Below are 286,230 nucleotides of genomic sequence, written 5' to 3' on the forward strand. Positions count from 1 at the left end.
CCATTGGGGGATGCAGGAAGCACTACCCCCATCCAACCTGGGGGATCTCCACTGGTGGGTGGGTGGACAACTGTGGGACAATTCCTCAGCTGGTGTTAATCAATCCAGCTCCATTGCAGCCATTGGCTCTTTGATTTACACCAGTTAAGGATCTGGCCTTACAGCTGTCCCAAGGGCCTTGAAGAGGGTTGGTTGCAGCCTCTTTCTGATGCAGAAATCTCTTTGCTGACTTTCCAGCATGCGGAATCTGTGCCTGGTTTCTCACTGGCTCACATGAGCCTGAGCTGGATCTGCTCTGTTGGCTAAATACAAAAGAAAGGGAAAGTGAGAGTTTAAAGGAAAGTCTCACACTCTCCATAGCAGCAAGGGCTTGGTGGGAAGTTTGCCCCTGTCTGGCGATATCAGGACAAGACTTGTTAATGATTTCTCCTCCTCTTGTGATCCACCAAGGTGTCTCCAGAGTGTGGCCAGCACACGGGCAGCTTAGGTGATGGTAAGGGCCCCTCTGTAACAGTTTTTGTTTGCATGTGTGGGTATATCTTGTAAGCAGGAGCTGTGCACCTAAGAGAGTTCTTCTGGTGATACACCCAGCTGATGAAAAGAAGTACCCCAAACAATAAGTATTTCTCTAAGATCTAACTGCCTACATAGTCAGTTAAACAGATCTTGTAAGACTAGCTGTTATAGGGCCACCTGGTGTTGCCCAATAATGTTACAACTATTACGTGATACACACCGTCTCACAACATGACAAGTCCCCCTCCCCAGCTCTAGCTCATCCAACTTGGCCTGAGTGAATCTCTCCGGCCACCTGCCAGATATAACAGAGCGTACTGTGATGCCTGGCCTGGCCTGACTGTGGCACCTTCCACAATCAGCTGCAGTAGAAAAAACTTCACACATATCCACCACGATGCTTTATCCCTTTATTGAGCATCCGGGAACCAGTGCCTGTAAAGCTGCTGAGATGGTCCCCATAGCCCCTTGCTGGCTGGTATTCCTGATGAAGGAGAACTCTTCATAGCAGTGTCTCCTGACATAGCCCTAGACCTGGGCACGAGGGAGCAGGAGTATGTGAGTGCAATGCAGCGCTATCCCTGGAGCACTCAGATGACAAGAGTAAATGCTCTCTGTTGCTTGGTGACATGCTGGGGGAGAAATCTGGCCAATTGGCCAGTTCTGTGGTTGCCATTCAGCATTCTCCCTGGTGTGTGTGAAGCATTCACTCAATGCTGCCTTCAGATCTGAAGGTCCTGGGGGAACCTTCTACAAGGATCTTATGTCAAGGGCATCTGAAAAGTGGTCTGAAAGAAGGAGACAGGGTCATTGCCTCCAGGGACCCTTGAAAACCTGAACTTAGATTTTCTAGATCTCTTGAGTTTGGAGAGTTCTCTTACTGGTGATACATTATAATCTAAATAGACATGACAGACAAAGGATGGGATGAGAAACAGAGGTAAAGTGGGTTGTTCAAGGTCATGCAGCCGGTCAGTGGTGGAGCTGGGAATAGAATGCAGGTTTCCCAACACCCAGTCCCGGGCTCTGTCCACTAGGCCATGCTTCAAAAAAATCTCAGTCCAAAGATGATCTTGAATATTACACTGATGATATGTATCTTGCTTTGTGAACTCTGCCTTCCCTGCTGGCAAAGTTTTTCAGCTCCCTCCTTCAGAGATTGTTTATTGCTGTCAGTGAACTTGACAAATTCTTGGCAGGTGTCCCATCCCCAGCAAATTGCAGTATCTCCTGCCCTCTCGCTCATCCCCTTTGCTCTGTGACAGAGATTTCAGGGACCTGTTGGTTTCATGCAATTGCAGTTCTTCAAGTCAGAGACTTCTGAGCCAGACAAGACCTGGCACTGTAATGAGAACAACAGCGAGAGGTGTAAATGCACCCCCCAAAGGACAATATGTCCTAGAGCTATGGTATTACCCAGCCGCTCTGAATTCCAGTCATCATATCACAGTCTTACTGTACAGTCTTACTGTATCCCGAAGCCATGATATTACCCAGCTGCTCTGAATTCCAGAGCTATGACATTACTCAGCTGCTCCATGTCCCAGAGCCGTGATATTACACAGCTCAAATGTGACTCGCATACTTGATGGAGTGCAATGGAAAATGCTGCACGGCAGCTCAAGAGGGGGCTCTGGCGGTCGTATCTGCCATGGTGTCTTTGGGAAACAGGAGAGAAAATGGTGAAGAGAGTGTTGGTGAAAGAGTAAAAGAAGAGGAGTGGGAGGAATAGGGAGAGAGGGAAGGAGGGAGAGAAGATGATGGACAGAGAGACAACTATAGGTGTGCTGGAGTATTAAGTCCAACTGTCTCTCCACTTGTTGCTTTTTGTCCTTTCGTGCTAGGAAATGATCTGTCATGACATTTGGAGAGCGAAACAAGTGTTAAGGATTTTTGCTTTGCTGCCTGTTTTTTCCTCACAGAATCTGGAGAGTTTTAAGTCCCCAAGAGTCAGCAAGTTGTTTGTTCCAACCATCTGTCCCATTTCCCTTATCAACCATTTGTCCCTTTCTTCTCCTTGGTTAGGCGTCTAAAGCAGAGTCTGCCTGTCAAACCCTCTGTCACTTTTCTCTCTCCTCCTCCTCCTGCGTTTGGCTGTCTCAGGACCCCTCTCATTTGTCACTGTCGTACGGATTCTTTACATAGAAACATGACGTTCCCTCTTTCTATCGGTTGGATGTGCTGCATATATGTTAACATTCTGGGGGCGGGGTTTTGATGGGCTGCCTATATGCTAACATTCTGGGGAAACTGATTAATGGCCCTGCTGGAACTATTAGTGGCCGAGGGAAAGGTGCCTATTACTACAGTTAGGATCTAGTAATTTTTTATTTGAGAGTATTTTTGTTTATAGAGACTATTTCACTTTTAGCACTATAAACAAATCTCCAGAAATTAATGCAGCCCCCTCACAGCTTCCAAGGAAGACTGGGTGGCAATGCGTTTAGCTGTAAGTAATCTCCCAATGGCACTGGCTCTTGTTGATGCTCTCAGTCACTCTCAGCTGATGGCAAGAGGCCGATAAAGCAAGCTCAACAAGCCAGCTTTTGTGGGGTGTATGTAGCTTGTGACGTTGTTTGTGCATTGCCCCTTTAAAGTTCTGGGAAATGTGCTTGGCACAGCTGATGCTGCATGGTACAGAGAAATCACACACACTGTGGTCTCCCCAAGGAGACTTTATTTCTTATCACTCTTATTTTGTTGTTTCCCTTCATCTAAGACAACAATAATTCAGACTGAAAGTGTCTGTATATGGAAAAATGGAACACCTAGCTCTATGAACCATCTTAGATACCATCTAAATTTCCCAAAGCGAGAACCGAGACAAGCAAAACATGGGTGACCTGTAAACTTTTCCTGTGTCTGTGACACCTGTGAAAAAGCGTTAAGGAGCAATCTGAAACTGGCAGGTGACAGAGCCCTGCCCTCAGGATCCCTGATCAGCCAGTGACTCTTCTGATTATGTCAATTCTTTTGACTTAATATCTTTTCTAGAGTTTGCCTGGGTGATTTGCTGCTGAATAAGCCTGAAAGGGTTTTCTGGAGCTTTGAGGCTAGGGCAGTTCTCCTGTTCATTGAGTTGAATTCATCCCACTTTCACAAAGCTGTTGTTATATTTCCTGCTTCATCTCTGGCTATAACTGTTATTCCTAACAACACTTTAGTGTTGAAGATGGAACCGAGGGTATAAAGGGGACGTGTGGGTGGGGAGCCGGGGGCAGGAGGGGGACGGACAAGAAGAAATAGTAAATAGTTGACAGGAATAAAACAGAGGAAGAAAACTGGGTGTTTCAATAGTAAGTTTGGCAGGTGCTTCAATGAAGCCCCAGGGTTACCGTAGTGCCAACACTAAGCTTTAAGAAAACGATGAGTCGGGTCTCCAAGACCATGACCTTTTAAAAAACGATAAATTGTGGGTGCTTATTGGCTTCAGGGTTCACATTTTGAAGCTTTCCTCTGCAAACCTGAGGGCTAGAAATGTACTCTCTTAAAACTGAAGCTGAAAGTCTCATGTAATCACATGACTTTGGGGGCTGGGGCTTTAAGGGTACGTCTACACAGCAATTAAACACTTATGGCTGGCCAGGGGCAGCTGCTTCACGTTCACGGGGCTCAGGCTGCGGGGCTGTAAAATTGCTATTAAAGGGTTAAAATCCATATGCTGTTTGTGTTACAACCTGATATATAGACTGTCAGCTCTTTTTACAGGCCCCAAAATCCAGAGTTTGGTTAAATCAGACAACAGTGCCTGTTTTTCCTGGGGGGTGAAGGGACGGTAGATTTTAGTGGTTTCTGTCCTGAGTCCCCTTCCTGGTTCACCCTCTGCATTAACATTTCTGAACCTTCTTAGCTGCGTTTTGATTGGAGCCATACGCTGTACTTGCTCCCCTGGGGCAATTAATCCTTGTGGTGTCCCTTCATTATCTCTGTGGGGGCTTAAATTTGGCCTTTTGCACAAAATAATGTATGAAGGGGGTTCTGATTCCTCCCATTTGTCTTGTGCTGCTGAGTTTTCCCACAGATAGTTAATCAGTGGTGCTATTGGCTGACAAATGCAGGGAGTGGGCTCTCCCCCTCCTGCTCTGGGCGTGTGTCCCAGGCATGGTGAATGTAGTTCTTTTGTTTTGAGATCTTTTCCAATTTCCTGACAATTACATGGTTTAAAGCACAAGCTCTTATCCTTCAGAGCCTGATTCTCAGATTTTAAAGTTGCAATTTCTCTTTCTTTTAGGTTGAGTATAACCAATAACACTATTACTGCCTTGTCTGTTTTGTCACTTTTCTGATTATTCCACCAAGTTACCAGATCTGCCTCTGGTTCAGCAGCAGAATAGTTTGTTTTTTTTAGTTGCTGTTTGTCGGGGTTTGACATGTTTATACTCCAAATATTCTCGAGAGCTGATTATTGCCTCTCCTTTTGATGCCATGGTCTTTTTCTCACCCTGGCTGCTGACCTTGTTGGGAATGTACGTCTTCCCCCTTATTTCTGTGGTTTCAATCTCCACAAATGTCAGCCTTAATGGGGATTTATGTTTCCCCCCTTTTGAATACTGTGGTCTAAATCTCCACACTGACAGCTTTGATGGGGATGCATGTCTCCCCCCTCTTTGAATACCACGATCTTAGGTTACACACAATTGCCAGCTTTATTGGAGACTTGCACTACTCGAAGGCATGTATGTTACATGCCTGGGGGGTGCTCCCCTAAGGCTTGCAATGTTACGTGCAATGAGGAAATGGGACCATCAGTTTGCACTGCCTACCACTAGCGTACCCAGCCAGTCCTGGGCTTAACTCATGGCCAATCGCTTGCTGGTGGTTTATCCAAGTCCTCCGTAACAGTACATAACCCTCTTGCACATGTCTCCCCTCCCAACTGGTACCTTTATTAACTCCTCTGCTTATACTACATGTGTTTAGGTTCCTTTGCACTTAAATTTAAAAAGTGGGAACAAGATGTGTCTGAAAGGGGATGAGAAACTTCTATCCCTGCCCTAATGAGGTGGTAAATTAAACATACTCACCTCCTTTTGGATTTCAGCCTCAGTTCCTCAATCAGTTCACAAGCTTGCATCCCGGACGAGCCCCCACCTGAAGGAACAAAATATGGACACCGTGTAAAATTAAGCACGTGGGTTTATTACACACAGCGCTGGCGGAGTGTCACCTTGCTTATTAGGCTCAAAGACACTGCCAAACAATTGATTACAATGGATTATATGGATTTTCCATGGGCGGAGGGAAATGATGGGGTAGGCAGTCCCAAACCCTTGGATAGATCTAGCAGCAAGACAAGATAAGCACAGTAGCCAATGGTTAAAAAGTTACGTAATGTCTCCACCCATGGTTTCAAGTTTACATATGACACTTAATTAGTACACAGGTGTTTTTCATTAAACAAGATATAGAGTGTGTTAGTATAAAATACATATGTTGAATTCTGATTTGGAATTCATAGGAATGAAGTAGCTCCCCTGACTGTCCAACAGGTACACGTGTAGGAGTTAAAGCAAAAGGACAAATGAAAAGTATATAGCAATAAAGATTGTCTTTTAGTTGTTCATTTGTGTTTCTAAGGCAGGCACTGGCAATGGCTTGGAGGAGAGGTGCACATCTGTGAGAGGGAGGATATTATATCTTATACTGACATGTTTGAACCTCTTCCATAAACTCAAGGCCAGAAGTGTAGAAGGGCACCTTTTCTACGGAAGAAACAGAGCCCCTTTCATTTCTTTGGTCTGTTTGCAACTTTGAGATAAAGCCCCCAATTATAATTTCCACCTAGCTTCTTGCTGACCAAGCTTATTTTAGCAAAAAGCAAAGTTGTTCTTTGTTTGTTCTGCTTCTTAGCTAATATTGTTCACTATTTGCTAGGCCTCTGTTTTCTTGACCAAACTCTGGATTTTGGGGCCTGTAAAAAGAGCTGACACAGTCTATGTATCAGATTGTAACAAAAACAGCATATAGATTTTAGCCCTTCAATGAAAGGGGCCCTGTTTCTTCTTTATTACACTCCGCCAGCGCTGTGTGTAATAAACCAATGTGCTTAATTCTACACAGTGTCCATATTTTGTTCCTTCAGCTATGTAGAGGTTCAAGACTTGGGATGGAGCCTGAGCTCTGGGACCCTGCGAGGAGCCCAAATGTCTACACAGCAAATTTTACCCCAGCAGCCTGAGCCCCGTGAACCCAGGCCAGCCATGGCCACGCCGCGGGTCTTTTATTCCAGTGTAGATGTGCACCAAGAAATATACCAAATAGGGCAAGAGTTGGCAACAGTTCTGCTTTCACAAGAAACAATTACATGAGATTTTAGAAGCAGATAACATACTACTTATACTATCTGGGTCCTTGTAGGGCCCCGATCACCACAGTATCCGAGCAAGAGTAGAGAAAAAGAGCAGCGTTCCTGTCAATTATAATTAATTACTTGTATCAATTAGCATTTAAGGGTTTGAAATGAGATTGCGGGCTCACAGTGCTGGGTGCTGTACATACACATTGTAACACCCAGTCCCTATCCTGGAGCACTTACACTCTGAATAGACCAGACAGAAAGAAGGCAGCAGTATCTCCATTTTTCAGAGGGGGAAGTGAGGCACAGTGAGGTTAAGGGATTTACCCAAGGTCACAGAAGAAGTCTTTTGCAGAACCAGGGCTTGAATGCAGATCATCTGAAGCCCAATCCAGTCACTTAGCCACAAGATCAAACTTCCTCTAAGCAAGAAAGATCACCTTTCACTGAGGGTTAGACAAAATATGCTTTGCTCTGCTAAAGGACTTAGTGGGACTGAGAGAACTCAGCAAAACTGTGTTCAACATTCTCATTAAAGTGAGACTGTTATTCCCCTGCAAGAAATAGCTGAGAAGTTACAGTGTCTATGACGCTGGCTAGCACTTGGGGGAAAACGCTGCCTGAATTTATAGTAAGTCTGCAAAGGCTTGGCTTCTGCATTTGTTTGGCACAAAGTTAGAAAAGCAGCTGAGAGATCCATTTGTGTGTACAGAATTCTTAGTAGCAAGCATTGCCCTGAATTACCATGTGCAGCCTATGGGGAAAATTGGTCTTCAGCAAAAAAGTCTGGAAATCATGAAGAACTTTGAAAACGGAGGACACGGCATGCAAAGATCGGATGGGTGTGTACCACTGTACACTTCCCAGGCTGGGAGCTTTAAAGATTTCTTTCATACAGTTTAGGGTACTTCACGCAAAGCAGCACAAATAGTCGCTGGGGAAACAATTTCGTGCCTGGAACCAGGTATTCACTGTAAAGCTACCGCTATGAAATTACAAGGAGTCCGGTGGCACCTTAAAGACTTTAACAGATTTATTTGGACTCCTCGTTGTTTTTGTGGATACAGACTAACACGGCTACCCCTCTGATACTTGACGCTATGAAATTGCAGCACTGGGCATGTTTACAGTGTGGACATATATAATTGCATGCAAATATGATCCTCAAGAAGGGGGAAGCGTCCAGAGCCATCACCCAGACTTTGTTCCCAAACAATGTGCCCTAGAGACGTTAACAAGATAAATGTATCTAGCAGCAGGGTGCTGCATTGCTTTCTACTTGTCATGTGCAAAAGGACCTGTAGAGACAACAATCTGCAGCTATGGGACTTTTATGTAATGAACATGCCTTCTGAGTGTGTAGAGCTTCACTCTGATCAGATGTTCAGAGCAGAAAACCTGGGGTAACAATGTCTGCTTCTGAATATTTGTGTTCAAGAGTAAAATTATTTAAAAAAAATTAAATTGCAACCCAGCTGTATAGCTCTGAAAACACAACCCACAGCATAGCAGTTAGAAATCCCAGGGAAATGCCACTGAATGGTGTCAGCCACAGGTGGCAAATATAATACTAGTGAGTTGTAGCTCACGAAAGCTTATGCTCAAATAAATTTGTTAGCCTCTAAGGTGCCACAAGTACTCCCTTTCTTTTTGCGGCTACAGACTAACATGGCTGCTACTCTGAAATATAATCTGGTTTGCATCCAAGGATAAAGGTAAAAACGGTGTGAGACTCTGGAATAGACTCTTTTCCCCACCCTAGTCCTTGTGCACAGAAGCCTGAGGAAAATTCTGGTGGTGCAGACCCAGGGTAGAGCTGATGTAAGCAGCTCTACACTGCCCCCTTGGCAAATCTCTGTGCAGGAGGCATGTCTGTTTAGTGCATGCCATGACAGAGATTCTGGGCTGCCTGGCACTACAGATCAGCCTACAGGCCGCTCCCCTGTGTCTGTTCTAATTTATGTTGGGGGAGTTAAGGCCTCTGGAGCAGTTTAGAATCCTGAGGGCATGAAGCCCCGTGGGCTGCACCTTCCAGATGGCACAGTACAGAATCTCAACCGCTAAATTTAGACTGATCAAGATTTAATCAGAGGGCTGACTCAGGAGAACTGTGCTCAAATGTGACTCTGTTTTATATCAGGGATAGGTTTGTTTGAAGGAACAGAAGCACAAGCATTGAAAGGACCAGGGACAGAACCAGCCAATCAAAAATTCCATAAAGTTACACTAGTGTCTTTATGCATTGAGAAGGAGCTCTTCAAAGGCACAGATGGGGAATGAGACACCCAACTTCTGTTGATTTTCAATAGGTGCTGAGTGCCTCTCTCCCTAAAAACTATAGTGCATCAGCAACTCAGGGCTCTGAAAAAATGCAGGGACAATCTCCTCTGTTGTTCACAGTGATGGGCCACCATGACCGTGTGTCTGGACCTGACACAAACGGTATGTGTGTGGAGATTGCACTCCTTGGTTTAGAAGTAAGTCAATAACCCAGTTCTAATTGTTTTTCAACATTCATAGAAGAAAATAAAATTCTCCAAATCAGATTTGATACTGGCTTACCAGCAGGTGGTGCTGGATAGTAAATCTGAACATTACCTTGGCATTAATGCATTAAAAGGATTATTCCATTTAGCCAATGAGCGACTTGTAACACATGAGAAACAAAGACAAGCACTCTAGTTAAAAGAGCCCTGTTCTATAGCTAGGAAATTGTCAATCATTTTCATGTGCTGAATGAGGAACACCTGCATCCCACCTCGGCCTAACAATGCTGCACTAAATAACTATATACCTCCCTGCATAAAAAAATCCAACTGCTTGTGAAACTACCTGTGTCTCACAATCCCACTCCCAATATCACACAGCATGTGTCACAATGCTGCACCAAATAACTGTGTTGCTTTTCACAGAAAACAATACTGCACTAAAGTACCTGTGTGTATTCTTGCAAACAATAACACTTTTCTGAATCCTTTTATTCTTATCTATGTAGTATAATGCCACATCTAAAACTTGTATCACCATCTGTGTGTACTACATGCATATTTTACCTGTTACCTATAAAATACAAGCTTTTTATAAAATAAGAGGATTATTCTGGCACAGCACCCTAATGTGTATCAACATTCAGCACCTTAAGGAGCAGGCATAGGAGGCAAATGGGGGTGGGGTTGGGTGGTTATATGATTGGTAATAGCATAATAATGTTATTTAGCTATCCTAGTACCAGGAGGAATTGCAGATATGCACACATATGCACTAGCATAACGTGAAAGAACCATTTAACAGCCTAAAAGAATGTGTTGAGCAATGACACCTTGTTTTCTCATGGTAGCATAATTTGCTTTAGACGCAAGGGCTGCTAAAGGGATTCCTCCAGCTAAAGAGAAACTGAAGCCACAGACTTAGCACTGGTATCTTCCGGCACTTCAGAGATTCTGATTTTGTCTGACATTTCTACCTTTTGAGGAAAAGTCTATGAAGCATTTCTCTACCTTGGTAAAACCTCCAAATTGAATAGTCTGAGACCAATCAAACACAATTACATAGAGGTAGAGAAGATGGGCTTGAAATATTTAGGGCTTTTTTCCTCATAGAAGAAAATTGGTTAAAAGGTGAATATATGATATCCCTATCCCTTAGTGACTTAGAATAGGAAGAATTATTAGGAACTAGTATGGCTTTCCCCCCCCCCCCAGTATGCCTTTCTGCTACTGGCCCTTTAAAATTGGGAAAGCCAAACAGTGGCAGCTTTAAGAGGGGTATTTTGTGGCTAATAGATGCAACTCCTTCTCTTCCAGCTGATAGGTACCTGTTTTGCTCTCCTGATCTCTTATTACTCAGAAGCTAGTATATTTTCACAGGGAGCAAAAAAGATCCTCTATCTAGTGCCAACTTAGTGGAAGTAAATGGGGAAGTACGTAAAGGCTCATAAATTGGTTAGTCTCTAAGGTGCCACAAGTCCTCCTTTTCTTTTTGCGAATAAAGACTAACACGGCTAACATGTGAAAACATGTAAAGACTAACACGACTAACATGTGAATTAGATGGCTAGTCAGGTGGTGGTGACTTATAGACGCTTTTCACCACCTGTGCCGGCAGAAAGAGATCTCAAAGCAGCCATAAGGCCCATGTGGGGGAGTTACCATGGCCTAGAGGACTTCTGTGGTAGGTACAGAGCTGGTTTTCAGTTTTCCCAAAGAACCTATATTATTAAGGGTATTCCAGGGTGGGAGAAGCTGTTTAGCTGTCCTTGTGGTTCAGGGCTGCAAGATCTCTAGGAGCTCTGGCACCCCCTTGACATTAGTACTAGTGCAGTGCGAGGGTGAATCTGGCTGCGAGAGTTTGGAGAGTGATGACATGTGGCTGCAAAGCTCTAAGCTTTATGATGAGGCATACACCATAACACAAGAGCTGCTACAGAGCAAAATCATGAGACTGTACCAGGCCCAGATATTGTGAGCATTAGAGCTTGTGTGACAAGCAGCCCTCTTTGCTCTAGGAAAACTCCTGATAGGGTTTTCTCAATGGACTTTCTCTGATTTTTATTTTATTGTTCATTGTGATGTTCAGCGATACCTGCAGTTTGAGTGCTAGGATAAAAGGGGTATTGCTAGGTGGGAATGTTCTCCCCTCACTGATCAACCAATAATAGCAGTTAGTCATAACAGGGTGTAGATTGGGCAGTGCCGGCTAAGAAATACACCAAAACCTTACGAATGCACAGTCTGTTATGAATCATGAGTTTTTAAAATGTTTCAGTTCCTTTTTGCCACCCTTTCAAACTTATCATTGATAGATTTTCTTTTCTTTAAGATTTCCTGGATGATGTGGATCCTTGTTCCTAGCCCCAGAATACCATTGACTTCAATTAGCATGCTTCTGTGAGTAAGGCCAGCAGGATTTGGCCCAAGAAATATATGAACTTGTTTTGTTTCTTCACTGATTAACTCCAGCTGTGTGCTGCTGGGACACCTTGAAGACCCCAGTGGCCTATCTGAACCTGGTTTTGGACAAGTGGGACCATATTCAGAAATTGCTAAAATGGTGGTGTAAATTACATATCAGCAATTGGTGTCATTTACCTGATGAGGGGGCAAGAGAATGGAGTAGCAGGAAAAACTAATAGGAGGATGTTCGATAATTTTTGGGTGTATTGGAAGGTGCTTTAACTTGCAACTCCTAGTTATTTTCCTTCCTTGTTACATGCCATGATGGGGATGGAGTTGTAACTTGCACCACTTACTGATGGGTATGCACCACCATTCCATTGCCCTGATAACTGTCCAGACTCGAACTCTTATCCACTTGTTCTAAGGTGGTGAAGCTTGTAAATCAATATTCTTACTGCAGATGATGGGGGTGGGATTCAGTTAAACTGGTCTGAAGTGGTTCTCTGGGACTCAGAAAACGTTTCCTCTCTCCTGCTCATGCAGTTGAATTAATCTCCTTTATTAAAGCAGTTCACTTTTTTTGCTTTGCCTCTGGCCTATAATTATTACCCCAACCACACCACCAGCTGCTCTCACGTGAATTAACCAAAAGAATGGAGGCTGATGACCTGTATGTAAAAGAAAAGATTAAGGGTGGTTCAAAGGTGTCAGGGAAAGAGGAGTGCACAAAGAGAGCCACAAAAGAGCTAAATTCACTTTTCATCATCTATCAGCTGTGTCGGTTTCTTAAGTGTTCTGAAATAAAGCTTAGTTTGTTACACTACATGTAACATTCAATGCCTTTTGCTGTACTTTGTGTGGCCCAGACCCTACAAACACATCTATGCAGTAGTTCCAGTGAGTTCAATTATAGTTTTGGACAATCAGGGACAAAGGAGACTACTTCTGTGCGTAAAGCTTGTGACTTCAATGGGGCTATTCACATGTGATGGTGGCTCACGTGTAAAGTTACATCTACAGATTTGTAAGAGCTGTCCCCCTTAAGCATTTTGTGGGCCAGTGTTGAAATGAGAGTGGTTGACTTTAAAAATTCTAAATAGAACAGCTACTTGTAGACTTTATTAATAAAAATGATTTTTTAAAAAAAACTTATCACAAGTTTGCCTCCATTTGTTCCTACATTCTTGAGCTTCTGGGGGTTTATGCCTGCCAAATCTTTGTCACCCTGCTTATAACAGGGTTAGCACTGCTGGAAGACCTTGTAAGGCTGCACACTGGGTAAAATGATTATATATCAACGGGTAGTGATCAATGGCTCCATGTCTAGTTGGCAGCCGGTATCAAGTGGAGTGCCCCAAGGGTCGGTCCTGGGGCCGGTTTTGTTCAATATTTTCATAAATGATCTGGAGGATGGTGTGGATTGCACTCTCAGCAAATTTGCGGATGATACTAAACTGGGAGGAGTGGTAGATACGCTGGAGGGGAGGGATAGGATACAGAAGGACCTAGACAAATTGGAGGATTGAGCCAAAAGAAACCTGATGAGGTTCAATAAGGATAAGTGCAGGGTCCTGCACTTAGGACGGAAGAATCCAATGCACCGCTACAGACTAGGGACCGAATGGCTAGGCAGCAGTTCTGCGGAAAAGGACCTAGAGGTGACAGTGGACGAGAAGCTGGATATGAGTCAGCAGTGTGCCCTTGTTGCCAAGAAGGCCAATGGCATTTTGGGGTGTATAAGTAGGGGCATAGCGAGCAGATCGAGGGACGTGATCGTTCCCCTCTATTCGACATTGGTGAGGCCTCATCTGGAGTACTGTGTCCAGTTTTGGGCCCCAAACTACAAGAAGGATGTGGATAAATTGGAGAGAGTCCAGCGGAAGGCAACAAAAATGATTAGGGGACTGGAACACATGAGTTATGAGGAGAGGCTGAGGGAGCTGGGATTGTTTAGCCTGCAGAAGAGAAGAATGAGGGGGGATTTGATAGCTGCTTTCAACTACCTGAAAGGGGGTTCCAAAGAGGATGGCTCTAGACTGTTCTCAATGGTAGCAGATGACAGAACGAGGAGTAATGGTCTCAAGTTGCAGTGGGGGAGGTTTAGATTGGATATTAGGAAAAACTTTTTCACTAAGAGGGTGGTGAAACACTGGAATGCGTTACCTAGGGAGGTGGTAGAATCTCCTTCCTTAGAGGTTTTTAAGGTCAGGCTTGACAAAGCCCTGGCTGGGATGATTTAACTGGGAATTGGTCCTGCTTCAAGCAGGGGGTTGGACTAGATGGCCTTCTGGGGTCCCTTCCAACCCTGATATTCTATGATTCTATTCAGGGCCTGATTTTTATTTGTACCAAAGCCACTTTATATTCCTTCAGCAGAGTAAAGAGGCCTTAAAATGAGTGTAGATGTAATTTATGCCCTCTGAAAGTCACCTGTGCACTACCAGAGCAATCTAAAGTAGTTTTAGCATAAACACGAACAGGACCTCAATTAATAATGTAGAATTGATGGACTATATTACTCCACTAACTATAGAGCTGGTAAAAATGCAAACCAATATTCAATAAATATGTTATTTAATTTATCATATCCTACCAGCTCAAGTAGAAGAATGGAATTATCGGTGTTTCATGGGCCCCTGTGCTGTTAATTGAAAGGAGATTCTTTAGGTCAAGTATGTAGTTTTGGAGCAAGAGCATCACACCCGGATTTGGTGTGGATGTTTATCTGAATCTGTTCAGCCTGGAGAGCTGGTGCAAACAGGCTTTTGCTGGAGATATCTAGAACTTCTGCTTCTGCCTGGAAAGTGGAAGCTGGAGGGAAAATGTGTCCGAACATTTCAGGAACTAAAATGAGATTGACCTTAGAGCACTGGCTAAATGCATGGCCTTAGCTAAGTAAATTCACTTTGCTGTCTTCCCAGTCCCCCTAAATAGGGAATAATATGTACCCAATTATCACCGTGGGAGGATTATTTAATTAATTTTATGCAGTACTCTGAGAACATAAAGCATTATAGAAATCCTATTATTGTTACAGAATGATTATTCTTGAATAAAGAAATTCCCGAAGATGCAAGGGGACCCGTTGGTAGGGAATGTGCACTCCTTGATGGGGGTTCACCCACCAGTGGCTGCCCCTCATCTGTTATTCATGGGGAAACCCTGATGGTGATGTGGTCTTAGGCCAGGTCTATGCGATAAACTTACAATGGTGTAACTATGTCACACAAGGGTGTGAAAAATCAACCCCTCTGAGGGATGCACTTACACCAACTTCACCTGCAGGGGGGACAGTGCTGTGTCCATGGGAGGGCTTCTCCCATCAATGTAGCGATGTCCTCTCGCGGAGGTGGCTTAACTGCGCCGACGGAAGACGCTCTCCTGTCTTCACCGAAGTGCTACAGCGGCGCAGAGCCACAGCCCCTGCAGCGATTTAAGTGTAGACCTGCGCATCGTGCGGGGGGGGGGGGGGAGGAAGCAAGGTCAGGGCTGAGCTGTCACACCCCACTTCCTACACCTCCAGCAGACCCCTGGCCTAGGGCACAGGGCCCCTCTCTGAACACCCGCTAAGAGAGGAATCTGGGCACCCAAACCCCAACCATCACCCCCCACCCCGCTGCCCCCGGAGCGCCCGCTCCCCACCGCTGCTTTCAGAACCAGGCCGCGCTGCCTGGCGCCAGGGGGCGCTGCAGGCGCCCGCCGTCGCCATGGTTACCGCTGGGTGCGTACTCGGGGCTTACGGGGCTGACGCAGTGGGCGGCCCGGCGGGCAGAGGCGCCGGGGGCAGAATCGGGGGGCCGGGGAGACCCGGCATGGAGGCGGCGGCCGCGGCCCTGGCCCTGGCCCGCTGGCGGCGGCGGCGGAGGCGGCGGCAGAGAGGTGCGGGGCGGGAAGCAGCGGGAGGTGCCCGGCTCGGCCCTCGCCGCGGGCGGGGTGTCTCCCGACGGGGGAGGGGAGGTTAGGGGGCGCCCCCCTCCCGGGAGGAGGAACCGCCCCCCCCGGCCTGGGAGCGAGGGGCGGGAGGTGCCCCCTGCCCCCTCCCGTCGCGGGGGATGGATGAGGCGGTGGCCCCCGGGCGTGGAGCGGAGGAAGGGGTGGGCCAGGAAGTGGGGCTGGGAGGGAGCTAAGTCTTTGTCGCCTCGTGGGTGTGTTTTCCATGTGGCTTCATGTCAGGAGAGGTCCCCGTTGCGGGACTTGACAGAGGGGCATTGGGCTTAGTCGCCGCCTGTGGTTGGGGCTTTTGAGGGTGAGGTCTCTCTCTGAAGATACTCATTTTCCCAGTTTATAGTGGAGTTCGCCGGATCCCTAGAGTTGATGTGTGGAATCTGCTTTGGGGTACCTCTTGGTGCTGCTTTGTGGGAGCGAGGGTTGTGTATCCCCTCTTTGGTTCCTGTTGCTTTGTGTAGTCTGGTTTGTTTGTTTCTTACTGTTTTCTGTCTTGAGTTCAGGGGCTGCAGTTTGTATGTGTGTGAATTTTGAGTCCACGCTTAGGGAGAGAATTCTCCTCTTATTTGATGAGTGGAAATCCCTTGGTTTCAGGAGATTCGGGGGTCTTTCAGCGTTGTAATTCCGCCTCTAATTTACCGGAAATATTTTTTTTTATGTAAGGCAACGTCCAAACTCAATGTGCCCCTGTAGTATTGTTATGATTGTTACAGGTTCCATTGTGATTGGCCTTGTACAGATTTATAGTACAAGACATCCCCTATCCCAAAGAGCATACAGTGTAAATAGACAAAAGACACAAAGAGTCAGAGGCCAAGAGAGGTTAAATTATTTGGGCAAGGTGTCGCAGCAGATCAGTGGCAGAGTAAGGATTATAACCCAAGTCACTGGTGTCCCAGTTCAGGGCTCTAACCACTGGTCCTTTGTGTGGTGTGGAATATTGTATATGAGGAAGAAGGGTTACAGTCAGAGTCGGAGCGTATGTCTGCACTGCAATAAAAGACCTACAGCATGACCTTAGCTGGACTGAATCAGCTGACTTGGGCTCCCCGGTCTCAGGCTGCGGAGCTATAAAATTGCAGTGTAGATGTTTGGGCTTGGTCTGGTGGAGCCTGCACCCTGCGAGGAGGAAGGGTCTCAGAGGCCACAGAGGCCAGGCTGCAGCTGGGGCACAAACATCTACACTGCTATTCTTAGCCCCACAGCCTGAGCCCCAGGAGCCCAAGTCAGCTGACCTATTCATAGAGAGTGTAAGGTCAGAAAGGACCACCAGATCATCTAATCTGAACTCCTGTTTATCACCAGTCAGTAAACATCTGTGACAGTTTGTACCCTTACGTTCATCCTTTGTACAAGACCTTGATATATTTTGTACAAAGTATGCTTTGTGAGGTATCATTTGAAAACTCATAATCTGCTGATCATGGTAAATTCTGGTAAATTCTGCTGTATAAGACATGTTCCAAGTCTGAGAAACAACTTCTAGCCAGTTCCCTAGAGACATAAGACTAGCTAGTATTTCAACCAGGTGTCAGCATAATCAAATGGACTATCACCTGATTAAGTATCCATTGTTTGGCAGGAAGAAGGGTGTAAATGAGAAGTTTACATCTTGGCAATGGAACAGCTGGGGTCCCATGTAAATAGACTGGCTGTTGCCTGAACCTCAGCTGGAGATGATTTTCAAAGAAAAAGGGAGCTATAAGAAAGGAGGACAGAGGCCCCAAAACATTCCTCCTTTCTCTACATCAACCACGACACCCGAGGCACAAAGAAACAGCTTTGAACTGAGGTGGGGAGGGAATCCTGTCTGTAAGGACTTCAGCCAGTAAGACTGCTAAAGCAAGTGCTGAGAGAAATCTTTGCCTTGAATTCACTTAGCTTGATAAGTTAAGTATTAGTTTGTGTTCTACCTTTTATTTCTTTGTAACCAATTCTGACTTTTATGCCTCATTGTTTGTAATCGCTGAAAATCTATCTTTCTGTAGTTAATAAACTTGTTTGATTTAAACCAGTGTCTTTGGATCGAAGTGTTTGGGAAACTTCATTTGAGATAACAGGATTTGTGCATATCATTTTCTATTAATAAAATGATGGACTTACTATGAGCTTGTATTGTCCAGAAGGAAAGAGCTGGGCAGTACAAGACACACATTTTGGGACATGTCTGGGATTGGGATTTGCTGGTGTCATTCTGCAACGTAATTCATGGGTGGCTGGCTCAGCACTCATACAGTATGGCTGGGAGTAATTTACATGCTAGAAGCTGTGTGTGAGTAGGCCAGGAGTGGTTACTCTCACTCCTGTGTGTAAAAGGCTCCCCAGGTTAGAGAATTGAGGGAACACAACTGCTGAGCAGTCCAGATTGTACCTGGAGAATGTCACAACATCACCAAGCCCAATAACCAGAATTAGACCAAAGTATTACAGCCCTTGAGACTAAACTATTATATGCCACAGGCAGAGAACAGCAGGAACTGAGGTGCATCATTATCGAAGACCCTTGCAATGGTAGGAAATTGAGTTAGTGAGCTATACCCAGACGATCCTAGCAAGTAACCCCTGCCCATGCTGTGGTGGAAGGATGTGTTTGACTATCAGTGCAAGTAGCATCAACTCTACTCCTTAGAAGCATTAGATAACAGTGCCACTTTCTAGGGCTGGAATAGGAGACTTTGAGGCTATATTTAGGATGATTTGATGCAGGGATAATTTTTCTCCCCTCTCTTCACTGGTCCAGGATCAGTATTTGGAAACATTTATTCATCCCAAAAGTATTTGTATGAATTCTGCCAAAGTTTTTCTAGTCTGGGCAGGTCATGAGATCTGTCCTTAAAATCCACAACAGTGAAAATCAAGAGTGCTGTCTGCATGTAAAAGCACAGGCTGAACCACACTGGTAGGACCCATACATCCTATAGTTTAGGGATGCCCAAACTTTGCCCAACCAAGAGCCATTCTGGGCCCTTCCAAGGATTCTGGGGACCATACTTAGGTGTCTTATTAGAGCGGTTTGCAGTTGCCACCTCTATACGTGGCTATGGTGCCTGTAGAGACTATAGCTCCCAATGTGCAGCCCTGTATCTAGAGTCAGATCAAGGTGGAGCACTGTACAGTGATTCCAATAGGCACCATAGGTCTCTCCTCCATGCTGAAGGTGAAGTTAGATTGGGGAAGGTGGAGGCTCTGGGGAGGACCAATGAAAAGGATTAAGAATCCTTACTTTAGAGAGCTATAAGCCATTGTATTAAATAGAAATACTTAAAATGAAAATATAAGCATCCTTCCAGGTAGGAAGGAGGTTAAATGCTTGTTAGGACAAAGCCACATATAGCCAGCTAAAGGTGTGAGGCTTTAATAGGAAGGCCACTGGTGGTTGTTTTCTGGTATGTCAGGGAGGGTGTTACAGCTCATGCTTGGTGATAGAGGAAAACGTCACTGTTTGTGTGGTCAGGATAAGTGAAATAGTAGTGGCTGGGAGATAACGAAATTGCAGGATGTGGTTACCAACTCCTGCATGTGGTTTCTGTAAAAACAAATATTTCATCTCTTTGTTTCTGATACTGGTTTCTGTTGGGCTGTGTGTGTGGTGAAGAGGTGTCTACATTTATATGGAGGTTTGTTTGTGTGTGTGTGTGTTAGGTGGGGTCATTTTTTGGGGATTGGTGTCATCTTCCTGACCTAGGTTGTCAATGGGGCTGGGTATCAGTCTTCTATGCCATAAAAATTGCGTTGGACAACTACAGCCCCCTGGTTAGACTACTCCTAAAACTGTTAAGTGCTCTTCAACACATCTTATCATAAAGGAGCAAAGTCTGGAACCCAACTATGACTGAAAACTACACAAAATGGGCTGAAACTCCAACAAACCCATCCTACATCTGCTGTTCTGTGAGCAAATACTTCATGTGCCCCAAACTAGGACTCTGCAGAACAGAACCGGGACATGTGCCCTCTTCTGATCTGCATGCAGAAAAACCCAACAACCCATCTTCTGATGCCATCACAACCGATGTACTGTATACGCTCACCACAATCAAGTGTGAAGGAACCATAAACTTGACAAAACATGCCCCACTTCTAGATGGCATCACTAACAGGACTCACCAGTGCTGACCTCTAAAAGCAAAAGGATAAAACAACTTCACCAAAAATGGAATTACATTCAAGATCCTGGACCTATCACTGAGAAGACTGTCTGCTATCTACTGGGAAAGAATAGATCAAAAGTCACAAAAACTAGGCTGCTGTATGTCTCTACAAAGAAGTTTCACCCTAGCACCAGATCGTACCATACTGAAATGCACAAAACTCAGAGTGACTCTTACCAAATATAGACTCTCTGCTCTAAGCTAGAAGGAGGAACTGGGAGACACAAAGCACAGTGGAATTACGGAAAGGAACAATTGTGCAACCAGTAAGGCAGAGGAGAGATTGAAACAGATATTTTCCACTCCAGCGTCTAAGATATGAAGGACTGTGAAGAGATATTTCCTGAAATGATCAGAAATAAGACTCCTTTAAAAAGTGTGAAAGAAATGTGCATAACTAGGAGAAAAGAGAAGCATGGCAGAGCAAGATATATAACAATCTGTAACTGCATCAAAAATGGATGAAAGTGGACATGGGTAAGAACCCCCCCCCCAGAACAAAACCCACCCCTACTTCGGAAGGCTTGTCCTAAGCAGATATTCAATGCATTGTACTGCATCTAGAAGATGTTACTACCTCTCAAACTTTGTCAATACTTGTATAAATTCTCTTGCCAATAAAGATTTTTGGATTTCATTTGTTTGTGTGTCTGCTTGTGGGGTTCGATGGGAGAACTAATATTTCATTCATTGTTGTGCCAGGTACCACAGGGAGTGTTCTGCTGCAGTAGTCTCCATATTACCCACTGACGTCATATGCATCCCTTACTGAATGCTAAAGATATAAACTTGGAACCTCCAGCTGCCCTTTCTGATGAGTCAAATTTACTTGCACATTTCTTGGTCCATAGCTTTCTGCTGTATGTGCTCCTGTCTCTACAGCTGCCTGGGATTCCCCTGGGGACCTGAATGAGACAGCCACAGATTTTCATATTATCCCTGTGAGATTTAGATTGAGTGTTTTTATTTTTGATGATAGAGTTAATCTTGAGAGGGCTTGAATGCCAGTACAGTAGAACCTCAGAGTTACGAACACCCCGGGAACTGATGGAGCTTGTTTGTAACTCTGAACAAAACCTTATGGTGGTTCTTTAAAAAGTTTACAACTGAACACTGACTTAATATAGCTTTGAAACTCTACTATGTAGAAGAAAAACGCTGCTTTCCATTTGTTTTGTTTTTCAGTAGTTTACCTTTAACAAAATACTGTACTGTATTTGCCTTTCTTTCTTTCTTCTTTTTTTTTTATGGTCTCTGCTGTGGCCTGATTGTGTACTTCGGTTCCAAATGAGGTGTGTGGTTGACTGGTCAGTTTGTAACTCTAGTGTTCGTAACTCTGAGGTTCTGTTGTATTCAGTGGCTTCTTGCATTTAGTTTAAAACAATCATTTGAGCTGAAATTTTTCATGCTTAGTCTCAGTCCAGAAGTGAATTTTTCTGGGAAGGGACTCAAAAAAAGTTCTGCCATTTTAGATTTGGAGGGTGGGAAATGTGTGGGTTTTTTGTATGTTTTATTTTTAAGCTGTAAAGAAAGTTTTCAGATGCTGTTTTTTGTAAATTATTGAGTCCAATAAAAACAAACAAACAAAAAATGTTTTGCTTTAAAACGTCAATCTTGGTATGTGCTTGTGCCTTCTGAGCAAGAACTATTAAGTGGGATACCTGAAGAAAAACAAAAGTGATAACTTTGAAATGATTATTATATAATATACCTGGTTCTTATATAGTGCTTTTCATAAGTAGATCTCAGTGCACTTCACAGTCTTTTAAAATGTGTTTTGTCCTCACAACACCCCTTTGAGGTAGCAAAGCATTATCTTCATTTTTAAAGATGGGAACTGAGGCATAAAGATGCTCTAAGTGACTTTCCCAAGGTTAAACAGGAAGTCTGTTGGACAGCAGGGAATTGAATCCAGGTCTCCCAAATCCTAGGTTAGTACCCTGGCCCACCTTCCCTCCTTGAAAGTGTTGACTTCAACATGCACAGTACATTAGTTGCTTTAACTGCAGAGAGAGATGATAGACTGTGAAGCTCCAAACATTTACAGGTCCAGATATGATTTGTCAATCTGTCTTGCAGTATAACAGCAGGTGATTCTCTTCTGCTTTCCCATTGGGGTAAGGGTTTCTAGAGCTATTTCTTCTTCTTGTATAGCAAAATTTTATATCCACTCTAGAGTGAGAACCTTTGCCTTTGGTGAGTCTGACTTCACCTTGTTTTTTTCTCTAATAAATCACCCTATGTAACTTTTCAACTTGCCACCTGAGCAGCAGTTTATAAATTGTTAAAGCTAATGGCCTCACTGAATCAGATAATGTTCTAGCAGATGAATAAGTGCATCCTGAGTTGGATAAAGTATGGGAGCTGTGGGAAGTTGTGTTTAAAGAGACAGCAGCTGGGATCCTTGAAAAAGTGGAAATTGTTCTCATCAGCTTTTGAAAGCTACGGGGCTTGTCAGTACTTGGATGGAGACCTCAGAGAGGGCAAAAGAGTCTGTGAAAGTGCATTTTGTGCCCCAGATTCTGAGCTAACGGGACTATCAGAAACAGAAGAAGTAGATTACCTTTTAATTCTGTGTATGGATAGCTTTGGATACAGATTCCCGCTGGAATGGATTCCTCACCAGCAACTTCTTTTACTTGAAGTTGACATACTTAGGTTCTTTTCTCCTTTCTGTACCATTATCCACATAAGGCTTTGTCATTTTTATTTATTCCCGCCAGAATGCAGGTATATGGCATCTGGCTTTATTATAGTGGGAACGGTCACAGCTACTGTAGTTAAGTCTGCCTTTGGTTTCAAATGTAAGCTTTGCAGTTGTTCTTATCTTTCTGAAACTAGTTTTTGGGGCTAAAATGTAGCAAGTTTGATCTTTGTCCAAAGGTGATTTTTCTTTTTTGTGTTCTGTTTAGGAAAGTTTGAGCAAAAATCGTTCTTGTGTTTTTGAGTAAGTGGAAAGTGAAAAATCATCATCATCAACATCATCATCTCCTGTTTCCAACACTAATGTTGGATAGGGCTGACTTCTGTTAGTTTCATGTCTTTGGTACCTAGACTGCCAGCCACCATAAGTCTAGGCCCATTTTACAGATCGGGGACTGAGGCACAGACGTCCCTCCCCCCGCCAAGATTTTAAGAGCAGAAGGGACCATTGTGATCTTCTAGTCTAACCTCCTATATAACACAGGCAAGAGAATGTCCCCAAAATAATTCCTAGAGCATATCTGTTAGAAAAACAGATTTAAAAACCGTCAGTGATGGAGAATCCACCATGACCCTTGGTAAACTGTTCCAGTGATTAATTACTCTCACTGTTAAAAGTTTATGCCTTATTTCCAGAGTGAATTTGTCTAGTGTCAACTTCCAGCCATTTGATTGTGTTATACCTTTGTCTGCTAACTTGAAATGCCCGTTGTCACATATTTGTTCCCTGTGTGAATACTTACAGACTGTAATCAGGTTACCCCTTAACCTTCTCTTTGTTAAATGAAATAGATTGAGCTCTTTGAGTCTATCACTAAAAGGTGTGTTTTCTAATGCTTCAGTCATTCTCTTGGCTCTTCGCTGAACCCTCTCCATCTTAGTCAGCATCCTTCTTGAATTGTGAGCACCAGCACTGGAGAAATTATTCCAGCAGTGGTCGCACCAGTGCCAAATATAGAGGTACAATAACCTTTCTACTCCTACTCGAGAGTCCCCTGTTTATACACTCCCAGATTGCATTAGCTCTTTTGGCTATAGGATTACACTGGAAGCTCATGTTCAGCTGATTATCCACCCTCATCCCCAGATCTTTTTCAGAGTAACTGCTTCCCAGGATAAGAGTCCTCCATTGTGCAAGTATAGCCTATGTTCTTTGTTCCTAGATGGGCTAAATGAAAATGTTTACATATTAAAAGTGAACATTGTTTCTTGCTTCCAGTTAACCAAAGAATCCAGATTTCAGAGTAGCAGCCGTGTTAGTCTGTATCCACAAAAAGAAAGGATGACTTGTGGCACCTCAGAGACTAACACATTTATCACTCTGAATCAGTGACCTGCTCTCATCATTGTTTACCACTTCCCAATTTTTATATTATCTGCAGACTTCATCAGTGATTTTATGTTTTCTTCCAGGACCTTGATCAAAATGTTTCATAGCATAGGGCCAAAAAATTAATCCTTGTGGGATCCCTTTGGGCATGCACCCACTCAGTGACCATTCCCCATTTTCAGTTACAATTGGAGATCTTTCAGTTAATCAGTTTTTAATGTATTTAATGTGTACCATGTTAATTTTATATTTTAGTGTTTTAATCAAAATGTTGTGTGGTACCAAGTCAAATGCCTTACAGAAGTCTAAGTATATTATGTCAAAACTATTATCTTTATCAACCAAACTCATAATATCGTCAGTAAAAAATATCAAGTTAGTTTGACTGGATCTATTTCCCATAAACCCATGTTGATTTGCATTAATTATATTACCCTCCTTTAATTCTTTATTAATTGAATCCTGTATCAGCCACTCTATTATCTTGCCTGGGATCAATACCAGGCTGACAGGCCTATAATTTCACAGGTTTTATCTTTTATTTTTTTAAAAAATTGGCACAACACATTAGCTTTCTTCCATTCTTCTGGAACTTCCCCAGTGTTCCAAGACTTATTTAAAACCAACATTAGTGATCCAACAAGCTCTTCAGTCGGCTCTTTTAAAACCGTTGATTTAAAAATGTCAGACTTTAGTAGTTTCTGTTTAATATCCTCCAGAAATACAAGTGGAATGGAAGAAGTTTTATCATCACCATATGATGAGATTATATCAGCTGTTTTCCCCAAGATACAGACCAGAAATGTTTATTGAACACTTCTGCCTTTTCTGCATTATTATTGGTAATTCTGCCATTTACGTCTAGCAATGGACCAGTACCAGTGTCAAGATTCATTTAGTTCCTAATATACCTTAAAAACTCCTTCTTACTGTCTTTAACTGTGCTGGCCATAGACTTCTCCTTGTGTCCCTTATCAATTTTCTACAGTTCCTAACTTCTGATTTATATATATTAATTAGTATCAACTTCCCGTTTCTTCTATTTGTTTTATATTATATAAAATTTGTTTTATTGTTGCCTTCGCTTTCCCACTAAATCAGGTTGATTTTATAACTGGTATGATCTTCTTCCTCAATTGCGGGATTGTGACTTTTGGAGTGTTCTTAAGTGATTCCCACTTATCATTCACATTTTTCTGACTAAATTTGTCCTCCTAGCTGATTTGGCTCAGGCTCTGAAGCCCATCCCCTATCCCAAGGCTTCAGTGCCTGAGCCTGAAAGTCACATAGCTATTTTTAGTGCCATAGCATAAGCCCCATGAGCCCAGGCTCCGAGATTCACTGCTGTGGGCTTCTGTTTGCTATGTAGACGTGCTTAGAGAGGATAAGTGGCTTGCCCAAGGTCATACAAGAAGTCCATGACAGAGTAGGGACTTGGACCCAGGTCTCCCATTTCCTAGTTAGTGCCCTAACCTTCCTTCCATAAAGTGAAAAATTACTTTGTTTATTACCAAGAAAAAGAAAAAAAAAAAAGCTTGCCATCTTTATATGAAGAGCCTCAAATGGCTGGATGCTGAAAGTGAGGAGGAGGGCATTTTAGCGTTGTGGTGAAGACTGAACTCTACATCAGCTTTGTGCACCTGTGTCATTACTGTACAATCTGTAATTTCGGGAGCTCACGCTGTTTCTCCATTACAATATATCATAACTTTTTATACAACCTTAGATCTGTGTAGAAGGCTCTTTTGATAATCAGACTGAGCACATTTAAGAGTATATCTTTAGGTATTCTTTAAAAAAAACAAAACAATCCTTCCCCTAAACAACCCCCCAAAACTCTAAGTCAATAAAATATGCCATTTGCACTGTCACTGCATTGCAGGCTGTATAGCCTTCTGTCTTGGATTGTTTAGATACAACAAATCCTGCATTTTGGCAGGGGGTTAGACTAGATCAGGGGTTCCCAAACTTGGTTCGCGGCTTGTTCAGGATAAACCCCTGGCAGGCAGCGAGGCTCTTTGTTTACCTGAGTGTCCGCAGGTATGGCCACTTGCAGCTCCCAATGGCCGTGGTTTGCTGTTCCCAGCCAATGGGAGCTGCAGGAAGTGGTGTGGGCTGGGCCACCACTTTCTGCAGCTCTCATTGGCTGGGAACAGCGAACCTCGACCACTGGGAGCTGGGAGCGGCTGTACCTGTGGACGCTCAGGTAGACAAAGTGTCTCGCGGCCTGCCACGGGCTTACCCTTAACAAGCCGCGAACCAAATTTGGGAACCCCTGGACTAGATGATCCTTGCAGTCCCTTATAGCCCTATGATTACAATCAAGTCTCAGTACAAAAGACTTTAAAAATGTCAAGATGATGTATGTGTAACTAATACTCTTGGGGGGGAAATGGTATAGTATTGTATTTTGAGAAACAATATATGATCATGTAGACTTATAATGCAAAAGCACACAGGGGTAGAGTTAAGGTTGTGAGCATAACCCTTAATATTCTCATTTCCTGAACAGGCGTAGTTGTATGGAGGTAGAGTTCTGGTTGAGTTGGCTTTCTTTTCTTTTTCATTCCCTTTTCCCTTTCCTTTCTGTTTTTCAGTGGCTTAGATCTCCATCCCCGCAAAAAGGGGTTTTGGCTGTTCTCCCTTCCTTCCTCCCGTGGCGAATTTCTTTGTAAAAGTTGTCAAGATTCAGAGAAGGTTAGCAAGCTTCAACCTTGTTTCCCTTCTCCCTCTGCAGCAAAAAGTCAGCAGGGAGAGCAGAGAGCCTCACCAGCAGATCTGCAGCAGGGGATTGGAAACTGAGAGACAGTGATTAGGAGTTCCCGGTTTATTGTTTTATAGACAATGCTTTTCGTCCTGCACCCTCATCTCTGCAGCTACCTCTGTGGGTCTCTTGGAGAGGTCTGATGGGAATACTTCTCCCCAGCCTCTCCATCAGAATTCCTGCGAGTCTCTGATCGGGAGGCCTGGTCTTGGCTTCCTCACATTGGCTACGGATGTCTGTGGAACTGCAGGTGCTGGCTCCCATATCTAGAAGGCTTAGTGCTGCTGGAGATCTTCATTCAGCAGTCAGCCTGCTTTTTGTTGTTTCCTTAAGGCTTCTGGCAAGTGGATTCACTGAAAATTGCAGACTTCCAGAAGCAGGAAGAGAGCAGTGTTTATTGGAGCCAAATATGATCTAGAATTTAAAATGTCAGTATTGTTATAATCTTCACTCAAATCCCTTGCTTATTCCATTTCACTATTACATAATACTAGCCAAGTGTACTATTCAGCAAACAATAATAATAGAAGGGCCTGTGTTTCTCTGCTGCTCCAGTACTGCACTGTTAAGATGAATTCTCTACAGTTCATTTATTTAAACTGCTCCTGTTTCTACAGTCTTATGTACAAATCTGTGTTACTGCATGTGTGGTATGTTTTGTAATTGGGTAATGAAAGACATTTTTGGAGCACGTACAGGCAGAATGCTGTTGTTAAAGTTACTGTGGGAACCTGAACTGAGCATTTCCTGATGTGTTTATGCAGTTCAGAGTGCACTATTTCACTAGTGTGGATTTTTTATATTAATTCTCCAAAACCTTTTTGTCTGTGTCGCATAGGTGCTTCAGTCAGCTCTTTCCTTTAGATGTGGGATCCCAGTGTTGCATGTAATTCCATTTCCTTGGTGGCTCTGCAACATTAAGAGTTTACTGTGCCTTTGTGTGTGTACAAGTTGAGAATGCTTTCAGAAACAGGAGAGTCAGTCCTTCTAATATGCATCTGTGTCAGACATCCTCCCCTCAACACACACTAGGTCAGTGCATCAGCATCTTTAGGGAAGAGTGAGACCTGATGATTATTTTCATGAGTGTTCACTCTCCCACCCTGGCTTGGAGGGTGGCTTATTTGATGTAATTCAATGCCCTGTGACATGTAAGACAAGGAGAACTGCTTGGAAGATCCAAACAATGATTCTTTACTATGGTTGAATAGCTTGTTACTGCATCTCATGCTGCATGAGTGTGTCCTGGTATGAGGGACGCACTTACTGAAATAGAAATTCACTGAATGAGCGCATACCTTCCTCTTGTGAAGTCATGGTGAGGTATGAGGAGACTTCTAACCAGTCTGACTGGTTATTTTGAGCTTTTAGGTAACATGTGAATATGTGACACCACTGTACATAAAGAGGTTCACTACTCAGTTCATATGACTGACACCCTCTCTCTTCAGCTCCTCCACACTGTGTCGCTGGTCTAGGGATATGATTCTCGGCTTGAATCCAAGAGGTACCAGCTTCAAATCCTGGACGAGCTCCCTGAGTCAACTTTTATTTTCTGCTACGGATGGCAGAAATACAAGTGAAACTCTGAATCAAATAGTTGGGGCAACTACAGTGCTTACAGTTGAACCAGGAAGTGGGGAGGAGAGAACCAAAGAGGTGCAATACCATATGAGTAATAGTCTAGACATAAAAAGGATAATGAAAATGGCCACATAACTGTGGATGAAACTAGGAATGCTGATCCATAGTGAGAATCTTAGAAGCCAGTATGGCTGGTCTGGACTGTTTCACGCCTGCCAGAGGATGGGGAGGGTACACTTTTCTCTATCTGGTGGAATGAAGAGTTGAGTTGAAGTGATGCTGCAGCTTCTTGTGTCAACACAGCTGTGTACAGGTGTATTTGCTGTTGCGGTTTACGCCACAGAGATTGTTGTTAGTCATAGTCAACACAAAGCGGTATTGTTTAAGCATTTTAACTTCATCAGGTTTGAAAAGGCTTCATGATTTTTCCACTAGGTCCTCTGAAGATCTGGCAGAACTGAGTGCTGGGTCTTCCAGTCTGCAGATGAGCTGTGCAAACTCCGATCATATGGACGGTGAAGCCAGGTGGCTTACTGGAGTGCAAAACACACAATACTAGCCATGGCTAACTTTAAGAAAAGCTCTTCTAACCTTGCCCTTTTTTGTCTTTCAGTCTACATCAGCTTGTGAGCCTTGTCAACGCCCATCAGAAGGGACCCTCTGGAGCGTTCTTATCAAAATCCAACCTAGCTCTGTTACTTAACTTCCCTTTATGGATGGCTTCAAGTTCAGCATTCATTTGTGGAGTCACTCATTTTTAAAGCCTTGTCTGCGGTTTGAAAAGTCCGGAGAGTAGAGTCCTGCTTTGTCAAGCTAGGCCATTTCCTTGCTTAGTTCTTTAGCCAGTGATCAGTTGGAGCTCTGCTTGAGGGGCTGACTCTGCTCTTTCTCCTTTCCTTTCCCAACTCAATAGCGGAGATGGGTCACATAGAGGAAGACTAAGGAAGGTGCTAAGTCAAGGAACTTTAGCCTCACTTGCCTGTTCTTCAGGGGAGGCTGCTTGTTTCATCTCCTCTGCATGCGCTGAATGTTCGAGATTACTGGAGAGTGACTGTGTGAGTCTTTTGGGAGGGAGATCTCCAAAGTAAAAGAGCCTCTCCACCAGAGAGAGCTCTTAAGGGTGGAAACTGAAAGGAGGAGAAAAAAGGTGACTGAAATCCACGCCCATTCCTCTTCAGAATATGAAATTTAAATATCTGCTGTGGAACAAACCACACTTGAAGAATAGAAATTTTCAGCCCTAACCTCTAGGATCCACACAAGGGGATAAAGTATATGAACACACTATTACGTGATTCCCATCTCACAGGCCTCTAGCCTCACCCTTTTCTTCGATACTGAATCCTCCATTGAACCATAACTCAGGTGTCCTTCTTCATTCATCACCTCCCAGCTGGCGGGATTTGTCTTTTTAAACTAGAACTTGCTAGCATGTCATTGGTCTTTTCACTGTATAAACGCTGTTACATCTCCCCGCCAGCTCTAAAATCTAGCACTTAGATGATATAGTAATGGGCATTATGGAAAACCCCAAGATAAACAGAACCAAATGGAATGATGAGTCCTGCCATGAATGCAGGGGACCGGACTAGGTGACCTCTCGAGCTCCCTTCCAGTCCTGTGATTCTATGAACTAAATGTAGTGATGGAAAACTAAGCAGCTTTGGAAGAATGGACCATTCTATCACCTATCCTTGCCTAACCCAAAACAAAATCTGTAAACAAAGGACAACAGCTAGACTCCAGTCATCCCAGCCTCCTAGACCTACCGGAGATGTACCCACTCGCCTAGCTCACTATCACATTGCCTCTTATCACGCCCCAAAATATCTTCATTAGGATGACCTGTTCCCATATCTTGTAGGTCTTGAGGGACTCCATCATCCTTCAGTCAAACTTGGCCTTTTAAATGCTGGTAACCTCACACGTTCTGTTTTGTTATACCACTGTCACCATGGACATCTGTTACTGACAGCTGTTGTACTAGATGGAAGCATCCTGTTGATACAGGGAAGATCTGTAAAGTTTGAATGGTCTCCACCTCAGTGGAAGCAGGACAGGCTGGCTGGAGTAGTCGGGAGAGTGCTAAACTAATAACAAAAGGGGAGGATAAAAAAAGGGAAGATATGAGCACTCAGCACAAAATCGGGATGTTAAGAACAAAATTAATCCAGAAACCAAAGGACATGAAGAAAATGGAATTATTGAATTGTCTATACACCAACTCCAGAAACCTGGGAAACAAACAAGAGGAACTGGAATTGTTCATTTATGACCATAAATTTGATCTAGTTGGTATGACTGAAACAGGTGGGATGGTTCCCATGACTGGAATGTTAAAATCAGTGGTTATAACCAGGGATCCTAGAAGTCCATTTGCTGTGGGAAAAAGTAGAAAAACACAGAATTTGCATTTTTACAGAGAATCTTTAGTTTTTTACATTTTGTGAAAAAATAAAAACATACACAACAGAACCCCATTTATGCAAGTCTCTATTATCCAGCTCTCTGTATTAATTGAAACAGGGCTGACAGCCCAAGCCCCGCCACCTGGATCTGAAGTGCTCCAGATTGTCAGAATTGTTGGTTATCCGATCTGGCCCCAGTCCCAATTAGATCAGATAAACGGATTGCACTGTATCAGTAAAACATTGTGTTGTACAGATACCTGTATATATTGTGGCTAGGGAAAATAAGTTCAGCGTTTCATTTTAATTGCGGAAAACCACAGATTTTTATGTTGGTTTTTTTGAGAATTTAGGGTTTTTTTAATCACAGAAAATTAGGGTCCCTGGTTATAAGCTATGTAGGAAGGATTGAGTGGGCAAAGGAGAAAGGGGCGTGGTACTCAATGTCAAAAGTGGCATTACCTGTTTCCGAGTCACTGATAACGGAGAAGAAAATTATCTGGAATGCAATGTCCTCTAACAGGTAAAGCACAGGCCTGCTACAGACCTCCAAATCACATTAGGGAACTAGATGACCAGCTCCTTATGCATCTATCTATAGGAAAAAAAGCTGTGTGATCTTAGGGGACTTCAGTCTGAGTGACATATGCTGGAGGTCTCATGTTGCCAGTGCTAAAACATCCTTGGAATTTCTAAATACTATAGATGACAATTTCCTAATTCAAAAAATGTTGCACCCAGCACAGGGGAATTCTTTATTAGACCTTGTCTTGACAGATAAAGAGGAACTGATAACAGAACTAAAAATTAATGGTAATTTAGGTACAGGTGTTCATTACTTGATCACATTTATAATATCAAATAGAATAAAGTCCAGACCAGAGAAATATATACTTGGGGCTTCAAGAGATCCAGTTTCACAAAGCTGAAAATAAATATGAGCTAGATCAGCTGGGAGGAAGAATTGAATCAGAAAAATGTGAATGATAGTTTGGAATTGTTTTAGAGCACTTTACTAGCTGCCCAAAAATGACAATCAAGGAAGAAAGTCAAATTAGTTTAAAAATCTGACCTGGTTTAGAGAGGAAGTGAAGGCAGCTATAAAGTAAATGGAAGAAAGAAGAAGTTGACAGTAATTAATATAAATTAGAAGCTAGGAATTGTAGAAAATTGATAAAGGAAGCCACTTCGGGTACAAGGAGAGATCTAGGGCCAGCAAAGTTAAGGACAATAAAAAAGAGTTTTTAAAGTATGTTAGGAGCAAAAAAATAAATCCTAATATTTGGATCGGTATGTTATTAGATGATGGAAATGGTAGAATTATCAATAATAATGCAGTAGTGTTCAATAAATATTTCTGTTCTGTATCTTGGGAAAAAAACCTGATGCTATAGTCATATTATAACGCTTTTTCCATTCCACTGGTACCTCAGGACGTTGTTAAAGACCAGCTACTAAAGTTGGATATTTTTAAATCAGCAGGTTCAGATAACTTGCATCCAAAAGTTAAGAAGAGTTGGCTAAGGAGCTTGCTGGACCATTAATGTTGATTTTCATTAAGTCTTAGAACACTGGGGGGAGTTCTAGAAGATTGGAAGAAAGCTGATGTTGAGCCAATATTTTAAAAGGGTAAATGGGATGATTTGGGTAATTATAGGTCTACCAGTCTGACATCAATCCTGGGCAAGATAACAGAACAGCTGATACACGACTTGAGTAATAAAGAATTAAAGGAGGACAATATAATTAATGCCAATTAACTGGGTTTATGGAAAATAGAGTCAAACTAATTTGATACTTTTTTTGGTGAGATTACAAGTTTGATTGATAAGGATACTAGTGTTGATGTACTAGACTTCTGTAAGGCATTTGATTTTGTACCACATGACATTTTCATTAAAAAACTAGAAAGATATAAAATTAACATGGCGTACATTAAATGCATTAAAAACTGGCTAACTGATAGGTCTCAAAGTGTAATTGTATACAGCTAATCATCATTGAGTAGGTGTGTTTCTAGTGGGGTTTTATGATATTTAGCATTTTAATTATCTGAAAGAAAACATATAATCATCACTGAAGTTTGCAGATGACACAAAAATTGGGGGAGTGGTAGATAATGAAGAGGATAGGTCACTTGTATAGTGTGATCTGGAGCGCTTGGTAAGCTGTGCTCAAGAAAACAATACATGTTTTTAATATAGCTAAATAAAATGTATACATCTAGGAACAAAGAATATAGGCCGTACTTGCATAATGGTGGACTCTGTCCTGGGAAGCAATGACTGTGAAAATGATGTGAAGGTGGATAATCAGCTGAGCATGAGCTCCCAGTGTGGTGATGTGGCCAAAAGGCCTAATGTAGTCCTTCGATGTATAAGTAGGGGAATATCAAATAGGAGTAGAGAGGTTGTTTTACCTCTATATTTAACACTGGTGTGACTGTTGCTGGAATTCTGTGTCTAGTTCTGGTGTCCATGATTCAAGAAGAAAGTTGATAAATTGGAGAGAATTCAGAGAAAAGCCACAAGAATGAGTAAAGGATTAAAAAGCATGACTTATAATGATTGACTGAAAGAGCTCGATATACTTTTTTTATCAAAGAGAAGATTAAGGGGTGATTTGGCCTGTAAGTACCTACAAGAGGAACAAGTCTGTAAGGACCTACAAGGGGAACAAGTATTTGATAATGGGCCCTTCAGTCTAGCAGTGAAAAGTATAACAAGATCCAATCACTGGAAGTTGAAGTTAAACAAATTGAGACTAAATAAAACAAATTGTTAACAAACTACTGAAACAACTTATCACAGGTTGTGGTGGATTCTCTAATCAGTGACAATTTTTAAAACAAGATTGGATGTTTTTCTTACAGATCTGCTCTAGGAATTATTTTGGGGAAGTTCTCTGGCCTGTGTTATTCAGGATGTCAGGTTAGATTATCACAATGGTCACTTCTGGCCTTGGACTCTATTAATCTAAACCACCATCTTTTTTGCTGAATGGGGGAAAACCCCATAATATGTAATATCCATTGTCAAAGGGCCTGATCCAGTGCTCACTGAAGTCAGTGAAAATATTCTCAGTGACTCCCAGTGGACACTGGTTAAGGCTCTTTCAAGAAGAGGCAACGTGGACCTTCTCTCCAAGTCTTGGGAATTCTTGCAAGATATAATTTCACTATAGATGTTCCTCTGGTTCCCACCAACTCAAAGATTACACTGATAATAATTATAGCTCCTCAAATCAATTGGTTTTCCTTGGCACACCCTGTGACTGCCATCTCCTCTATTGTCCTCACCTTTGGTACATCTTCTTACTCTCTTCTTTGCTGTCTTAGAATCATAGAAGATTAGGGTTGGAAGAGACCTTAGGAGGTCATCTAGTCCAACCCCCTGCTCAAAGCAGGACTAACACCAACTAAATCATCCCATCCAGAGCTTTGTCAAGCTAGCCCTTAAAAACCTCGAAGGATGGAGATTCCACCACCTCCCTAGGTAACCCATTCCAGTGCTTCACCACCCTCCTCGTGAAATAGTGTTTCCTAATATCCAGCCTAGACCTCCCCTACTGCAACTTGAGACCACTGTCATCTGCCAGCACTGAGAATAGCCTACTTCCATCCCTTTTGGAACCCCCCTTCAGGTAGTTGAAGGCTGCTATCAAATCCCCCCTCACTCTTCTCTTCTGCAGATTAAACAAGCCAAGTTCCCTCATCCTGTCCTTGTAAGTCATGTGCCCCAGGCCCTCTGATAATTTTCGCTGCCCTCCGCTGGACTTTCTCCAATTTGTCCACATCCTTTCTGCAGTGGGGGGCCCAAAACTGGATGCAGTACTCCAGATGTGGCCTCACCAGTGCTGAATAGAGGGGAATAATTACTTCCCTCGATCTGCTGGCAGTGCTCCTACCAATGCAGCCCAATATGCCTTTAGCCTTCTTGGCAACAAGGGCATACTGCTGACTCATATCCAGCTTCTCATCCATTGTAAACCCCAGGTCCTTCTCTGCAGAACTGCTGCTTAGCCAGGCGGTCCCCAGCCTGTAGCGGTGCATGGGATTCTTCCGTCCTAAGTGCAGGACTCTGCACTTGTCCTTGTTGAACCTCATCAGATTTCTTTTGGCCCAATCCTCCAAATTGTCTAGGTCACTCTGGATCCTATCCCTACCCTCTAGCATATCTACCTCTCCCCACAGCTTAGTGTCATCTTGCTGATGGTGCAATCTATCCCGTCGTCCAGATCATTAATAAGATGTTGAACAAAACCAGCCCGAGGACCGACCCCTGGGGCACTCCACTTGATACCGGCTGCGAACTAGATATCAAGCCGTTGATCACTACCCGTTGAGCCCAACAATCTAGCCAGCTTTCTATCCACCTTATAGTCCATTCATCCAGCCCATACTTCTTTAACTTGCAGGCAAGAATACTGTGGGAGACTGTATCAAAAGCTTTGCTAAAGTCAAGATATATCGCATCCACTGCTTTCCCCATATCCATAGAGCCAGTTATCTCATTATAGAAGGCAATCTGGTTGGTGAGGCATGACTTGCCCTTGGTGAATCCATGTTAACTGTTCCTGATCACCTTCTTCTCCTCCAAGTGCTTCAAAATGGTTTCCTTGAGAACCTGCTCCATGATTTTTCCAGGGACTGGGGTGAGGCTGTAGTTCCCTGGGTTCTCCTTCTTCCCTTTTTAAAAGATGGGCACTATATTTGACTTTTTCTAATTGTCCGGGACCTCCTCCGATTGCCACAAGTTTTCAAAAATAATGGCCAATGGCTCTGCAATCACATCAGCCAATTCCCTCAGCACTCTCGGATGCATTAGATCTGGACATATGGACTTGTGCATGTCCAGCTTTTCTAAATAGTCCTTAACCTGTTCTTTCACCATTGAGGGCTGCTCACCTCCTCCTCATACTGTGTTGCCCAGGACAGCTGTCTGGGAGCTGCCCTTGTCTGTGAAGACCAAGGTAAAGAGAGCATTGAATACTTCAGCTTTTTCTACATCATCTGTCACTAGGTTGCCTCCCCCATTCATTAAGGGTCCCACACTTTCCCTGACCTTTTTTTTGTTGCTCACATATCTGTAGAAACCCTTCTTGTTACCCTTTACATCCCTTGCTAGCTGCAACTCCAATTGTGTCTTGACCTTCCTGATTACACCCCTGCATGCTCGAGCAATATTTTTATACTCCTCCCTAATCATCTGACCAAGTTTCCACTTCTTGTAAGCTTCCTTTTTGTGTTTAAACTCACCGAAGATTTCAGTCTTGCTACTGTCTCTTCCAAATCTCCAATACATAGGCGCTGACTCCAGGGGTGCTCCAAAAAATTAGCGGGTGCTTAGCACCCACTTACAGCCAAGCTCACCTCCCTCTCCCCCACTCCCACCCACCTGCAGCCCCGGCTGATCAACTCCTCCCCCTCCCTCCCAGCGCATCCTGCACGTCTTGGAACAGCTGTTCAGCAGCGTGCAGGAGGTGTTAGGAGGGAGGTGGAGGAGCGGGGACAAGGTGTGCTTGGGGGAGGGGGCAGAAAGAGGTGGGGTGGTGGTGAGGCCTTGGGGGAAGAGATGGAATATGGGCAGGGCTGGGGGTGGAGCGGGGACAGGAAGAGTTGGGGTGGGAGTGGGGGCTTAGGGGAAGGGGGTGGGGCTTGGGCGGAGCAGGGGTTGAGCACCCCCGGGGAATATTAGAAGCTGGTGTCTGTGCTCCAATATGATTGGTGAGCACATTAAGAAAATGGTGATTATGTACTCTGTACCTGTCAGATACTTAGCAGTTATATAGTGCTTTTAATTTTCAAAACTTTTTAGAAACAACTAAAACACCTGCTTTACTGTGGTTTAAAAAGTCTTATTGTTTGCACATAGTTAGCAGATTCTCTTTACAGAATGGCTTTATTAATCAATAAAGTAGAATTTCACCAGAACTTCAGCAGCACCAAATGGGAGCAGGGGAAGGTCCATACTAAGCAGAGTTTATTATTGAGCGCATCACATAGTAATGAAAGCCCTTCTTTCCACCAGGCAACTCTCTCCCTGTATTTCATGCCTTTGTAATATTCCTGGATCAGTATAACTTTCTGTATTCCATTCCCATGCTCTGTGCTTCTTGAGAGACATGAAGAAAAAGGGAGGCATGATTTTCCTGGCCTTTATAGAACCGAACCCTTGTGAAGACCTCTGGGTCCTAAGCCTGATTTAACTGAACTGGAAAAACAGGGCCATTAAACAAGCGCAGCATCATCCCAGATGCCTCCAAAGGTTCTAGGCCTGGAAGAGCAAGCACTGGGTTTTACAGAAAGGTGCTCCTGCCTGTACAGCTAGTTAATCATTCCTCCTCATTTTGTTGGGCTCCAACCTGCTGCTGTTGGGAAGGGCATTTACATTGATCTGTCTGAGGCCCCCTCACGTCTTTTCTTTCTTTCTTTTGTTCTTTCTTTCTTTCTTGGATTGTAGAGCATGAGGCAGGCATTTACCAGGGTGAGAGGAGACATCATGTGGGCTGCTGCAGAAATAAGTGTGGTGTGTGTGTGTGCCTGTGAAGTGTTTCCTTATCAGAGCGTGTATTAGTATATCTGCAGAGTCTACATGTTTCCTGGGGAGATGTGCCCATGGGCTAGCATATAGGCGTTCGTGTATATGTCAGTAGGTGTGTGCCTTTGGAGATGTGCATGTGTATGGGTGGGTGCATGTGAATGGTAGCTTGCATGGAGGTAGGTGAGCTAGCTCTGTGCTTATGTACTTGGCATGCTAGTGTGAAGGTGCATTAGCAGGTGTGTGAAAAGTAGGGTGACCAGATAGCAAATGTGAAAAAATGGGACCGCGGGTAGGGGATAATAGGAGTCTTTATAAGAAAAAGTCCCCAAAAACGGGACATCTGGTCACCCTAGTGAAAAGGGGATTTGTGCTTGCATGTTAGTAGAAGTGGTATGTTCGTATTCTTGCCTGGAAGTTGCCAATTAAGTCTCCAGTGTATGTCTGCATGTACGTATGCCCATATACTTTTGTCAAGTGAAGGTGTGCATGGGCACTGTATCTGTATATCCATCTGAGACGAGTTGTCTTACTAAAGAGGTTGTTTCGTCTGTTACACCAAGGAAGCAGGGGAAGCTAATGCTGTCTCTCTTCTCAGCTGTTTATATGGGTGTGTTTGTATCTGTATGTGCTGGCAGAAGTTGTTATGGATTCCTTGGGCACTGAACTCTTGGGCTAGCTAGAAGCAGTCTAGCTTTTGTGTTGGTTTGGAGCTCTAAGGCATGTCATATATCTGATCATTATCCTTTGAGACATGCTGCACTCACTTTGTGATGTATTGACACAATAGTATAATTGCCTTTGGGCAGGGAGTGGTAAGCAGCAGAAGGAATGCAGCCTATCATGCTGTGGTGAGCTTTGTTCCCATGCCAGGGCTTTCCCATCACCTGTTGCCACTTTGTTCACCTGCAGCTATATTCTTCCTGGACTGATGAATTGAGGAGGAGTTACTGCAAGTGCAGGGTAGGGTTAACAGATGTCTCAGCATACCGTAGGGTAGTGAAGCACTACAGCAGGCTGAGTACAGCGAGACGCTTGTTAGAAGTAGGTTGGCAGAGGAGGCTGCCAGCAACAAAAACACAAAGAGGAAATTACTCGTTGCGGGGCTTGAATTCTTGATGCAGCAGAGCCAGGCCTTCTTCATGCAATGGGCAGAATGAGATGCTGGTGAGGACTAAGCATTATTTTGTACTGCAAGACTATTGCATAACTGTAAGGAGACTATAGGTAAGGCTGAGATGGCACTTCCATTTTAAACCTTTGATTTTAGTGTCTTATAACTTTCAAAAAATAACTTCTGAGCTGAATATCTGTGTGCTTGGCCTTAGTCTAGAGCAGGTGGACTTGTTTGGGGAGAGTTGAATTAAATTCTGTTAGACCATTTTTATTATTTATATCAAATTAGATGTCAAAATAATTAGCTAGACTCTTCTACCATAGACGGTGATGATTTGATTAGCTCCTCGAGCTAAGCAAGATTGGGCCTAGTAAATGGATGGGAGAACTCAAAGAGAAAGGAGGAATCCATGTAACAGTCAGTATCCATCATGTTCTGTCTTCGAAGCACTGTGCAGAAAGGAACAAATCACTCTGTTAATCCTCACAACATCCCTGTGCAGTAGGCAAGATGGTATCTTCTGTGCAGGAAACTGCAGCTCCTACTTTGCCCCTCTCAGAATCTCCAGTTGCTGTTTCAGTTGCTTCTCTCCCCTTCCCACACCTTTTTTCCTTATACAGTAGAACCTCAGAGTTACAAACACCAGAGTTACGAACTAACCGGTCAACCACACACCGCATTTGGAACTGGAAGTATGCAGCCAGGCAGCAGCAGAGACACACCAAAAAAAAGAAAAAAAAGAAAAGCAAATACAGCACAGTAATGTGTTAAATGTAAATTACTAAAAAAGGGAAAGTTTAAAAAAAGATTTGACAAGGTAAGGAAACTGCTTGTTTCATTTAAATTAAGATGGTCAAAAGCAGCATTTTTCTTCTGCATAGTAAAGTTTCAAAGTTGTATTAAGTCAGTGTTCACTTGTAAACTTTTGAAAGAACCACCATAACATTTTGTTCAGGGTTTCAAACTTTTCAGAGTTACGAACAACCTCCATGTCCGAAGTGTTTGTAACTCTGAATTTCTACTGTAATTTAAATTATAAGCATAAAGACGACTTAAACACAATGTAATTGCTGAGCTTTTAGTTGGACAAAAGACAAGAAGCAGTAACCCTATTGCCCTCTTGTATGGGTGCATGAGAAACAGGGGCTTTAGTGAGGGATCATAGTACTGTGCAACATAGTGTATGGTTTGGAAAATGATTCAGCCTAGTAGAATAGGAAGAAATGGCACTTGTTTCAATAGTTGTAAATGCAAATATTGAGCACTTTGTATTATTGGCCATGTATCATGTGGGCATGAAGAGACACCCTCTTGAACACAAACGCAGAAGATGGCAGATCTAAGGCAAATGGAGGAGTTTCACTCTGAATTACCTAACTTAGGCAGCTAAAACTGTCTTAGTGTTAGTGTTGACTTAAGATAGGCTTGCTTTGCATATTGTTGGACTGTAAGTTAGCTGGTGCAGTGCCAAAGCTCTCCTTTTGCTGACTAGCCTGGGAAATCACAGTTTTTCAGGCTTTGGTGTAAACCATAAGGACTGAACACTCCTTAAGAATGACTCTGTACCAAGTGTTTAATTTGAACTCTCAGTCCTTTCAACTGGCATAGTTTCACTAATGTGTTTCACTTAGCACTGACATTTGAGGAAGTAAATCTGCTGGTGGATAGAGTGAGTAAACACTGTGTTCCCCTCACCCTCCCTCCTCTAATCCCATTCTGGATCACCTCCAGTTAGCCAAGATTTCTGGGCTGAAGCTTCCATGTTGGCAGTAGGGGTACCAAACTGATCCTCCTCTGTATCTGAAAACATAAGTCTTCAGGACAGAGCCAGAGGATATGATGCTGAAGTCCCTTATGTGTTAAGCCTAAAGAAGCACAAGATCCTGCTACCATGTCTGTTTGTTTTTTCCTGTGTTTGTTTTAGGATGAACTTGGCAGTGTTTGCTCAGCTGCCTTTCACCTGACTGCTGACTATTTGCAGAAGGTTTTTCGTGGAGTTTGTATTTCACAGTGGAGGCTTTTTTAAACTCTCCCAATTTTTGGAAATGTAAAGTGGCAGAGGAAAGATTGGGGATGCTGTGCGGGGCAAGGCAAGGACAAGAAGGCAGATTTGATGATATCCGAGACTCAGTCACCCTTCCCGGACTATGTAACTGCTGCTTCCAGAGTTCTGGAAGTTCCCTCCAAAGCTTGTTTGTGATATTCCATGCATGACCTGAAATCACAGGTTCGTGGCTGTTGTGGTTTCCTTAGCTCCACCTGCACCTGCTGTTGGGAAGGGGTTCAGAGGCTGGAAACAGTTCTTTCTTCATTGGCCATTTCCAAGGAATTGATGAGAAGTGCAGGGGCTTGAATTTTCATCCAGATGGGACTTTGTCAGGAATGCTGGGAGAACGGGTTAATTTTTGGTCTGGATAGAAATCTGATGAAGAGCTGGATTTTTCTTCCAACCAGGAATGGATCAGGGAGGGAATGAAGGGGCTGCATTTTCCTGTGACTGGGATGGGGGAGGAAACGGAAGAGACTTTATTCCTGATGCATTCTCCTCAAGGTTGTGCAGCACTCTGTGCTATTCTTGAGTGCTACAGAGAGTTAAGCTCACAGTGGACAGTGAAGTTTAGGAATCCAGCCTGTTGCTGTTTTATGGACTTGATAGTTCAATTGCTCCTTTTGTGTGGAGGGAGCGGCGGAAGACAGCGCATGTCCTCAGGACTAGAACACACACAACACTCTTTATTCCAGGGAGCAGCTGAGCTTCTGGCAGAGCTCGTATCATATCTTCTGCACCAAGGATAGGCCTAGTGTCGTTTCCCCCGTTTGATTCTGTCTGCTGACCTTCATTTCACCTTTCCAGAATGATTTGCTCAGAGTGATTCCAAAGGGCTTTCTTGAATCCATTTCCTCCACCCCCACTGGAGCAGGGAACACATGCAGTCAAGAGCTTCCATTTGCTGGTCCCATTGCACTGTTTTACAGTACACTGTTCAGAAAGATGCCCAGTAAATGCTGCTCTCCCCTGGAAGGGCCCCAGCATTCTGGACTTTGCACACTGGAAGTCTTAGTGTGCCTGACCTCTTATGGAGGCGATCAGGTGACTTGTTATAAGCAAAAGTTTTCCTTATTCATAAGGAGTTCGGTGATATGAGGTTTGTTTGTATCCCCTGGCAAAGGGATTGAATTATGTGATTGAGCTCGGATTGGAATCCCAGGACTGGATTGAACTCTTTCTTGGAATTGTAAAGGAAATGGCAAGGGAGACTAGGGGGAGTACTTTTAATAGATTTTTAAACCTCTTCAGATGGGGAGGTACTGCTGGCCTGGACAGAGTTTCACAGCTGCATTTACAAAGGGATCAAGGAAAAATCCCGGAGTTGCCTTATACAGGGCCTTGACCTGAGACTGAAGTAACCTTGTGATCTTGATTCCTTTTCGATATAGGTGTAATTAATCTCTCTTGAGATTAATCTCTCTTGCACCCATTGCAGAAAGAATGCTACAGTGCCCCATGAAGTTTTACCTTGTATATCACAAGCATATGTACAAGCCACATGTTCTGGCTTCAAGTGTGTATCTTTGCTCTACACTCTGAGGAATAATTAGGACCTGTAACTCGCCACTGGTGGTGGTAGAACAAGTGGAAGCTGTAGCATAGACAGGGAAATAATGCTTTGTTGTCTAACCCTGTCTTAAGTAAGTTTAGATGATACAGTGGTGAAAATGTCTGAGCCCTTTCTGAATTTATAGCTACAATCAGTGCAGCTTTGTCCATTGGGAATTACAGGTCCCATTTCTGCCAGTGTAGATGCAACCTGAATGTGGTACACTTAGTACTTTTAAATATGCTCAGCTGTGAGGTCCTGTTTCTCATTTTGTTGTAAGGGGGATTGTTGCCACATCAAGGTCTGTCGGTCTAGCTCATTGTCCCCAGAAAATATGCTCAAGAAACTCCCTGAAAAAGCACAAGAACAAATCCGCACAGACACACCCCTGGAACCCCGACTTGGGATATTCTATCTGTTACCCAAGATCCATAAACCTGGAAATCCTGGATGCCCCATCATCTCAGGCATTGGCACCCTGACAGCAGGATTGTCTGGCTATGTAGACTCCCTCCTCAGGCCCTACACTCCCAGCTATCTTCGAGACACCACTGACTTCCTAAGGAAACTACAATCCATCGGTGATCTTCCTGAAAACACCATCCTGGCCACTATGGATGCAGAAGCCCTCTACACCGACATTACACACAAAGATGGACTACAAGCCGTCAGGAACAGTATCCCCGATAATGTCACGGCAAACCTGGTGGCTGAACTTTGTGACTTTGTCCTCGCCCATAACTATTTCACATTTGAGGACAATGTATACCTTCAAATCAGCGGCACTGCTATGGGTACCCGCATGGCTCCACAGTATGCCAACATTTTTATGGCTGACTTAGAACAACGCTTCCTCAGCTCTCGTCCCCTAATGCCCCTACTCTACTTGCGCTACATTGATGACATCTTCATAATCTGGATCAATGGAAAAGAAGCCCTTGAGGAATTCCACCATGATTTCAACAATTTCCATCCCACCATCAACCTCAGCCTGGACCAGTCCACACAAGAGATCCACTTCCTGGACACTATGATGCTAATAAGCGATGGTCACATAAACACCACCCTATACCGGAAACCTACTGACTGTTATTCCTACCTACATGCCTCCAGCTTTCACCCAGACCACACCACACGATCCATTGTCTACAGCCAAGCTCTACGATACAACCATATTTGCTCCAACCCCTCAGACAGAGACAAACACCTACAAGCATCCTTACAACTACAATACCCAGCTGCTGAAGTGAAGAAACAGATTGACAGAGCCAGAAGAGTACCCAGAAGTCACCTACTACAGGACAAGTCCAACAAAGAAAATAACAGAACACCACTAGCCATCACATTCAGCCCCCAACTAAAACCTCTCCAACGCATCATCAAGGATCTACAATCTATCCTGAAGGAGGACCCATCACTCTCACAGATCTTGGGAGACAGGCCAGTCCTTGCTTACAGACAGCCCCCCAACCTGAAGCAAATACTCCCCAGCAACCACACACGACAGAACAGAACCACTAACCCAGGAACCTATCCTTGCAACAAAGCCCATTGCCAACTGTGTCCACATATCTATTCAGGGGACACCATCATAGGGCCTAATCACATCAGCCACAGTATCAGAGGCTCGTTCACCTTCACATCTACCAATGTGATATATGCCATCATGTGCCAGCAATGCCCCTCTGCCATGTACATTGGTCAAACTGGACAGTCTCTATGTAAAAGAATAAATGGACACAAATCAGATGTCAAGAATTATAACATTCAAAAACCAGTCGGAGAAGACTTCAATCTCTCTGGTCACTCGATTACAGACTTAAAAGTGGCAATTCTTCGACAAAAAAACTTCAAAACCAGACTCCAACGAGAGACTGCTGAATTGGAATTAATTTGCAAACTGGATACAATTAATTTAGGCTTGAATAGAGACTGGGAGTGGATGGGTCATTACACAAAATAAAACTATTTCCCCTTGTTTATTCCCCTCCCACCCCCCACTGTTCTTCAGACGTTCTTGTCAACTGCTGGAAATGACCCACGTTGATTATCACTACAAAAGGTTCCCCCTCCTGCCCTCCACCCCGCTCTCTTGCTGGTAACAGCTCACCTTACCTGATCACTCTTGTTACAGTGTGTATGGTAAAACCCATTGTTTCATGTTCTCTGTGTATATAAAATCTCCCCACTTTATTTTCCACTGCATGCATCCAATGAAGTGAGCTGTAGCTCACGAAAGCTTATGCTCAAATAAATTTGTTAGTCTCTAAGGTGCCACAAGTACTCCTTTTCTTTTTGCGAATACAGACTAACACGGCTGCTACTCTGTAAGCTAATTTGAGTTGTTAGTAGGGGGTATATGTAATGGTTAGCTCAGGACTGAAAAAGTTCACTCATTGATAGTCAGTAGGAATGTTTTCCTGTTTCCTAAACTTTCACATTTTCTGTAGAATTTCACTTTTCATTTAAATAACTACAGTCCTACACTACATGGTTGTGAAGAAAACCTGCCCAAAGTGGCCCAATTCAGGGGTTTCTTAGTCTGCAGGCAGGCACTGTACTCACCTTCTTTGCAGCCTCTGTGAACTGATGAGGGCAGTTACCTAGGCAATGTAAAATCTTTGCGAGAGAGAGAGAGATATTTCAGCCTACTTTTTCAAAGATGTTCACTTATTTTATGCGCCTCAGTTTTTGTTGAGACTCATGAGACCTGGTTTTTAAGGTGTCTGAGATTGCGCACCCAATAACTGAGGCAACCTAATTTAGTGGACATTTTTAAAAAGTGGGCCTTGATTCATTATAATCTCAATACATCAGAGTCTCTTTGCTTTCTTTACAGGTGGCTATTGCAGTGTTCATTCCACTTTGCCGCCTGCTCTTGACTGGGTAATGGAATGCCAAGTGTTATTCCTGTGACTTAAAGGAACTTGCTTGCAGCAGGCAGGGGAGTTAAGATGGCTGTTCTAGCTCTGTATCTCTTTACTCTCTAGCTTCTTTCCATATGGTCTTTTATGTGATATTTTGCTTTTGAGTTGCTTGACTCAAGAAAGCCTGGCTATCCCAATTCCTTTTCCTCTGTCTGGGTCTGAAGGTAAGTATTTGTGGAGTGTTTCAGAGGCTTGAATTACCCCCACTAGCACCACTGCCAGCACATGTGTTCACCCTCGGAAGTGGCTTTCCATTTCTCGCATCTTGCTTAGTCCCTCTTACTTGTCTCCTCACTGTCCTGCTGGGGTGGGGTGGAGTGCAGTGGAGTGGCTGCTGGAATTGCAGCTCAAGCACAGGTGCCGCCAAAAAAAATTAGTGGGTGTTTAGCATGCGCCCAGCAGCCAGCTCCCCTCCCTCCCCCGCAGCACCTCCTGCCTGCCGGTGTTCCCGCAGATCAACTCCTCCCCGTCCCTCCCAGCGCTCCTGCCTGCTATGGGTCAGCTGTTCCGCGGTGTGCAGGAGGCGCCGAGAGGGAGGGAGGGAGAGGAGCATGCGCAGGAAGAGGCAGGGAAGATGTGGGGTGGGGACGGAGTGGGGGCAGAAAGAGGCAGGGCGCGATGGGGGTTTGGAGGAAGGGGTGGAATGGGGGCAGGGCCTGGCGCTGTGCGGGTTTAAGCACCCCTGGGGAAAATTGGAAGCTGGTGCCTGTGAGCTCAAGATCTACCCAATGAAAGGAAGTGAGGATGTTCTTATTGTATCCTCTGTGGGCATTTCTCCCAGGTGTACTCCTGCCTGACAGCTGGAACATCTTTCAAGTTTCAGTGATGCCAGGAGAGATCAGTGGACTGTTGATGAATTATTGATAACTTCATTGTGCTAGCATTTTTGTTTCCTCTCTCTTTCTGATGATCTTTCTGGACTGTTGACAAGACTATCTTCTCAAGCGAAGCAGGATCCTACGTGCTAATGCCTGCTCTTCCGTTGCACACTATGAGCCGAACTGTGATTGAGAGAAGGATGCAATAGAGAAAGGGAGGAATATGTGGGCACTCGTTTTATCCTCCTTTAAGGAAGCTCAGACTCACAAAGTGTTGGACAAGATACTTTGCTCAAAAAGCTGAATACTGTAGCAGACTTCACTATGTTCTGGGCTTGTTTACTATTGTTCTTTGCTACCAAGGAATAGAAAGAAAGAGAGTGAATTGGCACCAGGTAAAAATAAAGTTTTTTTCAAAAGCAATGTATAATTGGAACTTGCTGTCACATGATATTATGGAGGCAAAAAAAGTCCAAAGAGATTGTGTACATGGCTGGCAATGTGCACTAAACAGGAAGTGATTTCTAAAGCACGTCAACAAGTTGTGCACTAACTAGCCCATGTAGATCCAGCTAGTGTGAAGTAAAAGTTCCCGAGAGCGCATTAACATAGTGCTGTTTCAGTATTATTGCAATAGTCCACCCTTTGGTGAGAAAAGCATAGATAACTGCACAGTTAGGTTCATTTTAGAGATTTTATGCCTTTTATCTGAAACATCTAGAACAGGATACCAGATGAGCTGTGCCATTGACCTGTTATTGTCTGGCAATTCTTTTCATCTCACTCTATTTGCTCCTGGGTAAGGCAGCAGATCTTGCTTCCTCTTCACTTGCTGTGCGCTGGCCCAAAACAGACATGTCTTTTGGATGGAGTTCCTAACTAAACAATCTAAAGGCCTGGTAGGCAGGAGTTGTGGCTGGAGGAGATACCAAGTTCCCATTTCCTGCACACCACTTCTCTTTGGTGAGCTCAGCTCCTTTTGTTGAGAGTAATGGTTTTGTCTCATTCACATGCTCTTCTTTGTATTAGTAACCTTGGTTCTGATTTTTGTTCTGAATGGTTTCATGCTGCTTTTTCAGACTTCCTACGATAGACTCATTGCAGCCTGTAACATTGGGCGTAGTGGAATCCTGCTATGTGTGGCTAGCCCATGTTTCCTATGTACCATTAGTTTATGGAGCAGAAATTCTTAATCTGCTTTTCCTCACCTGGAAGTTGGTCTCTTGTTGTTGGTCATAGATACTTTATAATTTGTACTCTCAGTCTAGAAATGTTAATGACCATTGAGAATTGGTGCAATCTAAGGAAATAAGCTCAGGATTGCAAGTCAGAATGTGACTGTGTTTTCTGATCCCGGTTCTCCCACTAAGATTTTGGGCAAGTATTTTATCCTCTCTGTCTTTGTTCCCTCCCATAGTTAAAGTCTGCACAGCTGTTTGAAACTAGAGAGCTGTATTGCTAAGTTTTCTTATTTCCATAATTGGGGCTACAGCTCCCCTCTCCCTCTCCTTGAGTTATGCAAGAGGTTCTCTTCTGCCTCCCATCCCCTCACTCTTGCCTCTCTTTACTGACTGGCTTCTGACACTGCGCTGAAGCAATGCCACTCCTGCAGTGACATGCCATCCTGACACTACACTTGAGTGCTCAGTGATTCCTTGTTTTCTCATGTCCGCAGCTGCTGGAGAAAAGTCTGTAAATGAGGGGGAGAGATGGCAGCAAGGAGGAAAATAGTTTTGGCTTAATAAACCATCAAGGCAATCAGCTGGGACATTCCATCAATACTTTGATTATATACCGGACTGTACAATTCATTGAGAAACATACACACCCCGGAACTGTGTAAAGGAGTCCACCATGGTCCACACAGGCCCCTTTGTGTAAGTCTCTCTTCTGGAGCCTGATTAGTTAAATCAGCAGAAAATAACTTTTAATATAATGCTCCTTTTAGAGGATTATAGCATGTTAGACCTGGGAGGTTCCATGGCAGCTGAGGATTGCAGAAGAAAAGAAGTAATGTGCCCCAACCCCATGGCCCAACCCTGATCCCCTCTCCTGCCCTCCAAACCCCTCAGTCCCAGCCAGGAGCATCCTCCTGCACACCAAACCCCTTATCCCCAGCCCTACCCCAGAGCCTGCACCACCAGGTGGAGCCCTCATCCCCCTTCAAGCCCCTGCCCCAGCCCTGATCCCCCTCCTGCCCCAGCTTGGTGGAAATGAGGGAGTGAGTGAGAGTGGGGAGAGCGAGTGACGGAAGGGGGTGGAGTGAGCGGGGGTCAGGGCCTCTGAAAAAGGGAGGGTGGGGGCAGGGCAAGAGTATTCAGTTTTGTGCCAACCCTCGTTCATTATAAAGACTCCAGAGACCTCCAGGGAAAAGGAAAGTTACTGAGGAAGCAAAGGGATTGGCAGTGGGGGTGGGGGTAGGGGAGGGTGTGGCTGTGACAGAAGAGACAAAGAGGTTTGGGAGAATATCCCATCAGGCACAGCAGAGATGATCACAGGGCTCATAACTAGAAAATTAGAGGATCAGAGAGTTTAAATAGATCTTTTAAAATTGGGTTATCTGATTAAATCAGAAATGGTCTAGAAACTGCTTCCCATTGTCTGCCATCATCTCCTCTCGGGGATCAGGGAGAGGGGTTGTTGGAGGTGGTGAGAAGCACTTTCTGTGTAATCAGAGGACCAGGCAGAGGTCAGAGGCCTGTTACATGGGTTTGTGCAGAAGATATATGTATGCAGATGATGTGCTGTGTGTGTGTGTGTGTGTGTTCAGAATGCACTGTGTGAGTTGTGTGGGCGTTGTGGAGGAGGGGTGTGTGCTGGGTATTCAGAAGTGTAGTGATTGGAGGGTCTGTTTGTGAAGAGAAGGGTTCTTAGCTCTGGGTTGCCAGAGGCTGTAGATGTGGTTTAAATATGACAGAAGTTCACAGAAATCCTGGGCTTGAAGTAGGTGAGAATCTGTTTCCTGCCTTATCTTCCCTACCCCAGACATCTTCAAATCTCACATGCAAGAAGAGTCCTGTCTTTGTTGCCCCCATCCATAGCAGGTGGTTCTCCAGCTACGTACCGGGAGCAGAGTGAGACTGATGAGAATGATAGCCTCTTACCCTGCTGCAGCTGCTGCCATTAGAGAAGGGCTACCAATAGGAACTCCTGGGAGAAAAGGAGGCATTTAGTCTCTGCGCCCCCATCAGCATCAGCGTAGGGTGATGCTGGTACCCGTGCTTCTCCTTTTCATCTGTGGCCTCTGTGGCGCAGAGTTCAACTGGGAGGATTTGACTGCTTCTGTGAAGATGCAGTGTGCAGGAGTAGCGTCAGCCTCAGTAGCACAGGCACAATCCACTGAGGGGTGGGGTAGGAAAGGGAGACTGACAGAGCAAGGGGGAACTGCACCTGTTGTGTTGTCAGCATTAGCAGTAGTTTGGGTGTCAATTTGGTCTTTTGTTTCCTTGGCCATCAGGGAGTGGGGTGTGCTGTGGAGACAGTGGGCTCAGTGCCAGCAGGGAGGGAGCATCCAGCACTTTTCGGCAATGCATGTGTGTATACTATGTGTAGCGGAGATGTGTGTTTACAGTGGAGTGGAATGCAATTTTTAGTGCTTGGGTGTGTGTATGAGAGGTGCCCTATGCATAGGGGAGTGCAGGTTTTAGAGGGTCTGTGTGAGGTGACTGGGATTCTGGGTTGTCGTACTGCAGTGCTGAGCCCTGGAGAGTGTTATTTATAGCAGCAGCCGCTGAGGCAGGAAAAGTTTGCTCAAGCTGTCATTTGTGTGAGCTGGAGAGCGAGTCTCCTTCCCTCCCTCTCTTTCTTCCTTCTGATTTTCACTGTAATTAGTGAGCTTTCCATGAGTGGAGTCAGGAGCTGGCATCTTCCTTTGGAAAGACAGCATTCTTCATACAGGAATGAGAAGAGTTGACCCTCCGGGACTCTTTAACTGTGTCCCCTGCTGTGTCTTGAGCAACTTTCTGCACCCAGATTCCGAGGTAGAATTCATAGGGAACAGGTATTGCTGCAGACCCCTTCTTAAGTTTCAGCTAGAAAACCCTGTTTTCCAGGGGCCACAATCAGAACCTAAATGTTCCCTTTGGGCTTACATGTGACAGCAACATTTGTTTGTCGAACGAGAAGCTAAAATAATTCTGTCTGTTTTAGCTTTCAGGCGTGGGAACAACCTGTTTGCTGATAGGAGGCATTCTGTGCTCATTTTCTTCTAGAATCTGCTTCCTCTTTAAAACAGAAAAGGTTCCTGTTGAATGCAGCAAATAAAAAGGACAGAGCAATAGCGGAAAAGGGTCACTGCACAGGTCCAAAATACACACACTGCACATGTGTATTTCTACAGTAGACACTAGCAGCTTCTTCTTTGGCAGGTGATATAGCATCTCCCCTTCTGAATATAATACTATTGAGTAAGGAAAAAAAATATCAGGTTGGGGCTGCAACTGTGTTGTGCTTCAGGCCTTTTGCAAAAATTGGGCAGTTCTTGTGCTTTCAGATCCATTTTTGCATATCTTGGAAAGTACAAGAGCACATGCATAAATTGATAGGGTCAGAGAGTTTAAAGCCAGAAGGGGCCACCAGATCATCTAGTCTGACCTCCTGTGTACCACAGGTCGCCAATACCAACCAACACTCGCACATTAAACCCAACAACCAAAATTAGACCAAAATATTACAGCCCACAGAAGAGTAAACTGTTATGTGCCACAGGTGGAGACTAGGAGGGAGCGAGGTGCACCAAGGCCCCTGCAATGCTAGTGAATTGATTAAGTGAGATCTATATACTCAGATAATCCCAGCAAGTGGCCCTCATTTCATGCTGCAGAGGAAGGTGAGAAAACCCCAAGGTCACACTGCCAATCTGAGCTGAAGGGAAATTCCTTCCCAGCCCCCATATATGGTTGGCAGTTAGATCCTGAGCATATGAGCAACAACTAGCTAAGCTTGTGACAGAGAGACTACTCAGTGCCACCTCAGAGCACTGGCCCACCCTGTCCAGTGTGCCATCACCAGCCATGTCTATCCCTGATGCTTCTGAGGAAGGAGACCAAAAAACAAACAAACCCCAGAATACATTGGGAGGAAAATCCCTTCTTGACTCCTTCAGGTGACCAGCTGAAACCCTGAAGCATGCGCTTTAGGAACATAAGACTCAAACTAGAAGGGTTCCCCTAAGGCTGCTGAGCCCTGCCCCACCATCACAAGCAATCCTGTCATGCAGTCCTGCTCATAAATTTGTCCATCTCTCTCTTAAAACTAATTAAATTGTTCATAACTATGGGGAGGCTGTTCCAGAACCTCACTCTGATGGTTAGAAACCTTCCTCCAATTCCTGACCTGAATTTGTTCATGGACAGTTTATATCCATTGTTCTTGTGCCAATACTGTCCTTATGGCACTTCATGGAAACATAGGTACAGGTCCAAACATCCACCCCAGCCTGTACATGCAAACACTCATGCTTATTCATTGTCATGCACGTCTTTCACTAGACAGAGCTCTTGTTACTTTGGCATTTGATCACTGCTTCTTTAATGCAGTAGGGAAAATGTTAAAAGTGAAACTGTACACCTTGTGATGTTGTTATGTGGCCTAGATTAGTCCTGAGCTGAAAGAAGCCCTATTTTGAAAAGCAGTGTTCCTCTGGATTTAAGAAGATCATTCGGTGTGGTGTCTCACAGAATCTTACTGGAAAATTGAATTCCAGCTAGTTTAGATAAGGGACCAGTTACATGGAGTGAAAAGTAGCTGGAAAGTTGTATCCAGGTGGGAAATGATGCAATATATAGAGTTAGGGAGAAGCTTCAAAGGGGGGGAGTGCTGTAAATATTGATGCTGTATTACATTTTATTAATGATGAAGAAGACAAGAATAAATGAAATCTATGTATGGTCCTAAATTGGAATGCATTGCAAACAGCAGGGAGGCACAGAAATAATAAAGAGGCATCTAAAAAGTCCAGAAATATGGGCAGGAAATAAAATGAGATTCCATCTAGAAAAATGCAGGCTAATACTTCTAAGAATAATCTAGTGCAGGGGAGAAAACTGGAGAGCAGGAATGCGGAGGGAGACTTAGGGGTGACAGTGAACCGCTAATGTAGATATGTGTTTGCAATGCAGTATGGCAGCAAAAAACACTGGGATTTTGCAGAGGAATTATGCCACAGAGAAGCCAGCTGGTAGCCCCTCTTTCAGAGACTGATAATAATAAGATGGCACCTGGGGTCAATGGAAGTTATTCCTATCCTGAAGGATGTCTCTATAATAATATGTAATTGTCCTAGGTTTCTCCTTAGTAGATAATTCGAGAGAATTTCAAGAGCACTTTCAAACAGAAAAAGATTAAGGGAGCTGGAGGGATTGATTTATGAGGAAAGGTTTTAAAACCTAAGTATGTATTAGCTTGACTAAAAGACAGTGGTAAGGGAAGGGTATGTAACTGTCTTCAAGTATCTTACATAAAAATTAGGAGGGAGAGGAAGTGTTTAGGGTTGTCCGTGGGAAAATAATGGGCTAAAATTGAGCAAAGGACAATTTATATTGAGTGTTAGGAAACATTTCTTAATGATGAGAGTGGACTGGAAGAGCATCCCAAGGAAGTAGTTCAAGCTTGATTGTTTGTCATTTAAAACAAACGTAGAAAGAGAGATCCCAAACTCAGATCCCAGGTAATCTAGGTGCTTTCAGGAAGTAATAAATAGAATAGGTAGGTTTGTCAGAATTAGATGTGTATTTTTTTTTATAATTTTGACAGATAATATTGATGTTTATTTTAAGCATTTTTTATTTATCAACTTAAATTTTCACAGTTGTGCAAAATTATGGGTTTTAATCATTTTTATTTTTTAATCAATCTAAATGTTCACAGTTGGGGGGATATTATGGGGGAATGTCAGACAATAATTATTTAAAGACAGTAGATGTTGAGATTCAAAAAGTTAAAGCTTTATAATCATTAAAACACAGATTGTTAACATCACATGTCAAATATACAAAGTAAATATCCTTAAATCAAACTCTAAGTTCTCATACAGCATTTTTCATACATTGCCTTTCTGTAGATTTTGATTATTATAGATGCAAATAATTTTGGTTTGTGTGTGTACAGTGAAATGGGTGTTTACTGACATTTACCAGTAAAAATAAAATCCTTCCAAGCCTAACTAGAGGAGATAGTCTTGCATTGGTTCTGGGGTATATGGACTAGAGACTAGATGACCTTAATAGGTCTTTTCTGTGTCTAATTTCTAGGAGTCTAAGATGCATGTTCCTCCTCTCCAAAGCAGAGAATGTGAAACAAAGCAACCAGTCTCCATAAGATTCAGCTGGTTTGAGAGATCAGCAGATGACACATTCAGTGCAAATGTAAAATAACTTTGAGACCAATGAACCAATGTAAGGCCCAGGCATTAAATTATAAATGGAACTATTAGGCCAACATATACTGATCAGAAATAGGATTATGGGGAAATCTTTGAACCTCTGAGTCCAGTGCTCAGCTGAAGTAAATGAGCATAAAAGCATATCCACCATAAGTGTTATAAGAGTATCTGAAGCCACTTTCCAACATAGTTACAGCCTAAAAGGGTTGCAATAGAGTTTGAATCTGTCTTTGATACAAAAAAATCACGTTATGGTCCCCAAACTGTGGGGTGTGTGTCCCTAGGGGGGGCGTGGAGGAATGTTCTGGGGGGTATTGTGGGCCTGGGCCAACAGCCAAGGAAGGGAGGGAGGGAGCCACACCCCGCCTCCAGCTCTGCTCCAGCCCCGGTCCCAGCTCTGCACCTGTACCCATTCCCAGCCTCAGTGCGGCTCTGCACTCGGCCAGAGGCCTAGCTGCTGGCCCCCACCACAGCCCGACGGCGGCTCCGTTCCCGGCGAAGGGTGATGCTGGAGTGGGGCCAGGAGTGGAGCTGCACCCAGCTGGGGGCCTGGCTGCTGACCCCCACCACAGCCCAGCTTCAGCTCTGCTTCTATCCTGGCCTTGGCCCCGTGCCCAGCTCCAGCCCCACCCCCAGCCCCTTACCCCTGCCTGCGTCTTCCCCCTCCCTTCCTGAGCCGCATCCCTGCTCCTGGCCCTGGCTCTGGCAGGGCATGGACAGGGTAAGGCTGGGGGGCACAACAAAAGTTTGAGGACCACTCTGCTATAGATTATGTCACGCTGTCTGGAACGGTTCACGACCGTTAGTGCCAATCTCAGGGCAGACACCCCAAATGGGTAGTGTGTTCTGTAATTAGATTTCCCCAACCCAGTAACAAATGTGAACTCCCAGATCACTGTAACACTACAACCTTGGAGTCACAGACTCTCCCTTAGGCTCTCCAGTCTATCTTGCCACCCAAGCAAGCTGGACTTAGTGATAAATGGTCATGTACACCAAAAATCACAAAATATTCAGGTTGCTCCCAGTCCCGAGAGACCTGTCACTTACCCCAGATCAATCTGTACTTTAGATCTCACACCAAAGACAACCACTCTAACTAATCCTGTAATAATCTAACTAAAGGTTTACTATCTAGGAAAAAGAAATTAGAGTTATTTACAGGTTAAAGCAAGCAGGCATATGCACATTAGTTATCATATATGGTTCCTAAAGATGACAACGATGCAGTAATCTATCAGTTCAAAATGTTTTCATGGTAAACTCAGGGGTAACCCTTACAGATCTTTGCCTTACTTTAGAGTCTCTGATCCTGTGAGAGTTCAAACAGCAAGGAGGTGCAAAATTGTCTTGTAACTCTGTTTTATCTTTTACATTTAGTCTTCCAGTCCATGAGACCAGCTTCCTTGCACATAGGATTTCCAAAGCATAATAGGGCCATTCACCAATCCTTTGTATCATGATGTTCCTTAATGGCCTATTGAATCTTGAAAGGTATTCGTAATGGATGGGGGAGGGGAGAATGATTCCCATGCCTGGGTTCACAAGTTCAGTGCAAACCTTTTCAAACTTATTAAGCAAAACTTACATATTTCTTTATAGCATGGAATAGAGACATTAAAAGTGAGATTAATGCATGCAGCAATTTACAGGCATTTCATAGAGTCTAGAAACATTCTTCTAAGACTAATACCTATTTTAAGCAAAACTAACATACAGGTGAGCTGGTTTGGTTTCCAGCTATGACTTTGTCGGTTCTTCACTCATGCCTACGGCCTTGGCCAGAGCCAGCACTTGGTTTACCAGCGTCAGAGACTACTTAAGGGATTAGCCGGTAGAAGTTCTCAATGTTTTTGGCCTGTGACCAACCGAATGACTGAAAAATCTTCTAGTGACACATCCTATCCCACAGTCCATTGGGAGTGCAAAGGATTTAGGTCACAGGATGAGTTTTCAACCATTTTGTGGGTTGTGGATCAAAAAAGTGGAGGTACTGGTGCTGCAGGGTGGGGGGGCTTTTTTGGGAGAGGCAAGGCTGAGGCTACTGGGTTAAGAGTTGCATAAGAAACTGGTGGAGTGAGAAGGACTGTTCTGTGACAGCCAATTGATACTTTGCTGTCCTCCCAGGATTCTCTCTGTCTTCCCACATGTCCCCTCTGAGTCATCCTACCTCAGATCCCCTCTCTCAGTGGTGATGTTGTGGAGGGCTTTCTCTCTCACAACACTATCTTTACAAACACAACCACCAGCCACTTCTCAACCCAGAGATGCTTTCTCTTTCTCCAACACTTGGCCAAGCACGTGGGGGGAACCAGCAGTTCCTCCTTTTTTGGCATGCAGCTGTAAGGAGGGAAGCTGTTCTCATTGCTGGCTGAGTCTGGGGCTCCCTCTCTGTGCTGTTGAATGGCTCTTTCCATAGCTGACCAGCAACCTCAGTGTTGGGAGTTTGGTGAGGGAGGAGCCCTTCTGAGCTTGGCACTGGTCTACTGTTTCCTCATTTGCTTTTCCTGCATCCCTACTATAAGAGGGGTCTGCACACCTGTGGACCCTCCTCTCTGGGACCCCTGGTGACACCTGTCAGGTGATCTATGTTTACTTGGTCTGCCTCAGCAAAGGAGGCTGCACTTGATGACTTCCTGAGGTCCCTTCTAGCCCTACATTTCTATGATTCCATAATGACGCACAGGATGGAAATCCCACTGGCGTGGTTATTTAAGCAGGGAAACAAGGCCACAACTATGTGGAGAACAAGTTGTCATGCTCTGTTTTTGAAAACTGTTTTTGAGCATGGCTATAGTAGCATGGTTCCATACCTACTGGTGGCAAAGCCTTCTCTAGAGGGAGAATTAGTCATAGCTGGGGTATACCAATTATGTGTTCTGATATTTAATTTTTTGCCTTAAAGTGTGCTCTTCTTTCGTTTTGTTTTTCTAAGAGATGATTGATCTGATGACTTTCAGATTTGCCAGTATTGTAGTAAGAAAATAGCCTGTTTAAAGTAAATAAGGCAGTCTAATTGGCACTCAAATATTCTCTTTCATAAGTATCATTTCCTAGTGTAGCCAGCCCTGGCAGACATCACCAAGCCCTTTGTTTTTCTTACTGTAGACAAGTTGAGAGTTGTATAGTTTACAAGCACAAATTAGTATATTTTGAATACACTCTTAGGATAGGTTTCAGAGTAGCAGCTGTGTTAGTCTGTATTCGCAAAAAGAAAAGGAGTACTTGTGGTACCTTAGAGACTCACAAATTTATTTGAGCATAAGCTTTCGTGAGCTACAGCTCACTTCATCAGATGCATTCAGTGGATATTACAACAAAACCACAAACTACCATCTCCAGTGCATGTGTCATGATAAAATTAACAACCTTTGGGCTGATGCCTTTGTAGCATACACACACGGGCTGATTTTCGGACGTAGTGAACACTTGTAGCTCCCATTAACTTCATTTGGGTTTGTGTGCGGTCGGTATATCTGAAAATCTGGTCCATGCTGCATCTGCAAACTCTTACAAGTGTCACACCCTCAATCTTATTTCTTCTCTCAACACTCTCTCCCTATCCTACTCACAGTGATGGAATCATCAGGCACTACTATCCCTAAAAGCTGCCTGTTGGCTCATGGCAGGTTGTAGAACTCTGTGGAGAAGTTTTAGGCCATGTCTACATTACCGAACTTTCAGCGGCACTGCTGTAAGATTACTTGTGTAGCTGCTCTATGCCGATGGGGAGAGTTCTCCCGTCAATATAATAAAACCGCCTAAATGGTTTGCGGTAGCTATGTCGGTGGGAGAAGGTCTTCCACCAAGATAGCTCTGTGCACACGAGCGCTTATGCCAGAAAAAATTATGTCGCTCTGGGGTGTGTTTTTTTCACACCCCCGAGTGACATAAATTTTGTCAGCATAAGTGGTCGTGTAGACATGGCCTGAGCGAAACCCTGTAATGTCTGGTTTCAGAGTAGCAGCCGTGTTAGTCTGTATTCTCAAAAAGAAAAGGAGTACTTGTGGCACCTTAGAGACTAACAAATTTATTTGAGCATAAGATTTCGTGAGCTACAGCTCACTTCATTGGATGCATCTGATGAAGTGAGCTGTAGCTCACGAAAGCTTATGCTCAAATAAATTTGTTAGTCTCTAAGGTGCCACAAGTACTCCTTTTCTTCCTGTAATGTCTGTCATTTTAAACACAGATTTCTGCAATTACTAGGATGGTCTTTTAGCTCAAGCTTGGAATAATCTGCTCAGATTCTGGTCTTGTAAGCACCAAATGTGGGTGGTTGCAGACGTATTGGCATTGACACAACACCTGTGTGTTGTTTTTAACCAAATTAGTGTCACTAGACTTTGATCATCTTCCAAATGCAATGGTTAGTCTTAACCATATCCAAGGCAGCAGCATTTGTTGGGTTTGTCAAAGTCATTCCTTGGTGAGTAATACATGGAGATGTTTTGTGTTCAGTTATTCTAGTAAATATGAAACTCTGAGATCAATCCGATCCATTCAAATTAAAGGCAAAAGTCCCAATATTTAAGTGGAAGCAGGACTGGGCCACTGCCAGCAGTTTCCATATTTCACAAAATTTCCTCTTTCCTGGACCTGGGAAACCAGTCTAGGACTTAGAAACCTGATTAGTTTCTTCACTCCTGGTGATCACTAGCAGGCATATTCTGACTAGTTTGTCACAAACTGCCAGTGATGTGCTGCCAATATTTTAATATGTTGTGTGTGTGCCCCCCTTCCTTGAAAAATGTCCTCCTGGTTCTTTGATAAATCCTTGCACTAGGTGTGTCGACTCATAGAAGGGAGAGTATGGGACTGAGAAATCAACTCATTTGTTTTCCCATTTAGACAAAAATGCTTTCTCATAGCCACAACTGAAAAAATGTTCTTTTGCATGGAGTCATGTGGTGCATTCTGCTAAGGATAGGAGTCCTGGGGACAAATCCTGTTGCTCAGGGGTAGTTTGGCAGTATCCAGAGAGAGGGTGCCTTCAGAGACAGAGAAATCATTCCAACTTCTCTTTAATTTGGTTGATCTTCCATCACTGCTGATTGTAAAGGTCTGGGAGGGAAGAACAATATTGCAATTAGCAAAAGTGTAGTTAGCTAGGAAATTGATTGTCTCCATTTAGAACTCCCTCCGATCCCTGGACCAAAACCACCATAAGTTGTAACATAGTCTCCAACAGTGTCATGTGAATGCCTGTTCTCACTTTCAGGTGACATTGTAAATAAGAAACGGGCAGCATTACCTCCTGTAAATGTAAACAAACTTGTTTGTCTTAGCGATTGGCTGAACAAGAAGTAGGACTGAGTGGACTTGTAGACTCTAAAGTTTTACATTGTTTTGTTTTTGAGTGCAGCTATGTAACAAAAAAAATCTACATTTGTAAGTTGCACTTTCATGATAAAGAGATTGCAGGACAGTACTTGTATGAAGTGAATTGAAAAATACAATTTATTTTGTTTATCATTTTTACAGTGCAAATATTTGTAATAAAAATAATATAAAGTGAGCACTATACACTTTGTATTCTGTGTTGTAACTGAAATCTAGATATTTGAAAATGTAGAAAAACATCCCAAAATATTTAATACATTTCAATTGGTATCCTATTGTTTAACAGTGCAATTAATCACGATTAATTTTTTGAGTTAATTGCGCAAGTTAACTGCGATTAATTGACTGCCCTAGTTTATTCTCATGAGGGAAAGGGGGCCTTCTAGGGGAGACTGATGGAGACTTTTGAAATTCCAAAAGGGGTCAATAAAGTCAGTAAAGCTGCTGGAGCATTCAGCTATGTAGAAAACATTACCTCGACTTGAGGAAATAGGGAACTTGGGAGAGCTACTTTGCACTAAGGGACCAAGGGGATGATTTAAGTGTGGACAATGGAAGTGCCCAGAAGACACCTTGATTTGTGTCTGCAGCACAATGAGGCCTGGGAAAAGGACTTTGTGAGAAAGCAGAAGGCAGGAATAAGATAAACTGGAGATGGGGCAATACGTTGGGCCAGCTAGTTGGTCTTTTCTAGCTCCTAACCATATCTTTTGTTTTTGTGGCCTACGTCATTCCACTTCCAGGAGTGAAATCTTGCCAGATCTCATAAGTTAAGCAGTATTTGATCTGGAGATAAACGCTTGTTCCTTGGGGCTTGCAGGTCAATTTGATTTCCAGAATTTACTTTGGGTATCTGTGTCATTAGTTAGTGATGCTGCACTAGACATAAGCACATTATTATAGTGTTATTAATAAACTAGGTTGGGTTGTGGTGTAATGGCTTTGTCTTGGGCCACATACGTCTGAAATCCGCCAACTCTAGGAGTCTTGACCTAAAGAGGCTTCTTGAGCCTTTCCCTTCTCAACTGGGGAACAGAGGCCTGGTCTACAACCAGAACTTAGATTGACCTAGCTCCATCGCTCAGGGCTGTGAAAAATGTCATGCCCTGAGGAGTATAGTTAGGTTGACCTAACCTCTGGTGTAGATGCAGCAAGGTCAACAGAAGAATTCTTCAGTCCACCTAGCTACTGCCTCTTGGAGAGGATTACCTCAGGAGGTCATCTAGTCCAATCCCCTGCTCAAAGCAGGACCAACACCAACTAAATCATCCCCGACAAAGCCCTGGCTGAGGTGCTTTGAGCAGGGGGTTGGACTAGATGACCTCCTGAGGTCCCTTCCAACGCTGATATTCTATGATTCTACGATTACCTACATCAACAGAAAAACCCTTTCCATTGGTGTAGGAAGTGTCTGCACTACTACACGACAGCAGCACAGCTGCAGTGCCATAGCTGTGCTGCTGTAGCAGCTGTAGTGTAGACACACCCTTAGTCTTGTCTCTCTTCTGTTTGCTTCATTTCATTTTCCCTCTCGTGTCTCCCAGCATAAAGGAACTGGAGAAGTATAAGGGAGAACCTTTAAAATCAGGTGTGAAGTTGGAACTTGTGATAAATTCCAATATTAAAGTCCCCATCAATTTACCCATTACTCCCTACCCCATATTCAGGAACCCATGTCTTTGGGAGCTTTAGATCTAAATAAAATGAGGTGGATTTTTTTTTATTCCTAATAACTGTTTACATCAGTAACGGGCTCATTCTCCAAACGCTCCACCAACACGCACACCAGCTCCTCTTATGGGAAGCAGAGAGGTTCTTCCGGCGGTTGCTGTGGGCTTCCATCAAGAGATATATAGTCTTCTACCAGTAAAACACAGCCCTGCCCTCCAAGAGTATCAAGGAAATTCAGTCTCCCTGTTTATTCAGCCTTTAGCTTCTCTCCCATGCTGCTTCCAGGTTGGGACCCAGCCCTGTCTTGGAGACACATTCTACTTCTGGGATGAGAGGGGAATTTACTTTCTCATTATTCTGGGGTTCGTCCCTTGCTGTTTTACCAATGCTGCTTGGAGGTACTACTAATGCTTACATTTGTCATGGGCAAATTGTGCAGGGGAGTGATCTGGGAATGCAGCCGTTCTGTTCAATGGACACTAGCATGCCTTCAGAGTGCCCACTGTGAACCTCACACGAGATTCAGCAGGAAGAGATGTTTCTTTGTAAGTGTGCAGCCATAGGCAAGAAAGCACCTCCCCACCAACCTTAAGACATTTCCTAAAGATGAAATCACATCCCCCCCAGTGGAAGAACAGTTCCCAGATTGTGAGGATCCAGACTCTGAAGCAGAAAGAGCTCCATTTAGGGGCTTTAAAAATAACCGATTGAAGACTGATCATGTTTTGTACAAGTTCTAATTGCCGATTTCCGCTGGAGTCGAGTACAAGTACGTGCGTGTAGTCTGGTGTATTCGCAGGAACAGGGAGGGGCTCTGTGTGCGGCATTTGTGGTCACACAGCCCATGAGTTACGGGGCATGTACCATATCTGGCACACTTGCATGGTCGGGGGAGTGCAAGTCCCAGGAGAACACTCTGGTGGAGCTGGAAACCTGTCCAGTGGTGATGTGGCTTGTTGGGATGTGTGGTAGTGGGTTTTAATCCTGTGAACGCTCAGGGTATAGCGAGAGTGGTGGAACCCCTCATTGGCTTGTGGGCACCAGAGATAGACTTGTTTGGCTGCTTTCAACTGCTGGTACACTTTTAATTATTTTCTTCAGTACAATACAACTTTTGTGGCATCTGTATAAAATACACAAACAACCTTAACCGATTTAACAGAGTTAAATAATTTCAAAAGGGGAGAGAAATAAAAGTGTACAGGCAAGGGACAATAGGATTCCATCTGAGAGGCGAAGAGATATAAGATGCCACAGAGAAGGTTCTTACAGCTACAGTGGTCAGACTGCATGGCAGGATAGAGAAGAGGTCAAGGCTAGATGAAAAGTGGAGGCAGAGAGAAGGTTTTGAAGTCACCTAAAGCATGTCCTGGGATGGTTTTAAGAACACTGAGGACAGTTTTGAACCTAACCTTGAAATGAGTGGGGAGATGATGGAGTATTTTGGGGTGAATGTGCTCATTCATCTGTGAGTGTGTGAGAGAAGATGGCAGCAGCATTTTACACATGCCAGAGTCTCTGGAGCCAGGATCACAAGGAAAGGAGTTTCTGTAGTCACAGGCAGAGGAATGAAGGCCTAGCTGAGGATTTCAGAACGCAATTGTTTTCTCTCTTTTGGGTTTTCCGTTAAACGCTGCGAGCCCCTCCTGGAGCTGGGGTTGGGGAGATGGGTTGACGGCGGGGGTGGGGGTGCGGTTACAAGTGTGTCACATGGATGAGGTTGGTAAGGGATGGTTTTCAGTGCCTGTGTTATGCCACACTCAGCCTGCTATCTCATGCACGGATGGAGATGGCGAATGCCTCGGGACTGCAGATTCACTAAATCTCAGGGCCTCTCTACGGACGTTCCCTAGCAAGACTCTCTCTTTCCAGCACGCCTGTTTGAGCCTTAAGAAACTGTTGGTGCCACAGGGAACCCAGAGTTTGGTCACTTGAGGGCTTCCTGCTTCTGTTTCCCAGGAGAGGGCAGATTAGTTGGGGATTGGTCCTGCTTTGAGCAGGGGGTTGGACTAGATGACCTCCTGAGGTCCCTTCCAACCCTGATATTCTATGATTCTGTGACACGGGGTTGAGTGGAGAGCTGATAGCAGGTCGGCAGTTTCAGGATTATACAGGTGGTATACGTGAGAGTAAGCCCATTGCCTGTGTGGATTGGTGGTGGGGGGCGGGGGGGAGTTTCAGATGGGGGATTACTATAGGCTGCTGTGTCAGAGACTGTGTGGGTATAGGTGTTGTGCCTTGGGTGTCTGCATGTGAGGGTGTGAGCATGACAGCTCATTCCTCTGTGGATTTGGCTAGTGGGGAGTGGGTGATCTCTTGGGTTGGTTTGTCAGGGGCTGTGTGTATGCAGGTGGTGTCTAATGTCTAATGGGATATGTGTGAACCTATTTCCTTAGATTGCAGCTGTGTTCAGCTCATGTATTTACTTGTATACCTTCTTCTGTGGTTAATGTCAGACACATGAGGATGTTGGATTAAACTAAATCTAGGTTTAGCTGGAATCTTGTCTCGCTGTAGCATGTCTCTCTCTCTTGCTCTTTTCTCTAAGCCTTCACCCAACAGCTTTCTCTACCCCTCCCCCATGTCCTGCCATACCTAGAGAGCATGTCACAGGGAATTAAGGGCTAACAAGGCCTGGGAGAGGCTGTTCCTTTTGAACAGTCCCTCCTTTCTCTGACCAGGAGGGTGGCCCCTCCTGGCTGCCCCTTTCATGTCCTGTCCCCGCCTCCCCTCTGCATTCAGCGAATGCCAGGGGATAGAGTAGTGTCCCACAGCCTTTCTGAGCTTTCCTCCAGCAGCACCGTCTCTGATGCCATCCACTGCAGGGGAAGGGGGGTTCCTGCAGGCAGCCAAGCTCCAGGTCATTCCCAAAGGATCTCTGCAGCAAGCTGAATCTTTTCTGTTTCCCTGTGGCAGAGGGGAGGCGGTTTCCGTGCTGCTGCACTTGCTGGCTGAGAGCTCCCTCCTCTCTCCATCTCTCTGTGTGTTTCTCTCCCCATGACTCTGACAGCATCTCATGCTCTCGCTTTCAATCCTTCTTCCCACAATTCACACACAATCTCCTCAGAACAGGGATGATGTCACTTCCTTCTAGAGTGTGTGGAGGGGTGTGTGCGAAGGGGGGGAAGTCACGACCCTGGCTCATTCGCTCCAAGCAGCCCCAGTTGAATAAATGAGGTTTCCGTCTTGGAGGGAGGGAAGTGCTCTGAAGATGATGCCTGGCTTCCTTGGCAGACAGTCATCAAGCTGTCCTTTCCTCTTCTGACTGGGATTTTCAATGGCTGCATGAAGAGTTCGTGGTTTCCTCCTTCAGTCGTGATGTCTGTCTCCGTGGACGTGAACTTTCCCTGAAACACCCCCTCGGGAGAGAAGAATGTGCTTCTGCTGGACCACTTACCATGTAAGCGTTTCTGATTCCCATAGATCTAACTCTGGCCTGAAGGGTCAGGGTCCTGGGGCTCCTCGCACTGAGCACTTGTGCATGCATGTGCTTTCCCCCTAGGCGGGGCTCAGGGTCCCAGGGCTTCTCACACTCAGTGCTCTCTCAATCTCTGACCCTGGTTTTAGGCTGCTGGGCTTCCTTGTATCGTAAGTGCTTTTGCGTGCTGTAACCTGGGGAGCAAAGTCTGGGGCTCCTTGCACTCGGAGCAGTCTCTAACCCACTGTTTTAAGGTTCCAAGGCTCTTTTGCAATCAGTCCTCCGACTCTTCTCCTTCTTCCCCAGTCCCCTGCTAGGTTCATGTCTTCAGGCCTCCTCAAATATAACTCTTTGGCTGCATCCCAGGGTTCCAGATTCCAGGACTCCTCCCCCTGAGAGCACTATTTCTATCTTGCTGTAAGTCAGGTATGATAGTAACAGGCCTTCTCTCACTCTCTCTTTTGCTGTTTGTAACACAAGGGGTAGGACCCCTGGCTTCCTGGTTTAGATTTCACACAGACAATCATTAGAAATTAATTGCACTCTGTCTACCTCTGGTTTCCATGTTATGTGTAGGGTCTTCGTAAAAGAGAGGACTAGCAGCATCAGTCCCACAGTATTTATCATGTTCAATAATGAAAGGTTGGATACCCCATTTCAAGCCTACCTGTTGCTTTTCATCAGGAATCTACCCTAGGGCTCATTTTTTTCTGTAAGATATCACTGCTTAAACTGGTAGTAGGCAGGAAAGTCTGCAAAGTACAACTGCATGTACGGCTAGGTGCAGAAAAATGGTGGAATATACATTGATGGGGTACACTAGTAAACCAGGGAATGCTGGGATTGTCTGCATGGATAAAGAGCAGTTACAGGGAGGGAAAGGCTGGGAGGTACCACTGTGTTCATGGGCAAGGAGCAACAATGTGTAAGAGCAAGGTAAAAAGTATCTCTGTGTGCACTGATTTAGGGTAGCAGTATTCATGGTAAAGCTGGAAAGTACCACCATGTACCAGTGGTAGATGGTGGGGTTATTCATGATAAGGCTAGAAAGTATTGCCATATGGCCAGTGGAGTGAGCAGTTTGAAATGTACGAAGTGCGCTAACAAGTGTGTGCTAGGGGAGTGTGAATCCAAATGGTGTGTAGTTTTTTCATGTTGTTTTTTGTTCTGCTGAGCATGGAATACAGTGTTGCCTTTACTGAAGTGAGTAACAGGCTGGAAGTGTGTCAGCATGTTAATTGTGGCATTTCCTGAAAAGTGTTAGAGGTGTGTGTGTAGTCACTTCTGCTGCGTGACAGCATGTGTAGGAGAGCAAATCCAACTGGACCAGGGTGACAGCAATTGGCAGTGGACATGGGACAAGAAATGCTGCCCAGTTCTGGGATGAGCTGCAGTTCTTGTGTGCAGATTAGAGAGCAGAAACATAATTGACAGGTACAAGATGCCAGATCATGTGACCTGCTGTAACATCAGGCGTTCTAATAATATAGCTGTGTGGTGCTGCTAGGGCAGCTCGTGGGGCCTGTCATAAGCTGCAAATGTTTTTGTGGTTTGAAGATTCTAGTTAATTTAAATGTGATAACTCATCAAGTCATTTTATCCAGAGTATTTGAACTGGATTTTGAGATTTAATGTGAAAGAGTTACGATCAGTTTTGAGTTAGGAATGGGACCTGGCAGATTAGTATAGTAGTTTGTGCCCTCTGAAATCCTGATGCAAATCCTGATTATATCACAAGTAATAGAAATTAGATGTTTTTATTTTTGCCTTTGGGACGCTTGACTGGGTTATCCTGCTTGGCAGTACTTCACAGAGACAGCACTGGACTCGCACAGTTGCTGTAATTTGGGATTGAGGTGCACTGTCTCCAGTGTCTGGGTGTGAAGGAGTAGGATTAGAATAGCAGGCGGTACTGCAGATTAAGGTTGAGGTGCATGGGCAGAGCTGGATGGTGGCCCAGACTCTGTAATAGCATAGGAAGCTGCAGGTCAGCCTTGAAGTGCTTTGACAAAGCTGAGGGTGAAGGCAAGACTGGAATTGCCAAGGATTCTGTAACATCACCATGGATGTACACTGGCAGAGCACAGGGGGTTGCTGGTGGAAGCCAGAAGTGGAATAGCCTGAGATGCTGCAGGTCCGGATAGAAATACATTAACAAAGCCAAGCAGAGGTCTTACAACTGGTGTTGCAGGTCGCTATTGAGGTGCATCTTCAGACTGAAATAGCAGGGGGTGCTGCAGGGCAGGATTGAGGGTCTTTGGCAGAGCTGTGTAAGGGGTAACCTTGGACTAGAATAGCGGGGCAATTGTTGCAGGGCAGGATTGAGGTGCAGAGCTGCATATGCAGGGGAGCTTTGTATAACCCCTGACTGCTGTTGCCAATGCTAATTAAGGATTATCAGGTTGAAAAACTAATAAATAAAAGAGAGAGAAAGGGAGAGAAGCAATTGTCCCTTAGGTCTCCAATGATTTAATGCATACAGGAGGCAACGTGAGGAAACGGGGCTTCTAAACAGTCTGCAGTTAAGATTGAGATCTCCTTGGACGCTGCTTCCTTAGCTCTGGCACACCATGGAGGCTGTAGGGTGCACACCCCCAAGAGATGGGAAGGAAATGTACAGCTCTCCAGGTGGTGTGTGAGGGCCAAGTGTTAATGGATGCTTTGGAGCACCTGGCCAGCTGAGAGGAAGGTATTCTGAGGAAGCTTTTGAGAGAAGCACCTGGTGGCAGATGTGTGGGAGAACACGGTAATAGCGAGCTGTACAGAGGTTAGGCTGGCACAACCTGTCGTAGGTGCCCAGCAGGGATCACTTACAAACACAGAGCTCTGTAACAGGATTCCAACTCATCGTGTTCGAGTGAGGGTTAATTACATTCAGCGTGAGCTACACACCTGTTTAAGCTAATGCTTCCCACAATCTTTGACTGCCTTTCTCTCTCCCCGCCTCCCCACCTTGAGTTTGGTATGCCTACCCCTCTTCGTCTGCTGGTGATAGCTAGAGGAAATATGAAGCTGTCATGGGAGTGGGATGGAAAGGACTCTCAAACAGGACCCTCTCCTTGGTGTGTGGCGGATGGAGGGGATTTTAAGACAGCACGGGGTGCACTGAGGAACTGGAGGGGACCTGCATCCTTCATTCCTGCTTTCCTGTTTCAGGAGATGAGCATCGTGCCTGCTGAGCCTCCTCAGACCCGCTAGCCATGCCAGGGATTGTGGTGTTCCGCCGTCGCTGGTCTGTGGGCAGCGATGACCTCGTTTTGCCAGCCATCTTCCTCTTCCTCCTTCACACCACCTGGTAAGTGAAGAGCACAGATGCTCAGGAGAAGGCTGCTCTGCAGCAACTCATGACTTCCTTTTGCTACTCCCATCTCCAGTGGCTGGAGTTCTCTTCAGTTCCCCTGTATAGCGCAGGAAGATTGTATTGGACACTTATGACTGGTACCAAATTGTTCTGAACTTCTGGTCCCTCTTGCTTTCCCCTTTCCTTGGATCAGTGCTATTCAAAGCCTTTGTCCCACTTTCACAGGGGAAGCCTCTGTTAGAAGCCTGGTGCCTGTAACTCCAGATACATCCCCACCCTTTATCCTGAGTGGTCTATTGAAATTTGGGGTTGTGCTTCTTTAGGGGGGCCCACAAGACAGAGATTTGAGTGTGGTGCCTCTGGTGTGTCCCAGGGGATATCTCAGAACTGCCAAAGGTGAGATCTGGGCAGCATGTCTCCCAGCAGCTGGGAAAGAGAATTCAGGACCAAATTAATATATAGATGATCTATAGGTGAGTGGGAGAACTAGCAGGAAATGTACAGGCCATCTAGGGTTCCTTCTTTTAGTCCTAAGGATAAAAAACCTGGCTGTGAGGAGACTCTAGCTGAGGGAATATTACCAGATGCTGGGCTGCTTTGCTTGGTGTTGCCACTGGTAAATAGTTGGCTTGTGCATGGCAGGTTTGTGATCCTTTCCGTGGTGCTCTTCGGGCTGGCGTACAATCCCAACGAGACCTGTTCCCTTAACCTGGTGGACCATGGCAGAGGCTACCTGGGCATCCTGCTCAGCTGCATGATCGCAGAGGTGGCAATCATCTGGCTCAGCATGCGTGGCAGCATCCTGTACACAGAGCCCCGGGACTCGATGCAGTATGTGCTCTATGTCAGACTGGGTAAGAGGCAGCAGCATAGGGCCTTCTAACCATTTACCCTCCACTCTGCCATCTGTCACTCTCAGAAGACTTTTCCTCCCTACACCCTGACAAATACACAGCCCCTAAGAGACACCTAGATAGCCACTCTTCTGTGACATGTACATGAATAGCTATGGAGCTCTTCTGGAATGGGTACACAACCCCCTGTCCTCCCATACATACCTTCACCCGCCACCCAAAACACCCTCCCAGCAAACCTTTCATTCATCCTCCCCTCACTGTGACACCGTGTACACCCCATCCCTACAACAAATACATTCATCCTTCTTCCTGCAGTACAATTGTACACTCACTCTGTGACGCATTTACACCTTTGCCCCCTCTTTCGCAACAAGGTTTCCAATAACACAAGTATATGCCTCAGTACAACACATGCCTGTCACCCAGCCTTCACCCACCGACTTAAAGGCCACCTCTCAATACGCATACCCATCTAGCAGTGTGCACGTACATAACCCACCTCCATATAGATAACTATATTTACTGGATGCCTCCCCTCCTCCTGAGATGTGCATACAGACCTCTTTTCCTCCTAAGACCTTTCCCCCTGTCACCCATCCTGAGCTCCTCAGAGTCATACCAGAAAGGGTAACAGACACTGGTCTCTTGTGCAGGTGTTGGGATATCCCAACACAAGGTTTCTCACTCTATCCTTCCCTTCATCCCACAAGGTATGGAAATGTATTTAGGCCACCACATCTTTTCCCTGGGGGAAGTATTTTTATAAGGAGTCTGGTGGAGAAATCTTTTGGGTAGACAAGGAGTTGTGCCCATTTTAAACATGAGGGCAGGGCAGCCTGTTGCCTGTCCTTGTTTTGCTGGCTTCTTTCCACTTAGGACTTATCAAAAGCCCAGCATCCTCTCTTGAAAGCTCTCTCCATATGGGAGGCAGTTCCATCTTTGCTGAGTGCTAAGTGCAAACCATTAACGAGCAAAGCAAACAAATCTTCCTCCCTCCATTTCTCCCAGACACTGTGGAGTCTCCCAAGGGAAAGGAGTGGAGCCTGGCAGTTTGAGACTGACTGTATTAAATCAAGGTTGAGTGGAAGGGGCAGAAAAAGGGAAAAACCAAGTGAGAGATCTCTTTCCCCCACACCAGCTCCCTGCAAAGTCACCAAGCCCTTTAATACCATATATGCACTGGACTTATTCCGTATTAGGGAGCTATACTGAAACTGAGTCTTGGGCTTGTCTGTGTTTAATTTCCAAAATTTCTCACTGTTGCTACCACAGTTTCATCAGTTCCTCTGGTATTAGCTGTGTGGGTGTTACCACTAGTGTAGTCAAGGCCCCTGTGTCTCTGCCCCCAGAAGTCTTGTCTATGCTAATGCTCCCATGGATGGAGCTGATGTGATGGTAGCAATGGTAGGAATTTGTGGGGGAAAGAGCCAGTGAACACAAGGCCTAGTGCACAGTTTTTAAACATGCTACTGGCTGGCCAAACAGCATGAGAAAGTGTTTGCTGGAAGTGTATTTAAACCAGGCTCAGTAGGATGGTGCAAGCCCATGGCCCTAGAGATGACAGGAGTGTGAGTGCCTGACAGGTCTGCAATTAATCGAAGAAACAGCGGATCAATGTCTTGGGCAGGTGCCTGTGTCTCAGTTGAGGGAAACAACTCCAGTGGCTGAGATGTACCAACTGGTGAGGGAAGTAGTACCCAAAGTGCTCAAGGAAGACAGAGGGTTCTGGCCTTAAAGAAGTGGCAGCATGTGACTAGAACAGACCTTGAGTCTGCCAGAGCATCCCCTGCTCCTGGAGCTGGCAGAGTTGAGGGGGTATAATCCCTACCCCAAATCTGGTAGAGCCCAAGGGAGGTGAGCACGCCACATTCTCTCTCAAGTCTGCCGAAGCTAGTTGGGAACAGACCCCGCGTTACACATACATCCTCCTAGGTTTGCTAGAGCCCATGGAAAATTAACCCCGCCCTGTATGCCCCTTTCTGAACCTGCCAGATGCAGGAGGGATTATCTGTGTCCCGAGGCTGCCAGGCTTGGGGGCTTAACTTCCTCTGCCCTTCTCGCACGCTGTGAGTCTGCTAGATGGTCCAGTGGCTAGGATGCAAACTTGGAACTTGGAAGACCTGGCTTCAGTTCTCTGATGTACCACAGACTTCCTGTGTGAGCTTGGGCATGTCAGTTAGCTTCTGTGCCTCAGTTCCCCACCTGTAAAATGGGGATAATAGCATTTCCCTATGCCACAGTGGTGTAGTGAGGATAAATACACTGAAGATTGTGCGGTGCTCAGATACTGTGATAACGGGGGCTATATAAGTACCTAAAATAGATAAATTCCCTTCCACACACACCAGATTTGCCAGAATGTACAAGGTGGGATTAATCACATATACAAACCCTCCTAAATTTGCCTAAGGGAATTAACCTCTCCCTTCCAAATCAGGCAGGCCGTGTATCATGGGGAGGCAGATGCATGGTTACACAGTGGTACATTATGTAGGAGAGTCTCTGTGCATTGGAGTGGGGGTGTGGGAAAAGACAAGGTGGGGTATGACTGTGTGTCTGAATCAAGCCGGGTGTTGCAGCTGTGTGTATGTACAGTCAGGGTGTAACATAGGGGTAGGGGCCGTTGAAGAGCTAGTGGATCTCTGTACTTATTCCTTGAGGATGAACTCGGAAAGCACCGTGGCCAAAATCTGTTTTGTGCTGCTCTCCTGCTGGAGAGCAGTGCCTATTCTAGTGGGGCATGAACCAGCCACTGGTTAGAGTTCATTTAGCATTAGGAACTGGGATTTCTCTCTTGGCATGAGGCTGCTGATATGAGATACAGGTGGGATTGACAGAGCTGGGGCTAGGAGGATGCCCACCTTTCTGGGGAGAAGCAGTGCTTAACTGTTAGAAATTTGCTGCTATTGCGCTCTGTGTTCCTATTGTTTCAGCCATCCTGGTGATCGAGTTTGTGTACGCTATTGTGGGCATCGTTTGGTTAACACAGTACTACTCCTCCTGCAATGACCTCACTGCCAAGAGTGTCACCTTGGGTATGTATTCGGGTGTCCTGAATGTAGTGCTCAGTTAGTGCATTCATGTGCTCTTGTGCACGTAGGGGGTGCTCCTTATTGGGGAGTTACTCCATACATGGGGAGGTACCCCTGGGAATGGATTGAAATACAGTCACTGTGAATATAGTGCTTGCTGTCTGGCTATGTTACTGCACAGAGCAGGCATTGTATTCATATGTTTGAGCTGTCTCCAGAGGGACAGGAATCCAAGTTCCCAGCATTGGGTCTGGTGGGTGAATCTGAAGGACACTGTTCTTTACAATTTGTTCTGCAGAGACTTAACTAGTTACCCAGATTTCTTTTCAGGATCTCAGCTAGTCTTAATGGGGTCCTGACATATGTCCTAGAATCCTTCTAGGTATTGAACAGATATTTAGGTGTCTCCCTCTGTGTGGGTAACCTCCAAGCAAGAATCCTGAGGCTGGAGAACCCAGCTGTGATCAGAGACCCTCCCAAAGGAGTTCTCTGCAAGAGTGAGATGGTTAATGCCATCTCTTTGCTCGCTTTGCAGAAATGGAAAGATGAACTGGTATGCACACAAGAGATTAGGGTGGATGAACCATTGCTGTGGCTCCAGGACAGACCCCCCGACTTTCCCCTTCTTCTCTCTCTACAGGAATGGTCGTCTGCAACTGGGTCGTCATTCTGAGTGTCTGCATCACTGTTCTGTGTGTCTTTGACCCGACGGGACGGACCTTTGTCAAACTGCGAGCCACAAAGAGGAGACAGCGCAACCTGAGGACGTACAACCTGCGGTAAGGAAGCAGGGCACAGTTCTCCAGAAAGAGGAGGTCCGGAAGCCCATATTGATCTGTCCAACTCTTGGCTCTTTCCCATCCTACCTCAGGGTGCTCTCCACTACAAGCATCAGTGCATTTCTCTGTTGAGCATCATTTCAAAAGAACACAGGCCAGATGCTCCGGTATATGTATGCTGCACAGCACATGTACATCAGTGTATGTGTCTGCAGTGAGCGGTCTGATTGGATCCCAATGTAAGCCCAGGGTCTTGCTGTCCCCAGTGAGCCCTGGTGCGGCAGTGCATAATATCCTATACCAGTCATCCTTTTGCCTGGCTGTTTGCCCTTCTACACTGCTGCAACACTGATGCTCTAGTTAAGGTTGAGACAGCATCTTCATTCCAAGCTCCTTTCTTTGCTCATTGTTTGTCTTTTTTTTAATTATTCCCCTCTGGTATGCTTTGTCTCAGCCCAGAAGCAATTACTTTTGTGTTGATAGTTAGACATTATAATTAAGAACCCATTGTGCCATTTGTGAGTAACCCAAAATAGAGGAGAGGTTTTTTTTTCACCCAGTAAGATTTTTTTTTTTGGATTTTTTTTAAAATGCTGGACAGCACAAACTGGCTTTGTTTTCACCTGCAGTGTGGACATGTATATAGCCCTTGGTGAGGAATGTGGCTTTGCCAGTTGAGGACATTTCCTTTTGCATGTGCAAAGGTATGACCATTTGAAAATAGCCTGCAAGTCATGTGTTTCAGATCAAGAATATACAGTGAGGGGTGGTGCTCCAAACATTTGCTCCAACTTTGACTTGAAAAGGGATCGTTCAAATGCTGTTCATGTTTTGGGAAAGACCCTTGAACCATCAAAGAGCCATACAGCAAACTCATGTACCCTTTAAGGAGTTTGGATTTTTTTCAATGGAGAGATCCCTCCTTACCATTCAACATGTAACTTGCATCAGTTCTGGAAATCCAGGGCTCTTCAGTACCCTGTTAGTCTATCTTGCATGCTTCAAACTTGCTCTGTTGAAATCAAGACGGTCCCGGGTAGGTCAGGATCCAGCTCTAAGACCACATGCCAAATCCCAGCAGGTTTGATTCAGGTCTTCCTCCTCCTGAAAGAGAGAGAAACTGAGCACTCTGCAGTCTGAGAGGTTTCTTTTGCCTGAGATCTCAAAAGTCACTGTTCTGTGGATATTAAAGGCCCCAGGGCACCGTCAGTCAGGGTATGGCTTTGTCCCAGTGTCCTTGACCAAATTTCTCCTCCCCATATTGTTATGCAGTGTGCTATTGTCATGGAGTGTGGGGGAGTCCGGGCCCTGCACCCCTCTTCCTGGGATTCACTGAGACTCTCAGCCAGCCAGTAAAACAGAAGGTTTATTGAACAACAGGAACACAGTCTCAAGCAGAGCTTGTGGGTACAACCAGGACCCTTCAGTCAAGTCCTTCTGACCCAGCCCTGGGGTTCCCTGCGTTCCACCACCCAGCACCAAACTGAAACTAACCCCCCCCAGCAGGCTCCCTTCTGCAGCCTCTGTTCACATTCCCTGGCAGAGGTGTTACCTCCCCCTCCCCCTCCTGGCTCAGGTTACAGGCTCTCAGGTCTCCCAGTGAAACTCCCCTGCCACATTCCCAGGTCAACACTCTCCCCTCCCTGCTGCGTCACATCTCTTCCCCCTTCGAGACTGAACTGAGCGGGGTCACTCTGACCATTGACCTGGGGAAGTTCAGTGCCCCCTCTCCAGGACAGCGCATCCGCTATCATGTTGGCACTTCCCTTCACGTGGACCATGTCCATGTCGTAATCCTGCAGGAGCAGGCTCCACCTCAGGAGTTCGGCGTTGGCTTCTTTCATCTGGTGCAGCCAGGTCAGGGGAGAGTGGTCGGTGAACACAGTGAAGTGTCGCCCGAAGAGATATGGCTCTAGTTTCTTGAGGGCCCACACCATGGCCAGGCACTCCTTCTCAATGGCCGTGTAGTGTTGCTCCCGGGGTAGCAACTTCTTGCTCAAGTACACGATGGGGTGTCTCTCCCCCTTTTCATCCTCCTGCATTAACACCGCCCCCAGTCCCGTGTCTGAGACGTCGGTGAACACCATAAAGGGCTTGTCAAAGTCTGGGTTTGCTAGAACTGGGCCACTGACCAGAGCCTCCTTCAGCGCCCGGAAAGCCTCCTGGCACTGCTCGGTCCAGACCACCTTGTCTGGCTTCCCCTTCTTTCATAGCTTGGTGATGGGGGTGGCTATGGCGCTAAAGCGGGGCACAAACCTTCGATAGTATCCTGCCAACCCAATAAAGGCTTGGACCTGCTTTTTGGTGTGGAGAGCAGGCCAGTCTCTGATCACCTCCACCTTAGCTGGTTCCGGCTTTAGGCGGCCGCTCCCCACCCAATGGCCCAGGTAAGATACTTCAGCCATCCCCACCTTGCACTTCTCTGCTTTTACAATCGGTCCAGCACTTGTCTAACCTGGGACACATGGTCCTCCCAGGTCTGGCTAAAGACACAGATGTCATCAATGTACGCTACGGCAAAACTCTCCATCCCCCTCAGTAGCTGATCCACCAGGCACTGGAAGGTGGCTGGCATTCCCTTGAGGCCGAAAGGCAGGGTCAGGAACTCATAGAGCCCCAGAGGGGTAATAAAGTCTGATTTCAGCCGGGCATCTGCATCCAGCGGCACTTGCCAGTAGCCCTTTGTAAGGTCCATAGTGGTAAGGTATCGAGCTCCTCCCAGCTTATCTAGGAGCTCATCAGGCCTGGGCATGGGGTAGGCATCCGGTACAGTGATGGCATTGAGCTTCCGATAGTCCACACAGAACCGGACTGACCCGTCCTTTTTGGGGACTAGCACCACCGGCGAGGCCCAAGGGCTGGCAGATAGCTGGATCACCCCCAAAGCCAGCATGTCCCGGACCTCTCTTTCCAGGTCCTGAGCAGTTTTCCCTGTGACTCGGAAGGGGGAGCATCTTATCGGCAGGTGCAACCTTGTCTGCACCCAGTGGACAGTCAGATTAGTGTGTCCAGGCTGGTTGAAAAATAGCTGTCGGTATGGATGCAGCAGCCCCCTGATCTCAGCTTGCTGGGCAGGGGTTAGCTGATCCGAGAGGGTAATTGTTTCCAGGGGGGAACCAGCTCTGGTCCCAGGGAATAGATCTACTAAAGGGTCATCTCCCTGCTGCTCCCAATGTCCACACACGGCCAACACCACATTCCCCCTGGCATAATATGGCTTCATCATATTCACATGGTACACCCGGTGGTGGTGCGCCCGGTTCGACAGCTCCACCACATAGTTTACCTCATTTCACTGCTTGACAACCTTGAAAGGGCCTTCCCAGGCGCCCTGTAGTTTGTTCTTTCTCACGGAGATGAGAACCATCACCTGATCCCCGGTGGCGTAGGTGCGGGTTCGCGCCGTGCGGTCATACCAGATCTTCTGCTTCTTTTGGGTTCTGGCCAGATTCTCCCTGGCCAGGCCCATGAGTTCAGCAAGTCTCTCTCGGAAGATCAGGACATACTCCACCACTGACTCTCCATTGGGAGTGGCCTTCCCCTCCCATTTGTCTCTCATCAGGTCCAGGGGGCCCCTCACCCTCCTTCCATATAACAGTTCGAAAGGCGAAAATCCGGTAGACTCCTGGGGTGCCTCCCTGTACACGAACAACAGGTGAGGTAAGTACTTATCCCAGTCCTGCGGGTGCTGGTTCATAAAGGTTTTCAGCATCATTTTTAGCGTCCCATTGAACCTCTCCACCAGCCCATTGGACTGGGGGTGATAAGCTGAGGCCCAGTTGTGCCGGACCTCACATTTCTCCCATAAGCACCAGAGCAGGGCAGACATGAAGTTGGATCCTTGGTCTGTCAAGACTTCCTTGGGGAACCCCACTCGGCTGAAAATGGTCAGGAGCGCATCCTCCACGATGTCTGCTTCAATGGAAGCTAAGGGCACTGCCTCGGGGTAGCGGGTGGCAAAATCTACCACCACCAGAATGTATTTCTTCTCCGACCGGGTCGTCTTGCTCAGAGGTCCCACTATGTCCATGGCCACCTTCTGGAAAGATTCCTCTATGATGGGCAAAAGTTTCAAAGGCGCTTTCCCCTTGTCCCGGGCCTTCCCCACCCTCTGACAGGGGTCACAGGATCGGCAATGCATCCTCCCTGCTACCCCCTGACCGACTGTTCACAAACTCGTCGGCCAGCTGCCCTGCGTGCTGTGGGTTCTCTAGCTTTTTGTCCTCCAACCATAGCCTCAGGTCGGAAGGGCACTGTTCATAGAGTTGCTCCAGTACGATTAGGTCAAGCAGGTCCTCTTTAGCTTGGGCCCCAGCTGTCCACTTGCGGGCATATCCCTGCATTCGGTTGACCAGTTGTAGGTAGGTGACCTCAGGCGTTTTACGCTGACTCCGGAACCTTTTCCAGTACATCTCGGGGGTCAGCCCAAACTCACAGAGCAGGGCCTGTTTGAACAGTTCATAGTCCCCTGCCTCCGGCCCTTTCATTCAGCTGTACACCTCCACGGCTTTGGGGTCCAGTAAGGGGGTGAGAAACTGGAGCCTGTTGGCAGGGTCAACCCTGTGCATCTCGCAGGCATTCTCAAAGGCCGTCAGGAAGCTATCTGTGTCCTCCCCCTCCTTACGCTGGGCCAGGAAGCACTTATCAAAGCTCCTTGCAGTCTTGGGTCCCCCCTCACACACCATAGCGGGGCCCCACTGCTCCTCAGCCTGGCCAGCTCCAGTTCATGCTGTCTTTGTTTCTCCTTCTCCTGACATTCCCTCTCATTCTCCTCCTGCTCATGCTGATGTTGTTTTTCATGACCCTCCAGCTGCCTCATTTTCATCTCCCTCTCCCATTCCAGGCGCATCCGTTCCAGGGATGGGGAGCTCCGTTGGGAGGATCCCCTGCTGGCTGCCAGGGTCAGGGTGCCCTCGGTATTCGATGGGCTTCTCCCAACCCCTTACCCAGGCATAGGTAGGAAGGGTCTCGGGATGTCCTCGGTAGCAGTCTGACCCCTCCCAGCCTGGTCAGGCCCCAGGGCCCACGCTGCATCCACCGGGTGGCTTCCCTCAGGGACAGGGATCGGGTCATCCAAGCGATCCCTCTCCTCCAACTGGGCAATCAGCTGTTCCTTGGTGGACCTCCCAATGCGCAGCCCCCTCTGCCTGCACAGCTCCACCAGGTCGCTCTTACGGCATTTAGCGTACATCTCCCTGCTGGCCACTCGCAGGCCTGAGCAGCTTTCCAAGGTTTCCAGGAAAAACCTCTAGTGTGCCAGTCCTTCTTGAGGTCACCACCTCTTTGCCAGGGTTGAGCTGCAGACTCCTCCGCCCCTGGGACCACTCGCTGCAATCCCCCGGGGGACCCTGTTACTGCAAAAGTCCTTCTCTCTGGTCACACACCCCCAGGGGTTAACCGCCCCCTGAAACCGTCTCTCTCTGAATCTTCAGCACGCCTGGTCCCCGTCAATCCCCCTTCGTTTTACTGCTCCCCAGTCACTTACTGCAGGAAGCGCCGTCCACGGGGTGCAGTAGATCCCACCGCTACCACCAGTTGTCACGGAGTGTGGGGGAGTCCGGGCCCTGCACCCCTCTTTCTGGGATTCACTGAGACTCTCAGCCAGCCAGTAAAACAGAAGGTTTATTGAACAATAGGAACACGGTCTCAAGCAGAGCTTGTGGGTACAACCAGGACCCCTCAGTCAAGTCCTTCTGGGGGAGCAGGGAGCTTAGACCCCAGCCCTGGGGTTCCCTGCATTCCACCACCCAGCACCAAACTGAAACTAAACCCCCGCTAGCAGGCTCTCTCCTGCAGCCTGTGTTCACGTTCCGGGGACAGAGGTGTTACCTCCCCCTCCCCCTCCTGGCTCAGGTTACAGGCTCTCAGGTCTCCTAGTGAAACTCCCCTGCCACATTCCCAGGTCAACACTCCCCCCTCCCTGCTGCGTCTCAGCTATGTACCTGATGTTTACAGCCTTCCACCCCAGAGATGGCTGAATTTCAGTGGTGATTGGTGTATGTAACCAGAGATCTGCTGCGATATAATGTTATATGGAAAAAATGCTATGATGTATTTTTTATTATTATTATTATTTATCTATTTATTAAAACAATAGCCCCCAAAAGGTTTATTTTTAAATCATCTTCTGGTCTTGGCCCTAATCCTGCAAGGTGCCAGGCATTGTCAGTTCCCATTGGGATTAAAGGGAGTTAAGGACACTCTCCGCCTTGCAGGATCAAGCCTTTAGTCCTCAGTGGCAAGTGCCTATAACATGTAAGAGTCAATGTGACCTTTGTAAATGCATTTAAAACTTGAGCTGTGTTTTCGCTGTCTTAACCCTTAACAGAGCCTGTCAAGATGACAGATTTCCTTTGGATTTATTTGTCACATTTAGGACAGTTCATTTTTGGTGGCTTCCTTTTTGTGCTACTCAGCTGTTGTTATTAGACTCTCTGTTGTGTTATATGGCTATTTTCATGCTCACAGAAGTCAAAGATAGTTCAACTAATTATGTTCAGACTTACCTGACAAATTCACCTTTGGGCTAAGACTAAACACATGAAATTCCAGCCCAGAAAGGCTGGTTTGTGCCCCCCTGCTCCCCCCGTTAGAGCAGTTGTGAAGTCCTTGAAACTGACAGAGGAAGTAAAAATTCTGCCACCCGGGTTCCTTAGCATTTCAGAAAGCTTATGATTTTCTCTAGCTCAGTTACAGTACAGTGCTAACTCCATTTTAAAACTATATTCTTGTTCATCTTTTGGAATCTTAGTTGCAAGTTATGGGCTACTTTTTAAACCTTTACATATCCCCTTTCTGGCACTATATGTTGAATTGCTTGACTGGGTCCCATGCTTTTATAGGAGTCATCCTGCTTACCAAAATCTTTTTCCAAAAGCAACCCACTGTACTCATGAGCTTTTCCAATCAGGATCCTGTGCCTGGAGAACAGGGTTGAGGTGACTTGTTTTTAATCACACTGAAGCACATTAAACCTTAATTCATCTGTGCTGGCACCAACAGAGCAAGTATCCGATTGGGATACCAAGGGATGATCCCTATAGTAAAAGACTTTCAGCAGAGAATCAAAGGCACTACCATCCCCAGCCTTAAAGTGAGATGAATTTCAGTTTGCTTGATCTAATCCTCTTTGCTTTGCATGTGCCTCAGTCAAAAACAGGAAAGGAACTGGTCACAAAATGTAGTTCCCCAAGGCCAGTGGCACCTGGGCTTGACTTGAGCTTCACTATGGTGTATTGTAAAATCCAGTTTGAAAGGAGTCAGTTTGTCCCATAGAGGTAAAAGTTCTCTCCTTGTGAATAGCAGTAAATCCTAGGGAAGGCACCTCACCTGCAAACAATTACCTTTAGGTACCCCTCCAAGCTCCAAAGAATGAGACATCCTTGGACATTCTGCTTCTAGCAGACCATGGAACATTGATGTCCTCGTTACAACCATCCAAATCAGAAAAGGACATCATGTATGTGAGCACTGAGGCTCAGCACTGGCCAGACAAGTCAGAACTTTCACAAATGTCTCCCCCTCCCTCCCAACACACTCTACTAGCTGTCAATCAGTCATACGTGGAGTGCTGTCTCATAAACAATCTCCCCTGCCCTGTGTATGTTTGTCTATATACAGCATGGGCCAGACTCTCAAATCCACTAAGTCCCCTTTGTACTGCTGCCAGAGCAGTGTATAGGGGCCTTAGTGGAAATGAGAATTAGGCTCTCTATGTATATTATCCTTGACATCACATAGTCTGCATGGTTTGTACACCAGGTCCTAGTGCTTGTCTCTCTGTGTTCTTGTTGCTGTTGTCTTTACTCCTGCACCTCTGCTATGCAACTGCTTTTCCTTTGTCCATATGCATTCTTTGTTTCCCTGATGCAGGCATCGCCTTGAGGAGGGACAGGCCAGCAGCTGGACTCGCCGGCTCAAAGTTTTCCTTTGCTGCACACGGACAAAGGACTCCCAGTCAGTAAGTAACAAACAGCTCTGCATCAGAGGGCAAATTCCAGGCCCAGCCAGCTTTGTCCTGGGCTTTTCTGAATATAGCACTGTGAGAATCCCCAGGACTGACAAAGGAAGTGTCTCACTGGTTTCAGCAGAGGGCACTCTCACCTGGTTGGGATTTAGGGGCACTAAGTGCAGTGGGAGAGGAGAACAGTGGAAATTTTCCTCTAGGAGCAATAAACTGAACAGCTCTCAGAATAGGTGGGTGCAAAGTCTTGCAGTATGGTGGTCCCCTCATCCTCCTTTGAGTTACAGGTTTTCTAGAGTAGACTGGCTGATTGTCAGGAATACGAATGATAAGAGAAGCTAGAGGATCGGTTTGGAAGGTGATCACCTGGATCACTGAGCCCAATCCCTGTACGGCACAGGAAGGACTATATATAACTGCTATAACCAGGTCCAGAGAGGCAGGTCCCCAGACAGGGTGATGGTCTCTTAAAGGTGGATAGCGTTTTACCCATCTGATCCTGGAAATTATGGAGTCGTGGGACCAGGATTAATAAAAGGGGGCATCCTCTTACAGTATTATTTAATACAGCTGTGTCCCATCTGAATGTCACTATGGTGATGTCCAGTTGTTGCTCAGAGTCTCTTACCCTGGGTGTGGGTGAACCATCCCTTAGTTCCATGATATAACGTAGCACCTAGATGAGTACAATATGAGAGGGAGAACCCAACACAGCTTGAGTAGGGGAAAATCATGTCTGAGCGCTGGGATTCTTTGCAAGGGTTAACTGAGTAGTAGTTAAGGTGGAAACACTTGATATATTGTTCATTTAGACTTTGAAAAAGCCTTCGAAGAAATTCCCTCACAAAAGGTTATGTATGTGGAAATTTAGTAGTTCCTAGGGACGCTGTCAGCTTTAAGATCACACTTCTGCCTGAAGCTTTTTTACCTGCTGTTGTTAAATGTAGCACCTAAGATTCCTGTAAATGAAGATTAGAGCAGAAAAAAGTTTTTTATTGTGTTTACTTTCTGCATTTCATGAACTTTGATGCTTCCCTGTTTCTTCATCATTAATACTTACTTCAGTTTTCCCTGTTGTTTGTGAGATCCTTTCAAAGAGCAGCAAGGGAGAGAAAGAGAGACATCTTAAAAATAGGAAAGTGCAAAGCCACCAGAATTGGCAGGAGGTCTCTTACGGGCAGATGGAGTGCCTAAAACTACTGCTAAGTACAGTGACTCAGTGTCAAATTAAGTGTTCCTGTGAAGTCTTGTCGTGGCTTACAAACTGAGGTAGGAGACAGTGACCAATTCTCAGTGTGGAAAGTTTTATAATGTAGATCAGTGGTTTTCAATCTTTTTTCATTTGTGGACCCCTAAAAAATGTTGATTGGAGGTGTGGACACCTTTGGAAAGCTTAGACATAGTCTGCAGAGCCCCAGGAGTCCGTGGACCACAGGTTGAAAACCACTGCTGTAGATAGTTCCCCCACAGATCTGGCCTAATGGCTTAATCCTGGCTCCCAGTGAAGTCAGCAGAAGCTTTCGTATTGACTTCAGCGGGAGCAGATTCATGCACTAGATCTGGTGTTCACTGTATTTATTAATGGCCTTCTGGAGAGGTAAATAGTAAGGTGGCAAATTTTGCAGAGGACACAGTAATAATTAGGTTAGTCAAAACTATGGAGCATTTGTGAGGAACTTGTGAAGGATCAGGCAGAATGAAGGAATTGTTACCGATGGCAGATGAAAGTCATCAAAGATAAGGGCAAGCTAATACACATTGCAATGAACAATTTAAATTACTTGTACACGCTGATGGGCTCTAAATTAGCTATAACCTCTCAGGAAAAGATCTAGGAGTTATTGAGGACAGTTCAGCAAAGACATCAATGTACAGCGGTGGCCAAAAATCAGAAAAGATTCTTGGCTGCATTAGAAGGGAATAGAGAACGATATGGAAAAACTCTGAGGGCATTCAAAATCAATAGTACATCTGCACTAATTACAGCTTGCAATTTTGGTATCCTAATCTCAGAAAAAAAGACACAGGACAGGTGCAGAGAATGGTACTGAAAGAAATGTGGGGCTGTTTATGTTCTTTACCCTGGAGAGGAGATGGGTTGAGAAGATTCAGAGCACTGTAAAATAGTGGATGGTCTGGAGAAGGCCACCGGAATGCTCTTATTTGTCCTATTTGTAAATCAGAGATTAAAGTGAAGGCTTTGTTAGATAGTGTGTAACTAACCTGGGGATGTTGTTACCGAGCCGCACGGGGCTTAATGAGAATCACCAAAGTATCAGGCACTTGTCACTTTTGAAATCCCCCAATAGACTGGCACAATTGGCCACCCTGATTACATGCCCCTGCAGTACTGGGTATAATGCCTTGCAAATGCCATAGCATTTCCTGGGAACTTCCAAGCCCTAAATTGGTGCCCAACTGACAGTAACTATCCAACATAACCAGTTTCCACAGGTCAATTGCTGGATGGAAGATCCAGCTGGGAAAAACAAATATTTTGTTTCAGGTCAGATTGCTCTGAATCTAAGCATTTTCATTTGAGTCATTCTTCCGTTGTGTCCACCTGAGCTGCTGCGACGTCTCCCTGGAGTTGTAGTTTTGGTGCCTGCCCATCCCAGATACATCACAGGGGCTAGCCAGAGAGGAAACTGTGGCGCATCATTGGAGATGTACGGCAGTCGGGGAGCCCAGCCCATAGGGTAGGAGGCACCCAAACTACAGCACCCATGCGGCACTGTAGTGGCTCAAGTAGACATAGTTTAATATCTAAATAACCCAAAATGAAACATTCTGATTGAGGAAAGTGAACATTTTTTGTTTTGACATTTCTGAATCAGGTTTTTTTTTTTGTACTTTTCTTTATGTGACAAGTTTCAGTGGCCTGATTCAGGGTAAGAACAAATGTAAAAATATCAAAATTTTCTATGAGATGGAAGTTCTGTTCTTCTGTCAGCTCTAGCAAAAACTAGTCTCGTCTGTATGGGGATAGGAGCTCCCATCTTTGTGATCCAGTGTTGCAAGATTGGGGACAGCTCCCCACAGAGAGGGAAGAAAAGTCTGTCCTCATTCTGAAGTTTTGTAGTCATGGCTGCCTGGCCCAGGCCTCAAGGAAAACTTGTCCCCATCAGTCTGTGGAAACCTGTGGTTGTTGTCTAGACACACAAGTGGAGTGTCACCAAGTGGATATCACCCTGAACTACTTGGACAGAGATGGTTATTGTGGGATTGGGGAGTGACCTGTGCAACTATGAGTCTATTAGTGCTGGTCTGGAGCACTGCAGGTCCTGCCCAAACAATGTACACTGTCTCTCTAGTCATCTCAGAGGTCTTGTACCTACTTTTGAAAAGCTCCAGCACAAAACTTTCTTGCTGAGCAAGGAATAAGAACTCAACTTTTACGCTGGCCTCTCCATCTTGACAAAAGGTCTGGGAAATCTCACCAGTTCCCTCGGATTTATGGGAATTTCCCCTCTTCTCCTTAAGGCCTTTTGCATTTCCCGCATGCCACTGGTTCAGGGCCCTGTGGGATAGGTTTCCAGAAGGCAGTGCGATTATAATGCTGCAGTGCAATGCAAGGATTCGTACAGGTTAAAACTGCATTTAAATCAATATAGCTAGTGTAGAGATTGTGCATCATTAGTATTTGAAATCCCATTGGTTCAGTCACTGATGATAGAGATCTCTAGCGCAGACTGTGCCAGAGATGGAGGGAAATAATCTCACACCCCAGAAGCCTGCCCTTCGTAGTTTGCCAGAGGTGGAGGCATTTACCTCTGGAAAAGAAGAGCTTCCAAGCAGTGGGTAGGACAGGAGAAGGGAGACCATGTTCTCCAAACCAGACTCTGGTTTCAAGCACATTCTCCAGTCAGGGAGTTACATGTCTAATGACCACATTCACACATGCAGATCAATTGCACACAAAATCACAGTTGTAAATTTAGATGCTGGGTGAAGGTCCCTTTGAAAGTTGTGGGCCGACAGTTCAGGGTAAAGACTGTGACAAACCTCCAGGAAAGATGAAGTGATGGGGAAGAGCCAAAGTAATGGCTAGGTATGTGCTGCAGCGCTAGCTGGGCTCCCCTTTGTGGTTAGATACCAGGTTGCTATATTGGACCAAACCTCTGGATCCCATTGCTTTTAAGCCTGCTGGATCTGAGCAGCATCCAGATACTCTCTCTTAATCTGGCCTCTCCTGTTTAGACTCCTCCTTGGGATATGGGGCCCTGCGGCCCAACTGGCCTTGGCCAGTGCTGGCCCCCCATGTCTCCCCAAGAGCATAGGCATGCTCTCCCCAGAGCTCCACCCTCCTAGGTACCTGAGTTAACAGTTTAACTCTTTGGGGACTATGTGACCACTAAAGCATAGAACGCACAGACTTTGCAAAGGAACTTCTAAACCATACCCCCTTTTCTCATACAGTTACACGGGAGTTACCAATCTAAGCAAAAATAGCACCTGTTTGCAAGATCCTCAGTCCTGCACAGAGTCACTTGAGTCTTGAGCAGTGTCCTTCAGCGACTCGAGGATCCTCCTGCATGTTGCTCCTCCTGCTTAGTCTTCTCTTTCTTTCAGTGCTCTTCCCCCTCTGTCTGTCAGGGGCTCAGCTTTTAACAGTTTCAGAATCCTTTGTTCCGTTTTTCCCCTGTGTCACTGCAGGTGGTGAGCCTCAACAGTCTGAGCTAGACTTAAAGGGTTTGTCATCTGTATTGTCCCCTAAGTCGGGGTGACTGGGGTTATCCATAGCCATTGTTTATCTTCCTGCAGATGTACAAAACCACCCATGATTGACTTAACTCATTGAAACCATGTAACAAACATGATGGCAATCAGATAATTGTTATAAAAATAATACGCTATCTCCCCCCATTCTTCACAGTATGGCTGGGACAGCAGGGTTTGGGAGACTGTCTGGCTTCAGTTTACTAGAGGTGATCAACCTATGACTCTGAGCTAGAGAATGATGGGGTCAACAAGTAGAGGAAATATGGGGGATTTTCTTACTAACATGAATTGTTCAAATTAAATCAGCATTAAAAAGGAAGGCTGACCTTGAGGTTAAGGCACTGGACTGGGACCAAAGTTCAGTTCCCAGCATACTCTCTTTGTGCCGCAGTTCCTCATCTGTAAAATGGGGCTAAGAATACTTCCTTTCTTTCCCCTTTTGTCTGTCTTGTCTATTTTGATTTAATGTTAAGAGACAGTCCCTACATACAACCAGCACAGTGTAGCTCTAATCTCAACTGAGGCCTTTAGATGGTACCGTAATATAAATAATATATATTAATAATTATTAGACCAGAGACTTTTCCCCATGAGGTCCTTTTGGGAATGTTTTCAAAGGGCACTCTGGGAATGAGGCCATTGCTGCCATACTGATTCCCACTCACTCTTTCCCTCTTGCTCCTTCCCCCAAACTCCTCTTCCTTAACCCTCCCCTCTCCCTGGATTCCACAGGATGCATACTCTGAAATTGCCTACCTTTTTGCTGAGTTTTTCCGAGATCTTGACATAGTCCCATCTGACATCATCGCGGGCCTGGTCCTCCTGCGTCAGAGGCAGAGGGCAAAGCGCAATGCAGTGCTAGATGAGGTGAGTGCATGGAGTGCGTCTGGATTGCACGGTCCCAATGCGGGTTCTGTGACTGCGTGTATCTCACTCATTTCCACTTGGCCCCTGTTTTACCTTTGCTTTTACCTGCCTCAGGCTCTGCCCACTTCATTTCGGTTGTATGATGGGCTGTTACCAGTCATTGGGTTGTGAATTAAATATAAAATACTTACTTCTTCTGCAACACCTTGATCTGAGACTCCCAAAGTGCTTTCCATACAGCGATCCGTCCTGATTCTGGTTCTATTCAATATCTTCATAAATTGTTTGGATAATTGCATAGCAAGTAAACCTGGGGCAAATCTACACTACAGCACTACATCAGCGCAGCTCTGCTGATGCAGCTGCACCGCTGTAGCACATCTGGTGAAGATGCACTACTATGTCGACGGGAGAGGTGCTTTCCTGTCAGCATAATTCCTCCACCTCGGTGAGAAGCGGAAGCTATGTCTGTGGGAAACTTGCGTTGCTTGTAGGGGGATTTTTCACACCCCTGAGCGATGTAAGTTATATTGACTTTGGCTGTAGTGTAGACATGCCCTAATAAAATTTGTGGACAATACCAAGCTGGGAGGGGTTGCAAGCACTTTGGAGGATAGGATTAGAATTCAAAATGATCTTGACGAACTGGAGAAGTGATCTGAAATAAATAGGATGAAATTCAATAAGGACAAATGCAAAGTACTGCACTTCAGAAGGAATAATCAATTGCACAAATACAAAATGGAAAATGGCTGCCTAAGAAGAAGTACTGCAGAAAAGGATCTGGGGTTTATAGTGGATCACAAATTAAATGTGAGCCAACAATGTAATACTGTTGCAAAAAAAAGTGAACATTGTTCTGGGACGTATTAGCAGGAGTGTTGTAAGCAAGACACAAGAAGTAATTTTTCCACTCTACTCAGCACTGATAAGGCTCGACTGGAGTACTGGGCTACACAGTTCTGGGTTATACACTTTGAGAAAGTTGTGGACAAATTGAAGAAAGTCCAGAGGAGAGCAACAAAAATGATTTAAGGTCTAGAAAACATGGCCTACAAGGAAAGATTGAAAACGTTGGATTTGTTTCGTATGGAGATGAGAAGACTGAGGGGGAGATAATAACAATCTTCAAGTATGTAAAAGGTTGTTACAAAAAGGAGGGTGATAAAATTGTTCTCCTTAACCACTGAGGATAGGACAAGACGTAATGGACGGGCTTAAATTGCATCAAGGAAGATTTAGGTTAGACATTAGGAAACACTTCCTAACTGTCAGGATAGTTAAGCCCTGGAACTAATTACCTAGGGATCTTGTGGAATCTCCATCGTTTTAAAGAACAGGTTAGACAAACACCTGTCAGGGATGGTCTACTCTAGATAATACTTAGTCCTGCCTCAGTGCAAGGGGCTGGATTAGATGACCTGTTGAGGTCTCTTCCAGTCCTACATTTCTATGATTCCATTAAAGAATTAAACCTCATAACCCCTTTCTTTTTCTAGGTGGGTGATATATGCAGATTTAGTTTCCCACCCCCGGGTAGTACATTATAATTATTTAACCATGTACATCAAGATTATGCCCCCTTCTATACTTTTGTGTAAAGAAGATTCCTGTATCCAGCCAAAATGGCAGGAGGAATATTAGGGATAGTTACTGTACTCAGGGAGTTAATGAAAGTGAACTTGGCTAATTGATACCCCTGCAGAAAAATGCCATGGGAGCAAAGTGGTCCAGGACCCCAATTTTCCAAGGCTGTCATGCTAGTGATAAGAGAGATTCAAAATCAGGGGACTAGAGATCAGACTGGGTGGGAATTGGAACAAAAATAAGCTCAGAAAACTGACCAGATGGTAGGGAAAAAAGATCTCATCATCTGCGAGTTGTGTTGGCACAGAACAATGGGACCTTGCCTTCCCTTGTGCACAGCCATTGTTTCTTTGTGGATGGAGGGAACTCACCCATATGTGTGTGTGATTTACAGGCAAACAATGACATCTTGGCCTTTCTGTCTGGGATGCCAGTGACCAGGAACACCAAGTACCTGGATCTGAAAAACTCGGTAAGTCACCGGCCCATGAGCTCACCTGCTCTGTGCAGAGCCATAAAACAAACAGCAAACTGACTGTCTTCTCATAGCTCGTTTCCCTTTGTCTCTTAGATGGTGTTTGCTCTTTCATTTATTTCTGTCTGTCTCACGTAATCAAGGAAATTAAAGATGAAAAAGACCTATTAGATGATGATAACAATAAAGCTTAGCTCTTGCTTGGGTCTTTCAAAGCTTTCTAAAGCATTATCCTCACCATGTCCCTATGAAGTAGGTGGTATTATCCCACACGGAGGAGAAAGAGCAATTAATTGACTTGTCCAAGGCCACAAATGAGGAGTCCGTGACACAGGCAGGGTGTTAATAGACGACTTTCATACAGAAGTGCTGTCAGCAAAGATCAGGGTTCTATCTCGATCAGAGCAGAAGGCCACCTACACCAAGATGGAACATTGCATGCTGGAACCAATAGTGTCTGAAGGTTGTATTTCTTTAATGAAGGTGAAGACAGCTGAAATCTGTCCCATTTTGTGCAAATTCTGTTTAGCTTTTGGTTTCCTGGCATGTTGCCATTGCAGCCCTTGAGAGGGCACACTTTGACCATCTTCCTGGATTGTTGCAAAAGAGTTGAGGTGGATGACCCAATCCGCTTCTTTTCTGATCAAGTGATTCTGTGATTAATCTACCTGTGGTTCCATTCTGCTCCACTGTGTTCCACTTTGTCTTCAGACTGCCTCTCATTATAGACAGGTGGATAATTGCCTATGTGTCTCCTTTCATAGACAAGGTCAGCACTGTTCCACATGTGCTTTGAGGCACATGGCCCTAGACTTGAAAAATGGCTTTACAATTCCATCTCTGTGCATCTCCATGACCATCTGTGGCTATATGGGAACAATATGTTGGAGCAGCAGTACTCAAACTGTGGGTTGGGACCCCAAAATGGGTTGGGACCCTGTTTTAATGGGGTCAACAGGGCTGGTTTAGACTTGCTGGGGCCTGGTGCTGAAGTCAAAGCCCAAACCCCACCTCCCGTGGCTGAAGCCAAAACCTGAGGGCTTCGGTCATGGATAGTGGGGCTCAGGTTACAGGCCCCTCCACCCAGGTGGCGAGGCTGTGGTTTTGGCCCCCTACCCGGGGCAGTAGGGCTTGGGCAGGCTCAGGCTTCGGTTCCGCTCCTGGGGTCATGTAATAATTTTTATTGTCAGAAGGGGGTTGCGGTGCAATAAAGTTTGAGAACCCCTGTGTTAGAGAGATCCTGTTACTGACAAGTAGTAACCTAGTATCTCCTCTCCTCAATTAGGGCAGTGCAGGGCACTCTGGGTTTTGTGCGGATTGGGACTGGCACTGGGACCTCCTCAGTGTAATTGAGCTAAGACCACTGTGGGATGGCTTCCCTTGCAAAAGTCTGATAGTTTGCTGATGTACTGCAGGAATATCTTTAGATCTAATTCTTAATGTTATTAAACATTTATGGGTGAGAGCCTCAGCTGGTGTTAATTGCTGTAGCTTGGTTGATTTACTCCAGTGGAGGATCTGGCCAAGGATAACCAATGTGCCCTCCACAAGGTAACTGATGATGTACTCCAAGGTCTGTAGCTGCTCTGGTGGTGGGGATAGGGAGGCCTGATGTAATGTGCAGACACCAAGAGGAAACAATGATGCACTTCTCTAACACGTGTTAGGGAGTTCTTGGTGGGGAAAGCTCTGGATAAGGGAGGCTAGGTGAGGCAAGCGCCACCAAAGAGAATATGAAGGGCACTTAATCTCTCATCTCTTTCAGCAAGAGATGCTGCGGTACAAAGAGGTCTGTTATTATATGCTGTTTGCCCTGGCAGCCTATGGCTGGCCCATGTACCTGATGAGGAAGCCCACCTGTGGACTCTGTCGCCTGGCTAGATCCTGCTCGTGAGTGGCCTTCCCTGCCTCTCCATCTGCCTTCACTTTCTCTCTCTCTCTCTCCCCATTTTGCCTCCTCTCTCCCTTTTCTCATTTTTCCCTTCTTTCTCCTTTTCTTTATCTATCTCCCCTTTCCATCCATTTCTCTTCTCCTCACCTCTCCTTCTTTCCTTTCTTTCTTCTCTCAGGCTCCATTCCCTCTCGTCTGCTCAGTTACTTTCCCTATCCCTTCCCGTCCTTTCTTTTCAGTCCCTTACTCCCAACTGCTCATCTGTCCTCCCTATTAAATAATCCAGGCTGTGTCTCAGTATGCCCTCTCTGACATGCTAAAGACCTTGCCAGACCTGTGTGCTTCATACAGCCAGAATGGGGAATTGATTAAGACTATATTCACTGAATCAGAATTGCCATCTCACAGCTCTGGGAAGCACAGAAATGCAAGGAGCTGACATTTGGCGTGAATGAGATTTGGCTAGGATCTGTGCTCCTTGCTGTCTGGCATTTATTTCTGACTCCAGGAGTAGCATGGTCACCTCCAGGTAGCAGCACTGCAGTTAAAGTGAGGTAGCACTTTCATTTTAAACATTCTATATTTTCAGTTGCTTGGAACTTTCTCATTATTTTCTTTTTTTGTGGGGGAGAGGGGAGCTACGCTTTTCAGGCACGGTCTCAATCCAGAAGTTGTTTTGATTTTTAGGAACGTTTTTAATAAGAGTCTGTCCACTTTTCAGTCATTTGTGCATGAGGTGTAGGGAAACACATTTTTCAAGTCCTTTTGGTGATTAGGTTTGGTGGTTAGCCTCCAGAACTGCTTTGTTTTTTACCGACATAGACCTGAATGAGGGATGGCCTCTTTTTCTGTTACAAGACATTTGGGATTGCAGTAACAAACGTATAGCATCCCTCCAGGCATGCAAAGTTGTGCAGGGTTCAAAGATCCCACAGTCACATTGATTCTTCAAAAAGAAAAGGAGTACTTGTGGCACCTTAGAGACTAACCAATTTATTAGAGCATAAGCTTTCGTGAGCTACAGCCCACTTCATTGGATGCACGAAAGCCCACGAAAGCTTATGCTCTAATAAATTGGTTGGTCTCTAAAGTACCACAAGTCCTCCTGTTCTTTTTGCGGATACAGACTAACAGGGCTGTTACTCTGAAACCATTGATTCTTCGGTCATTAGTTGCACTGTTGCTCCTCCTGGTGTCCACAAGCAACATTGCACCCCCTCATGAAGATTTTACATGGTGACACTGAAAAAGAGGGTGTGTCTACTCTGGGAAAAACTGAGCATTTTTTGGCATGGGTGCAGCTCCACCTGTAGCATAGGGGAGCACGGGCATTTTTACCGCCATGGCATCTAAACCTACTCAGGTCACAGTTAGGTGGTAAAAATGTCTGTTCCTTCTTGGCTGTGATACAGCTTCATGGCACCAGTGCATAAAAAACAATGGCCAGAGACTCGCATGCAGAGTCTCTCAAGCCCACATAGTATCTCCCTCTGTTTTCCCTTCTCGGCTCAGTGCCTCTCCTGCTTGCCCGCCCCTCTTCCCAAAGCCCCACTTCTCCCCACCTTTCCTTTTTCCTCAGAGTAGTTCTTTTTCTCTGCAGATGTTGCTGTCTCTGCCCCTCGCGGCCCCGCTATGCCCCTAGTGTCACCATTGAGGAGGATAACTGCTGTGGCTGCAACGCCATTGCTATCCGTCGCCACTTCCTAGATGAGAATATGACTTCCGTGGACATTGTCTACACCTCCTGTCATGATGCGGTAAGGAGACTCTATGTCACCTGCTGTGCTCCGGACATGTTCCCCAGCCACTTCCCCATGAGAGCTATGTGCTCTCTAGCATGGCTGGAAGGCTCTTAAGCCATTCCCCCGACACTGGAGATCCCCCTCCGGACTGACCGCACCATGTGTATACAAGTCTTTACGTTCCTGCTGACCTTGAACAGTCCAGAGGGGAGATCTGTCATGCAGATGGTCTGCTTCCCTCTAGCTGGGAGGGAAAGTGTGTGTGTGTGTGTGTGGCGGGGGTGGGGGTGGGGGGGGGGAAATCACAGCTAGGTGGGGCTGAAGGTTTTAACAGGGTAATGTATTTTACCCAGGTCTATGAAACTCCTTTCTATGTGGCTGTGGACCATGAGAAGAAGAAGGTGGTCATCAGCATCCGAGGAACTCTGTCTCCAAAGGTATGGATGCTCTGTGATGGAAGTCTCCTGGCGTTCACCCTCACCAGCATGCACCAGCTTATGCTTGGTCCTTGGGAATCTCCTTCGGTACAAGCAGAGAGTTCATTTCACCCTCTTGCTGTCTTTCTTTCTCTCAGTCTCTGAACTGTATTGGTTTCTCTCCCTCCAGGATGCCCTGACTGACCTGACAGGGGATGCAGAGCGCCTCCCAGTTGAAGGTCACCATGGAACCTGGCTGGGACACAAGGTACTCAGAAAATGCTGCTTATTTTGGCCTTCTAATTTTACAGTGTAATCCCAACCCCTGTCCCCCAAAATGTTGTAAGATTTATTAATTATTTGAGAGCCTTGGATTAAAAAACTGGCTGTATCATGGCCAAGTGGCATTATTAAAACCCCCAAAATCTTCTAAGGTCACTGTGCCATTAATCAAAGAAAAGAAAGATACACAATTAATAAAAATATGACTTTAATAAAAGGAATCTGTTAAGGTGGAAAACAAAATCACTGACAGCAAATTCTGATAAGCTCAGTCGGAAGAAAAATAAATTTAGCCCTGACAGAGTGTAACAGTCTCAGTGTTGCAAGGCAGATGGTCACTGACCCACACCAGAGCCTCATCTCTATTGAGAAAACTTACACTGGTGTAACAAAATTGATGTAGCATGTCTATATTAGAGATCTGGCCTGGTGTAACTAAATCGATTTAGTTAGTATAGACAACACCTTTGACCCCAGGACAGCAAAGTGCTAAATTTAAAGCATGTGCTTAATTTTAAATACATGAGTATCTTAGTCAAAGGGACTAATTCCATGCTTAATGTTAAGCACATGCTCAAGTCCTTGGCTGGACAGTGGTCTAATATCCTGATCCGGAACGGGGGGTGGGTTAGCTCAGTGGTTTGAGCATTGGCCTGCTAAACCCAGAGTTGTGAGTTCAATCCTTGAGGGGGCCATTTGGGATCTGGGGCAAAAATTGGGGATTGGTCCTGCTTTGAGCTGGGGGTTGGACTAGATGACCTCCTGAGGTCCCTTCTAACCCTGATATTCTGTGATAATGTGAAGACTTGCTCATGCAGGTAGTTCTTATTCACATGCATACTGTCACTGGGACTCTTGTGTTTGGTTAAGGATTATATCTATGGATAGGCTTTCAGAATGGGGCCATATTGTTGAAACCAAGGTTGCATTCTTGCTCTTGTAAATGTGAATGCTGTGTTTTAAGCTTCCGAAGTAACAAAAATTAATCAGCATAACAAAATAATATTCAGAAATAAATGAAGTAATGTTTTTATCATATAATTGGCATTCAGAAATTTAAAGTCTGTGCTGCTCGTTTCATTTACTAAATATTATGCTTATCAAAAGGAGCTAGCGCTAACATCTCCTGCTGTTCAACTAATGCATTTTGTTCAAAATTACGTAGTATAATAATAATTGTAAACAATTTTTATGAAATAAAAAAGATAAAATGTAAATCCAAATGAAAATGACATTAATAAAATGAAAATCTAAGTTACAAGTATCTTATTATCTATTGTGCAAATCTAAAATCCATGTTAGAGATAAAGATTTTCTCTTGACTGATCTTTTTCGAATATTTGCATAAATATGTCTGATTTTATTACATATTTTATCAGAGCATTTGCTTTTTTCTTTTTGTATTTTTGTTTGGCCTTTTTATTAAAATTTTCTTTGCTATTCTTTGATTAATGGCTTCGCAACTTCAGATATAACTAAAAGAAGTTTAGTTTGTTTTTTATTTTATAAAAACAAATTATAATTATAAAATATATTTGACTATATTTTTCAGATCTTAGATAACCCCCAATAATAAATAGCAAAGACATATATAACTGTATTTTAAAATACTGTTATCAGGCCTGCTGACGGGGGGTGGAGGGGGCGATTTAAAAGGGCCCAGGGGCTCCCAGCTCGTGCCACAGTAGCAGTGGTGACATCTGGGAACGGGCCGCAGGGCTCCTAGGCACACGAGACCGCTCCGAGTCCTGCAGGCCAGTGTGATTGGCCAGCATGGGCAGTCCTGGAAGTGACGGATTTGTCACTTCCGCCCTGGGCCCCACCCCCTCAGGGAAGGCCCTGGGCCTGGGGCCCAGAATTTCTGTTGGCGGTCCTGACTGTTATTAATATGAATTACTAGATAATTAAAAGCTATTGGCTCCCAAGAAAGACTAAATAAGATAATATTTTGTATGTCTCTTGATACATTTTTAATATATTGTATAAAAATCAAAAGTTAATGTGAAAATAAATGAAGTGCTTCACTCATACTCACATGTATCTTTGACAAAAGTATATGGCAGTATTGGGACTTACCATAAGTTGTTTTGTTTTCTTGTGTTGATTACTTTTTCACACATACACAAGTAACAGGAATAACCCACCTCCGTTTGCTGAGCCAGTTCACTGTTCTGTTTCATGTACAGTTTATCATGTGATCTACAATTGGAAACTCTTGACAGGTTTGTACTGACCTCACCACCGATTCATTACAACTACAATAGGAAGGGAGTGGTTGAGTCACATCTGTTGTCATAGTTTCATTAGTTAAGAATGACCTGTGCTATTGCTGGGGCTTGACTATATCTATATTCAAGGTTGGCCGGTTATCATTGCAAAAGTAGTGTAAAATCACAAGTCTATGGGAAAAATAATTTTAAAAAAAGTCATAGGGTTACATTATATTGAGCAAAATGCCCTTAAAACTCAATCTAGTTGTAGTCATATTGATCCCAGGATATTAGACAAGATGGTGAGGTATACCTTTTATTGGACCAACTTCTGCTGGTGATGGAGACAAGCTTTCGAACCATAGAAGAGCTCTGTGTGGCTCGAAAGCTTGTCTCTCTCACCGACAGAAGTTGGTCAAATAAAAGATATTATGTCACCCATCTTGTCTTCTTAAAACTTAGGTTATTCTTTCATGGTCCAGTGCAATGAACATATCTAGAGCCAAATAGCTAAAGAAGAAATAAAATAATAAGGTAACAGAGGAATCTTTCCTGGTAGCAAGCTAGCCAGGGTGACAGACAGGGACCATGTCTTGTAACAAAAAGCCTTAAAAGTTATGGCTATGACAAATAGCATGCTCTTTTAACTATAACAGCTAGATACAACAGTTCCTAATAACAATTAATAACAACTTCTCTTCTTCCAGTAGAGCCTATGTATGGATTTTCAGAAAGATTTATCTCTGGGGAAAATGTGAAGGGGTTTTGAGCTAGAGGGATCCAAAGTAATATTAGACTCCCCAGATTTCAAAAAGGAGTCATTTTTAACTCCTTAGAACTACAGAACAGTACAAAGTATTTTCTTGTAACTCCCCAAATTCTCCTTTCTGCCCCCTACCAGTGATGTGCCAGTTTTTAAATTAGGCCCCGTTTTTTATTCCTTCATAATTTACAGAATGATATCCCAGTTTAACAGGAAAACTAAATGCAGCTCTAACGATAATGATGAAGCTATGACTATGGTTCCATAATAGTAAAATGACTGTGTGTATTAGACTATCAGTATCAAGAATATATCTATAAGGCTGACTAATTCAACCCAGTAGTAACATATCATCATGGATTCAGGTCAGGATTTTCAAAGATAGGAGCCTAAAATCCATGTTAGTTATCTAAATAAGTGACCTGATTTTCAGACGTTCCCATTGAAGTTAAAGATGAACAGGGACTGTTCTTGAATGAGGTTGAAGTTGAAGAACTGTCAGAAGGCCTGGAGCAGAGACTTAAATGATCCTGATAGCAACTTTTTGATGATATTAGCATCACAGATGTCTCATTTGTAGGTTTACAAACTCATAAGTGTTCTCCTCTTCCCTTTCATTACCAATTTCATTCAGTTCAGTGGTACATTTGATCTTGAAGAATTTGAAGAAACCCAAGTTGCTGCACATTTTTGCAATGTGCATGGATCCCTTATATCTTAATGGACAACACTTGACAATGTTCACTTTTTACTTTAGAGCTGTTTTAGTTATTTCAGGCCATCCAAGCCCTTGTTTCCTATCATATTGTTCACCTTTAGGCAGATTGAGTCAGGTGATTCATTGTAATAGGGTCCTCTGGGGGCAGAGGGGCCTAGCGGTAAGTATCGGCTCGTTGCGGGGGCAGTGGTAGGGGAGTCTGGGCCTGCCCAATCCACTGGGCTCCCAGGGTCCTAGGAAGGTTAGCAGTGTTTGGCATCCAGCAGGGGGCCCTCTGAGCTACCTTCCCTGGGTCACTTCCTACCACTGCTTCTGGTCTCAGATAAGAAAAAAGAAGGAAACCAAAACCTGCTGGCCCTGGCTGGGCTCTGCATATGGTCTTGTCTCCTCTAGGAGGCTTCTCCAGCTCCTTTTGGCTTTCTGGGTAGGTCTGCACTCCTTCCCAGCCTCTCCCTTCTGAGCTGGGTTGCTCCCTTTTTAACCTGTGTCTCCATACTCTTGGGTTGGAGTGGCAGGGTTAGCTGGGCCCAGGAACTCCTTTAACCCCTTCCGTCCCAGTGTGGGGTTTGTATACCCCATCACATTCATACGTTGGTGTTAGCTGATCACTAAACACTAATCATCTCTTGCAGTGTGGATCAGCAGCCTCCATATTTACTATGGATAGAATGAGAAACAGCCATGTGCTGAATTCAACACTGTGTAGACTGAAGGCAGACAAATAAGATGAGCTGGCCAGCTTTCTATAGAACTGTGTTATCAGTTCCCCAGCCACCTTCCAGAAGTTTCTAGATTCTACCTAACTAAAGTCCCCCAAATAGTTTACAACTACAAACCCACTCTGATGTGTTCAGTATCCGTTCACCAGTGGACCCATTCCTCTACCCATCTGGGCTTCTAGACAGTTTTCTCACTCTCTGTTGCTAGTAAGCATAACAAGAACCTTGATGTTCTCATTATTTTCCCGTTAACTTGTTAGAATAGTTAACATTTTTTATTTACAGATTGAAATTAAGAGGAACATGGTTAAGGTGCTAGCACTCCGGAGATCTGGGTTCAATTCGCTGTTCTGCCAGAGACTTCCTGTGTGACTGTAAATACCAAAGATAGATGGCCTAATGTTCCAAGTGTCAGAAAGCTTTCAAAGACATGTTGGTTTCATACTTTGGAATGACAGTGGGCCCTAGTCCTGACTGGAGCCTCTGGGTGCTACCATAATATAAATATTTATTACTTCTGCTACTGTATAGCAGTTCACAACCATGCTAACTAGACACATACTTGCTGATACCCCAATTAATTCCTCTCCAAATGAAGTGAAAGGCTGAGGCAGTACTTTCCCCCATCACGCCTTGGGTGCAGTCCAGAGCCTTAGCTGGAAAGCTCACTAGGTCCTTGCAGTAATTTGCTAGCCTCTGTGTGTTGAGACTGTGCTGATATGCTAATGATCACATTTTGGTCTATGCTCTTTGGTGTCTGCCCTCAGGGAATGGTGTTGTCTGCTGAGTACATCAAGAAGAAATTGGAGCAGGAGATGGTGCTTTCTCAAGCCTTTGGACGTGACTTGGTGAGTCCTTGCTCTCTTGTGCCCCATGCAGAGTGTTTAAGAGATAGGATTCTCCTGTGCCACTGATATTGTCCCTCCATCCACACTTCCCTGAACTATCTGTAGTAGAATTGGTCCCAGGCACTCAAAGCTTTCTTCTGATTCCTGCTGATCCTAGCCATCAGAGCACCAACTTGTTACCCGTTACTCCAATGTCCTTGTTCCTCCATGCTCCCTGTTTTGAAGGGTTCTCCACACCAGTACAGCATAGCTCCAGAGCTAGTTTTCAAGGCAAGGAAGTCATCCCATAGTGACACAGAGCAGAGAAACATATGAATAAGACTAAAATCTCATGCCCATGGAATCCATTAGTTTAGAGAAAGACGACTGGGGAGCAGTGCCCACTAGCATTCATCTGGACAGCTCAGATATATTTTTTTGCATGAGCTGATCTTCCTGTACCATGAAGAAGACCATACCACAACTCCAGAATGCTGCCCTCCAAAGTGAATGTAAATTATACCACACTGACAGACTGATTAACTCTTAGCTAAGGGAGGGCTTCTCTGGACTGTCAGGTTCCTTGCCATGAGAAGATTTCCCTGTTCTCGTGCCCAAAGAAGGCCTTGGTCTGAAGACGGACTATTGGGATGTAGCAAGGAATCTAGAAACGAAAAAGGAGAGGAAGAAGGAAAAGAGGTTATCAAGGAAGGATGGCAGACTGCAGGACTCGATAGCCAAATACCCCAATGAGATTTCCACCTTGTAATGTGTGATAAACGTATGGAGGGATGCATGGGTCACTACTCTGATGATTTCTTAATATGATGCTCTATTCCTTTCGCCGTAGAAAGTGGAAATTGGCCTTATTAAGTGAGTTCTTACTCATGAGAGGGAAATTTTCCTGCTGTCCCATAGATCTCAATAATTGCTGCCCAGACTTGCAAGAATATAGTGGTGTTAGAAGCTCTGATACCTTAATTCTCTCCTGCACATTGTACACACAAATCTTGTTTTTGTTCCTGTCTAAATAATACTTGCTCATCCATCACACATCAAGACAATTTAATTTGATTTCCTTTTGGTAAGATTGTTTTAAATATGATGGGTCCAATCTTCAGCAGGTGTAATTTGGTGTCGCTCGGTAGGATCTGGCCCAGGAAAAGTTAAGGAGATGTCTCCATTAACGTGCTACAGGGAAGCAACTTTGTGAAATAGTCAAGTGCTGTCTGAAGGACAACTTTACCAGAAAGAAGCTGAAGAAATGGTTCCTTGATGGACAAAGCATTTGTTTCACTTATTCTCCTAATAGACGCGCTGGCCATTTAAGAATGCTACTTTAAACTGATAAGAAAAACAAAAACAGTATTGTAGAGATTGTTTCTAATGGTTCCATTTTGTGTCCTAGTACCAGATTTGATTTCCCATCTTAACTGGAGGGAAAGGTTTGATCCCTGACTTGGTAAACTTGGAGTACTGAGGATGTGATGGTAGACCTTCCTTTCCTCTAGAAAGCCTAGGGGCCCCTAGTGCTGCTGTTGGTCATGCAGAGAACTGAGACTCAGAGTTTTAATAAAGCCAACATAGCTTTTTATTGGTAAGCTTTATGATTCAGGCCAAGCCTAGAGCTTCAACTTCTGAATATACACCCAATGCAATAGTAAAGGTCAGAAGTGGATTTTTTTTTATTACAAGAGTAAGTCTGCCAGGTATTGAGAATATCTGAACTCCAGAAGATGCAGCCATCCAAGTTCCAAGCACTAGTTTGAATTTCTCAGTTTTTGGCATCTGATTGGACCTTTAGTGGGAGATAAAATTCAAGGGAACAAACTGACATTTCTAGGAGCTAGGAAAATTAAGGACTGTGGGGCCAGATCTTGGTGTTTTCAGGAGTACTCTGGCTACATGAGCAAGGAGTGGGAAAGGAAAAAATGCCCACATTAGGGGATCAGACTGCTGAACTGAGAATGCATCAATTTTTCCATGCCTTCCTCTACCAGTGACTGCAACAAGAAAAGTCCAACAAGGCAAACAAATTGATCTGTGGAGTTCTCCATTCTGAAGATGAACTGATGGAGGTTGTCTATTCATTTTCCATTCTCCATGGGCACAGAGTCTGTTGGCCTGAATGTTGTGTTTGCTTTGTACTTAGGTGGCCAAAACCAGCAGCTTCCACTTTTTCACCAGTATAAAATGCGTAGTGTCTCTCTTCTTGGAGGAGAGATTGAAATTCCTCCTGGCCATTTATGTAAGCTACTATTACATAATTGTCACTCTGAACCTAGACAAGGTCAAGAGGGGAACTAGACATTTCATGGCCTTCCTGATCACCCTCAATTCCAGCAAATTTATATTCATCCTCCTTTCCAGAGTAGACCATTTTCCCTGACAAGTGTGCCACCCATTGGGAGCAGCCCAGTCTGTTAGATATGCATCTGTGGTTATTCTTGCCACACATATCTCTAAGGTTTCCCTCTGAAAAGGTTTCTGGCACTTGTCCCCCTTGTCTTGAAAATTATTCAAGTTGCCTCTGTGAATGGTAGTGGATGTGGTTACCCACATTCTATCTCCAGGCTGATGGATTCCCTGCTATGAGGAGACAAATTCACAGGTAGTAACAAAACTGTCCTACTCCCATCCATCAGATGGGGCATAGTTGGTGCCCTGCAAAGTTATGGATGTGACTCCTAGGATTGAGGGAATTCCACTTTCACTTCAGAAGAAGGGTCCTTCTGGGGCAGGGATGGGATTTGCTTGCTAGAACTGTCCATTGTGTAGCCTAGACTAAGGCAGCATGGAATCTGAATTCCACTACCACTCCAGAAGGTGTCATCCTACCAGGCCATAATTAATTTCTATTGGTGGAAGGAGAGAAGGTCTAGAGCACTAGTGCATGGGAGAGTCAGCTTTTGCTAAGCCATGGGAGCATTGTAGGAAGGTGCCCAAATTCTTCCAGTATCTCAGCTGGTCTTTGTTTTGCAGGGCAGAGGAACAAAACACTATGGGCTGATTGTGGTGGGCCATTCCCTAGGGGCAGGAACAGCTGCCATTCTGTCCTTCCTGCTGCGTCCGCAGTACCCATCGCTGAAGTGCTATGCCTATTCTCCCCCAGGAGGGCTGCTGAGGTATGTGTTGGAAGATGAGACCTGACTGGGGGGTTGCAGCTGATCATTATTGTGTATTATTTGTACTATGATAGCACACCAAGGCCCCATTATGCTTGGTGCTGTACTGAAAAATAGCAAGAGACAGTCCCTGCCCTAAAGAACTTACAGCCATGGGGGGCGATCTACTATAGAAGCTGATGTTGCTGTTGGTTGTGTCCAACAGGCCTGGTTCTATCTGTCTTGGTTTTGGATCTTGATTATGATGCCAGGTGGACAGCTGCCCCAGACACTCACTAAATCTTTGAAGTCACATGGCACAGGAGTCCCCTGGATAATACTGTAGCTTCACCCTATTTACAGTAGCAAGCACAAGTCACAGTCAAGAGGCTGGCAGCCCAGACAATGTTTCCCTTCCCACATCCTTCACTGTATATTATGTGATTCAGGGCGCTGTGCTCCTCTGTCCATTGCAGATAGATTTACAGCAGGTGACTCATATAGTAGTTTAAAAAAAAATCACCCATCTTGACCAACATAGAAAGGGGTGTGGTCCCTTGAGTAGTCACGACTGTCACTGCAGGGGGTATTTACGGCAGCTGCAGAGACTCGTCCATCACGTTAGTCCTGGGTCTCTGTAGCACCCAGGGGGGGTTTCCATTAGGGTAATCACTCTGGGCATTATCCTTCAGGTCCGTTACCATGATAGGAGTTGCCACAGTATCTGTTGGACAGAGAGTCCTCTGCAGTGACTGTCAAAGGAATTATTCCCCAGGACGGTCACTGAGGGAACTCTGTAGCTTATCTATTTGGATTTCCCCTGGCAGAAATCCATTAGGCTGTGGTGGACACAACCATGGCTAGAGTGTGCTGTTAAACCTCAGACTATCCAATAGCTCTAGGGGGTGCCCTCACTTATCATATTTCTGATCTTCATTGCACTCTAACACAGTTTGCAGTGTTGTCTGTAGACTCTGTCATTTTACTTCTGTCAGTAGTGTTGGCCTCTAGCTATTGTGAATCTATCCACGATTCAGAGAGAGGCCAACGAAGATGTAAATCTCAATAATGAACAGCGATCTGGGAGCCTTGGCTCACTTACCTTGGGCCAGCGGGAGTGGTGTGGTGCAGAAAGTGATGTTCCTAATCCCACGGGCACCATGTAATGTCAGTCTCAGAAGGGCATGGGATGTTCTGTCCTTCCTACCTCTCTCAAGTGTCCTGGCCATCTGAAGACTTTGGGACATTCAGTTTGAGGCACAATATTTGAGTACTTCCTTTCCCAAATGTATGCTAGGGCTATTAGTACCTGGGGCATAAGGAATGGATTTCAAGCCTTGCATCTGTGGAGCAAGGTGGAAACCCCAGATGCCGTGAGGAACAGAAATTGTGGCCTGCACAACACCACAATTCCCCAAATCCAGCCTCTTGGAAATCAGACCCTTCAGAGGCCAAGAGCAATTTGGCCATGGAGTCCTGGTCTTTGCTAGTGAAATCCTACTTGTTCTTCTTGGATCCTATTTCTCTTCCAGTGAGGATGCCATGGAGTACTCAAAAGAGTTTGTGACTGCTGTCGTGCTTGGCAAAGATCTAGTTCCCAGGCAAGTTGAAAAATCTCTGAATTCCTCACTTTAGTATCCACTTGTTCTATACCAAAGGCACCCGTTTCCTGTCTGAACCCCCCCACATCATATCTATCTCCAGTTTCCTCATTTACCTGTCCTCATGTGCTTCTTACTTGTCCCTCTTTTCCTAGTTACCTGTATTGCTGTATCTTTTACCTGGATACTTTTATTGGTGTATCACACACCTGTGTATTGGCATATCCCTCCCCTCTCTCTGTTGCCTGTATGAGTAAAAAGGTGAATATCCTGACTTCACAATTATGTTCATTGTTACATCTGATATATCTGTGCCATCTTGATGGTATCTGTATTGTCATCCCACACCTGTGTACTGTCTCCCTGGGTCCATGTTCTCTGTCATCTCACACCTGTGTACCCTCTCCCTGGTTACCTAGAGTTGGACATCTCACACCTTTTTATCATCACCTTGGAGACGTGTGGCCTAATGGCTGGGGCTTTGGACCAGGAGACCCAGGTTCTATCCCTAGCTCCACCATCAATTCATGGTGTGACATTGGACAAGTCATGTCATTTCACTCTGTGTCTCCCCATCTTTGAAATGGGGATTATGATACTGACCCACTTCTGTAAAGTGCTTTAAGATCTCTGGAGGAGAAGCACCCTGAAGTACTGAGTATTATTATTGGTAATCTGTATGATGACATCTCTCATCTGTCCATTGTCTCCCTGATGATCTGTATAGTGGTGTCTTACACTGCTGTACCATCTCCTTGGCTTACCTGTTTTGCAGTCTCTTATATCTCTAAACCATTTTCCTGGTTCCTCATATTGTGATGTCACACCAGGTACTATCTACCTGTCTCATGCCATCTCACTTCTCAGTATCCATCTCCTTGGTTATCTGTATTGTCACGTCTCATACCTATACACTATCTTATCAATTTATCTGTGGCTTCTTACACCTCATTATCTATATTGTGTAATCTCACACCTCTGTGATGTTTCTTGGGTCATCTGTATCGTGGCATCTCCCAAATCTTTGTAGCATCTCTTGTATTGTGGTATCTCACTTTTCTGTTCTGTCATTCCCACCTCTCCTTGGTACCTGTGTTGTGATACTTACTTCTCAGTAGTCACCTGTGCAGTTGTGGCTAACACCCTTTCTCTCTCTCTCTCTTCCAGGATTGGTCTCTCACAGCTAGAGGGATTTCGCCGGCAGCTTCTTGATGTTCTCCAGAGAAGTAACAAACCAAAGGTAAGAAGATTCAAATCCCCCTGGAATGAAAAGCCGTGACAATTATTCTCATGGAAACACCAGACCGAACAAATAGGTGGTGTCCTGAGCTGAGCCTGTTTAAGATCTCACACTCCAATTCTAGCTCTTCCTGGCCTTTAGTGAGCAATAGCCAGTAATGGACTAAGTAATGGAGCAGGTGTGGAGTTTTCTACCCATGACTCCATGGTCTCTGTCTGGTTGTGCAGTTTTGGGTTAAGTGGATTTGTTAACACTTTGGAGATGAAGGATTTATATGTATATTATGTCGTAAAGATTCATTTCCAGCAGACTGAGAAATGCCAGCATTCTAAAGCAGTGGTGTCCAACCTTATTATCACATAAACCTAAGCACAACCTTATGTGGGCCAAACAGATTCAACCTGTTTTAATAAGATTTAAAGTCACCCGTATTGAGTTATATTTTAAGTTCAGCTTGTTTCATATGTATTTAGATAGGTTGTTTCTATGTACAGTATTGTCTATTTACACACTTGTGTGAACTAAAATGAGGTAAACAAACAATAATGAATTGGCTGTTAATATATATTATGTTGAAGCAGGCTGTGGGCCATCGGAAATGCTCTGGTGGGCTGTAGGTTGGGCACCCCTGATCTAAGGGATAACAGAAGCCTTATTAACACTAGTAGCAGTTTTAATATCAAGGATTTTAAAGGTGACCTGCAAATGGGGGAAAAGGACTCTGTGTCTTTTTGTGTGGTTGTGTAGCGTGACATGCTTGAAAAGGGTTTTTTTTGTTGGTTTGTGGTGTTTGTTCTCTGCTTGTTTTTCACATTGAAAATTCAGCTCTTGTCTATGCTGCTTGTCTTGCAGTATTCTGTGGGTATGTGAAACTGTTGGGATTATGATCTCACAAGGACCAGGAAACTGAAACCTAGTTAACTGAGAGGGGAAGTGGTTTTCATGCAGATTCTTTAGAACTTTGTTTTCTTTCTTTTGTTGCTAATATCTACTTAACTCAAATGCCTAATAAATAGGTATGAGAAAATATCTCTTTGTAAAAGATTCACCATACCTGGCCCTCCAATGCAGGGCTGATAACACTTCCACGCATGTCTCTGGCTCCTCTAAGGAAACCTTCAGCAAAAACAGGGAAGACAAGACTTTGCTATTTCTAAGGTAAAAACAAGCAGGAAAAAAAACTTGGGGAGTGGGGAGACCTTTTAACTTTCCTTTGTTTTCTGATTAAGCAAATAAGGGCACAAGCCAGAGTTTGTTGTTTTGGGACACTTTTAAAGTGTTATGTTTCAGAGTAGCAGCCGTGTTAATCTGTATCCGGAAAAAGAAAAGGAGGACTTGTGGCACCTTAGAGACTAACAAATTTATTTGAGCATAAGCTTTCGTGAGCTACAGCTCACTTCATCGGATGCATGCAGTGGAAAATAAAGTGGGGAGATTTAATAAAATAAAGGGGACATCATCAGAGGGCCTAATCACGTCGGCCACACTATCAGAGGCTCATTCACCTGTGCATCTACTGATGTGATATATGCCATCATGTGCCAGCAATGCCCCTCTGCCATGTACATTGGCCAAACTGGACAGTCTCTACATAAAAGAATAAATGGACACAAATCAGACGTCAAGAATTATAACATTCAAAAACCAGTCGGAGAACACTTCAATCTCTTTGATCACTAGATTACAGACCTAAAAGTGGCAATTCTTCAACAAAAAAACTTCAAAACCAGACTCCAACAAGAGACTGCTGAATTGGAATTAATTTGCAAACTGGATACAATTAATTTAGGCTTGAATAAAGACTGGGAGTGGATGTGTCATTACACAAAGTAAAACTATTTCCCCTTGTTTATTTCCCCCCACTACTGTTCCTCACACATTCTTGTCAACTGCTGGAAATGGCCCACCTACTACAAAAGTTTCCCCCTCCTGCCACCCTCCCCCTCCCCCGCCCCCCCCCCCCCGCTCTCTTGCTGGTAATAGCTCACCTTACCTGATCACTCTTGTTACAGTGTGTATGGTAACACCCATTGTTTCATGTTCTCTGTGTATATAAAATCTCCCCACTTTATTTTCCACTGCATGCATCCGATGAAGTGAGCTGTAGCTCACGAAAGCTTATGCTCAAATAAGTTTGCTAGTCTCTAAGGTGCCACAAGTACTTCTTTTCTTTTTAAGGTGTTATGTATCCTGTTTAACCAAACCCAGCAACCGTCTAATGTGAAGTGACCCTAGGAATATGACACTGTGTGCCCCCTTCTCCCCTGGCTTTTTATCCTATTCTCATCGCCACGCTGTTCCTTTCTGTATTTTGGCATCACGATCCGTTGCATCACCTCCTCCTCCTTTTTCTCTTCTTGGACAGTGGCGAATCATTGTGGGGGCCACAAAGTGTATACCCAAGTCAGAGCTCCCGGAAGAGACTGAAGGGAATTCAGTGACCAGTAGCCGTCTCTGGACTCACCCCAGTGACCTAACCATTGCCCTGTCTGCCAGTACGCCACTCTATCCACCCGGCCGCATCATCCATGTGGTGCACAATCACCCTGCCGAGCAGTGCTGGTAAGTACAGCTGGAGCTGCAGCCATGCTGCAAGCCAGCCCAGGGTGCAGGGGCACGCTTCAGTTTTGGAAAGGGACCCAACAGGATAGCCTTCAGGAAAGCCACGGCATTCTTTGGCAGCTTGCTTTGTCTGTAAGTGGGAGTTATTTAGCACCATCCTGTGATGGTTGTGTCTGTCCTGGGGAGAAGATAGAAGGAGGGGAGATCTTGCATCACGATTGGTTAGTGTTGGTCCTGGGAGCAGTGGCAGCAGTATATGTAACTCGGCATCTCTTCTCTTTTACTTTCCCCCTCCCATTCTCCTGTTCTCTGTCTCTGACCCCCACTGTCTCCTTCTCACATTCTCCCTTCTTCCTCCTCTCTGACTCACATGCTCTCCCATGTCTCCACCTCTCCCTCTCTTTTGATCCCTGACTTCTATTCCAGTTGCTGTGAACAGGAGGATCCCACTTACTTTGCAATTTGGGGCGACAATAAAGCGTTTAATGAAGTCATCATCTCCCCAGCAATGCTGCATGAACACCTCCCTTATGTGGTCATGGAGGGGCTCAACAAGGTAATGCAGGGGGAGACTCAGCACGGCAATATAGCTTCTGAGTCCCAGACCCTGGGAGTGGCAGGAGATGGGGAGGTTCAACGAGGGTGTAAGCTGGTGGAGTCCCCACTCAGCTGCTGCAAACCAAAGCTACGCACTTGTTGGAGAGTCGAAAAGTCACGTGCTGGCACCTGGTTTTATTAATTCTTATACATAGTAGTGTATTCCAGTAATGCTTAGAGGCTCCAGCCAAGATTGGTGCCCATTGTACTAGGCATTGTACATACACATAGTAAGAGCCAGTCCCTGCTCTAGAGAACTTACAATCTAAATGGACAAGATAGTCAAAGAGTGGGAGGGGAAACTGAGGCACAGAGTGGGCAAGTCTGGCCCAGCATCACATAGCTCATTCATTGCAGAGCTGGAAATAGAACTTGGGTCTTCTGAGTCCCAATTAAGTGCCCTGTCCACTTGACCATGCTGCATTTCTAAAACAGCACAGTGTGAACCCCAGCCACAGCTGTCTCCTTAATCTTGTCTGCTCCTTGGTTCCTTCAGAACCTGCCCATCCCACACCCTGCTTCTCTCTGGCAAAGGACTGCTTCTGTATTCAAAGTTAATCTAATAAGCCACAACTTCCCCAGTGGGGCAGCTGTGAATAACCTGGAGGTCCCTGAGTTGTCCAGCACCTGCCAACATGCTGGAGCCTCTGCAGAATCTTTCCAATATTAGGCATGTGCATGTCACACAGCAGGATGTGTCTCAAGTCGTTGGGCTTGATTTTACAACCCTTATTTAAGTCAATGGGACTGCTCATCTGAGTGCCTACTAGCACACATGGGTAAGGCCTGTAGAATGGTACAAATACAGGTCCTAGTCATGAGGCAGTGGCATGTAGCTTTACCCAGGTCTCCTAGGCCCTGCTAATTGTGGGGCTACTACAGGCAGGTCCCTAGTTGCTTTCCCCTTGCTGGGCTCCAGCGGTACTTACTGACCGTGTGGCTTTGGTGTCAATATTTGTATAATATCAGTGTGTGTGATCCTAGGTATGATCCTTGCCTTTGAGATCCCTCTAGGCTTGCAAAGGCTGCTGATAAGAAGCAAATCAGGGGATAAGTATGCTTGTCTGGGTGAAGTTCAGAGGTCAGAACAGAAATGGTCACTGAGCAAAGCTGATCTTATTTTGACTAGGTCCTGGAAAATTACAACAAGGGCAAAACTGCCTTGCTTTCTGCGGCCAAAGTGATGGTGAGTCCAACAGAAGTGGATCTCAATCCAGAATTGATCTTCCAGAATCAGCCCCTGCCCAGCGGACCCTCATTACAGATCGGGATTGGAGCCATAACAGTGGACAGAAGGAACAGCAGCGTCAAGTAAGGATGTGCCTTTAATTTCCTTGAAAGCTTTACCCAAGGCCTGTGGAGGGGTTGTTGCCTCCCACAGGATCCCTGATCACTGTGAAGCTGTCCTGCAGTGGCTCAAGAGCATAAGACCAACCCCTGTATAGATTGTTAAGGAGCAGGGCACAAACCCCAAATTGGTTGTGAGTTCTGTACTTAAATTTCACCAAGCTATTATCAAGTGTGAACTCCGCAAGCACTACATCAGCCTTAACATGGAGTCACAGACAGTCCCCTTGCGAACTCAGATCTATTTTGGCACCAAGGTAAGCTTACCTTCAATAGATGGTTCCTCCCACCAAAGATCCCAGTAATATTCAGGTTATTCCCAATCCCAAAGGACCAGTCACTTACCCCAGGTCAGCTGCATCTTGGATCTCATGCCAAAGACAACAGTTGTAGCCAGTCCTATAATTAACTATCTAAAGATGTATTAACTAAGAAAAGGAAATAGAGTTATTTACAAAGGTTAAAGGAGCTAAACACATACACACACAAATGAGTTACAGTGCTAAATTTCAAAAGGTAATAAAAGCTTCTATAATAAGCAAGCTCTCTATGTCCTTTAGGGCTAACACAGACTAGGCACTGCGGATCTTTTGCTTATGCTTAGTCTTCCTTGCCGCTCAGAGTCCAAGCAGCATAAAAGATACTGTTTCTCCTTGTTTGGGCCTTTTATTCCTTCCCCACTTCTGCTTCGAGTTGCAAGTTCAACTGTTGGGAGGAATTGTCTTCTCTTCCTGAGCAGGGCCAGGGGTGGATGGGCGGAAGCAACGAACAAAATCTTTCATCCTCTGATGTTCCACAATGGTTTGTCTGGTGTTGGTGGACCTTCTTTTGTTGGGCAGGAGCTAACATCTCCTATGGCAAAGTAGTATTTCGCTTTCGTTAATTCCTCTCTCCTGTCTGGTAATTTGCAGTTACAGAGCAAATACTTTTACAGTTATAGAGCAAGCACTTAAATATTAACTTATAACATGGGATACAGATATTATCAGTTTTCAGAGTAGCAGCCGTGTTAGTCTGTATTATCAGTGAGATTAATGCATGCATCAGTTTATAAACATTTCATAAAGTCTAAACACTAAGCACACTTATGTACTCTAATACCTACGTTAATGTTACCAACACACATGAGCCAGATTGGTTTCCAGTTCTGTATTTGTCAGTGTTCAGTTGAGACCTAAGGTCTTGGCATGAGCTGGCACCTGTGCTGCCAGCATCACAAGCACCCTTTGAAAAGTGTGACTGGCCCATGCGTGCAGTGTAGATTCAGTGGCTGCTCAAGTGCTCTAGGAAAACGAAGACCATATCATGCTAAAAGTCCACTGATACAGCAAAATGAAACCCAATGGTGAAAGGACATTGAAACTTTCCCTCTAACTCCAGGACAAAGGGGGGGTTTCCCTTGGGACAAGACTGGGATTCGGTGGTGGGGCAAAGCTTGCATCCCTGCAGAGTAGATTTCTATTTTCCAGTACCCTGTAAATATGATGGTGTTGGTAGTAATAGATGGTATCAATGGTAATAGATACGATCTGAGACGGTCATGGTGAGCAGAATGCTACATTTTGTATAGGTCTTCATGTAAAGTGTATCCCAAAATGTTTTACAGAGTAAATAACGTTATTACAGAAAATTGCAGAGGAAGAGAGAAGTACAGAAGCATGGGCAAGGGGGGAAGGTATGTTCCCAGCTGAGATGTGAAATGGAGAGACTGTAAGGCAGATGAACCCAGGAAGGCTGGCAGGAGCTGCAGAGAAGGCTGTCCTAGTGAGGGAGGCCAGATTAGTGAGGGACAGGGGCCAGGGCAGAGAGAGTTGGGAAGGGAGTAGGCAGTGACTGTGAGGCTGCCTGGAGCCAGACCATGGAGAGTTATACAAACAAGGAAGGTAATTTTCAGTCAGAACCAGAAGTGAATGGGGAGCCAGTGGAGTTGTGTAGGGGAAAGGGAAGAAGTGTGGTTGCACTCCTTTTTACATGTGTGAGGGTTGGGGCATATGCACGTGCTGGGGTTGGCAGAGCTGGGACTGGGGAGTTCACAGAACGAGAGTTGCAAGTAGTCAAGGTGAGAGGAGGAGAGGACTTGGATGAAGACTACAGAAAATATGAAGTTGAGGGAGTGACTTATGGACATGGTTGCGTTGGAGATAGGCCAGTATGCAGACATGATAGATGGAGTAGGAAGACTATAGACAGTTGGAGCAAATGGGGGTGAAGAGACGGAGCTGTGCTTGAAGGGGCCACTTCTACCCCAGAAAAGGACTTCTGTTTCTGAGATTTCAGATAAAGGAAGCTGAGAGGAAGCCGTGCACTTATCTGGCTAAGACAGATAGGGAGGCCGAACATGATGGAGTCATTAAGGGTTTTGAAATCTGCACCCCGGGATAAAACTGAGTAGTATCTGAAGTTAAAGAAAAAGAGGAGATGAGAAGGGAGGAGAAGACTGGAAACAGAGGGATTCTAGGCCCTGAGCAGGAGCCATCACCAGAGACAGAATGAGAGGCTAGGCAGGGGCAGAACCATGACAGTAGAGCAGCCAGAGGAGGGAGCAGTCCTGCCATGAGAGCAGGGGACTGGACTAGATACGACCTCTCAAGGTCCTTTCCAGTCCTTGATTCTGTGATTAGTGAAGGCTACAATGAAGCCAAAAAGAGGGAGATAGGAGCAAGCAGAGAGGAGGAAGAGGCTGTTGACTACCCAGAGGAGCGAGACTTCCATGTTCTAGCCAGAGCAGACTCTAGAGTGAAATAATATGAGGCCATTCTTGTTTTGGAGGTGGGTGAAGGGGAGAGGAGGTTACTTTCTCAAGCCTTGTGCTGTGAAAGGGAGGGTCAGAGATAGGGCGGTCCAGGATTGGAGCCTGCTGCTGCTTCACTTTCCATCATTTCCTTCCAGGTGAGAGGCTACTCAGGGAACTAGGTACAGGGTGATGGGTTAAATTTGTGGCAGGCGAGAACTTTAACTGACAGTGTTGGGAGTTAGGAGGTGGAGAGTGAGATGCTGATTGCCACGGTATATGTGACGGTGCTGGGCCCAGAGGTGATGTCTGACATGCACTCAGTAAGCAGAGCTATGTTGGTGCTGAGAGATGGTGTCTGGGACTCCCTCATTTACACAGGAATGAGCTGGTATCAGTCAGGTTTCAGAGTCATGCAGCTGCCTCATGTTTCTGTTGTCTCTTTGCAGGAGCAAGTCCCATTCTGAAATCAGTTTGGAGGGGTTTTACGAGACCAAGCTCCTTTCTCCTGTGCAGAAGGACCCTGTGGAGCTACTGCTTCTGGATACCAAAGAGCGTTTGTCTGTGGAGCTGCAGGACCGTCGTGCTCCTCTCGCTACCATGGAGAGTCTGTCTGACAATGAATCCATCTACAGCTTTGAGTCGAGGCGCTCCTCTGGATTCCGGAGCATCCGCGGTTCACCCAGCCTCCACGTCGTCATGGAGAAGGATGAGACACACTGCTTTTATATAGACCCCATTATCCCCGAGGAGAACCCCTCCCTCAGCTCACGGACAGAGCTGCTTGCTGCCGACAGCCTCTCCAAACACTCCCAGGAGACCCAGCCCCCGGAGGCCCTGCACAACAGTGGTGGCATTACCCCCCAGCGGCGCGGCAGTGAGGAAGGGGCTGGTAGTGAAGGGGACCACGTTTCCTTCGTCCCCGAGGAGGAACTGACCCTCCAGAATGGACGGCTTACTGATGTGCCCAGTCCACAAGTGCTGGAGTTTGCTGAATTTATAGACAGCCTCTTTAACCTGGACAGCAAAACCAGCTCCTTCCAGGACCTCTACTGCATGATGGTATCTGACAGCTCCAGTGACTTTGCTGAGATGCCCAAGTCAGTCAGTGATCAGGAGATCCTGCTGAGAGCACAGTATGAGCCCAACCTAGTCCCCAAGCCCCCTAGGTTGTTTGCTGGCTCAGCAGATCCCTCTTCTGGCATCTCAGTCTCCCCCTCATTCCCTCTGAGTTCCTCTGGAGAGCTTATGGACATCACTCCCACGGGCATGAGCAGCCAGGAATGCCTGGTCACTGACAAAATCCGGACTTCCACTCCAGCTGGTCATGTGACCAGCCCTGCCAAGCAGGAGGACCTCATGATCTCAGCCCTCTAGTGCAGGAGTGGAGGGGTGAGGCTCCAAGAGCCAATCCCATGAGCTGAATACTGGGATAACACTTGGAGGAGCTGGTCATTGGGCAGTTCGGAAGTGGGGGAGACGCCTGAGAATGTTCCTTCTGGGGTGCCTTGCTGGTGGCATCGTGACGTCAGGGGGATGGATTCCGTATGCTGGGTCATATGCTTAAGTTTGGGAGAAGATGTTCTGCCTCTCAAAGCCTGCTACACTAAGAGGGTCTCATCAATGGAGTTAGATGTTTGGTTTCCCTACCTCAGCCTACTGGATTAAATCAGAGGGCAGATTCCCTGCCTCAGGGCATCTGCTGAGGCACAGGGCTCAGATTTCCTGCTCGAGGGAGTCTGCTGGAGACAGGGGGTGAATTCCCTGAAGTGAGAGGACTGGATTATCAGAAGTAAGGGTGTATCACCTCCCGTTGTCATTTAAGTGGTGTCAATAGTGAGCAGATTGCGACTTTGGGCCCAATTGCACTAACACGTCACGTCTGACCCAAGCACCAATTCATCACCCTTTCATGGTGTTTGTTTTTATAAGACACTCTCTCCCGTTTTAAAGCCATTGGATCTGTATTCCCAGGGAATGCAGCCACCCTCTCCCTGACCAGGCGCAGCGAGAATCAGGCTGGCACTGTGTGTTTTCGCTTCCCTGATTACCTCTGAGTTCACTGACTACCAGGCTTCTTCTGAGAAGAAAGGAAATCCATATACTAGAGAGCCGAAGGCCACTGCTGCATCCGTCCTCCACCAGAGGGGTGGGGAAGGTCTCTTGGGTCTCGCCTTCATCACTTCACAGCTCCCTGGAACACTCGGAACTGGTGATGTTCCCACCACAGACTGACAGGATTTTCATCTCAATACCGCATGGATGGATTGGTTTAAACTAGCTTTTGGTATTTAAAAGGCTTGCCAGTGCCAAGCATTATCTGCCAGGTCCCTGTGGTGCCAGGGAGCCTCCTTGGGCCTGTTCCTGGTCGTCAGTCCACCTTCCTCACAGACCAACACTGGTCTCTGCCCTCGGAGTTCAGGGAAAAGATGAACCTTTACCAAGTGTTGAAATCTCATGTATGTTTACAGAGCTGCTAAGCTTTTCAGAAGGTATTCATTACACAAATTGGAAAGCCTTCCTGGAGCAAGAAGAATGTTCTGTTTCCCCTTCCTTGCTGTTCCCTCAGTGTGGGGGCTGAGGGGAGAGTGGAGGGGGCAGGAGGTGCTGTTATTGCAAATCCTTGTTTCAAAGTGGAGGCCCTTTGATCCAAGCCCAAGGGGAAGCTGCATGCTTCCCTCCCCACAGGGGTTCATCCCCTTCACCCTGCTGCACGACAACTCGTTAAAAAGCCCCAATATATTGTCAACAAAAATAGTGACTGAGCAACCAGTCCTGTTGCTCTCAATGCCAGTGCCCAGGGTAGCCTGCTGGCTCTACTGAATGAATGGAAGGGATTTTCCGATGATGGAAGCAGGAGGGAGACTAACTGCCTAGGCAGTTAAACATACTGTGACCTACAAGAGTCCTCTAACTGGAAAAAGACTTCATATCAGAACTCTGCAGAATCAATCCGTGTCTCTGCAGCTCTGCCCTCCTTCACCGGAAAAGAATCTCCTGTTTGAGTCAGCTGTAAAATGCCCCCATCATACCGGAGCCCTTGGCTGTGCAATTCCCAGGACAGTGAGAATTCCATGCTTCTGATAGGTTAGCCCCATTACACAACAGGAATTGATGGGTCCAGTTCACCATCATGGTACATGTGTGTTGTTGGTTGTTTGTGCTAGGTGCTGTACAAACACCAAACAAAAAATAGTGTAAAATGGCACCAAATAAGAACAGGAACATTTTTACACCCACTCAGCATGGCAATGTTGAATTGGCTCCTATGTGTCCAGTGTGACAATATCATGTAGGGTAGATTCCCCAGTCCCTACCATGAAATGCTTAGTCACTGGGAGTGCAGACATTTCCATTTATAAATACTAAAACAAAATCTTTTTAACTGTCCCAGTAGTTTAGATTCCAGATGTGACCTTTCTTAAAACTCCGGCAATCAGAGGGAATAATGTCCTTCAGATTCTAAATATCTTTTTTTTAATCTATTAGTTGCTGAGCAACAAAGTTCCTTCTTTTTTTTTTTTTTTTTTAAATAGGCCCTACCAAAAAGAGCAGTGTGGTGTGTTCCCCTTGCTGGCTTTGCAGCAACAGTTGACCAGCATTGTGCTGATAACATGAATGGTTCTGGCACCTGTACAAGAACAACTGTATTAATACTTGCTGGAGGATTCTCTGCTCCTTGAAGTCTTTAAACCACGATTTGAGGACTTCAATAGCTCAGACATAGGTGAGAGGTTTTTCGCAGGAGAGGGTGGGTGAGGATTCTGTGGCCTGCGTTGTGCAGGAGGTCGGACTAGATGATCATAATGGTCCCTTCTGACCTTAATATCTATGAATCTATGAATACCATCCTCCATTGGAAGTGCAGGGCAAGAACACATGGTAAGGGAATTAAAAGGTGATTTTCAGGAAGGCGTTACAATGAGCAGTACAGTTTAGAATAACAAGGGGAATTTGCAGAATTTAGGGAGTAGGACTAGCAGGCTAGGCTCACCACCTGCAGCAGTCTGCTGAGGGTGCTGCAGTGTGGACAGGGTGACACCCTGCCTCAAGCCATCTGCTAGCCTTGGGGAAAGGGCGCATGTTCCTGCCTTGCCCAGTAGGCTGAGGTCGGGTAGTAATTATAACACTTAGCACTTATCTAGCGCTTTATATTTTCAAAGCACTTTACAAACATTAATGAAGGAATCATCCCAACCCCTAGTAGTTAGGTACGTACCTACTGTATTAGGAGATGCCTCGGAGAATCTGCTGAGGCTAGGTGAAGCCAGTTCCCAATTTTGGGAGATTAGGGGGTCAGAGTCACAGAAATTATGGGATCAGATAGCTTCCCTGTTAGTGAAGGTTTTGTTAGCATCTAAGTGATTTCACAAGTGACCAGATTATAACTAATGAGTCACACTACTGCACTAAGATGTCACGTCTGACCTGGGCACCCCTTTGTTGCGGTTGTATGTTTTAACACTGTCTACGTTTTCCAAGCCATTGGATTACAGGGAATTCAGAAGCTCTCTCCCTGACCAGCGGTAGAGGAATCTGGCCAGCAGGGTTTGTTCTTGCTCCCCAGTTTACATGCTCTGTGGCTATGGGGCTTCTGCCAAGAAGTTGGAAATATGCAGCTTCTGGTGTCCCAGGGCTGCCACTGACCAAAGAAGAGGGGAGTTGAGGTGTGAGAGGGTCCAATTAGCAAAGTTTCCAATGACAGTATCTCATGGCCTCCCCTCTTGTAGTCATTTTTCATTGTCCCCTCCTGGGAAATCACAGAGTAAACCCATGCTCTCTGCACCAGCACTGCCCAAACACATGTTAAATTTCCCCCTTGAAGTGACTGATGCATAACTCCACCCCATTGTCTTATGCATTATAGAGAGCATTTGCAAAACGCAGCCTCCCATTGCACCCAAAAGAACATATCTGATGTGTTCGTGTTTAACGCTGAGCCCGTCACTAATCCGCCATACATATCCCATGCTGCACTCCACCTTCTCTGTCTTTCCTCTACTCTGATACGTTTTCTGAGACAACTATACCTAGCACTTAAGGTTCCTTCACTGCTTGACTGTCGGATCTTATCCTGCAGCTCCTGTGCAGCCACCTTGTGCCTTTAATGTTTGGATGGTCCATTGAAAAGTCAGTGGGACATCATAATGTGACTGGGTCAGTACTGGATGTACCTGACACGTTAGAGAGCAGCTAAGCTGTTAATCGTTTGTGTCAGTTCTTGGGGCACACTCTTGCCTTTCGTCCCAATCAGTGAGTGATTAGTACTGGAGTGCCGTTCCAGTGAACAGTCAGAGCAGAAGGCACCCAAATTGCTGGAGCTGAGAGGCTGGGTTTTCTGCACCTTAAAAATTAAAATGTATAAAGTGAAACCTAATACACCAATGCAGCTTTGCCAAAGAGTCCTACAAAGAAACCTCCCCAATTAGGCACTTCGTGGTTAGCTGAATAATAATGAGACAGCACTTGCATAGCAAGTTTTATCTTCAAAGCCCATAGCAGACTGTGATGGACTGTAACCCTGAAACCTTGGAACATTCAGGGACAACATGGGAGGCTTTAAACCATTGTAACAGCACTGGTTTAACTCCCATACCTCCTAGGTCAAAGAGAGATGGGCTCTAATCCTGTCTCTGAAAGTAGTGAGGATCCATGAAGGGCGTATGTGCTTGGGTGATGGATATTGCTCTTGTGCTTTTTCAAACAGAACCGGACCCAGAACTGATCCCTGTGGGACCCCCCTTGAATTACTGATAACTACTCTCTGGAAATGGTTTTCCAACCAGTATGCACCCACCTTATAGTAGCTACATCTAGGTTGTATTTCCCTAGTTTGTTTATGAGGAGGTCGTGCAAGACAGTATCAAAAGACTTATTAAAGTCAAGATATACTACATGTACCGCTTCCCCCCCATCCACAAGGCTTGTTACCCAGTCAAAGGTACGGTCCCTTTCAATTTTTTTGAATGTTCCTTCGTACTGGAACACCTTATCTACCATCTTGATATCATTCAGTATTTTATATATCTTTGATGTCCCCTTCTGATTTGTCTCATCTCTATACCTATGCCGTCCCAATCTTACCCATCTCTTCATATGGACATTTTTCCATGCCTCTGATAATTTCTGTCTCCCATCTGTGAACCCCCCTCTATTTCTTGCCCTATTCTCTTTTTAGATAGGGTGACCAGAACTGCACAAAGTATTCCTGGGGAGGGTATCTCATTGACTTATAGAATGGCATTATATAATATTTTCAGTATCTTTCTCTCTCCCATTTTTCATGCATTCCAACGTTTTGTCTGCTTTGCTGACCACAGCTGGGCATTGAGCAGAGGTCTTCATTGACCTGTCCGCACCGATGCCCAGGTCTTTTTCCCTGAGTTGTGACAGTTACTTTGGAACCAGTAAGGCATATGAGCTGTTCAAATGATTCCTTACAATGCCCATTAGCTTCATTAATCAACACTGAATTTCAGCTGCTGGTGTGTTTCCCATTTGCCTTTCTTGGCTAGGCCCTTCTGAAATCCCTTAAGGTTTTAGTCTTCTCCAATCTTGGCTAATTTACATATTTTTTTTGGTCATCTACCAGTGTTCTAACCTTACTGCTTGCCCGTTTTCCAGATCATTGTTCCATATATTACATAGCACTGATTCTCGTATGGAATCTGGGGAGCACCCCACTAACAAGGCAGAACAAATATCACCCAGCCTATGCAAAATGTGCATATTTTCCTTTGCATGTTTTACTTGCAGAACAAGCAGGTCTATTATAAATTCAGTGTGGCTGCTTGGAATATCCTGGACTGCTCAGTTCTAGGCTATCTGCCATTCCTCTGCTTGTGTACACGCACATGCACACACTTGCAAGTACCTTGTGTACTTTTAAATGCCGCCTGCTCCAGCTAAGTCTCACTTCACATTGTGCAGGAGGGCAGCCTAGTATAATGTTTAATTTCCCATCGTGATGAGCAGCGCTTTCTCTGCAATAGATGCCTTGGGAACTCCCCCCCTGCTCGTGTTTTGCTAGAGCCTGGTCTTCATTATGCTAAGTAAAGCAAGCACGCTTACATTTAACCAAAAGGCTAACCCCAGTTTATCCCTTTTCCCCATATACACAACATACAGACAGTCTGGCTGCAGAGACTTTCCTACTCTGTGGCAAGGACAGTGGCTTTTAATCTACTCTTTCTGGTTACAGTAGCTCTGTGTGATTTGTATGTTCTGTAGATAGCACATAGATTTTAATACTTTCTTGATAAGGTGATTAAGTAAATAAAATGCCTATAATACTTGCTGGCAAGACATCCTAAGTTAACCTATTGCAAACCTCTGCTAGTTCTGCCTTTTATCAAACCTCTGCTAGTTCTGCCTTTTATCAAAGTCCCTCCAGCCTTCCTCCAATTTGCAGAGTTAATTGTTTTCTTTTTTTTCGGTCTGTAGTACGGTTTAAGTCTCAGATTCCTTCTTCTGAATATCCCTCCGCACTGCCCCCAGTTTGTCATTGACATCGCCTATCTGAATCTACCCGAAGCTGGGTTTTTGCTAAGAGGGTTATTGTTTCGTTATGTTGCCCCAACCCTCATGTGTTCAGTTTCTCTGCATTTTTTCAGAGTGAAGGGACAATCCCTCTGATCCCTCTTCTTTCAGGTTAGGGTGATTTGGGGAGTAAATGACTGTTAGCTAAGTGCGTGCTCCTTCTCTATCGTTCCTTAGCAACAAAAGTTAGTAATCATAAGAGCAGAGGGAAGTAAAAGAGTAATGGATTAAATGGGTAATGTATTAAGTCTGAGGACTCAGTGTAAAAGAAAAACCCAACATAGAACAAACAGGGATACTATTATTATGCGTATGACTAGTGTGGTAGACGCTGTACAAAATGATACATTACATGAACTATTAAACAAGGAAACAGGATAAATAGATTTAACAGTGTGGCAGCCTGCCTAGAGCAAGGCATTATGTGCAGTGAGCACGGTGTTGGTCCTTTCATAGTTAAGTAAAGTTAAACTCAAAATTGGCTCTCCGCACCTTTAAACTTGTAAACGAACACAAAAAGTAACTGCTTGGTCATAACATGCAAATGAAGGTCCTGACCCAGCCCAGGTTCTAGGTTAGGACTGAGGAAGTCCTCTACTGGCCCAGCTCCACCCACCACCCCTCCTGGGATGAAGCAGGCAAACTTTCTTAATTTGCCTGTGCTTTCCTGATTGGTTAGTGTCTCTTTCTAGATCTTCAAGGCTCATGGAGGACTAAGTCATGTGGTACCCAAGCTTGAGTGGGTTTGTTTCAGGCAGGGTGGTGTCAGGGTGCTGACGCTTCCAGCCAGGAGCAGAGAAGGCCTGATAGAGCATTGGTACAAGTAGCAAATAGTCCTTATTGTCACTGAGAGATGAGACACACACACACACACACACACACTCATTCCTCACAAGCAGTGCACACAACCCCTCTTACGCTGTCTGAAGGAATGATCTAGAAATCCACTGCTCATTTTTCACCGATGTTCTCTCCTTTGGTCTTCTATATGAGAGATTGTTCCCCTCTCTAGCCTCCAGCAGGACTGGCACAACCAGGAACTCCGCTCTTCCTTTTCAGTAACTACTGTGGAATTTAAGGTCTCTGTATATTCCCACCATCACTCTCTTCCGAGCTGGGGCATCTCATGGCCTCTTGTTAATGTCCAGATTTGCAGTCAACTGAGAAACTAAACTAACGGATGTCAGAGCCACATCTCTTGTCCCTGGGTTACCTCCACTGTTGTTCCTGAATTGTACAAGGTTACATTCCATTGCACATGCTGTGACTGAGCAAGCCTCACTGTCCTGCTGTGAGTTAGGCAACTATTATCCCCATTTTACAGGCAGGAAAAGCGAGAAAGGGAGGTGGTTACTTGCCCACGGTCACATAGTGAGTCTCTCTTAGGGCATGTCTACACTTACCAGTAGATACACTGCAATCGATGTAGCAAGTGTCAATTTAGCAGGTCTGGTGAAGACACGCTAAATTGATGGGAGAGTGCTCTCCCGTCAATTTTTGTACTCTACCTAACCGAGAAGCGTAAGGGAAGTTGACGGGAGATGCTCTTCCGTCGACACAGTGCAGGGTAGCCACCGTGGTAAGTGGATCTAACTATGTTGACTTCAGTTACGTTGTTGACGTAACTGAAGTTGCGTAAGTTAGATCAACTTACTGCGATAGTGTAGACCACGTCTCAGATATAGGATTAGAATGTGGGAGTTCCTGGCTCTGAAGCCTGTGCTCAAGTCACTAGATCATCCTCCTCTTGCAGAAAAGTTTATAAAGAATCTGTGAAATGGATTGATCAGCGTTCTTTTCCCTTCAGCCTCAAGCCCCTGTTGGGGTGTGTCTCCTATGTGCTAGTAATATTCCCTTCCTAACTACTAGAATCCCTTATGATAGAGGCCACTCCTGGCACCACCTCTGCCCCCATGACAGGAAGTTGTGATACAGCAGGGATCATCCCATGGGGACTGCAGTTCCTGTTTGCTTTGATCAGTGTTTTACACCCCACTCTTAAGAGTCAGGGGCTTCACTGCCAAGTAAGATGGTAGGAAACCATATTAATGTGGTGGGCAAAGACTCAAACCCAAATCTCTGTGAGTATAAATCTCTGTGTAACTGGAATTTTGATGAGTTCTCTAGAAAGGAAGCCCCTAGACTAGAACTCTAGTCCCAGAAGTGTGGGGTGCTGGTCTCCCCACATCAAGAGGCTAGTTGTGGGGCTCTCAGCTCCCTCCAGGAGGTGGGTGTACCAGAGGCAGCATGCTGCCTTGCTGCTTCTGTTCCCACATTTCACTATAGTAGGTTTCTGCTTCAGCATCTCCCTACCAAATTCATGCCCTGTGCTTCTCTCAGAGCCATCTCACTCTGTACCCTGAGCAGGAGGAGAGGGGATGAGGATGCTGTTGGCATAAACTTTGGTTCTTTAAAGGCATATGCACTGGAAAGTCAAAACAAAACCAGGGAGAGAGCAAATCCAGTTCCCAGATGTGTATGACTTTTGTCATAGGAAATGGTCCCAGGAGACATCAGGAAATGTACGAACTTGCCTTCAAGCACTTTGTTGTCTCCATTTATGTTTTCATTGCTTCTGTGCTTAGATTCATGTCTTTGTTGTGCCTTTGTTTTCTATTGCAATGTAAGGATCCTGTTTGGGACAGGACACCTGGCCTACTAGCTTCCTTTTCCCACCTGCAGAGACAGTGCTCCTACCTGGGAATGGGGAAGGAAGGGAGATGACAGGTGGGGACTGGACCAGCATCACTCTGGCTGCCAGTCTCTGTTTTCCCATCTTGGTTAGGCCATGCCATGTTTCCTCACTGTCCCCTGCTCCCTCAGGTTGTCTTAAAGTGCCAATAGCAAAGCCTGGCTGATCTGAAGCAGGTCTCCTTCTCATACCCACACAAGTATATAAGTCACCCTTCTGGATCGATCTAGTCTGGTATCTTGTCTTGGGCAAGGACAGTTTCCTGCTGTACTATGGGGAAGTGACCCCTGACATGCACTATGTCTAGCCAGTCATGCAATTCTGTATTTGTCCCCTGGCTGGTGGTCAGAAGATTTAGTCATAATAAGCAAAACTGCCCCCGTTTTTAACTATGGCTCTGTTCTGCAAGATTTCATGATGAAAGGAACTGACTATATTTAAACTGTGCATTGTATTTATGGTGTAACTGACTGCACTTAGACTGTGGCTCTAGAACAGTGATTTTCCAATGCCAGACTCTGACATTAGTGGGGTGGGATTTCTGCTCCTCTCATCCCTGTGTTTGAATCCCCTGCTAACATGGCCATGCCTTGTTTTGCTTTTCTCTTACATAGGAGGGGTCCGTCCAGCCATTATGTCCATGAGAGAGGGAAATGGTTATTTTGCCACTAGTTTAAATGATTTTGCAAAAATAAATACAATGCAATGTAGGCAAAAACCTCCATCAATTTTGATTGGAGCTCCACTTCTCTGCTGTTTGTCATAGTCCTAGTGAAGTTCTGATGTTCCAAAGTACATGGTACATGGGCAGTACTGGAGGGGCATTTTCCACTCCCACATAGCATGTATGTTACTCAACATTCAGACTGATTTATTGACAGTCGCCCACGTGGTCTGTCTTGTCTTAATACACACTTTGGGGGCATGGTGCATACAAAGCACTTGCATCAGAGGTGTGATTGATGGATCACTCCCTTGTACCCTATCACGTCTCAATGCCCATATCAGCATGTCTGAGGCGCCCGCTGGCGGCCACTGTCTTGTGGAGAAGTGACTTCATCTGCGATGCAGAGGCCTCTGCTCCAAGCTCCCTCGCCGAGCTGCTGCAGTCAGAGGTGTAGAGGTCACTTCAAAGCAAGAGCCTCGAGCTTCCACTCCAATGACAGACTCTGTTGATAAATCCAGTGAATGGTTTATAGGTGGTGAGTCACATCCCCATCCCTGTGGTCAGAATGGTGGCCTTAAGGAGAAGGGATGCTGCTGCCCTTTAAGACTCTTTCAATTAGTCTGGCCTTTTGCAGGAGAGTCCTGTAAGGAGAACTGCCTGCCTGCCTGGCCTCCCAAGTATGCTGCTGCTCATGTGCAAATGGCAAGAATAGAGGAGCCCAGATGAAGATTTCTTTATGCCCTAGTCTGCTCATTTTCCCTGTTGCATGTCCCTTGGGATGGAGCCGAGTTACATGGACTCAGTGTTACAGAACACCCAGCTTTGTTCTAATGGGGCCTTTGGGCCCTCGCACTTGGGAGGGGTTTTACCAAATGATGGTTGCTATGGAGAAAGGTTTGTGTACAGGAAATCACACTCCTTTTCCATTCCCCATTCCCCCCCCTTCAACAGAAGTCGAGGCCACTCTGTGTAGGAAAGCCCCACTGCCTGCTTCTTTCACCCTTTTTCACATCTTGTGCTGGGGCAAATTGGACCAGGGCAATTTCTAGCAAACTCATTCACCCCAACCGCCTGTTTAGAGTCTTTGTATCACTGGGGAGAAGGCAACCCCCTTCTATCCAGCCCTGAGCTGCTCCGACTCCCTCTCCTGGGCCTTAGAGAGCCTTCATATGCAATCACTGGGGAAGCAGTAAAGGAGCCCATGTTCTCACACTCACTCAAGAGGTCACTGCCCTTCCCAGGAATGCTGCCTGCTGGATCCCTGCTCCACACTGCCCCAGCATGAAGGCTAAAAGGAAACTCAAGCTCTCTTTATGTGCCATTCTCACGTGACTTTTTTGTACCTATGTATGAAAGATCTAAACTAATATTGCTGTAAAGAAAGATACAAATTAATATAGCATATTATATAAAGATATATGTATATAAAGGTTTCTGTATATTGTATAGAGTTGTGTATAAAATGGATGTAGAAGTATGGCTGGTGTATGTGCCTCCCCAAGCTTGGCCTGGAGAATGGTAGAGCCATGTAGTTTGACTGATGTGATGTCTTAAAGGACTGAGCAAGGATGAGAGAGTTGGGAGAAAATAACCCTATCTCTATTGCCAAGGCCCAGGGAACAACCAGATACTACTTCGTCATTAAAGCTGCCTGGGGCTTTCTGTGGAGAGGCATTCAGATGATGCTGAGGTCATCTCCAGGGCCATGTATCTCCCCTCTATAGATCCCTGGGTTCTGTATCTCTCCCCCATACAGCTCTAGAGCTGGTATCTCCTCTTCTCCTTGGAGATACTTGTGGTCCTGTATTTCCTTTCCTCTTCCCAATCCCCTGCACCCACTCTGACCTCTAAGCCTTGTATCTCTCCCTGAACATACCAGCCTCTCTGTGTCACTGGGCAGCTCAACATGGATCATAAAGGAGAATCCTGATAGCGACAGGAAACTTCATGAGCTAGAAAGTAGAAAATGCAACCTAATTGTCTTCTTCCTAGTAAGGAGGAGTTGACTAAGAACACGAGGGTTACAAGGCAGTTTGCTGCTAGTGACTATCAGCTATCTGAAATCAACATGCTGAAAAATGGGGTTAACATGAGCAAAGGCAGTAGATTCAAAGAAACAACTCTTTTGGGGAAAAGGTGTGCAGTGGAAAAAAGTATGAAAACCCACCAGTGTGGAAGAATGCTGGAAAGATGGCATCAGAAAGAGGCCGTAATCCTTCTGCAAAAGAAACATGCAGGGTAGAAGTGGTGACCAGTGTGGCTTCACAGAGATCTGAGAGTAAAAGCTCTTCAAGACAAAGGATTTATCTTAATCGATGCTTGTAAAGCTGTTTGTGAATGTAAAGTGCTGCTCACATTATTTTTAGGAATAATAATAGTAAACCTGTCCTGGAAATGGAAAAGGAGCAAGGGAACCAGACAAGAATACACAGGTAAGGAGAATATGGGGAGCAATCTGGATGAAATCATGCTGCACAAAGGGGCATGATCAGCTGTTAGAAATATATGGGCAGAGGGAAAGAGCGCTAGAAAGAAAATAGCCCCATTAACTCCCTGTGTGAGGGTTAGACTAGATGACCTTTGTGGTCCCTTTTAACACTATGATTCTATGATTAATAAATCAAGTGGAATAGTTCTCTGAATATTTATTATGGTCATTCCCAGGTGAGACCCAGGGCTGTTGGGGGAATTAATAACTTCTAAAATGACTAAGCTATTGAACTACTTATAAAAATGTCTAACAGAAAAAAGGAGTTTATATTTATATTAATCCATAAACAGGAACAAATAACCATGTAAATATAGCTACTGGTGAGGAAAAATGTGAATATATACAAAGCAGGCACTCTGGATGTTAAACATCTTACAGCGTTAAGGGAACTAGCTAACGAAGCACTGAGAATTATTTTTGAAAAATGGAGTACTGTGCAGGTACTAGAGAAGCAAATGTGATGACAGATCTTCAAAAAGTAAAATTAAAGGATGATCCTGGCAATTACCATCTGGAAAGTAATTTCTGTTCCTAAACAAGAGATAGTGAGAGCAAAGCTGTAGGGGTTATCTAAGAGATGATGGTATGAAGTGAATACAGGGCAAATTGCACCAAACGAACTTGATAATTGTTAATCAGATTCCAAAACTGGCAGACAAAGTAATAACTAAGGCTGTCAAGCGATTAAAAAAATTAATTGTGATTAATTGTACTGTTAAACAATAACAGAATACCATTTATCTAAATATTTTGGATGTTTTCTACATTTTCAAATATATTGATTTCATTTACAACACAGAATACAAAGCGTACAGTGCTCACTTTATATTTATTTTTATTACAAATATTTGCACTGTAAAAAACAAAAGAAATAGTATTTTTCAGTTAATCTAATACAAGTACTGTAGTGCAAGCTCTTTATCAAGAAAGTTGAACTTACAAATGTAGAATTATGCACAAAAATAACTGCGTTCAAAAATAGAACAATGTAAAACTTTAGCGCTTACAAGTCCACTCAGTCCTATTTCTTGTTCAACCAATTGCTGAGACAAACAAGTTTGTTTACATTTGCAGGAGATAATGCTGCCCGCTTCTTGATCACAATGTCACCTGAAAGTGAAACCAAGTGTTCGTATGGCACTGTTGCAGCCGGCGTCACCAGGTATTTACATGCCAGATTTGCTAAAGATGTATATGTCCCTTCATGCTTCATCCACCATTCCAGAGGACATGCGTCCATGCTGATGATGGGTTCTGCTCGATAATGATCCAAAGCAGTGCAGACCGATGCATGTTTATTTTATCATCTGAGTCAGATGCCACCAGCGGAAGGTTGATTTTTTTTTTTTTTGGTGGTTCAGGTTCTGTAGTTTCTGCATCAGAGTGTTGCTCTTTTAAGACTTCTGAAAGCATGCTCCACACCTCATTCCTCTCAGATTTTGGAAGGCACTTCAGATTCTTAAACCTTGGGTCGAGTACTGTAACTAGCTTTAGAAATCTCACATTGGTACCTTCTCTGCATTTTGTCAAATCTGCAGCAAAAATGTTCTTAAAATGAACAATGTGCTGAGTCATCATCAGAGACTACTATAACATAAAACATATGGCAGAATGCGGGTAAAACAGAACAGGAGATATACATTATTTCCCAAGGAGTTCAGTCACAAATTTAATTAACGCATTATTTTTTTAATGAGTGTCATCAGTATGGAAGCATGTCCTCTGGAATGTTGGCTGAAGCATGAAGGGGCATACGAATGTTTAGCATATCTGGCATGTAGATACCTTGCAATGTCGGGTATAAATGTCCCATGCGAATGCCTGTTCTCACTTTCTGGTGACATTGTAAATAAGAAGTGGGCAGCATTATCTCCAGTAAATGTAAACAAACTTGTTTGTCTTAGCGATTGGCTGAACAAGAAGTAGGACTGAGTGGACTTGTAAGCTCTAAAGTTTTACATTGTTTTGTTTCTGAGTGCAGTTATGTAACAATAAAAAACCTACATTTGTAAGTTACACATTCACAATAAAGAGATTGCACTACAGTACTTGTATGAGGTGATCAGAAAAATACTATTTCTTTTATTTGTCATTTTTACAGTGCAAATATTTGTAATAAAAATAATTATATAAAGTGAGCACTGTACACTTTGTATTCTGTGTTGTAATTGAAATCAATATATTTGAAAATGTAGAAAAACATCCAAAAATATTTAATAAATTTCAATTGGTATCCTATTGTTTAACACTGCGATTAAAACTGCGATTAATCGTGATTCATTTTTTAAATCGCAATTAATTTGAGTGAATTGCATGAGTTAACTGCAATTAATCAACAACCCTAGTAATAACCTGTGTAGTTGTATTGTACTTAAGAGTTTTTACTAAATCATTTGAGACAGTATTTTACAAACTCTTACTTAAAAATGTCATTCAGATGGTCTTGGCTGTCAGGCCTGTAAGTAGACGAGAGCCATTATAAATGGTAGTATGTCAGGTGGGGAGAAAAGTGCTAATGGGATGCTCAAAGAACCATTGGTTAGGCCCTATTTTGTGTAGTATCTATTTGAGAAGGGTAGATTAATGATTTATGACGCCTCCAACTGAGTTATGTCGCGTTACCTTGATCACTGTGGCTTTTAGACTGGAAGAGATGCCCAGTGCCACACCAGTGGAGTAGTATCTGTTGGGTAAACATTCTCTCCTGCAGCAGGTGGCGCTGTCTCCCTTGCACTCAACCCACTGCTCTTCCTTATTGCAGAATCACCTCTCCCTCCAGGTTTCAGGCTCCCCGCTGCTCTGAGCCAACAGCCAAGTGAGCAGAGTACTGTTCACTCACTCTGTGGGAAAGTTCTCTGGGGGCTTGCTGAGGTGGTTCCCTGATTAGGCCCCTGACCGGTGCTCCTGTATCAGGCACTTGTATTCTGTATTCATATAGATACAGTTACAGGACTTTTTTATTTAGAAGAGAGATCCAAAGTGTTCAGAGGTTTCTAAACTGTACTAGTTATGATGCTCCCCTCCCTCAAAGATCTGTTCAGTTGGGCTTGTGATGCTAAGTCAGCCCTGCTGCACAGCAGGAGGCTTATGAAAGAGTAGCAGTAATAGAAATATTCAAAACTCTCTGAAAGTTACCGCACCGGCTGGAGCTTGGGCTCTGATGCCTCGGGAGTGGGGTGGGCTTCAGAGCCCAAGCTCCAGCCTGTGCGGTAACTTCAAGGCTGTGACTTCAAAGCACTGTTTACGTGGTTATTTCTGGAGTGCTAGTGTGAGCCCTGCGAGCCCAAATCTCTCGCTCTGGTCTGGAAGATTAGCTTCTGCGGGCTGCATAACTGTACCCAGCGCGGCCCCAGTGCATCGAGTGCGAGACTGGGACTCAGGAGGCCTGGGTTCTAATCCTCTGTCTACTGGGTGACCTTGGTTGACCCCATTCCTTTCCAGTGCCTACAGTACAATCAGGAGCTGTGACACACCTGATATAGCTACCAGTGTAGCCACGGCGGCACGGGCCAGCCTTGCCAGACCAGGCCCCTGGTCTGTGTTCATGCTGCTCAAGTCTTTGCTGCTGTTGTTACTCGAGCCAATTTTGATTTAGCACGCTCAGTGTGCACGTATGCTGCACTCACACTCCCCGCTGCAATGTAGACATACCTTCTGTGCCTCTGTATCCCCACCGTCTTGTCTAGTTAGATGGTGAGCTCTTAGGAGCAAGGGCTAATATGTACATAGCCCAGCGGGGCCCGGATCTCGGTTGGGGCAGTAGAAACAGGAGCAGCACTTGCTTCTTCCTCTGAACGCCTCCAACATGTCAGACCTTACATTTAGGTGTATTAAGAGATTAGATGTATTAAAACTATTTTAAGTTATTTTTATGGCTCCCTTTGAACCATACACAGCTGGGCTGATGGCAACTACAGCACCTTGCTTTATAGGGGAGATACACAGAACACCTCCAGTGTGGTTTTGGTTCCATATGTACATAAAGAGACGGTATCTGCCACTGTGGAATGGAAGTTTTAGAAGAGGCTGGTTGGAATGATTTGCCTCTCTCTTGTGTGGCTTTGCTACTTGTGAATACTGCAGCCATCCCAGACTTGTGTGGGTAAACCCTTTCTATCACACCATCCCACATTTCCTCTCTCTAACTACACACTTAAGGGGAGGCTTTCAAAAGGCATAAGTGGGAGTTTGGTGCCCAAACCCCTCACCTTCCAATGGGAGTTAGGTGCTGAACCCCCTGTGTGCCTTTGGGAATCACTCCAGTATGGAATAGCAGAACCACATTCGAATATTGTAGTTTTAAAAAAATTAAAATTCAGAGTTAAGTTGCACAAACCCCGCAGGGCTGCCCCACCCATGTAACGGGGGTTAGGATGATTCTGAAACATCACTCATTTTTCTAACTTTTGAAAGGAACAATGAACGACGCATTTTTGGCCTGACCCAGCTCAAACTGAAGTCAGTGACTCCCATTGACTTCAATGATGGCCAGGGCAGCCCTTTTATGCATGGCATCCTTCGGTGTAGAGCAGCCAACTCCATCGCTCACCAGGTCTTCAGGGTAGAATGGGGTGCTGTGGATACTGCAGCCAGTATCTGACGACTGAAAGTTATTAAGGTAGCTAATTGTTTTTATGTGGAGGGGAAGTCACTGGGCTATGGAATAAGGTAAGTAGATAGGGGTTGCATGGGACAGATTGGGCTTTGTGTCTTATAGCGGAAGGGTTGAAGAGGAGGACATTGCAGACTGCATGTATGGGATATAATTCATATTTTATGGTCTCTTGACTACAGAGGGTAGGAGGGGAGGGGAGGGCCTGGACTTTGGTCTGTGTATGGTGGGCTGGAAGGGAGATGTTTCAGCTGGCTCGTAGAGGGAGAGTGAATTGGTGGAGGGCATCTGGTTGGTTAGGTGGCTGAGGTAGTGGACTGGCTTTTACGTGAGTGCATTGAGGGTTTCTGCTATCACACTGATAGGTGCGGTGGTAGATGAGAGCTACATTGTCTCACTCTGTTGGTACTGGAGGGCATATGTGGGGAGGCATCCATGGCTCCTATTGGAAAGAAAGGGAAGGTGGGTGTAAAGACATCTCAGAGACAGAGGTGTTGGGTTAGGGATTCAGGGGCCAGGGCAGAGTAGAAGCTTATGGAACCTTAGCTTATGAACGTTGCCTGCTTTTTGTAACTGTGCTGTTCTAAGGAGGTTCCTTCTGTTGAACTTACAGCGTTGTCAGAGCCACCCTTCTATGTGGTGTCTTGAGTATATGACAGTGTGGGAACCGACAGGAGGAAGTGCTGGAGCAGTAGAGGGGACAGTGTCATTCACTCCCAGGTCGTTGGCCTCCTTGGCTTTCGCACATTCTAGTTAGCAATGATTACAACACAGGTGACGTAAAGTACATCCCAGAATACCTTCATCCTGCACCATGGGAACAGCCCATCTCCACACAATGGAGAAAGAGGCTGAGAGAGGAAATAAACCATCCATAGCTCTGCCTCGTGAGAGCATTCCCTGCTGGTGCCAGCGAGGCACTTCCATTCTTTTCCCTCCGAGTCTGACGCTCCCCTCCCATGGCACTGTCACAGCACCTCAGCTGCTGAGAGCTCTCCCTGACGGTCCACACCACGAACTTGTGCTAAGGGCTGGACAAGAGGATCCAGACCGGAGAGCTCACAGCTGCCCTAATGGTACAGTCTGCTGTCACTGTATAAGTTCTCACACTAGGGCATGCTGATATCTTGCCAGATTTCGTGGTCTCTCTCATTGTCTTTGTCTTCATATCATTTCTGCCCTTCAGGACTCTGTATCTGCTCGGCCTCCCTCAGCATGCCTTCTGCTATATGGATCTCTCCCTCTCAGGCACTCAGATTCCACGGTGATGGGCAAGCAGCCTTATAAAATTAAAGTTGGATTTAGTTCTTTTCCTCCCCACCCCCATCTCTCTCTCTTTCTGTGCGTGTGTGGGTCTCTCTCTGCGCTGCCTGATAGCTTTTATCTCTGTGTTATAGCATCCCTTGGCCTCAAACACTGCTGCAATTCTTCCCCTTGTCAGCGAGCATGGTTATTATGGGAGTCCCCGGCCAGCTGTGCAGAACCCTTCCATTTCATAATGTGGGTTGTGCAGCCACCTAAACAAAACCCTGCTTGCTTGGGCTGCCTCTCACTAGTGCTTCAGGCAAACTGGAACTCCACAGCGTCTCTTCAGGAGCCTTCGCCCCCGCCCCAGGGGGGCAAAGAAAACTCAGGATCCTCACTTCCCATGAGCAGCATTTGTCTTCAGAACACAGTGCAAGTCACATCCCTTTGGGCAGACGGTTTTGGAGCAGTCAGGCAGAGGAACCTAATCCCTCTTGGAGTGGGCTCCTTCAAGTCAGAGATTCAGAGCGTGGGTGCAAAAGGAGAACAGCCGTACTCCATTCACAGACAGTCCCCATACTCTGTTAGCAACCACTGCAGTGGACCCCACCGACATTCCTCTATAGCGCCAGTGGTAATCAAAGCCAGGGACGGTGTCCCTCAGCACTTTGCATGGTTTATAGCAGGGGTGGGCAACCTATGGCCCATGTGCCAAAGGCGGCACGTGAGCTGATTTTCAGTGGCACTCACACTGCCCAGGTCCTGGTCACCGGTTTGGGGGCTCTGCATTTTAATTTAATTTTAAAGGAAGCTTCTTAAACATTTTAAAAACCTTTATTTACTCTACATACAACAATAGTTTAGTTACATATTAAAGACTTATAGAAAGAGATCTTCTAAAAACGTTAAAATGTATTGCTGGCACGCAAACCCTTAAATTAGAGTGAATAAATGAAGACTCAGCACACCACTTCTGAAAGGATGCCGACCCCTGGTTTATAGCCATAAAGTCATCAGCATCTTTATTCACAGCCCATGATGGAAGGGCACATGTCCACGTGCCAGCTGAAAACACACACACACGAGCAAGCCTGTCAGTAATCCACCCCTGAATCCTCACACTGGTGAATGTATGCTAGTATGGACAGGACAGGCGGGCACAGTCAGGTCTGTCCAAGCAGAGGGTCCTTCCATAGGGGTGGTCTGGTTTGATGTGGACCTCCCAAGTGCTGGGAATGAAAGTCCATCTGTGTAGGGACACCTCACTGGCTAAATCTGAGCTCCCCGCCCTGAGACCCCCGTGCCCACTCGCTGGCTGAGACGGAAGCAGAGCTGGGCTTATTCTGTTATCTCTTCTCAGCAAGGGAACTGCACTGATAAATCTCCCGTTGGTTATTCATTAACCACGAATGCCTGTCCCTGAGATGGCAAAAATTACACCATTGATTTAAAAGAAATAAAAGGAGGTCGCACAAGGGAGTGTGTCCATCTGTGCTGGGGCTGTGTAGAAGTGTCCCACTAAGGGGGGCTTGTTTGTGTGTGGAGGTTACAGGATGGAGGTGCATGAGCAGCAGTTTGCGGATCACATGCGGCTGTAAGATAACTTGTTGAGTGTGGGTCTTTGAACATGGGCTCAGGGTAGGATGCTGGAGCAGATTAATGTTGAAAGATGGAAAGTGCCAATTGCCAAGTATTATTCATTGGCGCTGATACTGTCTACTACAGAACTGACCTCACCCAGGAAGTGGCATTTCCAGTGAAAGGGCACAGAGAAGCAGCCACTGCCCAATAAGGCTCTGAGACTAGAGTAATTCTCCATGGGCCCCAATACATCTAGCCACTGCCGGTTAGGAATGAATTTGCAAGACTTCCAAAATGGCAGCCGCTATTGCAGGGGAGATCCCATTCCTTCACTTGTTGCTGATCATCTAGTTCCTCTTATTGGTAAACAGTCATTGGCCTGGCTTCATATATATAGAGAGAGTAAATCAAATGATGAATTCACACTAGTGTGGCTCTTTTGGGTAATGTTGATCGCTAATTTGGCTCCTGAACCACTGAGTTCTCAGTATCACTGCTCTAGGTTGTCTAAGTTTTTACAAGCGTGCTAAATGCCTGTTCATATGTGAAGACCCTGCTGAGGGATAAGTCAAAGGATTTGTCTTGATTGGGATAAAAGGTGTTTTTAGAACATGATACCTATGATGCTCTGACTAACACATTCTGAGGCAAGTTGTACTTGCCTAAGTCTTCAAGTTGACCAGCTAGTGTGTGCCGAAGTACAACTGGCCTCATCTGCTCTAGAGTTTTATAACATGCTAACCACCATGTTCTTAAAAACACACACCATTTAGCCTAATCCAGATGTACCCAAAGAAGGGCCTTTTGCATTTGCTTCTGGAAGTGGTCATTCTCACTCCTCATTCTTCACTCTTGCAGGAGTGAGTTCCCTACTCCAGCCCAGCTCCTGGGAAAGTTCTGTCTTTTGCACTCCTGGTCCCGCCCCCTTTATTGATCAACAGTTTGATTGATCCAGTGGACTATAGTGGTCATGGGAGGCTCATGGCTGCAGAAGCCAAGGCAATCTCTTAGATAGCTAGCGCTTAGTGAGAGGTTTTGAATATCAGGGCAAAGATATTCCTGGAGTCAGTGCAAAGAGCAGATTACCTGGGTGTTCTGTTCATGGGGACTGTGCTGCTCAGCAGTCAGGCTGTTGTGTTTTGTATCAGCTTTTTCAGCCACTTCATTCCTAGAGAATTCCCACAAGACCATCATTAGTAAAGAGCTAAGGTGGATCCCGTGCAATTGTCATTGACGCAAACCTTCAGAGTCCAGGAAATAAACAGTTACAGTCTAAGCCAAAGCCCATTTAAGTTAATGGGAGTCTTTCCTGTGACTTCAATGGGCATTGGATCAGACTCTAAATCCATATGTGCCTAAAATGTTAAACAAACAGGCACACACACTCGCTACATCCCATGGTAACATTAACTCAAGGGACATCCACAGGACCCATCCACACAATTTCATCAACTGCAGCAACCTTAATTGTGCCCCCGGGAAGCGCCACACAAAATATGTCAAGCTATGGTGTGACAGAGTGCAGCACGCAGACAGGCGCGTCTGCACTCTGATCACTCCAGTGTTAATTAGTTCCCCTTGAGAAAGCTGATGGGGTGGTAATTAGACAATCAGGCTGGCTGGCTGGCAAGTCTAAGGAGCTCATTACCCCATCAGCCCAAGGCTGATAGGAAGGAAGGAAGTGCGGGAGGGACCTCTGTTCCCCTCGGGTCCTGGGGAGAGGGCCAAAAGTGCTGTTGTAAATAGACTGTTGCACAGAGATTGTTGTAGAAATGGTGGAGGGGGCTTAAAATAACAAGACACGGTGAAGGCACAGCCGCTGGAGTATGTGCCCTTTCTGTGGGGAGACGGCAGAAGGAGCCACGCCCAGTGACATATGGTCTTGCTCAGGGGTGAAAGTAAGATTAAATTCTTGCTGGTACAGAGGCCCGGCCTCGGGCGGAAGGGGCAGGGCTGGGAGTCAGCCTCCCCCAACCAACCCATCCGCGCTACCTGGTCTGCACCGCCCGGGGCTCCAGCGGCGATTTAAAAGGGGCCGGGGCTCCTGGCCACCTCCAAATCACTGGCCCCGGGGCAGCTGCCCCTTTTGCCCTCCCCCCTCTTCCCGCGTCGGCACCCCTGGGGGGGCAAAAGGGGCAATGAGGTTAAAATGCTGCTGCGGCCCATACCGTACCGGCCCGTACCGGCCCATACTGGCCCACTTTCCCCCCTGGTCTTGCTTCTTTCAACCCAACAGCTCTATTCCCCAAACACCCAAGTAGCGATATTAAAAGGGGGAACTCTGCTCTACACTCGGCATGCTAATTTATAAGCACAACACTTTTCTTTCTCCAGTTCTGTGTCAGCAACGCAACGGACCCATCCCATAACAAGTAATGAGCTGTGGCCATGGGGTCACAATAACCAGTACTGACATAGTAGCAATGCCCTCGCTCCCAATTCCCAGACAGGGTTACAATGACCCTCACTCCTTCTTCACCAGCAGGTAAAAGGAGATTCCAGGGATCTATAGTATCTATTTACATCCCCACAGCTTGGCTTAGTGACTCCAGCTCCTCTGGCCCCATTGACCCCTTTCAGCTGGAAATAGACATGGGCATATCCATAGGCTGCTGTTATAGGCTGGTGTGCCCCACCTTGGTGAAGGTGACATCAACAGCCTTGTACCTGAAGGAATCCCCTTTAGCCACTCTACAGGGAATGAGGACCCTGCCCTGGTTTGGTGATGAGACAGCAAGAGGAAACAGGTCCGAGGGCTCTGAGGCTCTGGCTCTGTCGGAAAGGCCTGGCCGTTCCCTGGGATTTGTAGGGGGTGTTTAATTATTTTTTTGCTGTAATTCTGGACTTTGAGATTTAGTGCTGAAGGGAGCAGCACCCACACCTTGGGTGAGTAATCCCCCTCCCTCCTCCTGGCTTGCACTCAGAATCAATGTACCTGACATAGAGGGAGCAGTGTTTACGGACAGCAGGACCTAGAGGAAATGAGGAAGGGAGTTTGTGTGTGAGGGAGGGAGAAGGATGATGGAGGAAGACACAGCTTGCAAGAGAGAAAATGATGGAGGAAAGCAGCAGAAGGGAGAAAAAGAGCAAACAGCATACCATGAAGGGGACTCTGGAGAAAAGCAAAGAGAGGCACCGGCTGGGGTGACCCTAAGGTCTGATCCCATGATTAGACCCTCACAGGGTTTACTTTTTAGGTTACAGTGGTGGGTTAAAGCAGCACTGCTTAATTTCACAAGGTTAAAAATCTCTCCAAGAGCTCATTTGTTAATTACACAATAACCCCTATGTAATGGCAAGTCCTGGCTTGTTCTGGAAGTGACTCTTCTCCCTCCTTTCCACAGCGGCTAAAACTGGGCTCATTCCTCACCCTCTTCAGGATCCTGTGCACGACACATCTCTTACCCTTAATCAGATCCAGAGAGAGTGAGCAGCAGCAGTTCCTCTTCAGGCCAGGGATCATGATAAGGCCTCTGGGCAATGCTGGAATTCACTCAAGTAGAAGAAGGTGAGCAAGGGAATGAGGGTTTTGCCTGTTTCAGGAAATGGGGAGAGAAGAGTGAATGTGGGTAAAAAACTGAGTGAGACTGAAGTTGGCACTCGACTGGGACTAAGTCTGAGGAATTAAAACTAGGTCCACTTTCTGGGTGAAGTTGGGAAGTCACTGCATCTATCCTTTGCCTCAGTACCCCAAGTGTAAATTGGGGGATGATACTTCCCTATCTTAAGGACAAACTCCATTAGTGACTGTGAGGTGCCCCTGATGCTGTGGTGATGAGGATCATATAATACACTGATAAACAGAACCTAGCAGGTGCTCAGATACCATGGCGATAAGCTCTGTACAAATACCTGGCAAGGTTGATACTATTGCCCAAAGTCACCAAATTATTCCATAAATTATTTCTAAGTCACTGGCCTGGTAGTTCTTATAACAACTCTGTAGAGCAGACACCAGAAACCAGCATGTGTTTATCCTGCATCTCCAGGGTACAGGCTGAATGTATGCTCAGAAGTTACTATGTAGGAGGACACTTAGCCAGTGGTTAATAGTTACTCTCTGTTACAGTTTAGGTAGTTAACAGGATACTCTCAAAGGGCCTTTCTTCATTCTTAAAATCTCCTCTCCTCTCTGTTTCTAGTCAGCAGGGTAGCGCACGACTGCTCTGTGGCACATGCCTGTGTACTGTGCTAGGGGTACAGGGCTCTGCACACTGTTATTGGAAATGTGTGCATGGGGCTGAGCCGTGCACACTGTCAGGCTGCAGCGTTTCTCGTGGGGACTGAGCCGTGCACACTGCTGGGCTGCAGCGTTTCTCGTGTAGGCTGAGCCGTGCACAGAGCTGGGCTGCAGCGTTTCTCGTGGGGACTGAGCCGTGCACACACTCGGGCTGCAGCGTTTCTCGTGGGGACTGAGCCGTGCACAGAGCTGGGCTGTAATGTTTCTCGTGGGGGCTGAGCAGTGCACACCCTCGGGCTGCAGCGTTTCTCGTGGGGACTGAGCTGTGCACACACTTGGGCTGCAGCGTTTCTCGTGGGGACTGAGCCGTGCACACACTCGGGCTGTAATGTTTCTCGTGGGGGCTGAGCAGTGCACACCCTCGGGCTGCAGCGTTTCTCGTGGGGACTGAGCCGTGCGCACACTCGGGCTGCAGCGTTTCTCGTGGGGACTGAGCCGTGCGCACACTCGGGCTGCAGCGTTTCTCGTGGGGACTGAGCCGTGCGCACACTCGGGATGCAGCGTTTCTCGTGGGGACTGAGCCGTGCGCACACTCGGGCTGCAGCGTTTCTCGTGGGGACTGAGCCGTGCGCACACTCGGGCTGCAGCGTTTCTCGTGGGGACTGAGCCGTGCGCACACTCGGGATGCAGCGTTTCTCGTGGGGACTGAGCCGTGCGCACACTCGGGCTGCAGCGTTTCTCGTGGGGACTGAGCCGTGCGCACCCTCGGGCTGCAGCGTTTCTCGTGGGGACTGAGCCGTGCGCACCCTCGGGCTGCAGCGTTTCTCGTGGGGACTGAGCCGTGCACACACTCGGGCTGCAGCATTTCTCGTGGGGACTGAGCCGTGCGCACCCTCGGGCTGCAGCGTTTCTCGTGGGGACTGAGCTGTGCACACACTCGGGCTGCAGCATTTCTCGTGTAGGCTGAGCCATGCACAGAGCTGGGCTGTAATGTTTCTCGTGGGGGCTGAGCAGTGCACACCCTCGGGCTGTAGCATTTCTCATGGGGACTGAGCCGTGCAGACTGCCAGGATGTAGAGGTTCTTGTGGGGGCTGAGCAGTGCACAAAGCTGGGCTGTAGCGTTTCTCGTGAGGGCTGAGTGTGCACACCCTCGGGCTGTAGCGTTTCTCGTGGGGGCTACGCAGTGTATACCCTCTGATTGTAACATTTCTCATGGGGCTGAGCAGTGCACGCTGCCGGGCTGTAGCGTTTCTCGTGGGGGCTATGCAGTGCACAACGCCAGGATGTAGCGTTTCTTGTGGGGGCTGATCAGTGCACAATGCAGGGCTGTAGGGTTTCTCATCGTGGCTAGGATGGAGGCTCTTTATTTTCCATTTAAAACAAATTACACTGAGGCATTTGCATTTGGGGAAGTGTGGGGGTGAATCCCATTGAAAGAATTACACAGTCTGCAAACAGAAGGGTATAAAACCCAAGGTAGATCAATACTATTGCCAACCTGCCCTAAAATCTCTTCAGTATCTTCCGACAGTTTTAAACTGCTCCCTGACAGATTGTCACAACCGACAGGAGCTCGTTCTCCTTCCGGCTGGGGCTGTTTACAGGGTCTCTTCACTGCTTGACGGTCACTAGCAAAGTGACCCACAATAACCTTGATCTCCTGATGTAGCTTTGTCACACTTAGTTAACTGAAGCCAAGACTACAGACCCTCCTGCAAATTGTCTCCTGCCTCCCAGTTCTTCACAGGAGAGTCAGTGGGCTCCGGGGAGCTCCTGTAATTTCCCAAGCCCTGGCTGACCCCCACACTGGAATTGCAGCCAGCTAGCACGATCACCTAACATATTTTCTCCCAAATGTTCTCCCCTCTTTCCTGCCTGTTAGTCTCCTGGTCCTACATGGCAATCTATGTCGCTCCTTTCCTAGCATTTGCAGTGACGAGGGAAACTGAATTGCCCTCTTTGCCAAGTTTGGGGGTCTTGCAGGAAGACCTGTGGTCAGGAGGAAGAGCTGTGTGCGGGAGATTAAGCTAAAGATTTAATTAACTGAATTTTTGGTGCAAGGACTGTGCAGGATAGGAGTGAGGCTTGCGAGTGGTCAGTGCCCAGCATTGGCCTAGCTGTGCTTCCGTTGAAGTAAATCGTCTAATGAGCCACTGGTTTCAATGGGGGGCACAGTGGAGGCAATGTCCATTAACAGCATGTGGAGTTAATGGCCAATGCAGAGCTCTCTGGAAAATCCCACCCTAAATCTATGTCTGTCCTCTAGAGAGGGGACTTCTTTTAGGACAGGGGGTGGATCGTCAGCTGGTGGAAATCAGCATTGTCTCTTTGATTTCAGTGCAGCTACGCTGATTTCCATCAGCTGAGGATCTGGCCTAGGGTTTGGGTCCCTTGGCAGAGCGGTAAGGGAGGGAGTGAAGCCCAGATCTAGGTGAATAAGAATGTAACAATGGCCATACTGGGTCAGATCAATGGTGCATCTAACCCAGCATCCTGTCCTCGGACAGTGGCCAGTGCCAGGTGCTTTGGCGGGAATGAACAGAACAGGGCAATTATTGAGTGATCCATCCCCTATCGTCCACTCCCAGCTTCTGGCAGTCAGAGGCTAGGGACACCCAGAGCACGGGGTTGCATCCCTGACCATCTTGGCTAATAGCCACTGATGGACCTGTCCTCCATGAATTTATCTAATTCTTTTTTGAACCCTGTTGCAGTTTTGGGCTTCACAACATGCCCTGGGAATGAGCTCCATGGGCTGACTGTGCGTTCTGTGAAGAAGCACTTCCTTTTGTTTGTTTTAAACCTGCTGCCTGTTAATTTCATTGGGTGACCCCTGGTTCTTGTGTTATGAGAAGGAGTAAATAACACTTTCACTTTCTCCACACCCCTCATGGTTTTATAGCCCTCTCTCATCTCCCCCCTTAGTCGTCTCTTTTCCAAGCTGAACAGTCCCAGCCTTTCAATCTCTCCTCATGTGGAAGCTGTTCCAAACCCATCATCGTTTTTGTTGTCCTTCTCTGTAGCGTTCCCAACTCTAATATGTCTTTTTTGAGATGGGGCGACCAGATCTGCACACAGTATTCCAGGTGTGGGTGCACCATGGATTTATATAGAGGCAATATGATATTTTCTGTCTTATTATCTATCCCTTTCCTAATGATTGCTAACCTTCTGTTCGCTTTTTTGACTGCTGCTGCACACTGAGCAGATGTTTTCAGAGACCTATCCACAATACAGACATCAAGGGGCAGATTTTCAAAAGCACAAGTCCTGCCCCATTGAATGACTGCCTTTCAACATCTCCGTTCTCTTCTCATCCGGGAGCCCCATAGTAAAGTGAAGTGCAGGATCTGAATGAACAGGGACCTGCAGGGCAGAAACGGGGTTCCACCGGCAGGACAGGGAGCTGGTGGGGGTAAAGTCCTCCTCAGCCCCCTTTTCCCCATGACACATTGTCCCAATGCTTAACACGATCATGGAAGTTTCTAAAAAACAAGAACAAATCAGCCAACCCACCCACAAACAGAAGAATAAGGGAGAGAAAAGTAACTGAAATAGCAGAGAAGCACGTGAGGCACTTGCTTCTGAAGGGCCAGATCCAGCCACCTGCACTCACACCGAGTAGCAACTTAGTCTGCACGCAGCTGTGCTACATGAGAAGTATGTAGCTACTCTTTGTGAGTAAGGGTGGCTGGATCTGGCCTTAAACTATCAAACAACAGCCCAAATCTCCAAGCAGAAACAGAGGGAAATAAATACATTTATTAGAATTGGTCCTGGCCAATCAAGAGCTTATTCTGTGTATCATGAGGTTCAGGGGTGTCTAATTCCAAGGCTCTGGTTCAAAGTCCATCACTGCATGTGGGGAACCCTTCATTACATCCAGATCCAGCTTTGGGGGAGTATTTGGAGCTGGGTTTTGATTCAGGCCTGTGGCTAACATCAGCCTCCGCAGAGAAACGTTTTGCTTCCTCCCCGGGTGCATGCAGCTTGTGTCTGTGGGCAGGGGGAGTATGTGTGTGGGGAGGGGGGATGGGATATAATGGAGAATAACAATTGTCTTAATGGAAAGAGAGAGAGAGAGGGGGAAAAGGCTGTTGAGCTCTTGCTTTCCAACCCCAAAAGAATAGACCTATTACTATCCCCAAACCTCAGCCCCCTCCCCGCTCCCCAGAGAAGAATTGGTCACTGCACAGCTGTGTGAGAGAGAAAAATATATTTATATATATAAGAGAATCTGCCCTTCTGAATTGGTTTGTGGGGATGGACAAAACCTCATTGTGTGCTTTATCTGCCCAGAAGATAATGGGCCCACAGTCTTCTGCTGGCAGGGGCTCTGCCTTTGGTTAACTGTGGTCAGATAACTGTAACTTCATTTAGCAACTGTAACTGCTATGTTTTTTTGAGGCATTATTATTGATTGTGGACACATCTGGGGAAGAAAACCCAAATTGCCCCCCCCCCCCGTGGAAAGAAAGAAAGATGACCAGTTTTAAGAATGAGGATTGGACCCATGGGCTTGTGAGGAGGTCTCAAACAGTTTGTTTTTGGCCTCTTGCTGTTACATTTCAGTTGTGATTGGCAAAAATAATGATCATGTTAATGAGGCTCTTGTCTGTAAAGGGGGCGTCTAGGAACGATTGTGTCTTTCTTTCTTTCTGGGTCTTCTTCCTAGGGCTGGGAGCTGAGTGCTCAGAACCTAAGTGGAGTGGCAGGACACTCACGCTTTCTCTCATGACACTGATGGTGATGGAGGGGTAAGTAGTTTGTGTGGAACACGCAGAGGGCATTTCTGAAAGTGAGAAATCGGTTAGTAGTGTCTCACCTCGGGAGGTGAAACTGGGCAATAAGGCCAAAGGTCTGACTGGGCTTTCTCAGATCTCTTTGTGAACTAGCTCATGTTCTCGTCCCAAAACACACGCTTTGGGGTTATTTTTCAGCAGGGCTGGCAGTCTAGCTCCTGTCAGCGAATCAATGCAGTCCAGACTCCCTCATACAGCCTACAGAGTGGGCAGGCTACTGTTTGTGGGTGACTCTACAAAGCCCTGTGTTCAGTCCAAACCCCCAAACAACTCTACAGTAAGGAGACAGTGTGGGCAAGCTGGTGTTTGTGAATGACCTTACATTAACAAAGCACCGTGTGCAGCCCCTCCCCTACCACTGTTCCTGACCTTAACAAAGCAGTGGGCTTAGCTCAGCCCGACAAAGGGCAAGGCCAGTAACAAACCAGCGCTTGTGACTGACCTTATTAAAAAACAAACAAGTTTATGCAAGCCACCCTACAATAACAAACGGTGGGGGAGGGGTGTTGTTATCCAGAGTCCCTGGGGGTGTGCGGACCTCCCAGAGCTATCCTACAATAACAACAACCCTCCCTGGCGGGGAAGGGGGGAATGAGGGTCCCAGCCCCCGTGGGGGAGCAGGAATGACAGGCGCTGTGCAGGCTTAGGGGGCAGGAGCGTGGGGGGAGGAAGGTGAGCGCGGCTGCCCCCGGCAAGGCGGCGGGACAGTCCCAGGGCCATGGAGGGAGCGGCCCCCGGCTCCCCCGGCGGGGTGCTTGCATTGCCCGCGGCGGCCGGCAGAGGGGCCCGGCCGGGCCGGACCGGGCCGGGAGGCGGAGCGGCGGGGCCGGAGGGAGGAGCCGCGCGGCGGGCAGGGCGCCCGGAGCCAGCCGCCCAAGTTGAGTGTCAGGGCTGCTGCTGTTTCTCGGAGGCCGATGGGCAGCTGCCGGGGCCGGACGGGGCCGACACCCCCCGGGGGGAGCCGCGGCGGCTGCTGAGGGCTCCGCAGAGGGGCGCGCTCGGGGGCGCCGGAGCCGGGTCAGCCGGGGCGCGGGGAGCAGGCGGGAGAGCGGAGCGGGGCACCCGGAGCGCTCAGGGGCCGGTCCCCGCCGGCGCTGCGCGGCCCGAGCCCCCGGGCGTCCCCGCTGCGTGCCCGGGGGGATGCCCCCCTGCGGGCTCGGCCACTAGCCCGGCAGCCCGGTGCATGGCCCAGCTATGGAGGTGGTGGATGAGACGGAGGCTCTGCAGCGCTTCTTCGAAGGTGAGAGACCGCGGTGGGCAGCCCGGGACCCGCGGCCAGAGCGGGGCGCAGACACCCCCCCCCGCATCCCCACTGATCCCACACGTCTGCCCAGGCACCCGAGAACACGACCCACCTCGAGCAGGGACCTGGGTGCAGGCCACCGTCCCCCCCACCCCCCGCCTGTACCCTCAAGCAGGGACCTGGGCACAGAAGTTGGTCGGCGAGACCGGCGCCCATCCCCAGCCCTCGCACCCCTAGCGGGGAGCTGAGCCTCGGTGGCCACCCTCGTGACTGGGCACCTGCCTCACCGCAGAGGGAGGAAGTTGAACACAAGCCCCCCACACCCAGACTGGGGTTTAGGCATGGGCTCTGCCCGTCGCCCCGTGAGCACAGCTCACCACGGGGACAAGGCCATCAAGCTGCCGCCTCCTTACCGCTGAACAGGGCCATGCCAGTCCCAGCACTGCCAAGTCAGGGACACGGGCGCCCAGCAGACACATGCCACCACCGTAGTCTTCACTGTCACACGGAGCCCAGCACCAGGCCAGCCTCTATAGTCACCTCCAGACCAAAGGCCTCCAGACTAGTCCCCTGAGCCATGGATGTCAGGCTCCTTGACTGAGGACCTCAGCACATCTCCATCACCCCATGGCTTGCAGTATAGATCCCCCTGCTCCCAGACCAAGGACATCAGCACAGGTTCCCTCCCCTGCTCCCTCTGTCCCCTTGGAAAGGGACTCCTTACAGAACTCTTCCTGCTTTGCTGCAACTGTCCCTCTGATTGATAATACCTACAATAATATTCTGGGCTGGGGCCTAAATCACCATTTTAATTAGCTTCCGTAGGCTGGCGCTGCACAATCAGAGACACAGATTCCCCGCAATCCACAGAAGACCTTGGCTCCTATTCTCCTTTTAACGCCAATGTGAATCAGGAGTGACTCCGTTGAGGCCAGAGGAGCTATGGTGGTGTAATGTTGGTACAAGAGGAGAATCAGGCCCCTTTTGCTGGGTTCTGGACAAAGATGAAGGGTAGAACGTGACCATTTAGTAATAACTGAATAGTGAGTAAAGTTAAACTGTTGCATTAAGAATCACTCAGTTGAATGAAGGTTATGGAGCGGTTGGGGCCCTGCCACCATTTCTGACCTTTGTTTTAATTCATCTTTCCTCTCACTGTTTCTCCTCACTGCCTTGTCTTTGTGCACCTCTCTTTGCTCTGTCTCTCTGCATTTCATTTTTTGTCAGTTCTTGTTCTCTCTCCTCTTTCCCTCTTTCTCTTTCCCTTCGTTAGTTGTCCCGAGTCTCCCCAAGAGCCCCCTTCCTGTGCTCTCTGCTAACTTGCTTTCCTAGGGGAAGGACGGCAGCAGTGGGAAACTGACTAACGTTTCAGGTGTGCATGTGCAGAATATCTGCACTTTGCATTCAGCTCATTGCACAAAGAGCCTGTGGCAAAGGGAAAATATGGAGGATCATCTTAGCCAGTTTCTCTTTTTATAGCAGGTCCTGGGAGCTTTTGTTGCTGGTGACGATATAATCGCCAATTGACTTGAGGGCTGGATTAATCGATTGATCAAGCCCAGAGTTTGGCCCCTCTCCTGCTGGTATTTTTGTTGAGATTCACTCGCTCTGTGTTTGGGGAGTGCAGCTTGCTGATACTGTATTCACGGAGAACAAGGGGATGGGGATTGTATGAGGAAATGATGATGAGCTTGTTTGCCATGGAAGCTGCCCAGATCGTAGGGAAATGAATACATGGTCAATGGAAGGTGCTTTATCTAATGGTTTGGACTATGGCTGCTTCTCTTTCTGTTCCTTCTCCTGTTCTGGTTTCTGTGAAATCTTTCCCTTTGTTGTCTTTATAGCTCCTCTCTCTCTTTTCCTCAAAAGGAAAAGATTCTCTTGCTTTTCTAGTCATGATCCTGAGTCCCATGTGGAACAGGATTAACCAGGCAGGAAGCCTTGCTTTAGAGGCTCTTACATGCACCAAACTGCGTCCTAGTCAGCCTTTGTTTTCAGTTGGGGTCCAGTTGGACATAGTTCCTGGTGGCCCCACTCCCAGTCCAGCCGCATCCTCAACCCGCTGAACACCAGTCTCCTAGCTTCTAAGCTCCATCACCCCCCACCCTTGGCTGTCCCACTCGTGCTGTGTGATATTTAGAAGTAGTGAACTTTGGTTGCCTTTCTCTCATTGTCACTTTCAGGGGGGTGTTTTATATTTCACAGGGTTTCGAGAGCCATCTGATTGATTTATTTTTGGTGAACCCTAAAAATCTCTTGCCCCTGCCTTCCCCTGTGAAAATGGAAAGTGAAGAAAACCGGGGCTGCGGGACACTTCTTTCACATCTGCAAGTTGCTCAATTGTGTAACTTTTTTATTTTAGCTCTTAGTTTGCACTGCAGCCTGCAGCATGGCAGTTTGTTTCCCATGGGCAGCTCATCCTGTTCTGTTGTGTTAATCCATGTCTGTTACACTGTGGTAGGTGAGGATGAGAGGGGAATGGAGGAGTAAGCTTTAGCACAAAGGATCACCGCCCATGGAAAGAGGTGATGAGGAGATTCTTTTCTCTCTCTCTCATACATGCCAGCTATCCAGGGTGTTCTGAAGGAGTGAACGGTGAAACTGATCATCAGCTATTAGGAGTTAAAGGTTGGTGCCTATCTTGCTAGACTTCCAGCAAGGAGTCAGATTTAACTTGGGATCTCAGTGTCCTGAGAGATCAGTGATCTCCAGACGGGTAGTATACAGGTGAACAAACATACCTTGTTTCTTCTCGGCATGCTAGACGTGTATTCATTTACAAGGATAAACTCTGTTTGTAGGACTGATTCATATCCACACAATTAACTTCTTTAAACTGAGTATCCCTGTTGCTTCCCATGGAAAGCTGCACGTTTGAATCAAGACTTCCCCTCATAGAGTGAATTCCTTTTTCTTTCTCCATAGCACCCTCTGAGTAAGTGGAGATTTCACAGTAACAGGAATTTCTTTCTGCACATTGCAACATGCTGAAATAATTCGAGGAGTCCATTCTACTTCACTATAAACTGAGTCTCACCAGATCCGAGTCTGCTGTTAGCACTTCCACCATATTTATGAATAATCTTTTAGCACTTGATATTTTCGAAGTGCTGTACAAGGGTTAACTAATTAATCCTTGCAACCTTTTGGGAAGCAGGTAGGATTAAAACCCATGAGATCCTAACCCCTAGCCTCATATTCAGTCTGCTCGACATAGAATCATAGAACTGGAAGGGACCTCGGGAGGTCAGCTAGTCCAGTTCCCTGCACATTGCTGCCTCTGATATTTACACATCTAGTCATAGCAAAATCCTTCTGTAGAGAACTGTTGAAATCTTCTATGGGGAAAGGGTTATTTTTCCATGTTTAAACTGGTGTTGATACGGCATTTGGAATAGAAGCTTTTCCTGGGATCACAGCATCATCATTAAGTTTGCATTTTGCCTAAGCAGCCATTCCCTTGTGTGTGAACATCCCTTAGATCCCCGGCTTTGGGCCCGGCTGGTGAGGTGTGAGCTTGATTCTGGTTCCCCTTGGGTCTGAAAATCTAAGGAGCTGGGACTTTATTTCAAAGACATTTCCTGGTTTCAGTCAGACTGGAGTTACCCATCTCTCTCCCATAGGAGTTTGCTGCTTTGGCACGGAGCTTGGAGGTATGGGAAGACAAAGGAGATAAAGAGAGAATGGAAATGTTTGGGACGTTGCTCTGAGATTTGGGAGGTATGAGGAGATTTTGGATTGAATGAGGCTTTGAAGGCATCTAGAGGAGGTTTGGGTGCAGGCTTTGCTGATGAAAGGAAGATGCTGGGGTTGGTAGTGTATGCTCTGAGGGTTCTCTGGACAGGCGTTTCCCTATCCTTAGTCCAAAAGAACCTAGCTGTTTGGGTCTGACTGTTCCTTAGTTTTTGCTACAGCCCATCACATTACCACCCAGCAGAGTTGCCTGCAGCAGAGGAAATGGAAAGCCTCGCGGCAGAGAGTGGGATGGTGGAGGCTCTGGCGGGGAAGGTAAAGGAATTAAGTTTGGTCTCTGCACAGTGTTCAGTGTTTACCTAGAGCGTTTGTATTTTGTATCAAAGGGAAGGTGGGGAGTATAAAAAGCCTGACCCTTGGCTGGCATCCTGCTAGAAACTCTACCTTCTTCCCTGCCTAACACTCACACGAGGGAACCAGTTACGAAAGAGCTCAGCTATTCGGGATCCCTCTCTCTCTCGCCTAATTTACGAGATAAGAGGTAGTTAAAGAATGTACATCGGGAAAGATGTGCCGAGCGGCTTTAAAAGGAAGAACAAGCAGGACTGGGGGTGGATAGCGTCTTGGCAGCTGTCTGAGGGTTGGCCTGTTAAATCTTTTTGTAGGGTGTTAGTGGGTAAAGTTCCTCTGTGTGTAGCAAGCCTGTGTGTGTGTGTGTGTGTACACAGACTGATTGTGTTTGCTTGCATGCTCACGAGGGCTGCCCTAGCCCTGCTGTTGAATTGTTAGTCATTGCCTGAAGGGTCACAGGAATCTCTTAGCTGTGAGTGTGAATGAGTGAGTGTGTATCGTTGTTTATCAACCAGGGAGCGAGTGGATGTTTAGTCAGTGTGTGTGTATTAATGGGACTGAGACAGTGCCCTTCTCTGGTGCCTTCCATCCTGGATCTCAGCTGGCTTTCCAGACATCATTAAAGAACACAGCCCCTCTGCAAGGCAGCTCAGGACTGTCATCCTTGTTTTACAGATGGGGAAACTGAGGCAGAGAGCGTTGAGGTGACTTGCCCAAGGTCAGATGAGGGAAGAGCAGGCAATTGAACCTGGAACTACTGACTCCCATTCTCATCCCTTGGTCTAACCACTCCCTATCCTTTTGTTGGCATGTTGGCATGTCTGCACTATAGCTAATACAGCCGCACAGCTACACCACTGCAGCCATGCTGCTGGAGAGCCATAGTGTAGATGCTTCCCACAGTGACGGAGGGTTTTTTCTGTCACCGTAGATAATCCACCTCTCTGGGTGGCAGTAGCTAGGTCAGCGTGGCCATGTCTACACCGGAGTTAGGCCGGCATAGCTGCGGTGCACAGGGGTGTGAATTTTTCACACCTCCTGAGTGCTGTGTCTGTGTCACCCTAATGTTTCCATGTAGACTGGGTAATGCAGTGGAACAATAAGCAGTCACACAAGGGGTGAGCAAAAATCAGTTGGTCTTTGAAGAAAGATGGAGCAGAATTCCACCCCACCACTGGGTCCCCGGCTGGGGCAAAGCATCCCCACTCAAGTGATTGGAGCTTGGCTGATTTCTGTCTGCTGAGGATCTGGCTCATTGTTAGTGAGCCTATAGGGAGGCCTCTCAAGACAGGCGGTAGTTTCAGGTTCCTGCCCCACCAGGGTGTTGTGAGGGTGTGACTGAGGGGTCCCAAAGGAGCCAGAGAGAAGCTGATTTGAGGACTACAGGGGTGTGAGGGGGCTTATGATGGGACCCAGATGGACAGTTTGGGGGTCTCCTGTGACAGAACTCGCACAAATGGGTTATCATAGTGGGAGCAAAGGGACTTCAGGCCTGGGGCCTCCAGGGTGGAAGCTGGAGGCTGCATGCCTAGACACCAGGCAGGGATGCTGTGTAGGAGGCAGAGGCAATACTGCTGAAGTGTCGTGAACATGGATATAGGCTGAATCCGTGACCCTGTACGTCTGACGCCACAGCCTCAGAGTGCCCCGGCTCTGAAATCCTCCCCACCGCCCTGTGCAAAGGAAAGGTGGCTGTGGGAATGGGAGTGGTGATGCAGAATTTTCCATGGAGAGGGGTGGGGTGGTGCTTGGAGGTGAGACCAGAGCAGGGAGAGGACTGCAGGGAGCTTGCATCTCTGCCGCACCTCTCATCCAGCTGGCTCCCAAAGGACTTTAGTATATTTAGTAGGGGTCATTTCCCACATCACTGAAATGCAGCCACCTCTGGGGTGGAATGTGGCAGCTTTTAGCTCACACAGCAACGTTTCATATGAGTTTGGGACAGGAACTGACCATGATGCTGTATCTAATTAAGAATGTAGGGAGCATTTTGTTGGCGGAACATAATTATTTGAATTGAAATTTGCCCAGAAAACAGGATTAATACCCCTCCTCTTGTGAGGGTCTCTCATGACCATAAGAGATCAGAGCCTCAGTTTGATGTCTCGTTTGGAAGATGGCCCCTCCAGCAGACCAGGATCTCGTAGGGCTATGCTGTGGGGCTGGGTCATTCCTGACTCAGAGGGAAGAGCCCCATATACTGAACACCAGCAGGTGCTCTGCATTTATCCAGGAACAGGGCTTCACAAACGCTCCTCAGCCCTGGTTACTGGGCTTGCCAGCTCAGCTGCGCTGCTGTCCAGGCCTCAGGGCTTGCTGGCTCAGCCATGCCGCTGCCCCTCAGCCTTTGCCACTGGCTTCCTCTGAGTACTCCCCGCTGCTGCCATTTCTGAGGAGAGCTTTCCCTGGGGAATCACACCTCAGCCAGTTGGGGTGCAGACACTGAGTGGGGAACCGCAGGGTGCTCTGGCCTGTGCGTGACTGCCGAAAGCCCCTCGCCGCCCCCCAGGAGAGCTGGTGGGTCACCCGCTCCGAATGCAGGACACATCTGCTCCGGGGCTGGTGTCCAGCTCAGCCATGCTTGCGTGGAGGAGGATGGGGGACAGTGGCCCCGCAGGGTGGCTGTCTCGCTAGGGGCTGTTTGTTGCGGGCAGGAAGCTAAGAGGCTTTGTGTGGAGAATTTCGCTGAGCAGAGTTAGCCTGTGACAGAACAGCCCTGGGGAAGCTGGTACAGCACAAACACATGACCAGCCCTTTCGGTAATCCCCCCGCAGACCCAAATCCTGGAGGGTGCCTGTTAGAGTGAGGCGCTGCGCAGAGGTGGCAGCCTCCCGGCCTTCTTGGCCCCCCACCCCTCGCAGAGAGAATAGAAAACCCAGCCAGCAGCAGTGCTGGGGTCCACACAAGCCGAGTGAGACAGCGGGATGACCGAGGAGGAGAGCGGGGACGCTGGAGCGTGACATCCGTTGTCACCCGCACTCAGGATGCGCTGGATCCGAGCAGGTAGCTTCCTACGGCCCTTCCACTGTGCAGTTTTCCTCTCTGTCTGCCTGTCTGTTCTCCTCTCTCTTGCCATCTGACTTCCCCTGCCCACCTGTCTGCTTTGGATCTACATGTCGGTCCCAGAGGAGAGCGGGCAATTTGAGGCCACTGGTGAGCATAGCCCCCTTTCCAGGCCCCCTGCAGGGGAGAGGGAGGAACCCAGCACCCACTGAATGCCAGCCTTGGTCCCAGGCACAGAGGGAGATAGCAGCTGTGGCCTGTCTTGGGAGGATGGAAGGAGAAGGCTCCCAGGAACCATGGCCACATCCTGCTACCAGGTGTGAGCCCAACACAGAACAACCTGCTCCCCCATCCAGGGTCTCACAGTTCTGGCAGTGCTTCCCCAGGTGCAGCCCACTGCCCCTCACCTGTGCCATATGGGCTCCTCTTTCCCTGGGGCTGAGAACATGGGGGAGGGGAGAAGGGAAGAGGAAGTGAGAGAAGGGCAGAGCTGTTGGTGAGGATGTACGAGGGCTGGGAGTAGATCCTGGAGGGGCTTAGGGTTGATGAGGAGCTCGGGGTTATTCTGGGTGCTGCGATTCAGAAAGAGCAACATGTGCTAATGCCCACAGAGGTTCCCTCTGGAGTTCGGGTGACCAGGGTCTGAGACATTCTTTGCCGCAAGTTCTTCCCGATGTGGGCTTCTGTTCTGGCCCAGGTGGCTGGGAGTGCTGGCTGGAGAAGGCCCCGGCTGGTGGCCAGTGGGAGTTGGCAGCTGGAGGTGGTGGCTGCCAGTGGCACAAATGGAGTCCTGCCAGGGACTGGGAGTCCCTGACTGAAGGGGACACATCAGTGGCTGAGGTTGTTAGAGGGGAGGGCTCCTCCCAATGTCGGGGGGGGGGTGTGCTGGTGAGGAATGGCCAGGATGCTGGTTGGAGTGAGCCTGGCTTTTAAGGATTGCATCCCTCGGAGCTGGTTAGTAAGATTTGAGCAACGGTGCACCTGGGCATGGTCCCTTCACCATTCATTCGTTTGTAGGCAGCTGCAGCAGGCACCAGCTGTGATTCCCTCTGCCCTGCTGTGGGGTGAAGGATCAGGTCCTGCCTTGTGAATTGCATCTCAGGGCAATTTGAGGCAGAAGGGCAGGGGTTGAACTGAACTGGGGTGCTGGTTATTCCACTGAGAAGCCTGATGGGGAATCAGGGCCTTGATGCACTGCGTTTCCCCTTTGCTTGGTCTGGCGAGCCCCTGGAGAATGGAGATGCCCTCTGGTCTTGTCAGCATCTCCAGAGCTGGCCAAACCCTGCGAGGAAGCCACCCTGAGCATTTTGCTCCGACGGTGCCTGCAGCCCTTCCCCAGGAGCATTCATCTCAGTGAATGCTCGCGTACCAGGTGGTTGGTGGGAAGCAGAAGCCTTGCGGACGCACTGTGGGCTGGTCTGAACCAGAAGCCGCTCGTCGGAGCCCTCTTCCTAGTTTATAAAAGTGTGAGTCGCCCAATGAGGGGGCATAGACAATAGCAGGTGACCAAAGCGACCTATCGCCCAGCTGGGAGGATGAATATTCAGATAGCTGCCATGAGCTGTTGGTGGGCATCCCTGGGGCTGAGGTGGGTTTGTGTCAAGCATTCATGGAACAGGATTTGGCGATCAAGCAGGGAGTGCCCACCGTCCATCCGGGAACAGAAGCAGGGGCGCCATTGGCTGGTACGCTCCTTGTCCCCAGCTCACCATGTGGCCTGTGCCGGAGTCTCTCTCACATGGTGTCTCTGAGAGGGCTTTGTGCACCAACAACCCAGGAGAATGAAGTCTGCTGTATCCACAAGTGCCTCTTCCCCTTCCAGGCTGCCCCTTGCCAGGTGTGTTCCTAGGGGGCTCAGGCCTAAGGGGAGCAGGAAGTTTGGTCATCGGCCACAATCAGCTTTTGGCTTCTCTGCTCCAACCGTCAACGGTGAGGCTGCCAACAAGTACTGGATAGAGTGGGCTTTGCGACCCAGACACCGATCTCTTTGGAAGTAGGCTGAGGTCACTGAGTTCATGGCACTGTAAAAGTATCACACAGGTATACCTCGTAGTCACCTCTGAGCTGGGGCTGGATTGGACCCAGTGAGAGGGGAAAGGCTTGGTGCCTGGCTGGCAGCCCTTGAGCCCACTCCTGGTCCTGGTGGCTATGCCTGCTCCACAAAGGCTCCACTCGTGTGGTTTGGTGGCCACTTTTCTGTCTGGCTTATGTGCAGTCAGTGTTTGTGACTGGCTTGCTGGCTGTGATGAGGCCTCTCTTAGCCCTTTGCTCTGCTTTGCTAGAGCAGGGAGGTCGCCAGGGTTCTTGGGCCATATTCATCCGGAGTGTAACTCTAGGGCTGTTACACCCTTGGTCTGTTCATTGCCCAGAAGTGCTGTGGAGGCTCCGTCTGCGACTAATCTGGCCCTAGGTCAGTAGCTGCTCCTCCTGGGGAGCTCTCCCCACCCTAGGGCCGGGGCTGGCTCCTCTCCTCTGCTTCATTCTGTCCTGGTGTTTCTTCTACACCTGACCGTGTAGCTGGAAATACAGACAGCAGATGCATTTTAAAGGGAGAGAGAGAAAAATGGTATCCTCCTAGAATCTCCCTGTCCTGGGCTTGGGCCATGGCTGATATGCCCAGCTGGGGCTGACCCTGTGTGTGCAGGGCCCCTGCCCGCCCCCCCCCCCCATGGACTTATAGACTCTCTATTCTAAACAAGGGGCCCATGGAGTTCAGGGCTGTAACTGGTGTGTCCCTTCCCCTGTGCTGCCTGTCTCCTCTCTGGCTGAAGAACCCTAGGGCAATACCCTTGTTGGCCCACAGCTCAGGTGACCCTGGGGGTAGACCCCATTGGAAACTCCCAGTGTGGTATGCCATTTGTCATGCATCCAGCGAGGAAAGCTGTGGGGTGGCTGCCTTGCACAGCATGCTGGGTAACTCCCTGCTCTTGATTGACTGGGCCTTGCCCTTGGACTTTGCGCTGTCTGATAAGAACCCCAATGAGCTAAATGGATCTGAGCAATGATTAACTCAATGCGTGCACTGCCAGGGAATGGGGAGCAGCTCTCTGGAGACACAAACAGGAGCCCAGCGCAGGACTGATTGAGCCCAACCTGTAATTCCCCATTGGGTGCCCCTCCCTTGTGCCAGCTCTTAGCACTAGTCATCTCTGGGCAGCATCCTTCATGGGAGACAGACCTGGGCAAACACCTCCTTCCTGTCTCTTCCCGGCAAAGACAAACTGATGGGTGTAACCAGCGAGGCAAGAGCAGCCCCCTAGATAAGGGGGAGAGACCGCAGGAGGACAGCGCGCTCCAGGGGGTAAGGTGTGCTCTTAGCAGGAATAGGGAAAGGATTCCCATGGACACATCTCATTATAAAGGTGGCTTCTCCACCCCCTTTCCTTTCTACGCAGTGCCCCTTGCTGGCTGGGACCCATTGGCCTGTCCCCTGGGTAACTCCCTCTCCTCTATCCCTAGGTTGCTCTCTGCTGACTGCGGCGGAGTGGCTTCCTAGTGCACACTTGCGAACCAGGGCTGTCTGAATGGGTAGGGCCTGGTAGGGGGATCTGTCATACATGATGGTGGTGGGGTGCCTGGCTGAACAGGAGTTCCCCCTGTAGCATGCACTGGAGAGCGATAATGAAGGGTGTGTCTGAGCGGAGGGCTTCCCTCCTGTAGAAGGAGTGTAACGTGACACCTCGAGCCGGGTACTTATCTTGCTGAACTTTATGATATCTTTACCTAAGATGGCGGGAGAGAGATCTCTGGGGCAGAACTGCAAGTCCCAAGAGAGTGGCTGGCCATGGTTGCAAAACACAAATGGCAAGCGGTGTGGAAAAGCGAGTGAGGGCAGGGCAGGGCACTAACCTGGCTCCTGGGATGGTGACGTGGGCTGCTCTTCATGTGGGCGACTAGAAACACATGGGATGGATTATTAAATGGCCTCATTTGTTCAGTTCTGTGATTTGTGGGGGAAGTGTAAATTCCAGCAGATGAGCAGCGGTACATGAGCCAAAGGCTTCACCTTGTCTAACCCTCCACCAACCACTGCTCCCTTTCCCTATCTTTCAGCCTCTCCTCCCACTCTGTCCGTCCACCCCTCTTTCCCATCATCTCTCCCACCTCCCTGACTTCCTCCTTTTCTCTCTCCATATCTGTTGTAACTCTTTTCCACTTCATTGGGGCAGGTGGATGCTTTTATTCCATTCATTTACCATAGTTATCTGCAAGCTACCCTAAGAGTAAGAACAAAAAGGAGACAGGATTGAAAACAACATGCTGCTTGGGTATAAATTCAGCAGGAGCAGCGTGGAGGGGCCTAAAGGCATGCTGACATGTACATACTATCCAAAATGTGGGGACCCCAAGATTCGAGGTCCCTTTTGGCCTTGGAATCTATGATTCCTTTAAAAAAAACACCAATGGAAAAACTTTTTGTTGAGATTTAAACCTTCCCCACAGAGTGTGCAACCCTAACATTGCAGCACTGGGCTACTGTATGAGAGTCGAAGTGTCAGATCGACTAGGCTGGTTTTGTTGTTGCAAAGCAAACATATAGCAATTGATGGAGGAGAGGAGCTGTAGAGGCAGCATGGCCAAGGGGATAAGCCACTGTCCTGGGTCTTCCAAAAGAACCTAAGAGAGTTAAATGCCCACAGTGAATGAGAGCTGGGAGTCTCAGTCCTGAAGGCTCCTTTGCCAATCCCAGTTCAGGGATGCTGGGTAACCTTGGGAAGTCGTGTCCCCTTCTGATCGTTGTCTGTCTTGTCAGTCAGTAAGCTGCTTGGGACAGGGCCTATCTGCTGCAATGTGTTTGTACAGCACCCTGCACAATAGGGCACCAATCTTCCCTGCAGCCTCTAGGTGCTACTGAAATGCAAATAATGAAGAGAATTTAAATTTAATCTTTAGTAACTGCTTAGCTGTAATAATCTTAGGTGTTGCTAATAGTAATCTCCAGATAAATGGTTTTTAATCTCTTGATGCCTCTTTACAAAATACAAATCAGCCAATCAGTGGCAACCTAGATAAAGAGTCAATCAATCAATCTACCAGCTTGTTCCTTGAGCTTTTCTTTTCTGACAAATGGCTGTGATTGGCACTGATAAAGCAAAGCCCTTAAACGTGTGCTTATGCCCTGTCACAAGGTGACTGGCCCCTTTAAGAGGGAACAGGACCCGTTCACCTGTGACTGGTTAGTTGCCTCCCAGCAGGCCCTGGTAGAGGACGTCTGTCCTCTATACAGGCCCAGGCAGTATATGAGAATGGGGAACAAGAAAGGGCAGCAGGGAACGCGGTGAGAGATGCCTGGAAAGAGCTGCATGAGGCCTGAGAGCTGGCAATGAAGAGAGCTGGCGCACAGAGAGGACTGATGAGAGCAGTTGGCGAGAACTGGCTGGAGCTGGGGAGCCCGGCCAGTAGAACATTCATATGCAAGCTCCTAGGTAAAAAGGAAGAACCTGCTCAGTCAGGGCAGTTGAGCCCCCCAAAAAGAGGGTTGATTGTTCAGAGAGGTTCCCATGAGAAAAAGGCGAGCAGGACTTGTAGGAAAAGGAGTCTGGGGGGTGGGAGCCCTCCTGCCGAAGCCCTGAGTTGAGGGCTGCAGGAGAAGTGTTGCAGAAGGCTTGGAGAATTGCCAGAGGCCCTGGAATAGGGGCCCAGGAATTGAAAAAGAGGGACTGTTCGCTCTCAGGTGGCCTGGAGAATGGGGCCCTGGAACAGGGCCAGAGGACCAGGGGAGTGGAGCAGTTCACTCTTGGGTGGGCAGCCTGGAGAATGGGGCCCTGGAGTGGGGATGGAGCACTGCTGCATTCTAACCTATCTTACTGTGGCATTTCAGGAATTGTCTGTTTTAAGAGGGATCAGCTGGTGGTTGCTGTTATACCAATACATTATGCCCGGACGCAGGACTTGAACTGGGCTCTGAGTGGGACATTTCTGTCCCTGGAGAGGTGGTAACGGTCAGTCTGATATGTGAGAAGATGGGCAATGTAGTTGGCACCAGGCACTGTAGGGGAGGGTGGGGCAGGACTTGCCTGTATTGCCACAGGAGGGCTCTCTGGATGGGAATGAGCCATGGTATGTGCCCCTTTGACTTCAATGGGGATTACGCAGCTGCTTAAAGTAAAGCATGTGCTTAAATGCTGTGCTGAATTGGGGCCATTAGGGGTCTTTCATTATTTGTGGCATGCCAATAGAACGTCTTTGGCACTGAGCGCTGCGCGGAAAAAGGCAATCCTTACCCTAAGGAGCAGCAGCTACAGGTTAAACCACAGGTGCGATCCACTGGCAAATCTTAGGCATGGGGGGGTGGGGTTCTTCTTCTGTTTTAATCCTAAACTTGTTTCCTGTGGAGGTTCTAGGAGAAATGAGTTTCTGGAACGGGGGGAGAGGGGTGGGTGGGTCCCATGCGGAGGGGCAGCGTGGCGATGTGCATAGAGAAGGGTAGGAAGCAATAAATGGGCCATTGAGACAGGTACCGCCCTGGGAGTGAGGATGGCATAGTCAGAACCAAGGTGGGGAAGGGCCGAGCTGCATAGAGTTTGGAAGGCCAGGATGAAAATTTTGAGCTAGATGTGGTGTTGATGGGGGAGCTGCTGGAGGGACTCACAAAGGGGAGCGACGTGATTGCCCAAGAGTCAAGAGGGAGAATTTATAATTAGAGATGTGCTGATTTGCCCCACGGAAGTTCTGCTCTTGTTGAGAGCTGGGTTCCTCTGGCTTGGGATCTTGGCTTCCAGGATGCTCTTACAGGCACGCATCTGGGGAGTCCTATCTCGGGCACCACGGTTCTGATCGTCCCAAGGAATATTTCGAGGCGAAGGAGACGATCGTTTTAGGTGCGTCTGCGCTGGGAATTGTCAGTGGTAGCAGAGTTAGTGTAGTCCAGGCACAGCCATTCTTCTCATGGTCGCCTTGTGGTAGAAGCACCCTGTGTATGCTAGAGCTTCTGTTGTTGCCATTCTTTGTGGGGCCACACTGGTTCGAGAGAGTGCAAGGCCTTTGGGGGTGACCACAATCATTGGGTTTAGGAAACCTGAGGGGACTCTGTCAATCAGTTTAGACTCAGGATTGTGGACGGCTCCCGCAGCTGATGTCAATTGGCGTAACTCCCTTGAAACCAACAGAACTATGCTGATTTGCAACCCTTGAGGATCTGACCATAACATAAGGACTGGAAAGTTTTCATTATAATATCTTTAAATGAAAAAAAAAAAAAGATTTATTGTATTTAAACATTCTCCGTGCAGTGCTGGAAACCCAGACACAGCAGCACTGAGCTAGTGTCTGAGAACCAGAGAGTAGGAACTGACGGGCACTAGAAAGTGGAACTGATTCATCTTGTTTTGCTGCTCAGGCTGAGCGAAGTTCAGCAACTAAACAAAGAGCAGCAGGGAGTGCAAAGGAAGTTAGGGTCCAGTGCTGCAAATTACTTACAGGAGGAAATGTTATTCATGCGAAGAAACCCGTTGAAGACGATGGCTTTGCAGGATTGGGCCCCTAGCCTTGTAAAAGTTCTTTCCATTTGAATCAAGCTGTTGGTCAAATGGGTCAGGATGTTTTTCAAAATACACGAGAACCCCACTAATTCCCACTCTGCTGGTTCACAAACCCAATTCCTCTGGATTTACTGAGAGAGCTCTGAACGCGCTTCTCCATTAGAGGTCTAATATCCAAGAGCTGTTGTGACGTCTCATGTTACTCCTTGCTATGATTTGTGCTGTGGTGGTGACTAGAGCCTGCACCTGAGATCAGGGTCCCATTATGTGAGGTGCTGGACAAACACACAGTAAGAGACAGTCCCTCCCCTGAAGTGCATACAATCCATATAGACAAGCTGGACAAACAGGACTGGCCACTGGGGTGGCCTCTCTGGGCAGGGGTCCAAATCCCTGAGTTTTTTCGCCTGTGCTCTTGGGGGGCGGGGTGGCTCTGGAAACATTTTCCGTCTTGGGTGACAAAATATCTAGGGCCAGCCCTGTGGACAAAGCGGGGGAGGAAAGGAAAGATGATTATTTCCATGTTACAGTTGGTGAACTAAGGCTCCCCAAGGGAGTCAGCAACTGAGCTTGGAATTGAACCTACATCTCCTGGGTGTCTTAACCACAAGACCAGCCTTCCCCTCTAGCTGTACACACTTAACTAGGGAGTGTCACAAATAATTAAAACTTAGCTACGTTGCTAAAATAATTGAGCAAAGTCCAGTTTGTGAGTTCATATCCCTTGTGTACTTTCTTTCCCCCATTTGCTTACCTGAAAATTCACAAAATTCCATAACTGGCGATGAATTTTTTAGCAAAGTTCTGCTGTGTGTGGTTTTTTATCTTGAAAATGTCTCTTCTTTAAACAAAGAAGTTGTGAAGTTTCCTAGATTTTTAAGCCCAAAGAGGACCATTAAATCATTTAGTCTGCCCTCTTGTGTAACATTGGCCTGAATAATACTAAAACTGAGGGGGGAATTCATGAAAATGTGGGTGGTATTTACTGCAATTGGAATTTATCCAAGACATTGAGGTTAATACCCGTGTTCCTGCTAAAAGACCCATGGGATTTTTGATCATGTGTGACCATGGTTTGAGAGCTCATCTGAAAAATATTATAGCCCCATGCTGGGGCATTCACAGAGAAGACCATCTCCTTCTGAATCGGTCTTTACGGAACCTTTAAAGATCCAAGTTCTGTCGTGGCCCAACCTCGTGAGAGCTGCTGGGATCACAACCCATGGTGGCATGGCTGCGTGGGACAGGAGCCCCAGCGTTAGCTTGGGGGAAGGTGGAGAAGTCACAGGAGGATTAATGCAGATTAACAGTTATATATTTCTTTCAAACTAGGCTTTCTTTAAAACAATAATAATGTTTCAAACAAGAACATAGAGCTCAACGGGCAGCCAGGGCTCCTGACTCCCTGGACAATCATGTTCTCAGCACGGGGTCTCTGGAGGAGACTTTGTGTGAGTAGGATCCTTGATCTTGTCAGCCTCAGCCCCTGTAACCAGCCCCCTGTATGCTCTGTGTTATATCTCAAAGAGGGAGGCAAGGGAGTTGAGAGGACTGGGACCCAGAGATCTGGTCTGGGTCTGTTCCTGGCTCTGACACTGACTTGCTTTGTGACATTGGGCAAGACACTTCACCTCCCTGTGGCTCTCTCTCTCCTTTTGATCTTTGTCTTGTTGATTAAGATTGTCAGCTCTTTGGGGCAAGGACCGTCTCACTCTGTGTTTGAACAGCTCACTTCACAATGGGCCCTCCATCTTGGCTCAGGCCTCTAGGTACTAGCATAATATAAATAATTAAGAAGGTGCCCATGATCTAGGAAGTTATTCTCAGCATGGGATATCAAGGGTGGCTATGCTGTATGGATCAAAGCTCTCGAGACTGGGGATATCTGGGAAACTGGAGAACAGAAGAGGAATGCCCTGTTGGCTTGGGTGGGTGTGGTTGACTGGCCCATTGGCATGTCCCCAAATATGAGTGCTATCTGGTTAATAATAGACTGTTATATTGAAGAGCACTGTGGGAAACTGTATTTGCCTCTCACGTGATGCTTGTACAGTAGTGAGAGAAGTGCAGGGAGGATGTGGCCTCTAAAGCGGTTACACTCCCAGTACCTTGGACAGCAGTGTTGTCATTTGAATATGTTTCCTAATGTCATTTGTCCTGCAAGAAGAATAGATCTCTGCTCACTTCCCTAGCATGTTTCAAGCTCTGGAGGGAAACGTGAGGATTAACCTCCATATATATCACCCAGGGAGGTGCAGTGGGATGAAGGGAAATTTGAGTTTTCTCCAGTGAACTTGCTGTGCCTTTCCTCCGTCTGTTATTCTCCACACAGCATCTTGGGAAAGGTATGGCCCATTAGGCTTGTCTTCTCATTCAGCCCTAAACCACAAGAGCCAGGGAACATTGCCCACCACTGACGGCCATGAAAGAGACCAGGTGATGCTGGAAGAGATCAAGGAAATCTAAGATTGGGGAAATGCTTTTTTGGAAGAACCCAGTGCAACTGATGGGCCTTTGGAAGAGAGAAATTGTAGCTCTGAATGGGGTGGATCTTTGGAAGAAGACAAGTTTCACTGGCAATGGAGACAAGTCTTTGCAGGGACCAGGTGCAGCACATGACTTGAAGAGCCAGAGTGCGTGAACCCATCAACTCTGAGAAGGCTGCTCTGGGGTGTAACTTGTCTGCAGTGAAAGCCCATGAGGAAGGGCCTTCCGGGTTCAGAGAAGCGTCCATGGTGTGTGGCAGCAGGGGGTTTCAGGTGGAAATGGAGAAGAGGTTTGAAGATAGTATTAGTATCAGGTGAGCAGGACAGGGAGGTTGGGCTGGAGAACAGGTGGGATGTGGGTTTGGATAATGGATTGTGGGCTCATCAAAGGGAATAGAGATTGGGATGGGTAGAGAATGGGTCACTGGAAGTAGGGTTGGGGGATACTTTCCCGAACCAATTTTAACTTTGTTAAATGGTTCTAGTTCAGGGCATGTGCAACCCACTGGAGAGCTTACCAGAGCACAGAGGTCTGTGTGATAGCGTCATAGAGTTTAAGGCCAGAAGGGACCACCAAATCAGCTAATCTGACACAGGCCACCACCACCACCCAGTACTTGCATGCTAAACCCAGTAACTGAAATTAGACCAAAGTATTGCAGCCCACAGGAGACTAAACTATCATGTTCCACAGGAAGAGAACAGGAGGGACTGAGATGCACCAAGTCCCCAGCAATGGCAGGAAATTGATTGTGAGACACACCCAGTTAATCCCAGCAGGTGACCTGCACTCTATGCCACAAAGGATGTTGAAACCCTCCGAAGGTCACTTCCAATCTGACTGGGGGAAAATTCCCTTCTGACTCCACATATGGGGATCAGATAGATTCTGAGCATGTGAACAAAAACCAGCCAACTAAGCACAGAACAAGACAACTAAGCTCTTAGTCCTTATGTCACTAATCTTCAGATGTGTGTCATCTTGCTCCAAGGATGTTTAGATCATGTCTCGTTTTACAATCAGCAGGTCCGGAGAACTTGCACCCAAGAATTTAGAAGAGCTGGCTGAGAAGCTCGCTGGATGGTTAATGTTGATTTTTCAGTAACACTGGGGATGTTCCAGAAGGCTGGAAGAAAGCTGATCTTGCGCCAGTATTTAAAAGGGTAAATGGGATGACCCAGGCAATTATAGGCCTGTCAGTCTGACATCGATCCCAGGTAACTTAATGGAGTGGCTGATATGGGACTCGATGAATAAAGATTTAAAGGAGGGTAATTTAATTAATGCCGATCAACATGAGTTTATGGAAAATAGATCCTGTCAGACTAACACCTTTTTTTATTTTTTGATTACAAGTTTGGTTGGTCCAGTTAATAGGGTTGATGTAATAGACTTAGACTTCTGTAAGGCATTTGACTGGGTATCACATGACATTTTGATTAAAAAACTAGACTGATGTAAAATAACATGTCAAACATTAAATGGATTAAAAGCTGGCTAACCGATAAGTCTCAAAATGTAACTGTTAATGAGGACTCCTCATTGAGCTGGTATGTTTCTACTGGAGTCCCACAGGGATTGATTCTTGGCCTTATGCTATTTAACATTTTTTATTAGTGACCTGGAAGAAAACACTGATAAAGTTTGCAGATGACACACAATTTGGGGAGTGGTAAATAATGGGCAATCAGGTGACTGATATAGAACGATCTGGATCACTTGGTAAGCTGGGCACAAGCAAATAATAAGAACATAAGAACGGCACTACTGGGTCAGACCAAAGGTCCATCTAGCCCAGTATCCTGTCTTCTGACAGTGGCCAATGCCAGGTGCCCCAGAGGAAAAGAACAGAACAGGTAATCATCAAGTGATCCATCCCCTGTTGCTCATTCCCAGCTTCTTACATTTTAACAGGGCTAAATGTAAATGTAGACATCTAGGAACAAAGAACGGAGACCATATTTACAGGATGGGGGGCTCTATCCTGGGAAGCAGCTACTCTGAAAACAATTGGGGAGGAATGGTGGATAATCTGCTGAACATGAGCTCCCAGTGTTAGGCTGTGGCCAAAAGGGCTAGTGTGACCCTTTGATGCATAACAAGGAAATCTTGAGGAGGAGTGGAGAGATTATTTTACCTCTGAATTTGGCACTGGTGACTGGAATACCATGTCCAGTTCTGATGTTCACAACGCAATAAGGATGTTGGTTAATTGGAGAGGGTTCAGAGAAGAGCCATAGGAGAGATTAAAGGATTAGATCCCATGCCTTAGCGATAGACTCAAGAAGCTCAATCTCTTTAGTTTACAAAAGAGAAGGTTAAGGGGTAACTTGATTACAGTATTTCTTGTTTGTTTTATTTGTTTTTATAGACCTTGTAGGCCTCATTGGTCCAGTTAGGCCAAGAATATCCTGTGGTATTACAGTAGGTCTGCTTCTGGCCAGCACCAGGAGGCTCGGAGGAATGGGTAGAAATGAGGGAGGGGGGAAAAAACTTTATAGAACCTCAAGGAAAGTGTGATTCTGCTATCTGAGTCTCTGTTTAGCTCATTCTGTTTAACTATTATCTGTTTAGCTCATCCTGCTACAAACTGACCATTTCCTCCATCCCTACTACTTCCCTGTTATGTCACCTTTCAGTTCTGGCATCCAAAATGGTTACCAAACATTGCTGAAATCTCATAACACCCTTGAGAGGCTGGTAATCTCCTGCCTGGAATAAGGGAATGATCTTCCTTCTTAGTTTATGCTTATAAACTATAAACTGACCCATGGCTGAAGAATTATGGACAAAGCATAATGTTAAACCACAATTCTCTGTTCTATGTATATTCTTACAGTATGTTTGTCACCATAGTATCTGAGCACGCTCCAGCAGTGCATTAAGCATTGTGACGAACATCTGCCACATTGTTTGTTCTGTCATCATCTCCTTGGGGGAGAAGTGTGTGTAATGAAGTGTTTTGTATTGGTAGTGTGACCTTTTTTTAAAATATACCTATCACTCTGTTTTTATGCCAGAGAAGGCAAGGTCAAAGAAATGCGCCTTGCACTTGGTGCAGAAAGTGGTGAGGTTTGTCGTGGTCCTGGGAGAGTTCATTCCACAGTCTTGGGCCAGCCCCGGAGAAAGTTGTGGCTCCTGCACACTTGAATTCTGCCCTTTGTGTAGAGAGTTCCATTGTGCCAGAGAAGTAAAGTTGTTGACCACAGTCTCCATCCCAAAGCTTTACACCATCTTTTAGATATCCTGGCCCCAGGCCATGGAGCACCTTGAAGATAAAAGACCAAGAGCAGAGGGCAGGTGTGATGTGCTCACAGTAGCTTCTGTTGCTGAGGAGATGCAATGCAGTGTTCTGTGCTAGTTGGAGTTTCCTAAGTGCTGAAGGTTTCATGCCCAGGTATAGCGCATTGCTGTAGTCTGGCTGAGGGGTGGTGAAAGCATGAACAACAGAGGCTAGGTCATCATCTGCTAGGGACAGTGTCCTAGCCTAATGGCGACGATAGAAAGTGTGGGATACATCTATGGGAGAGGTCAGCGAAGAATTGTGGGTGTGTGTCTTCAGCCAATGGAGGCCAACTGCACCATGGCTGCAAGCTCTTCAGAATACCTTCTTCTGTCCATCAGCATTGCCACTGTCTTGCTCAGATTCAGCCAGCTGTTCTTCACCCATGAGCTCATCCCATCCAAGCACTGGGCTATCTTGGTGGTAGTGGTGTAGTCGTATGTGGCGAAGGATAGGTAGAGCTGCGTAACTTCTGCATATCACTGGCACTTGAGTCTGGGTTGTCTGACCAGTTCACCTGGTGGCTGCATGTGGCTGTTGAAAAGGAGAGAGAATTGAGCTTATGGGATTCTGTGATGGGGTCCTCCACTCATCGCTAGGATGGCACTGCCTCCTGGGCACTCTGGAGAAGAGCTTGCCAGGTCAGCGTCCCTTCCCATGGTTGCACACCATCGCTCTGTCTCTCTCACCCAGTCTGCAGCCCCTCTCTCACTGCACAAGCTGCTGCTGCCTCTTCGTGACTCAGCCCTCCAGCCAGGTCACTATCTCTGATTCCCACTTCTGCGGTATCAAAGTCCCTTCTCCCTAGCAGTCCTAGGCAGTCTTCCCTCTCACTGTCCCCTGGTGCCACTCCCTCAGTGGCTGGTAGGGGAACCTGGGTCCAGCCTCCACTCTGCGTTCCAGCTCAGAAGCCGCCTAGCAGCCAAGGTCTGTTCTCTTCTAGACCTTACTGCCTTTCCCTGAGCCTTCTCCTCCCAACTGGCATTCCCCGCTCTCAGGCTTTGCCAGCTTCCTAACTCCCCCTTCCCAGGGAGTAACTGTGGGCTACCTGTCCCTGTTGCCTCCAAAGACATCTCCCTTCTTGCAGGGAGTGACTGCAGACTCTCCCAGCAGCCCCCTTTCGGCTTCCAATTTCCTGTCTTTATAGTCCCAGTCCAGCTCACTCCTTCCCAGCTGGGCTCCCTCACTCAGTCAGGGGATTACTTGGCCACCTGATTCTCCTCAGCTGTGGCTCGCTGGGTTAATTGGCCCCCTTCTCACTCTGCATTAACCCTTTCTGGGCAAGTGCGGGGGTAAACGCCCCATCACAGACTCCACAAATGAGAGGACTAGGAGATGTGTGTACAGTTTTCCATCCCTTCTTGTTGGGTGTGTCCCTCCAAGAAGAACTCACGTTATTTAGTGCATTACCTTGCACCCCTGCCACATGTCTTAGGTGAGACAGCAGTGTCTTATGGTCAACAGTGTCTAATGTTGCAGAAAAGTCTGGGAGGATGAGAATGGATGTCTGTCCTCCATCCACTGATGGGAGGAGATCATCCATCAATGCCACTAAAGCGGTTCCAGTTCCATGCCCTGGCCTGAATCCAGATTATGCTGGGTCTAGAATATTAGCTTCAGCTCTGTAGGCTTGTGCATGGTCTGTGGCTAGCTTCTTTGAGCTTGCTCGGGCATGGAAGGTTTGATGCTCCGTGGTAGTTGGGTAGAACTGATGTGTCCAGGGAAGGTTTCCTCAGTGTTGGCTGGACTGTTTCCTGTTAGAAGGAGGAAAGGAAGATTTCTTCTCTGAATGATGCATCGGTTATTTGAGTCAGGGGTGGCACCAGTTGCTCCTGGCTGTATCATGTATCAGTGGATCATATTAGAGGGAGGTGTCTAGAGGGGACTGCACAGTGGTCATTGTCCACTCTGATCCTATTTCGTGTCTTCGCTTATGAGTTGGAAGACCCCCACCTCCCAAAAAAAACATGGACAATGGGTAAGCTGTGGAAGTGCTGTGGGTACTGCTTTTCATGCTGACCAGTAATGTCTCATTGTTTCCTTCTGCTGCACTGTCTGTTTGTTGAGTGCAACTGTTGTCTCTTTCTTAACCTTAGATTGTAAGCTCTTCAGGACCTGGACCATCTCTTTATTTGTGTGTACAGTGCTAAGCATTTTGGAGCCCTGATTCGTGATTGGGACCCCTAGGAGCTGCCAGAATATAAACAATAATTAGTAATTTAAAAAGAGTTACAGGAATCAGAAATGTGGGCCAAAAATATCAAAAGTGAGAAAGATGGGCCAGATCCTTTGACCTGAATTTCTGTTGAAGTAAAGGGAGCTTTGTTGATTTATACCAGCTGAAAATCTGGCCCTCAGTTTGGAAAAATACGAGTTAATTCATCTGGGGAAAAATAGTTCCAAGCATGGATACTCAATGGAGGGAGGCTGCTGGGAAGCAGTAAGACTGCAAGAGACCTTGGGTGATAGTGGACGGAGAATTAGATTTGGAGTTTGCAGTGTTATATAGCAGCATGAAAGGTCAATGCAACGCTGGATTATGTATGAAGAAGCATCACATAGTGCATCATCCTTCTCCATTTGGTTGTTGAGTGACAGCACCTAGGCTTTTGGGCTAGGTGGCTATTGGGTCTGGGGATCACATTACCAGAAAGCTTGGAGGGAGGTCAGAGAAGAGTCACAGAAATGATCAGGGACTGGAAAGGCTGACTTATTAGGAGAGACTAATGGAGTTTAGCTAAAAGACAATTAATAGTCTGACTATGGAACCCATATGTTGGCCAGCAACAATTTATACCAGTGGACCCCTTCATTTCATTGGTTCTTGGGTGCGAATACAAAGGGTGTAAACCACAAAGAGGGAGAGGAATTATTTAGTACAAGGGGTCTCAGCAGGGGTGATGAATAGGAATGAGGACAGGCTGAATATCAGGAAGAGCTCCCTGACCGTGAGATGGCTTAGGCTGTGGAATAGTCTCTCAGCAGAAGTGGGGGAAGTCCCATCACTTGGGAAGTTTTCAAACTAGACTGGACAGAACTGTGGAAAATGAATTGTCATGCGCAATCCTGTTCTGTCCCCAGTGGGACGAACCGAATGATCGAATAGATCTTTTGATTTAATGACTCACGCCACTGGTGTAATTTCCCTTCCTTCCCACTCCCTCTTGTCGTCCATCTCTTTGTTAAAGTTGCACAGGCTGCCAGTGAAACTGAGTAACTGGTTCAAACACTTATTGCTAAATTTTATCCCCCAGATAATTTAAAATAAATGTTAAAAACATGAAGTGCATGCAATGCTGGTAGAAAGAGCTGGACTAGCCGCTGGGGAGGGGCAGTGTGGGAGACTCAAGGGTGGCTTTTGTGGTGTGGACACCTGGTTATTCAGAACTGGATTGAGACCCCTAAATGTATGCCACATAAGCCTCTGACCAGTCAGCAGATGGTGATTTAATTTGTTGTTAACTGGATTTGAACAGTTAACCAAGCAGTGAAAGGTTCTGTCTCCTATTGCCTGTCTGCTCTGACCTATGGGACCAGTTCGGCTTTCATGATCAGTGGGAGTCTTGCGACCGACTTTCAAAGGAATGGGATTGTGGGGAGGGGTAGCTCAGTGGTTTGAGCATTGGCCTGCTAAACCCAGGTTTGTGAGTTCAATCTTTGAGGGGGCCATTTAGGGATCTGGGGCAAAAATTGGGGATTGGCCCTGCTTTGAGCAGGGGGTTGGACTAGATGACCTCCTGAGGTCCCTTCCAACCCTGATATTCTATGATGGGCCCTATTTGTGTGATCTGTTTGCTGTCCGTGCCCCTTCTAACCCTTCTTCTCTCTTAACTTTATTTCCCAATCCCCTGCCTTTTGCAGGCTCCCAGAGGCTTTTACCCTCCTAGCCCCACTGTGATAGCATCCACCACCCCCTTCAGTGCTACTCATGCAAAACCAGACATCTGATCTATTTTTCATACCATATTCCCCATGCATTTTTATTCTGCCCTTTCCTGTGCTGAGTTTTTGTTTGTTGTAACTCTGATACACGCTTTCACCCTGATTGATTTCCCTTTCTATCCAAGTACAGCTCCTCCTACTCCCGCCAGCCAGGCTGTCCTGGGGAAAGTGAGTTTTGATCCTGAATAGTAGTGAGGTATATTCTGGTGTCCAGAGGATCAGAGATTAGCTGAGGCTGGCTTTATGAGACACTCGCTGAGGAAGCCAGACTAGAAGCACCTGAGATGGAAATTCTAGCAATAAGATGGCCAGAGTTAAGGGGAAAGGATGAATGTTGTTTCGTGCAGCCATCTGCTGGCAATGAACTTTGAGCTATTTCCCCAGCTGCTGTTCCAGGATGATCTTCACGAAGGGGAGTATGTTGCATGGGTATGCAGGCATCTGTTCCTGGTGGGGGTCTGACTGTGTGTGTGTTTGCACGCAAATTGTGCCCGTAGAAAGGAATACAACATGCCTCTTCCCTTCCCTCCTTTAAGGGACAGCCTTTCCTGGACCCAAAAACAACAGGGTCCTCGAGGGTGAGGCCCCAGTAAAGGGCAGGTGGAGGGCTGGGGCAGGAAAGTTCTATGGTACTTGGAATATGACAGCTGATCAGGAGAGGTGGTTGATCTGTGCCCAGCCGAGGAGTGGGAGACAATGGGAATATTTTTTTTTTTAAAAAAGGCAGCTGTCCAAAGGTGGCTCTTGCCCACCCCAGCCTCCAGTGCAAAGAGAGGGAATAAGCTGGTCACGCCTCTCCCAGGTAGGTTCCCCAGCTTCCTATGATCCCCATTTTCCTGCCTGTCATCTCCATCCTGTCTCTCTGGGCTCTTGTGGCTCTTCTTGCACTGACTGTAGGTAGCTCTTCCCCTTCCATCAGCCAGGGCCCCTCCTGAGCCCAGCATCCTGGGAACATAGGGGTGGAGTTGAAGAATCTTTCTGAGAACAAGGATCCTCCTCAAGTTCTACCTTCTGTTCCTGGAACCCCACTGAACCTGCCCTCACCCAGCACAGCAGGGAACTCCCCTTGGCCAAGTCAAGGTCTCTTCTCCCCTGTCATCTTCCCTGATCTGTCCACTGCTGTTGACCCCATTGATCATTCCCACCATCTGGGCACCCTCTCCTTCCTTGGCCTCCGTGATTGTGTACTTTCTGGTTCTCTTCTTACAGCCTCTTCATTGTCTCCCTGGATGGTCCCTCTGTCTCTGCTCTCCTTTTCCTCATGCTGTCCCCCAAGGCTCTGTTCTGGTTCACTTCTTTCTTCTCTCTACACAGTATTTCTTGGTGGCCTTATTCACTCTTATGGTTTCAGTTACCATCTTGCTATGCCGACAGCTCACAAATCTCTGCTTCTTCTACCCACCAACATCTCCTCCATTCAGTGCGACTCTCATCGCTGTCTCTACAACAACACTTCCTGGATGTCCCACCAATTCATACTCGACATGGCTAGCACAGAACTCCTCCTTTCCCCCAAATCCTCCCTTCTCTATCTCTCCTGATATTTCTGCTCCCCTCCACATCATCCAGACTCACAACCTCCATTCCTCTCCACTCTCCTTGCCAGCTCTCCATGTAGAGCATCTCTATGTCCCATGCTTTAACACAAAGACCCTCCTCTATGCCTTGGTCAGCTCTCACCTACTCTCAGCTGTTCCTCATTGGCCTCCGGAATTCCCATCTTGCTCTGAGCTCATTCAGAATGCTGCCATGAGAGTTATCTTGCTGGTCTGCTACTCTGACCACATCATTCCCCTATTTGAATCCCATTACTAGCTTCAGCTTGCCTTCTGCATTGAGTTGAGACTTCTTGTCCTTAGCTTCAAGGCTCTGAATAATACTTCCCTTGCTTTCTAGCCAAAGCCTTCCGCCTAACCAAGCCCAATGTTACCTTCTCCCACACTTGTCTCCATGCCTACTTCCTCGCTGCCCCCTACACACGTAGTGCTCTCATGCAGTGCTGGCAGAATTTTCCCTCTCTCCATTTAAATCCATCCCGATAACCTACTTCTGTGAAGTCAAAAATAAAATGCACCAGGAGGTCAGAGAGTGAATTTAACACAGTCTGTCTACTATCTATTTAAATGGTAAGATCTCTAGTGCAGGAACTGTTTCCCCTCTCTGTTCTGTGCAGGGCAGAATACACAGAACAATTGACAAGCAAAAAATACTTTTTTATAAAAAGGACTTTTTCAATATAAAAAATTTAAAATATTGTCTGGTCAAAAATTATTATTATTTTGCAAAAATGGTAATAAAAATGAATTGAAAATGTTCATATATTGAAATAAGAAATTTTCATAAATGATTTTTTCAGATTTTCAAAAAAGTTAAAAATCAATGTAAAATACCTTAAATTAGAAACAATATATGAACAGCTTCAGTAAATGAAAAATTCCAATTAAAATTTCATGTGAACAAAAATCATTGTTTCAGAAAACGATTGAGAAGTTTTCCAGCGTTTTTTTAAATTTTTTGAACTTTAATAAATGAAGCCAGTTGGAAGCGTGGAGGCTTGAAGGAGCACGGAAATCCATTTCCATTCCATTATGGGAATGCTGTGTCAATTTGTGATATCCACACTTTTAAAAGGATGTGGACAAATTGGAACAAGAGTTACAAATGTAGGCCTGAAAAGCTGGCCTTGCAGTGAGATGCTAAAGAAGCTCAAACTATTTCGCTTAGCAGAGAGAAAGTTTAAGGGGTGACTTGAGCACAGGCTAAAAGAACTTGTCTACAGGGGCACGCTGAGCAAAGTTAATCTGAATTAACTAAGGCCATGTCTACACTATGGGTGCTAGAGTGATGTAGCTACGGTACCGTCCCTATGCCTCTGTAGCCCCATAGCGTAGCTGCAAACGACATCGATGGAAGGGGTTTTTCTGTCACCATAGGAACTCCACCTCCCTGAGCGATGGTAGCTGGGTTGACAGAAGGGCTCTTCTGTTGATGTAGATCCCTAAGGACATGTCTGTGCTTAAAACACGGCTTCGGTGCTGCTACAGTGCTTCAGTGAAGATACTCACTACAGCAACAGGAGGGGTTCTACCATTACTTTGCTCATCCTCCTCCAGAGAGGCGGTAGCTAGGTTGACAGACTAATTCTTTCATCGCCCTAGCACTGTCTACACCAGGAGCTAGTCGAGCATAGCTACATCTCTCAGGGGTGTGGATTTTTCCCTTGTGACCTTTATGAATCTACGAAGTCTGAGATGAATAACATTTACTATATCCTTGGCTCCATCCCCTTGCAAGAGCATGGTATGGTTCCCCAGTGGAGGATGAGTCCGATATTAAATCAATCCTAGACCTTGGCCAAACAGCCAAGAAAAGTTCTAATTTGTTCATTTCAAGCAACTCCTGGTTGGTACTGCGTGCTCTACAATGGTGTAATTTACACTGGGTGATTGGTAGTAGCATGGAGGTTCATACACCTGCAGTGGTACATTTTGAATCACCGCCTCGTTCCTTTCTTCAGGAAAGGGACAACTGTCCTATCTTTCAGAGTAGCAGCCGTGTTAGTCTGTATCCGCAAAAAGAAAAGGAGGACTTGTGGCACCTTAGAGACTAACAAATTTTGTTAGTCTCTAAGGTGCCACAAGTCCTCCTTTTCTTTTTGTCCTATCTTTACGTTTTTAGTGTTAGTCTAATCCTCTCTCCTCTACAGCATACCTTAGATCTTGGAAAATGCTGTCATGTCTTGGGAAGTTCATGCAGGGCATATGAAAGATGTTTGTAAAGAGGGCTCTCCTGTGGTGATGGTTTCTCCTGGGAAATTCTCACTTCGTATTGTGCTCAGTTAGGTCTTGCAGTCTTAGGCTGTGATTTTATCAGATGTTGTTAGCTAAATAGGGTTTGGTCTGCTCAGATTTTGGATGGGAGATGGATGTGCTGCCATCAATCAGATGAGCAGTAAAGCCCACTGACCTGATACTTTTGATCATTAAAGGTCTGATGTCAGTTTTGCACAAATAGCGGTGGCAAAGCCTAGCGTCCTGGCAGAATTTCTGTCTGGATAAATATATTCTGCCTTCCTGAAGTCACCCTAGCAGTTCAACTAGATGGGATAGTCTTCATTTCCTCTCTGTTTTGTGCGCAATTACACAGCTACTGCATTCCACCCCAGCAGGGATGAAACAGAATGTCCCCCCTCTGTATGTGTTCTGTGAAATGCCTGTAAGATTGTATTATCTGTATCTATTTTATTAATAATCATCCTGCCTAAAAGATTGGGGAAGGGATGGGATCTTTCCCAGGACAGCTCACATAGGGCTCAGCGTGCTGGATCTTTCCAAATCACTTACTGAGCTCCCAAGCAGTATTAGTGGGGTGCATTTCTTGAAAACTGACCTGTCCATCTAGGTAGCCCACTTGGTCTCGTAAGGGTGCATCTGCTAATCCAGTCTCTTGCAGCCACCTCCGGCACTAGCAGACCATTCGTGTTGGCTTCTGTTCATTTTTAGCCATTCTAACGTTTTTTAATGTCTTTCCAGTCTGTAAGATTTATAGAGTATTCCAGGGGCCAGTCCTGCTCGTGGCGTACCAGGGGACGTCACACTGATGCTAGGTACAGCAGCATGGTTAACGTGGCATACTGCAGCAGCATGGTTCAGTGGGAAAGGCAGTGGATTTTCAGTAAGGAGATCTGGTGTTTGTTTCTGGCTCTGGCACTGATCTGCTGTACAACCTTGGTAAAATCACTACACCTCTTTGTAGCCTCGGTGCCCCTCGCCCCCTTTGTCCATCCTGTCTATTTATATTGTAAGCTCTTTGGGGCAGGGGCTGCCTCTTATTTTGTGTTTGTACAGGCCCTTGCACAATGGGACCCAAAGGCAATACTGTCATACGAACAATAATAGTAACTCAGTCTGGGCTTTGAAATTCCTTTTCTACATGCAAATATGCTTCAGTGCATGTTAATACTAAGAGTGATTCTCTCCAAAAGGCTCTGTTTCCACATCGGAAACCTAGATTTAAATCTATTAATTATTTATATTACAGCAGCGCCTAGAGGTCCCAGCTGTGGCCCTGTTGTGCGAAGTGCTGCCCAGACACATAGGGTATGTCCGCACTGCCTGCACGCCCAGCCCGGACCCAGACTTGTGGACTCAGTGGGTATGTCTGCGTGGCAAAAAAAGCTCACGGCAGTGAGTCTGAGCCCGCCTCGCCCCACCCCCCCTTCTGGTTCACTGTTCCAGCTTGGGCTGTTTTAACACTGTAGCGCCAGCCTGGGCCCTGAGACTCTCTGCCCTGGGGATTTTGCTGTGTAGACATACCTGATGTTTCCAAGCCTGTGCTTGAGCGTCTGTACTGCATTGTAAACCTGGATTTACAGTTGCTGGACCCAGGTTTTACAGCTGTGCTAACATGTTCATACCGCACTGCACAGACCCTCTGACTGATCTGCGGCTTGAGCTACGTCCACACTGCAAAATGACAGGTGTTGGACTTGAGTCACAGTGGGACCCTGCTAGCAGGACCCAAGTCCTGAGTGCTTGCTGGCCCGAGTCAGACTGATATGTGTGTAGATGGATGGGGGGGGGGGCTTGGGCTCAAACCTGACTCAGAACCCAGGGTCAGCATGCAGTACAGATGTGAGAGATGGTCCCTGCCATGAGGAGCTTACAGATAAGGCAATTACCAGGTGGGAAAAAAGGAGGAGGATTATCCCATGTCACGGGTGGAAAGTGACATGGGATAAGTGGAAAGTGACCCACCCCAGGTTACACAGGAAGTCTGTGGCTGAGCAGGGATTTCCGTTCAGATTTCTTGTGTTCCGCTTCTGTCCTTTAGCCACAAACCCATGAGCTTCCTGTTCTGATCTGGTAGAGCTGGGTGGTGGACGCATGGTAAGGCCCGTGGACGTTTAAAGGATCTGGGCGTGTGTATTTAGCGCTTGACTCCATTGTTTCTCTAATTGGGTGGGCTCCTGGTCAATAGAGGTCCATCGTACACAGGGGAGGCAGTCAGGGGACTGTGTTGAGAGGCCTCCCCCTTTACATGTCTAAGAAGAGGCAAAACCCCTAGTACTCTGCTCCAATGTGGCTGCCAATTTGCCACTACTCTTCAGGAGGTGGAAGAGGCTGCCCTACACTGTGTTGTCCCCGTCAATGCGAGAGAGGAGTCAGAATAGAGAAGCTGTCCCCATTCTTGCTTTCTTGTGATGGAGAAGCAAAGGGCTGGACTGTGACACACCCTTTCTCCTCTGCGATGAGGCCTTCTCCCCCAGTCCCGGGGGAAGAAGAGCACATGACAGGTGAGCTGTTGGTGTCATGGGTGAGCACTATGGGACTGGCTGTCTCATGGAGGGGGTGAGCCCATGTGAGAAGAGTGTGTGTGGAAGGCTGAATGTCTTGGAGGGAAGCAGGCATGTGGTGGTGTTTTGAAGGGTTACTACTTCCCACGTATTGGGGAGGTGTCTCGAAACATCAGAGTGACCCATCAGTGGCTTCTTGTACCAAGATCCCACCCTTTGGGCAGAGGGAGAGGGAACAGGCCTTAGATCCCCTCAGGCCCACTGCCCCTGGGTAGGTGGTGAGGTGGAGCCCGCCACCTCTCGCGAAGATCCCCTGGAACAGATCTCAGTGACACATTTCACCTCAGTTGGGCCTTGATTTTTATTCCTATCCATCGCAGGGGGGTGGCTCAATCCCTAGTCTCTCCCGGTCGCTGGGCAATGTGGCTCTGTCATCCCATCTGCTGACCCTCTCAGAGCAGCCAAGGGAGCAGCAGACGTGCACCAGCAAATTGACTCCTCAACGCCACTCCTAGGGGTGCCCGGTTGAGGACTGGAAGCACTGGGGTTAGAGGCAGGGAAAACTCTGTGGATATCTCGGCATCGGTCCTGGGTCTGATGAGGTCAGGAAGGCCTGCCGGGCTCCAGCCAGGGGGACTCCACCTGGTCTTGCCCTTGTGACCTCCCCAACGTCAGCTCCTGAGGGAGAACGGGACGTGTTCTCTGTGACAGTGAAATTGGGTTCCAAACAAACAGGCCAATGTGCTCTCCCGAGCAGGCGCCTTTGCCACCACCAAATGGCAACACTTGTGTTAGCTGCGATTTCCGCCATCTTAGCGCATGAATTGACAAGCAGCCCATTGACGGCGGAGGTGGAGGGGGGAGCAGCAGGGAAATGCACAAACGCTCCACTGTGTCTCCTCTCACACCTTCCCCCTCCTCCTCTCTCCCCGTGCCCAGAGGACAATGGCTCCATCCATGCCAATGCTCACAGCTGGCAAGGGCAGAGGACAAGCTAGGAGAAGGGTGGAGAGGCCGGATGGAGAAAGGGGTAGGCCAGTAGAATGGAGATGCTGGGAGGGAAGAGGTCTGGGGGAATAGTAGGGAGGTGGAGAAGAGGTGGCAGTAGAAGATAATGAGAGAAGGAGAAGGGACTCGAAGAGAGGCTGGGGAGAAGGGGGAAAGGGAAGACCTTGGGAGGGGGGAGGAGAAATGGCCAGGAGAGGGGGGAGATCCCAGGAGGATAGCGGCTGGGTTGAGGCATTTCTTCTGCATGGCACTGCCCATCTTTACTCACTGTGCTTCTGGAGCGATGCCACATGCCCTATGGCTGCACAGCGTGGTGCTGTCATAGAATCATAGAACTGGAAGGGACCTCGAGAGGTCTTCTAGTCCAGTCCCCTGCACTTGTGCAGGACTCAGTATTATCTAGACCATTCCAGACCGGTGTTTGTCTAACCTGTTCTTAAAAATCTCCAATGAGTGAGATTCTACAACTGCCCTAGGCAATGTATTCCAGTGCTTAACTGCCCTGACAGGAAGTTTTTCCTCATGTCCATCCTAAACCTCCTTTGCTGCAATTTAAGGCCATTGCTTCTTGTCCTATCCTCAGAGGTTAAGAAAAACATTTTTTCTTCCTTGTAACAACCTTTTACATACTTGAAAACTGTTGTCATGTTTCCTCTCGGTCTGCTCTTTTCCAGACTAAACAAACCCATTTTTTTCAATCTTCCCTCATAGGTCCTGTGTTCTAGACCTTTAATCATTTTTGTCGTTCTTCTCTGGACTCTCTCCAGTGTGTCCACATTCTTCCTGAAATGTGACGCCCAGAACTGGACACAAGAGTCCAGTTGAGGCCTAATCAGCGCAGAGTACAGCGGAAGAATTACTTCTCCTGTCTTACTTACAACACTCCTGCTAATACATCCTAGAAGGATGTTCGCTTTTTTTGCAACAGCGTTACACTGTTGATTAATATTTAGCTTGTGGTCCAGTATGACCCCACAGTACTCCTTCCTAGGCAGTCATTTCCCACTTTGTATATGTGCAACTGATTGTTCCTTCCTAAATGGAGTACTTGTCCTATGGCTCCATGAAAGGGTGGGGAGCTCCCAGTACAGTTTTGGTGGGAAATCCCTCACGGCACCTCCTGTTCTTCCAAAGGCCCAGGAAATCGGGTAGCCAGCTCACCTCTGTGTAGGCAGGTGCAGCTCCCGTTTTGCCCAGTGCATTAGGAATAGCTGTGCAGTGCATGGTGGGAGTGGATAGTAAAGAGTGGCAGGAGGGAGGCAACCTGTGAACCAAAGCAAAATGAAACACCAGGAATTGCTCTATTCTGAAGTTGGGAGAAAGTTCCCTTTTCAGTATATATATAAGGGCCATGTGGTCCTCGGTGCTCAAGCTAAGCCGTGTCAGGTCTGGATGATATCTGGATGGGAGACCTATGGGGAACACCAAAGTATTATGGGATGTGGCATTGTGACTTAATAGGGAAACACTTGCCTTGGAGACAGTGCCCCATCCTCATGGCAGGGGACATGTGCTGCGGGAGGTGATGATGATGAAGTAACGTCAGGAGAGGGGTCATTGGTGGTTGCGTCCTGCGTGGCGCTGGGGGGGCTGTGCCAGGAGAGGGGTCACTGGTGGTTGCGTCCCGCGTGGCGCTGGGGGGGGCTGTGCCAGGAGAGGGGTCACTGGTGGTTGCGTCCCGCGTGGCGCTGGGGGGGGGGCTGTGCCAGGAGAGGGGTCACTGGTGGTTGCGTCCCGCGTGGCGCTGGGGGGGCTGTGCCAGGAGAGGGGTCACTGGTGGTTGCGTCCCGCGCGGCGCTGGGGGGGGGGCTGTGCCAGGAGAGGGGTCACTGGTGGTTGCGTCCCGCGCGGCGCTGGGGGGGGGCTGTGCCAGGAGAGGGGTCATTGGTGGTTCCATACCATGTGGCGCTGGGGGGGCTGTGCCAGGAGAGGGGTCATCGGTGGTTGCGTCCCGCGTGGCGCTGGGGGGGGGCGCTGTGCCAGGAGAGGGGTCACTGGTGGTTGCATCCCGCGTGGCGCTGGGGGGGGGCGCTGTGCCAGGAGAGGGGTCATCGGTGGTTGCATCCCACGTGGCGCTGGGGGGGCTGTGCCAGGAGAGGGGTCACTGGTGGTTGCGTCCCGCGTGGCGCTGGGGGGGGCGCTGTGCTGCATTGCTGGAGGTTTCCCCCGTTATCTGTGAGATGAGGAACTTGTGGCCACTGAAGATCCCATAGGTCTTATTGCAGAAATAGGGGTTTTAACTCTAGTGTCCTGGTGAAGTCCCATCTTGGGCCCCTATAGTCCACGTCTCTAAAATCCCCCCTCTGCCCCTGGAGTTTCAGTCGGATGCAGTAACTTCTGAGCTTCCAGCCCTGAATGCTAAAGCAGACGCTACTGGTCACTCCGTCAGCGACTGCAGGTTAGCGGTGGATGGAGGGATTCCTGTGTCTACCCGCTTTTGCAAAGGGCCAGATTCTGATCCCGTTACATGTGTTGCATCTCACTTGATTCCAAGAAACCCCACTGAGTTCCGTGGGACTATGCATGGAGAAAGGTATCGCTCCCCACGAGGCAGGGATTAGACTGGGATCGTTGGGGCTGAAAGGCACTATGGGGAAGTAAGACAACATTAGGAGGAGCATTGGCCTCTCCACAACGAAGCTTTTTGGCTTTGATGAGACTTTCAATCCCTCTTTGCAACTCCACCCCCTTGTCCCTTTTAAAAATGAAAAATGGGCCAGGAACTTGGAGGTGCCCTTGGAGAAAGGATTGACGAGTGTTCCTGCAATGTGTTCTAGCCCCCTGCTCCCTTTGCTCTGACCTCAGGCTTCCCCCAGAGCATGTCCCATGGCTCAGAGTGACCTGGCCCCCACCGTGTGTTCAGCCGGAGCTCCTAGTCTCCAGTGAGGCTCTGTACCCGTGGGAAAGGGGAGGCCCGTTTCTGTGGCACGCTGCAGATAATGTGATGCCAGAGGACAAAACAGAGGGCAGACTTCTCCTATAGTTGGGCCTTTGCTTGCAGTTCTGGTTTTGTGGGGGTGGTTTGTGCCCTGAATCTGGTGTAAATCGGAGTAGCTTTGTGGACTTCAAACCAGTTCAAGTCATGGAGTTACACTGATGTCCACCAGCCAAGGGTCTGGCCCTTTTGTTTCTGGGGGAATTACTGCAGTGCCCTAAATGTGTGCGGAAAATCACTGCAGTCCCTGGAAAGCAGACTGTCCTGGCAGTGCAGCTAAGGGCACGGTTGGCCTGGGGAAATCCTAGGTGAAAGTGACTCAGGAGTTCAGGCTCAGTGTGTGTGTGAGATGGTGGGAGCTCAGGTCATGGGTGAGTCTTATTATCGCCCAGCTGGGCTGCTCTCCTCGCTCCTGTACTGATGCTGTGTATGTGTGTGTGTAGGGAGCAGTGGGGCTTCTTCCAGGGTCTAGGGCAGAGGGGGTCTTGCTCCAGGGTGGTCTCTGAAGCATTTGGGGAAGGAGGGGTTCAGCTTTGCCTCCTGCTCCGGTTACAGGAGTCACCTCTCCTGGGAGCGACTGGTTAATGTTACAGTCAGGTAATAAAGGGCATAATTAACGAGGAATGCTGGGCTGCATATCTCGGGGAGGTTGGGGTGGGGGGAGGCATGGGCTGTGACTGGAAGGGAAGGCAGGCAGCCTTGATCAACCCCCAAAAGCTCCTGGGACAGGAGTTGGATCCTCTGGCACCCCAGGGGGAGGGGAGAGAGAGAGAGAGAGAATGCGTGTGTGTATTTTGGAAATTTCTGTCCCTAGAAAAATCACTCCTATTTTATTCTTTAAGCAGGGTGCTGACTGTTCCCTTGGCTGGCTTGGCCTCCTGAACTTGCTGGTAGGGCCCCCTTCTGAACCCCATGTGTCTCATCTCATGGGAGGGACAGAGTCAGAGATGCCCCCTGGGGAGCAGGACATCGGTGCTGCCCCTGACTCTCTGGGTGTCCCGTGTCACTGGTGGGTGGAGCCGAATCAGGTGCTGATGCTGCCTCTGATCCCTGTGTGTCCCATCTCGCTCGCAGGTGGGGATGAATTTGGGGGAGCAGGGTATTGGTGCCGCTCAAACACATGTATTTCTCACGTCCCTCAGGGAGGGGCTGCACATGGGTTAGGCCTTTGGCCCACTGGGGCTCTGGTGTGGCTGGAAGGAGGGGGGCCAGGGCCAGGGTGATGAGGCGATGAGAGAGAGGAGCTGGAGCGTAGCTGCTGGCCCCCCAGCTCCCCAGGCTTAGGCAATGTTTGGTTAGAAATCTCTCCGGTAGCTTCTTCAGACTCATGGCCAGGCCCCGAGCCAATCCGCAGGGAGGGAAGTGTAAACACAGCAGGGGGCTGCGAGCCGAGCGAGGTGCTGGGAATGTGCCGATGCTGCAGCCCAGTGCGCTGATTTCACAACCCATTGTGTGTGTTCACGGAGCCCCGCTGGCAGCGGCACGCATGGGGCAGTCCCTGCGGTTAGCATCGCGCCACTCGGATGCCACCTGGGGGGAACACAGCTGTGACACCAGTAGTGAGAGCCTTGATTTTACGGGGCAGGGGCCTCTCCGAACACCGCAGAGGAGTTAGGCAGAAGGCCGGCCTGCATGCAGGTCAGCCCCCAGCTGGGAGTCGCTGCACCACCATGTTAAGGAAGCACAGTGCCCGCTGCACCAGATGAGGGGAGCTGGTGCACACAGCGGTGTCACAACGACAGCCGTGTATGTGTATGCAGCGCTCGCTGTCCAGGGCTGCTCTGACACCCGCCTACAGAAATGCAGTCTAGACGGGCGAGTGCAGGACTGGGAGCCAGGAGCTCCTGGGTTCTTCAGACCTACCGTGCTGGCTGCTGCCTCACCACAGCTCCAGCATGGTACTCTGCCAGCGACTCCCGTTGTGGCCTTGGTAAAGTCACCTGAGTGCTCTGTGCCTCAGTTTCCCAATCTGTACAGTGGGGAGAATAGCACTTACCTACCCCAAAGGGGGCTGCGGTGAGTGACTAGCTGTGCTTTACATGTGGGGCATGCTAGATGGTCTGTGCTGAGGGCCCTTGGCTTCGTAGCGCTTTGCCATATGTACCGTGCAGCCACTGAGCGCTCCCAGTAAAGGACTGAATAGCTGATGTCCAGGCATGAAGGCTCTTGTCATATGGGTTAATCCGGCATGAAAAGTCATTGGACTTTGCCTTTCTCTACTGCCTTTCAAACCAAGATCTTCAATCCCGTTACAAACATTAATGAATGGATGGCATGCAAACCAGGTATTAATGCCCTCTGAACCGGGCGCTAATCATTATTCCCAGTTTTCAGATGGAGAAACAAAGGCACAGAGAGTCCATGTGACTCACCCAAGTGCCCGCAGGGAGACAGCGGCAGATTCAGGAATAGAAGTCAGATGTTCTGCTTCCCTGCCCTACTCTTACCACTAGTCGTGGCTGTCTCTCCTAGCTTCACTGCCTCGTACACCCAGGAACGCCCATTGTGAGAGCCAGAGCATTGTTTGCTCCAACTCAGTATGGGGAACATCTTCAAAGGCAAAAATGGCAGCTGAACACCTAGCCCCTCTCTCACTTCCCACCCCCACTGCCTCTGAAAATCTCCTCCTATGATGTTGAAAGTGAACGTGTGGCCATCCCTGCGGCTGGTGACCTGGACTAGCAATGGGTGCGCCTCAGAGGCTGAGGGGATCGGAGAAACCCCCCAACATTCAGATCCAAAAGGGGTCTGAAAATCCTGAGCTCTTCCTTGTGCCTTTCCAGCACTTCCGCTCCGGGAAGCAGGCTGGGCAGAGATGGTGAAAACCAAACCTGCTGGGGCATGTGGGGAAGAGGGAAGAAAATGGGAACATGCTTGGGAAGCTGCAGGAAAGTTTGTTGAGGGGGCTGGCTCTGCATCTGGACAGAGGGTTGGGTCAGTTTTTACTCTACCCAAACTGGTTCTCTGCTCCTCGGTTTCCACAGCTCTGTGATACGACCTCAAGTGGCCAAAGGCCGTATTCTGCTCTCGGCTACAGCAGAGCAACCTCCACCGATGGCAGAGTAACCAAGAGCAGAATTTGGCCCGAGCTGGCATGTGGCGGCATTGCCCTGGGGAAGCCTACAGACCTCTTGGTTGGCTTGGGGTCATCTCTTTGCAACTCCCGCCCCTCATTCCTGCCTCTGAGAGCTTCTTTGCTTGTACTCACTTATTCCTCTTGCAGAAGTTCAGCAGCCCATTAAAATGGTTGACCTTGTCATCCTCTCCAGGTTCTCACATCTGGTTCTCGTTAAGAGATCCCAGGATGCAGCTCTCTGTCAGTTGCTCTCCCTACCTCCCACCCCTTTTGTGACCCAGGGAGGATTATGGGTGATTAGAAGACAGGCAGCAGAGCAAGTATAGATGGGGGAGGGATTGTTATAAATAGAAATACCATAAACTTATCAGCCTATCACTCGAGGTGAATTCTGGTTTTAATCTCTAAGACCCGTAAATACGGTGACTGGAAGGGGAAGGGCGCTGTTAACCCTTTCAGAGAGCTGCAAAACACTGCAGTCCTCAGGCACGCATTTCACACAGGAAACAGGGAGCTGAGCAACGTGTGAGGATTCCCGGATCCCTTCGGTGTCCCTGAGCGAGATGTGCTGAGCACAGGAGCATGCTGCAGGGTGGGGTGGCACAAGCAGGTGTTCCTGGCTTGCTGATCGGGTGCCTGGGAGTCTAGTGGGACAAGAGCAGAGATGAGCCGCAAACGGAAAACACAAAGGAGGTGGGCGGGGTACTGCTGGCTCTGTTCAGAGGCTGATTGAGTTGGGAAGTCTGAGGAAGGCAGAGAAACCCAGTCCAAACAGTGGGATTCCTGACATTCTCCCACGTACGGGGGGCCTCTGCTCTCCCAGCTCCTGACTCCTTCGGTGAGGAACGAATGCCACCCTGTCCTTCCCAAACAAGCTTTACCTGCACAGCTGCCCACGCTTTTCCTCAGCTCCTTGGGGAGGGAACTGGCACGAGAGAGACTCCAAAGGAGCCTCTAGGGGTATTCCGGAGCATGGAGGGAGGCTTTGGGGAGGGTTATGGAGTAAAGGGAGGCAGGACCAATGATTATGGAGGGAAAGGTGATTCTGGGGACAGAGCATAACCTGAACATGGTGAGGGCAAGGGAGCCTCTTGATGTGTTTTTGCAGCAGGAGTGACTACAAGGGGTTACAAAAGGGTGGGCATCCCAGAAGGTTTTGGAACTGGAAGCTCTTGAAATGGCTCTGGGATGAGTTAAATTCTGCTCAGTTACAATGGGTGGTGCAAAGCAACTCCACTGAGGTCAACAGAGTTACTGCGGGTTCACTGCACGGTGACCTGTGGCTCACTGAGTTTGGAGACTCTGGGAGAGGCTGTAGGTCTTGTGATACAGCCTGTGGAGTAGTGGATGGTGGGGGACTCTGGAGTGGGTTATGAAGCCTGGGTGCATTAGGCAGAGTTATGGACAGTGGTGGGTGCTGTCTATTAGAGTTAACACTTTTATTTTGAGCAAAGGAAATATGAGCTCATTGGCTGATGGTCACTGCTGCCCTCTGCTCCATCTCTCTTTGATCGAGACTTCGAGATGAGTTCTGTTTCCTGTGGAGCCTTGGGGTGTTCAGCTTCATGGGTCCATTTTCTGTGGCTTCCTACTCCCTCTTAATCCCCCGTTGCAAGGGGAGGAGGGGCATTGTTAATGTCGTTAGGAGCTCGTGACTCTAAAGAGAGGTATTAGCTTTTGATTAATCACCTAAGCTGGCTTTTGGTAACAGTCCCTACTGAACAGAAGTTTTCAGGCAATGAGATGCTCTTAAGAGCTCGTGCTCAGCGGCAGACATTCCAGAGATACTTTCTGCCCCACAGAGACAAACAGGGGCGCTCAGAGGACCAGAAGAAAGGCTGAAGATCCAGGGGAAGAGATTCTTAGTGCTGGCCGAATGAATCAGAAACATGGGAGATGGGGACTGGCAAAGAACTGGGACAGCAGTCAGCCAGGGACAGGGAATGTCACCGCATGGAGCCCAGCTGCTCTCAGTCTCTTTGCAGAAGGCTCAAGGGCCTCCAGTCTCTTGTTGAGAAAAGTCCTTCATTGGATTTATTTTTAGTAGGTAAAGAACTGCCCCTCCCACCCCACAGCCGGTCCTCCCTGTTGTGGCCGTTATCAATTCTGTTGTAGCTCCAGAGCAGTTCAGCTGACGCACCTTCTGCGCCACGGTGCTTATCATGCCCTTTGCTTGGGTCTTGATTGAATTTTCATGAAGGTGACCTTTCAGGCAAGGTGGCTAAGAGGGGGTGAGCTGAGAGACCAGCAGAGCTGGGGAGGTTAGTCTGTGGAACGGCCACAGTCCAACACCAAGGGATATATGTGAGCCCATGTCCCCCAGGAATTCTGTCCATCCGTGCAGAGCTTGTTAGAGCTTTGACCCTGGGAAGGGGTCTTCTGAAACCAGCAACCTGGAGAGCTCTCCTCAGGGAAGCTTGGTAGCCTGTGGGTGGGGAGAGGGATTAGTGCACTGGCTCTTCGCTTCTGGAGATCCGGATTCAAATGCTGGATCGTGTGGCAAGTGAACTGGGCTCTCTGAGTTGTTCCCTGGTGGGCACATGTCCACATCAGCCCATGATGTGGTATGGTTGAAAATCTTTGCCCAAGAGAGAACTGGCACTGGAATAGTAAGGGAACTGAGAGTCGTGGCTTGAGAGCATTAGTAAACCTTGGTGGGGCAGGGCTGGAATAGCTGGGGCGCGCCAGGTCAGGACTGAGGAGCATTAACAAGCTGGGGGCAGGGCTGGAGTGGCAGGGGTGCTGCTGGACAGGCCCAGAGCTGTGTGGGAGCACTCAGGAGTGAGCATCCGGGAAGGGGGAGGGTTGCTGTGGGTCAGGTGGAGAAGCAGTTGCATAGCAGCTGGGGGAAGCATCCCAGCACCTGCCTGCGCTGATCCTGGCTCCAGCCGATGCTGTCAGTTCGAAGGGCACCTGAACCAGAAAATGTCTGCCACTTTGCAATTCCAGCCCGCGCGATGCCTGTGTCTAAACAAGCTTCTCCGGTGAGGAGGGAGATCCTCAGGCCACGGCTGGGGAGCAAGCCCGACACTCCTGCACCCCACGGCCCTTCTCTCTGTGACCGTACCGTGGAAGTGTCTGTGCGTCTCAGCACTCAGAGTTGCACGCTTGTCCTGCCCATTGCTTTTCTGTGGGATCCCAGCCTGGATACTGGAGGGGCCGGGGACTCCAGGCTCTACTGGGGTGCGTGTTAAGCTGGATGCTTTCTTTCGTAGCAGCGAGCCCCCCTTCCCTGCAGCCTGCTGTTGAAGGGTGTGGTACATAAAGGGTTAGGTGTTTTTCAATGGAATCCCGACCCGGGCTTTTCTCCCCGGCCTGGGTTACCAAGGAAAGATCTCCTCCCCCCCCCCCCCCCCCCCGTTCGCTTGGCAAAATTCCTAGCTGGATTTATTGCTGCCGATTTGCTTGTCTTGGTATGAAAGGGATTTTCACAGGGGAAAGATCTGATTGGCTGGATGCCGGCTGAAGCCCCTCTTTTTCACGTTTGCGGTTCATTGGCTAACCTTTCCCCCCAGTGTGGCTTGGAGGGGGCGGTGGTCCTTTGGTGGTGTGTGTGCGCGCCCCTGCTGGGCAAGTGACACATCGCCTCTGGCTGAAGGGGTCGGGCCGTTGTGTCTTTGTTAGCCGAGCTCGGGGAAGGGGGCTGGGGCTGCTCTTCCCCTTTCTTGGCAGTGTCTTTGGCACTTGGGGTTGGCATAGGCCCCAGCGGGCTGCACACTCCTACTCCAGCGAGGCAGATAAAGAAAGCACTTTCTCTTGACGAACCCCAGCCTGGCTTCCACAGCACGGGAGGAGGAGGAGGGACCTGTAGGAGAAAGGGGAAGATAGTCTAGTGCTGCCCGAGCGGGAGGCGGGTGCGTGAGGGGAGCTGAGATCTGTTCCAAAGCTGGCATGGCAGCGGCGGAGAGATTTCAGCATGTTCCGTGAAACCAAGGCAAGGGTCCAACGGGGAGGGAATGAAACCAGACTCCCGAATCCACCCACAGAGGCCACACAGCGCGGCCCTGCCGCTGGGCACTAGCTACAGGCTCCTGCAGCCCACACCAAGCAGCTCTTCCACCAGGGCAGGTGGCCCAAGTAAAGCCAGTGGCTTCTGCAGCTCATGCGAGCAAGGCCTATGCTACTGCCAGGCGCTGTCATCCGCATTTCTCAGGAGGCTCCGTGCAGAGGAGTCCAACAGCCCAAGCAACCAGGCCCGGCCCAGCGGGGCCCTGCAGTCGGCACAATTTACCATCAAGTACTCCTTGTGTCCCGCAGACTTTCTGATAACTCAGCCTTGTCTGCATTTGCACTGTTGCACCCATGACCCCCTGAGAGGCGCCCGTCTGTGTTCTCAGCTTGTGGGATGGCAGGGGAGCGGGTGGACACTGAGGTGGTCTCTCTAAAAGAGCATGATCTGTTGATTGCGCAAGGATCAGTGGCTCTGGCCCTCAGCTCAGTCCCTTTTTCCTCCTGCGATGGAGGGGCCTGGGGCAGTAGGAGGAGCTGTAAGTCACTCTCTGATCTCTCAGGGAAGGGGGCATGACTTGTCTGGTTTTCTAATGGCTCTCGCCCCTTCCATTCCCTCTCTTCTCTGCAGGCCACGACATTAATGGAGCTCTGGAACCTTCCAACATCGACACCAGCATTCTGGAAGAGTACATCAGCAAGGAAGACTCACCAGATATGTAAGTCCCTGCCTCACGCACGGCCCGGTGGCGGGGGGCTGCCAGCGGGGGCAGAGCTGGTGGCTGTTTTCCCAGGGAGAAGTTGAATTTTCTCCTTTACGAGGGTGCAGTGCCTTGTTTGTAAATAGCTTCCCTGCTCCCTTTCGCCCCTGCTCTCTGCCTCTGTCAGGGCTCCCATGTGTCGCTCTGTGCTACTGTCCTTTTCAATCCCTCCTCTGGTCTCCAAACCCCCTTCTTTCTTTTCTGCTTCCCCCTTTCTACTTTTCTTCCTCCCGGGTAGGGTCATTGAAGAATCCTTTAACTCCCGTCCTTGGAGACGCCCCTGCTACCTTTGGACAGGAGTAAAAATGGCACAGAAGAACATCAAATGAAGGCATTTGGGCCCACCCCCCCTGTGCTGCTAGGAATAGCTATTGGGGCATCATGCTGGGAGCAAAATGCACTGGCATTTTGGGGAGAGAGCTCCCCAGGAATGAGTGTGTATGGAAGGGAAATGTCTCCCTGGGACCAGAAGGGCGTGCTCTCCACACCACGCTAGGGTGCACTGACTGCAGAGGGGGTGAAGAAGGGCACGCACCACAGGAGGGAGGCTGCAGCCCCTCTTGGTGCTGGCAGTGGGGCACTGACCTGTTGAGAGGGGAGGTGCTGTCCTGTTTCCAGCAGGTGTGTGTTACACTGGGCTGAGTGAAGCCTCTCAGCACATCTGGCAAAGTAAGCAGGGTTGGGTTTGGTCAGTCTTGGCCTGGGAGCCCTCAGAGGAAGACCCGAGTGGTGTAATGGGGCCTGAATCAATGCCACAGCATGGGGTGAACGGGAAGTGAGCTGTTGGAGTTGCCGCTTTCCCCAGGAGTCAAAGAATTGAGGTCGTGGGCAGTTCTAGCCTTTAAAGACCCGTGAGCAACGTTAGGTTAGTATCCCCTTTCCTGGGAGATTACATCCATTCCCCTGCCAGTAGCAGCTAGACACTCACCCTTCTTCTGCTCCCCGACTGAGCCCTGGGGTGCAGTTTTGCTGGTGCTGTCAGGTTGCGGTGCCTTCTTCCCAGTGGTGGGCGTGTGGGTGGGGGCAGAAGGGCTGCGTGGCCGGCGAAAGGTGCAATACGTATACACTGCTGAGGTGCTTGACTTCTCTCCCACAGCTGCTTCCCGGACATCCCTGCCTCAGCCAGCTATGCGCACACCCAGCCTTCCGGCTCTGCCACAGTCAGTGCTCCTGTTGCCAGTTCCCTCTCCGGCGTCACTCATGTGACCAACCCAGCTTCCAGTGGTGCCCTCCATCTCTGTCCCCCAGGCAGCCAAGGCCCGGTCCGTCATGGCCCTCTTTTGGCCAACCCCTGTGGACCCAACTACAGTGCTCACCTCAACTGCAATAACAACAATGGCATGGTGGTGCCCAAGGGGTACCTCAGCGGCCACTGCCTGAGTAACGTGGTCCCTCCAATCAAATCGGAGCCCAAGGCCTCCTATGCACCCGGGTAGGTGTGGCTGAAACAGGGAGGAGGGGTGGGCAGAGTTTCTCCATCTGGAGGTGATTATACATGAGGAACTCTGAGGCCTGCTGTGTTTGTCCCACAAACCTTCGGGTGCCTAAACATTGATTCAGGTGCTTAGTTATTGGTGCTGGAGTTTGAGAGCGTTGGCTGTGGCCATCATGCCAGTGACGTGCATTGGGCTAGGTGAAATAGTAACATCCTGTATGAGAGTAGATGGCATTAAAGCCAGGGCCGGCGGGGACCAAAGAGATGCATGGAACACAGAGCAGAAGACTCTGCAAGTGCATGATGGGAAAATCTTTTAGTATCTCAGGCAGGAACAGGGGCATATTTGGAATCCATTCCAGATTGAGAAAAATCCTCATTCCAGGATCTCCCTGGGGCTATCCCAGGTGAAAGGTGGTAGCTAACTCAGACAAAAAGATATGGAGTCTGGCATTTGATATCTCACACTCTGTGTAGGAAGGAGATAGACCCTGGGCTGGATTTGCACCCACTTGCAATGGACTCTAGGCTCACCCCCTGCAAGAGGAGGAGGAGGACTGAGTTTCTGTATCTTTGATGGACTGAACATGTAGCCCCAGGAGGAGAAAGTGCACCCAGGGAGACACTGCGATTCCTGCTCTCTGGGCAGGTGTCTACCTCAGTGGGCAGGGATGGGGTCAAAGGGAACTGTGGCAATTCCAGGCCAGCGATTGCTCTGGTGGGTGAGCAGGAGAGCGCAGCGGTTGGTGGTAGAGAGAGGACTGCCGTACCATGCTGGGCGAGAACGGGGCTGAAGCTGTCTTGGTGGGCAGGGTGGGGATTGCTCCAGAGAGTGAGACATAGATGGAGATAATGCTTGCCATGGGTAGAATGTGTCATAGCTCCCAGAGGCGAGAGCGCTCCCCACACATGATAGTTACATACATTTCATTCCTGGCAGCCGTTAGTCCCTAGCCCCCTGCTGGGAGGAGCACCCCAGCTTCTCCCTTCCTCTGACTCTTTCAAGGGTGCGGCTGGGGAGACCCTTTCCTCACTGTTCGCAGAGGAAGACTCCAGAGGATTCAGTCAGACAATGATGGAAATTGATAGCGCCACATCCCTCTCTCAGCATGGCCACCCAGCAGTCCGACATCATCCACTCCCTGCTGCATGACCCACGCCAGTGTCTGACCCATCCTGGAGTCTCCTACCCCTCTGCCTAGCACCTCTGTCTCACGTGGCAGATAGCCTCGCTGTGTTACATTTGCAGCCATCTCCGTCCTCTTTGGAATTGGTGGGTATCGGGTGCGGGGGCCCAGGCCAGGATGGAGTCCAGGTTTTGTGCACATCTGTGAATCTCATGTTGTCCTCTGCCTTGCGTCTTCTAGTGATGCCAACAAGGAGAACATCATCATGATTCCAGGAGTTGGGAAGGCTCTGAATTCACGGGGCCAAATTTAACCTTGGTGTAATTCCACTGAGGCCATTGGGTTGGGTTTGGGCCATTGGAGGGACTTGGAAAGATCCTCATGAATGAGGTGGGGGTAGAGAAAATCACCGATTGTATCCATTGCCGTTGGATTCCCAGTCTGGGGGAGGACACGGAGTTTTCCCATGAGGCAAACAGCTGGACAGGGGCCATTTCTAGGGGCTGTCAGTCATCTTAGGGGCTACCCTGCAGGAGGCTTCCAGTTGTTTAGTATGGCTCCGTTCTGTCCTTGCCCTCCACTGAGATAGCCAACCAGGCTAATAGAGCCAACAGTGACCATGGCTTGTGCGATGGGAACACCTGCCCGCCAGGGCCTGGGCCCTCCAGCCCATTGAATGGCAGTTGGAGGGTGATGATTTTGGGTCCCTAATAACCTCAGCTTTGGTCACACTGGAGGCTTGAGAGTCTGTCTCCCAGTCCCTGGTGCTTTGAGTCACCCAGTCCCCGAGTTGGAGCCCCAGTGGAGTCAGCGTCATAGAGGTGAAGGGCTCTGTACCCTACCCAGTCCTCTAGCCTTGGGGGATCATTGTGACAAAAGGCACAAGGAAGTAGCTGAATTGGGTCCTGAGATGACTTTGCAACAACTCCGGTTTGGTTTCTGTTATCTCACTGCAATATTCTTGCCCTTCCACCCACCCACGTTAGGCTTGGTCTAGACGTAGCTGTGTCCATCACGGGTGTGAAAAATCCACACCCCTGAGGACTGTAGCTGTGCCGACCAAACCCTCGGCGTAGATGCAGCAAGGTAGAGGGAAGAATGCTTCTGTTGAGGTGGTGACCGTCATTCCGGGAGGTGGTGTTCCTACAGTGACAGAAAAATCCCTTCCATCACTACGCTATGGGGTTATGCTGGTGTTAGTCCCTGTAGTGTCAACTTACCCTGAGCCCGCTCATGTCTGTTTCCCCCACCCAAGCCTGCATATCGCACCTGGGCCGTTAAGATCAGCTGGGACTCTGGAGCTAGATTTGTTTATCCAGGGGCAGGACGTTCTCTGGACCTTACTCTGACGGAGACCAAGTCTTTTGACCTGTCGGGCACGCTACGCGGCCTGTGTTTTTTCCCAGGCTGTCTCTGAGGGTAACTGAGGAGGAGCCGTTTAGCTTTTCATAAGGGGCTGGGAGTGCTGGAAAGCTAACGTTGGATCAAACTGGATTTTTCGGCGTGTGGTTTTTAAATGACTGAAGTGTCCGTGTGCAGGGAGCCTGTGTTTAGCCTCATGGTATAAGGCAAAATAAATAGAGGATAACTCAACGGATCACTCCCCTGCTGCCCAAGTGCCCCTCAGCACACAGGAAGTTGCTTGTCAATCCTTTTATCCCCGGACATGGTGTGTTTGGTGAGGCCAATAGAGTTTCCTATTCATGTTTGGTTCCCTTTTGCAGAGTTAGGGCCAGATTCTGCTCTCGGTGCTGCCTGTGTAAATCCAGAGGAATTCCATTGACCTCTGTGGGCATTGCCCCGGATTTCACCAGGTGTGAGTGAAAGCAGAATCTGGCCCTCAGCCTCATAGCCTTCACTTTCATGCATCAGATTGCAGAACAGAGCCAGGCTCCCCTATTTATTCAGGGCGAAACCAATGATCTTTTTCTGGGGAACAGATACAATTCTGTTTGGCTTCTTTTAACTGGACATGAGCTGCAAAGAGAAGACTCTCTGATTAGCAGGTGAACAAAATGGCTGTGAAATGAAATGCCTATACATACAATCAAAGGAGGTACTGTGCAAGGGTGCTGACAGCTGCTGCCGTGCCAGCCCCTTCCAGCAGGAGGCACTGTAGCAAATGTTCTCAGGCCCTGGTGTCCGGGAGCTCTGGGCCCAACAAGGGATGCAGGAGGGAATGGTGCTGGGACTCTGGCTGTGCAAGGCTGTCAGCCACTCCAGTCCTAGCCTGAGGCGATGTAGGTAATGGAGGGGCTGGCTGGGAGCTGTGGCTGTAGGGAGCTGGGGCAGAAGAGCTGCCTGTGGGGCAGCTCACGGCTATTTCAGTCCCAGTTTCTGCTGGTATTAGGGAGTGCTGTGAGGATGGGGCAAGAGAGCTGGGTGTGGGTTATGGTGCCAGTCTCTGGCAGCAGGAGTCTCTGTGGGCAGTAGGATTACCCGGGGTGCTGTTTGAATGGGTTTTATCCTGGAGTGTGGAAGTCACAGTGAGCAAACTGGAAGTCTTGGTTTTGCTGGAAGCTGGTTTGCAGTGACCTTCTCCTCTCTTTCTCCATTGCTCTCCAGCACTTTACCCGACTCTCCCCCGGACTCTGGATCAGAAGCCTACTCCCCCCAGCAGGTGAATGGTAAGTGCTTAAAAAAAAAAAAGCCCAAACCTCCCAGCCTCCCCCCTCTTTGTTTAACGAAAGTGGTTGGCTCTGAAATCTTTATCAGACGGGAAAAACAGACGGCTGCAATACGTGGAGAGATTATCAGTTAGTAAATATCCCTAGACTTTCACCTATTGTTCTCCGGCTAGTCTTTGAAAGGAGGGGAGTGAGAGGGAACGGGAGAGGGGGAGGAAGTGCGGATCCACACACACACAGCGCGGAAGAGAGAGACTCGTACCCAGGCAGGGTGTGAAATGGAGTCTGCGAGCCTCCGTTTGCTGGTGTCCATGGTGGGGGTGTAAAACAGAGAGCCAGGGCGCGTGCGCCTCCTGGAAATGAAGCCCAACTTGTGGAGACACTAATGAACTCGCCGTTTAGTGGTAAGTTCTTGACGGGCCTTTTCCTGCCGTCCGAGGAGCCCCACCGGTCTGAGGGGGGCACCTCTCTACCTCCCTTCTGCATAGGCCGGTGGGAACTCAGGGCCCCTCCCAGAGATGATTGTTTTCCCCCAGAAGGCGGGGTCAGGACCATTCTGTCCCACTTGGCTTGTTGTGGGCTGAGGGAAGTGGGTGGATGTTGTTTGGTCCCAATGGCGACGTTTCCCATGCCTCGATGGCAGCGCTCAGAGCGTCTGGCCGGGGGGGTGAGAGAGTGGGAGGGGAAGGGAGCAGGCCAGCCTCCCCGCAATTGCACCCCTTTTCCAGGCTCCAACCCAGTCCATGCTGGGAACAGCTCCTTCTCTTTTCTCTATGGAAGAGGTCAAGAGTTCTGTTTATCTTACTAAAAAAATCCCTGGAATTCCTTCTGGCCCTTCCTTAAATATAACAAAGAGGCCGGGCTACTCGCAGCAGGGAGGGCAGATTTCCCTCACTGCCAGAGCAGCAGCACCTTCGTTTCAAGAGAACAGAAGAAGAGGCGGCTACGGAGAACCTGTCTCGATAGGCTCACTTTTCGTAAGGGAGAAATCAAACCCTTCAACCTCCTTTTGCCCTGGGTTTGGCAGGGGCTGGGTCCTCAGCGAGACTGTGGGGCCTGGTTTTGGTGCATGTCTCGGTAATTGACTTGGCCTCTTCCCCTGCTACGGGATTAGAAGCATATGAAAAACAGAGAGAACTCTTCCCTGGAGACGCAGAAGATAACATAAGGATCATATACCACGCTGGATCACGCCAGGGTCCACATTGCGCAGTGTCCTGTCTCTGACAGTGGCCCATACCAGAGCTTCACGGGGAATGTACAAAAGAGGGTAGTGACCCACCCCTGTCTAACACTCCCGGCTTCCATTAGTCAGAAGCTTAGGGTTGCCTTGAGCATGGGATTTTATCCCTCACCATTTCGGCTGATAGCCATTGGTGGTCTTATCCTCCATGAATTTATCTAGTTCTTTTTTGAACCAGTTGCACTTTTGGCCATCACAACATTCGCTGGCAACAAATTCCACAGGCTAGTTGTGGGTCGTGTAGAAAAAGGACTTCCTCTCATTTGTCTTAAACCTGCTGCCTGTTAATTTCATTGGGTGACCCCTAGTTTTTGTATTGTGTGAAAGAGTAAATAACACTTCTCTGTTCATTTTTTTCCACACCATTCATGATTTTACAGACCTCTATTGTATCCCCCTCAGTCATCGCTTTTCTAAGATGAACAGCCCTAATTCTTTTTAGTCTCTCTTCGTATGGAAGCTGTTGCATACCCTTGGTAATCTTTGTTGATCTTTTCGGAACCTTTTCCAGAACCAGAACTGGCCACAGTACTTAAAGTGTGGACACATCATAATGCCATGATATAAATCCATGGTATTTTATTTTTTATTTTCTATCCCTTTCCTAATGGTTCCTAACATATTGTTAGGGTTTTTTGACTACTGTTGAGCAATGAGCAGAATTTTTCAGAAAAATATCCATGGCAACTCCATGTTTTTCTTGGGTGGTAACAACTAATTTAGAAGCCATCATTGTATATGTATAGTTGGGATTATGTTTTTCCAGCGTGCATTATTTTGCACTTATCAACACTGAATTTCATCTGCCATTTTATTGCCCAGTCACCCAGTTTTGTGAGAGCCCTTTGTAACTCTTTTTAGTCAGCTTTGGACTGAACTATCTTGAATAATTTTGTGCTGTCTACATACTTTGCCACTTCACCGTTCAAATCCCTTTCCAGATCTTAATGAGTGTGTTTAACAGCTCGGTCCTCAGTACAGATCCTTGGGAGACCCTGTTGTTCACCTCTCTTCATTGTGAAAACTGACTATTCCTATCCTTTGTTTCCTATTTTTCAACCAGTTACTGATCCATGAGAGGACCTTCCCTCTTATCCCCTGGCTGCTTAGTTTCCTTAAGAGCCTTTGGTAAGGAACCTTGTCAAAACTTTTTCTGAAAATCCAAGTACACTATATCCACTGGATCACCCGTGTCCATGTGTTTGTTTACACACTCAAAGAATTCTAATAGATTGGTGAGGCTTGATTTACCTTTACAAAATTTGTGTTAACTTTTCCCCACCATGTTGTATTCACCTGTGTGTTTGATAATTCTGTTCTTTACTATAGTTTCAACCAATTTACGTAGTACTGAAGTTAGACTCACCAGCCTGTAATTGCCAGGATCCCCTCTGGAGCCTTTTTTAAAAATTGGCATTACATTAGCTACTTTCTAGGTATCTGGTATATAGAGGCTGATTTCAGTGTCGTATGTAGGTTATATACAACAGTTCTGCAATTTCACATTTGAGACCCTTCAGAATTCTGAGGTGACTTTATCAATGAATTACTGTTTAATTTATCAGTTTGTTCTAAAATCTCTTCTACTGACGTATCAATTTGGGGCAGCACTTCAGATTTGTTACCCACATCACAGCTATTATCCTCTCCAGTGAAGACTGGTACAAAGAATTCATTTATCTTCCCAGAGTGCTCCTTTAACACCTTTGCCATCTAGTGGCTCCACTGGCAGGCTTCCTGCTTCTGGTGTATTTAACAAAAATGTTATTGTTAGGTTTTGCATCTTTAGCAAGTTGCTTCTCAAATCCTTTCTGGGCCCTGCTGTATTCTACTTTTACATTTTACTTGCTAGCATTTGTGCTCCTCCCTAGGATTTGACTTGCAAATTTTAAAATAACCTTTTCGTCTGTAACTGCCTCCATTACTCTTCTGTTCAGCCACGATGGGATCCATTTGATCCTCCTCCTGTCCTGTTTTTAAATCTGGGGGTAGACTTTTAATCTGAGCCTCTGTTATGGTATTTTTAAGTAGCCTACATGCTGTTTGCAGGCATTCTACCCTTGTGACCGCTCTTTTTAATTGCCATCTAACTAGTGTCACCAGTCTTGTATAGTTCCCCTTTTTAAAGTTAAGTGTCACTGCGGGGGGGAGCTTTTTAATGTTTTCCTCCCTACAAGGATGTTAAATTTAATTCACTACGGTCACTATTACCAAGCAGTTCAGCTCTGTTCACCTTTTGGACCAGATCCTGTGCTCCATTTAGGATTAAATCAAGAATTCTTGTGGGTTCCAGGACTAACAGTTTCACAATGGAGCCCAGAGGTTCTGCTCTCCTGGGATATGACTGGAATAGTGCACACACCGTAACTGGCTCCATATTCCCCCTCCGCTGCTTTGTCAGTGGCATGATTTACCGCCGTTAGTGCCCATATTGCCAGCGTCAGACCTTCTGACTTGACCACACCACAAAGGCCGAAGTAGTTCCAGTGGGCTATCTCAATAGCTCTCAAGCTGTGCTCCTAGAGCACTTCCAGGGGGGTTATGGAGCTTCTCTCACAATCGGGAAACATCTGACTGTCTCCAAGTGCTGATCCAGACAAGAACTCTTCTGGGGTTTCCAGAGGCTTTGTCAGTTAACTGGACTGAAAAACACCTAGCCCCTCCCTGCACAGCTGGGTCATGCTGTTCTTTGTCAGGGGTTTCACTGGTGTAAATTCAGTAACAATGGGCATCAAAACTGGAGGGGGAGAGGAGCAAGCTGCAGAGTGACCTGGCAGGATTGGAGCCAGGTGTGGGTGGGTGTCAGGACAGCCAGGGGAAATTCAGAGCTAATCAGTGTAAAGCCCTGCACCACAGTAGAGGCAGTAAACAGCACAGATATACTGCGTAATGGGATGTAACCAGTCACCTCACCCATCACATGGAAGTGAGTTCAGTGTCCCCTTGTCTCTTCACTCCTGCCTACTGTCCCTTTCCATGCATCCTAGCCCTGTGGCTTTGGGACATGGGCAAACAGGAGCCTGATCCCCCATTGGAGCTCGATTTTTAGGAAGTGACCAAAATATGGGAAAGTTTGTGACAAAAGGGTATTTTTAATCGTCCTCTTTTTCTTTCTCCCCTCCGGGGCAGTGACAAGGAAATGGGCCACGTGCAGGCACCCCTCTGGGTTTGTAACAACACAATAGCATCTTGGTTTATAACAACACAAGCCCTCCAGTGCGGCTGCAGAGACCCCTGGTGCGCAGCCTCAGTGGAACATGCTGATAATACATGCGGAGAAAATCTCGCGTTGTTATGAAAACCCATCTAAAGGAAAAGAGTCCAGTTCAATTACACACAAGCCTCCCCTCGCCCTAGGCTCTCTCTCCATGGAAGGGTGCTGGGCAGCTCAGTTAATTTTGCCAGCCCCCCATGATTCCTATTAAGCAAGTTTTGGACTTGTCAGGCAATGCCATGCAAAAGGCCTGACCAGTTCCCAGGCCTGGTCTCTCCCCATTGCAAGTTGCCTGGACTTCGCTCCATTCTGCCACCAGGGAGCCGGCTGGTGCTCAGGCCTCATTCCCCCTTATTGTTAGGGGTTGAGAGGTGGTTGGACCTCATCTGGCCCCTAGCCAGAAGTGGCCTGTCTAGCTCCTGTGAGCGATCTCCATTCCCTTCTCGGGTGCACGGTGGTAGCATGGAGATGTGGAGGGGCAGTGCTGCAGGGTGGGGGTGTATATCAAATGAGCTTGCAAATCTTACCCTGACCTCTAGCACAGATAGTTTATTGCAGATCCTGGGTCTGCCAGCAACTTCTTCCGGGTCACAGCTAGAGCCCTCCTCTCCTTGCCTGTTCTCACTGAGCGAGCCCCACCAGGGTGGTACCCGTCTGCCTCACTCACATCTAGTGCCTTCTGCTGTTCCCACGTCATCTGCTGACGCTTTGCTTCCTCTGCTGGTGTCATGGAAGAATCCCCTAATCTGGCTGGCCCGAAACCCAGTGTGAGTGAATCCTTAGGCTGGCCTTGTGCAGGTTCCCTGTGCGGGCGGGTGGGCCGCCCAGCGGCTTCTGGTCATCCAGGAATGCTGTGTCCCTGCTGCCCCATATCCTCCTCCTCTTTTCTCCACAGGGGCGGAGGAGGGAACTTCTCTCTGCATTTGAAACACCTGCAAACTGTACCCTTCTCCATGTCCCAATGTGGGGTGCTGGGATCCAGTCATTCCCTTGTGCAGGGAGAGCATATCCCTCCAGGGAGGAGGGATAGCTCAGTGGTTTGAGCATTGGCCTGCTAAATCCAGGGTTGTGAGTTCAATCCTTGAGGGGGCCATTCAGGGATCTGGGTCAAAAATTAGGGATTGGTCCTGCTTTGAGCAGGGGGTTGGACTAGATGATCTCCTGAGGTCCTGTCCAACCCTGATATTCTGTGATGCTATGAGACCCCTCCCAAGAGATCTGAAATCACAGGCTAATGCACCCCACATTCCCCAAACACAGTTCGGCAAAAGCCTGTGTAAACAAACAAGGTTTGCCTTGCATCTGGGTCAATGGATTCTGGTTTTGTTGGCTTACTGGGAAAAAGTGAGTTTGAGTTGAGAGGGCGACAAGCTTCTCTCAGACATGGAAATCGAGGGCCTCAGCTGAATTCAGCCCTGCTAGTGGTGTAATGAGCTGGGAGGTCAGGGCCCGCAAGCAGGGTTTGTGGTGATTTCCTCCAACCTGGAAAACCCAGGTGTGTGGGGTTTTGTGGTTTTTTTTTTTTCCCCCGTATGAAAGAAAAATCAATCCCAACTCACCTGCTGGAAAACCCCAGGAAAACCCATGGAGGTATTATGAAGAAGTTAGGCACCAGACACATACTGTGTGATTTGCTTCATAAGCATGTTTAAGACTCAACACGTAAAGGCAGGTTATGCCCAGATTGGAAACCTGCAGTTCTGTAAGTAGAATACAGCATCCAACCTCCCATCTGCCAGCTGGATAGGCCTGCTACTCTCTTCCAACTGCCTTTAGCTCATGATCCCCTTTTACCGATGTACTTGCTTTCTCAGCACCCAGTTTATTATGAAGTCTTGACCAAACCAATCTGAATATACTAAACGTATGTTTTGTCGGTGCTGTGCTGGATTGGAGTTTGCAGGTCTTTTCAAAATGGATAATAATCTGAATTCAGTGGGTTCTGTCTTCCATTATTTTGCATGGACATGTTCCCACCATGTTGACGCAATGAACTGCAGTGCAACCTCCTTCACAAACATAGATTCAGGGGAGTAATGTGGCTCTTCAGTTGTAAATATTAAAAGGGAAAGGAAGGGACTCAATATGATGTTCCATTACCTAATACTAAGCAATAATACCTAGCTCTTATCTAGCCCGTTTTGTGGGTAGATCTCACAGTGGTTTACAAAGGAGGTCAGCGTCGTTATCCCCATTTTACAAATGGGGAAACTGAGGCACAGAGCCAAAGTGAGTTGCCCAAGGTTACTCAGCAGGCACTTAGAGGAGAGGAAAGTGATCAGGAACAGTCAGCATGGATTCACCAAGGGCAAGTCATGCCTGACTAATCTAATTGCCTTCTATGACGAGATAACTGGCTCTATGGATGAAGCAGTGGATGTGTTGTTCCTTGACTTTAGCAAAGCTTTTGACACCGTCTCCCACAGTATTCTTGCCAGTAAGTTAAAGAAGTATGGGCTGGATGAATGGACTATAAGGTGGATGAAAGCTGGCTAGATTGTTGGGCTCAACGGATAGTGATCAATGGCTCCATGTCTAGTTGACAGCTGGTATCAAATGGAGTACCCCAAGAGTTGGTCCTGGGGACAGTTTTGTTCAATATCTTCATTAATGATCTGGAGGATGGTGTGGATTGCACCCTCAGCAAGTTTGCAGACGACACTAAACTGGGAGGAGTGGGAGATACGCTGGAGGGTAGGGATAGGATCCAGAGGGACCTAGACAAATTGGAGGATTGGGCCAAAAGAAATCTGATGAGATTCAACAAGGACAAGTGCAGAGTCCTGCACTTAGGACAGAAGAATCCAATGCACTGCTACGGACTAGGGACCGAATGGCTCAGCAGCAGTTCTGCAGAAAAGGACCTAGGGGTTACAGTGGACGAGAAGCTGCAGTGTGGGAGGTTTAGGTTGGATATTAGGAAAAACTTTTTCAACTCGGAGGGTGGTGAAACACTGGAATGTGTTACCTAGGGAGGTGGTGGAATCTCCTTCCTTAGAAGTTTTTAAGGTCAGGCTGGACAAAGCCCTGGCTGGGATGATTTAGTTGGGGATTGGTCCTGCTTTGAGCAGGGGATTGGACTAGGTGACCTCCCTGAGGTCCCCCAACCCTGATATTCTATGATTATATGATGGCTGAGTTGGGAATAGAATGCAGGTCTCCTGATTCTCAGTCTAGTGCTCTATCTGCTAGGCCCCACTGCCTACCATACCTCTACGCTTCAAGCCTCCTTTTCCTGTTCTGGGCTTGCCTGATGAACCTATGTATCTGGGACCAGTCACTTTGGCTAAGTATCCAAAATGTTCCATAGCTTCTCGGACTCGCTTTTCAGTTTTGTCCTAGTGTGGTTTCAGTTCTTCGTTATTTAGGTCAAGCTAGATTTTCCTGAACTCCAGCAGTAGCCTCGTCTGCCTGTTTTCTATCAAATTCCGCTTAAACCTTATTCCGTTGCTTTTGCGAGCCTAGTGCCTCTCTGTAGAATCCCTGTGCAAACAGCATGAGAAGTCCTGCTCTTGCTCAGTGTCCAAACTATAATGGTTATAGTTGGATGCAAATGTAACATAGGGACAGATCCTCAGATGGCATAAATTGGTGGAGCACCACTGAAGTCAGAGGAGCTGCACAGATTTCCACCAGCTGACGGTCTGGCCTGCGGGGTTCTGAGCCTTCTGCCAAGAATCCTAGGGAAGCTGAGACATCAGTCCCACGTTTCCAGTCAACCAGCTATGAGGATGGTAGCAGTTGCAGGACAATGTGTGAACTTCCATCCTGTGCGTTTGGTGTTACTTATTCCCCAAAGAGGTTTAATTGAACGCCCCATGTCTGCATCCTACCAGTTCTAGCATCATCATCATTTTATGTTCATTGTCTGAGCACATGGTAAAGTGTTCCTGGTCATACTTTGTTCTCTGTCCCTGCACAGCATCCTCACCAACTTGGATACCATATTCTTTTGTTCTCTTCTCAGATATAGAAGCAAGAGAATTAAGCCAAAACGCAGGTTTGCCTCTATATATACTTCTAGCCATTAACAGGCCATTTCTCGTGTTTGACCACGTTGCATTAATGTCAGTGTTGATTCTTTTAGTTCTTGCTCTGTTTCTTCACTTGCAACATCTCGTAATGGAGGAGTTTAAATCTGCCTGGAGGAGGAGTATCCCGGGGCAAGAGTTTCAATCATTTATTTAAATTGGTTGCTTTGTGTTGCAAAGAGGATGGTGAAGGTAGCTCTCAGGTGGTCTTCGGTTGTAGCCCCATGCAGAGCGCATGGCAGCAATCTGTTCTGGAAGTGAACAAGGCGCTGAGGAGTGTAGCAAGGTCCCTTCTAAGAAATGGCTGCAGTTTTCCTGCCACAGACGAACCTGGGAATCCAGGAACAACCAAGAGGCCAGTAATACCTTTCAACTGCAAACTTCTGTGACAAAAGGTAGATGTGCCCCCTCGCTAGTGGGGACAGTTCCTAACCATATTATTTGGTCATTTCCCCCAGCCAGTGAGCAATGTCTCCATTTTATACAGTCTGTGCTGCCTAGGGGTCGCCTTCCTTCAAGCCCCTGTCACGGCCAAGTCCAGGGAATGCAGAGGCACCACTGTTTTCAAGTGTGATTATAAAGTGATGCCTGTCATTCACATAACTAACACTGTGTCTCTAAAAAGAAAAGGAGTACTTGTGGCACCTTAGAGACTAACCAATTTATTAGAGCATAAGCTTTCGTGAGCTAGCATCCTTGCATGTCTGTGCTCAGGAGGGATGTATGATGGGGTGGGGGAGATTCCCTTGATTAGCAGGGAGCTCTGTTTCCAGATTTTCCTTGCACCACCACCTCGATAACCTCCCCCACAAAGGCAGACTTGAGATATGGTTGTAGCTGGCAAGATCGTCCATGTAGGCAGCTGGTTTCTTGAGCCAGGGTCTAACAGCCGCTTGGTTAGAGTCTTTGGAAGGAGGGGAGTAATAACGCTTTGCGCTCAGCTCTGTAAGTTCACAAGCGGCCTCTGCTTGTGCCGGAGGACAGGGGTCATGCCAGAGTCTTCATGTGCACCTCCCATTGTGTGCACATAGGCACCTAGCACTGTACTGCCCAGTGTGACTTGCCCCAGACGTTCCATAAAACCCTCTACCCTGCGCTGAGACGAGGCATGTGAAACTTCAGATGGATGAGTTGGTTTTTGGGCAGGGGCAGAAGGGGAGGTGTTGACAGTAATGGGTAGCTGGTTTCTATGGCGCCAACCCCAAGTTTTCAAACACTTGAGTGATTTCCTCCCCCCCACCCCCCCCCAAAATCCTGAGATTGCCTTAAAATAATGAGATTTTAAAAATAAGTAAATATTGTGTTCTTTGTATTTACCCTTTTGGTGTTCGAGCCTTTGGAGTTCATATTTTCAAACTTTTCTCTGTAACCACAAGAACTAGAAACTTACCTTTTGTTTACAATGCAACTCACATCTTCACAGGACTCCAGGATCTGGGGCTTTAAGATGATCATCAAATATAACTTGACTTGCAGTTTCATAGAGTTGGCAACACTGCTTCAACTTCAAGCTGGAGTGTGTAGTGCCGCTCCTTAATATTCAAGTATTGTTACCTAATATCATATCCAAGATATAGTAATTCAGGGTAAGGATAGAGATGAACCCAACCAAAACGTTGTATCTGGGGCCCAAATCCAATTACGATTTATTTAATTCCTTGACCTTTCTTCCAGATGTTTACTATTTTCTGGCCCCAAAAAACGACCCTTGGGGCTAAAATTTCTCATGCCTTTTCTCAGCTCCCACGTGAATTTTATTTTTGCAGGGTGGAGTTGGGGTCTCCAGAGATTCATGTGTGAAAACAAATGGGTTTCAGCAGTTCATGTTAGAAACTTCCACCTTTCCTTGGGCCTTATTTCTTAATGTATTGCACTGGGAGACATTTGACTTAGGATCAGTCCAGCTGAATGTTTGAAGCCTAGGGACGCCATTCTTTCTAAAAGGGTAAGGGCCTGCTGCTGCAAATAATACTGTGAGTAGTCCCATTGACTTCAGTAAAAAGAAAAGGAGTACATGTGGCACCTTAGAGACTAACAAATTTATTTGAGCATAAGCTTTCGTGAGCTACAGCTCACTTCTTCGGATGCATTCAGTGGAAAATACAGTGGGGAGATTTATATACATAGAGAACATGAAACAATGGGTGTTACCATACACACTGTAACCAGAGTGATCACTTAAGGTGAGCTATTACCAGCAGGAGAGTGAGGGTGTGAGGGGGAACCTTTTATAGTGATAATCAAGATGGGCAATTTCCAGCAGTTGACAAGAACGTCTGAAGAACAGGGGGGGAATAAACATAGGGAAATAGTTTTACTTTGTGTAATGACCGATCCACTCCCAGTCTCTATTCAAGCCTAAGTTAATTGTATCCAGTTTGCAAATTAATTCCAATGAATTGACTTCAGTGAGACTGCTTGCATCAGTATGTGGTGTATTGGGTAGTGAGTGTTTGCAGGTTAACGTGTAAGGCCTGGATCTTGCCAGGAGTTCCATGTGGACACAGGGTTTTCCTTGTGAGGAATTTGTTTCTGGATCGGGGCCTGTGGTGGGGACAGTTAGTTTGCATACACCCCCAGATGCCTCTCGTTAAACATTTATTTTGATGGCAACACAGTCAAATAAATCCAGATAGTGGCTTCATTTCAATATCTGATCCCACATATAGAAGTGGGGAGTAGGAGTGTGTATTTGAATCTCCCTTGTTTATTTAAATGTGAGGAACAAAGTCCTCTCTGTGTTTAAAAATGTATATTAGTGAATTAAATGCACACACACAAAAATATCTTGTTATTGTACCACTGAGGGTGAGATTTCCAACCCTCAAAAGGCAGGTTGGGCCAGTCTGTGTCTTTCTCCAGTCAGCCCCCACCTGTGGCTTCCCTCCCCAGTGGCTCAGAGAGGGTCACTCCCATGGCAAGCGTTGACTTCAGTGAGAATGAGAGTGCAGCCACAAAGTGCAGCCAAAGTGCAGCCAGCGTGCAGTCGAAAGCCCAGGCTGGGAGGGCTGCGTGGTTAGGAGAGGAGGCTGTTGAGGTGGGGGGGGGCAGTGACTGGAGGGCGTGGGTGTGGCACGGAGAGGGAGAGGTTGGAACTGTGGTTACAGGATGGCTCATGGCTCCAGGATAAAGGGGCAGTGAGCAGGATAAGCTGGGAGTGAGGGAGCAGGGAGTTGCTGGGCTTGCTGATACAGGAACTGAGGAAGGATTGTCCAGTGATTATGTTACTAGCCTTGGACTGGAGAGACCCAGGTTCAGTTCCCTGCTCTGCCCCAGATTCCCTGTGAGGCTGTAAGCAAGCCCCTTCGCCTCTCCACGCCTGAGTTCCCCAGCAGTAACCAGGCCCTCTCAGAGGTCCAGGGAGGCCCAGGCCACTTCCAGCTTTTGAGGCCTGTAGTGGGGCAGCTGCCCCACTCTAGTAGACAGGGGTTAAAAGCAGCCAAGCTATGCTGATTGGGGAAGCAACCACAGGTGTGGCCAGCTCAATTAGGGCCCAGCTGGGCCTGATAAGAGGGCTGGGGGCCAGGAGTTGTAGGAGTCTCACTCCAGCCCTGGAGGGGGAAGGGCTAGCTGCCTGGGAGCAAGGTACCTGAAGCGGAGCAGTGCTGGGGAAGGGCAAAGGGAACTGGGGAGCTCCAGCCTGGTAAACCCCCAGGCTGCAGGCCTTGATGAAGGCCTATGAAAAGGTACTGGGGCAGCCTAGGGAGAGGCAAAGGCAGTAGGTCCTAAACCCTTGCCAGTGATGAGTGGCCTTTACAGACTGCAGTCTGCCCCAGTGAGAGGGGGCTAGATGAGGACGGGCAGTAGCCACTGCGGCAAGGTGGGTTTAGAGGGTTGGGAGACCCAGAGTGGGGGGGGGTACTGCTGGGGCAGAACCCTGAGATAAAGTAGCACCGGGGTCCGGGAGGGACACAGGGACCTGAGGCAGGTGAGCCATCGGCCAGCAGAGGGCGCTCCGTACACTGGAAAAGAGCTAATTCCCAGACGACCAGCAGGAGATGCCACACCAGCGAGTCGTCATCTCGCTACAAGGCCCCTAGCCATAATAAAAAGAAAAAATGACGACACCTGGTCTAATCTTGTGCCATCAGAACTGATATATTTTTATTAATATTTATGAACATTTTTAACTCTTTAATATGACAAAATCTATCAGTTAGCAAAAAAATTATGTGCATAAAAACAAGTTGCAAAACTTAACAAGTGTCTCAATTTGAGGCCCCCTTTGAGCTTCAGGCCCAGGCCAAATGGCCCTCCTGGCCCTCCCTCCCGATTGGCCCTGGCTGTAACATGGAGATAACAGCATTTCCCTGCTCCTCGGGGGGCGGATTGATGCTAAATACCCGGAAGATTGTGAGGTGCTCAGATCATGCAGTGTTGGGGGCCAGAGAAGTATCTACGATAGGCAGGAGCTGGGCAGGGCTGGTGCAACGAGGGGACTAGTCTGGGCTTGCAGGGTGGTGCTGGGGGCACAGCAAGTGAGCTTTCCCCTGTCTTATTTCCTGTGCAGCTTCTGAGTGTGCTCACAAAATCGTTGGCTGCGGCTAGGCAGCAGGAGTACTGTGACCGCTGCTTATCCGGCTGTCCCTAAGCGTCTTGCTGTTACCTGACGCGCCCTCCTGCTGCTTGTCTCTTGTTTTATATTGTCAGCTCTTTGGGGAGGGGCTGTTCGTTGGCTCTGGATGTGCACAGCGCCACCTAGTACGATGGGGCTGTTACAACCCTCATGAGCTCTCCCATCTGGATGCTCCCCAGGCTGCTCTTAGCTTGCTGGGCCTGGGTAGAGTTCAGCCAGACTGTCTCTCAGGTTCTGGGCTTCTAGGCACATGCTGCAGGGGCAGACCCCTTGTCTGACACCCCTCTTGGCAGTGGGGGCCACGCGGTCTGATTGAATAGGCCCTGGAACTAGTGCTGCCTTATCCAAGCCTCCCCAGTAGCTGCTGCATGCTCCCCAAGTTCTGCCGAAGCAGTGGACCCTCTGATTTCTTTGAGGGCTCCGTGGCAGTGTAAACAGGTAACACGCAGACTCTGCAAAGGAGTTTCTAAGCGCACATTCTGTTTGCATAGACAAGATAGATACAGATCTCTAGAAAAATAAAGCCTGCATGCAAATCCCTCCTTGCCACTCAGAGAACCCTATGGGTCTGGGACAGACTTTTCCAGGGTCCCTGGTCCTTCCTGTGTCCCTCTCCTCCCGCTCAGCCATCAGGTTCTAGTGCGTCTCCCTCTCTAAATATGGTGGTCTGTGAGGGAGCTGCCCTTTTGTAAAGCTGCAGTCCCCTTGGACGGGTGACCAGTCAAGTCCCTTGTCAGGTGAGCCATTGCTTGGTTACTAGCTCACCTGGAAGGACGGGATATCTGTGGGCTCATTGGCCGAGGTGCTTGCATTTCAATAGGTGATCCTCCGGATTAACAGCTCCTGATCTCTCTGCATTGTTTGCCCTGTGGTTTGCAATTCCAGGCCAAGATAGAGGCACAAAGACATCAGGGATGGATGGGTTCTTCTCACAACGGAAGTGGCATTTGTAGCGTGCTATAGAGACAGACAGACATAAGCTAAATCATCACAGGAGCCCCGATTCCTGATGCTACAGCAGTCCAGCTAAATACTAACTCTGCCCCATTGCACCTACATACCAAGGCGTTAGTGACTTGTGTGTTGGGAGATACTGGGAGCTTGAACTCTGAACATCCTGATTGTGTTGTTTGAACCTTAGCTGTAATGTGATGTCAGCCTCCTATTACGCATTGACTAGATCAGATGTGAGCCCTTTGGGACCCTTGCTAACTGTGGGCGTGGGGCTTTCTGCTCATCCGGCTTCCTCAATCCTCCTTTCCAAATCACGGGGCCCAAAGCCCCACCATGCTGCTGAGTTTATAAAGGAAAAGTAGTTGGAACTCTCCTTACAAACTGGAAATCCCTAGCCATCCCCGTGGGACGCCTGGGCCTCCCAAGAAGCAGGAGATTGGAAGAGAAATCCAGTCCCAGAATTGCCTGCACAGTGACCCACACCAGAGTAGACTCATTTGGGAGAGGTGGGCTAGGGGCCCAAGTGTGTTGGGACTGAGGCAGGGGGCAGGCAGGTGGAGGTACAGTGGGGGATGCTGGAGCGGGGTACCTGTGGTGGGGGTACTCACTGGAGGTGGGGAGGCAGTGTCATTCCCTGTCACAGTGACAGGGCGGCTGGCACAAGCCCAGGACCCACTGCTAGCTGTCACTCAGCACCTCCCTGCGGGACCCCCACCCTGTAGCTGGGAGCTGGGACCTGGGTCGGCGGGATCCAGCCACTGTGGCTTATAGGGGAATGGACCAATCAGCTGCCAATTCACAGGAGGCTCTTTCTGAGCTGCAGCGTGGTCTGCTCTGCAAAACCCTGGATATTGCCTGTTGTTTTTCAAATTGTCCCTCCCCAGACATAGGGTGGAGGCTCGAAAAAGAGGCTGTGTCCAGGGAACCCCAGCCGTTTAGTAACCCGAGCTTGGGGAAGCGGAGGGAGTTTGCGGGAACATGATCTGATCTGCCGTGGGTGGGTTGGGACTCCCCTGGGACTCGGAGAGGGGAGGGCGGTTGAGTGGGATGGGCGGGGTGGACTCGGGACAGATTGTGTTTGGCTTTGTATGTCGTTCTAATAAATCCATTATATTTTCTTTGAAGATCCTCACCTCCTCCGGACCATGACCCCCGAGAACATGTGCCACATGACCCCACCTTCCCGGCTGGAGCACCCTCCCCCGCCTCCCCACCTTCAGGGTCCCCCACCACCTCCGCCGCATCCACACCAGCAGCAGCACAACCCCCACTATCCCAGCATGCAGCGGGACATGTTCATGAAGCCTGAGCCGCTGATGCCGCCGTACGTCATCGGGCAGGGCATGTCCCCAGGTGATCTCCACCACGCCCAGCAGTCGCAGATGCTTCACCAGCTCCTGCAGCAGCACGGAGCAGAGTAAGAGCACCGGGGAGGGACTGCGAGGACCGAGGGGGATGTTTGGATCCCGGACGTCCTCGCTGCTGTAGGGCTGTTTCCGAGCGATGAGTGTGCGCGGAGAGTGAGGATGGTGAAGAAGGGTGCACTAGTGGGGCGCATTGGGCACGGGGGATTTTCTGTGCTGAGGGATAACACAGCTAGTAGGTAAACCCCCTGGTGAAGAGCCAGACTAGGGTGAGGAGGGGCGTCGTAGCAGGCTGGAGAGTGTGATCGTGGGGATTTGAGGACATGGGGCAGAGGTTACGATACCATGGCCTGGAGGGCAGAGTGGTGAAGCACAGTGGGGGGTGGTGCGAGGGAGATAGTGGGGGTGGGGAATGGAGGGTGTATGGCAGAACATGCAGTAAGGGAGTGGGATGGGGAATGGAGGAGGTGTAGGGGTGGGGCATGGCGGTAAGGGGGCAGTGGGGTGGGGAATGGAGGAGGTGCAGGGGTGGGGCATAGCAGGGGGGAGGGGCAATAATGACACGGAAAAGTAATGGGTCTCCCTTTACTGAGAGCACAAAGCCTTTAATTTATAAACGTTTGAACCAGATGTTTGCCCTCACTTGAGCCCCTGCCCCTATCCTGCTCCTGCTGCTGGGGCCCATCAGCCCCCCGCTTGCCTTTTCCTTGGTGGAGGTTGACAGCTGCCCTGCTTTCCTGCTCGCTGCCTCGCAGCTCAGGGTTTGCTGTCCCGGTTGATCTCTGCAGCCTCCCAGTTCACCCAGCCAAGAAGCGGAAACACTCAGAGTCACCCCCCAACACACTCAACGCACAGATGCTCAACGGGATGATAAAGCAGGAGCCAGGTATGGGGTCTGTGCCACTCAACCCTGACAGAGTCCAAACGCCTCCCTGGCACCAGCAGGGGGCACTCTCACCAGGTATGTGCTCTTCGTCCCACCCCTCCCCCAACATTACCAAACACCTCCCTGGCACCAGCAGGGGGAGCTCTCCCCAGGTGGGGTGCACGGGAGAGGAGCCTGCAGGACAGAGTGAGAATGGAAGTGTCCCCCCAGATAAGCAAATGAGAGAGTTGTTCCCGGAGCTGAAAGTGCAGAGGGTGGATGCTCTCCCTTTGGCCCTGGGTTGGGGCACAGATAGCGCAGTCAGGACATGGGCCCCCCCGGGTGAGCGAGTGCAGAGTGGAAGTATCTCCCTTGCACCAGCATGGGGAGCTCTTGCCTGGTCAGGGACCTCACAGAAATGATTTCAGTAAATATTTCCCCATGGCTGCAGGGCTGATTCAAGACAACGACAGCTTAAACGGCTCCTACCTGGATCCCAACTACCAGTCTATAAAGTGGCAGCCGCATCAGCAGAACAAGTGGGTGACTCTCTACGATGCCAACTACAAGGAGCTGTGAGTAACTGACTGGTCTCCCAGAGATACAGCCACACTCATGTCTACCCCACCAGCCCTTTGTCCTCCCTTACCCTGGGAGTCACAGGGGGGTTGGGGGGCAGCGTTGTGCTGGAATCCCTGGGATCCTGCATCGGTCTCCATTGTAACCTGCCCAGGGGAAAGTTAATTCTCTGCGAGCGCGAAATGCCGGCTGACCCCAGGAACAGAGCTGTGTGTGAGCGGCTGATTGCACCATCTGAGGCAGTTCTGGCTATTGCCGTCGCCTTACGTTACTCAGAGCACAGCCCAGCCCCGCTTAGCAGGAGCCTATGATACCAAACCCAGCCTGTCTAAGGGTCTCTTTGGATCAGAGGGGCCTCTGCCCCCAGCTTCAGGCTCATCCACCGCCCTGAATTTTTAAAATGAACATTAACTCTCCTCTAAAGGCGTGAGACGTGGCTCATCAAAAGAGACCTTGGTCAGGAGTGTGGAGAAGTGGGCTGCTGGCTCCTGCTGCCCACAGGCTTGGCGAGAGCTGGGAAGTAGCCACAGCGGGAAGGGAAACATGCAGAGGGAGTGGGGGGATAGAAAGACAGAGGGTAAGTCTGCACTGGAGGTGGAATTCGCAGCTCAGGCAGACGTACCCAGGCCAGCTCTGATCCAGCTGGCACACTACGAACAGCAGCGTAGCTGCAGCGGTTTGAGTGGCAGGAGGGACTAGCTGCCCAAGTAAGTACCTCGCTTTCAGACAGGCTCGTGGCTAACTCCTTGCGCAGCCGAGGCTACACTACGACGTTCAGTGCGCCAGCTGGATCAGAGTTAGCATGGGTAGGTCTGCCTGAGCCGGAAATTACACCTCCAGCTCCAGCTTAGACGTACCCAGACAGAGCCAGATGGGGGGCAGGAGGAAGAGAGTTGCAGGGAGGGGAAGGCCAAGAGGCTGCAAGAGAGGGCGGAGATGGAGGGAAAGGCCAAGGGGCTGAGGTGGAGTTGAGGGGTGCAGAGAAATGCTGCAAGGGGGAGGGAAAGGCTGGGAGGCTGAAGTGGAGGGAAGGGCGGGGTGCAGGGAACAAGTGCGTGCAGCTCACAGGGCAAGGAAGATGAATGTTCAGGAAGAAATTGCTGCAAATCCTCCCCGCATTCCGGAAAGGTGACTGAACACTGGCAAGCAGCAGTCTGGATTCCAGGAGCGGCTAGTCCTGTAAACACCCCGTACTCCTCCTCAGGTCCCACCCAGCCAGTCTCTGTTTGGGGCCCTATTTTGGGGCTCGGGGGAGGGGCTTTGTTGTGCAGGATACCAGCTAAAATGAGAGAATGATCAGGCTTCGTCAGAACGACGTGCAGAGAAAAGGCCAAGAACTCCTGGCAGGGCTGGCTCCGGGAGCAGGGAAGGGCGTGTGACCTAGGGAGGCTGCCTCAGATGCCAGAGTGTGTGGCCAGCTGGTTCCAAGTTCCCACCGGGTGTGTAGCAACACTGCCTACCGCTGAGATTCTCAGTGAATTAAACCCGATATTACAGCTGGGGAAAGTGAGGCACAGAGACATGACGGGACTTGCCCCAGTCACAGGATGAGCTTTTGGCAGATCTGGGAACAGAATCCAGCTGGGCTGACTCTCAGGCCTTTGCCTTAGGGGGAAGACCGTCCTTCCTCTCATGCAGAATTAACCTCCCTCTGGAAGGACAAAGCTGTTTGGGCCAGTGCCATGTGGGCAGCCAGAGGGGGTCACAGAAAGGGAGCAGGCCCAGCTGGCCTTTCCTTTCCAGGCCTCAAGGAGTGAAGGGAGAGCTGATCCTTAGGAGGCAGACCTAAGTTGTCTCTCACAGCTCAGCCGTTTGGGAAAGCCCCGGCCGGGAGCCCACTGCAGCAGTGCTAGAATGAGAAGGCGGCTTTGACCTCTGCAAAGCTCTTGGAGCTTCTTGTGTACCAGCTCCAGAACTAGATGTCGGGGGAAGATGAGGTGCTTTGTTCCAAACTGGAGGAGAATTGCAGCAGAGAGGTGGGTTCTCCACAGGGTTACTCCAAGCCAGGTGACCACGTGTGTGACTGGTTCTGTACTAGGTGTTTCGTTCTCCAGAAGAAGCCAGAGGGTTTTTAGCTCCAATCTCAGCCCTAGGGAGCTGAACTGTGGGATCAGAGTCTCATCCTTTTCTTACTCTTGCCCTTCACATGGGTCCAGCAGGTGAGAGTGGGGAGCGAGTGCGGACCCACAGGAAATTGCTCAGGTTCCCAGACCCAGGCTGCATTTCTCACCAGCCCCTGGGCAGGGCCGTCCTTACCTGTAAGCAAAGCACGCAGCTGCGCAGGGCACCAGGAAATTTTGGTGCCCCACAACTCCTGCTCCGGCTCTGCCCCGGCCCCACCTCTTCCCCAACCTAGCTCGGCCCCCACTCCCCTGAGCTCTGCAGCAGGGCCGGGCCTGCACTCACCGGCATCGGGAAGTGCAGCGACCCGGCCCCAGCCGCACCGCCAGTGAGTGCTGGGGGGTGGTTCCCGCCTGGCCCCCTCCGCAGAGGCCTGGGGCCCCACACCACCACCATCCCTCATGTCAGACACTGGCTTTGGGGAGTTCATAACCTTTCAGCTTCACTCAGCATTAGGAGAAATCACCTCTTCTCCAATCCTGAGCTTCTGAAACCTGCGTTAATCTACTTTTCATCAGTGGAGGCCTTTTGGCTAAAATAATCCATTTGACCCTAGACGACCTATTCCCAAGAGTTTGCCCTCTGACCTTCCCACTCTCACTCGAAAAAATTAGTGTGGCTTTGGCTGTGGCCTGAGTTTTGATTGGTTGAAATGAGGCAGGTTGCAAGTCAATGAATAATCTTCATTCTCACTCTCAGTAGTGGAGCCTGGCACCTAAGGTCGTTTATCCCCCAATGCCAGATTGGCACCAAACATCCATCAAGGATGGAACCATCCAGGGGACACGTTTAAAACCCAAGAAATGTATGTTAATTATCCCCATGGCCCAGGGTGCTGGAATTTTGTAGGCCAGTGCTTCATGGGGTATAATTCTGCATACCAGTGCCACCAAAGGCAGTGAGTTGAAACTTGGGGGAGATAGTTTCCAAGGGGATACAACACCCATCTGGCAGGAGGCCAGAGATGGTGTTTTTGCTGTTACAGGATGGATTTTTTAACAGTGAGGGTAAATAATTACTGGAGCAATTTACCAAGGGAGGTGGTGGATTCTCCATGCTTTAAATCAGGATTGGATGTGTCCTGCTAACAGAGCTCAACCAGGAGTTAGGGGCTTGACCCAGGGCTCGGACTAGAAGATCAGAATGGTCCCATCTGGCTTCAAAAGCTCTGAAATGGAATTTCCACATTAGACCCTGGATGTTTGCAGAGGCTTGTTGCCCACGGAGATGACATCACTCACAGCCAATCAGAAAGCTCTGTCTGTTTGGTGCTATGGGGAATTGAAGTATGGGGAATCATGTTCATCTGGGCAGTATGTTCTGGGAGGCGGAGGAGGGGGGACCCTCTGAGGGGTTTTCTCTGTGCGTGTGCATGTGTGTTGGGCAGCCATCAGCCCGAATGGACGTTAACCAGAACACATTTGGGAGGCTACTGTTTGTTTTGTGAACTCCCCCCCCCCCCTCCTCACTCGCTGTATCTCTCTTGGCTGCAGCTGGCGCATGGTTCTCCCCTGGTACAGCAGTGGCACATGCAGACCACCGCCCCTCCAGCAGGGCCCTGGTACGCTACGGAGGCAGTGAGGTTGAGGCCCAGGGGGATGAGCGGAGGAGACTATGCAGTTTCTGAAGGTGCCGCGATAGTGTAGGGCGGGAGTGAGTGAATTGGGTTTCTGTGTGTGTCAGGGTGAGAGCGGTTGTTAGGGGAGGGAGGGTCTGTGTGTGTATATGCATGCACACGGTTGGTACAGGGACCAGGGCTTGAGGAGCCCAGACTGCATGCGCTCAGAGACCCATTCACGAGGGACCAAGGGGAAAGACAGACAGACCTGGATCAAATGACAGAGCTTGAGGAAGAGGAGAGACCTAACCTGGAGGGCAGATAATCCCACTTCTGCCTGCTGCAGGGTTTTTACACCTTCCTCCGAAGTATCTAATGCCTGCTACTGTCAGAGATGGGCCAGGTCTTGGGTCTGATCCATGATAGGCAATTCGTACGTTGCTGAGAGAGAGGAACCCGCGAGAGCAGATGAAGGAGTTTAGTGGGAAGAAGTGGAAAGCAAAAATGAAGCTCTGAAGCTGTGAGGAAGGGGCAAGAGCGAGAGAGGGAAATTCCTCTCATTCTTTCTGGCTAAGGTAGCGCTCTCCACTTCCAGCATCTGCTTTTTGTTCAGGTCACATCTCAGGCGGCCCAGGGTCCCTCTGCCACTCCAAGGAAGAAATAAATGGTTACTCATGGAGCTGTCCCGGCTTCACTCACCAGAGCCTGAATCACCAGGAAGACGTCATTCAACGTTAACCCATTTGCCACTGGGGAGTCCAAAAAACACAGCCCAGGGGGGTGGTGTGTTTCTGCTGGCGGAATCGTGGGAGACCAGTGAGGGGATGTGGCTTGTGGGGGAAGCAGGAGCAGTGGGAGCAGGAACTGGCTGGCGAATGAACTTTGGGATGACATGGGGCTGGGCGATGCTTCTAAAAGAGGGACCCAACTTACTGTTTCTGTTGATGCTTTATGTTGTTGTTGCTCTGATCCAGTTTGTGTCACTGTAGTTTTAATTAAGAGTCTTGATTGGCTGATGGGAAACCTGGCAGTTACAAACCATTCGGGAAGCAGTCATGAATCTGTAGATCACAGGTCGGGAGCTGAGGGCTGCACTTGCTCCTTGCCAGAAGTCCTGAGGCTGCGCTTACTCGGCACTAAATGAAGTAGATGGCAGTGACCCTCATCAGAAGGCCGTGTGGTCCGCAAGGCCCTGTGACTGTGTCAAGAGCATAGGACTGGGAGTCGGGACACTTGGCGTCCAACCCCAACCCTGTTACTCTGTGACCTTAGGTCAGTCACCCATCCTCTATACCTCACTTCCCCACCTGTAAAATGGGGGTAATGATACTGGTAATCATAAAATAAATGAAAACTATTACCCTTCTCATCAGGGTGGAAGTGCAGCCCATACAGCCGATGATATGAAAGCGTGAGCGAAAGATCCTTTCATTAAAGCTTGAATAAGTTGCATCCTCGCACGTCTTCTGTCACCTGTGCATGATCCAGGTGCTTTTGCCAGTATGGAAATGCCCAGCGGGCAGTGTGGCTGGGCTGCCCAGATCAGGACGGGGCACTGCATACTGGGACTGTAGTCTTTGTGGGCCATGTTGCAGTGTTAAGGATGAAAATGGTCATGCTGAAGAATTTCCTGGACCACATTTCACCCACTGGCTGCTGTTCAGCTATTGTTCAAGTGAAAATACCCCATCTTCTAGGGAACCCACACATCTTGCCCTCGATTAGTTGGGTCTCTTGTGCGTGCTTCGGGGAATGAATTGCCTTTTGACCCCAGAAGAGAGGGGCTTCTTTTAGGCCAGGCTGGTAGTTGTGGCACTGAATTGACTAGGCCTGAGGGAAGACGCCTGTGTAAAAGGGAGTGACCCTCTCCTGCCTTTACTTCTGCCTACGAAGTCTGTCCGGTCTAATAGTCTGGTGGAGCCGTAAGTCTTTCTGTCAGTGGCTGTCCTGCCCTCCCAGTCACTCTTCTCCGACACTCAGACCTTTTGAAGCTCTGTTGTTCATTCATTCTAAAAATTAACACCTGGGAGGAGAGGAAGGTGGCATGGTTTTTTCTTTCGTGGAAGGATGCACTGTACTTTTCAATGCCTAGTGTGAAAAATGAGTCCTGGCACCTGTAATTATGTGCAGATGCTCCCTGTGATTTGAAAATTGAGGAGAGGGGGGAAAAGATTGGATTTTGGTCTCCCAGTTGAAATGCTGAGTGAGTGACTGACTTGAGGGTGTTTCCTTTCCCACCTGTGCCAGGCAGGCAGTGCCCCGCAGAGGGGCCCTAGCCCAGAGTGCAGGCCAGGGATCTTGGGAGGTGGGAGAAAGGGGGACTTGGTGCGAAGGCCACATATTTTTGCCGTTCCCATGGTAACCAGCCCATTAGGGAGATACAGATTAAACCTCCCCAGCTGGTGCGTGTTTCTTCTCTGTAGCCCAAGTTTCCCCGCCCAGCCAGGACGTGCCATGGTGGGAGCTGTTAGCAGTGGCAGCAGGTGGTTCTGATTTCCCCAGGAATCCGGCTGCTCAAGGCGGGTACAGCCTGGCAGCAAGGCCGGGATGGGTCACTTGGAGAACGGAACCCCATGAGGGGTCTCATCAGTCTCTCTGAAAGATCCTGTTCAGGAGAGAAACCCCCAGAGAATGTCCAGTGCCCCCCCACACCTCCATCCCTGCATGGCTTCCTAGGTCAGCCTGATCCACCAGCACTGCCCCCTGTCCCGAGGAGCAGAATTCAGAAGTCAGATCCCAGACGTTAAGCAGGGCTGGACCTTGGGGGTGAGTGGATGGAAGACCTCCAAGGACAAGGCAGGGGCAGCAGGATGTGCTCACTCTAAATCTGTACGAAGTCAGGGCTCCAATGCGTGGCTCAAGGAGGGGCAGTGTGATTGGACGTGATGCCTCTCTGTTGCCTGGTGGTCATGAAAGATTCTGTGGCACCTTGTGTAAGAGCTGGGAGTGACCCTGGTGGCCTGAGTGAATTCCAAGTCAAATAACTATATTCCCTTTCGATCCGGAAACATTCTGCCAGCCTAAAATCCCCCCTGCAGCTTCCAGTGGCTATGGGATTCTCTTACACTCTTTTCCCTAACCGGCTGCATAGAGCAGCTGTGCACAGTTAAACAGCTGCTTGTGTTTGAACCCAGAACTAGCCATGGCGCAGTCCTGTCAAGCACATTGGGATCCTTGGATAAATTACACTGTACACCAGAAGTTCGCACAAAGGGGTCTTTGGGTCACTGGTGACCCATGAAGCAGAGAGCCTGCTGGTGATCTGCACAGAGGTGGGCTAGTCACACGATGCTGGCTCCTCCTCCCAGTTTCCAGCTACTGAACTGCATTAAAAGACAACTAAAAATACATACAGTGCTTCCCTATTGTTACTTTCCCACATTAGCCATTCTTGTAGTTGCCACGGGGATGTTATTTGGTTGTAAACACGAGGAGAGCTGGTCTGTGTGATCATTAATGAGATGAGAAGTGTCTATGAAACACTCTGTCTGTTTATGCTGCTCCCCTGCTATAAATTATCAGACCATGCAGAGATATCAGTGGGTTGTTTGTCCTTCAGTCTAATGCCTGCTGCCTTTTCCCCCTACCTTGGTGCACAGCCCCCCACCTACGTACCGGGTGGATGCGGACAAAGGGTTCAACTTCTCCGTGGGCGATGATGCCTTCGTGTGCCAGAAGAAGAATCACTTCCAGGTCACGGTCTACATCGGCATGATCGGAGATCCCAAGTACGTGAAGACCCCTGAGGGCCTGAAGCCCCTCGACTGCTTCTACCTGAAGCTGCATGGAGTGAAGGCAAGTTCTGGGGGAAGGGGGAGAACCCTGCAAGAGCTGAAGGCCATTTCAGGGTGCGTGTGCGAGCATGTGTGTCAGTGTCCATAGGCCCACAGGCAGTGTTGTTACCGTGTGTATGATCTTGTCAGTCTCTGGGTGGGAATGATGAGCATTATATCACTGTGTACTGTTTGTGGGTGAGTGGGTCAGTGAGTGGAGCCTACGTAGGGGAGCCAATGCGTGTGATACAAGCATATGTGATCCGGCCTGCATGTGTGGAAATCACAAGTTTTGTGTGACCAGGACGTTACCTAAAGGAAGGATAGGAGCCTTGTGCCATAGCCCCATCTGCTGGGTGAAGTCTAGTCACGAGAGAACAGGCAGTAAAGAGGGTTCCCCTGGGCAATCTGGCTGGGCTCTGTATGTACATCAGTGCCTGTACATTTGAGTCTGTGTGTGAGGAGCAAGGAAGAGGCTGTCTGGCCCTGCTGGTGCAGAGAACTCCTGCCCTCTCTTACAGCTGGAGAAGGGGCGGGGGAGGTACAGGCAATGGTAAGGGGACAAAGTAAACCTGGTCTTTTCTGAGCAGTGGTTATGGTGCCAGTGAGGCAAATTCCCAGGGGGTAATTATGGGTGCCCAGACACTGGGGAGATTGGCGCTGTTGATGTACTTTGGGTAAGTGGCTGGATAGATTGTCCTTGGGACAATGGTGATGAGGGAAAAGGGGCTGAGAGAGGGGAAAGCCATGCCGTTCCACTCTCTGTAATGTTCCTGGATCTTTCCCTTCAGTTAGAGGCCTTGAACCAGTCGATCAACATAGAGCAGTCGCAGTCTGACCGCAGCAAACGGCCCTTCAACCCTGTCACGTGAGTACTGTCCAGGGCGTGGCGGCCTGAAGGTGGGGAGCCTGTCACAGGAGAGCCACCCAAGGAGGGGGAGATTGAGGGACCCTGGGATGAGGACCCCTAAGGGTAGGAAGGCAGAGTGGAGCGAGGGGGTACTAGAGGGTGCTGGCATGGAGGGCTCAGGCGGGGAGTGTATTTAAAGTATTCTCGCTCTCTGTCTCCTTCACTTCCCAAAACAATGACTCCTCTCCGCTCCACGCCCAGAGCTCACTGACCTGTGGTGGGTCCCCCTGGCCCCCGGAGCCTGATCTGAGGCATTTTGGCAACACCCCTTGAAGTGAGGAAGAGGTGGGAGTTCCCTAGATGATTGCAGCTGGGGGCTGATCTTCCCACGTGAGGGGAAATGGCCGTTCTCCGTGCGGCCTCCTTTCCAGCTCTGTGTCCTCAGTGGCTCCGCTGCTTCCCCCTCCAGGGTCAACCTGCCTCCGGAGCAGGTCACGAAGGTCACTGTGGGGCGGCTGCATTTCAGCGAGACCACGGCTAATAACATGAGGAAGAAGGGCAAGCCCAACCCTGACCAGAGGTATGGAGCAGCATGGTTCCCTCCGAGCCTGTGACGGGGGCTTGGCGGGACTGCGAACGTGGGACTCGGGGAGGCTGAACTGGGGAGCAGAGTGCTGCAGAGCTGCCCCTGGCGGCTGGGAGCACGGCTGCTTCGTGCAGGCCACCTTGACGGGCAGAACGGAAAGGGGGTGTGGGGATGGGTGCTGAGGAGCTGTCCTGCCAGGCACTGAATGCGCTGGCTGAAGTGTTCGCAGGGAGAGCCCCTGGACAAGCAGCCATGACTGTCTGAAAGCTGGGCCCTGGGCTCCAGCAGCGCCGTGGCCCCTGGCGCTGTGCTGAGGAGCTGGCTCGATATCGACCAAGAGGGAAGAGCATACCCTACTCAGTCACTAGCACCAGTCACCGTGGTTACCTGGGTTTCTTTTGCAACCTCCGGTCCAAATACTGAGCTGAGCCCAGCCCTGCTGAGCTTGTGAGCAGTGATAGGACCGCAGCCTGGACAGGCTGCAGGCCTTGGAGGAGACCGGGCAGTCGATGAAGACTTGTAGACACGGCTACAGTAGAAGAGTGCTGCCATGGGGGCAGCAGATGTTTGGAGACCTGAGTGCTAACTGGATCAGACAGTGCCCGTGAGAGGCATGTCCCTGTCTGGGGGAAGTGTAGGAATTCCAGCTGTGCCCGCCGTGGCGTGGGGACTTCCCTGTCTGTCTGAGGGGAGGCAGTATCCGCCATGCCTCTCCCCTCCAGGGGGATGCACTCCCTTCCTGCTGCAGATGACCCTAGTGGGTGTCTGTCATTCGCAGGTACTTCATGCTCGTCGTGGCCCTGCAGGCCCATGCCCAGAACCAGACCTACACGCTGGCTGCCCACATTTCCGAGCGCATCATCGTCAGAGTAAGTTTTCTCCTGACTCACAGAACACCCCTATCCTCTTGCCCCCTTCTCCTGGCTTTTCGGTTCCCCCACCAACCCTTTGCCTGGCTCTTCAAGACCCCTGCTGCCCTTCCCCCCTTTCTCTGCCTGGCTTTCTGGGACCCCACTCCCGATCCTTCCCGCACTTTATGAAGAAGGCAGCCCACGTGTTCCTGCAGGAACCCAGCACAGAGAGACACGGACAGAGAAGAAGGCACATTCTCCAGGAGGGGAGTGCAAGGCTGGGGATGCGTTGCCCAGGAAGGGGCTGTGGGGAGCGAGGGAACGGTCTTGGGACTTTCAGTGGGTGTCCTGGCTGAATTTTCCAGATGCCTGAGGGGCAGCAGGGCTGAAGGCTGGAGTCAAGGCCAGGCAGGAAAGAGACTGGATTCCCCTGACAGGTTCTCCCAGCGTTCAGCTAGTCGAGCTCTCGTCTCCCATGGGGAACGGGAGTGTAGGGGTCTGAGGAACATAGGTCGGTTTTGGCCCCGCGTGGCCGCTCAGAAGCAGGAAGCAGTGAGAGTCAGGCTGTGACGTTGTGATTGGCTGTCTCCGCCCTGCCGCCTTTTAAGTGCTTTGTCCGTTTCCTCTAGCAAAGGGCCAGTTCGGGGGTAAAACACAAACGGAGGGCGGACGGGGACCCCGGAGTCTGCAGACAAGTAAGTACATGACAAGCTATGCAGCCTCCGGGGGGCTCCACAACAGAGCTGTGGGAAAAGCGGACAGCCTGGACCACACAGACTCAACCCCTGAGCAGGGCACAGCTGCAGCCATGGCCTAGCCAGTGCAGAGATGAGATACAGACCAGTAGCTCCCTGTGAGAGACCCCCCCCTCAGCAGCACCTTGCAGGATTCAGTACGATCCTTGCTCCAGGGAGGGAGAGTTGGCACGTCCTGGTAGCCCCCTGCTCTCATGCAGTCCCAGTCCCAGCAGCGCTGGCCTCTGGGGAGATGAGTCTGTGTGGTCCTTATTTTGGGTAGGGAGAGCGTCAGTACAATTCCAGGGGCTCAGGTAGCGTAAGGCTCAGGAAATGGGAGAGGAAAGGTGCGGACACAGATTCTATTGGCCGGTGCCTGCTGAGAGAGTCTCGATCAGAGATGGGGATCGGAGAGCAGAGAACACCCCACTGTAGGGCTGTTTCCTCACAAAGTGCAGGCAGGGCTTTGTTGCCACAGGCTTGGGGAGCAAAGTCCTCACCCCTCCTTGGCCCACACAGAACCCCTGTCTCCTGCTCCTCTGTCTGGTTTCGCTGCATTGCTTCATACTGCCGCAGAGCTCTGCATCATGCCCAAAACGACCCCGGGGCTGTGTGTGTCCTCGGCTGGCCGTGCCGCCCTGCACTGGGAGGGGGAGTTCAGGCAGGTTGCTCCCCTAGCAGCCTCCTGGGGAGCTGGTACTGCTGGCTTTTGAGCTCTGCGGTCACAGCCTGATAACCGTTCAAGTACCTACGCCTGAGCTTTTCCATCGGCAGCTGGACAGGGAGCCTCCTAGGGTGTGTCTGCACTGCGATAAACACCCCGCAGCCTGGCCACAACTGGCTGGGGCAGCAGGCTCAGGCTATGGGGATATGAAATTGCTGTGTAGACGTTCGGGCTCAGGCTGGAGCCTGTGCTCTGAGACCCCGCAGGGGGGAAGGATCTCAGAGCTCGGCCTCCTGCCTGAACCCGAACATCTACACTGCAATTTTACAGCCCCGCAAGCCTGAGTCATCTGACCTGAGGCTTGGGGCCGTGGATATTTTATCAGAGGCGTATCCTGACATTGCTGGGTCTGCAGGCACTTGCCAGTTAAACCCAGCACGGCTCCTTGTCCTTCCCAGGCTGCCCTGGGCTCACAGAGGTTCCATCCCACCTCACATACAAGGTAACCTTAGAATAAGGGCGCAGCCTGGCTGCACGGTTCAGTCTTGACACAGGCTCCGTTGCTGCTCCTTAAGCCCGTTTACCACATTTCCCCATCCCCGCTAGTGACTGGAAGCCTGGGCTAGAACGTGGATGCCCTCAACCGTGGCAGGCAGCCATGATCACTCCGGGGTCTTCTCATCACACAGGGGTGTAATCCTCTGTGTGGGGGCATCCAAACACCGTCTATGCCAGCTGCGCATGGTGCCCTGGCCCTCTGGTGCGTGTTTCAGGGGGATGAGTCTGGGGGGGTCCCTGCTTAGGATTCTGTTGAAGGCCCCCGTGCTCATGCTGTCTCCACCTACCAGCACCGGCCCCTCCTCTCTTTGGTTTCATCTCTCTGCTGCTGCTCTGGACGCTCTTCAGTCGCTGCCCTCTTGCTTTTCCACAGGCCTCTAACCCGGGTCAGTTTGAGAGTGACAGCGATGTCCTCTGGCAGCGGGCTCAGCTTCCTGACACGGTCTTTCACCACGGCCGAGTTGGCATCAACACCGACCGCCCCGATGAAGCCCTGGTGGTCCATGGCAACGTGAAGGTCATGGGCTCGCTGATGCACCCGTCAGATATCCGAGCGAAAGATGACATTCAGGAGGTGAGAGCTGGGGAAGGCTGGCAGGACACAGGAGGCCAGTCTGAGTTGGATGGTGGGGCTGGAGAGGCACCTAAATCAGAGTTTCTACCAAATGACTGGAGGATAGCTAATGTGATGCCAATTTTTTAAAAAGGGCTCCAGAGGTGACCCTGGCAACTGCAGGCTGGTAAGCCTGACTTCAGTACCGTGCAAACTGGTTGAAACTATAGTAAAGAACAGAATTGTCAGACACATAGATAAACATAATTCGTTGGGGAAAAGTCAACATGGTGTTTGTAAAGGAAATCATGCCTCATCAATCTACTAGAATTCTTTAAGGGGGTCAACAAGCATGTGGACAAGGGGGAATCCAGTGGATATAGTATACTTAGATTTTCAAAAAGCCTTTGACAAGATCCCTTACCAAAGGCTCTTAAGCAAAGTAAGCTGTCATGGGGTAAGAGGGAAGGTCCTCTTATGGATTGGTAACTGGTTAAAAGATAGGAAACAAAGGGTAGGAATAAATGGTCAGTTTTTAGAATGGAGAGAGGTAAATAATGGTGTTCCCAAGGGGTCTATACTGGGACCAGTCCTAGTCAACAGATTCATAAATGATCTGGAAAAAGGTGTAAACAGTGAGGTGGCAAAATTTGCAGATGATACAAAACTATTCAATATAGTTAAGTCCCAGGCAGCCTGGGAAGAGTTACAAAGGGATCTCTCAAAACTGGGTGACTGGGCAACCAAATGGCAGATGAAGTTCAGTGTTGATAAATGCAAAGCAATGCACACTGGAAAACATAATCCCAACAATAGATATAAAATGTTCGGGTCTAAATTAGCTGTTACCACTCAAGAAAGAGATCTTGGAGTCATTGTGGATAGTTCTCTGAAAACATCCACTCAATGTGGTTTTAGAAAAGGTAGATCATGCCAAACCAACCTGATCTCCTCCTTCTTTGAGAAAGTAACAGATTTTTTTTGGACAAAGGAAACGCAGTGGATCTAATTTACCTAAATTTCAGTAAGGCGTTTGATACTGTGCCACATGGGGAATTATTAGTTAAATTGGAAAAGATGGGGATCAATACGAACATTGAAAGGTGGATAAGGAATTGGTTAAAGGGGAGACTACAATGCGTCCTACTGAAAGGTGAATTGTCAGGCTGGAGGGAGGTTACCAGTGGAGTTCCTCAAGGATCAGTTTTGGGACCAATCTTATTTAATCTTTTTATTACTGACCTCGGCACAAAAAGTGGGAGTGTGCTAATAAGGTTTGCGGATGATACAAAGCTGGGAGGTATTGCCAATTTAGAGAAGGACCGGGATATCATACAGGAGGATCTGGATGACCTTGTAAACTGGAGTAATAGTAATAGGATGAAATTTAATAGTGAGAAGTGTAAGGTTATGCATTTAGGGATTAATAACAAGAATTTTAGTTATAAGCTGGGGACACATCAGTTAGAAGTAACGGAGGAGGAGAAGGACCTTGGAGTATTGGTTGATCATAGGATGACTATGAGCCGCCAGTGTGATATGGCCGTGAAAAAAGCTAATGCGGTCTTGGGATGCATCAGGAGAGGTATTTCCAGTAGGGATAAGGAGGTGTTAGTACCGTTATACAAGGCACTGGTGAGACCTCACCTGGAATACTGTGTGCAGTTCTGGTCTCCTATGTTTAAGAAGGATGAATTCAAACTGGAACAGGTACAGAGAAGGGCTACTAGGATGATCCGAGGAATGGAAAACTTGTCTTATGAAAGGAGACTCAAGGAGCTTGGCTTGTTTAACCTAACTAAAAGAAGGTTGAGGGGAGATATGATTGCTCTCTATAACTATATCAGAGGGATAAATACTGGAGAGGGAGAGGAATTATTTAAGCTCAGCACCAATGTGGACACAAGAACAAATGGATATAAACTGGCCACCAGGAAGTTTAGACTTGAAATTAGACAAAGGTTTCTAACCGTCAGAGGAGTGAAGTTTTGGAATAGCCTTCCAAGGGAAGCAGTGGGGGCAAAAGATCTATCTGGCTTTAAGATTAAACTCGATAAGTTTATGGAGGAGATGGTATGATGGGATAACATGATTTTGGTAATTAATTGATCTTTAAATATTCATGGTAAATAGGCCTAATGGCCTGTGATGGGATGTTAGATGGGGTGGTATCTGAGTTACCCAGGAAAGAATTTTCTGTAGTATCTGACTGCTGAATCTTGCCCATATGCTCAGGGTTCAGCAGAAGGCCATATTTGGGGTCGGGAAGGAATTTTCCTCCAGGGCAGATTGGAAGAGGCCCTGGAGGTTTTTCGCCTTCCTCTGTAGCATGGGGCACGGGTCACTTGCTGGAGGATTCTCTGCTCCTTGAAGTCTTTAAACCACGACTTGAGGACTTCAATAGCTCAGACATAGGTGAGGTTTTTCGCAGGAGTGGGTGGGTGAGATTCTGTGGCCTGCGTTGTGCAGGAGGTCAGACTAGATGATCATAATGGTCCCTTCTGACCTTAGTATCTATGAATCTATGTGCAGCAGCAGTCCAAAAAGCAAACAGAATGTTGGGAATCATTAAGAAAGGGGTAGATAATAAGACAGAAAATATCATGTTGCCTCTATATAAATCCATGGTACGCCCACATCTTGAATACTGTGTGCAGATGTGGTCGCCCCACTGCAGAAAAGGTATATTGGAATTGGAAAAGGTTCAGAAAAGCGCAACAAAAATTATTAGGGGTATGGAACGGCTGCCATATGAGGAGCGATTAATAAGACTGGGGACTTTTCAGCTTGGAAAAGAGATGACTAAGGGGGGATATGATAGAGGTCTATAAAATCATGACTGGTGTGAAGAAAGTAAATAAGGAAGTGTTATTTACTCCTCATAACACAAGAACTAGGGGTCATCACATGAAATTAATAGGCAGCAGGTTTAAAACAGATAAAAGGAAGTATTTTTTCACACAACACACAGTCAACCTGTGGAACTCCTTGCCAGAGGATGTGAAGGCCAAGACTATAACGGTTCAAAAAAGAACTAGATAAGTTCATGGAGGATAGGTCCAACAATGGCTATTAGCCGGGATGGGCAGGGATGGTGTCCCTAGCCTCTGTTTGCCAGAAGCTGGGAATGGGCAACAAGGGATGGATCACTTGATGATTACCTGTTCTGTTCATTCCCTCTGGGGCACCTGGCATTGGCCACTGTTGGAAAAGAGGATACTGAGCTAGATGGACCCTTGGTCTGACCCAGTTTGGCCGTTCTTATGTTCTAAAAGTTCGTATATTGATGTGAGATGCTCCATCTGCACAGCTGAGCAGGAAAGCCCTTGAGTACAGAGTTTCTGGAGAGCATGTGAGCTGCCTCATGCCCTGCAGGCCGGAAATCCCATGAGAACAGAACAGCCTCTCTCCAAGGCATGGCTTGTCTCATGGAATTTCAGCTCTTCTTCTAGCTGGAACCAGAAAGTGCCAAACAACAAATATGAAAACCACCAAAGACATCAAGCCAAACTTTATCCAGCCTCAGATCAGAGCCAGTCAGAGCCTTGCGGGAAGGTCCTGGTGGGTTCTTAATTGAACTGATCTGGATAATCTCTTCCAGCAAGGTCAAATGTTACTAGATGCAGTGAGGTCTTCAAATCTCAGAGAGCTGTCTTTTCCCCTTCCCATGGTGTGTGGGGGTGTGATGGGGCTCACTCCCTTTTCTGGAGTCATTTGACCTGGTCCTTTTTTGATAAATCCTGGATTTTAATCCTGGCTACGACTGTTAGCAGACTGTGTCCAGCAGGTGGGTGTTCTCATTCTGGGTCTGGTGTCTGAGACCTGCCGCGGTGGGCACTGATGAGAGCCCTCGTGGCCATTGCTCTTTGCTGCCTGGGGCCAGATTCTTGGACTTTTAAAGAACAGCGTCCTACTTATAGATCCCATGTGTTCGCCTTGTCCCAGGTGGACACCACAGAACAGCTGAAGAGGATCTCCCGTATGCGGCTGGTGCACTATAACTACAAGCCAGAGTTTGCTGCCACTGTGGGCATTGAAAGCACGTCTGAGACAGGTACAGTCCCTGCACCAACCCACGGGCGTCATCCTCACAGTTGTATGCTACGGGGGAGTTCTAATGCAAACTAACATTTCTCCTTCATCATAACTCGCAGCCCCTCCTGCTGCTCCATGCCAGCTGAGCTGATGCCTCTCCATCCTGCCCTGCAGCAGTCCAAAGAAAGTGTAGAATCCAAATATGATATACAAAGAACCTGGGAATCAGTCTTTATCCAGTTGTTCCTTTCCCAGCTGTTTTTCACTGGCGTTAGCCTGAGGTTACATTCTGGCTATGCATGGGCCTTTCAGGAAATTAAGTCCCCTACACTCTGTCTTGGCAGCTCAGGGGTGGATATTGGTTTCTTATTAATCGCTGCATAGTGTGTGGGGTTCATGTCAGCAACCAAGTGTCTCATGAGAAGAAGTCAGCTATTGTGGAAGGCGTTTTGGGGGCCAGAACCATGGTGATTGGTGCTGTGGTTTCTGTGCAGGTGTCATTGCTCAGGAAGTGAAGGAGATTCTTCCCGAAGCAGTGAAAGACACCGGGGACATGGTCTTTGCCAATGGGAAAACCATCGAGAACTTCCTGGTGGTGAATAAGGTTAGTGGTACCCTCCACAGAGCAGATGGGGGATGAGTAAGAACTGGTGATTAAAAGGGTGGGGGGAGGATGGTGAATTTTGGTGTGTTTTCTTTTTCCCCTTCACGTAAAGATAGAGGTGAAACAGAGTCAAAATCTGACGCCTGGGAAATGGTCTCTTACCAACACTTGTAAACCAAGTCTCTCCTGCTTGAGTTTCAGCCAGATGTGTTCTGTGAGCTAGCATTGGCATCACTCCACAACCTGGACTCTGGACTCATCCTTCCTGGTTGGTGAGGGCCGCTGGGGAAGACCTGAGCCCAATATTAGTGGGCATTGACAGCAGTTTTTGAGGGACGGCAGGTTCCTGGCTTCCTTTAAGTAGGCTGTTCCGAGGCCTGTGCCCCATCCCAAAAAAGCTACTTGCCAAATTAGGACTCTGTATCTAATCTTCCCATTCTGGTTCAGCTGACAGAGGAGGTTGTGGTGAGATAGCTTGGAGTACCTGGCTCCCTCAGATCTCCTCGACAGTCTTGATCCAGACCCAGGTGTGGCCTGAGGCCACACTAGCTCCGTTGGAGATGATCTCCACCAGCAGGGGATAAAAGTCAGGCATCCATGCTGATCTCACTAGGTTTACCAGCTGCCTTTTGTGTTGCTGGCCATGGGGTTTGGTTGACTTGCCTGTAGACCATAGTGGGAATGAACAGGGCCGATCTTTGGTGCCTCCGTTCCTTTCTGGCTGTGGGTCAATTCCCCTCTGCAGTTAGATGACCAGATGGCAACAGTGGCCAGGCATGTCTTTTTTCATCTGACTCTTGTAGGACCTTGTTACTGCCCCTTGTGGTTTTTGTACACTACCAATTGGATTCCTGCAGTGCACCCTACAGGGAAGCAGGAGCTGGGGCCAAGCATGGTGGGGGCCTGCCTGTTTATGTGAGGTGTCTCGCAAGGAGCATGTTATGCTGGGCCTGGATGATCTGCACTGGCTGCCTGCTGGTCGCCAGGGAGAGTTTAACATGTTGGTTTTGAGCTGGGACCTGCCTATTACTATGAATTACCTGCGGGGTCCAGAGGTCCCAAGCAAGGACCAGGCCTCCACTGTGCTAGGCACATAGATCAAACAGTTGTGCACAGGGCTCAGGCTGGGATTGTGACAAGACCCAGTGCAGGGAAGAAACAGGGAAAAGGGTTTGGGGATAATGAGGCGATGCCTGAGAGTGTGCCTCTCCCCCACCCCCATGGGACAGCGCCGCAGTTGTGAGCAGTGGGGCCTGGGACTGGAGTGCCCTGGTGTACTGGAGAAGCCGAGGCTGGTAGGGTGCTCACTCTCCGAGTGTCAGGATTTGGGGGTGTAGGCGAATGTCTTTGTTGTTGAGAAGGACTGTACATTGACAGGTTGCCAAGGCCTGCTGGTGCCCGAGAGACCCTCCTTTATCCAGATTTGTTACCAACTGAAGTAAGCGCATTAAAAAATGTGTATAAATATCAGTGTCCCGATGGCTAGGCCGTGGTTGGGTGGGTTTCCTCTCGTGCCTTTCCCCTGCCGGGATGCTGAGCAACACATTGTGACCTTTCCACTGGGGAAGGGTAGGTCTGCAGTGGCTCAAGAGATTTGAAGGAGGCCAGGCAGGTCTGTGTGTGTGTGTGTCCCTCTACTCCTGGAGAGGGCTCACGCAGAACGATGTGGCCCTTGGCAGGAGCGGATCTTCATGGAGAATGTTGGGGCAGTGAAGGAGCTCTGCAAGCTGACTGACAACCTGGAGACCCGCATTGATGAGCTGGAGAGGTGGAGTCACAAGCTGGCTAAGCTCAAGCGTCTGGACAGCATGAAGTCAACGGTCAGCTCTGGGGCATTCAGGTATAGGCATCCTCCCTCCATCTCCAAACATGGGGCAGGGGAGCAGAAAGGAGCATCCCACCTCAGGCCTGTACACCAGTCAGCCTGCACTGGGGGGAATACAGGGAGATTCCTGCCCGGGCACTGGGGTGCGGGTGCAGGGAGATTTCCCCTTGGGCACAGACAGCCTGGTGTTGGGGGTGGGTGCAGGGAAATTCCTCCTTGGATCCAGGCAGCCTGGCACTGCGGGAAGGGAGCAATACAGGGAGATTCCCCTTTGGGCACTGGCTGCCTGGCACTGCCATAGGGGGTATACAGGGAGATTCCCCTTCGGGCTCTGTCTTCCTGGCAGTCGGGGAAATCAGGATTTGGTGCAGTGCTGGGATAATGGGGACTGGAGATGATCCACGAGCTGCTGTTGGGGAAACAAACTGAACCTCGGGCTGTGTACGAGACTCCAGCATGGAAATGGCGGCCTGGTCCGACTCGACTGTCCGTCCCAGGGCGAGCCACATCCTGAGGGTTAATGTTTTTTGACCCGAGAGGAGCAGATGAAGCCTGTTTTGCAGGCCCTAACTGCAGGATGGCTTGGTGAGGGGAGAGAGCTCACTCTGTTTCCTTTCACCTGTTGGAGCCTTCGCCAACAACTGGGCTGTTGGACAGGGCCCTTTAGCCCAGCATGGTGCTCAAAGCTTTCCTCCTGCAGTTACTGAGTCAGGTACACAACCTGCACCCCATTGCCACCCAGTGGGTTCCCCTGGGGTCCCAGCCAGACACATCCCACCTCAATGCCTCTTCTCTGCTTGCAGCCAAACAGGAAGTCAGTTCAGCCGCGCAGGAAGTGTGCCCCACAAAAAGAGGCCCCCCAAAATGGCCAGCAAGGTATGGGAGCCTTTTGCGAAGGGATGTGGGGTTTGACATGCGGGGGGCTGTGTGTCTGGACAGTGTGGGTGTGTCTGGAACAGCGGTGCAGAGCCCGGGGGCTGTGTTCTGCAGTGGGGGACATGTGAGCGGGCCCTATGTCGGGCCAGAGCTAGCTGTGTCCTCCTCCTCCCACTCCTTCTCCCGCTCCCAGTGCCCTGCGGCCATCCTGCCTCTCGCAGCAGGACGAGCCAATGCCTTGTGGATGAGCCATCCTGCTGCTGCTGCTTCAGTGACCACCAAAGGGCATGGTGTGATGCAGGAGGAATGGCCTCCCGCACTGCAGTCCTCCCATCCCGGGGAAGGCTGGGGCCAGGGGGAGAGGCCCCAGGGCAGAGTGGAATAGAAATGCAGTGAGCCCTGCACTGGGCGTGCAGTTGATTCCCCTGCATTTCTCCTTCAGTCCCCGTCTGTTGTCACGGAACAAGCCTGCATCAGCCAGCGCTTCCTGCAAGGAACCATCATCGCCCTGGTTGTCGTCATGGCGTTCAGGTGAGAGACTGCACAGCTCCACAGCTGCTAGCTGCCCTCGGCACTGGGAGGCGCTTCTGCTGCCCTATGGCACAGCCAGGGTGGGGACTAGCCTGCGGAGATTCCCGCACCCCATGGCACAGCCAGGGTGGGGACTAGCCTGGGGAGGATCCCCCCCACCCCATGGCACAGCAGGGGTCTAGCCTGGGGAAATATTTCCCCCCACACCCGTGGCTCTGCAGGGATTGCTCTGTTTTATTTTAAACATACCACATTTTCCTGAATGAGTATGTGTTAAAATGTTAGGCCCGTGTCTTGTCTAACTGCTGCAGAGTGCATCATCCTCACACACCCACAGCAGGATTTAGTTCTCTCACTGAGGGCAAGGACTGTGCAAGCATCTGTTAGGCAGCTTCACCAGCACAACCCAGACTCGCCGTACACTGTCCCTGAGCAGGGGCTCAGACGAGCTGCCTTTTGTTGGAGGGAGAGATCCCCATCCCGGCCTCTCCAAACCCAGCCCCTTGCAGCCCTCGGGTCTCTCACCTCCACTGTGACGCCCTCCGGCTCGCTGACTCTTGCTGGCTCCATTACAAGCATCTTCCTCGCCAGCCACGCTGGGCGTGGCCCCCTCTGGGCGCTGCTCTATCCCACCTCAGTTTCTGGGACAAACTGGTTCCCAGAGTGAGTGGGCACAGCTCTTATTGATGTCCATGGGAGTCACGCCTGCTTACTCAGGGCTGAATTAGGCACCTGGCTTCACCTTTAAGACTCTGGGCTACGTATTCTGCGCCACCAGCACCTCCCACCAACAAAGGGGGCCTCTGTTTCCTTCTCCAGCTCATGTTCGTCCCTCTGTGCTGGCCCCTGTATCTGCAATGCCCTTCCTGTCCCAGATCCCTTTCTTCTCCTCCGTCTGCCATCAGCCTCAGTGCCCCTACCTGAGCAGTGCTGGCCTATTGCCTGTTCAGAGAGGGGGATAGCTCATGACAACCCCCCAGCCAGCTAAAGAGCTGATGATAAAAAGAGCCCTGGATGAGGACCCTGTAAGCATCATCTGGGCTCGGGAGGGAGTGGTAGCTGGCCTGCAGCTGCCCGCCTAACCTTGAAGGGTTTGGACCATTGAGACAGACAGCCACTGTGGTGCTGCAGAGGGAGAATCTCCTTCCTCTTGCCATAGTGCAGATACTTATCCCTGGGCGTGTAATCTTCTCTCTCTCCTTCCCAGTGTGGTGTCCATGTCCACCCTCTACGTGCTCAGCTTGCGCAATGAGGAGGACCTCGCAGATATTGATGGGTATGTGTCCCCCCTCATGCACGCGTCCTCCAGAACATGCCCCGGCTTCCTGTGTTCCCTGGGGGTCTGCAATAGCTGACAGACTGGAGGGAATACAGAGATGAGCAGAAAAGACAAGCACAGGGCTGGAGGGATAGGTTGGTGCAGCGAGATTAACGGAATGACGTGGCTTTGCCCAGACAAGTCAGTGCAGGGAAAGTGGGGTTATGGTGTCTGTCTTTTAAATCTTAGCTGGGAGCATGGGGTGAAACTGACCAAGAAATATCTATAGAGATATCAGGTGGGTGAAGTTGATGAGAGAGACAAGCTTTCGAGCTACACAGAGCCCTTCTTCAGGGCTGGGAAAGGTACTCCCAACATCCATAGCTAAATGCAGGGTAATGTTTAGCAGAGTAATGAATTTAAGCTCCCGGACTCATCTTGCGAAAGTGTTGTGCAGGTTTCCTTTGAGGATGAGGACTGAGAGATCAGATATGGAGTGATCGCTTTGTGAAGAGTGCTCACCCACAGCTGATAGGGTGTTTTGTGTGTTTTATCATTTTCCTGTGTGAGTTCATTCAAGAGTATAGTGATTGTCTGGTTTTACCCACGTAGTTGTTACCGGGGCGTTTAGTGCACCGAATGAGGCACACCACATGTTGTGATAGGCATGTGTAGAACCTGTAGGTCTTGACAGGTGTGTTGTGGGGGGAGCTGGTCATTATAGCAGTGGACCACAGGTTTTGCATCTGTTGTTCTGGCAGGGTCTGGTGCCGCTTTGCATTGGTGTGTCCTGGTCTGTGGGGAGCTTGCTTCTGATGATGAGCTTGGAGAAGTTGGGGGGTTGTATGAAGGCCAGAAGAGGGGGTTCATGAAAGCTTTTTTTCGGGATGGAGTCCCCATTGAGTATGGATTGTAGTTGTTTGATGATACCCCATAGGCTTCCAGTGTGGTGTGGTAGGTGACAGCTTACGGTTGTGTGGTCAGAGGGGGTTTTATTTCTGTACTGCAGCAGGTTCTCTCGGGTATCTGGGTGACCCGTTTCATGATGGAATCTATTTCTCTGGTGGAGAGTCCTTTGGTGAAGCTGGTTTTAAGTGTGTTAAGGTGTTTATCTAGAAGATAATAAGGTGATAAGTAACAGTTAGCATGGATTTGTCAAGAACAAATTGTGTTAAACCAAACAAATAGCTTTCTTTGACAGAGTAACAAGCCTTGTGGATGGGGGGAAGCAGTAGAAGTGGTATATCTTGACTTTAGTAACGCTTTTGATACTGTCTCACATGACCGTCTCATAAACAAACTAAGGAAATACAGCCTAGGTGGAGCTACTATAAGGTGGGTGCCTAACTGGCTGGAAAATCATTCCCAGAAAGTAATTATCAGTGGTTCACAGTCAGGCTGGAAGGGCGTATCAAGTGGGGTCCCATGGGGATCAGTTCCGGGTCTGGTTAAATATCTTCATCAATGATTTAGATAATGACAGAGAGAGTACACTTATAAAGTTTGCAGATGATACCAAGCTGGGAGGGATTGCAAGTGCTTTGGAGAATAGGATTAAAATTCAAAATGATCTGGATAAATTGGAGAAATGGTCTGAAGTAAATAGGATGAAATTCAACAAGGACAAATGCAAAGAACTCCACTTAGGAAGGAACAATCAGTTGCAAATGTACAAAATGGGAAATGACTGCCTAAAAAGGAATACTACGGAAAGGGATCTGGGGATCATAGCGGATCACAAGCTTAATATGTGTCAACAGTGTAACACTGTTGCAAAAAATTCGAACATCATTCTGGGATGTATTAGCAGGAGTGTTGTAAGCAAGACACGAGCAGTAATTCTTCTGCTCTACTCCGTGCTGATTAGGGCTCACCTGGAGTATTGTGTCCAGTTCTGGGCACCACATTTCAGGAAAGATGTGGACAAATTGGAGAAAGGCCAGAGAACAGCAACAGGAATGGTTAAAGGTCTAGAACACATGACCTGTGAAGGAAGATGGAAAAAATTGGGTAGTTCAGTCTTCTCTTCTCCAGACTGAGAGGGGACATGATGATAGTTTTCAAGTACATAAAAGGTTGTTACAGGAGGAGGGAGAAAATTTGTTCTAATTAATCTCCTGAGGCTAGGACAAGAAGCAATGGTCTTAAATTGCAGCAAGGGAGGTTTACGTCGGACATGAGGAAAAACTTACTAACTGTCAGGGTAGTTAGGCACTGGAATAAATTGCCTAGGAAAGTTGTGGAATCTCCATCATTGGAAATGTTTAAGAGCAAGTTAGACAAACACCTGTCAAGGATGGTCTAGATAATGCTTAGTCCTGCCCTGAGTGCAGGGGACTGGACTAGATGACCTCTCGAGGTCCCTTCCAGGCCTATGATTCTGTGATTTCTTGCATTATTTCCAGGTAACTTTCCTGTGTTTTTTCCTTCCGTGTGTGAAAGCTTAAATTCATTGCTCTGCTAAACACTAAAAATCAGGCACTGGATTTATGGCTTATTACTAGGGCCCTACCAAATTCGTGGTCTATTTTGGTCAATTTCACAGTCCTAGAATTTTAGAAATCGTAAATTTCATGATTTCAGATATTTAAATCTGAAATTTCACGGTGTGGTAACTGTAGGGTCCTGACCCGAAAAGGTCTTGTGCGGGGGTTCGCAAGGTTGTTGTTGTGGGGTTGCGGAATTGCCGCCCTTACTGCTGGTGGCGACGATGCCTTCAGGGCTGAGCAGCTGGAGAGCGGCTGCTGCTGGCCAGGAGCCCAGCTCTGAAGGCAGAGACACTGCCAGCAGCAGCGCAGAAGGAAGGATGGCCTGGTATGGTGTTGCCACCCTTACTTCTGCGCTGTTGCCTGCAGAGCTGGGCCGTTGGCCAGCAGCCGCCACTCTCCAGCCAACCAGCTCTGAAGGCAACAGCAGCACCTCAGTACAATAACCTTGTGAACCCCCTGCAACCACCTTTTGGGTTGGGACCCCCAGTTTGAGAAACGCTGGTCTCCCCTGTGAAATCTGTGTAGTCTCGAGTAAAAGTACACAAAAGAACAGATTTCACGGGGGGAGAACAGATTTCAGGATCCGTCAATTTGGTAGGGCCCCTACTTATTACAATAATATGTAACCCACTAACTCCCTCTTTTTGTCTTATGACTATGTCTTAATGGGCCACTCATCCAGTGAAGTGAGCTGTAGCTCACGAAAGCTTATGCTCAAATAAATTTGTTAGTCTCTAAGGTGCCACAAGTCCTCCTTTTCTTTCTACCTTGAATGGTCCCTTACAGTATGTTCCACAAACAATCTGTTCCACCCCACATTTAGCTGTGATGCTGGGAGTACCTTTCCCAGCCCTGAAGAAGAGCTCTGTGTGGCTCCAAAGCTTGTCTTTCTCCCCAACAGAAGTTGGTCCAATAAAAGATATTCCCTTCCCCACCTTATCTCTCTAATCCCCTGGGACTGACATGGCAACAACTACACTGCATACAAGATACATCTATGACAGCAAATCTTTCCTGACAGTGAGTTGTGCTGGGCTGGGGAACAGTCCCCCAGGGTAGTGGTGAAAGTCCTGTCACTCGAGGCGCCTAAAATGGATTGGACAATCCCCTGGCGAATGGACTGTAGAGCCTCAGGGGGACAGATTTGATGAGACGCAGCAGGTCCTTTCCATCTCCGATGCCTGACTGGTCTGTGATATTAGACATGCAGCTTTACCCGAACAACCTTTGGGTAGCTGCCTGAGGAATGACAGGTTGAATTTGGCCACTGGGGGAAGCCCATAACAGAAATGTTATTAGGAGCTCCTTGACCGTAGAGACTAATGAGCAGATGCTGCAGAGTCCAGCCAAAGTACGTCCCGAATTCATGCCAAGATCAGTGGGAAGAGGTCAGAGTGAGGCCTCCTCTGTTTAGTTGCCTCAAGCAAACTGGGAGAAGCAGAGGAAATAAAAACAGTGTACTGACGTTTGGCTAGAAATGTGCCTTTGCGGCACCTGTTTAAAGAGCTGCTCCCGGGTGTCTGGAGCAATTGGCTGCGTAGCTAAGAATCAGCATCACTCTGCTGACATCAATGGAGCTAGGCCAGTTTGCACCAGCGGAGGCTCAGGCCCTCTGAGTAGAGCCTCCTAAGGCCTGAGGAGAGAACGTGAGCACAAGGCGCTGCCCGGATTCCCTGCCCACTTTGCTTCTGCACAGACAGCGGCAGACAGGGTTTTTGCAGACTCGCCTCAAGTCATTGTTGGCACTGGCATTACTGAATAACTGATCTCTCTCTTTCCTTCTCTCTTCCTCTCATTTCTGGCCATCTCCCTTCTGTCCCATTTACCTCTCCATCCCAACCCATTTTCATTCCTGTATTTTCGTGTCCCCTTCCCTCCTTTCCTCTATCTTTTCATTTCTCCTCCCTCTCTTTCTTTGTCTTTCCCTCTCTCCTTGTCTTTCCTCCTCTCTTTTCTTGGTGCCCTGCAGCTCTTTTGCTGTGCCCACTGCCTGTCTCCTGGCCCTTTTTCGGCACAGGGGTCCTGCGGTCCCGGTTGCTCTGTGCCCACGGTACGTTACTCTTCTTTCATTATACTGTTGGTTTGAGTGCTGCCTCCCTTCTCTGCCACCTCTTTTTCTTCCTCCTCTGTCTGCGTTACGGAAGGCACAGACGCTCCTAAACAAAACAGGAAGGCCGGGGGAAAACCAGCATGGCTGAATGGCCAGGCTGTTTGAGTCAAACGGGTATCCTTCTGACTATGAAGATCCAACCCTAGTGAAGCCAGCAGGAAGGAGCCTAGATGCAAGCAGGCAGTGTTTAAGATGGGAATTGGGAGGCTAAGATGGAATTTGAAGAGCAAATAGCAAAAGGGGGATTAAAAACAAAGAAAAAGACATTTTTAAAGTAGATAGAAGCTGAAAAGCAGCAAGAGACTCATTAGGTTGGCAGGATCATCAGGGAGCAGAGGGAGCACGTGTGGAGGGTACAGGTAGGGTTCTGCCACCTGTTCTCATGCTCCGTAGAGCCACCATACACAAGTAGCCTTACTGCCAGCTGTGGGACCAGCCCTGGTGTATGGTGCTACTCACGGTGAGCAAGGGTGGCTGAATCGGTCCCCAAACACTTCCGTTATCTGAGTGTCCGCTACAGTGGGTGTTGGAGAGACGCCCACCCAGCCCTCTGACTCTCCGGTAATATAAGAATGAGGTGGCAAAAGAGGAAGTGCTGAAACACATGAATAAATTAAAGAGCAACAAGCCATCCAGAGCAGACGTACAGCCAAGAGTTATGAAGGGGCTGAGCTGCCAACTCTAATCTGTGATCTCACATTAAAATGAGCTCCTGCCCTGGAAGAACAGAGGGCACCAACTGTTGTACTTAGCTTTAAAAAAGACACCGGGAACTGCAGCCCAGAAAGCCTCACTTCAGCTGAGGAAACAGGCTGAAATACTGATTGAAAAGAGAACTGTAAACCACCTGTGTGATCAAACCAGCACAGCTTGCAAAGTGAAAAATCATGCCTCATCAGTCTCTTAGAACTCTTCGATCATGTCAACAAAATAGTGGATAAAGGAGAACTGGGTGGCATAATTTATTTGAACTTTCAAAAAACCCTTGACATAGTCCTTCACTGGAGGGTATTATAGCAAGTAAGGAACTAACGTTGACTTAAATGGTAGTGAGACAAGGCCTCGGTGTTGAAATAGGTAAAGTAACGCACGCAGACGGGAATAATATGAACTATTCCAGTGCCTTACCTGGCTCTAAATGTGACCATTTAGGAAAGATACCTGGGCATCTTTGAAGTCAGCTCAGTGAAGACCCCTGCTCACGCTGTAGCCATGGTCAGGAAACCAAATCAAGTGTGAGGGTGTAAGAGGAATGGAGTGGAGAATAACCTTGACAGTATTATCTCCTGCTGTTATAGATCGTGAATGAGCCACGTTCACTTGGCATCCTGTGATCAGTTCTGGTCACTGTGTCTCAACGAGGGGACAGCTGAAAAGAGCAGAGCTCTGGAGCTGAGTAGTGGAGATTATTGAGGGCGTGGAGAGATTTCCATATAAGATGAGAGAGAAGAGATTGGGGGGGGGGAGCGGGGGGAGCTGTTTTGTTTAGAAAGGAGGTGAGTTTGAGAAAGGAGAACACAATAATGACTGGGAGGGAGAAGGTAGACTAGGGACTTCTCTTCACCCTTTCTTGTAATTCTAGAATAAGGGGACATTCAAGAACATAGTAAGGCAATACATTTGAATCTGATAAAAGGAAACCCTTTACACACAGCATAATTAGCATGTGAAATCCACAGGCACAAGAGATGATTGAGACCCAGGCCTACTGGGTTCACAAAAGGATTAGACATGTATCTGGGTAAGAAGAAAAGGAGGACTTGTGGCACCTTAGAGACTAACCAATTTATTTGAGCATAAGCTTTCGTGAGCTACAGCTCACTTCATCGGATGCATTATGCTCAAATAAATTGGTTAGTCTCTAAGGTGCCACAAGTACTCCTTTTCTTTTTGTGAATACAGACTAACACAGCTGCTACTCTGAAATGTATCTGGGCAAGGATACCCTCCGCTTATGTGGGGGAGCACCAAGAGATCTTTTAGAAAGTATGTAAAGCTCCATGCTTCAGGCAATAAGCTAACCCCTAGCTGACTGGAACAGAAAGAAACTTCCCCGGGGGGGCAGGTTAATTCATAATTACCCATTAAGGGGCTTCTTAGAACTTCTTCTGCAGCAGCTAGAGCTGGTCAGTGCCAGATCCAGGATCCTAGGCTAGATCTGGGCTGACAATCCCTGTATTCCAAGCTCTGCTCTGTCTCTGCCAACCATTTCCTTCCCCAGCCTGGCACTCTCCCCCTTCCCTGTCCTGCTCACTAATCGCCCATTCTTCCTCTTTCTCCATGTCTGCTCTGCTCACTGCCCCTCATACCACCCCTTCTCATTCCCCCTCTATACAGATCTAGACAGTGCTTGTGTTTCTTATCTGAAAGGCTCTTACACACATTTCCTGCATTTTAGATTAAATCAGAACTTTGATAAGACTCAGCTTGTTTCTTCCACGGCTTCGTCAGACAGACCTAGTGATGGCACTTCCCCACACCCTGGTAGGTACCAGCTCTGCAGGCTGGAGCGGGGAGCGAGTGGCAGGGGGCATGCTTCTGCTCCAGCCAAGCCACTGCAAACAATGCTGGCAGTTTCCTGGCAGTTCCATGTACAATAGTAGAGCTCATGTGGTTTCCCAGAAGCTGTGATACAATAGGGGATGCAGCCGTGTCTCGGGGAGGGGGCACGGGCGGGCGTGTTCCCAGGGACTGTAATATAGCAGAGGGGATGGGGCCGGGTCTCAGTGCTGGGGGTTCCCGGGGGCTGGGAAACAGCAGAGGGGATGGGGCCGGGTCTTGGTGCTGGGGGTTCCTGGGGGCTGTCTCAGTGCTGCTCATGCTGTTCCATCCCTCTGGTGTTGGCTCATAGGAAGTCTCCTTGGTGTTTGTCTTGCAGTGACAGTGAATGGGCCTGACTCTGCCTATCTCTTGCCCGGCCATAGCATAGCTGTGTGTTTCAGCCCTCCATGTTTCTCCGTGTGCTGTTCTGCCGCTCCCACCAGTGCCTCCCCTGTTGCTGTCTCTGGGAGCAGCCCCACACATGCCCTCAACCGGACAGGTAAGTACCTGGGACATGCCAAAACTTGGAGCGAGCATCTGCTCTGGAGGGTGCTTCTGCCCAGGCCCAGTGCTGCTTCCTGCCTCTGCACCTTCTGAAGGGACGTGTGCCCCCTGTCTGTGAGCTTTGTCTCCCCTCGGTGCTGGGTGCTTTGAGGAGCTCATACCCCCATGCCTGGCCCCCAGCAGCCTGTGACGCCTGGAGGTGATGGGTCTCACACACTAATGTTCATGCACACGCTGTAAATCACCCTCTGTGGTTGAAACCTCTCCGGGGCAACACACGCTCTGCCTGGGACGTATAGCCCAGATGCTACCTGAAGTCTCTCCATGGTGTTGTGGGAGGATTTAGAGAGAGTCTGTGCCCTGAGCTCCAGCCTCATTCCTTCTGGCCAGGTCCCCCCAAAATGGAGCAGTGTGTGTGTTTCCCCACCAGCCGTGCTAGCCGCAGCTGTCACAGAGACTGAGCGCTCGCCCCGTCTGTTACAGCTCCTGGGTCTGTGCCGTTATAAGTTCAGACTTGCTAGGCCGTCATCCAGCTATGATCGGCCCATACGGTAGCTATATGGGCAATGGTTCTAGAAGCTGGCTTGCTCCCTTCTGCCTTGTCTGGTATCACAGCACGAATGGCACCTGAGATGGCCACTACAGATCCCACAGCAGCCCCAGCAGCAGAGATCTCTGGGCAATAGTGTTGTTCATTAACCCATGCTGCACCCGCCCCGATGGCAGAGCTTAGCTCCCGCCTGGGGAATCTGGCCTCTGCTTGCCAGAGGCTTCCCCTGCCCTCCCTTCCCTCAGCAGATCCCAAACTCTCATCGGCTCTCCTTTCCGTCAGTGGCTCTGGAGTTTCACTCCGGGCACAGATGGGATGGGGTCGGGTTATCTGGAGAAAGGGGTATAAATGGGGTGGCGAGAGGAGCGGTGGTACAGATGAACAGAAGACGGGTGCTCTCCGTCTGCCTCCTGTAACAAGCTGCTGCCTTCCTCAGAGATGACCTGCTGGTGCTTCTGCTTGGTCTCTGTCTCTTCCCTCTCTGACTCTGATCCCTCTTTTCCCTTCCTCCCCAGACCAGATCCACACCTCCCTCCTGCTGGGGATGAGTAGCAAAGCTAAATCAAGGGGCGTGACGGGGAAGGTGACCTCTCATGCCAAGTGGCCAAAGACCCCAGAGCGGTCGCAGGGCTTTGGCAGCCCCAACGCCAGCCCCTCCTCCCCCTTCACCCACATTCAGAGCAAATCCAAATACATCTCCAACCTCTCACTGTCACGAAACAGCTTCCCGCTGGGGCAGACCCGGCAGCGGCGCAGCATCACCCAGCCTGCCAGCCAGCAGCCCGACACGGTGGGCACCAGCCAGGACGGTAAGTGGGCCCCCTCCCCCTCTCCCAGCAGTCTGGTCGGCTAGATCCAAACAGCAGCATTACACACCTGAAATGTCCTTCAGCCCCTCTGTAACCTGACCCCCGCCCCACGCACACACTGCGGCCATACCTGGACCCCAGCCTGTGCCCCCCTCCCTCACACTGCAGCCAAACACGGACTCCCATCTTCCCCCATATGCGGCCAGTCCCATAACCCTCTCATTCCCCCCACCACACACAGTGGCCGTGCCGGCACACTGCCCCGGGGATCTCATAGACAAGAGAAATCTATCCCCTTAGCACCCAGACTGTGACATAATGCCCCATTACATCCCTGCAGCGTCGCTGTGGTGCATCTGTCGGGGTGGCCCTGTGTGCAGTCTAGTTGATATCCCCCCCGGCAATTTGCGACCGATCTGTTCTTCCCTGCTGCGTTGTCCGCCTCACCAGGGCACCACCAGAGCTGAGGCGCTACTTACGTCAGCGGAGCTGAGTTTTGCCCGATGCTTGTAAAGCGCTTTGGGAATGAGGGGTCTTTGCAGCCCTGGGGGTGAGGCTTTCTGGAAAGGCCGGGGCTAGCAGCCTAGCCAGCAGGGCCGTTGAGTGTGGAGTTCTCCATCTTCTTGGCTTGAGCACTCACAGCCTCTTCGCGCTTTGGGGTGTGACGCTTCCCAGAGGTGCCAAGAGTTGTGAGGCACCTTGCCATCACCTGCCCTTAGTGTGAGGGAGCCTCATCTGTGCCTGCCGAGGGTCAGCTCCCCAATCCCATGGGCAACACAAGCACTGCCCTATCAGCCTTCTAGGCCCTGCTGTCCCTCCACAGATTAGCGATAGGAATGCTCCAACCCCTGAGCCCTCTGAGCGTCTCCCTGGAGTGTCCAGCCCTTGGCCCACTGGCAGTGTTCACAGATTTGCTGCTTCCAAAGAAGCCGTATGGCCCAGCTTACCAGTTCCAGCTCAGATCACCACTCTGCTCAATTCACAGCACTTGGATATGTTTGAAGTGAAGTCAAGTATAAGTTTATTTACCAAAGCAGAAAGATTCAAGTAGTAGCAAGTGGAAGCATTGGAAACAAATGGCTACATATAAAACAAAATCATAACATGCATTCAAGAGCCTAGAATAATTCACAAGGTACTCTCATGTCTTGTAGAATATTGCTCACCCAAAATCCTTGCTGAATTTTAAAGCCAGGCTGGTTGTGTATCCTCCTTTCATGAGACAAATACACTGTCAGCTGGCCTCCTAGGTGAGAGATCCTGTATGTTTCTTTGCCCCCCAAGATATACCAGTCCCATCCTTTGTCTTTGTTCATCAGCAGACACCCCCACTGAAAGCCATTTCATCTGGTAGATTTCCTTTCTTGTAGACTTTACATCTCTTTATTAGCACCTGGCTCAGTGTGCAACCAGGCACACAGTGTGAGCCCACAACACACAAATGGCCAGACAGGGAGAGAGCCTAGGCGTCTGTTACCTCCAGCCTGAAAGGAACATCTTTGAGGTATGTCGCCACCTGGTGACTGACCTTAACTCCAAGACCTTAAGAACATAGTTTTTACTATAAATACGTGACTCTTTAATTATTACCCACACATACATTTCACACTGATTGACGACCAGTAGGCTACTGGATCTCGATAGAGACCTCACATGCCACCCTTCGGTGAGATATAATGCAAATAGTCAACCCAGAGGATCCCTCTAAAACCCTATGCTCCCCTTGTGCCCTCTGCCAGCTCCCTGGGTCACAGAGGGATGTCGCCCAGACCCTAGCCCCATGCTCCCAGTTGCCCATGGCTGTGTGGCTCCCACACAAACTCTTTGCCCCCAGCTTGCTCTCTGCCAAACCAAACTAAAGGAAATAAATGGGCGAGAGAGAGAAATGCTGCAGAGAGAAGACGTGGATTTAGCCACATGATGGTGCCAGAGCCCAAGGAATGGCCACTCCCAGAGCTGTCTGCGGAGACAGAGAGACCCTCTTATCTCTGCAGTAGTGTCCCGTGCTGGGTGTGGCCCTCCCCCAAGCAGTGGCGGTGGTGAAGCTGTATAAAGTGGGGATTGGTGCTACCTGGGCCCAGCTGTAACGCTGCCTTATCTGGGTTAGAAACCCAACCAGGTGACCCAGCGCAAACACACGGAAAGGGGGCAGTGAACTCCCTGGCTGAAGGGTGCAGTGATGGTGAGGCTAGGAGAACTGCATGTGTCTAGCGCTAACAGTCACCTCCATGTCCCAGCTGGCCAAGGAAGGGGAGAGAGGGACCTAAGGGAGTTGGGCACCTCTAAGTCCCTTAAACTGCTCTGAAACCCCAGTCTGAGTCAGCAAGAGTTCCCTTCCCCACCTCTGAAGTTAAGCACCGAAATACACATCTAGGCACCCAAAGCGAGTGAGCTTATTACCGGGGGGTCGAGCACCCCAACTGCCATTGCAGTCCCTGGAGTCTGCAAGTACGCAGCACCTCTGAAAACCAGGCCACTTATTGGAGGAGGGAAGCCGTTGTTAGAAAGCCTTGGCCTAATCCCTAAGGCTGAGCAGCAGGAAGTGCTGTCTGCCAGGGAGACCTAGTGGGCAGTGGACTTACCCTGCCCAGGGGAGAACTAGCCCGGCGATTAGCGGGGAGCCTGCAGAAAACTGTGACTCCTCTGCTGATGGGCTTTGGGGGAAGGGATAGCCTCAGGGACCCCAGAAGTCCCTGCCAGTTCCAGCTACTCTGACTCTCCACGCCCAGGAGTTCTGGCCACTTTTCCCCTTCTCAGTACCCTCTCTTCTCTCTGCAGGACCGGACACTTCGCTCCGCTCCATCCGGATTGTGGAGAATGACATGGCCATCACTCCCCACTACTGTGCAGCCAGGGACGCATGCAGGTGAGTGAGAGGTAGGGCCCGGCCTCCCCCTGGATGCTGAGTGAGTGCCAGATTGACAGCTCCTGGAGCCTGAAGCCCTCTGGTTACCCATAGGGCATGGACAGCAATTCTGGCTTCCCCCATGCTGTCCCGCTAGCCTGCCACAGCCTGCATAGGCCGCCTCTGGCAGGGAGGGGCACTCAGTCTCCATCCTGCAGTCAGTCCTTGACCTCTCTGCTGGAGTGCCAGCAGGGAAGCCTGTTACTGTCTCTGCAGGGATGTTTGTAATATGTTCACCTGACTCAGTAGGAACTGGACTGAGACAACCACCAGCCCATTTCACACATGCTCCCAGTCATCTAATGACTCTGGGCCACTGCCAACATAGGGCCATGTATGGAGTTGATGCTCTAGAGGTGAGAGATTCCATCTCCACTCCTGGATCCTCTGCCCAGCCAGCCCTGACGGGCTGGGTTAGAACCCGTGTGCTGGCGATGAATGGATGCGTCTCACGTTAACGATCCCTTGAGCCAAATTACCCAAGTTCCGTCTTGTGCTGCCCCCCGAAAAGCCAAAGAGCCTTGCTGGGGTGCTGCCTGCTTGGGCAGGGAACCCAGCGCCCGTCCCACAGAAGGTTCTGTTCAAGGTATCGAATTCTCTGTCTGTGTCTGCAGGAGAGGAAACATCACTTACCGCATCCCCATCAGCCCATCCACAGCAGTGAACACCAACCTGACCTTGGAGATGAAGTGAGTGAAAACACTTGTCTGCCGCTGGCATCCAAGAGCCAGGGTTACAGTGGCAGGCGTGTGAGGGGTTTATCAGGATGACACTGAGTGGAAGGGGACTCAAAGGGATTCCGAGGGTAACAATAAATACAGAGTGGGAAGGTGTCACGGATCCACAGGATTGGTGCTGTGCCCCAGCTTTGGAGCAGCCTCTAGGAGGAACCTCTCAGTGGGCCAGACCCCCGAGGGGTCTCGCTTTTCCTCCAGGGCAAGCCACATGGTGTCACCGTGTCCTCAGCCTGAACCTCTGGGCTTTCCGCACTCCTGCGTCACACCGTGAGCTCTGTTCAGCGAGTCCCATGCAGACAGACTCCTGGCAGAGACCTGTCCACCCTTCAGGGATTAATGCACCTCACCCAGCATGAGCGGTGACACCAAACGGTGTTGTCAGAACAGCTGGGTTTATTAGTCAGTGGGAACGCGGCATAGGAAGGCCTTAGGTTAGCACAGAGGAATGAAGGTTAAAGCAACGTCCATTCTGGGTAGGCCAGCGCCCAGCCAACTTGTAGTGACCACCAGTATTCAAGTTCCGTGTCTCTCTCAGGCCTGGTCTATACTAGGAAACTAGTTCGGTTGAACTACATCACTCAGGGGTGTAAAAAATTCTGGGGCGCAAAGGATAGCAGTGGGCTCTGGGGGACTGGTGGGAAGGGAGGGGCATGAGGGGGAGGAGGGGGCTCTGGGGGGACCGCTGGACAGGGAGGAGTGTGAGGGGGAGGAACGGGCTCTGGGAGGACCGGAGGGGTGCGAAGGGGAGGAGTGGGTTCTGGGGTGATCGGTGGGAAGGGAGAGGCGCGATGGGGAGGAGCGGGCTCTGGAGGGACCAGTGGGATGGGGGGGCGGGCTCTGGGGGAATGGTGGGGTGGCAGGAGCATGAGGGGGAGGATTGAGCTCTGGGAGAACGGTGGGGTGAGAGGGGCGTGGGGGAGGAGCGGGCTCTGGTGAGGGAATGGTGGGGTGGGGAGGAGCGGGCTCTGGGGGGACCGGTGAGATGGGAGGGGCGTGAGGGGGAGGAGCGGGCTCTGGGGGGACCAGTGGGATGGGAGGGGCGTGAGGGGGAGGAGCAGGCTCTGGAGGGAACGGTGGAGTGGGAGGGACGAGGGGGAACGGTGGGGTGGGAAGAGTGGGCTCTGGGGGGGAGGGAGGGGCATGGGGGGGAACAGTGGGGTGGCAGGGGCATGAGGGGGAGGAGCAGGCTCTGGGGGTGACTGTGAGTAGTGGGTGCGATGCAGGGGGCAGGAGGCGGTGACGGGGTAACTGGCTGAGGTGTGAAGCTGCTGGGGTTCAGTCGGAGTGGCCAGTCTGCTTTCCAGGTGCCAGGCAGAACTCTCACCTCTCTCTCCAGCACCTCCTCTGCTGTGTCCATCTACCTTTGTGGCCTCCAGTCCAGTGACCCATGTCAGAACACAGTGAGCGTGGACAGCTCCACCAATACCACAGACACCCAGGTAGGGACACAGAATCCCGCAAAGGACAGGCACCGCTTGGGCAGCCAGACCGTCCTTGAGGTCCCCCACGGTTTGTCGTAAAGGTCCCTGGCACCCCAAGCTGCCTGGCTTCCTGAGAAGCAACACGGGGTGCTAGGGACAAACCTGGCAGCCTTTGTCTTCATGTTGAGCAAACAGGGCGTGGTGTAGTCTGGGTCTGAGAAAGGGAGAGACCCAGTTGGCTGACACACGAGTTACTGACACTGTGGTTACTAGAACTACTGCTTCGTGAATCTGAATCCACCACCCCTGGCCTCGGGGCTGCCTCCCTCTTGTGTGACCTCCGGGAGTGTTAGGAAACAGCCCGGGTAGGGCGGAGAGCCTCAGTGTCGGTGCAGAGCTGCTCCCAGAGGGAAGGAGGAACTAATCTCTGACTCCCTTAGCTCCTGTGGATTCTCTGCCTGTGGATCTAGAAGTTCTAGACTCACTGAGCTTTTCTTCAGGGTTCTCCCCCAAAAAGCTGTGCTGGTCTCCACGAGGTCGCTGACAGGATTGAGGTGGCTGCCTCTGTGGAGGGGTCCATTGGTCCATCTCTCAAAGGACGTGCAGCCTGAGTCTCCTTCATTCACTGGACTCCAGTTAAAACAACAAGAAGTCCTTGTGGCACCTTCGAGACTAACAAATTTATTTGGGCATAAGCTTTTGTGGGCTAAAACCCACATCATCAGATTCATGGAGTGAAAAATACAGTAAGCAGTATATATATTTCCATCTTTTCATTATATATATAATATATAATCTTTTCATTTTATATATATAATGAAAAGATGGAAATTGCCTTATCAAGTGGGGGGGTCAGTGCTAATTAGGCCAATTCAGTTAAGGTGGAAGTGGCCTATTCTTAACAGTTGACAAGAAGGGGTGAATATCAACAGAGGGAAAATTACCTTTGTAGTGTAGTAATGGGTTCACTCTGTCTCACCCCACTGGTTGTATCTTCTTCTCCCCCAGGAAATGACACAGCGTTGGCCCATGGTGATGCTGTCTTTCCGGGAGTTCACCTACCACTTCCGAGTAGCCCAGCCTGTGAGTATGGAACCGGCTATGCCCTCTGCACCATCCAGGGCAGAGCTGAGGAGAGAGGGGACCAAGATCAGTGGGGCAGCCCCTGCACTGAACCCCCTACAGGCATGGGGCTCTGGATCTTGCCAGGAGGGAGGGGGCGTGTGAGAATTCCAGAGCCTTGTGCCCCCCTCAGGGCAGGGATGCATGTGTAAATCGTGACTGGGTTCCCCTTGTATACAGCGGAGCAGATTGTGGGGGAAGGGAAGTTAGTTGGGGTGAGTGGCCAGGACTTTCCACGTCACGCAGTGCAGGGCTGGGTGTGGGCAGGGGAAATGCAAAACTGGAGCTCTTTACTCCTACAGGCTGAGATTGTTGTTGTTTTTAAACACTTGGGAGGTGATGGGGGCCATATGCAAATCTAGCTGGCGAATCCTCCACTTCCCCAGTGCATAAGTGGGATAGCAACTGAATCTTGCTCCTTCTGAGGAGGTTTCTCTTGACAGCCCTCTCTCCCTCCCGCAGGGCCAAGCCCACTGTAGTACCACCCCGGAGCACATGGGACACCTCTTCACTGACTATTATTTCCAGTTTTACTGGCTCTGTGAGTGAGTCCCGGCAGCACCAGTGCCCTTTGCTGGGAGAGAGGAAGGGGACTGGTGAAACATATCAGACTGTCACATGCCTTCCTCTGAAAACCTCCAAGCCCCCTTCTGCTCCCGCCTTCCCCTTGGGGCTTTGAGCTACTTTGGTTCTGTCCTGGGGATAATATAGACACTGAAGTGCTCCATAAGGAATATAGGACCTCTGCCAGGAGCAACACAACCAGCCCCAGGGATCTACTGGACATGCCAACCAAACAACATAGTTCACAATCCTGGGATGCCCTGAGCAACTCTGTCCATCTCCTTCCCTTCTGGGGATACTGGCACCCTTCTCCCTCCCTCTGCTACACTGGATTTGAAAGTGTTACACTGGATCATGTGTGGACAGGCTTGTCCCAACCTCTAGAGGTGGGGCTATGGTCTGGCTGGGAACAACAGCCTGAGAGGCCTATCGGTTCCTATGGCAATGCAGCAGCTCTCTGCAACACTGGAATTTATCTTCCAAGACTGGAGCTCTTGTCAATGCTGAAACACTGGAATTCCATCCTAAAGGAGGGCTCCCCCTGGACATACTGGAAGTCATACACTGGAGTTGCTGTTCCTTCTGGTCAGCCACTGGCTATTTTCCTGCATCCCTGCTCCATAGGATTCCTGGTGACATTGGGATGCTCCACACGGACAGCCAGAGAGAAACCCTGCCAAGAGGGGGCTGCAGAAGCAACAGGGTTCTCCTTGGTCCCTTTCCTCCCTGCCCTGTTTCCTACACTCCATGGAGACCAGGCCTGAACAGATGAACTTAAGAACCCCACAAAACCACTAGTCAGCCTATGCCAGCCTGTTGGCAAGGGCTTGCCCTTGATTCCTTCCCCCCCCCCCAGGAAGTGGGGAGAAGAGGCACCTTGGGAGCAGAGTCATCCCCCAAATACCTCTATCTAAGGGCCCAGTTTGCAGGTGTTTGTTGCTGTACCCCATATTTCTGTGGTTGGGGTGGGGACTGTCCCTGTTACTCTAGAGTAGCTAGAGCTGGCTGGTCCCAGGGCCAGCCCCAGAGAACATCCCTGAAGCCCAGGTTCACCCTGCCTGCCTCTGCTCAGGGGTGCCAAAGGGAGGCCACCAGCACGGACTGCTCTGCAGAATGGACGTGGAGACTCAGGTAACTGGTTTCACTGCACCTACTGGTGAATGCAGCTCTGGTCCCAACAGGTCTCTGCCAGGCAAGGTGGCCCCCTACCGATTTCCCCTAGGAGGGGAGGGGGCAGGTGACTCAAGGCCTGGCTCCCATTGCCCCCTGGTAAGCTGGTGAGTGTATTATGGGTATTTTACTGTTACAAGGTTTTAACTTGCTAAACTACTGATTTTTTTAAAGCAGTGTAAAAACAGACCTCTTAATTCTGTCCTTACTGATCTATTTGTGTCTTACATAGGAAACCAAAGGGGGCGAGTGCAGAGGCCCAGCCTGGCAGCTATACTGGTGCCGGGGGAGCTAGGACCTGTCAGACTTTGGCAGCTCTTGTATGTGTGTCTTTCTCCCACCCCAGCACTTTTCACTGACCGGGGAGGGAAACTTCTGCATTCCTGCAGTCTGAATCTGTGCCAGGATAACCCTGTGACCCAGTTCTGTAAGAAAGTGGCAGCAGCCTCTGGAGAAAGGGAGGGGCAGGGGAGGAAACTCCACTCTGCAATGCTGAACCAAAGCACAAAGCTGGCTCCAGAGGCGTCCGTGCTTTTCCCTTTGCAAAGTGCCGTCACCTGGTGTAGGCAGCTTTACCAAACTGGGGCTGGGTAGCTGTGGCAGGGCCCGACCATGGTATGGCAGGGACTCTGCCGACTCTCTTTTCTTGCTGGTAGTGGAGACAAATACAACAATCACTGAATCCCAGACTTCAGTGGCTGTCTTTAGACAGCAGAGCAGGATCTATTCATGTCCCAGCTGTAATTACCGTTGCCCCCAGCAAAGCAGTAAGGAATGCTTTTTTAGTCAAATATAGATGGCTCCTATGCAGCCTTTGGGGGCTTTTGCTTATCTGTGTTTTATTTTGGGGGTGATACATAGCAAACATAACTCCCAATTGTCTCTGTGACTGCCCCCCCACACCAGGCCAAATGCCTGCAACTCTTGGTGACTTCTATGGGAGCTAGAGATTTGGTTCCTCTAAGGATCGGGACCTTTATTTGAAGGTGTGGTTTCAGACCAGCTCTTCAGTTCCCATTCTGTGCCTGTTGGCGGAGCACACTTAGCTGTGTTAGCAATCTAGCTCCTATGGCACACTGGCTGCAGAGAACGAGTATTGAATGCCCGGTGAGTGAGAGCGTAGGGAGGGGCACGTTTTCTGTGCTACACTAGGCAACTAGTAGGGAAGGACAGAAGGCTGATGGCCCTGTGGTCCCTGAGTGTGAAGCAGCCACAATTCCAGTCTCCATAGGACTGCATTCCTGCCAGCAATTGACACGAAATCCTCCACGGCCGCTCTTTGCAAAGTACACTTTTTACCTTACTTCCCCCGCCCCGCATTTGCCCTGAACTTTGCTTGGTCTTTACGCTGGGAGATTCCTTTAGTGGCAGCTGTTGTCCTCCAGATAGCAATCGCTGGCCCCAATCTTCCAAACTCTAGTCAGTAAGCACGCTCACAGATTTTGCTGGGACCACTCACAGGAGGGGTAGTGCTTATCAGGGCCACTCAAAGTTTTCCTCTTGTGTTTTTAATAGAGCTGAACTTACTGCCTGTGCTTTAATTTAGGAGCGCTGGCCTTTCCCCAGGCTGAATTCCTCACTGTCTGCCCGCAACCACCACCATATAAATCTGCCCCCCACCTCCCCCCAACCCACTGGTGTTCTCAGAAGTGGCAGCTGTGGGTCTTCCCAGATGCCTTTCACAACACTCCAGAGGATGCAACGCACTGGGTGCAGTCACCAGAGATTTATAATGGTGGGTGGCGGGTTGTAGCCCTAAGTAAGGTCTATAGCATTTCAGGTAGCTCCATGATGCTTAAGCATAGGGTCAGGGTCACTGCTTCTGCCCACAGCCGCAGTCCTTAACGTCTGCAGTAACGCCTATCTCCTTTTCCTGCCAACACACAGGCACAACACCTCCTGTGGACCTTGAAGATGATGGCTGGTTAGTTTCTCTGTAGTGAGTTCACCTCCTTTCCAAAAAGGAAGGGAATAATTCAAATCCAGAGGCCTTTCCTACATGTACAACTATTTTAAAGCAAGATGGCAGTGATTAGTTAATACCTTAGATATTTACAAGATACAGGAGGATTAAACTCAGCCTGTACTCTCAGAAAAACTTTTTATAGTGCTTTTCATCCCAAAGTACTCCACAAACTACACACAGAGAGATCATCCAAACCATAGGGTACCTCTCCAAGACAGGAACCAGAGTTTCACAGTAGGGTGGTAATTGTTAAGGAGTGAAATGGCCACATGATGGCACCAGAGCTCATGGAAACAACTGGCCAGTGGCCAACTGTGTTGCTTAGAGTCAGCCTCCTAAGGAGGTCTCCACTCTACTCCCCTGTAATTAAAGAGGTTTTCTCCCCATCCCCTTCCCAAAATAGTAGCAGGAAGAGTTAAGTTAGGCTTTTCCCTGTGTGAGACGGAGAGAGCTCTGAGCCAGTGTTTCCAGCCTCATCAAGGCAGGGAGCTCCCCTTTCTCTCTGCATCTGGAAACTGAAGCTTCATCTCTCTAGACACTCTTAGCTGGAAAGAAGGATGACAAGTGTGAACATGGGGCCACTTTCTAAAGTTTGCCTGTTTGGGAGAGAGTTTGTTTCAAAAGCAAATTCACATCTCTTTTGCTCTACTTCTAAAGCTTAAAGCCTGTAAATAAAGACTGCGGCACCACTGCGAGGATTAAGGAAAAATAAAGCACTAATTTGTTTGGTTTAAATGTTGCTGTCACAGCTTTGATCACTGTATATTGTCAGCAAGTTTGTAGAGTTGCATTCTGAGCAGATATTAATGGTTATTGGTTTTTATTTGCTCTGGGGGGGCTAAGCACTGCTTCCCTCCTTTCTTTCTGATTTGTATTTATATTTTGCTGAGTTTTAGGGGTGCTGGTTCTCAGGACTCCCCCACTTTTTTGTTTGGCTTATCTAGACTTTGTTTTATGCTGGAGGTAAATATACCTATATAAATAAATATATAAATACAGCTTTGTATCCAAGTATGGCTCCTGGCTGCTTTCCTCCACCAGTGGAAAAATTGTGTTTCTTAATGCAGTTGTTTACAAATTGTCCCTTTCACACAACTGGGCCCTGATACCACAAACACCATGGGTTTCTTCCAGATGGCATCAGTTACTTAAGATGCTCAGGTGTGGGCAAATCAAATTCCAAGCTCTGTCCATGCTCATGGCTGTGGACTGCATTTTAAACTGTACTTAAGGATAGGTATAAAATGGAGCATTCCGTTTATACTCCAGCGCTGACAGATACTAGGATGTGGAGCAAGGGAATTTAGGATCTTTTTGCAGGACGCCATCTGAAAAATAGATGAAGCTACTGCTTTAGATCTATAAATTGTAAACTGATCCAATGTTGGCATAGTGGCTCCAAGTCACATCATGCTCCCCATTTTCAAAGCAGTGTACAAGTAATGTTACACCATGCCTATAAGGTAGGTAAGTATTATTCCTCCTTTTATAGGTAAAGAAATCATTGATTTTCCCAGGGCCACACAATGAGGCAAAGCCAAGATTACTTCATACTTTCAGTAATGTCTGGTTTCAGAGTAGCAGCCGTGTTAGTCTGTATCCGCAAAAAGGAGTACCTGTGGCACCTTAGAGACCAACCAATTTATTTGAGCATGAGCTTTTGTGAGCTACAGCTCACTTCATCAGATGCATAAATTGGTTAGTCTCTAAGGTGCCACAAGTCCTCCTTTTCTTTTGTCAGAGCGCATGGCTGACGCACATCGAACCGGCAGGAACTGCGGTCTCTAGCCCTGAATCTGTATCAATTTTACAGGATACTGCTGCTACAGCTGAATGGTGGTGTTAGTTTGTCTAAGCTCCTCCTCCCACTTGTTGTTGTATTGGTTTCATATCAAAGACTTCCCCTCGATAGTGCCCACTTGTGCTGCAGGCAGAGGAGCCTGAGCAGTAGCATTGTGACTGAGTTCCAGCTGCTGGCATAGTCTCCCTCCAGCAACTCTAGCCCCTAACCCTGCTGCCTGCCTCGGTGTTACCTCCCCTGGGCGGTGCCTGTTTGGTGCTACAAGCAGTGAGTCCTCTGCCTGCAGCACCACATGGGCACTGCTTATGAACAAAACCAATTTTGACTGGGCAAAGGTAAATGATCCTGCCTGAGCCAGGCATAGTGTGGAGGGAGCCACAGCACAAATCTCCTGCCTCACTCCTACTCAGCCAGTACAGCTCCTGATCTGAGGCAGCCCCTGCATTCCTTCAACTCTGCCAAACAGCCTCAGTGCTGGCCAGCAGAAAAATGCCATCAAATGAAGTCTTAGACGACACTTCACCCAGCCAACAACACATTCTTTCAGAGGATCTCTCTTCTCGGAACAAGCATTGATTAGCACAACACTCACTAGGCAGGTATCCCCACTTCACAGCTGAGGGCACGGATACTGATATAAAAAGTGGCATTGTGAGAGGGTGTACAAACCCTGCACCAGGCAAGAAGGGATTAAAGAGCAGCTTTGGGCTCAGGCAGCCCCACATGCGAGGTGTTCAATCTCAGAGGAGCCTTGAAAAAGGGAGAAGCCCAGTACAGAAGAGCCAAGCCTGGGAAGGTGGACAGACATCTCATCCTCCGCTCCCAGAGAGGAGCACAGTAGAGGGTCAAGCTACATTAGATTCTCTGTGAACACAGAGTGGTAAGCCAGTAGCTGAAAGATCCTGGTAGGAGAGAGGAAGTGGTGTTGCTCATTCTTTCTGATCATTTAGTTTTCTGTTGTTTGAAATTTTGAGAACTGGGACTAGGGGGTTGACCCAAAGGCAGACCCCCATTGAGAATACAAGCCCCCTCAGGAGAAACTGGGCCAGAATAGGAAGTAGCAGCCCAAGGAAGAAGCAGGAGGTCTGAGAAGACAGACCGTAGCTACAAGGGTCCAGAAAAACTTTTGGGCCTTGATCTGGGCCATCTATCTAGTGAGATGTCCTGGGACTTTTCTGTGAAAACCCTGATTTACCCTGAAAGGGGTAGCAGCAAACATGACCTGGCCAGAGAGCAGAGTCAAAAGGCAAAGGGGACCACCAGACAGTTGAACTACAGAGGAAAACCATATGCCATATTGAGCCACAAGGTGGCCCAACAGCTCAGTCACTCTGACACATCACACGGGGGTTCATTCTCCCAACAAATTTTTTGGTGGCCTCAGAGTGCAGCCACCAACTCTTGCTAAAGTAAATAAAGTAATATGCACATTTATACATCCAAATCATTGTAATTAATTTATGTAAGGGTTGGGGTTTTTTTTTTTGCAGACTCGATAATAAAAATTATGCAGTTATCTCTTATTGTTTCTTTTGCTTTTTTGGTAAAGGTGTTTGTATAACAATTCTGAAATAAATTTAAAAATGCTTTTACATAATAGAAGTCCAAATAATAATGAAAAACATATCTGGGTGGCTTGGGGCTGGAAGGCATGGCTGCAGCTAGCCCGGGGCTCCTCCAGGCAGGTGGGTGGGGCTCGGGGCTTCAACTGACACACAGGAGCTCCGCCAGCCTGGGGCTCCTTCGAGCAGGTGCGGGAGGGGGGGCGCTTGGGGCTTCAGCTGCCAGGGGGTGGGCCTCCCCAAAGGGGGGCTCCACCCACTGCCCAGGTGCCTGCCTCCTGTATCCCTCCTCACTCCCCTGCCAGACCACCCCCCCCAACACAAGACCTCCCGCTCACCTCCTCACTGCCCAGCTTGCAGCCAGACCCCCCTGCCCGCACCGTCACCCTGCTACTGGCTCGTCACTCGCCTCCTTACACCTCCACCAGGACCATCCCTGCCACTCACCCCAGCCCCCCACCTGCCCCCTCACCCTGCTGCTGGCTCGCTGCTCACCTCTACTCCTCTTCCAGTGCATCCCTGCCACTCACCCCCCCCTCACCACTGACTTCCTCACTCACCCGCCAGGCCCCCCACCCGCTCGCCTCCTCACCTTGCTCCTTAAGCATTGTCTGGAGACGCAGGTGGGACACACATGTGGCGCATGCAGGAGCAACAGGGAGGAAGGGGAGGGAGCTGATGTCCCCCCGCCTCAGGGAAACTTGCTGTATAAAGCCTGGCCTTCTCTTCACCATGTATAAGAGGCCACAGGCTCTGATGATTAGAAAAGGACCTGGCGATTACAGTGGGCGAGAAGCTGGATATAAGTCAGCAGTGTGCCCTTGTTGCCAAGAAAGCCAATGGCATATTGGGCTGTATTAGTAGAAGCATTGCCAGCAGATCGAGGGAAGTGATTATTCCCTTCTATTTGGCACTGGTGAAGCCACATCTGGAGTATTGCGTCCAGTTTTGGTCCCCCCACTACAGAAGGGATGTGGACAAATTGGAGAGAGTTCAGCAGAGGGCAACAAAAATAATGTAGGGAGCTGGAGCACATGACTTAAGACGAGAGGCTGAGGGAACTGGGCTTACTTAGTCTGCAGAAGAGACGAGTGAGGGGGGATTTGACAGCAGCCTTCATTACCTGAAGGGGGGTTCCAAATAGGATGGAGCTAGGCTGTTCTCAGTGGTAGCAGATGACAGAACAAGAAGCAATGGTCTCAAGTTTCAGTGTGGGAGGTCTAGGTTGGATATTAGGAAACACCATTTCACTAAGAGGGTGGTAAAGCACTGGAATGGTTTCCCTAGGGAGGTGATGGAATCTCCTTCCTTAGAGGTTTTTAAGGTCAGGCTTGACAAAGCCCTGGCTGGGATGATTTAGTTGGTGTTGGTCCTGCTTTGAACAGAGGATTGGACTAGATGACCTCCTGAGGTCTCTTCCAACCCTAATATTCTATGATAGATAACATGCTAAGAGCACGCACCTGTATAACATTTTTTGGTCCCTTGTAAGGACATTGGAAGGACGCTGACAGGAGATCAATACCTGGTTGAAGAGCTGCTGGCTCAAACATGCACAAGACTGAAATGATGCTGACCAGAAAGGGAAAATTGTCCAAAGAATTACCGGGTTCGCTGTCCTCCATTTATCAGTTGGTGCAAAGCTTTGTGGTCCTGAACAAATCATTAAACTTGGATAATTGGATAACGTCAGTGGCAAAAAACAAAACAAAAAATCCACCACCATCTCCAGCTTGCTAGGAAATTTGGCCCCTTCCTTCCAGATGAGAAACTGGTCAATGATCCACCCATTTGTCACCTCCAGCCAGGATTATCAAACTCACTGCCTCTGAGACTGAATACAATGCAGAGAATCTAACCTGTGTGGAATGAACATACCCACCGCCCACCCCCAACTACTTCACCAGGGCAGACTTCCATAGGCACATTACCTCTGTGCACCACTCCTTCCAGTGGCTTCCAGCCTGCTTCTATTGCCAGTTCCAGGCTATGGTCTAAAATGATCAACGTTTTTAACAGATCACAACCTAAACTACATCAGTATCCTCATCTCTATCCATGATGCCACACCAAGACAGCTGGGATTGTAATTTACAAAACCAAATACAAAGTGAGAGGCAGTGATAAAGCATTCTTGGTTGAGAGAACTGGACTATGGAATGAGCTTCCATTGCAAATTCGATCAATTCACAGTCAATCTTGGGAGCACTGTGAGAACATCCTCTTCGATAAAGCTGTACCACTATTAGGCATTATGTTTAAAATACACAGATACAGTAACTCCTCACTTAACGTCGTCCCGATTAACATTGTTTTGTTGTAAAGTTTGGCAGCTGCCTGCTTTGTCCACTGCTTGCAGGAAGAGCAGCCCGTTGGCGCTAGCTGGTGGGGGCTTGAAACGAGGGTGGGCCAGCAGCCCCTCTATCAACTTCCCTAGGTTCCCTGTGCAGCAGCTGCCCAGCAGGCTACCAATTGCCAAGCAGTTCAGGTGTCCCTCCCCCCACTGCCGTGTGCTGCTCCTGCCCTCTGCCGCTCTTGCCCTCTGCCTTGGAGCTGCTCCTGGGAGCCTCCCGTTTGCTGTGCGGGGGGGAAGAGGCATGCTGATGTCAGGGTATCCCATTCCCCCGCTCCTGTACCCCATCTCCACAGAGCAGGGGGGGAGACACAGGGCTCAGGATGGAGGGAGCTTGCTGGCAGCAGCTGCTGTCTCAACTTGCTGATGTACTTAAAAAGGCAGTGTACTTAGAGTGGGGTCAGCGTACTTAAAAGGGCAATGTGCATCTCTCACACCACACACACAGACAAACACAGAGCGTGTCTCTGTCTCACACACACATGCACCCCCCGGACACTTTGGAAAGCGAAGGGAGTGCTGTGCTCCAGTGGGATAGCGTGGGTTCATCATCATGTTCAGTTTCTGCAGGGAATGCTTGCAGCCACTGCCATGCCTCTGTTGTGTCTCCTCCCTCCATTTGTGCTGCCTTGTAGAGTGTGAGGCTACATTAACAACGTGTTAGCCCTTGAGGGCTCAGCCAAGTGTTAGTTCATCATTTAGCAGCAAGGCAGTCCCTGGGAAATATCCCACCCTCTGACTTCACCACCTCAACCAAGCTTCACAATCATCATTGTGTACTGTATTAAATCGTTTGTTTAAAACACACACATTATATATACACACACACACACATTATACACACACACAGACAGAGGGGAACCTAACCCCCCCACCCCCTTTACATTAATTTTTATGGAGAAATTTGCTTAAAATCGTTTTGCTTAAAGTAGCATTTTTCAGGAACATAACTATAACGTTAAGCAAGGAGTTACTCTATATATATCCCAAGCAGAGCTTCCTACAACCAGAGAAAGGAGAAGAGCACAAAATTCCATAAAGTCCAACAGGACATACTACATACATTTAATTTTTCTTCAAAGCACTAAGATACCACAGCGGTGGCCATTATAGAAAACCCTAAGCTTGATAAGAATCAGTGACAGTTTACAGACCAACTCTCTCACAACCAACAAGTACTAGAAGCAAATGTTGTATATCATGAGATTCCCACACTGGTCTCTGATTTAAGAGTAGCAGCCGTGTTAGTCTGTATTCGCAAAAAGAAAAGGAGTACTTGTGGCACCTTAGAGACAAACAAATTTATTTGAGCATAAGCTAGAGTACCAAGCAGTGAAGAATTAGGGGTTTGGTGAGGGCCAGTGAGAAATCCCAGCTTTCTCACTGGTTACAGTAAAGGCTCTCCATCTGTTCCGGTCTGTTAATCTATCCCTGAGAGAGAGATCCTTTCATGGATCATAACCCCTTCACCATGGTCCTCTAAAACTTTACTTCTGCAGACCATAAAGACAGACTTCTTAACTCTAGTGATGGTCCACGGACTACAGACTGAGATCCACCGTGCTGAGTTAACACTTCATAAAGTGGGAGGATTGCCACACTAATGTCAGTGTCTCACAGATACCAACATCTTCAGTGCTGAGGCCCTGATTATCCAGCAACAGCTGAAGTGGAGCGGGCACTGAGTGCACATGCCTGATGTACACTTACCAAAACAACTGCTGTATGCCCAACTCACCAAAGAAGAAAGGAAACGAGGAGGCTGAAAGAAATGTTTTAAAAACACCCTCAAGATAAACATCAAGAGATGTGGCATCGACACTGCACACTGGGAGAGAGTAGCCCAGGATAGGGATGACTGGCAAAGACTTATCAGAGAAGAAACGTCCACTTTTGAGGAAAATCACCTTGCCTTGGTCACAGAAAAACGCCAGAGAAGAAAAGACAGACGACTGTCACACAACAATCTGACTTCCAACATCTGCCAATGAGCTTGTGGTACAAGGATCAGACTACTCAGTCACCAAAGGACCCTTAAAAAATAAAACCTGTGAAAGAGATCGTCCTCAAGCTGAGCTAACAGCTTATTCCCAACCCTACGCCACATTCACCTCTGGGGCCTATAGATTTCAATGGGAGTTACAGCACAAAACCTCTGCTGCAACATGACTGACTTGCACCAGTAATGAATTTGGCCATATAACTGTAGCTGAGAGTTTATTTGGGAACACGATTTCCTCATTTCACCAAACTTGTACAATAAAATCAGGTCAGCACCAGTTTGACTTCACACTTCTCCTGCACTAGCTCCATTATGATACAAGATCACACAGGGGGAAGAACATGAAGATCAAAATCAGCTATCTACTAGAGAAGGAAGCAGTCTTTTGGAGCGGATGTATTCACTATTAGATTGACATCTGATCTCGTCTCTGGTCTCTCTACAAGAAAACAATTACTTTAAAAACATCTTTTCATGGTACATTTCTACACCTGTGAGATGCTGTGAAAGCCTGTTTTGTTTGAAACAAACCTTTAACATTATGCCTACGCTCCTTGACAGTGGATGGCCAGTTACAGTGCAGCTTTCCTTACAGTTTGCATCTGTAAGAGACAACTGGAAACTAGCCCCATTCTGCACTGCAGAGGGAAGTGGATCCCTTCAGGGCTATACTCAGTTCCTCTCAGTATGACTGCAGTTGGCTGGAGCCTGTAAAAGGGCCATTTTATTTCTGAACACAACAGAGGATCTATCCAGAGGATGCTGATCTTGTGCTGAGATCAGAGGACATTTGAAAGTCAGATAAAGAGCCCCCAAAACAAAGAGTAGGACCCCGAAGTTTGCTACATCACAGAACCAGCTTTATTCAGGCTTGAGGTGATGCAGTGGGCTGCGATCACTTGGCAGGACACAGAGTCTGCATCTGCGATGGGCCATATCCTTAAAGTACAAAAATAGAAAAAGGAGGAGCTTCTGTGAGGCCTTCCACCTGGAATCTGAAATGACAGAGACAGGAAGTTGGAGTGACAGCTTTCCCCCCAAAACAAACTCCTGCTGCTCCCATAACTGCTTCCCACGGCATTTGGTGGGAGTGAGACTAGGACTCAGTGAACTCCAAACCCATTGTCTGACCCAGAAACACATGGGTGAGTGGGATGCTTTACTGAAGCAGTGCCAGAGGGAGTGTGTGTAAAAGCAAGCAATGAGACACAAATTCAATTCCTTAGCCCCACTCATTCCAGATTCATTTGTTTATTCACCATTTGTCAGAAGACTCTGGGAATGCCAGTTTATAGCATTAAGATGAATATGGATTCCTTCATAGAATAACTGGTTTGGGATGTCATGTGTGTGCCGCTGAGCTGCCTTCATTCAAAACCGCCTTGTACACAGTCCATACTGGGGAAATGATAAGCAGCTCCACATCTGCAGAGAAGTGTTAAATAAGGAGCGGAGCTCTGCCTCATAATAGTTGCAGCCCCTGTTACAGTGCTGGAGAATTAACCAGCAGCAGCTATTCCACATATAGGGGGAAAACGGTGGCATAGCAGCATCTATGTTCACTGCCCTGTACCTCAACAGTGATCCCTCCAAGGGAGGTTTCTGTACAGAGCATTTACCAGCTCAGGGTGTGACACTGTCTCCAGGAGATGAGATATCTACAAATGCTTAACTAGCATCTATCAGCCTCTGGCAGCTGTAAGCTGGGCCTGTCACTGAGGACAGCTGCCTACCTCTACGTTCTGGTTCTACAGGTCTTACCTAGAGTAGGTCCCTGGCTTAGTGTCACACATAGATACCGACCCACAACAGCAAGAAGAGAACTCCAAAGCCCATGAAAAGTGAAGCCACCAGGGAGATAAGCAGTTCCTTGTAGATGTCCCGTGTGTACTTAGTGGAAGTCACTTCATAGCTGAAAAGGCTAGTTAAAGCAATAACCAAAGAGACAGATCAGAGGGCTTACAGTACCACACTCTAACTTTGGCCTGAAAATGAACCAAAAGGGTCTGGCAGGGAGGTAGCCTTATACAGTAAAAGCTGTTTTATCCAGCACTTCACCAACCAGAAACCTCTATAAACTGGCATTTCTGATCTTAATTGAAAGTCCATTTGGTGTGGGGCTGGCAGGGGTTGGGGCACGGGAGTGGGTGTGGAGCGCAGGCTCTGTGAGGGAGTTTGGGGCACCGGATCCAGGGGCCACTCACCTCAGGTGGCTCCCCGCAAGCAGCGACCTGTCCTGGCTGCTCCTAGGTGGAGGCATGGCAGGCGGCTCTGCACATTGCCTCTGCCCGCAGGCATTCTCCCCACAGCTCCCATTGGCTGCTGTTCCCAGCAATGGGAGGTGTGGACACAGCGCTCGGGGCAGGGGCAGCACGCAGGGTCATCTGCGATGTCTCCGCCTAGGAGCAACCAGGACAGGTCGCTGTTTGTGGAGAGTCGCCTGAGGCAAGCACCCCCTGGATCTGGCACCCCACACCCCCTCCCGTGCTCCAAGTCCCCTCCCGCACCCAAACTCCCTCTCAGAGCCCACGCCCTGCACCCCTTCCCATGCCCCAGTCCCACACCTGCACCCAAAGTCCCTCCCTCTTAGTTAACTGGCATTTTTCACTTACTGGCACCCCCCAACCCCCAAACATGCCGGCTAAAACAGCTTTTACTGTACCAGGGTAATATTTACTATGCAATCTAAGATTCCTGAAGAGACTGCTTCCATGGCTTGAAGGGCTCCTGCCAGGCAGCCTTTCCCACTTCATCCTCAACACCAAGTGCTATCAAAGATCATCATCAAAAAGCAGGTTACTGTAGGTTCACACCAAGCCTGACTCTAACACATCCCCAAGCTGTGGCTCCTTCTTGCTCTTAGCCCTCTTGCCTGCCCCCCTGGCTTCTCTACCAACAGCAAATCCTCTCCCCTTCAGTCCCAGTTTAGGTATACCCACTGCTCAACTTTTCAAGCAATCCAGTTCAACCACAGTGTATCCTGGAGTGGGCAAACTTTTTGGCCTAAGGGCCACATCTGGGTATGGAAATTGTATGGTGGGCCATGAATGCTCATGAAATTGGGGGTGGGGAGAAGAGGGCTCCAGCTGGCTCTGGGGTGGGGCCAGAAATGAGGAGTTCAGGATGCGGGAGGGGGCTCCGGGTTGGGGTGCAGGGGGGAGACTCCAGGGTGGGGCTGGGGAGTTGGGGTACAGGAGGGTGCTCCAGGCTGGGACCGAGGGGTTAGGAGGGCAGGAGGGGGATCAGGGCTGCGACAGGGGTGAAAGGCATCAGGGATGCAGGCTCTGGGCGGCACTTACCTGAAGCAGCTCCCAGAAGCAGTTCCCAGCCAATGAGAGCGGTGCTTGGGGGCAGGGGCAACATGCAAAGCCCCCTGGCTGCCCTTACCCGTAGGAGCCAGCGGGGGAACATGCCACTACTTCTGGGAGCCGCATGGAGCAAGCCCCCTACCCTGCAACCTGACTAGAGCACCAGAGTGGGGCAAGCCCCAGACCCTGCTCCCCGATGGGAGCTTGAAGGCCAGATTAAAATGTCTGGTGGGCTGGATACAGCCCCCGAGCTGTAGTTTGCCCACCCCCAAGGTAGCCCCACCCCAGACTATTATACCCTCCAAAACTGTGGTTCTACACCCTCTGTTTCCAGTTGCCCCACCCCAACTAGGATGTGCATCTTTTTCTCCCTGAGGCTCTTCAATACTCCTAGCAGAGCCATTCCTACTTTGCTTCACAGGGCTCTTCCCCCAAGTCCAGCCTCTGCGGTCAGTGGCACCGGAGTGGCCCCGGCTACTAACTCCTGGCTGTTCCGTAGCGGGCGGATACACGAAGAACCAGGCAGTGAAGAACATGCCAATGGCCAGCAGCACCACGGTGAGGTGCGGGAACACAGCCGGGTTCACCGGGCTGGTGTATCTGCTCATGGCCTCGAGCTCCTGGGAGGAGAGAAAGAGCAGAGCGATGCTAGCGCCGCAGAGGAGGCGGCAGCCACAGGCCACGACCCAGCCCCGGCCAGTCGCCGCGGGAGAGCGGTAACCCCGGCTCCCCACGCGGTCCGGGGCAGAGCTGGTCCCCGCGGGGCAGGACACGGGCGCCATGGGGGAGGGGACAGCTCCAGGGTCCCAACCTGATCGGGCCCCACGGGGAGGGGGCGGCCCCGGGGCCCCAGGCCGTGGCGGGGGGGGGGGGAGGGGGCTGAGTGTGACGGTTTCTGTCCGTTTCAGGCCTAGACGCGGAGGAAAAGCCCCCGCCCCAGGCCCGCAACGCGAGCAGGCTCCCAGGGCCGGCCGGGCAGGGGACCGAAGCAGCAGCAGCAGCGCCCGCGCCCGGGCCGCCCCCCGGCTCTCACCATCGCGCCGCTCTCCCCTCCACCGCCGGCGACGGAAGGACACGTCTCCTCCGGTCCCCCCCCGCTGCCCCGGAAGCGGAAGGAATGGGCGCGCGGCTCGCGGGGCCGCCCGGGAGTTGTAGTTCTGCGCGCGGGCCCGTCCGCCCCTCTTCCCGGCAAGACACTGCGGGAGGAGCCGGGCGAGCGGGACTACGCTTCCCGGCGGGCAGTGCGCGGCGCAGCGCGCGGGACCCGACGCGCGATTTCAGAACGCGGGAAGAGGGAGTCAGTGGCGGTGTCTGGAGGCGGCGCGCGGGGCCGAGTGACCCAGCAAAGGCAGGTCCCCCCCCCCGCCCTGAGAGCGCGCGCCCCGCTGCCCGGGAGCGCCGCGCGGGTGGCGTGACCCCTCGGCACGTTCTCCGGCTGGGGGGCTGGGGGCTGTCCCGCGCGGGGCGCCGTCCTGCGGGAGGGTGGGGGCTGGGCTCGCTGCAGGGGGCGCTGTCCCGCGCGGGGGGCTGGGGCTGGGGCTGCAGGGAATGGGTGGTGTCCTGGGTGCAGGACATGCTTTGTGGGATGCTGCAGAGCACTCTGGGGTGGACCTTAGATCCTGGGGTACTGAGGCCTATGTGGTAGGGCCCGGCGTGCACAGTGTGGCCGTTCCCCCACGCCGTCTGAAGGGCTTTTTCCCCCTTTGAGCTCTGGCTCATGTTCCCTGCGGGGTGCAATGTGCTTTGGGGCCATTCCTGGCTTAATTCCCCTGTTTCTTGCTGCTAGGATGGGAATCCATGGCCTGGCCAAACTGATCGCAGACGTGGCGCCCGGTGCCATCCGAGAGAATGACATCAAGAGTTATTTCGGTCGGAAGGTGGCCATCGACGCCTCCATGAGCATCTACCAGTTCCTGATTGCCGTGCGGCAGGGAGCTGACATGCTGCAGAACGAGGAAGGTGAGACCACCAGCCACCTGATGGGCATGTTCTACCGAACCATTCGTATGGTGGAGAACGGTATCAAACCGGTCTATGTCTTTGACGGCAAGCCCCCCCAGCTGAAGTCGGGCGAGCTGGCCAAGCGGACTGAGCGCCGGGCCGAGGCAGAGAAGCAGCTCCAGGAGGCCCAAGAGGCAGGGGAAGAGGACAACGTGGAGAAATTCAGCAAGAGGCTAGTCAAGGTGACCAAGCAGCACAATGACGAGTGCAAAAAGCTGCTGACCCTCATGGGCATTCCTTATGTGGAGGCACCAGGTGAGGCTGAAGCCAGCTGTGCCACCTTAGTGAAAGCTGGCAAAGTCTATGCAGCTGCCACTGAGGACATGGATTGCCTGACCTTTGGCAGCCCCGTGCTGATGCGGCACCTTACAGCCAGTGAGGCCAAGAAGCTGCCTATCCAGGAATTCCACCTGAACCGCGTCCTGCAGGACCTAGACCTAACATGGGAGCAGTTTGTGGACCTGTGCATCCTTCTGGGCTGTGACTACTGCGAGAGCATACGTGGCGTTGGGCCCAAGCGTGCTGTGGAGCTCATCAAGCAGCATAAGACCATTGAAAAGATTGTGCAGCACATAGATCCCAAGAAGTACCCCCTGCCTGAGAACTGGCTGCACAAGGAGGCCCAGCAACTCTTCCTACAGCCTGACGTGGTGGACCCGGAGACCGTGGAGCTGAAGTGGAGCGAGCCAGATGAGGATGGGCTTGTCCTTTTTATGTGTGGGGAGAAGCAGTTCAACGAAGAACGGATCCGCAATGGGATCAAGAGGCTGAGCAAGAGCCGCCAAGGTAGCACTCAGGGCCGGCTGGATGACTTCTTCAAGGTGACTGGCTCCATCACCTCAGCCAAGCGTAAGGAGCCAGAACCCAAGGGCTCGGCCAAGAAGAAAGCAAAGGGCAATAGTGCAGCAGCAGCGAAGTTCAAAAAGGGGAAATAACCAGACCTTCCAGAACTGTCCTAGTTCTCTTCCACTCCCAGATCCTCCAGTGGTTTAAATTTGATAGAAGATCCTGTATTCTTCCTGCACTGCTCTGAGTTATACCCTGCACGGGAGAATGTTATCTGTGCTGCTTCCGCTCCTCCATATAGTGAACCAGATGGCTGTCTCGTAGCACAGAAGCAATATAGGCACAATGCTGAGGGAAGAGAAGGACAAATGACAAAGGACAATGACAGTGTTCATCAGCTTCAGACTTACTTTGTCCAAGGCCTATAAGGACTGGGGGTGCTGCAAAGATTGTGCATGGCCATCACCTTGTGTTACTGTCAAGCAGTTCCCTCTGGCTGACTGAAGGAGTGCTGTTGACTAGCCATAATGCAAGCCAAACCCAAATACTGAAAAGGAGGATGTCAGCCAAATGGACCAAGAAATCAGCTCAAAGTAGAGTGTGGAAGAGATGGAGACTGAAGCAGAAAGTGGGGAAGAAATGTGTAAAATCCAAATGTGGGGGGGGGGGGAGGGAGCTACAGAAAGAAGGGAGTTTTTACTTTAATGGGGATTCTTTATGGTCTTCCTTCACTTATCTGTATGTATTGGATTGGTAATTAAGTGATTGATGGAGAGAAAACGGAGAAATTTAAAATCCTCTTGAAGTTTTAAACTCTCCCCCTCCCCTATTTATAGACGTATCTGATTGGGGAAGGAAAGATTCTTCCCCCCACAAAAAGTACTGAAGTTTAATCATTTGATGCAGATTATTCTGGTTCCACTCCAGATCCCAGCCTTGGGATGATTTGGTTCCAATAGGTAAATGAGGAGGAGCTGTGAAGGAATTGTAACTCCCCAGGTTTAACATTTGTCACTAGGTTTTATTTTATTAAGTTTTTTGAAGAAAAATATAAATAAACCTAAAAAATGGAAAACTGTTCAGTTCATTCAGATTTGAAATGGCTTCTTCACTGCAGCCCATTCCAAAGAAAAAGTTACTCAAATGGAATAAAGGTTAGAAATCCATAGGAATAATGCAAAGTGAGAGAAACCTTGAACATTAACCCAGCCCTTCTTACAAGCTGCATTCATTTTAGCAGAGATTTCCAGGCTCTGTGGAATGTGAAGGAGCTAGGATTCAGGGAAAGACATTTGGTCTTCCCTTGTGCCATTCTCTGCTTTTCCAGGCTGTACAGGGGACCTAGTACTTATTTGCATTTTCCATTATAAGTGTTGTACAAACATGAATTTGTGCCTCTTGTAAGGAAGATTCAGATTTTCCATATCATTACAATGGGAAAAGAGAGACTGATGAAGTGGCTCACTCATGAGCAAGAGTGGTCTTGCAGATTCAGTGTAGGAGTTGAGCATAAGGTGATCTGAAATTTCAATCCTGGCTTGGACGGTAATTTTGTGTAGGCTTTATACAAGTCAATTAAGTGATCTGAGATTCAGTTTTCGTCACTTATAAAATGGGAACAGTAATACCTACCTCACAGGGTGTTTGAGGCTAAATTAATTAGTTTTATAAAGCACTTTGAGATCACGGAATGAAAGGCGCTATTGGCAGGAGAATATCAGGATCCATGAAGCGACAGCAGAAAATAGATCTCTTGAACATTTTTGCCATCTTGCTTGGTTGCTACATTAATCTCTCTTCCTCTGCCATCTAGTAATTGTTGGTATAGTAGCTGACAATGTGTACAGGCATAGCCTGCATTCATCAATCTGCATGTTCCATACAGTACAATTTTAAGTGAGCAAAATTCCAAATCAGTAAATATAAAATAGCAGCCCATATTGAAGCCACCTGAACAAAGCAAGTTTGTGCTTTGTAGGACAAGGTGGAGTTTGAAATGACATTAGACTAATTTTCAAACGGATGAAACAATGTTGAAGTTGGAGGAGGGAATCATCTCACAAATGCTCTATCAAATTATAACCAAATTTTTCTCAAAAAGTCATCTTCCTCTGGCAGACAGGTACATTTACAGGGGATTGATTTAACTTTGTTAAAATTAAAAGGTGGGAGGGGTGTCAGAAGCAGCTTTCTAATGGAAAATCAGCCACCTCATCTCTGCAGGTTGCTGAACCTTTGACTGACTATCTTATTGCTTTGTAATGGAAAGCTAACAGCCTAACATTCAGTGTGTGATAGGTACATTACTTTAAGCAACTGAGACAAAGGGAACATTTTTCAAGAGCACCTAGATCCTATTTTCAAAAGAGATTTAGGCACCTAGGAACCTTAATCTCATTGTAACTCAATGGTTAACTTAAAAGGTTAAGTACCTGGCTGAGTCTCTATTGAAAATTGGAGTTAGGATTGTGTTTGTTTTTTTTAATTTACTCAAAGTTTTAAGTAAGGAACAGAATGATGGTAGAGAAACTAGGCTGCTGAAACTCTCACTAATATAAGACCTTTATTATCCCAGACATTCTGGTAACCAAAACAGGATCATGTTCTATATATCCATTGTTTTGATATTGTGATTATCCAAACATCTGTATTCTCCTCACTAAGAGCCAAAGTTTTAGCATACAAAGCTTAATCCAAATCAGAGTGACAACGATGGCACCAGAGCCAAAAGGATCAGGCAGTTGCCCTTTGTAAAAGCTTGACTCTGTTCAGTTCATCTGTATTTAAAGGTCTCTTGAATCTCACACCAAAAACAGGGAAGAGGTTGAATGTACAAGTATCCTAGTACAACAGAAGTAGCATGGTCTGAGAGATTCATAGATACTAAGGTCAGAAGGGACCATTATGATCATCTAGTCTGACCTCCTGCACAACGCAGGCCACAGAATCTCACCCACCCACTCCTGCGAAAAACCTCTCACCTATGTCTGAGCTCTTGAAGCCCTCAAATTGTGGTTTAAAGACTTCAAGGAGCAGAGAATCCTCCAGCAAGTGACCCGTGCCCCATGCTACAAAAAAACTCCAGGGCCTCTTCCAATCTGCCCTGGAGGAAAATTCCCTCCCGATCCCAAATATGGCAATCAGCTAAACCCTGAGCATATGGGCAAGATTCAGCAGTCAGATACTACAGAAAATTCTTTCCTGGGTAACTCAGATACCACCCCATCTAACATCCCATCACAGGTCATTAGGCCTATTTACCATGAATATTTAAAGATCAATTAATTACCAAAATCATGTTATCCCATCATACCATCTCCTCCATAAACTTATCGAGTTTAATCTTAAAGCCAGATAGATCTTTTGCCCCCACTGCTTCCCTTGGAAGGCTATTCCAAAACTTCACTCCTCTGACGGTTAGAAACCTTTGTCTAATTTCAAGTCTAAACTTCCTGGTGGCCAGTTTATATCCATTTGTTCTTGTGTCCACATTGGTGCTGAGCTTAAATAATTCCTCTCCCTCTCCAGTATTTATCCCTCTGATATATTTATAGAGAGTAATCATATCTCCCCTCAACCTTCTTTTAGTTAGGCTAAACAAGCCAAGCTCCTTGAGTCTCCTTTCATAAGACAAGTTTTCCATTCCTCGGATCATCCTAGTAGCCCTTCTCTGTACCTGTTCCAGTTTGAATTCATCCTTCTTAAACATGGGAGACCAGAACTGCACACAGTATTCCAGGTGAGGTCTCACCAGTGCTTGTATAACGGTACTAAAACCTCTTTCTCCCTACTGGAAATACCTCTCCTGATGCATCCCAAGACCGCATTAGCTTTTTTCACGGCCATATCACATTGGCGGCTCATAGTCATCCTATGATCAACCAATACTCCAAGGTCCTTCTCCTCCTCCGTTACTTCTAACTGTTGCGTCCCCAGCTTATAACTAAAATTCTTGTTATTAATCCCTAAATGCATAACCTTACACTTCTCACTATTGAATTTCATCCTATTACTATTACTCCAGTTTACAAGGTCATCCAGATCCTCCTGTATGATATCCCGGTCCTTCTCTAAATTGGCAATACCTCCCAGCTTTGTATCATCCGCAAACTTTATTAGCGCACACCCACTTTTTGTGCCGAGGTCAGTAATAAAAAGATTAAATAAGATTGGTCCCAAAACTGATCCTTGAGGAACTCCACTGGTAACCTCCCTCCAGCCTGACAGTTCACCTTTCAGTAGGACCCGTTGTCGTCTCCCCTTTAACCAATTCCTTATCCACCTTTCAATGTTCATATTGATCCCTATCTTTTCCAATTTAACTAATAATTCCCCATGTGGCACAGTATCAAACGCCTTACTGAAATCTAGGTAAATTAGATCCACTGCGTTTCCTTTGTCCAAAAAAATCTGTTACTTTCTCAAAGAAGGAGGAGATCAGGTTGGTTTGGCATGATCTACCTTTTCTAAAACCATGTTGTATTTTGTCCCATTTACCATTGACTTCAATGTCCTTAACTGCCTTCTCCTTCAAAAATTTTTCCAAGACCTTGCATACTACAGATGTCAAACTAACAGGCCTGTAGTTACCCGGATCACTTTTTTTCCCTTTCTTAAAAATAGGAACTATGTTCGCAATTCTCCAATCATATGGTACAACTCCTGAGTTTACAGATTCATTAAAAATTCTTGCTAATGGGCTTGCAATTTCGGGTGCCAATTCCTTTAATATTCTTGGATGAAGATTATCTGGGCCCCCCGATTTAGTCCCATTAAGCTGTTTGAGTTTCGCTTCTACCTCAGATATGGTAATATCTACCTCCATATCCTCATTCCCATTTGTCATGCTACCATTATCCCTAAGATCCTCTTTAGTCTTATTAAAGACTGAGGCAAAGTATTTGTTTAGATACTGGGGAATGCCTAGATTATCCTTAACCTCCATTCCATCCTCAGTGTTTAGCAGTCCCACTTCTTCTTTCTTTGTTTTCTTCTTATTTATATGGCTATAGAACCTTTTACTATTGGTTTTAATTCCCTTTGCAAGGTCCAACTCTACTTGACTTTTAGACTTTTAGATTTTATCCCTACATGTTCTGACCTCAATAAGGTAGCTTTCCTTGCTGATCCCTCCCTTCTTCCACTCCCTGTATGCTTTCTGCTTTTTCTTAATCACCTCTCTGAGATGCTTGCTCATCCAGCTTGGTCTACTACTCCTGCCTATGAATTTTTCCCCCTTTCTTGGGATGCAGGCTTCCGATAGCTTCTGCAGCTTTGATTTAAAGTAATCCCAGGCCTCCTCTGCCTTTAGATCCATAAGTCCTTCAGTCCAATCCACTTTCTTAATTTTTGAAAGTCAGCCCTTTTGAAATAAAAAACCCTAGTTGCAGATTTATTTTTGTTAATCCTTCCGTTCAGTTTGAACTGAATTAGCTCATGATCACTTGAACCAAGATTATCCCCTACAACCATTTCTTCTATGAGGTCCTCACTACTCACCAAAACCAAATCTAAAATGGCATCCCCTCTAGTCGGTTCAGCAACTACTTGATGAAGGAATCCATCAGCTATCGCATCTAGGAAAATCTGAGCCCTATTATTATTACTAGCACTCATCCTCCAGTCTATATCTGGGAGGTTAAAGTCTCCTATGATCACGCAGTTTCCATTAGTATTTACTTCATTAAAAACATTAAAGAGGGCTCTATCCATATCCAGATTAGATCCCGGCGGTCTATAGCACACCCCAAGCACTATCCCAGAGTAGTTTTCTTCCCCAATGTAATTTTTGCCCAGACGGACTCTGTCTTATCCATTCCATCGCTTCTTATTTCTTTACATTCTACCTCATCATTGATATACAGTGCTACTCCACCACCTCTACCTTTATTTCTGTCTTTCCTAAACAGCACGTACCCTTCAATACCGGTAGCCCAGTCATGACGACTGTTCCACCAGGTCTCTGTTCTCCCTATGATATCTGGTTTCACTTCCGGCACCAGTAGCTCTAGTTCCTCCATTTTGTTACCCAGGCTCCTCGCACTGGTGTGTGAACATCTTAATTTTTGCTGTTTGGCCTCACTCACATTCTGTACCCGATTAGGCACGGTCATTCTACAGCCAGTATAACCTATTAGACTGGTATCCACACTGCCCTTCCTCCTTATATACATTCTCCTACCCCCGGCTGTATCCTTTGTTACTTTGTTTTCTTCCCTCTCAATGCTAAAATCCGGTGTGGAGATTACCTGGACATCTCCCAGCCATCTCCCCCAAATTCCTAGTTTAAAGCTCTCTTAATCAGTTGTGCCAGCCTCCATCCTAGAAATCTATTTCTGACCTCTGCCTATGAATGCCTCCCAGTGGCCATACATCCCAAAGCCCTCCTCATAGTACCACTGCCTAAGTCATCTGTTGATAGTCATAATCTTGTCACACCTTTGTTGCCCTTCTCTAGGAACAGGCAGAATCCCACTAAAGATTACCTGAGCCTCGATTTCCTTAAGCGTCTTCCCCATCCTAGCATAGTCTCCCTTAATACTTTGCAGCGAGAATCTAGCTGTATCATTTGTTCCCACATGAAGGATAATTAGGGGATTCTTTCCTGCTCCCTTTAGGATCCTTTTCAACCTCAGGTCTACATCCCGTATCTTAGCACCTGGAAGACAGCACACCCTTCTATTTTCTGTATCAGCTCTGGTTACAGGCTTGTCTATTCTTCTCAGTAAAGAGTCCCCGATCACATAGACCTGCCTTTTCCTGGTGACGGTGCTATTCTCCAGTCTATCCCCTGTTCCCTCCCCTGGTAGAGAGTGGAAAACTGAATAGAGAAGTACAGCCAATCCCTCTCTCTTTCCCTCTTCATCCTGGAACAATAATGGGGAATTGCATTTGTTTATTTCTTCCTTGCCACTCTTAATAATCAGACCTCAAATGAGAAATCAAGGAATTTGACCTGTGCTTGCATTTAGCAGGGCATTCTGACTCCTCTTTTACCCTGGGCTCACTTTGTCCTCCCTCTCCTGGTATATAACATACTATTAACAATTTGATTTTAAGCACTGAAATCAGATCAGAGAAAAAATTCTACCACCACCTGAAACTTGTTTGTGTTTTCTGTATGTTATGTATGGGACTAACTATTATGTCCTAATATACCTGTAACAGGGCTGCACTTTAGTTTCTCAGTGAGGGGAACCATAACTTTGAATGACCTGAGTGTTTTGCATTTGAGTTCTGTATAGTAACATTACATTAAGCTAAGGTTTCTGCACTGTATGTGAAAAGAAACATTAGATGATGCATAAACTGGTCTATCATTCAGTGGCTTATGGGAGTCATGCATGCGGGGATTTTGTTCTTCACCTAAGAAGAGGAGGGTTATGTTAATCATAGAATCATAGAATAGAATATCAGGTTTTGGAAGGGACCCCAGAAGGTCATCTAGTCCAACCCCCTGCTCAAAGCAGGACCAATTCCCAGTTAAATCATCCCAGCCAGGGCTTTGTCAAGCCTGACCTTAAAAACCTCTAAGGAAGGAGATTCTACCACCTCCCTAGGTAATGCATTCCAGTGTTTCACCACCCTCTTAGTGAAAAAGTTTTTCCTAATATCCAATCTAAACCTTCCCCACTGCAACTTGAGACCATTACTCCTCGTTCTGTCATCTGCTACCATTGAGAACAGTCTAGAGCCATCCTCTTTGGAACCCCCTTTCAGGTAGTTGAAAGCAGCTATCAAATCCCCCCTCATTCTTCTCTTCTGCAGGCTAAACAATCCCAGCTCCCTCAGCCTCTCCTCATAACTCATGTGTTCCAGTCCCCTAATCATTTTTGTTGCCCTTCGCTGGACTCTCTCCAATTTATCCACATCCTTCTTGAAGTGTGGGGCCCAAAACTGGACACAGTACTCCAGATGAGGCCTCACCAATGTCGAATAGAGGGGAACGATCACGTCCCTCGATCTGCTCGCTATGCCCCTACTTATACATCCCAAAATGCCATTGGCCTTCTTGGCAACAAGGGCACACTGCTGACTCATATCCAGCTTCTCGTCCACTGTCACCCCTAGGTCCTTTTCCGCAGAACTGCTGCCTAGCCATTCGGCCCCTAGTCTGTAGCTGTGCATTGGGTTCTTCCGTCCTAAGTGCAGGACCCTGCACTTATCCTTATTGAACCTCATCAGATTTCTTTTGGCCCAATCCTCCAATTTGTCTAGGTCTTTCTGTATCCTATCCCTCCCCTCCAGCGTATCTACCACTCCTCCCAGTTTAGTATCATCCGCAAATTTGCTGAGAGTGCAATCCACACCATCCTCCAGATCATTTATGAAGATATTGAACAAAACCGGCCCCAGGACCGACCCTTGGGGTACTCCACTTGATACCGGCTGCCAACTAGATATGGAGCCATTGATCACTACCCGTTGAGCCCGACAATCTAGCCAGCTTTCTACCCACCTTGTAGTGCATTCATCCAGCCCATACTTCCTTAACTTGCTGACAAGAATACTGTGGGAGACCGTGTCAAAAGCTTTGCTAAAGTCAAGAAACAATACATCCACTGCTTTCCCTTCATCCACAGAACCAGTAATCTCATCATAAAAGGCGATTAGATTAGTCAGGCATGACCTTCCCTTGGTGAATCCATGCTGGCTGTTCCTGATCACTTTCCTCTCATGCAAGTGCTTCAGGATTGATTCTTTGAGGACCTGCTCCATGATTTTTCCAGGGACTGAAGTGAGGCTGACTGGCCTGTAGTTCCCAGGATCCTCCTTCTTCCCTTTTTTAAAGATTGGCACTACATTAGCCTTTTTCCAGTCATCCGGGACTTCCCCGGTTCGCCATGAGTTTTCAAAGATAATGGCCAATGGCTCTGCAATCACAGCCGCCAATTCCTTCAGCACTCTCGGATGCAACTCGTCCGGCCCCATGGACTTGTGCACGTCCAGCTTTTCTAAATAGTCCCTAACCACCTCTATCTCTACAGAGGGCTGGCCATCTCTTCCCCATTTTGTGATGCCCAGCGCAGCAGTCTGGGAGCTGACCTTGTTAGTGAAAACAGAGGCAAAAAAAGCATTGAGTACATTAGCTTTTTCCACATCCTCTGTCACTAGGTTGCCTCCCTCATTCAGTAAGGGGCCCACACATTCCTTGGCTTTCTTCTTGTTGCCAACATACCTGAAGAAACCCTTCTTGTTACTCTTGACATCTCTGGCTAGCTGCAGCTCCAGGTGCGATTTGGCCCTCCTGATAACATTCCTACATGCCTGAGCAATATTTTTATACTCTTCCCTGGTCATATGTCCAACCTTCCACTTCTTGTAAGCTTCTTTTTTATGTTTAAGATCCGCTAGGATTTCACCATTAAGCCAAGCTGGTCGCCTGCCATATTTACTATTCTTTCGACTCATCGGGATGGTTTGTCCCTGTAACCTCAACAGGGATTCCTTGAAATACAGCCAGCTCTCCTGGACTCCTTTCCCCTTCAAGTTAGTCCCCCAGGGGATCCTGGCCATCCGTTCCCTGAGGGAGTTGAAGTCTGCTTTCCTGAAGTCCAGGGTCCGTATCCTGCTGCTTACCTTTCTTCCCTGCATCAGGATCCTGAACTCAACCAACTCATGGTCACTGCCTCCCAGATTCCCATCCACTTTTGCTTCCCCCACTAATTCTACCCGGTTTGTGAGCAGCAGGTCAAGAAAAGCGCCCCCCCTAGTTGGCTCCTCTAGCACTTGCGCCAGGAAATTGTCCCCTACGCTTTCCAAAAACTCCAAAAACTCATCTCTTCATATTTCAGGCCAGAGAGTGATGTGAGAGTTTCCATCAAATCTCTGGGGAAGTTTGGGGCTCTTCTCCAGTCTGAAGAATGGGGGCGAGTGGGGGAAGTGTGAATGCCCTGACTCTAGCCTCCCTTTGCTCTATGCCCTTGATTAATCCAGGTTTGTATGCTTTTCAAGTTTCCTTTTCTATCTTTCCTTGTCATCCCATTCCTGCCCATGTGTCTGTGCAGAAAAGACTCCTAAGCAGCTTGTGTCTTTTTCAACTGGAAGGTGTGGGAAGAACACTTCAGTATAAAATTCCTGTGCCTGATCTCATTCTTACTGACCCTATGAGGCACAAACTGCTGAGTCTGGAGGAAGTAAAGAGGCTACTGTTAGTTGAGTAGAAATGCCTGCAATGTGGGCAAGGGTGGGGGAGGAAAGGGTATGGGATGGGGGGAAACCAAGGCATGTATCTAACGTTTTTGGGGTTTTTTTTGCAATATTAAATAAGTCACGAGCTAGCATATTACAAGCACAACCTTTAGCCTGTGATTTGGCTAGGTTGACTATAGCATTTGAGATTTTTTAACGATTTTGTAAAAAAAAATTTATGGCTACATTAATTGCAGTTAGAGGATAAGAGAGTACGCTTAAGGGCTTGGGTGGTTTGGCCTTTGACCCAAGAATTGTATGTCCTTTTAGAATTTAAATTAAGCGTATTTAGTATGGAATTGGAGCTTTTAAATTTTTTTTTAATGTTACTTAACATGCTATGGTTTTGTTTTTTGGCTTTTTAAAAAATATTTTGTGACTTTGCATTTTGAAATTGCGGGTCCTATATATGTGTGCCCACACTCCCTGAAGCTAAATACCCAGTTATAGTCCAGATCAGGTGAGATGCAGGGAGGGAGCCAAAGACAGCTTCCGGGCTGTGGTAGTTGGATTAGACCTTGGAGCCTGGATGTTTTTTTGGAGGTGAGCTATAACCACGATAGGTCCCAGGTGGTCCAGTCTGGGGGTAAGCCAAGTGTGTGGGGTTTTTTTTTGTGTTTTGGGTTTTTTTTACCCATTTGCTGCTGTCTCTTGTCGGGAGTTGCACATGCTGGCCAGTTTTGAAACAGGTATTTTGTGTAACGTACCCAGGGCGGGTCCCAGGAGGCTGCATCAGGTATGTTTGTCAGAAGGATTAATTTGGGGGGCCACGTTTGTTACCTAAAAGGATACAATATAAACAAAATGAATTTGACTTCGTTTGCCACCCAAATAAGGTTAGTTGTATGCGGTACTGAGGAGTAGTTTAGCCGCCCTCAATAAGGTTAATGCACTCGTGCTGAGAGGTTTTTACCGCCTCAAATAAGGGAAAGGTTGGATTAAGTCCGGACATAAAAGAATTAAGGTTATTGTACATGAGATGCATCTAGATACGGGGAATGAATGTGTGTGTATGAATGAATAAAGTGCGGTATGAGCCGCTCACCAGGTCTAAGATTTAAGCTGACTCCAGCCGCACCAGGGCTACCCCATGTGGGAGTTCTGAAAGCAAGGGGGGTCAGCCGAATCTTGTGGCCCAGCGGGTAGGAATTTTTCCTTATTCATGAGCCGCTGACCAGGTTCGGACATAAGCCACTAGTCAGTGAAATCTGTGACCCAGTGGACCCTTTCCTTGGGATGCGAGAGAGAGTGAGAATTTCTCTAGCTCATGAGCCACTGACCTAGCAGACAGGGTGCCCTCCCTGGAGTGTGTGGAAATCTTCCTTAGTTTATGAGCAGACAGGGCACTCCCCCGTGAGATTGGAAAATGGGTGGGGGACAGTCTAAGAATTCCCCCTCACTTCTAAAGGGCACCCCTGCGTACTACATGTATGTGCATTATAGTCCTAGGACCTGCAGGTATTTAGAAAATTGGAATTGCTACACGCGTGATCATCCATCTAAACAATTCCCACTAGAAGGTACCTTCGATCTAGATAAACTTACATACCTCAGAGGAACCCTTATATCACCAAAAGCCTCTGATACACAGTGGGAGCAATTTGTCTATTGGTGGGAGGAAGCTACAAAGAGACTCCATGAGTCTCGAGTGCAGAGTCTGAAGGACTCCCAGGAAAAATTAAAAACTCAAGTACAGGATTTGAAAATTAAATGCAAAGCATCCGGATGCCTCCCTGCCCAAACCACTTTATTAACTCCCTTGGCTTCTTTATATCCCCAATTAGTTAAGGCTGAAAGTGAAGAGGGAAAGAAATAGGTTAATTTAAAAATTCAGCTTGGCCTAGAGATAAAGAGAAAGCTGGTCTGCGTTCAAGGTCAAGAATCAATACAGTCTGCCTTGCTCTGCATGCCAAGCACCAAAAAAAACCCAGCTGGCTGTGAAAAATATAGACAGAGGCAAACAAAGGCAACACAAGTTACAGCACTGAGATTACAATTTGCAAAGGTTGGCTGCCCAGTGAGACCAAACAGTCTGCCTTTGCAACCCTGGAGCTGATGTGGTTTGGGGATACTGAAGAAGCCACAGGCAGCCGGCTTGGACTGGAATAGTGAGCAAAGGTCTCTGAAAGGGACACCCCAAGAGACTCCAGGGGAAAAAACAAAACAAAACCCCAAGAGCAGAAGCAAGTTGGAGATTTTTTTGCAGTGCACCTCTGGACAACCGGTGCACAGGATAACCTCCCGTCCACCTCTCTTTCTCTCCTCCTGGCCAGCCCGGGCAGTGTGTTTGTGAGTATGAAGGGGAAAAAAAAGGGTGCTGGTGGGTCTACCCCCAGTCATAGCAGGACCGGGCAATAAGAGGAGCTGCAGAAACGGGAAGAGATGTGTACCTGATAGCTAGAGAAAACTGAACAGTTAAAATGCCAATTTCCAATATTGCTTGCATATTTATACCTGCCTCTGGAAATTTCCACTACATGCATCCGACGAAGTTGGTATTCACCCACGAAAGCTTATGCTCCAATACGTCTGTTAGTCTATAAGGTGCCACAGGACTCTTTGCCTCTTGAAAGCATAGTGGCAGAAGTAAAGGACGCAGTAAATGCAAATGTGGGAAATTCAGATCCCTAAAATAATACTTGGAATGGTAAAATCTGAGTTGATGAAGGTGTTATGGAAGGAATTAAGCAGTGAAACTTTGTAGAAATGTGAAAAGAGAAAAGGTGTTATGAAAAGAAAATTCCTGGTTTCTTTGCAGCCATTCTGAAGGAGAAATGGGCCCTTTTCCAAAGGAATGTCTGTAAATAATCCAGGCAAAGAGGTTATTTAAGTAGAATCATTTGACTATGAAGAAGTTAGTTGAATTTGCTAAAAGAACACTCCTGGTGTGTACAATTTTTGTTTTATAAGTCTGAGATGAATTGGTGTTGTTTTAAAGTTGTAAAACCGAGAAATACTTTTGCCAGATACAGGAAACTAGTGTTGTTTAATTTTGGTATTTAGCATTTAATCCTTAAAGTAACTTAATGCTTTACAAGATGTGAAATGTTTTTAAACAAAGACCAAAGTTGTGGCTGCAGCAGGGCAGTCAAAGCCAGGAGAATGGGAAAATATTTTAAATCTGTTTTTGGTAACAAAACAGCAGATAAGAGTTTGTAGTAAAAAAGAAAAAGACCATGCCCCACACTAAGCCTTAAGGTGGCTCTGTGTAATCAAATGGTCACTTTGCCAAAGGGGAGCCACAATACGTTGTGTTTTTCCTTTTCAAATCACTGTGTGTTTTGAAAGCAGGAGTTAAAAGTTAATTGTGTCCTTCGGAGACCAAGTCTCTAAGTGGCTGATAATTTTGAATCCAAAAGCAAACCGAAAGCATCTGTGTTAATGCAAATCACCTAAATGATAAAGATAGAAGTCATTGAAATATTACCTGCCTATAAAACAAACACAGGAAAATATGGGGGTAATTCCTCTGTTTTACCTGCAATCAGCAAGGGTATTTGTATAAGAAAGAAATATTTTAAACAATGACTGCCCCAGAAGGGGTGGAAATACGTTTTTGTCTTTCAAGAAAATTAGAAAAAGCTTATTGTTGTATCAACCAAGCGAGGTACTAACAAGCTTCAACAGGACTTTATTTTCAAAGTGGAAACCTCTTTACCAAGCTGCTTCTGCACCCTCTGTAGCTCTCTCCCAGCCTCTCAACTCCTCCCCCCTCCTTCCTGTTTCCTGTCCTTTCAGACTCCCAACAGCCAGTGCTCCCAATTCTAATAATTACAAGCAACATCTAAACACCACATTCCCTCCTCTCTTAAGAAACTCTCCCAATTAAAATAAACATTATTGTTCTAACCACAGGAACAAATATGAAACAAGTCACTACACTGCTGGCAGAAATATTACACTGAAAACACTGTGGATACTACATAACAGTCTCTAGTCCAGACAGGTGGTTGTCTGGGTCTGACAGGCCGTCTCTCAAGCCCCAGTTCCAGTGCAATGTCTTGTTGTGTTGGTACTACGGTGAAGTCATCCAATGCAGACTGGGTGTTGGCATAATCTCCTCTTGGTGCATAGGCATGTGCAAGATAAGAAGCATTTCATACCCGCCCATCAGAAAGTCGATAGATGTAAGGTCCCTTCTCTATGATTTTAAGAGGAGCTGTGAATTTATGGTCCCCTTTGCATAAAATTCCAGGTTTTCATATTCTAACAAAGGAACCACACTCAAACTTTGGTTCCTTAGCACCCCGCCGCTTGTCTGTGAAAGCCTTAGACTTTGCTTGTTTCTGTTCAACTGTTTTTCTCACATCATCCTCGTTTGGGGCATCAGGTCGTGCCTTTAACAATCCAGCAATGTTCAGTTTAGTATTCATCTGTTTCCCATGCAGTAACTCTGCGGGTGATCTTTGCATTGTGGCATGTCGTGTAGCCCGGTATTCTTGCAAGAAATCAGTAGTGAAGGGTATTCACAATCACCCTTCCAGTTTAGCCATTTGCAAACTCTCTTTCAAACTTCTATTAAACCATTCCATTTCCCCATTGGCTTGAGGGTAATATAGGGATGACCTTCTGTGTAAAATGTTCCTCTGTGCTAGAAAAGTTTCAAACTCCAGGGAAGTAAATTGACTACCATTATCTGAAACCAGTTCTCTGGGGTTAACTTCCTTGCTAAAAACTGAAGACAGGAACTTAATTACTGTAGCAGAAGAGATTTGTGATGTAAATGCTATCTCAGGCCATTTACTGAAATAGTCTATTCAAGTGATGGCATAACGGCAGTCAATTGGAGCAGTATCAAAGGGTCCTACAATGTCAATTGTCACTTTTTCCCATGCAGATTCAGGAAGAGGAACAGGCTGTAATGGAGGGGTACATGTCACTGCTGTTTTATCATGCATTTGGCAAGTGACACAGGATTTTATGAGTGCTTCAGTTTGAGAGTCCATCCCTGGCCACCAATACAGATCCTGTAGTCGTCGTTTGGTTCGGACAATTCCTTGATGAGTACCGTGTGCCAGGTGTATGAGTTTTGACTGTAATTCTTCTGGCACAAGGAGCCGGTGTGTACCTCGTAGCACACAGCCATCAAACAAAGAAAGTTAATCCTGAAATCTAAAATAAGGCAGCAAAACTGGGTCAAGGTTTTTAGGATGACTAGGCCATCTCTTTGTCAGAAATTCCCATAGTTTTTGTTGAATTGGACACGCTGAACAAGCATCTTGAAATTGTTCTCTTGTAACTGCAATAAGAGTGCTTGTAATAAGCTCAACCACTACATCCTCATCCTCCGGTGGACCATCTGGTGAAGGCAAAGGCAGGCGAGAAAGGCAATCAGCGACCACATTCTGGTTTCCAGGCATATATTGCAGTTCATAATTGAAAGAGAGTAATCTTGCAGACCATCGAGCAATACGGTATCCTGCTCTTCCCAGTCCTTTCGTGGTGAGCCACGTCGTCAAAGGGCTGTGGTCTGTGCGCAACTTAAACGCGCGGCCGCACAGGTAAGTTCTCCATTTTTCAGTAGCCCAGACACAAGCAAGTGCTTCTTTTTCGACTGTAGAATATTTTCTCTCAGCATTACTTAGTGTCCTTGAAGCAAATGCAACAGTCCTCTCTGTGTTTTCCTTATGCAGTTGTGTAAGAACAGCCCCAAGTCCATAATCAGAAGCATCAGTAGTTACAATTGTGAGCAGTGCAGGACTGAATAGTGCAAGTATTGGACCATGTACAATCAAGTCTTTCACCGTTTAGAAACTAGCTTGTGCATCCGTTGTCCACACTGAAGTTGAACTTCTCCATAGTAATTCCTGTAACAGTTCAATGACAGAAGCATAATTGGGAATGAATTTTGCAAACCAGGAGGTAAGACCCAAGAAGGAACGTAAGGTTTGCAAATCTGTTGGAGGCAATTTGAAATTGCCAGGATATGATCTGTTTCAGGTTTTAGTCCAGCCTGTGAAATTGTATGCCCTAGAAAGGAGAGCTGTTTGTTTAAATTTGGACCTATTGAGCTGGAGGCCTGCTGTGCTGTGCTGATGCAGTTTAGTACAGACTGCAGGTTATTGTAATGCTCCTCAGAAGTATTTCCAAACACGATAATATCATCGAACTCCATGTTGATTCTTCAGAATCAATTACATCATTTTTGAAAGGCACTTGGGGCAGATGTGAGACCATATGGAACACATTCAAAACAAAATAGTCCCTCGTGTGTAATAAATGCTGAGAAGTCTCTGCTATCTTCATGCAACATAACCTGGTGGTATGCGCTCTGCAAATCAAGAGTAGAAAACATCTTTGCTCCACGGAGTTCTGCAAATACCTCTTCTATGTGAGGAAGAAGATGACTGTCAATCACAATAGCTTTATTTGGCTCCCTTTAAGTCCACACAAAGGCGAATGCCTCCACCCTTCTTCTGCATCACTACTATAGGTGAAACCCATTCCGAGGAGTCGATCTCTTCAATAATGTCCTTTTGAACAAGTTTTTAAAGTTTCTCTGAAACAGCTTCCCTGACTGAAAATGGTAGGCACCATAACTTCTGTCGTACAGGCATCACATTATTCCGCATTTTAATTTTATGCAGAAACCCTTAAGCACAGCCAAGTTTCTCCTCAACCTGATGTTGGGTCCCAGATGAAACTGGTGTGTGTACTGCAAGAGTGCTATGCTGAGGAAGATCAATTTGTCCATTAACTACCCTGAGATTTAAAGCAGTCAATAAATCTCTGCCAAGGATAGGAGTGCCTTTGTGGACAATGTAGAACTCTGCAGTTACACAGCAATCACCAAAAGTAACTATTACTGGCAGGCAGCCATGTACTGGAATATGGTTTTTCAAATAGCACATCAAGTGAAGTTTGGATTCTGTAAGAGGCACATCTTTAAAGTAATGCAGCTAGATGGAATCAGGTAGTATAGATACTGCTGAGCCAGTGTCCAACATTAGCTGAATAGAGTGTGATTTGCCTGAGGGTATGGCGGAAACGTTTACAGTGCACTTTATCTGTTCTGGAATATGTGCAGTAATGATTTTGTCCACGCTCAGCACAGTAACATCTGGTATTGTAACTGCATGCACCTGTTGATTGAACTGCCTACTGCGACATACTTTAGCAAAACGTCCAATCTTTTTGCAATGATTGCACTGAGCTACTTTTGCCGGACATCCTGTGTAGCTTGCAAGGTGTTGTGAGGATCCACAACGAAAGCATGCTTTTACTGTATTTTGAATTTGCTGATTCGGTGGTTTTTCATTAGTTTTCCTCTTGCAACTGTGTGTCTGCAGTGGTAGTGAACTTTTCTACAAAGAAGTCACAGCCTGGACTGTGCCTCCTGTATCCTTTCTCATTATTTTGGCTTCAGGTGTAGCTGACTCAATCTGAGTAGCAATGGTTATTGCTTTTTCTAGTGTAAGTTGTGGTTCTAGAAGTAAGTGTTCTCTTACATGAAGCATGATTGTTTTCTCAATGAGCTGGTCTCTAATCATCTCATCTGCCATATTCCCAGAGTCACAAATTACAATCAGACGCCTCAGAGAAGCAATATACTGCATTATAGTTTCCTCTGGTTTCTGCTCACGCTGGCGAAATCTGTAGCGATTAGCTACTACATTCACTTTTGGCACAAAAAAATTCTTTAATGCAGTGAGTTCAGTCTCATATTTATCATCTGCAAGGGGAAAAGTGTAAAAATATACACTGCCCTTCTGCTCCAAGGCAGTGGATTAGCAGAGCATGCTTTCTTACTTCAGAAATCTCTGTAGCACTGATTGCAAGCAGATAAGTCTCAAACATATGGATCCAGGTAGTAAAAGCAATTGGAGGCTCACCTGGGCTTTGCAGAAAGGGTGCAGGTGGGTTGAGAGGCAGAACATCCCTCCTCGTCGCCAGAATGTTGTAACAACCAGGCGAGGTACTAACAAGCTTCAACAGGACTTTATTTTCAAAGTGGAAACCTCTTTACCAAGCTGTTTCTGCACCCTCTGTAGCTCTCTCCCAGCCTCTCAGCTCCTCCCCCTCCTTCCTGTTTCCTGTCCTTTCAGACTCCCAACAGCCAGTGCTCCCAATTCTGATAATTACAAGCAACATCTAAACACCACACTAATGCCAGCTAAAGAGCAATCCAATATACCATGCATTTACTGGCACAATAGACATTGTGTTCTGTGTTCTATGTCCTTGTGGTATTTTGTCTTGTGACTAGAATTGTTGTGTTTTAATTTTCTACAGGACAGCCTAGTTCAAAACCAATGGAAGGATTAGAACTAAATGCAGATACTTGTTTTATTCAGCTTGAAATACAAAGTGTTTTGGATACTATCAGGAAATACTAAGGTTTTAATATACGTGACAGAGGCTGTGCCAAAAGCTGATAAATGTTCTTGGAGTTCTACTGGGTGCACTTCACATCCATCAGGATGGATGGATCCTGATGGATCCAAAACTGGCCATTGTGCCCAAGCAGAGGGCCCCTCCCTGCTAGGTAAGTGTCCATGAGCAAAGGCGGGGATGATTGCTGCAGTTAAACGAGACTGGTTTGCACCAGATTTTTCCCCTGTGGCCCAGCACTACTGCCAACAATGTGAGATCTGCCAGCAGCATAATGTTGGTAAAACTGTTAAAGTTAGGCAGGTAGCACTTCCCCCTCCCTGGGGACCTTTTGTAAATATTCAGATTGATTTTATTCAAATGTTTAAATGTTGTAATTATGAGTATGTGTTCGTTTTAGTTGATGTATTTTCAAATTGGGTTGAGGCCTTCCCTTACAGAAAGGCAGATGCCAAGACTGTTGTGAAACTTTTGCTTAAGGATTTTGTACCGCGATTTGGCATACCTGTGAGTATTAACAGTGATTGTGGAACTCATCTGACTGGACAGATTGTAAAGGAGTTATGTGCAGCTTTGCAGATCCAACGCAATCTCTACTGTCCCCACCACCTGCAGTCTGCTGGGACAGTGGAACGTCAAAATGGGATTTTGAAAAATAAACTGGCCAAGATCTGTGCTGAGATGAACTTAAAGTGGCCAGATGCCCTCCCATTAGCATTGATGAGTATGAGGGCAACTCCCAATCGAAAGACTGGACTCAGCCCTCATGAGATTCTGACAGGATGCCTGATGCGGATTCCAGCGGCACCTCCGCTGACCATTCATTTAATGGATGATACAATGCTTAATTACTGCCAGGCACTAATGAAATGTGTCAGGTCTTTTTATACACAGGTGAAAGAAGTACTACCCAAGGATCCTGAGCAACCCTGCCACTCGTTGGAACCAGGAGACTGGGTCTACATAAAGATCCATCAGCGAAAGACCACTCTGACCCCGTGCTGGAAAGGCCCTTACCAAGTCCTGTTAACTACCAACACCGCTGTGAAGTGCCAAGGACTGCCTGCCTGCCTGCCTGCCTGGACCCATGTTTCTCACTGCAAGAAGGCCCCTCCACCTCAAGATGACCCTCCGACTGCTGATCAGCCTGTCCCTCCTTCTGGTACTTCTTTTCCTCCTCCTAAATAGCAGGAGAAAAGGACAAGGTGAAGTGCTGCTAACCTCTCCCTTATCCACTAACAGAACCACCATACATTCACCATCTGCTGGAGGAACCCAGCTATTACAGGGTGACGTGCTGGTAACCTCTCCCTGTATGATGCTGAACCACGACTGTTCCAGGAAAGAAGAAGGTACGTTCGTTCCACTGAAACTGCCAAAGTCCAGGGATTCTTAACTACAAAAGACATTAAAAATTGGCCCTGGTGGAAGAGACGGAGTATCGTAACCTGGCAGGGAGAAACTTGTGGGAACCGCGCTTGGGACTGTGGTATTGAGTGGTGGTTTGGGTTTATTCCAGGGTCTGGGCTTTGTGCCTACGGACAAGTACCACCAGCATGCGCTGCCCTCCCTAATTGGCTTCCCGATGACGAACCCCAAAGATGCCTTGCTGCCACGAACATTACTCCCACCATCCCCTCCACCTTTGCTACCCCCCCGCCCCCTGTAATTTACCCAATTACAGACAATACTGTATATTCTAATGAAACCCATTGGCCAAGGCCTTCACATCTTAGTGATTTATTGAAATTTTGATCAGAAAGATTTTTTTTTAAGGTTCAGAATGGTTTGTATGAGCGAACAATTGAGTGGAAAACAAATAGGTCGGTGGAAATAGAGATAGATGATATCACTACAGATGAGCCCCAAGAATCAGAAATTGAGATTAATGGGTTCTATAGCGAGGTAGATATGATGGCCGTTCCTGGAGTCTGCAGTATGTTAGATGAATGAGACCCTTATTGTTATTTGGTCACCCAATTAGTGAATAATCAAACGAATACCCAAAGAATCTGTTCTGCCACCGGAACTTTTACCTGTACTGAAATCATTCCAGTAGCTAATAATTTAATCTGTACCATATTGCAATATACCTATGCTATTAATTCTAATGCCTCTTGGAAGTATATGAAAGAGTTTAGCCGACAGATGTGGTATGGTACTTCACCAAAGAGAAATGTGTTAGCATATCGATGGACTGTGGGACTATAAAATTCACACTGCCCTTATCCAGTTTTCAGGTCACCTCTACATATCCAGATTGCTCAAAAGGGGCTGCCATTAGGTTAGCACAGCAAAGGGCCTGGGTTTCCTTTAGAGAGAAGAGGGACTTGGCTGGACACCTATGGGATGGTGCCAATAGTGAAGCAGCAATTTGGAATATTTATAAAGGCCAACAACATGAAGAGAAATTAGGATCGTTGGAAAAAGCCACAGGTCTTATTACTAGAGCACAGTTGACCCAGGTACAGGCTGGGGTTGGTGAATTACATGTTATATTTGCCCTTAGGTCAAGGACCCGGAAGCTGTCGATAGGGATGGTATTGAATATCACTGAGACTGGGAAGGAATGGCAGTGGAACTGGCATGTTCAGAAATTTAGAATTTTCTGAATGACCAGCTGATGGCCATTCGGAGTGATTTTGAGCATCAGGCTTGGCCCACTGCCCTTACAGATACTTCAGGAGTGTCACCTGATCTGTGGCCATGGAGACATAGTTGGAGATTTTCTGGGTGGAGGTGCAGATGTTCGCTGTGCTGCTTGCAAGCATACGGACCGGTTGGAGGGGTTTGGGCTCCCACATACTGAATCCTGCTTGGTCCGTGGGGAGGATGCATGTGGGATTGGATAATTCACCGTGATTTTTGGGAAATTAAATACTTGGTATACCTAATCAATTTAAAGTCAGTGCTCCTGGAATAACACCCGACATGTGGATAGCGATAGGGAGTCAATGGACACTCTGGCTGTTAGAACCCCCACAGCTTCAGTGGGTACAAAAGCTGAAGCTAGGAGAAGTTGTCACTATTCATGACAACGTTTGTTGGGAGGATATGGGACAAGGAACTACCCTGACAGAACACCTGCTTTTCCAAGCTAATGACAGCTGTGTGCATGTTAAGGCCATCACTTTACAAGACATACATTTTAATTTCACCACTGCTGCAGGCAATTATTTTACAATCAGCCCTTAGGTTTCAGATACCCTTTAATTGGACTGCCTTAGTACCTGACCGGTTCCAAAATTTGCTTTCACTCCTACCAGGGGTTCAGAAAATCTCTGAATTACAAGGGCAAATTCATATGCTCCAAAATATATATCAAGTTGAAAAGTATGCTTTTCATACAGCCTATAGAGTGTCTATTTTATGTACTAACTATTTTTTGTGACTAAGGTTGTGCGACAACCCCATTATATTATTACTATGGGAACGTTATTGCTTTTATTGTTGTTGTTTAGTTTCGGATTATGTTGTTGTAAAGGATGTAATAATCATAAGACCTTCCATGTTCATACTAACCATGCATTGTCGTTGGATCCAATCAAAGCACATAAGGCTAAATCATTTAATTTGGAACCTGACATACAAGGTTTGATGAATATAGAGATTTAAGCATAATAGTTGTGCTAGAAGCACGAAACGGGGGAGTGTGGAAGTGAGGATAAAGGGAATTTGGATGCAGGCCTCTTAGCCTGACTCCTGCTCTTTCAGAGAAAACTAACTCTAACCGTCCTAACACGAGACTTAAAGCAAGGCCTGGGCGAGTGGGAAGCTAGTGGGAAAGAACTGTAAGAGATGTTGTTTGACCTTGTGTAAGATAAGAATGAAATGTAGACTACAGCAGAAATTGCTGAGAAAAATAAGATATTAGGAAGGAATATGTATAAACAAAATGCAGCTGTTGATCATTACTGTATGTAACAAAAGGTATAAATGCTTGCCCTCATTGTTTATCTTTTGAGAGACCTGCCTAGACAGGGTGAATGCCTGTCAGTGTGCACTCTCTCCTCCTTGCAATTGCGAGAGAATAAAAACTGTCTCTGACTTGCTGCAACCAACCTAAGAGTGAAGGCTGCGTTTCTTCCACAAATGCACCTCTTCAGTTAAAAGGAATATCTATGCAACAACTTCAAAAATATTTAATACAGGTCTGTTTGTGCTAAAGAATTGAGAAAAATAAGAACAAAAGCATAGCTTGTATTATAAAAGACTTGGTCCCTATTAACAAACTAAGTTATTCTGTGTATTAAATTTGGGTTACTGAAAAAAAGAGAATTATAAAACAAACAATCAAAAATCTTATTATGCTAACCAACTTAAGCTGTTTAAGGGTGCATCCCACAGACCCGAAGACACCAGGAGATATCAGTGCACAGTACTCCTGGGGGAAGTCTGTGCCACTGTGCACGCGCAGAAATTATGTCTCCCGCAGATTTATTTGCTTCCATGCAAAAAAAATGACTTTCTGATGGGGAAGCAAAGGGAAGCCACAAGAGCGGTCATGCGACCCTCCCCAGCAGTATGTTTTGGGTGCCCAGGGCATCCGGAAGAGAGGTAAATCACAATGGTGCAAGGGGTGGGACTGGGGAAGACCCGGCCGGTGGCTCCTACCTTGCACTGGGCTCAGCTGCTACTCCTGGCTGGGCTGGGGAGGACGGAACTTCCTCTTCTCCTGCACGGCATCTGGGGTCTTGTCAGACCCACCCCCAGATTTCTCCTCTGGCTATAGGAAGCTCTGGAAACTCCTCCTGCCACCCCACTACGCTTGCTGCACCCATTGCTCCTCAGGGGGAGGGATCCCTGTACAGAGAGCTGCTCCCACATCCGCCCAACCCCTGTGCATCTAGATCGCCTCATACCCAGGCCCTCCTGTTGAGCCTCACCCCCCCTGCACACAGGACTCTCCCGATGGGCCCCACTCCCCCGGAACCTGGACCACCCCGATGAGCCACCCACACCTGGATTCCCACTCCACTGAGCCCCACTCCCCCAGCATCTGGACTCCACCACTTTGCCCCTCACACCCCACCCCCGCTGCTGAGCTCTATCCCCCCCCCCCAAGACACCCCCCCCCGGCTCAGCCCCAACCACCTTCACCTTGACCCTCCCTGCAGAGTCCCATTACCGTTGCACCCAGAACTCCCCAACAAGCCACTGTACATCCAGATCCCCCCCCTCACCAGGATCCCCCACTGAGCTGCCCGCTCCCTGACTGCCCCACACAGAACCCTGTCAACCTACACCTGGATGCCCCACATTAACCCCCTCCGCACTTGGACCCTGCCTTGCTGAGCCTGCCTGCCCACACCTGGTGCACTTGGCATGGAGGGGCAGGGCGCTGGGGTGTTTCTGGGGCCGGTCCTGTCCTCGCGCTGTGTCAGGGTTGGGTGCATCCTCACTGCTGAGTCCGTGTCCTGTGTTGGAGCTGCACGGTGATCTCCCACCTCTGTGCAGCCAGTGGCCTGTGCTCCCCAGTGCCATGCTGGAGCCTCCACATTTATTTGACAAATAAAATTTGCAGAATTTTAAAATATTATATGCATAATTTTTATTTTTTGTCACAGAATTTTAATTTTTTTTTTGGTGCAGAATGCCCTCAGGAGTAGCAGAGGGAAGAAACCTCCGGGTATCAAGAAAGAGAAATGAATTGCTTTATAAATAACAGATTGGTCAACTACATCCCCGTCTACCATATATGGACAATTTAGTATGCAATCATCTGTAGACACATTATAGAAACGCCTCCGGGCCAAGTGCACCTGGTGGGCCAGGTCTAAATGTTGTTTAAAAATATGTATCATTGGTGAAAGTAAGGTTTCAGAGTAACAGCCGTGTTAGTTTGTATTCGCAAAAAGAAAAGGAGTACTTGTGGCACCTTAGAGACTAACCAATTTATTTGAGCATATACATAGAGACCATGAAACAATACCTCCTCCTACCCCACTCTCCTGCTGGTAATAGCTTATCTAAAGTGATCACTCTCCTTACAGTGTGTATTGTTTCATGGTCTCTGTGTATATAATGTCTTCTGCAGTTTCCACAGTATGCATCCGATGAAGTGAGCTGTAGCTCACGAAAGCTTATGCTCAAATAAATTGGTTAGTCTCTAAGGTGCCACAAGTCCTCCTGTTCTTTTTGATGAAAGTAAGTTCCTTTGTCTGTGGTTCTGAATCTTTATCACTGAAATATAGATGAATTTGGCTACTGTGTAAAAGCAACTGTATTATTGCCATATACTTCTTTGTTAATTAATGTACTAGCATTCGATCTGCATTCTTCACTCACAGCCAAAGGAAGGTCCATGTGGGTACAGAAGCTGTCAGCTAGCTTTCTGTGTAAAGGAGATATAGAAGATGGATTCAAGGAAAGGTCCTTCATCTCTGGACTGTTTGGATTCCAGAAGAGTGGAAATACTGAGATCCCCAGAGTCATTCTGGGTAACCCCGAGGGACTTTTGGAGATTGGCAGATTACTATATCTCTGCTATCATTTTGGACTTACAAACTTTGACTCACCTGTTAACGTATTTTACCTGCTTTAACCTCTCATTAACTCTCATTTCTTTTCTTAACTAATACATCTTTTGTTAGTTTGCTAGAGAATTGGCTGCTGGCGTTGTCAGTGGGTAAGATCCTGAATACCAATTAACCTAGGGGTAAGTGACTGTCCCTTTGGAGTTGGGAGTAACCTTAAGTGGTGTGATTTTTGGTTCATGTGACCATTATCACAAAGTCCAGTTTGTCTTGGAGGTAAGATTGGCTGGAGAGTCCAAGAGGACTGTCTGTGACTCCATGTAAGACTGGTACAGTGATCCAGGAGTTCACATTTGTTACTGGCTTGGTGAAATCTACTTATAGAATATACCACCAGTTTGGGGTACATGCCCTGTTTTCTGACAGTCTGCCCTGAAATTAGCACTCTCAGTGGTGAGCCACTCCAGACAGTGTGACTGTGGGCTTGGGAATGTGCTGTTGGGTAAGAAACTTTTAAGTAGCTCCCTGGCCTGATATAAGTAATTAACACATGGGGGGAGATCCCATTTTTTGAAAGGTAGGATTAGAGAAGGAAATAAATTATTAGGTTGAAAACAGACCGTTTGTGCTAAATAAGATAAGTAAATAAGTCAGTAGGCTAAGAAGACAGAATATCTGAGTCAACTCATACAAGAGGGAAAACACTCAGAGAATTCTTTTCTATGAACTAGGTAAAGGGGACGAAGACGGTAAAGATGAGCTAAAAAGCAAATTGAACCAAGGTCAGTGCCACGGGGTGAACAACACATGCTGCACAGGGATTGGTTCCCGCAAAGCAACCAAGCCAAGCCAGAAATCTGTGACGCAATTTACAGTAAATGCAATGGAATGTGTAAAGTGTATAAAGGGAAAAGGGTTTGGTGTACCTTTTGAGCTGTAATGTACCCTGCATCCATTCCCCCTGTCTTTGAGTCTAATCAACTCAGTGTAGCACGGCTGTATGCAACTTGCAATTTGTATAGACACATTTTCTGTTAGTTCCAGTCATAATTTGAGGTCCGTGACACTGCACTCTAACTGAGGCACATGTGATTCAAAACAATCTTGTTCAGTATCTGGTTACCAGTATTGAATCCTGACACTGCAATACTTAATAAATTGGTTCCTGTCCATTCAGTAGAGTATCTGGAAGACAGCAGCTATAAATATAACTGGAACTATGTAAGCTACTGGTGAGTCATGCAGCAATGCAAACCTAAAAGAGCATCACACATGGCTTGTTATGCTAGAAATGTCTTGACATCGCAATCCCAGTGGGTGGCCAGAAAGATTCAAGCCAATCCAATGGAACAGAGAAGCTAGCTGCTCCTGTCTCCTGCCCAGAAAAGCCTACAAGATGGTAATAACCAATATTAAGGATAACCTATACCATGGAGGGACAGTCCAGTGTACTAACTAATTACAAGACATTTATATGTGAAGGACTCATTTGTGATGTCACTGCACCAAATTTTTGTTTTACTTTTCATATGTAGCATTGTGAAACACAATATAATAATGCCTATCCCAGTAGTTCAGGTGGTAACAGTAATTGCCCTACTTGAACTCATGGGCGTAGTTTGGGGGGTACAGGAGGGCATTGCCCTCACAAACAGAGGGTAGGCGTGGGCACGTGACCCCGTGTGATACCTACCGCTTCTGCCTTATTTGATATAGTTATAAATAAAATGTTGGTACCATTTACCTACCACTTCTGCCCCCCTCCCATTTCTGTGAGTGCCAACCTGCCCTGCAGGGCATGCTCTGCTCAGCCTGCCCGGAAAGGGGCCTCTGCCCTTCCCCTGCTGAGCCTCCCAGGCACATTTTGATTCGTGGGGAGTGGAGGGGGCAGGAAAGAGCAGCTTTTCCCCTGTGCTCCAGGCTGCTGCCTTTGCAGCTGGATGCCGCCTCCTGGATCCTAGTGCCAACTTATTTCCTGTACAATGGTGAGTGTCTGCCACTGAACTGATAGAGACCAAAAGATTTCAGATGCAATAGATATTCTATGTCTAATCTCTGTGGTGATGGGTGCCCAGACCAAAAACCT

At 47.9% G+C, this 286,230-nt stretch overlaps 4 protein-coding genes and 1 long non-coding RNA gene across 7 annotated transcripts; 3 read left to right on the top strand and 2 right to left on the bottom strand.

The window, feature by feature from the left end:
* Positions 1 to 988: 988 nt before the first annotated feature.
* On the bottom strand, positions 989 to 15,145 carry LOC140912483 (uncharacterized). Of its 2 annotated transcripts, none has more exons than XR_012159292.1 (3): positions 14,986 to 15,145; positions 5,541 to 5,607; positions 989 to 1,858 (listed from the first exon to the last, which is right to left on the bottom strand). It is a non-coding gene; the product is annotated as an uncharacterized lncRNA (long non-coding RNA). The 2 variants fall into 2 exon arrangements; XR_012159293.1 differs by having other exon boundaries at positions 14,975 to 15,145.
* A 321-nt stretch (positions 15,146 to 15,466) lies between these two features.
* On the top strand, positions 15,467 to 122,068 carry DAGLA (diacylglycerol lipase alpha). 2 transcript variants are annotated; one of them, XM_073346943.1, is made up of 22 exons: positions 15,467 to 15,585; positions 63,221 to 63,386; positions 66,561 to 66,699; positions 67,348 to 67,559; positions 70,496 to 70,597; positions 71,235 to 71,373; positions 79,246 to 79,333; positions 84,791 to 84,925; positions 86,907 to 86,984; positions 88,753 to 88,877; positions 90,479 to 90,635; positions 90,974 to 91,057; positions 91,227 to 91,304; positions 96,496 to 96,576; positions 99,538 to 99,680; positions 101,192 to 101,260; positions 102,428 to 102,500; positions 104,866 to 105,062; positions 105,489 to 105,618; positions 106,789 to 106,970; positions 108,613 to 108,681; positions 110,187 to 122,068. In XM_073346943.1, the coding sequence occupies exons 3-22, from the start codon at positions 66,605 to 66,607 to the stop codon at positions 111,112 to 111,114; spliced, it is 3,165 nt and encodes a 1,054-aa protein (XP_073203044.1). In that variant the 5' UTR covers positions 15,467 to 15,585; positions 63,221 to 63,386; positions 66,561 to 66,604; the 3' UTR covers positions 111,115 to 122,068. The 2 variants fall into 2 exon arrangements, with proteins under 2 accessions (XP_073203044.1, XP_073203045.1); XM_073346944.1 differs by lacking the exon at positions 108,613 to 108,681.
* An 18,317-nt stretch (positions 122,069 to 140,385) lies between these two features.
* Positions 140,386 to 246,344, top strand: MYRF (myelin regulatory factor). The gene is made up of 28 exons (XM_073346947.1): positions 140,386 to 140,787; positions 182,924 to 183,011; positions 184,150 to 184,485; positions 188,181 to 188,242; positions 203,386 to 203,677; positions 204,380 to 204,585; positions 204,941 to 205,064; positions 212,347 to 212,542; positions 213,312 to 213,388; positions 213,840 to 213,950; positions 214,735 to 214,825; positions 215,437 to 215,502; positions 217,137 to 217,337; positions 221,262 to 221,370; positions 221,846 to 221,955; positions 223,635 to 223,795; positions 224,584 to 224,656; positions 225,099 to 225,187; positions 226,395 to 226,463; positions 230,904 to 230,984; positions 233,443 to 233,528; positions 233,923 to 234,084; positions 235,155 to 235,448; positions 238,227 to 238,314; positions 238,968 to 239,042; positions 240,427 to 240,529; positions 241,520 to 241,594; positions 242,096 to 246,344. The coding sequence occupies exons 1-28, from the start codon at positions 140,742 to 140,744 to the stop codon at positions 242,180 to 242,182; spliced, it is 3,558 nt and encodes a 1,185-aa protein (XP_073203048.1). The 5' UTR covers positions 140,386 to 140,741; the 3' UTR covers positions 242,183 to 246,344.
* Positions 246,345 to 253,889: 7,545 nt separating this feature from the next.
* TMEM258 (transmembrane protein 258) lies at positions 253,890 to 257,491 on the bottom strand. The gene is made up of 4 exons (XM_073346946.1): positions 257,393 to 257,491; positions 256,870 to 256,979; positions 254,813 to 254,963; positions 253,890 to 254,046 (listed from the first exon to the last, which is right to left on the bottom strand). The coding sequence occupies exons 1-3, from the start codon at positions 257,393 to 257,395 to the stop codon at positions 254,837 to 254,839; spliced, it is 240 nt and encodes a 79-aa protein (XP_073203047.1). The 5' UTR covers positions 257,396 to 257,491; the 3' UTR covers positions 253,890 to 254,046; positions 254,813 to 254,836.
* Positions 257,492 to 257,586: 95 nt separating this feature from the next.
* Positions 257,587 to 260,221, top strand: FEN1 (flap structure-specific endonuclease 1). Its single transcript, XM_073346945.1, has 2 exons — positions 257,587 to 257,707; positions 258,146 to 260,221. The coding sequence occupies exon 2, from the start codon at positions 258,147 to 258,149 to the stop codon at positions 259,293 to 259,295; it is 1,149 nt and encodes a 382-aa protein (XP_073203046.1). The 5' UTR covers positions 257,587 to 257,707; position 258,146; the 3' UTR covers positions 259,296 to 260,221.
* The last annotated feature ends 26,009 nt before the right edge of the window (positions 260,222 to 286,230 follow it).

The sequence above is a fragment of the Lepidochelys kempii genome, chromosome 6 (genome assembly GCF_965140265.1).
Source record: "Lepidochelys kempii isolate rLepKem1 chromosome 6, rLepKem1.hap2, whole genome shotgun sequence".
NCBI lineage: Eukaryota > Metazoa > Chordata > Testudines > Cheloniidae > Lepidochelys > Lepidochelys kempii.

What these genes read in the sequence shown, in the direction of transcription:
- DAGLA (XM_073346943.1), top strand. Translation starts at nt 66,605, where the DNA reads ATGCCAGGGATTGTGGTGTTCCGCCGTCGCTGGTCTGTGGGCAGCGAT. An exon ending in GGACAAAGGACTCCCAGTCA is followed by an intron (nt 79,334 to 84,790) that starts GTAAGTAACAAA and finishes TGGATTCCACAG; the next exon opens with GATGCATACTCTGAAATTGC. An exon ending in GAGGAACTCTGTCTCCAAAG is followed by an intron (nt 91,058 to 91,226) that starts GTATGGATGCTC and finishes CTCTCCCTCCAG; the next exon opens with GATGCCCTGACTGACCTGAC.
- MYRF (XM_073346947.1), top strand. Translation starts at nt 140,742, where the DNA reads ATGGAGGTGGTGGATGAGACGGAGGCTCTGCAGCGCTTCTTCGAAG. An exon ending in CGAAAGATGACATTCAGGAG is followed by an intron (nt 217,338 to 221,261) that starts GTGAGAGCTGGG and finishes GCCTTGTCCCAG; the next exon opens with GTGGACACCACAGAACAGCT. An exon ending in CCAATACCACAGACACCCAG is followed by an intron (nt 240,530 to 241,519) that starts GTAGGGACACAG and finishes CTTCTCCCCCAG; the next exon opens with GAAATGACACAGCGTTGGCC.
- TMEM258 (XM_073346946.1), bottom strand. An exon ending in TTCACTGCCTGGTTCTTCGT is followed by an intron (nt 254,964 to 256,869) that starts GTATCCGCCCGC and finishes TAGCCTTTTCAG; the next exon opens with CTATGAAGTGACTTCCACTA.
- FEN1 (XM_073346945.1), top strand. Translation starts at nt 258,147, where the DNA reads ATGGGAATCCATGGCCTGGCCAAACTGATCGCAGACGTGGCGCCCGGT.